General features: G+C 46.3%; 1 long non-coding RNA gene across 1 annotated transcript; it reads right to left on the bottom strand.

The window, feature by feature from the left end:
• Positions 1 to 90907: 90907 nt before the first annotated feature.
• On the bottom strand, positions 90908 to 275111 carry LOC141166066 (uncharacterized). Its single transcript, XR_012251245.1, has 4 exons — positions 274861 to 275111; positions 269337 to 269481; positions 203261 to 203329; positions 90908 to 91183 (listed from the first exon to the last, which is right to left on the bottom strand). It is a non-coding gene; the product is annotated as an uncharacterized lncRNA (long non-coding RNA).
• Between the last annotated feature and the right edge of the window lie 13247 nt (positions 275112 to 288358).

Genomic DNA, 288358 nt, shown 5'->3' with positions numbered 1-288358 from the left:
GGTCAGTATAGATGGACTAATAGAGAAAGTCCGACACACTACTAGAAGGCCAAATATTTTTTCAGAGCTAGATGCAGAAAAAAATTATATTCAGTTTGCAACCTGATGGAGGTCAGTATAGATGTACTAATACAACAAGTCCCACACACAGCTAGAAGCCCAATATTTTTTCAGAGGTAGATGCAGAAAAAAATATATTCAGTTTGCAACCTGATGGAGGTCAGTATAGATGGACTAATACAACAAGTCCCACACACAGCTAGAAGCCCAATATTTTTTCAGAGGTAGATGCAGAAAAAAATATATTCAGTTTGCAACCTGATGGAGGTCAGTATAGATGGACTAATACAACAAGTCCCACACACAGCTAGAAGCCCAAATATTTTTTCAGAGGTACTGTAGATGCAGATAAAAATTATTTTGAATTTGCAACCTGATGGAGGTCAGTATAGATGGACTAATAGAGAAAGTCCGACACACTGCTAGTAGGCCAAATATTTTTTCAGAGCTAGATGCAGAAAAAAATTAGATTCAGTTTGCAACCTGATGGAGGTCAGTATAGATGGACTAATAGAATGATGCTATGCCCAAAAGATTTTACTTCACTAGGTGCAGTAAAAAAATTGGTATTCTATACACAGGTGGTATATCTTGCAACACAGATAGGCTACTCCACTGACTAACACACTCTGCAATAGGCCAAAAAGGATTAGCTTTGCTAGATTCAGCCAAATGCTGTGAAAAAAACTTGCACAGCACTGGCACAGACCTGCCTGGCAAAAACTGATAGGAACTGATGTAACCTAGTCCTGAAAAGGACTCCAATTACAATTAGTCTTTACTCCCACAACCTATCTATTTAAGAGCACAGACCTGCCTGATAAAAGTCGTAGGAAATGCTGTAACCTAGGACTGCAATCACAACTCTTCCCTACTCCCAAGCTATCTGTAGATTTGTGCAAAAATTGGCTTGAAATTAACAAGGTATAGCGCACACAGCAACAGCGGTGCCGTCTAACACGCAGCTGCAACAGTGAGAAAATGGTGGCGACGGGGAAAATGGCTTGGTCTTATAGGGCAAGGACATGTGACATACACTGCCAATGACACATGCCCTTGCTTGTGTGAAAAAAAGCACTTCGCTCCGTGTGTGCGCTGCTGATAGGCTGCCAGATTGCACCTCCCCACTGTAAATGCGGGAAAGGGAAAAAAAAATGGAGATCTTCATTGTTCCTGCAGAGATCCATCCCCTGCCCCTCCCCCCACCCCGCTGTACACTCAAACTGCGTATTAACATTAATTTTCATCATTACTGAGAAAAAATCCAGTTATGATTTTGGTGCACGAACAGTTATCGAACATAACCTCGAACAGCCGAATTTTTCTCAAATTGTTCGTGTTCGCCGAACGGCTCGAACACCGCCCAAAACAGCTCGAATTTGAGATTGGCGAACAGTTCGAGTAGAACAACGCTCATCTCTACTCTGTATACGCCATACGCAGCTCACACACACACTGTATACGCCGTATGCATGACACACACACACACTGTATACGCCGTACACACCACCACACACACACACACACTCTATATATATGTTACTATAAAAGTCAGAAGGCCCGTAAATCCTAGGATTTACCGGTCAATCTGGACATTTACCGAGGCCGTCGGTAAAAGCTCAAAATGAAAAGTAAAATTGGACTTTTACCTGTGAAGTCTTGGTAAATGTTAACATTTACCATCGAGCGTGGTAAAAGTCAGAAATATCAGGTGTGAAGATGGAACATCTGACTTTAACCAAGCGCAGTTGGTAAATGTGCACATTTACCACGGCTTCTTGGTAAATGTAGCTGAGAAGGGTGTAATAAAAAGTGTAAGCCACCGCGGGAAAGGTGTCTGATTAGGCAGATACGGCGAGAAAATGTAGGACACAGTGGGAAAGGTGTCTGGTTAGGCAGATACGGTGAGGAAATGGAGGACACTGCTACCCTGTAAGGTATCTGCTACCCTGTAACGTATGTATGCTCTATATATACAGATGTCAATCCTGACTATTCTTAACGTATGTACGTTCTATATATACAGATGTCAATCCTGATTATCCAATGATTATTGTTCCGATCATACAAAAAGTGCCCACTTCCCGCTAACATACAACCACTAACCCCACACTAAAATATGCAAAAGAGAACATCCTATGAATCTTAGGGTATCAGTGTTCCGCAGCACCCTCTCACAAAAAGTTACAAGTAGTACACACGCTGCCGGTGTAGTAGTGTATAAATTGTCCTGTACTTAGCTTCCTGTAGAGCGCTGAGTCCAAAGTCTTTCCAAGGGCCCCTTGCAAGGTGGACGCTAACACCGCTCACACGATTGACCGTTGCCGAGCCAGTGTGGTAGAACCAGAAGATATGCAGATAAGCTCTGAGCCGGAGTTGCTGGGTGCCATGAACGGTCTGTTCCACCCGAGCACCGTAGTCTCTGATCAGGGGAATCGGAAGACAGCGCATTCCGAGAAAAGGCTGGAAGGAAACAGCGCAACAGCCCTGTCTGGGCTCAGTCTAGTCAGCACTAGTGTTGAGCCACCCCCGTAGTGTTCGAGTTCGGTTCGGTTCGTCGAACACCCTTGGGTTCGCCGAACTGTTCGTCGAACTGTTCGTCAAATACCTTCGAACACCGTTAAAACCAATGGCAGGCAAACAAAAACACATAGAAACACATAGAAAACACCTTCAAAGGTGTCCAAAAGCTGACAAACTGCTCAGAAGACATAACTAACACATGAAAAAGTGACAAGTACATATAGTCATGCGAAAAGAAAAGAGGTGGAGGAGTAAAAGGAGGGGGAGACACAGATATAGGCATGTCATGCCCTTCTAAAATTCAAAAAGTGAGAAGCCGACACGGCCAGTCCGTTCCTGCCCGTGCCACCTCCGTTCCTGCCGTGTCGCCGGGTTTGTGCCAGAGCCGCGGTGGACCCTGATGGCGAGCCCCCCTCTCCCAATACTGGTGCCTGTCCGCTGGTGGGTCGAGCGAGCCCCCTGTGGTGGAGGCAGGTCTAAACTTTTTAATTTAAATTGTCTCTCTAATTTGAATGAATATACTTTAAATCCTTTTACAAGGATCTATTGGAGGGCAAGTCTCATGCCAGCAGCCGCGTAATTCCAGCTCCACCAGCGTCCACTAAAGCTGCTGCAGTTAAAAAGCTTTTATAAGGATCGAGATTGGCGGTCCACCGCAAGGCGTCCTACCGCCAGCCCCAGCCCGTATGCCTTGGGGTGCCTCCCGATGCTCTTCACTGAGTATCCCGGGGTCCCGAAGCATTTCCTTTGAAAAAATTAAGTGTCCAAACTACAGGTGGTGTAGCTTGCTTAACAGCTGGGATAATCCGCTGACTAGCAGACACTGCTACTAGGCACAAAGTATTTCCTGGGCTAGATGCAGTTAAAAATTTGTAATTAGAAACTCTCGTTGGATGCTGAGAAAGCATTCCATAGAGTCTCCTGGCACGCCATATATTATTCTCTTAAAAAGCTTGGGGTAGGGGTCTAGGGGACACTTTTATAGGCAAAATCACGGCCCTGTATCGCAATACGTCACCTACGCGGAAGATAAATGGAACTGTAGCATCCCGAGGGCTTGGTTGCTACAGAGGTATTGCAACTCACCCAGAGGTGTGATATCTCACTCTCAGGTAAGGATGGAGTGTGGTTCAGGACCCCGACACCTGCATGCATTACACCACATTGCCGTGGGGCAGGGCGACCAATATGCCTCTGAGATGGGCACGACAGTCCCTGTCCCTGGCTGGAGAGGGGGGAGGGAACACTGAGGAAGGGGAACCCTGTAGTGCAGGAGCAGGGAGGAAGCAGTTCCTGGGTGCTCTGAGAAGGGAGTATAAAAGGTGGGCACCATCTTAGTTCAGTGCAGAGAAGTCTGAGCAGAAGTGGCAGGGAGCAGGGGCTCTGCATGAGCTCTGCTCCGGAGGCGGGCCTAGTAACAGAGGCCCAGGCCTGGAAGAGGGAGAAGGAAGGAAGAGGAGCGGAGAAGGCTCCAGGAACGAGGAATGAAGGGATCCCAGGGGTGCGGACGGGCGAGTCGCCACCGCACGCCCGAATCCACCTGTGTGGAGGGGTCAGGCCAAAGGGGGTGACCGGTCCCCGAAACTAGTGGAGGCGGGAAACGACCCTCAGCTAGAAACCGGAGGCTGTGACATTTTATGTGGCGCAGCCCCTCGCTACACCCGCAAGGAAGGCACCACATAGGGTCAGGGAAACTGGCGCCAAGTTTACCCAGAGGAGGCCCGAGGCAGCCGGACAGAAGCGTTGGTAAGAAAGGCCAGACAAAGGACAGACATAGGGGGTCCTGTGAAGCGCTCCAAAGTTATCTGGGAGTTGCCTGAGCCCCTCACCTGGTAAGCACAGTACGACGTGGGCAGCCGTTACCTGCAGAAGTGGTCTGGATAATAAGAACTGTGAGTAAAGGCCCTGGACTGCATCACTGACTCTGTGTCGTTACTGCTGCTGCCCTACACCATCACCCCCATCCTCCGCATACACTGCCCTGAGGCTATACTCCTCTCGTTGGGAGTTATGCTATTCTCTGCTGCACCCACAACACCAGCCTCAGCGGTCTGCCCTGCAGCGGCGGTTCACTCTGACTGCAATCCACGGGTGGCGTAGTGGGACATTTAAACATCAAAACCACATAAATAGTTCCGGCACTGGTTTGACCGCCCTGAGCCACGGAACCGGGTCGCCGCCACGGAGAATACAACCACCAGCATCCACCAAAAAGGGTCCGGCTCTGGGTGTCCCAAGGCCCAGGGGGCGCGTCAGAACATTTTTATCACCTTTCATAATCACCAATGGGACAAGGCAGGGATGTCCTCTGTCCCCTCTCTTATACATCCTAGTGACGGAGCACCTGCTCTCATCAAATCGCCATAACCCCAATATTAGGTGGATTGATGTGGGAGGCACCGAGTACAAGTGCTCTCTATTTGCTGATGATGTCCTAGTATATATCACTCAATCACATATATCCATCCCTGCTGTTATGGCTGAAATAGATCACTTTGTTACATGGTCAAATTTTAAAATCAATGCAGCGAAGTCTGAGGCCATCAATGTCTCCCTCCCAAAATCCATACAGGATTCCATCCAGTCCAACTTTCCCTTTGCCTGGCCCTCACAGGGTATCAAATACTTAGGAATTCCTATTCATAGAGACCTCTCCCGTTTATGTTATCTTAATTTTGGGCCCTTTATTGAACAACTCCATACAGACCACGGTTGGCAAGTTAGAACTGTAAGATTCACTACGTGAACCACTGGTGTTTTGTGGAAAAGCACATGTACACTGTGTTCCAAATTATTATGCAAAAAGTGTTTAGGAGTGATAAGGGAAGAATTTGTTTGTTTGTCAGTTAAACTCATTGATGGTGATGTGTGTCAGGGCTCTTTATATCACTGTAAGCAATTGCAGACACCTGTGCTAATTAGTTTGGCAGGTGTGTCCAATGAAAGGCAAGACTACTTAAGAAGGCTGTCCCACATTATTAAGCAGCCTACATTTTCTGCCAAAATGGGAAAGAAAAAGGATGTGTCAGCTGCTGAGAAGCAACAAATTGTGGAGTGTTTAGGTCAAGGCATGACTACAATCAACATTGTGCGATGATCAGGATGAAGTGTCTTGGCAATCAAGAAGTATGTAGCTGATTCACAGTACACACGTGTGTGTGCTGATAAGGGCAAATTGAGGACTCTTTCCTACAGGCAATTACGTCAGGTTAAAAGAGCAGCGGCAAAAAATCCTTGTCATAACAGCAGACAAGTTTTTGAAGCTGCAGGTGCCTCCAACGTCCCCAGAACAACAAGATGCAGGGTCCTTCAGAGGTTTGCAGCTGTGGGTACGCCATCCTGTCGACCTCCTCTATCCACTTCACACAAGCAGAAACGGCTCCAGTGGGCCAAACATTACATGAAGACTGATTTCAAAACTGTTTTGTTCACGGATGAGTGTCGTGCAGCGCTCGATGGTTCAGATAGATGGAGTGGAGGATGGCTGGTTGATGGACACCCCACGCAAACACGGCAACAGCGCCAACAAGGAGGAGGTGGAGTAATGTTTTGGGCTGGAATCATGGGGAGAGAGATTGTCTGCCCCTTTAGGATCCCTGAAGGGGTAAAGATGAACTCCATAATGTATGTGGAGTTTCTCAAACAGCACTTCCTGCCATGGTTCAAGAAGAAGAACCGTGTATTCCACAGCAAGATCATTTTTATGCATGGTAATGCACCGTCTCATGCTGCACATAACACATCTGCATCTCTGGCTGATATGGGCATAAAAGGGGGCAAACTTATGCTGTGACCCCCATGCTCCCCTGACCTCTACCCCTTTCAGAACCTCTGGAGCATCATCAAAAGGAGTGTCTATGATGGCGGGAAGCAGTTCACATCTAAGCAACAGCTCTGGGAGGGTATTCTGTCCTCATGCAAAACAATTGAAGCAGAAACCATCCAAAACCTGACAAATTCAATGGACGAGAGAGTTCAGAAGCTCCTTTCGAACAAGGGGTCCTATGTGCAAATGTAACATCACCTAGAATAAAGTTTTGAGTTGAAAACTGTTTGATTTCAGTTTCTAATAACCTGCTAATGCTTATAATTTCAAAAATGACCATTTTTTTGGTCTTTATTAAAATGAAAAGGTTGATCGAAGAGTGTGGGGGATCTAAGAGTGTGGCAACCCAGTAGTCATGATTACTTCGAATTCTGACAATCTGAGGGTCATGTTGCAGGTAGTGCAGCAAGAAGGCACTTATGTGTCTTGCGCATCTCGGAGCCCCAAAATTATTTTCCGGGCTAGATGCAGCTAAAAATTATTATTAATTTTAAATCTGGTGGAGCTTGGTAGAGATGGCCTAATAGAATCAGTACTGCACACTGCTACAAAGCCCAAATTATTTTCCAGCCAAGATACAGATAAACATGATTAGTAATTTTAAATCTGGTGGAGCTTAGTATAGATGGCCTAATAGAATCAGTGCTGCACACTGCTACAAAGCCCAAATTATTTTCCAGCCAAGATACAGATAAACATGATTAGTAATTTGAAAGCTTAAAACGGTTGGTGAGGTGATTTTAACCAATCATCAAGCTTTTGCTCTCCCCAGGATGACACAGGGGTAGAAAAGTCGTTTCGGATCCATGATTTGTTCATTTTTATGAACGTGAGTCTGTCTACATTATCAGTGGAGAGCCGCGTGCGCTTATCTGTCAGCACACCACCAGCAGCGCTGAACACACGTTCAGACAGAACGCTGGCTGCGGGGCATGACAAGATCTCCAAGGCGTATGTGGCTAGCTCCGGCCATTTATCCAGATTGGAAGCCCAAAAAGAGCAAGGGTCCAGTGACACAGTCGTGGCTTCAATGTTTACTTGGAGATACTCCTGTACCATCGTCTCTAGGCGTTGGCTATGTGTCAGACTTCTTGTCTCCTGTGGCCTTGCAAAAGATGGGCTAAAAAAGTGTTGAAATGATTCCGCAAAATTGATGTTACCAGTAGATACTGTGTTTCTGTTACGGTTTGAGTGCTGAACACTCGACGGTCCCACGGTTGGCAAGTTGGAACTGTGAGATTCATTACGTGCACCACTTGTGTTTTGTGGAAAAGCACATGTAAGATTCTGCAACAGTCTCTGCTGATACTCCTGCATGCGTGCATCCCTTTCTACGGCAGGAATAATTTCTGCAAATTTACTTTTGTACCGGGGATCTAACAGTGTGGCAACCCAGTAGTCAGGATTATTTCTAATTCTCACAATTCGAGGGTCATGTTGCAGGTAGTGCAGCAAGAAGGCACTCATGTATCTTGCGCATCCAGGAGCACCAAGTCCCTGTTGTGTTGGTGGCGAGGTAACAATCATGCTTCCTTCCTCTGTCCTCTCCCCCCAACCTCGCACAACAGAAATGTGATCAAGGTCTCCCTCATCTGATGAGTCTTCCATCAGTTCGTCCTCCACTTCTTCCTGGGCTCCTGCACCTTCCTCACTAGTTTGGCTGCTACCATGCGCCCTGGTAAAACCATCTCCCCCACCCTCACATGCCTGCCGCCTTGGTGCTGCCGACCGTCTGGACCTTGCAGATGTTAGCCCTTCCGCATACAACTCCTCCTCCTCTACTTCCTCCACCTCCTCTTGTGCCAGCACCTGACTCCGAATTCTGTTTAACATGTGCTCCAGCATGTAAATCACCGGAATAATCATGCTGATAATGGCATCGTCAGCACTAAACATCTTCGTCGCCATTTCAAAACTGTGCAGAAGGGTGCATAGGTCCCTGATCTGAGACCACTCCTCCAACGTGATTTGCCCCACCTCTGGATCTCGTTGGCCCAGGCTATACGTCAGAACGTATTGCACCAGGGCTTGTCGGTGCTGCCACAGTCGCTGCAACAGGTGCAGAGTTGAATTCCTCCGGGTAGGCACATCGCATTTTAGCCGGTGAAGTGGCAGGCCCAACGACTTCTGTAGAGATGTAAGTCGCTGAGCAGCGGGATGCGAATGGCGGAAGTGAGCACACAGCGACCGTGCCCTCTGCAGAAGGCCATCTAGTCCGGGATAGTGGCCTAAAAATTGCTGGACAACCAGGTTCAACACGTGAGCCATACAAGGCACGTGTGTGACATTGCCCCGGCGAAGGGCCGCACCCTGGTTTGCAGCATTGTCACACACGGCCTTCCCTGGTTTCAGGTCCAGTGGAGACAACCATTCATGAAATTGGTTCTCCAGAGCTGACCACAACTCCTCAGCTGTGTGACTCACATTTCCCAGACATTTCAAAGTAAAAACCGCCTGATGACGTTGAGCCCTGCTGCCAGCATAGTAAGGAGGTGTGCAGGATCCCTTCTGCGCAGTTAGAAAGCTTGTGGCATGACCAGACAGGCTTTGGGTGCAGGTGGAGGACCGAGAGGAGGTTGAGGAGGCAGAAGCAGTGGAGGAACTTTGAGATAAAGAGGATTGACGCACAATTCGTGGGGACGGCAAGACTTGGACAGCAGCCCCTTGTCCTGCTGTCACCATAGTTACCCAGTGCCCAGTCAGCGACATGTAACGCCCCTGTCCAAGCCTACTCGTTCAAGTGTCTGTGGTGAAATTCACCCTGTCACACACAGAGTTTCTCAAAGAAGCGGTGATGTTGTGTGCGACATGCTGGTGGAGCGCAGGCACACCTTTCTTTGAGAAGTAGTGCCGACTGGGCATCTGGTACTAGGGCACTGCGACGGACATAATGTCTCGAAAATCCTCTTTGTACACCAGGCGGAAAGGCAGCATTTCTGTAGCCAAGAGCTTGCAGATGGTGAAATTCAACCTCTTAGCTTTCTCATGGCTAGGAGGAAATGGTCTTTTACTTGTCCACATCTGAGGGACCGAGGGCTGGCTATTGTGCTTAGACGGGGTTGATAAGGTTGTCCCCGGCTAACTGCCGGTCTGTGAGGAAGGTGCAGGCGGACATGTCAGGTTGCCTTGATCCAAAGGTGGTGCTATCGATGTCGGACAGCGCTCAACACCAGCTGGTGTTACCACCTCCAAAGAAAATGATGACCTGCCAATCACGCTGGCTGTTTCGGGTAAAGAGGTGGCAGGTCTGCGTCCCAAAACAGGTGTGACTGCGGTCCCCCCAGTCACAGAGGATGAAGAGGCCGCAGATGCACAAGATATGGCAGACGGTGGTTGGCCCGGCCGGCTAGGCCGCATTTTAGCACACTGAGCTTCCCACTGCAACTTATGCTTCATGTCCATGTGCCGGTTCATGCATGAAGTACTCAAACTATGTATTTTTTGGCCTCTACTTAGCTTTTGCTGACAAATGTTACAGATAACACGAGTTGGGTCATCTTTATCGATCTGAAAAAATGCCCAGGCTATGCAAGGTTTAGCACCCATGCGACCTGAAGAGCCACCACGACTTGTGGTGAGAGGCAGAGTTGTGTTTGAGGATGCAGTTGTTGACGTGCTTCCAGTACTACGTCTCTGTCCAGGAAGGCGCAATCTGACCTCGTCGTCACTAGCATTCTCCTCCACCTCCACTGCTGACCTCATCTCTTGGCTGACTGTGGGTTGACAGTAAGTGGGATCTCCAACCTCATCATCATCACCCTGTGCGTTATCACACCCATCGTCCTCAGAGCCAACCTGTTCCTGCCCTGACAAAAAACTAAAGTTGTCGCTCCAATCAGGTATTTGAGTCTCATCATCGTCTTCCTCATTGTATCCACCAACAGGAGTTACAGTTTGGGAATGAGGGTCTACATTATGGTCAGAACCTTCAGCGTCTGGTCCTGGATCCGACTCATAAAGATTCTGGGCATCAGTGCAGATCATTTCCTCGTCTGGATTTACAGAAGTGCTGGAGCCGACCTCTGATTACCAGGCTATAGTATGAGTAAACAGCTCTGCAGACTCAACCATCTGTTCTACCTCATACTCAGATGGGCAGCTGGAGATTTGGGAGCTGTGAGGAAGCAAGTGCGATTGGGGTGACACCTTTGAGGACTGGAGTATTTGTGATGTTGAAGTTGATGTGGAGGAGAGCCCACTTAAAGGAGCACTTGATATCCGTTGTAGCACCTGCTGTTTTTTGCCTCATCTGGAATTTGTAGCGATTGGCGTGGCCGTAAGAAAGGGATCTTATCACATTGTCCGCTAAAAGAAGTAGACATTTTAGTTTGGCTGGAAGATGGTCTTTCTTCTGCAGATGTTACTGTTGCTTTAACACCTACCCCACGGACACAAACTTTTTTCCCCCTCCCAACACGCCTATTCCCCTTTCCACCAGCAGCAGGCCTTTTTCCACTCATTTTGGTGGTTAACTAATTCACAACTCTGGAGTTGTTTGCACAAAAAAACAATAGATGGGAACCGAGCAGAGCTGAGTGGCCAAACTGTGGTATTAGGCCAAAACTATTGGCTGGGTTAGATGCAGAAAAAAATTATATTCAATTTGCAACCTGATGGAGGTCAGTATAGATGGACGAATAGACCAAGTCCCACACACTGCTAGAAGCCCAAATATTTTTTCAGAGCTAGATGCAGAAAAAAATTATATTCATTTTGCAACCTGATGGAGGTCAGTATAGATGGACTAATAGAACAAGTCCCACACACTGCTAGAAGCCCAAATATTTTTTCAGAGCTAGATGCAGAAAAAAATTATATTCAATTTGCAACCTGATGGAGGTCAGTATAGATGGACTAATAGACCAAGTCCCACACACTGCTAGAAGCCCAAATATTTTTTCAGAGCTAGATGCAGAAAAAAATTATATTCAATTTGCAACCTGACGGAGGTCAGTATAGATGGACTAATAGAACAAGTCCCACACACTGCTAGAAGCCCAAATATTTTTTCAGAGCTAGATGCAGAAAAAAATATTTTTAATTTGCAACCTGATGGAGGTCAGTATAGATGGACTAATAGACCAAGTCCCACACACTGCTAGAAGCCCAAATATTTTTTCAGAGCTAGATGCAGAAAAAAATTATATTCAATTTGCAACCTGATGCAGGTCAATATAGATGTACTAATAGACCAAGTCCCACACACTGCTAGAAGCCCAAATATTTTTGCAGAGCTAGATGCAGAAAAAAATTATATTCAATTTGCAACCTGATGCAGGTCAGTATAGATGGACTAATAGAACAAGTCCCACACACAGCTAGAAGCCCAAATATTTTTTCAGAGCTAGATGCAGAAAAAAGTTATATTGAATTTGCAACCTGATGGAGGTCAGTATAGATGGACTAATAGAACAAGTCCCACACACTGCTAGAAGCCCAAATATTTTTTCAGAGCTAGATGCAGAAAAAAATTATATTCAATTTGCAACCTGATGGAGGTCAGTATAGATGGACTAAGAGAACAAGTCCCAAACGCTGCTAGAAGCCCAAATATTTTTTCAGAGCTAGATGCAGAAAAAAATTATATTCAATTTGCAACCTTATGGAGGTCAGTATAGATGGACTAATAGAATGATGCTATGCCCAAAAGGTTTTACTTCACTAGGTGCAGTAAAAAAAATGGTATTCTATACACAGGTGGTGTAGCTTGCAACACAGATAGGCTACTCCACTGACTAACACACTCTGCAATAGGCCAAAAAGGATTAGCTTTGCTAGATTTAGCCAAATGCTGTGAAAAAAATTTTCACAGCACTGGCACAGACCTGCCTGGCAAAAACTGATAGGAACTGATGTAACCTAGCCCTGAAAAGGACTGCAATTACAATGAGTCTTTACTCCCAACCTATCTATTTAAGAGCACAGACCTGCCTGATAAAAGTCGTAGGAAATGCTGTAACCTAGGACTGCAATCACAACTCTTCCCTACTCCCAAGCTATCTGTAGATTTGTGCGAAAATTGGCTTTAAATTAACAAGGTATAGCGCACACAGCAACAGCGGTGCCGTCTAACACGCAGCTGCAGCAGTGAGAAAATGGTGGCGACGGGGAAAATGGCTGGGTCTTATAGGGCAATGACACATGCCCTTGCTTGTGTGAGAAAAAGCAGTTCGCTCCGTGTGTGCTCTGCTGATAGGCTGACAGATTGCACCTCCCCACTGTAAATGCGGGAAAGAGAAAAAAAAATGGAGATCTTCATTATTCCTGCAGAGATCCATCCCCTGCCCCTCCCCCCGCCCCGCTGAACACTCAAACTGCGTATTAACATTAATTTTCAGCATTACTGAGAAAAAATCCAGTTATGATTTTGGTGCATGAACAGTTATCAAACATAACCTCGAACAGCCGAATTTTTTTCAAATTGTTCGTGTTTGCCGAACGGCTCGAACACCGCCCAAAACAGCTTGAATTTGAAATTGGCGAACAGTTCGAGTCGAACAACGCTCATCTCTAGTCAGCACAGCACCAGTCCTCTCACTCTCCCTAAAATAGCTCCTGCCTCAAGTCCTAGTTTCCTGGGGTTCTCTTCTTAGATTGCTGCCCAATCACTGCCTGAAGAATATCACTAACTCATCAATGGCAGTGTTAGACCAGTAGATGGTGCTGTTGTACAGTCTTTCACACAATGCTGAGTAACCCTATTATAAAAGAACATGGAATTCTTGCCAAGCAGTGTGGGTAAATGGGCGTATTTCCTGTTTGTGTCCTTATGCTGGACGACTGCCTGAGTGTTTTGTAAGCTGCAAATACTGCTCAAAGCTGCATAGCCGACTGCCTGTCAAAGCTGCACAGGCACTAGCTGATTGTCAGATCATGAGTGAGGAAATGAAAGATCGTTCTTCGGAGCTCTTGAATGAAGTGGTGGAGAAAAAGCGAGATAATAATTTTTATCTCACGAATGATAAATACGAAAATATATTGAAAGAAGTGAAGGAGGCTAAGGTGGCGGTACCTAAACAGAGTATTCACTACAGGCAATTGAAGAGGTACGACATCATGACCGTCGGAAGTGATGAAAAGTTAATTGCACCAATCTCGTGTGAAAAAGACAACGTGTTGCATTACGTTCGGTGTGCAGAACTCTTTAGTGTCATTCATAATGCGCACATCAGTACCGGCCACGGAGGGCGGACCAGGATCCTAAAGGAGGTGAACCGTAAGTTCAAAAATGTCACAACGGAGTCAATAGTTATTTATCTGCGACTCTGCCAGCCATGCCAGAAAAAACAGAAGATTACCAAAAAAGGCCTTGTTGTGAAACCCATCCTACACAGTGAAATGAATTCTCATGCTCAAGTCGATCTCATTGACGTGCAATCCAATTGTGATAATGATTTCAAGTTCATATTCGTCTATCAAGACCACGTCACTAAATTTGTTCTTCTACGTGCTTTATGCACTAAAAGAGCAGAAGAGGTTGCGTACCACCTCCTTGACATTTTTTCCACTTTTGGTGCCCCGTGTATTCTGCATTCTGATAATGGGAGGGAATTTTGTAACAAGGTCATACAGAGATTGTGCGCGATGTGGCCTGATATGAAAATAGTGCATGGTAAACCAAGACACAGCCAGTCCAAAGGCTCCGTGGAAAGAGCAAATCAAGACATTGAAAACATGTTGTCAACGTGGATGGAAACAAATAAGACACCTAAGTGGTCTGAGGGCCTTCGCTTTGTACAAGCAATGAAAAATAGAGCATACCATGAGGGAATAAAATGCTCGCCCTATGAAGCTATGTTGGGAGTGCCAATGCAGATGGGTCTAGCTACCTCCAAAATTCCTAGTGATGGGATCAGAAATCTCTCTTCAGAAGAAGATCTTGAAAAAATGTTTGTTGGTTTGCAAGAGGAAGCTAGTGATCCAACATCACCAACAGAAGCAGAAGGGTCAGATGAATCTAACTTTCATCACACGTTAGCACCGACAGCAGCAGATGCTTCGGATGAATCCAACTGTCATCAGCTGTTCACAACGGAAGGAGAAGCTTTGGACTAATCCAACTGTCCGGACACCTTAACAGCATATGAAACTCCACCAATTTTACCATCCAAGAATAATGAAGACCTAAAAGAAAAAAGTGTCAAGTCAAAGCCTTCTAAGAAAGATGGAGAACTTCATGATGATCAGCAACCTGATGTTTTGATTTCACATACAATCAATAGAAGAATTGGTGCGGTCAGAAGAGTTCGAAAAGCTGCAAGAGAAGGACTTGAAACATAGGCCAAGAAAATGTTGAAATGTTCCAGTCAAAAATTACCCGAACCTAACATTGAACAGAATATCAGAATCAGAATTCCAGATGTCAACCGTTCAAAAATGGACCCTAAGTCGATCATTGCGATTATTATAAAAAAAGAAGATGACTTCTACCAAGTGGGGACTACCGCTGGGATCCTAAATGCATTATATTATCGCAATCAGTTCACCATCTGTCAGGAAAATTTCATAGGATTGCAGGATGTGAAAAAAGATCAGATCAACCTTCGCACGGTGGTTTCCCAACAATCGTTGGTGGGAAGTCAGGGATTGAAGAAATGCAACTGTTTAAAGAAGTGCCTAAACAAGAAATGTGTTTGTAGGCTGGCAAAAATGAAGTGCCATTCAAAGTGTCACAATTCCCAACCGTGTTGCAACAAATAGGTCCTCTTTTGTGTTTGTTGTATGTCTTTTTCATTGAGATGAAAAATTAAGTGCAATTTAACGGGTCACAATTAGAGTTGAGTGGATAGCTGGATATCCGTCTATTCGTACGGATAAGACCGAGATCCGAGTGGATCCGGATCCTATCTGTGTCCCATATAAGTCTATGGGACAACTATCCATGTGCAGGGACATCCCTCCTGCGTCACCAGTGATGCGGGGGAGATTCCCTGCATGCCGTGGGCATCCCTGCTGTCACCAGTGATGGTGGGGACTCGGCCAGGGCATACCTGAGCGAGGAGATCCTTGCTGTGTCACTGCAGTAGGAACTCCCCGCCCACTAGGGTCATCCCGCCCTCTGGCCGGACCCCCCTTCTCCGCCACTTAAAGATCACTACTTACCGGAGGCTACCAGAGGCTTCCCAGGTCTCGTCGGCCGGCCGCATCCTCCTTCTTCCGGGTCACATGACTGCATACATCACCACGAAAGTGACAGGTGCATAAATCATGTGACACGAGTTGTGTCACATGACTTACGCATGCGTCACTTGCGTGGTGACGTATGCAGTCATGTGACCCGGAAGGAGAACGCGGACGAAGAGACCTGGGAAACCTCCGGTAAGTAGCAATTTAGCTTTATACCTGTCTGCCCTGCACACTCGCACCATCCATGCCTTCCGATGATGCATGAAACATGCATTATCGGAAGGCACGGATATATCCGACAGATATCGGGATTATCCGTATCCGTACAGCCCGTTATCCGCTCGGATAACGGGTCTGGATGGATCTATCCGCTTATCCCTAGTCACAATTACAGAGTTACATAGTTTTGAAGTTGCGTTATTCTTGTATTTGCGTTAATTTGACATTTTTGAGAAGTATTTTCCTACATAAATGTTTCCTATTTGAATTCAGATTTACATAGTTTTGAAGTTGCGTTATTCTTGTATTTGCGGTAATTTGTCATTTTTGAGAAGTATTTTCCTACATAAATGTTTTCTATTTGCATTTTCCTATTTGCATTCAGAATTACATAGTTTTGAAGTTGCGTTATTCTTGTATTTGCAGTACTTTCTCATTTTTGAGAAGTATTTTCCTACATAAATGTTTTCTATTTGCATTTTCCTATTTGTATTTGTTCATTTGCATTTGCATTTTGAAGAATAAAAATATTTCTAACGATTAAGGCCTTCATCAGAGTCGGAAATTGCGTTTAGTTAACTTTTACCACCATCATCTGCTGGTAAGAGTCAGAATTCTGTGACTCAAAGTTACTTTCACCAACACATGCTGGTAGTTACTTTTACCAACACATGCTGGTAAATGTAAAGATTTACCAATTCGCCCAGGTAAAAGTCCAAAATCGTTCGTTTATATGGAATACATCTGACTTTTACCAACGCTGTTGAGAAATGTTAAGATTTACCAAGACTTCACCGGTAAAAGTCCAATTTTACTTTTCATTTTGAGCTTTTACCGACGGCCTCGGTAAATGTCCAGATTGACTGGTAAATCCTAGGTTTTACCGGCCTTCTGACTTTTACAGTAACATATATATATATATAAACCTATATTGAGAAAATAGTCAGCCCCAAGACAGTCACGATTAATGAGATAAAATTATACTTTATTTAATTACAAAAAATGATAAAAACAGTGATGATAGTAAACAGGTATAAGGTGAGTAGTCGGTGAAAATCATAGAATCACAATAGATCAGCTAAGCCAATACATTGGTAAAGGTAAATAGATCAGATATAACTCAGCAATATAATATTGAGTCAATTAGTATAAGGAATACAATGTATTGTTTAGCACACTAACCCAGTATCCCATAGGGCCAGTGCATACACAGAGAACATCTGATGTGCTTAGAGTACCTAATCTTATGGCTCTCAAATTATGAGTGGGACTTACCCATAGCAAAGACTTATCGTGTCCTATGATCTGCACCCCGATGCGTGTTTCACGTTGTGGGCTTCCTCGGGGGGCTCTCTATATACGCTGTACGCACCACACACACACTGCATATGCCGCACGAGACACCACACACACACACTCTGCATACGCCATACGCACCACACACACACACTCTATACGCCGTACGCACCGCACATACACACTATACGCCATACGCACCGCACACACATTGTATACGCCGTATGAACCACAAACACATACTCACTGTATGCGCCGTATGCACCACACGCACACTGTATACGCCGTACGCACCACCACACACACTCTGTATACACCGTACGCACCACACACACAATGTATATGCAGTACTCACCACATACACACACACACTCTATGCGCCGTACGCACCACACATACACACTATACGCCGTACGCACCGCACACACACTGTATACGCCGTATGCACCACATACACATACTCCCTGTATACGCCGTACGCACCACACACACACTGTATACGCCATACGCACCACTCACACACTGTATACGCCGTACGCACCACCACACACACTCTGTATACACCGTACGCACCACACACACACACTGTATACGCCGTACTGACAACATACACACACACACACTCTATACGCCGTACGCACTGCACACACACTGTATACGCCATATGCACCACATACACACACACTGTATACGCCGTACGCACCACTCACTCACTGTATACGCCGTACGCACCACACACACACACTGTATACGCCGTACGCACCACTCACACACTGTATACGCCACCACACACACTCTGTATACACAATACGCACCACACACACACACGCTGTATACGCCGTACGCACCACATACACTCACACACACTGTATACACCGTACGCACCACACACACACTGTATACGCCGTACGCACCACCACACATACACTCTGTATACGCTGTATGCAACACACACACGCTGTATGCGCCGTATGCACAACCACACACACACTCTATATACGCTGTACGCACCACACACACACTGTATACGCCGTATGTAACACACACACAGACACACACTGTATACGCTGTGTGCACCACACACACACTGTATACGCTGTACGCATCACACACAAACTCACACACACTCCATATACACTGTACACACCACACACACATTGTATATGCCGTACGAACCATCACACACACACACTCTGTATATGCAGTGCGTAGCTCACACACACACACTGTATGTGCTGTACGCATCTCACACACACACACACTGTATACGCACCACACACACTGTATACGCCATACGCACCACCACACACACACTCTGTATACGCCGTGCGCACCGGACACACACTGTGTATTCCGTACTCACCACCACACGCACACTATATACGCTGTATGCACTACACACACACACAGTGTATACGCCGTACACACCGCACACACACTGCAATCGCCGTATGCACCACATACACGTACACACTGTATACGCCATACGCACCACACACACACACTGTATACGCCGTATGCACCACCACACACACACACACTCTATATACGCCGTACACACCACTCACACACTGTATATGCCATACACACCACCACACACACTCTGTATACGCCGTATGCACCACACGCACACACGCTGTATACGCCGTACGCACCACACACACACTGTATTTACCTTACGCACCACACACACATTGTATATGCCGTACGCACCACCACATGCACACTGTATATGCCGTACGCACCACACACACACACTGTATACGCCGTACGCACCACACACACACACACACGCACTGTATACGCCGTATGCACCACATACACACATACACTTTATACACCGTATGCACCGCACATACACACACACTGTATACGCCACGCGCACCACACGCTCACTGTATACGCCGTACACACCACCACACACACTCTGTATACACCGTACGCACCAAACACACTGTATACGCCGTGCGCACCACAACACACACACACTCTGTATACGCTGTACGCACCACACACACTGTATATGCCGCACGCACCACACACACACAGACACACACTGTATACACCGTACGCACCACACACACTGTATACGTTGTACGCACCACCACACATACACTCTGTATACGCCGTACGCACCACACCCACACACAGTATATGTTGCATGCACTACCACGCACACACTCTATACGCCGTATGCATCACACACACACACTGTATACACCGTACGCACCACCACACACACACACACACACACTCTATATACGCTGTACGCACCACACACACACTGCATATGCCGTACAAACCACCACACACACACACTCTGTATACGTCATACGCAGCACACACTCACACTGCATATGCCTTACGAACCACCACACACACACACTCTGTATACGCCATACATACGCAGCTCACACACACTCTATATACGCTGTACGCAGCACACACACACACTGCATATGCCGTACGAACCACCACACACACACACTCTGTATACGCCGCACGCAGCTCACACACACACTATATACGTCGTACGCATCACACACACACATTGTATATGCCGTACAAATGACACACACACACTTAATACACCGTACGCACCGCACATACACACTATACACCGTACGCACCGCACACACACTGTATACGCCGTACGCACCACCACACACACACACAAACTCTATATACGCTGTACGCAGCACACACACTGCATATGCCGTACGAACCACCATACACACACACTCTGTATATGCCATACGCAGCTCACACACACACTATATACGCTGTACGCATCACACACACTGTATACACCGTACGCCCCTCCACACACACGCTATACACCGTACGTTGTATACGTCGTATGTAACACACACAAACAGACACACACTGTATACGCCGTACGCACCACACATACTCTATACGTCGTATGCACCACCAAAAATACACTCTGTATACGCCGTACGTACCACACACACACAATATATATGCCGTATGCACTACCACACGCACACTGTATACGCCGTACGCACCACACACACATACACACACTATATACGCCGTGCGCACCATACACACACACACACTGTATACGCCATACGCACCACACACACACACACTGTATATGCCATATGCACCACACACACACACTGTATACGCCGTATGCAATACACACACACTGTATACACCGTACACCCCACACACATTGTATACACCGTACACTGTATATGCCGTATGTAACACACACACAGACACACACTGTATACACCGTACGCAGTACCACACGCACACTGTATACACCGTACGCACCACACACACACTGTATGTGCCGTACGTATCACACACACACACTGTATATGCCGTACGCACCACCACAGACACACATACACACTCTGTGTACGCTGTACGCACCACACACACTTTGTATATGCCATACGAACCACCACACACACACTCTGTATACGCAGTATGCAGCTCACACACTGTATGCGCCGTACGCATCTCACACATGCACACACTGTATACACCGTACACACCACACAAACACGCTGCACATGCTATACGCACGACACACACACACTGTATACGCTGTACGCACCACACACACACTCTATACGCCGTACACACCGCTCACACTCTATACACTGTACGCACCACACACACGTTGTATACACCGTACGCACCACCACACACACACTCTGTATACGCCGTATGCACCACACACTGTATACGCCGTATGCACCACACACACACACACTGTATACGCCGTACGCACCACACACACACACTGTATCTACCATATCCACCACACACACTGTATACGCCGTATGCAATACACACACATACATTGTATACACCATACGCACCATACACACACACACACTGCATATGCCGTGCGCACCATACACACACACACTGTATACGCCGTATGCACCACACACACACTGTATTCGCCATATGCACCACACACACACTGTATATGCCGTACGTACCACACACACACTGTATACGCACCATACACACACTGTATACGCCGTATGTACCACACACACACTGTATACGCCGTACGCACCACACACACAGTATACGCCGTATGCACGACACACACAGTATACGCCGTATGCACGACACACACACACAAACTGTATACGCTGTACACACCACACACACACTGTATATGCCGTACGCACCACACACACACTGTATACACCGTACGCACCACCACACACACACTCTGTATACGCCGTATGCACCACATACTGTATTCGCCGTACGCACCACACACACACACACTGTATACGCCGTACGCACCACACACACACACTGTATCTACCATATCCACCACACACACTGTATACGCCGTATGCAATACACACACATACACTGTATACACCATACGCACCATACACACACACACACTGCATATGCCGTGCGCACCATACACACACACACACACTGTATACGCCGTATGCACCACACACACACACACACTGTATTCGCCATATGCACCACACACACACACACTGTATATGCCGTACGTACCACACACACACTGTATACGCACCATACACACACTGTATATGCCGTATGTACCACACACACACTGTATACGCCGTACGCACCACACACACAGTATACGCCGTATGCACGACACACACAGTATACGCCGTATGCACGACACACACACACATACTGTATACGCTGTACACACCACACACACACTGTATATGCCGTACGCACCACACACACACTGTATACACCATACGCACCACCACACACACACTCTGTATACGCCGTACCCACCATACACACTGTATACGCCGTACGCACCACACACACACACACTGTATACACCCTACGCACCACACACACACACTGTATATACCATATGCACCACACACACACTGTATATGTCGTATTCAATACACACACATACACTGTATACACCGTACGCACCATACACACACACACTGCATATGCCATGCACACCACACACACACACACTGTATACGCCGTATGCACCACACACACACACTGTATACGCCGTATGCACCACACACACACACACTGTATACGCCGTACGTACCACACACACACTGTATACGCCGTACGTACCACACACACACGCTGTATATGCCATACGCACCACACACACTGTATGTGCCGTATGCACGACACACACAGTATACGCCGTATGCACGACACACACACACATACTTTATACGCTGTACACGCCACACACACACAGTGTATATGCCGTACACACCACACACACACACTTTGCATATGCCATACACACCACACACACAATGTATACACCGTACGCACCACACACACACTCTGTATACACCGTATGCACCACACACACTGTATACACCGTATGCACCACACACACTCACTGTATACGCTGTACACACCACACACACAGTATACGCCGCAAGCACCACACACACACACACTGTATATGCCGTACGCACCACACACACACACCCACACTGTATACATCGTGCGGATCACACACACACACACTGTATATGCCGTACACACCACACACACACTGTATACGCCGTACGTCGGAAATTGCGTTTAGTTAACTTTTACCACCATCATCTGCTGGTAAGAGTCAGAATTCTGTGACTCAAAGTTACTTTCACCAACACATGCTGGTAGTTACTTTTACCAACACATGCTGGTAAATGTAAAGATTTACCAATTCGCCCAGGTAAAAGTCCAAAATCGTTCGTTTATATGGAATACATCTGACTTTTACCAACGCTGTTGAGAAATGTTAAGATTTACCAAGACTTCACCGGTAAAAGTCCAATTTTACTTTTCATTTTGAGCTTTTACCGACGGCCTCGGTAAATGTCCAGATTGACCGGTAAATCCTAGGTTTTACCGGCCTTCTGACTTTTACAGTAACATATATATATATATAAACCTATATTGAGAAAATAGTCAGCCCCAAGACAGTCACGATTAATGAGATAAAATTATACTTTATTTAATTACAAAAAATGATAAAAACAGTGATGATAGTAAACAGGTATAAGGTGAGTAGTCGGTGAAAATCATAGAATCACAATAGATCAGCTAAGCCAATACATTGGTAAAGGTAAATAGATCAGATATAACTCAGCAATATAATATTGAGTCAATTAGTATAAGGAATACAATGTATTGTTTAGCACACTAACCCAGTATCCCATAGGGCCAGTGCATACACAGAGAACATCTGATGTGCTTAGAGTACCTAATCTTATGGCTCTCAAATTATGAGTGGGACTTACCCATAGCAAAGACTTATCGTGTCCTATGATCTGCACCCCGATGCGCGTTTCACGTTGTGGGCTTCCTCGGGGGGCTCTCTATATACGCTGTACGCACCACACACACACTGCATATGCCGCACGAAACACCACACACACACACTCTGCATACGCCGTGCGCAGCTCACACACACACTGTATATGCCGTACACACTACACACACACACTGTATACGCCATACGCACCACACACACACACTCTATACGCCGTACGCACCGCACATACACACTATACGCCATACGCACCGCACACACATTGTATACGCCGTATGAACCACAAACACATACTCACTGTATGCGCCGTATGCACCACACGCACACTGTATACGCCGTACGCACCACCACACACACTCTGTATACCCCGTACGCACCACACACACAATGTATACGCAGTACTCACCACATACACACACACACTCTATGAGCCGTATGCACCACACATACACACTATATGCCGTACGCACCGCACACACACTGTATACGCCGTATGCACCACATACACATACTCCCTGTATACGCCGTACGCACCACACACACACTGTATACGCCATACGCACCACTCACACACTGTATACGCCGTACGCACCACCACACACACTCTGTATACACCGTACGCACCACACACACACACTGTATATGCCGTAGGCACCACACACACTCTATACGCCGTACGCACCACACATACCCACTATACGCTGTACGCACCGCACACACACTGTATACGCCGTATGCACCACATACACATACTCCCTGTATACGCCGTATGCACCACACACACAATGTATACGCCGTACGCACCACTCACACACTGTATACGCCGTACGCACCACCACACACACTCTGTATACACCGTACGCACCCCACACACACACTGTATATGCCGTAGGCACCACACACACACACTCACTGTATACGCCGTACGCACCACCACACACACTCTGTATACACCGTACGCACCACACACACACTCTGTATATGCCGTAGGCACCACACACACACTCACTGTATACGCCGTACTGACAACATACACACACACACACTCTATACGCCGTACGCACCGCACACACACTGTATACGCCATATGCACCACATACACACACACTGTATACGCCGTACGCACCACTCACTCACTGTATACGCCGTACGCACCACACACACACACACTGTATACGCCGTACGCACCACTCACACACTGTATACGCCACCACACACACTCTGTATACACAATACGCACCACACACACACACGCTGTATACGCCGTACGCACCACATACACTCACACACACTGTATACACCGTACGCACCACACACACACTGTATACGCCGTACGCACCACCACACATACACTCTGTATACGCTGTATGCAACACACACACGCGGTATGCGCCGTATTCACAACCACACACACACTCTATATACGCTGTACGCACCACACACACACTGTATACGCCGTATGTAACACACACACAGACACACACTGTATACGCTGTGTGCACCACACACACACTGTATACGCTGTACGCATCACACACAAACTCACACACACTCCATATACACTGTACACACCACACACACATTGTATATGCCGTACGAACCATCACACACACACACTCTGTATATGCAGTGCGTAGCTCACACACACACTGTATGTGCTGTACGCATCTCACACACACACACACTGTATACGCACCACACACACTGTATACGCCATACGCACCACCACACACACACTCTGTATACGCCGTGCGCACCGGACACACACTGTGTATTCCGTACTCACCACCACACGCACACTATATACGCTGTATGCACTACACACACACACAGTGTATACGCCGTACACACCGCACACACACTGCAATCGCCGTATGCACAACATACACGTACACACTCTATACGCCGTACGCACCACACACACACACTGTATACGCCGTACGCACCACACGCACACTGTATACGCCATATGCACCACCACACACACACACACTCTATATACGCCGTACACACCACTCACACACTGTATATGCTGTACACACCACCACACACACTCTGTATACGCCGTATGCACCACACGCACACACGCTGTATACGCCGTACGCACCACACACACACTGTATTTACCTTACGCACCACACACACATTGTATATGCCGTACGCACCACCACATGCACACTGTATATGCCGTACGCACCACACACACACACTGTATACGCCGTACGCACCACACACACACACACACACACTGTATACGCCGTATGCACCACATACACACATACTCTTTATACACCGTACGCACCGCACATACACACACACTGTATATGCCACGCGCACCACACGCTCACTGTATACGCCGTACACACCACCACACACACTCTGTATACGCCGTATGCACCAAACACACTGTATACGCCGTGCGCACCACAACACACACACACTCTGTATACGCTGTACGCACCACACACACTGTATATGCCGCACGCACCACACACACACAGACACACACTGTATACGCCGTACGCACCACACACACTGTATATGTTGTACGCACCACCACACATACACTCTGTATACGCCGTACGCACCACACACACACACAGTATATGTTGCATGCACTACCACGCACACACTCTATACGCCGTATGCATCAAACACACTGTATACACCGTACGCACCACCACACACACACACACACACACACTCTATATACGCTGTACGCACCACACACACACTGCATATGCCGTACAAACCACCACACACACACACTCTGTATACGTCATACGCAGCACACACTCTATATACGCTGTACGCAGCACACACACACACTGCATATGCCTTACGAACCACCACACACACACACTCTGTATACGCCGCACGCAGCTCACACACACACTATATACGTCGTACGCATCACACACACACATTGTATATGCCGTACAAATGACACACACACACTTAATACACCGTACGCACCGCACACACACTCTATACGCCGTACGCACCATCACACACACACACAAACTCTATATACGCTGTACGCAGCACACACACTGCATATGCCGTACGAACCACCATACACACACACTCTGTATATGCCATACGCAGCTCACACACACACTATATACGCTGTACGCATCACACACACTGTATACACCGTACGCCCCTCCACACACACGCTATACACCGTACGTTGTATATGTCGTATGTAACACACACAAACAGACACACACTGTATATGCCGTACGCACCACACATACTCTATACGTCGTATGCACCACCAAAAATACACTCTGTATACGCCGTACGTACCACACTCACACACTATATATGCCGTATGCACTACCACACGCACACTGTATACGCCGTACGCTCCACACACACACACACACACTATATACGCCGTGCGCACCATACACACACACACACTGTATACGCCATACGCACCACACACACACACACTGTATATGCCATATGCACCACACACACACACTGTATACGCCGTATGCAATACACACACACTGTATACACCGTACACCCCACACACATTGTATACACTGTACACTGTATATGCCGTATGTAACACACACACAGACACACACTGTATACGCCGTACGCAGTACCACACGCACTCTGTATACACCGTACGCACCACACACACACTGTATGTGCCGTACATATCACACACACACACTGTATATGCCGTACGCACCACCACAGACACACATACACACTCTGTGTACGCTGTACGCACCACACACACTTTGTATATGCCATACGAACCACCACACACACACTCTGTATACACAGTATGCAGCTCACACACTGTATGCGCCGTACGCATCTCACACACGCACACACTGTATACACCGTACACACCACACAAACACACTGCACATGCTATACGCACGACACACACACACTGTATACGCTGTACGCACCACACACACACTCTATACGCCGTACGCACCACTCACACTCTATACACTGTACGCACAACACACACGTTGTATACACCGTACGCACCACCACACACACACTCTGAATACGCCGTATGCACCACACACTGTATACGCCGTACGCACCACACACACACACACACACTGTATACGCCGTACGCACCACACACACACACTGTATCTACCATATCCACCACACACACTGTATACGCCGTATGCAATACACACACATACATTGTATACACCATACGCACCATACACACACACACACTGCATATGCCGTGCGCACCATACTGTCACGGGTGTGTCGCCACGAAGATCGTCACGATTACACAGCCTGACTTCTCGCAGCTGACTTTTTGGTGCTTTGTGTTTTTCGGCAGTGAGGGAGTTAATTCTCTCTCTCTCTGTGCTAGACGAGGTCCAGCCTCGCCCAGCTGCAATCAATGCTGCTGTAGTGAGACTCCTTCAAATGCCTGCTGGTCTGTTAGGGAAGTGTCGGTGAAAGCATTTCATGCAGACTAACAGAGCGGATCGTGGTATTTGGAGTTTCAGAGATAAGTGTATTCGGAGAGTTTTTTCCCTTCCTCGCTTTATCATTTATCTCCTTTCCCGTTGGTGTTCCCTCTGTTGTAGTTGTGTAGTTTTTGTATGCAAGGTGGTTTTGGTTTTTCCCTTGTACTGTCTCGTTCGTCTAAGTACTGTGTGTGGGCATATTATTACTTGTCCCCTTTTGTTGTGATCGGGGTCCTTCTCAGGACTAGATTACTTAGGTGCAGGGATCCTCAGGAGGTAGGGGTTACGCTGGTGGCCTGGACCTCTGTACCTTTAACAGTACCTCCAGGTTGAGGGATTAGTCAGGGCCCCAGCTTAGGGTCAGCTTAGGCCCCCTACCTCCAGTATACAGAGACAGCGTGACATTTTCACCGACCACTTAGTTTTTCTCCAGCTACCATGGATCCAGTAGCCGGTCTAGCTCGGCAGTTGCAGAGTTTGTCCATGGAGCTGGCGGTCGTTAGGTCCAAGGTTTTGTATCCTCAGGAGCAAGCCGGACCAGAACCTAAAGTAGCTCTCCCTGACAGGTTCACTGGGGGGCGGGACAAGTTTTTTGTTTTCCGGGAGGCATGCAAGTTGTACTTTCGGCTGCGGCCTCGGTCATCGGGGAGTGAAGAACAAAGGGTGGGAATTGTCATCTCGCTCCTACAAGGGGACCCACAATCTTGGGCGTTCTCTCTTTCCCCGGGCTCCCCGGCTCTCCAGTCAGTGGATAGGTTTTTCGCTGCTCTGGGACTCGTATATGATGACCCAGATCGGATCTCCCTTGCTGAGTCTAAGTTACGTAGGATTCAGCAGGGAGATCGTCAGGCGGAGGAATTCTGTTCGGAGTTCCGTAGGTGGGCCACGGACACCCAGTGGAATGACCCGGCTCTTAGGAGCCAGTTTTGTCAAGGTTTATCCGACAAATTACAGGATGTGTTGGCACAGTATGACTCTCCCGCGTCACTGGAAGCCGCTATGGCCCTTGCAATTCGCGTTGACAGACGGCTTCGGGAGAGGTGCGGGATAACTCTACCCCCTGTGATGACTCCACCTCCTACAAGGTCCCCTCATATGGTGGTTCCCCTGGTCAGTCCAGAGGAGCCTATGCAATTAGGAGGGACATCATTTCGGGGGAGGGGACCGGTGGTGCGCCATAAGACAGGAAGGTGTTTCTTCTGCGGGAGAAAGGGACATTTTATTGGGGGGTGTCCATCCCGTCCCTTGCAGAGTGAAGAGTCGTCGGAAAACTGTTGATCCCAGGTTGTGTGGTGGACGGCAATCTGGGAGTAGGTATTTCGTCCCTAGGTTCGTCTCAGTTTCTCGTACCGGCGGAGGTGGTGGTGGGTACGAGAACTGAGAGGATATCTGTTCTTCTGGATAGTGGGGCCGGGGCTAATCTGGTTGATGCTCGGTTTGCCCGGGTTCAAGGTATGCGATTGAGTGAGTTGGCTAAACCCATCCCCATATTCTCGATCGATGCCAGGCCTCTCGGTCAGGGAAGTTTTTTGCAAGCTGTGCATGACATAAAACTTCAAGTGGGGGCGATACATAAAGAACTGTTGTCTTGCTACGTGTTGGAGGGTCTTCCCACTCCTATAGTGTTGGGCCTTCCTTGGTTAACTAAGCATAACCCGGTTATTAATTGGCAAACCAGAGAGATAAGCCAATGGAGTAAATTCTGTAATAAAAACTGCATGAACACGGTCATCGGTGCGGTTACTCCTTGGGTCTTACCTCCATTTCTGGCGGACTTTGAGGATGTATTCTCGGAGAAAGGGTGTCAGGAACTACCTCTTCATCGCGAGTATGACTGTTCTGTAAAACTGCTCCCTGAGGCCAAGTTACCTAAAGCTAGGTTGTATAACCTTTCTGGTCCTGAGAGGCAGGCCATGAAGGATTATATTTCAGAAAGTCTGGCTAAGGGGCATATTAGACCTTCATCTTCACCGGTGGCTGCGGGGTTCTTCTTTGTTAAGAAGAAAGATGGAGGCCTACGCCCTTGCCTGGATTTCCGTGAACTTAATCGGATTACGGTCCGAGATCCGTATCCGCTCCCACTTATTCCCGATCTCTTTAATCAGATCGTGGGCGCCAAATGGTTCTCTAAGTTGGATCTCAGGGGGGCGTACAATCTGATTAGGATGAAGGAGGGGGATCAGTGGAAGACGGCGTTTAACACTCCGGAGGGGCATTATGAGAACCTTGTCATGCCATTCGGTCTGACTAATGCCCCGGCGGTGTTCCAACACTTTGTTAATGACATTTTTCGCCGCCTGGTGGGACAGTTTGTTGTCATATATCTGGATGATATCTTAATTTACTCGCCGGATCTGGTGTCTCATCAGGAGCACGTTAGGCAGGTGTTACAGATCTTGCGGGATAATAAACTGTATGCCAAATGGGAAAAGTGTGTGTTCGCCGTACAGGAACTCCAGTTTTTAGGCTTCCTGGTTTCAGCGTCCGGTTTTCGTATGGACCCTTGGAAAGTGCGGGCAGTTCTTGAGTGGGATCGGCCAGAGAATCTTAAGGCACTACAACGTTTCCTGGGGTTTGCTAATTATTACCGGAAGTTCATTCGTAATTTCTCGTCCATGGTTAAGCCTCTCACAGACATGACTAAAAAGGGGACGGATTTTTCTAGGTGGTCTGACAAGGCTTGTCAAGCATTCTCCTCCTTGAAAAAATGTTTTGCCTCGGCACCCATACTCATTCAACCTGATGCGTCACAGCCATTCATTGTAGAGGTAGACGCTTCCGAGGTAGGGGTGGGAGCAGTATTGTCACAAGGTTCGTCCCCTGGTAAGTGGCATCCGTGCGCCTTTTTCTCTAAAAAATTGTCGTCCGCTGAGAGGAATTACGATGTCGGCAATAGGGAACTCTTGGCCATTAAGTTAGCTTTTGAGGAGTGGCACCATTTTTTGGAGGGGGCAGTCCATCCGGTCACCGTCATCACCGATCACAAGAACCTGCTATATCTGGAGTCCGCGAAACGTCTGAATCCCAGACAAGCTAGGTGGTCATTGTTTTTTACCAGGTTTAATTTTGTCGTTACATATCGTCCTGGGTCAAAAAATGTAAAGGCGGATGCCTTATCTCGTAGTTTCCCTGGGGCCGGGAATACGGACGACCCAATTCCTATCCTTCAGGAGGGGGTGGTGGTTTCGGCAGTATGCTCTGAGCTGGAGGAGGAGGTATTGGAGGCTCAGGGGGACGCCCCTGTTGGACCTCCGGGGAGACTGTTTGTTCCATATCAGTTGCGACAAAAGGTGATCGAGGCAAACCATAACTCAGTTTTTGCAGGACACCCGGGGAGTAAAGCAACTGTGGATCTCCTCTCGCGTCGGTTTTGGTGGCCTAACTTACATAAGGAGGTGGTAACTTTTGTCGCGTCCTGTGGGGTTTGTGCGCGCTCTAAGACCTCACATACCCGTCCGTCTGGGGCCCTCTTACCTTTGAAGATCCCGGAGCGTCCTTGGACTCATCTGTCTATGGACTTTATTACGGACCTCCCTCCGTCTTCGGGTAAAACGGTCATACTCGTTGTAGTGGACAGGTTCAGCAAGATGGCACATTTTATCGCTATTCCTGCTCTCCCTAATGCTAAAACTCTTGCACAGGTGTTCATTGGGGAGATTGTGAGTCTTCACGGGGTACCCTCTGAGGTGGTGTCTGATCGGGGGTCTCAGTTTGTGTCCAAGTTCTGGAAGGCGTTTTGTGCACGGCGGGGGATGCATTTGTCGTTCTCATCGGCTTTTCATCCTCAGACCAATGGTCAGACGGAACGAATGAACCAGAGCTTGGAGACATATCTCCGGTGTTTTGTGTCAGAGAACCAGGAGGACTGGGCTTCTTTCTTACCTCTGGCAGAGTTTGCTCTTAATAATAGGCGGAGCGAGTCCACTGGTAAGTCCCCGTTTTTTGGGGCATATGGTTTTCACCCCCAGTTTTGTACTTTCAGTAGGGGGGGCTCTTCGGGGGTTCCTGAGGAGGAACGATTTTCCTCATCACTCGCTTCAGTATGGAGAGGGGTGCTGAAGAATCTGAATACTATGGGGAACCGATACAAACGTATGGCTGATAGGAGGAGAGTGTCTGGTCCGGACCTAAGTGTGAACGATCGGGTATGGTTGTCTACCAGGAATATAAAACTTAAGGTTGCCTCCTGGAAACTGGGTCCCAGGTTCATCGGGCCGTACAGAATCAGTTCTATAATTAATCCGGTGGCATTCCGTCTTGACCTCCCCCCTACGTTTAAAATTCAGAACGTGTTCCACAGATCGTTGCTTAAGAGGTATGTGGCGCCGGTGGTACCGTCACCTTTACCTCCCCCTCCAGTGGTGGTCAATGGTAACTTGGAGTTCCAGGTATCGAGGGTCATCGATTCACGCTTTAATCGCCGGTCCCTTCAGTACCTGGTTCATTGGAAAGGGTATGGTCCTGAGGAGAGGATGTGGGTTCCTGCGTCGGATATTAACGCAGACCGATTAGTTCGGGCCTTCCACACGACTCACCCGGATAAACCTGGCCCTGAGGGTCCGGAGGCCCCTCGTAGAAGGGGGGGTACTGTCACGGGTGTGTCGCCACGAAGATCGTCACGATTACACAGCCTGACTTCTCGCAGCTGACTTTTTGGTGCTTTGTGTTTTTCAGCAGTGAGGGAGTTAATTCTCTCTCTCTCTGTGCTAGACGAGGTCCAGCCTCGCTCAGCTGCAATCAATGCTGCTGTAGTGAGACTCCTTCAAATGCCTGCTGGTCTTTTAGGGAAGTGTCGGTGAAAGCATTTCATGCAGACTAACAGAGCGGATCGTGGTATTTGGAGTTTCAGAGATAAGTGTATTCGGAGAGTTTTTTCCCGTCCTCGCTTTATCATTTATCTCCTTTCCCGTTGGTGTTCCCTCTGTTGTAGTTGTGTAGTTTTTGTATGCAAGGTGGTTTTGGTTTTTCCCTTGTACTGTCTCGTTCGTCTAAGTACTGTGTGTGGGCATATTATTACTTGTCCCCTTTTGTTGTGATCGGGGTCCTTCTCAGGACTAGATTACTTAGGTGCAGGGATCCTCAGGAGGTAGGGGTTACGCTGGCGGCCTGGACCTCTGTACCTTTAACAGTACCTCCAGGTTGAGGGATTAGTCAGGGCCCCAGCTTAGGGTCAGCTTAGGCCCCCTACCTCCAGTATACAGAGACAGCGTGACACATACACACACACACACACACACACACACACACTGTATACGCCGTATGCACCACACACACACACACACACACACTGTATTCACCATATGCACCACACACACACTGTATATGCCGTACGTTCCACACACACTGTATACGCACCATACACACACACTGTATACGCCGTATGTACCACACACACACACTGTATACGCACCATACACACACACTGTATACGCCGTATGCACCACACACACAGTATACGCCGTATGCACGACACACACACACACATACTGTATACGCTGTACACACCACACACACACTTTATATGCCGTACGCACCACACACACACTGTATACACCGTACGCACCACCACACACACACTCTGTATACGCCGTATGCACCACACACTGTATTCGCCGTACGCACCACACACACACACACACACTGTATACGCCGTACGCACCACACACACACACTCTATCTACCATATCCACCACACACACTGTATACGCCGTATGCAATACACACACATACACTGTATACACCATACGCACCATACACACACACACACACACTGCATATGCCGTGCGCACCATACACACACACACACACTGTATACGCCGTATGCACCACACACACACACACACTGTATTCGCCATATGCACCACACACACACACACACTGTATATGCCGTACGTACCACACACACACTGTATACGCACCATACACACACTGTATACGCCGTATGTACCACACACACACTGTATACGCCGTACGCACCACACACACAGTATACGCCGTATGCACGACACACACAGTATACGCCGTATGCACGACACACACACACATACTGTATACGCTGTACACACCACACACACACTGTATATGCCGTACGCACCACACACACACTGTATACACCATACGCACCACCACACACACACTCTGTATACGCCGTACGCACCATACACACTGTATACGCCGTACGCACCACACACACACACACACACTGTATACACCCTACGCACCACACACACACTGTATATACCATATGCACCACACACACACACTGTATATGTCGTATTCAATACACACATACACTGTATACACCGTACGCACCATACACACACACTGCATATGCCATGCACACCACACACACACACTGTATACGCCGTACGTACCACACACACACGCTGTATATGCCATACGCACCACACACACTCTATGTGCCGTATGCACGACACACACAGTATACGCCGTATGCACGACACACACACACATACTTTATACGCTGTACACGCCACACTCACACAGTGTATATGCCGTACACACCACACACACACACTGTATATGCCGTACGCACCACACACACACGCTGTATACGAAGTATGCACCACACACACTGTATACGCCGTACGCACCACCACACACTTTGCATATGCCATACGCACCACACACACAATGTATACACCGTACACACCACACACACACACTCTGTATACACCGTATGCACCACACACACTGTATACACCGTATGCACCACACACACTCACTGTATACGCTGTACACACCACACACACAGTATACGCCGCAAGCACCACACACACACACACTGTATATGCCGTACGCACCACACACACACACCCACACTGTATACATCGTGCGCATCACACACACACACACTGTATATGCCGTACACACCACACACACACTATATACGCCATACGTACAACACACACTGTATACGCCGTACGCACCACACACACAGTGTATAGGCCGTATGCACCACATACGCACACACACTGTATACGCCGTATGCACCACACACACACACTGTATACGCCGTACGCACCACACACACTGTATATGCCGTACGCACCACACACACTGTATATGCCGTATGCACGACACACACAGTTTACGCCGTATGCACGACACACACACACATACTGTATACGCTGTACACACCACACACACAGTGTATATGCTGTACACACCACACACACACACACTTTATACGCCGTATGCACCACACACACTGTATGCGCCGTACGCACCATACACACACTATATACGCCGTACACACACACTGTATACGCAGTATGCACCACACATGCACACACTGTATATACCGCACGAACCACACACACATACTAACTGTATACGCCATACGCACCACACACACACTGTGTACGCCGTACGCACCACACATACACACACTGTGTACGCCGTACGCACCGCACACACACTTTATACGTCGTATGCACCACACACACACTGTATATGCCGTACGCACCACACACACACACACACACACTGTATACGCCGTACACACCACACACACACTGTATACGTCGTATGCACCACACACACACACACTGTATACGCCGTACGCACCACACACACACACACTGTATACGTCGTACGCACCACATACACACACAGTGTATACGCTATACGCACCACAAAAACACACTGTATACGCCGTACGCACCACATACACACTCACACTGTATAAGCACCACACACACACTCTGTATACGCCGTACGCACCACCACACACACTCTGTATATGCCATACGCGCCACACACACAATGTATACACCGTACGCACCACACACACACACTCTGTATACACCGTATGCACCACACACACTGTATACACCGTATGCACCACACACACACTGTATACGCCGTACGCACCACACACACACACACTGTATATGCCGTACGCACCACACACACCCACCCACACTGTATACGTCGTACGCATCACACACACACACACACACTGTATACGCCATACACACCACACACACTGTATGCGCCGTACATACAACACACACGGTATACGCCGTACGCACCACACACACAGTGTATAGGCCGTATGCACCACATACGCACACACTCTATACGCCGTGTGCACCACCACCACACACTGTATACGCCGTACGTACCACACACACACGGTATACGCTGTATGCACCACACACACTCTGTATACGCCGCATGCACCACACACACACTGTGTACGCCGTACGCACCACACACACATACAAACTGTATACGCCGTGCGCAGCACACACACACAAACTGTATACGCCGTGCGCACCGCACACACACACTGTATACGCCGTACGTTGTCCTTATGTGGATACAATGTAAATTAAAGCACCTTTGTCATAAATTTTTCCATGTTAATAAAATGTTACCTTTACCTACTTTGCTTTCATTTTAACACAAGGGGAGGGTGAGTGCACATAGGAAAGAGGACACACAGGGGGGAGACAGCTCAAACGAGAGAACACATGAGGGAAGAAGACAGCACAGGGGTGGAGAGAGAGAGCAGACAAAGGGGAGAGCACATGGGGAACACAGGTCAAAGAAGAGAGCACATGAGAGGAGAAGACAGCAGATGGGGAGAGAGAAAGCACACAGGGGGGAGAGAGAGCACAGGGAGGAGAGCTCAAACAGGACTGCACATGAGGGGAGAACACAGCACAGGAAGGAGAGAGACAGCAGACAAGGGGGATAGCACATGGGGTTGACAGGTCAAAGAAGAGCACAGACGGGAGAAATCAGCACATGAGGGAAAGAGAGAGAGTGGATAGGTGGCTGAGCACATGGGGGGGAGAGATTCTCAACGCTGCAAAGCCTGCCCCCATCGTGACATTACTGCCCTCCGGATGTGATAGCATCGGGCCTCCATCTAGTTAGTAATAAACAGCACTATTTTTGGCAGTGCTATATATTACACTATCTTGTCAATGCTCAACTAACAACCTATCAAGCGCCACCTCCGGTTGGACCTGATTGGCTATAGTGCATATGCAACCCAGGGACCTCTAGTTGCCATAGCAACCAATCAGCATCTGCAATCACTCCGTGACAGTGCCCATAGGTTGACAGAGGTAATTCTATTGACAGTGGCACGTGAAAGGTTAAATTGTTGGGCTCAGCAATGTCTATATTAGTAAGGCTCCTGTAGCCTATTGCACCGGTACAAAAGTTATATTTTGCGATCAACATGTTATACATATCTGTCATGAAACACAAACTGACCTGTTCTCAGGACTGATATATACATCAAATAGTACTAAGGGGTTAAAAATATAACCAATTATTTTTTTTATTTCATTATTAACACATATAAAAAAGACTAAAAATACACACTGAAAGAAAGTAACTAGAATAGGAGGTTACCTGGTCCCAGAAGTACAAAATTAGCAAGTAAGGGCCAAGTGTAATGTTAAATTCAGCCAATAATTAAGTGAACAATTTGAGTAATGTTTTGTCTGGATGAATAATTGTTCAAAGTCAGATGAAGCCAACTACATTGGTCCTGAGTAGTAGGTAACCTTAATGCCTGTTGATGTTTTATATTGATTATATGAATCTATTAATCAGTCATAAATACCCCCATTGCATACTTCAATGCTAGTTTTTACGTTTTCCTCACTGTCTATGATTTAGCTGAGTAAATAGTGGACAGCACTGGTGCCCTCTTCCTTAGGAACCAGGAGGCCAGTGGTCACGTGATTTACCCACATACAATTTCCTGGCTACCTGCTCTTCTGTACAGGTGCTGAAGGATGTTTGAATGCAGTCAGTGCATATAAAGATACAGGCAGCATAATTTCTTGCATGCATATTCTTTGTACTCGTTGATTGCTGAGAATGTGATGGTCAAAAGGGTAAATCACATGACTGCAACCATTTAGAGCCATTCTAGCGCCAATGCAATGTACTGTCTACAGTTTACGCCACTAAAGCATGGGCATTAGGGTCCTTACAATGAGCTGAATAAGAAATAAAAGTATTTATAAGAAATTATCACGGAAAACAACATTTTGGGGCATTTTGGAATTTTGACCAGAAAGTGGCTAACCCGTTTAGGATATAACATAAAAGAAAACCAAATATTTATACAGCAAGATTTTCTCTGTGAATTCTTTATTTTCAAGTTTCAACTTGTAAATATGTGAAAGGTTTTAATTTACATATTGTAATGTGATTTGTGTAAAGTATTTCATTATATGAATCATATTGTGTTTATTGTTATGTTACTGTTATTACTCAACACATTTTAATGACATTTGTATAGTAATAGTTAAATACATTTATTGTGGGTTTTATAATATTTGAATGTGTTCAATTCACCTAAAGAAAATGCACCACTAATGCTTTCTAGATTTTTTCAACTTCAAAGAAAATTACAGTATTATCCTAGTCCAAATCTCACAGTAACCACCGGGACATTGACGTCCTGTTTACGTCAATTGGAAAGAGTGAACCTGCAGTGCGGTATTGATTTAAAGAAAAGGTTAAACTTCAACTTCATCCCTTTTCTTCACATTGATGCTCTCTAAATGTAACAATTTAGCCCTATAAATACATATGTTCTAAAATAATAGAGAGTATTGTAATTTAAAGAAATCATTTTATTATTCATATTGACCTACTTGACTGTAACCTTCTCTTGTCGGATTGAAACAGCAGCAAAATTTTTCTCTGCAATTTTCTTAACCTTTACCTCTTATATTGCTTCACATGGAATATTTGTAAGAATTGTTTTACTTTAAATGTCTTTTTATGTATAAAGAATTTAAATTAATTAAATATCTGCCTCTATATGTTAAAATAAAGGGAGTTGCTGTCATTTCTAACTAGCCAAAATTGGGATTACATTATCTAAGATCTGTAATATATTTGCAATTTCTGGGTTCCTAGCTTCCAAGGGGTAACATTTCTCATTGCGCACAGTGACATGTTAAGCATGTCAAGGTGAGGAGACTTAAGCTGCAATGCTCCTCTGGGAAATATGCAAATTGTCTTTTCAGAGAGGAAGAGGACTAGAACTCTAGTGCCACCTATAGGAAATAGCAATCCTAAAAGTCAATATCGACCCTTTAACAAGCCTTGCCACATGACTTAGGATAAAAGCCAGAAAAATAATCTCAATTTGCAGACACTGTGTTTCGGGCTACTGACCCTCATCAGTGCCAAGTGTGAGATCTGGTTTGGGTGGGTGAGAGGTGTGAGACCGGTATCCAAGGGGTAACATTTCTCCTTGCGGAGAGTTACATGTTAAGCATGTCAAGGTGAGGAGACTGGTGGCCTTTACCTAGGACATCCACCGTTCTCTGTGGCAGGTACACGTGTTCCATGCACTTTCGCACCTGTGGTAAGACGACTCACTCGGCTGCTTCCAGAAGTAGACACAGGAACATCTGCAAGTTTATTTAAATTGGCATAAAGCACTGCAGGCTCCTCAAAATAAACGCGGCCTTGCTGGCATAACGGCAAAACAAATATGGTGAGTAGGCTTCCCACCCATCTCACACCTACTAGCAAAGGACCCATCCCAAAATGGCTGATTAACCTCTTCAGCATCTAACATACTGAAGAAACTTGTAGGTTCAGTTCACTGAGGCTAGTAGCCGAAGTGAAACATCTCCCTTCACATATATCACCAGTGACTCTGTCACACTGGTTATTAAAAATAGTGAACCCACGTCATTTTTTACATTTATTTATTGCTAAAAACAACAGGGAAATGTGCTGAGAGTTGGCATTTTTTCCTATTCTTTTTTATTTTGCCTCATATACCAGTAATTATAGAGGAAAGAATCTTTCTTAACATTTTTTCCTCCATTTTATCTTCTGTTTTACATGTTTTATTGTCAGTATGTAAAAGTGGGGTAGTACTTTGACAACGTTGTTTTCAGGGGCAACGTGGGAGTCAGAGATGCATCCAGGGGTCTTCCTCATGCTGGTCCCATTCTATTTCAGAGGTGTTTCCATCCATTTGAGTGATTTCCCCCCCCCCCAAAACTTCCTGGTAAGGTCTGCAGGAAAAATGGTTGAGTTTCCCATTGACTTCCATTATGCTCATTACTCGAAACGAGCACCTGAGCATTACAATTTGCTCTATTCGAGTAAAGAGCACCTGAGCATTTGTGCATCGCTAGTAATCATATCTGGCATTATCAAGTCTCTGTGCACCACAGTCCCGCCTGTCCCAGTGGCAATCAAAATTTCTGCCTCTTTCTCCCCAGCATTGTAATGGTCTTAATCAAATTGGGACAAGGTCCTGAGGGACTATTACTCCACTCTCCACCGCTACACAGACGGCAAAGGGAAGAGCGAGGCTAAGCACCAGATCTGTTTCTGGGTCCACTGAGGGCTGATGTTATAGCCTTTCCCTGGCTATTAATATCAGCTCACAGCTGGCTGCTTAGCCTTTGCTGGTTAGATTTTATAGGGGGACCCTAAGTAAATTTTTTTCTTGGGGTCCCCCTGTAATCTAGCCAGTAAAGGCTAAGCAAACAGCTTTTAGCTGTTATTAATAGCCAGGGAACATTTTTGGATAATGGCCGCTTCCCTTGCTAGTAATATCAGCCCCCAGTGGTCAGCTTTCCCTCTGCAGGTTACGAAAATGACTTGGGAGGCCACGCCATTTTTTTCATTTATTTCTTCATTTTATTTAATTTAAAATAAATCCCCTGCCCACTGTGCTTGTTATTTTTCACGCTTAGTAAACTCACCCTCAGCATGTCAATTTCTTTAGTGTTATTACATGCGGTGGATCCGCATGTACTTACAAAACAAGTGCGCCATTAGAACGCAGAATTTTGGATGCAGCGAAAATGCTCCCCCCTGGTCCGAAGGTAATCCAAGGGTTAGGGTATGTGCACATGATCCGGACAGGCAGCGTTTTCAGCACAGCATAATTTATGCTGCATCCAAAGCCCTGCGTTCTATTGAACCGCATTCAATACATTGTACTGATCAGATTTCTCTGCAAGAGAAATTGACATGGTGCGGTCTTGAAAGATGCGTCGCATGACCAAGTCCGCGGGTGATCCGCAGGCTCAGATGAACACATTTTCTACAAATCCCATCCACTATGCTATACCATCTGGCGATGCAGGTTTGTTAGTGTATAAGCATGCAGCGTCAAACCCGCAGTGGTTCCTGGTCGTGTGCACATACCCTTAAAGCGATGTCCCACATTTCTTTTTTCAAATATCTTTATTTAGCTCCAAAAAACATTCATTTATGTAAAAAAACGCATTCAAAATATGCACGCAAAAACGCACCAAAAACTCTGCAGCAAAGTGAATGAGAAACGTGAAGTGTCATGCACACATTGAGCATTATTTTCTATTTTGGCTTTTGGTGCGTTTTGAAATCATCAGAGTGTCAAGTATATTTTGACTTGCAGATGTGGTACAGAAAATAATCATCAGCATGTCAATTCTCTATGCGTTTTTGCCGCATTTTTTGCATGCATTTTTTCAGTGCATTCAATGGGTGAAAAACGCAACAAAAATGCACCAAATAATATTCAGCATGTCAATTCTCTGGTCATTCTGGTCAATGAATGCACTGAAAAAATGTATCAAAATCGAGACAAAAAGTGCAACAAAATCGTGGCAAAAACGCAGGCAATAACTCGCATCAAAAATGCAGCAAAATCGGGGCAAAAAAAGCAGGCAATAACACGCATTAAAATCATGGCAAAAACGCAATGTGTGAACATAGCCCTATTCTGTAAAAAAACATGCAAAGCACAAAATCTTGATAAAAAAAACCAAGATGTGTGCATGAGATTTCTGGAATCTCAGACTTTGCTGGTACTGTGAAACGCAGCTGCAAATGTGTATAAAAAAAGCATTAAAAAAACAAAGAAAAAAAGCAATGCGTTTTTGCTGCGTTTTTTTCTGCAGCAAATCCTGATGTCTTGGCAGGAAGGTTTGCACCAGATTTTTCTTGCTTTTTGCTGCGTTTTTTTCACTGTACTTTTGTCTCTTTATCAGTGATGAGCGAGCACTAAAATGCTCGGGTGCTCGTTGCTCGAGTCGAGCAAATTGGAATGCTCGGGTGCTTGACTCGAGCAACGAGCCCAATGTATAGTCTATTGGAAACTCAAGCAATTTTCCGGCGGTCCCCCCGGAGGTCTGCAGGGGGCTTAAAAACTGGCCAAATCGATGGAAACAGTGCTGAAATTATATAGGAACAGCATGGGGAAGACCCATGGAAGTATCTCTGACTCCCAGGTCACTGCTGACAATAATGTTGTCAGAGTATTACGCCACATTTACGGGCTCACAATAAAACATGCAAAAACGAAACCAAAATTGATTTTCCTGGGGAAAATGTTAATGAACATCCTTTCCAGGGTAGTGACTTGTATATAAGGCAAAATAAAAATACAAAAACAAAAATGATCCTCCACACCTTGGGCTATGTTCACATGTAGCGTTTTTGATGCGTTTTTGCATTCACCAGTAAATGTCAATTTAACATTTTACTACCTTGCTGTGTGTGAGACATGATCAGACACATCCTGTTTCATTTATGAAGGAGGGACTCTGAAAGTCACAAAGCCTATTTTTATAGGGCCATCAGATGGCCCTCAATATTCTTAAAGGCCAGCAGTCGGCCCTCATTATTGTTAGAGAGCCATCAGCTGGCTATGCTTTGTTGTTCCCATTATTAAAGAGTGGGTTTCCTATACTGTTATTGTGTATGCAGTGACTGCAAGGGCTGCCAAATATTTGGATGCACCCCAATACCCCTTTGAAGAGATGTAGAGGAGGGCCTCAGTAAAAAAAATGTTCCCATTATAATGGAGTGAGTCTCCTATAGTGGTAATGCCCATGCAGTGACTGCAAGGGCTGCATAAATTTTGGAAAAACCCCAATACCAAATTAAAGACACATAGAGGTGGGCCTTAGTAACGACATGTTCCCATTAGAAAGGAGTGGTTCTGCTATACAGTTATAGGGTATGCAGTGAGTCCAACGGCTGCCTAATTTTGGAAAAGACCCCAATACCAATTTAAAGACACATAGAGGTGTGTCTCAGTAATGACATGTTCCCATGAGAAAGGAGCAATTCTGCTATACAGTTATAGGGTATGCAGTGAGATCAACGGCTGCCTAAATTTGGGAAAAACCCCAATACCAATTTAAAGACATATAGAGGTGGGCTTCAGTAACGACATATTTCCATTAGAAAGGAGTGGGTCGCCTATAGTATTAACGACCATGCAGTGACTGCAACGGCTGCCCAAAATTTGGAGGCACTCCAATGCCCCTTGCAAGAGACGTAGAGGAGGACCTCATGAAAAAAAATTTCCCATTATTAGGAAGTGGGTTTCCCCTACTGTTATTGCCTATGCAGTGAATGCAAGGGATACCAAAAATTTGGAGGCACTCCAAAGCCCCATGGAAGAAAAGTAGATATTGTGATATGGTAGATGTGGTGGTGAGATGGTGGTTGAAGATGAAGATGAGGAGAAGGAGGAGGACAAGAGCAAATGCACAAAATCAGGAAGCGTATACCCATGTCTGGGTGTGAAGAGGTGCATGGGAATAGACCTCCCAACAAAAAGTCACTGGATATGAGTTTATGTTACGCTGCTATCATTTGGTGGTGTTGAGAAGTCTGGCCCAATCCAGCCCTTGTTCATTTTTATAAGAGTCAGCCTGTCAGCATTTTCAGTTGACAGGTGGATGCGCCTATCAGTTATAATTCCACCAGCAGCACTAAAAACCCGCTCTGACAAAACTCTAGCGGCAGGGCAGGACAGGACCTCCAAGGCGTAGATAGCCAGTTCATGCCACGTGTGCAGCTTGGATACGCAATATTTCTAAGGCACAAAGGAACCTCGAAGGACGTTGATACGGTTGGCAAGGTACTCCTTCAGCATATTCCGAAACTTTTCCCTCCTTGGTAGCGTGCCCCTCGCATCAAGGCCTGTGCGATGGGAGGGTCTGAGAAAACTGTCCAAGACCTTTGACAATGTTCCCCTGGGTCCACTAGATTGGATTTTTGTCTCTTTCGCTTGTACTCCTTGTGTGTCCAACGAACTGTGACCTCTGCCGCCAGCATTTTCAGATGGGAATTTTTTAATAATTCTGCAATAAGGGCCTTCTGGTACTGCAGAATTTTATTAGGACTGTCCGCCGCGTGAATAAGAGATAGAAAGTTCTCCTTGTAGCTTGGGTCTAGAAGTAGCACCGACCAGTAATGACTGTCACTCAAAATTTGGAGAATGCGAGGGTCACGAGAAAGGCAGCGTTACAAACTCAGCCATGTGTGCCAGACTGCTAACAGGCAAGGCTTCCGTGTCCCTCACCAAGAAGATGACTGACCATGCTCTCCTACTAATCCTCCACCTCTCCTCAGGCCATTCATACTGAACAGACAGTTTCCTGCTCTATAGACAGTACTACCCGCACAACTGTCATACTATCTCCTGTTCTTCCTCCTCCTCCTCTTTCTTTTTGTCACCCAATGCATGTTGGGATGAGATGAGGCTGGGCTGTATGGAATCACCCTGTATGGTTCCTTGCTTCATCACATCATGCTCTGCCTGCAATGCATCCTCTTTAATTGTGAGGAGCGATCATTTCAGAAGATAGAGAAGTGGGATGGTGACGCTATTTATGGCGTCATCACCACTCACCATCTTGGTGGAGTCCTCAAAGTTTTGGAGGATGGTATGGATGTCTGACATCCATGTCCAATCCTGAGGTTTTATGTGTGGAGACTGACCTGAATACCGACGGCCGTATTGATGCTGGTAGTCAACAACTGCCCTCTGCTGCTCCCAAATCCTTCCCAACATCTGCAACGTTGAGTTCCAATGCATGGGGACATCGCACGCCAGTCGGTGAGCCGGAAGCTGCAAATGCTGTTGAAGCACGGCAACAGAGGCGGAGGCTGTAGCTGACTTTCTAAAATGAGCACACACGCGGCGTACTTTGACGAGCAGATCCAGCAGATCTGGGTAGGTTTTGAGAAACCGCTGAACCACGAGGTTAAGCACATGGGCCAGGCATGGTACGTGTGTGAGCTCACCTCGCTTCAGAGCCTCCACCAGGTTCCGGACATTTTCACATATGACCATGCCTGGCTGTAGGTTCAGAGGTGTCAGCCACAGATCTGCCTGCTCTTTCAGAGCTGTCCACAACTCTCCAGCGGTATGCGGTTTGTCACCTAAGCATTTTAGCTTCAGCACAGCCTGTTGCCGCTTGGCCGAGGCACTGCTGTAATGCTTCCAGCTTGTGATTGATGTGGTCATTTCGGAGATGGAGGCTGAAGAGGAGGATGAGGTGCAGGAGCTGTAGAATGTGGGGGCAACCCTGATTGACCCAGGCTCACAATCCTCGGCGTCGGGATGACATGTTCCACCCCAAGGTCAACTGGGTCCCGACTTCCACTATATTAACCCAGTGTGCCATCAGCCAGATGTAGCGTCCCTGCCCACAAGCACATGTCCATGTGTCTGTGGTTAGGTGGATCTTTGCAGTAACTGCACTTTTGAGGGCACAGCTTATGTTCTGGGACACGTGCAGGGCCGGCGTCAGCACCCAGCATACCTGGGCAAGTGCCAGGGCCCTGGACCATCAGGGAGGCCCACTCGCTGTTGGGGCCCAAGCCGCTTCCCCGGCACCTGCGCCTTTAATTGTAATTGTGTGTCACCCCTGCGCGTCATTACTACCAGACACAGCCACACAAAGCACTCCGCGTGGCCATGTCTGGTTAAGTGTCGGCAATCAAGCAGCACCAGAGATCCTGCACAGGTGCCGGAGAAGCAGCCCGGGCCCCGACAGTGAGTGGGCCCGGGCTGCACAGTGTGTGTGTGTGCATGCCCGCGTACCATGTGTGCGTGCATGTCTGCGTACCGTGTGTGAGTGCATGTCTGAGTACCGTGTGTGCGTGCATGTCTGCATACCGTGTGTCGTGCATGTCTGCATACTGTGTGTGCGTGCATGTCTGCATACCGTGTGTGCGTGCATGTCTGCGTACCGTGTGTGTGTGTGTGTGTGCATGTTTGCATATGTGAAGGATAAGGGGGAAGGCTGGGTCCTGTGTTGTCTACCTTGTATATTCCTCTCCGTATCTATGAATCATGAATGGTGGTATGTGTTAAAGGGGCACACTCAGACTCTTTCAACCGGGGCCCACGAAAACATGGAGCTGGCCATGGACACGTGCTTGTGTAATGCAGGAACGGCACACCGGGAGAAATAGTACTGAGGGACGGCCGCCACCATCAGGTTGGGGAAAGCTTACGTCTCCATGAGCCTAAATGGCAACATTTCGAGGACTGGGGTAGGGACAACTGAACACTGCGCTGGGACAAGGACGTGGACGTGGTTGCTGATAGTGCTAGTTGAGAGTGGGCAACGACAGATGAAGGGCAGGAGGCATCTTCGCATGTGCCATGGACAGGGGATTGGCGTGCACACACAACAGCAGAAAAAGCAGTGGTGTCCACGGCAGACACTGTATTTGGACCCTGGGGTTCGGTCCACTTAATCGGGTGCTTTTCTGCCATGTGTCTGATCATGCTGGTGGTGGTCAGGCTGATAGTTTTGCTACCCCTGCTGATGGTGGCCTGGAAGGTGGTGCAAAAGGCCTTTTTGGGGTTATCTGCAGAATCTTTAAAAGACAACCAGACTTGGGAAGACCTAACAGTTGTACTGGCAACTTCCGTTGTGTAGGTGTTCCGGGGAACAGTTGCCCGCCTTGTGTCTGTGGCCACCACACTGCTTGTTCCTGCCTGTTGTGGTGCTACGCCTCCCTCCCCCTGTGTGCTACTGTACTCACTTGGCATGTCACCTTGCCAGGTTGTGTCAGTGACTTCATCGTCCACTACCTCGTCTTCCACTTCCACACCCTGGTCCACCTCCTGACTTTCTGGCAATTGTGTCTCATCATCTTCCACCTCTTGCGACAAATAATTGCACTTTCCCACTATTGCCTTCGTGTGACTGTGGCTGCTCAAATATTTGGGCATCGCTACACGCATTCTCCTCTTGCCCCGCTTGAGGTTGACCAGGTGTGAGGCCTGAATCTATAAATGGAAAAGTGAACAGCTCTTCGGAGTGTCTAAGTGTGGAATCAGTTGTCTATGGGCACTCGGCATGCTGGGAGGAAGGAGGATCGGGGTGAGGACTATGCGGTCCAGACTCTCGGCTACTGAGACTTGACCGTGTGGAAGACAGGGTGGTGGTGGTGGGTAAGTGACTGGAAGCATTATCTGCTATCCAACCAACAACCTTTTCACACTGCTCTGTGATCAATAGTGGTGTTCTGCTGTCCCCTAGTAATTGTGACAGGAAGGTCAGGCGACAAGAATTAGGTGTTTGCTGTGGCACAATTTCAGCTTGTCCACGGGTCTGCCTCGGCCTCTGGATGCACCATCACCATCACGTCCATTTCCCCATCCCTTGCCACGCGCCTTGCTAATTTTAAATGGAGGCTAATATATTCCATGTTCACTACAAATGGCTGGATTTGGACTTCAGTTATATGTGATATGTCTGATGGACAACCACGGTTTAAAATAGGGGGCCTGTAGTTTACTATTCTTCACAGCGACCATGTGTGAATAGCTTCACTGACACACTGCTACAAACTGTAAATGGAGGACAGAAATGGCTGAATTTGGACCGCAGTTATGTATGATACGTCTGACAGACAAGCACGGTTTTAAATAGCGGGCTTGTAGTTTACTATTCTTCACAGTGACCACATGTGAATAGCTTCACTGACACACTGCTACAAACTTTAAATGGAGGACAGAAATGGCTGAATTAAGACCGCAATTATATGAGATACGTCTGACGGACAGCCACAGTTTTAAATAGCGGGCTTGTAGTTTACTATTCTTCACAGCGACCACGTGGGAATTGCTTCACTGACACACTGCTACAAACTGTAAATGGAGGCCAATATTTTCCACATTCACTACAAATTTCTGGATTTTTATTGCTGTAATATGAAAAAGTTCTGACTGTATTCTGCAGTGCTAACAAGCAAATGGAGCAGAAAAATTGTGTACTCTGGATTGCTTTTTAAGCAAATAATCAGGATTAAGATAAAAAAAAATAGCCCTGGCCCCTGATATCTGGGGCTATGTCTACAAATATCTGTAACAGCAGGATCAAACAGAACGTGCTGCATAAACTGCTATAAACCCTGTCTGCGTGCCTAACTCCTGCTATCACCACTGAATATATGCAGCTGGATTAGTCCTCAGAAGGACTGTGAGTTCAGATGCATAAATAGATATGTTGGGGAATACCTACACTAATAAACAAGCAAATCTCTCCCTTACTCGGCAGCATCTCTCCCTACTCTGACTGTTTGCGGGGTAGACTGTGACGAGCCTAGCGTCACCGGGTCTTAAATAGACCCGATGACGCTATGCGGCCAGACAATCAATATAATGCCACAACCAACATGGCTACGCATTACAGTGTGTGGCAAGCAATCCCTGCATGTTCATTGGCTCTCTAAAGAGAGCCAAACATGCAGGGCAGGGACCCTAGCTCCTGCACGAGCAACCCGGAAATACTTGCCGAGCTTGTCAAGCGAGCACGTTAGCTCATCACTACTCTTTATGCACATACTTAAAGTTAATGAAAAAAAAAGAATCTCATCATGTTTTGGCACAAAAAGCGCTGAAAAGAATGCTGAAAAAACTGGCTGCTTTTTCCCAAATTTTTTTCACCACCCATTATTTCCAAAGGGTGAAAAACACTGAAAAAACGCTGGAAGAAGTGACATGTTCCCACATGGCATTTTTTCAGCATTTTTTTTAATGCTTTTTTTATGTTGCATTTTACAGTACCAGCAAAGTCTATTAGATTCCAGAAATCTCATGCACACATATTGTTTCTTTTATCAGGATTTTGTGCTTTGCATGATTTTTTACAGAATAGGGCAATGTTCAAACATTGCGTTTTTACCGCGATTTTACAGCGAATTTCCCGCGACCTAGATGCATGTTATTGCCTGCATTTTTGCCGCAATTTTGCTGCAATTTTACCGCAATTTTGATGTGTTTTTCATCCGTGGTTTTACAGTGATTTTACTGCGATTTTTATGTGTTTTATTGTCTGCATTCTTGCCGCGATTTTGAAGCGTGTTATTGCCTGCGTTTTTGCAGTGATTTTGACGCGATTTTGATGCGTTTTTTCAATGCATTCAATACACAGAGAATTGACATGCTGAAGATTATTTTCTATTTTGGCTTTTGGTGCGTTTTGAAATCATCAGAGTGTCTAGTATATTTTGACTTGCAGATTTGGTGCAGAAAATAATCATCAGAATGTCAATTCTCTGTGAATTTTTGCCGAATTTTTTTCCTGCATTTTTCACCCATTGAATGCACTGAAAAAAAACATTGACATTCTGATGATTATTTTCTGCACTAAATCTGCAAATCAAAAAATACTCAACGTGTGCATGACACTTCACGTTTCTCATTCACGATGCTGCAGAGTTTTTGGTGCGTTTTTGCATGCATTTTTGTATAGCAATGAAAGATATTTTAAAAAAAGAAATGTGGGACATTGCTTTAAGGGTATGTGCACATGATCAGGAGCCACTGCGGGTTTGATGCTGCATGCTTATGCAACGTCAAACCCGCAGCGCCAGATGTTACAGCATAGAGGATGGGATTTGCAGAAATCCCATGTCCACTATGCATGGGTGGATTAAGAGTAGCAAGGGCCCCGGGTAGTTTAGAAGGCACGGGCCCCCCCCCACACACACACCTGATATATCACGTGACATGTCACATGATCCCCTGTGATAGATCATGTGATAATTCACATGAAATTAATTTGGCACAATATTAATATATTAATTATAATATTTTTTTATATTAATAATGTGACTTAATATTGAGCACAATTAAGTATACTGACATCCCTTATATACAGTATGAGACCGTACACACAATATGACATGCCACAATGCTCCTATACACAGCAGGAGGCCGCACATAGCCATCTATACACAGCGGGAGTGTAACGGGTCTGGGAGGCGGAACCTCTGAGCAACTATACAAGGGGGCGGTCCTTGTAAGGAAGCGGGTGGCTCCCAGGGAAGATGGGCAGGTAGTCACGGCAAGTGACAGGGACAGTCTCTGGGTAGAAGGGCAGGTAGTCACAGCAAGTAACAGGGACAGTCTCTGGGTAGAAGGGCAGGTAGTCACGGCAAGTGACAGGGACAGTCTCTGGGTAGATTAGCAGACAGGTAGCAGGTGGATGCTCCCAGGTGAGCGGGCAAGAGTCTCTGGACGGGCAGGTTGTCACGGCAAGTGACGGCAGAGCCTCCAGGTAGGCTAGCAGGCAGGTAGCAGGTGAGCGCTCCCAGGTGAGCGGGCAAGAGTCTCTGGATGGGCAGGTGGTCACAGCAAGTGACGGCAGAGCCTCCAGGTAGGCTAGCAGGCAGGTAGCCGGTGAGCGCTCCCAGGTGAGCGGGCAAGAGTCTCTGGACAGGCAGGTGGTCACGGCAAGTGACGGCAGAGCCTCCAGGTAGGCTAGCAGGCAGGTAGCAGGTGAGCGCTCCCAGGTGAGCGGGCAGGCTGGTCCATAGACAGACTGACAGGTGTCGGAAGGCAGACCATCGGACCGCAGGCTTGCAAGCAGGTAAGCGGATATCAGCCAGGTATCAAGCAGGAATCTGGCAGGTGACTGGCAAGTAACTGGTAACGGGACCTGAGGGCTGAAGCAGAGTGAAGGCTTTGCGACAACATTGCTCTGGCACCTCCATTTTTGAGGAGGTGCCTTATATATGGTGAGGTCCTCCGGCCAGTGGCCGGGGACTCCTTAGGACGGCGCACGCGGCCCCTTTAAGAGAGGGGGAGCACGCGCGTGCCCTAAGCACAGTGGCCGGGAAGCAGCGCGCGCTGCCAGCAGAGCGGGAGGAGGACGCCGGGCACGGAGCGGAGAGGTGAGGGGAACAGCGTCCCTGCCTAGCAGGAGGCAGGGACGCCGACGCTACAGGGAGGCCGCACATAGTCATCTATACACAGCAGGAGGCCATACGTAGCCATCTATACACAGCGGGAGGCCGCATGTAGCCATCTATACACAGCGGGAGGCCACATGTAGCCATCTATACACAGCGGGAGGCCACATGTAGCCATCTATACACAGCGGGAGGCCGCACGGCACCATCTATACACAGCGGGAGGCCGCACGTAGCCATCTATACACAGCGGGAGGCCGCACGGCGCCATCTATACATAATTCATAGTTTTGATGCCTTCAGTGTGAATGTCCAATTTTCATAGTCATGAAAAAACAGAAAAATCTTTATATGAGAAGGTGTGTCCAAACTTTTGGTCTGTACTGTATATATATTCAGTATGCCTTCAATTTTGAATAAATCCCCAACAGTGTCACCAGCAAAGCACCCCAACACAATCACACCTCCTCCTCCATGCTTCACGGTGGGAACCAGGCATGTAGAGTCCATCCGTTCACCTTTTTTGCATCGCACAAAGACACGGTGGTTGGAAACAAAGATCTCAAATTTGGACTCATCAGACCAAAGCACAGATTTCCACTGGTCTAATGTCCATTCCTTGTGTTCTTTAGCCCAAAAAAGTCTCTTCTGCTGGTTGCCTGTCCTTAGCAGTGGTTTACTAGCAGCTATTTTACCATGAAGGTCTGCTGCACAAAGTCTCCTCTTAACAGTTGTTGAAGAGATGTGTCTGCTGCTAGAACTGTATATATACCATACAGACCAAAAGTTTGGACACACCTTCTCATTTAAAGATTTTTCTGTATTTTCATGACTATGAAAATTGTACATTCACACTGAAGGCATGAAAACTAAGAATTAAAACATGTGGAATTATATACTTAGCAAAAAAAGTGTGAAACAACTGAAAATATGTCTTATATTCTAGGTTCTTCAAAGTAGCCACCTTTTGCTTTGATGACTGCTTTGCACACTCTTGGCAATCTCTTGATGAGCTTCAAGAGGTAGTCACCGGAAATTGTTTTCACTTCACAGGTGTGCCCTGTCAGGTTTAATAAGTGGGATTTCTTGCCTTATAAATGGGGTTGGGACCATCAGGTGTGTTGTGCAGAAGTCTGGTGGATGCACAGCTGATAGTCCTACTGAGTAGACTGTTAGAATTTGTATTATGGCAAGAAAAAAGCAGCTAAGTAAAGAAAAACAAGTGGCCATCATTACTTTAAGAAATGAAGGTCAGTCAGTGCGAAAAATTGGGAAAGCTTTGAAAGTGTCCCCAAGTGCAGTTGCAAAAACCATCAAGCGCTACAAAGAAACTGGCTCACATGAGGACCGCCCAAGGAAAGGACGACCAAGAGTCACCTCTGCTTCTGAGGATAAGTTTTTCCGAATCACCAGCCTCAGAAATCGCAGGTTAAGAGCAGCTCAGATTAGAGACCAGGTCAATGCCACACAGAGTTCTAGCAGCAGACACATCTCTTCAACAACTGTTAAGAGGAGACTTTGTGCAGCAGGCCTTCATGGTAAAATAGCTGCTAGGAAACCACTGCTAAGGACAGGCAACAAGCAGAAGCGACTTGTTTGGGCTAAAGAACACAATGAATGGACATTAGACCAGTGGAAATCTGTGCTTTGGTCTGATGAGTCCAAATTTGAGATCTTTGGTTCCAACCACCGTGTCTTTGTGCGACGCAGAAAAGGTGAAAGGATGGACTCTACATGCCTGGTTCCCACCATGAAGCATGGAGGAGGAGGTGTGATGGTGTGGGGGTGCTTTGCTGATGACACTGTTGGGGATTTATTCAAAATTGAAGGCATACTGAACCAGCATGGCTACCACAGCATCTTGCAGCGGCATGCTATTCCATCCGGTTTGCGTTTAGTTGGACCATCATTTATTTTTCAACAGGACAATGACCCCAAACACACCTCCAGGCTGTGTAAGGGCTATTTGACCAAAAAGGAGAGTGATTTGGTGCTAAGCCAGATGACCTGGCCTCCACAGTCACCAGACCTGAACCCAATCAAGATGGTTTGGGGTGAGCTGGACCGCAGAGTGAAGGCAAAAGGGCCAACAAGTGCTAAGCATCTCTGGGAACTCCTTCAAGATTGTTGGAAGACCATTTCGGGTGACTACTACTTCTTGAAGCTCATCAAGAGAATGCCAAGAATGTGCAAAGCAGTCATCAAAGCAAAAGGTGGCTACTTTGAAGAACCTAGAATATAAGACATATTTTCAGTTCTTTCACACTTTTTTGTTAAGCATATAATTCCACATGTGGTAATTCATAGTTTTGATGCCTTCAGTGTGAATGTACAATTTCATAGTCATGAAAATACAGAAAAATCTTTAAATTAGAAGGTGTGTCCAAACTTTTGGTCTATACTGTGTATATATATATATATATATATATATATATATATATATATATATATATGAGCTAGGCAGGCAGTGTATGTGGCAGACTGTCTGCTGCTTCTGTTACAGATATTTCTACAAATAGCCCCAGGTATCAGGGGCCAGGGATAATTATTTTTTTTATCTTAATCCTGAATATTTTGGTTAAAAAGCAATCCAGAGAGCATCGTTTTTCTGCTCCATTTGCATGTTGCCACTGCAGAATACAGCCAGATCCTTTCCATATTACAGCGATAAAAATCCAGAAATTTGTAGTGAACGTGGAAAATCTTGGCCTAATTCTAAATTTTGTTGCAGTGTGTCAGTGAAGTTATTGACACGAGGTCACTGTGAAAAATAGTAGCCTACAGGCCAGCTATTTAAAACTGTGGTTTTCCGTCACACGTATCACATAAAAGTGTGCTCCAAATTCAGGCATTTCAGGCCTCCATTTCAATTTTGTTGCAGTGTGTGAGTGAAGTTATTGACACGAGTTCGCTATGAAATATATAGTAACTTATATGCCAGCTATTTAAAACTGTGGTTTTCCATATCACATATCACTTCGGTTCAAATACAGCCATTTGTAGTGAGCGTGGAAGATACTGTCCTCCTTTTAAAATGGGCAAGGCACGTGGCAAGGGACGGGGAAGTGGACGTGATGATGGTGCATGCAGAGGACAAGGCCGAGGCCATGGGCAAGCTGAAATTGTGCAAAAACCCACATCTTCTCGCTCGACCTTCCTGTCCCAATTAATAAGGGACCGCAGAACACCACTATTGAACACAGAGCAGTGTCAAAAGGTTATTGGTTGGATAGCAGATAATGCTTCCAGTCACTTAGCCACCACCACTGCCACCTTGTCTTCCACACGGCAAGTCTCAGTAGCCGTGAGTCTGGACTGCATATTCCTCACCCTGATCCTCCTTCCTCCCACCATGCCAAGTGCCCAGAGACTACTGATCCCACACTTGGACACTCCAAAAACTGTTCACTTTTCCATTTATAGATTCGGGCCTCTAGCCTGGTCCACTTGAAGCAGGGCAAGAGGAGATCGCATGTAGCGATGCCCAAATATTTGAGCAGCCAGGGTCACACAAAGGCAAAGGTGGGAAACTGTCACAAGAAGTGGATGATGATGAGACACAATTGCCAGAAAGTCAGGAGGAGGACCAGGGTGTGGAAGTGGAAGATGAGGTGGTGGACGATGAAGTCACTAACCCAACCTGGCAAGGTGACATGCAGAGCGAGGACAGTAGCACACAGGGGGAGGGAGGCGGAACAAGCAGTGTGGTGGCCGCAGACAGAAGAACCATTCCCCGTAACATCAACACAACGGAAGTTGCCAGAACAACTGTTAGGTCTTCCCGAGTCTGGTTGTTTTTAAAGACTCTGCAGATAACCTCAAAATGGTGATTTGCACCACCTTCCAGGCCAGCATCAGCAGGGGTAGCAAAATTAGCAGCCTGACCACCACCAGCATGATCAGGCACATGGCAGCAAAGCACCCAACTAAGTGGGCTGAATCCCAGGGTCCAAATACATTGTCTGCGGGTGACACCACTGCTTGTTCCGCTGTTGTGCGTGCAGCATGGATGGCCAGAGGACAGAGAGGAGCAGGAGGAGGAGTGCATGGTCAGTCATCCTCTTGGTGAGGACACGGAAGTCTTGCCTGTTAGTAGTCTGGCACGCATGGCTGAGTTTATGTTACGCTGCCTTTCCCATGACCCTCGCGTTATCAAAATTTTGGGTGACAGTCATTACTGTTTGGTGACACTTCTAGGCTACAAGGAGAACTTTATATCTCTTATTCCTGAGGCGGACAGGTCTACAAAAATGGGGCAGTACCAGAAGGCCCTTGTTGCAGAACTAGTAAAAACTTCCCATCTGAAACCGCTGGCGGCAGAGGGCACACTTTGTTGGACAACCAAGGAGTACAGGCGAGAGAGACACAACTTCAATCCAGCAGAGGCAGGGGAACACTGTTAAAGTTCTGTGAAAGTTTTCTCAGACCCTCCCATCGCACCGGCACGGAGGCGTGGGATACTCTCACAAGTAGTGCAAAGTTTGGGAAGATGCTGAGGGAGTACCTTACCAAGGTCCTCCGTGATTTCTCTGTGCCTTATAATTATTGGGTATCCAAACTGGATACGTGGAATGAACTGGCTCTCTATGCCTTGGAGGTCCTGGCCTGCCCTGCTGCCAGCGTTTTATCAGAGCAGGTTTTTAGTGCCGCTGGTGGAATTATAACAGATAAGCGCATCCGCCTGTCAACTAAAAATGCTGACAGGCTGACTCTTATAAAAATGAACAAGGGCTGGATTGGGCCAGACTTCACAACACCACCGAATGATAGCAGCGTAACATAAACTCAAATCCAGTGTCTTTTCTTGGGAGGTGTATTCCCATGCACCTTTTCACACCCACACATGGGTATTCGCTTCCTGATTTTGTCTATTTGCTCTTGTCCTCCTCCTTCTCCTCATCCTCCAACACCATATCACCAGGGTGACCGTGGTCCGTGATGCAACACCCACATAATTTTTTTAAAGGGTTTTTATGATGCCCGTAAAAAATTTTTTTATACACTATGTTCATGTATACCCCCCAGGGGTAAATGCTTGTCAGCCCATACACTTAGTGCATGGGTATTACAAGTGTAGGAGGCCCGCTCCTTTCTAATGGGAACATTTTTTTATGAGGCCCTCCTCCTCGTCTCTTCCAAGGGGCCTTGAAGTGCCTCCAAATTTTTGGCAGCCCTTGCATTCACTGCATAGGCCAACACTATGGGAGACTCTCTCCTTTCTAATGGGAATTTGTCGTTACTGTGGGCCTGCTCTGTGAGTCGTTAAATTCTTAAAATTGGTCAGCCGTTGGACTCACTGCATACCCTATAACTGTATAGCAGACCCTCTCCTTTCTAATGGGAACATGTCGTACCTTGTTACTGTGGCCCTGCTCAGTGTGTCTTTAAATTCTTAGTGGGGTTTTTGCTAAAATTGGCCAGTCGTTGGACTCACTGCATAACCTATAACTGTATAGCAGACCCTCTCCTTTCTAATGGGAACATGTCGTACCTTGTTACTGTGTCACTGCTCTGTGTGTCTTTAAAATCTTAGTGGGGTTTTTCCTAAAATTGGTAAGTTGTTGGACTCACTGCATACCCTATAACTGTATAGCAGATTCTCTCCTTTCTAATGGGAACATGTCGTACTTGTTACTGTGGCCCTGCTCTGTGTGTCTTTAAATTCTTAGTGGGGTTTTTCCTAAAATTGGTCAGCCGTTGGACCCACTGCATACCCTATAACTGTATAGCAGACCCTCTCCTTTCTAATGGGAACATGTCGTTGTTACTGTGGCCCTGCTCTGTGTGTTTTTAAATTCTTAGTGGGGTTTTTCCTAAAATTGGTCAGCCGTTGGAATCACTGCATACCCTATAACTGTATAGCAGACCCTCTCCTTTCTATTGGGAACATGTCGTTGTTACTGTGGCCCTGCTCTGTGTGTCTTTAAATTCTTAGTGGGGTTTTTCCTAAAATTGGTCAGTTGTTGGACTCACTGCATACCCTATAACTGTATAGCAGACTCTCTCCTTTCTAATGGGAGCATGTCATACTTGTTACTGTGGCCCTGCTCTATGTGTCTTTAATTCTTAGTGGAGTTTTTCCCAAAATTGGTCAGCCGTTGGACTCACTGCATACCCTATAACTGTATAGCAGACTCTCTCCTTTCTAATGGGAACATGTCGTACTTGTTACTGTGGCCCTGCTCTGTGTTTGTCTTTAAATTCTTAGTTGGGTTTTTCCTAAAATTGGTCAGCCGTTGGACTCACTGCATAACCTATAACTGTATAGCAGACCCTCTCCTTTCTAAAGGGAACATGTCGTACCTTGTTACTGTGGCCCTGCTCTATGTGTTTTTAAATTCTTAGTGGGGTTTTTCCCAAATTTTGGCAGCCCTTGCAGTCACAGCATGGGCATTACCACTAGAGGAGACCCGCTCCTTTATAATGGGAACATTTTTTTACTGAGACCCTTCTCTATGTCTCTTCAAAGGGGTATTGGGTTGCATCCAAATTTTTGGCAGCCCTTGCAGTCACTGGATACGCAATAACAGTATAGGAGACCCACTTGTTAATAATGAGAACAACAAAGCATAGCCGGCTGATGGCTCTCTAACAATAGCTACGGCCGACTGCTGGCCTTTTAAGAATAGTGAGGGCCGTCTAATGTCACTGTAAAAATAGGCTTTATGACTTTCAGAGTCCCTCCATCATAAATAAAAAAGGATGTGTCTGATGATGTGTCACACACCACATTGCCAGATAAGGCTGTAAAATGTTAAAATGACATTTCCCGGTGAATGCATTTGTCTTAAAAAACAACGTAAAAAAAACAAAACAATTGGATCTTTCTTTAGTATAAGAAATAGCATCACCAATTTAACCTCAATGTAATCACATTGTTCAGCTCATGCACCTCCGCCTCCATCTCCGAAATGATCACATCAGTCAAAAGCTGACAGCACTGCAGCACTGCCTTGGCCAAGCGGCAACAGGCTGTGCTGAAGATAACATGCTTAATGCTTAATTGACAAACCGCCCAGCGCTGCAGAGTTGTTGAAAGCTGTAACACAGCGGCCTGATCTGTGGCTCTCACCGCTGAACATACAGCCAGGCATGGTCGTGTGTGACAATGGGCGGAAACTGGTGATGGAAAAATGACAGCCGGGGTAGATACGGTTTCCCTCTATGCCAGTCCTTTCACCGAGCTAAAGAATATGGATGTGGTGAAATACAACTCCCACTGAGAAGCTGTTTCAGATTGAAAAACATTGTGCCCACCAGAGGATTTGATTCTGAGGGCTAACCTTTCTCACCCGCTCAAGCGCCCCATAGCAGCTGCAAAGTTAGCGCTATCATGAACTCTCCTGAGGTAGAAGCCAGGGCACACCAGAGGATTCTCTGGTGGGACCGTCCAACCCTGCTGAGAAGCAGTCCTGGCTAAGAAAAGTGTGTGGGAAGGTTCCTGAACACTCTATGGCTGCTTTTTTACTGAGGAGGAAACACATGCAAGCACGGGGAGAACATACAAAGTCGTTGCAGATGTTGTCCTTGCTGGGATTTGAACCCAGGATCCCAGCGCTGCAAGGCTTCAGTACTAACCACTGATCCAATGTGCTGCCGTTCACCCTCTAATATCTAACAGGCTGGAGAAACTTGCACCTACTGTCACTCTATCTTCAGCTCCTTTGTGAGAAAATGTATTTTGTCAGCCACTCAGTCTACCAAATAAAATTCCTGAGAAGGAAATTGGGGATGGCTTCGCTACTCATACTGGGGGCAGTGCTAATACCATGTCGTCGTACCATAGTTTGCTGGAAATATTCCAGGCTGGTAGGAGGCAAGCAAATTCCCACAGAAAAGTACCAGCAGTAATGTTCAGGCCACATTTCAAGTTCAAGCAGCGTTAGAGGACTTCCTGGGAGAAATGACACGCAGTGTGTATATGGTTTCCCTCTATGCCAGTTGTTTCACCAAGCTAAATACAACTCTCAGCCAAACAAGCCGTGGACTTGCTCCGTACCCTCCCTGGCCACATTCACCTGTCCACGTGTTTGTGGTTATGCGGTCCTTCCCATTAAGTGCACTGGGGAGGGCACAGGTAATGTTGTGGGACACGTGCTTGTGGAAGGCGGAGGCGATACCGGGAAATATAGTGGCGGCTGAGGACCGAGTATGGACACCCGGCCGCCGCCAGCATGAGGTTGTGAAAACTTCCTCCTCCACGAGCTTAAAAGGCCATATTTCAAGTGCAAAGAGCTGCCCAGAAATCTGACAGTTTAGTGTTGCGGCCTGTGGGTGGGTGGGTGGCAGGCTGCATACTTGCACTTGCATTCCAAGTAACAGAAAACTAAGCAGATGGTGGCCTCTATCATCATCATAACCTCACCTTGGCACTATGAACTCTCCTGAAGGAGAAGCCAGGGCTCGCCGGAGGAGTCTCTGGTTCTCTGGTGGGCCAGTCCAACCCTGCCGAAAAGCAGCCCTGGCTAAGAAAAGTGTGGGGGAAGGTTCCCGGACACTCTATGGCTGCTTTTTTTAATGTGGATCGGCCATGCTTATGCATGTTATTTCTCAAACTGCATTACAGGTCAGGCCATTGTCCAACTCTGTATTCAAGAAATGAAATGCGCAAAGCAAGATGTGTGTGTGTGTGTGTGTGTCAAAGCACCACCGACAAATGCAAGTTGATGTTGGATGGGCTGCCATTGGTTCTGCAACAATCTCAATTACAGGACTTCCTGGGAGAAATGACACTAAGGGTACATACGGTTTCCCTCTATGCCAGTCCTTTCACCAAGCTAAATACAACTCTTAGCAAAAAAAAGTTGTGGACTGGCTCCATACCGTCACTGGCCACATTCACCTGTCCACGTGTTTGTGGTTAGGCGGTCCTTCCAAGTAAGTGCACTGGGGAGAGCACGGGTAATGTTGAGGGACCCATGCTTGTGGAAGGCGGAGGTGATACCGGGAAATATAGTGGCGGCTGGGGACCGAGTATGGACACTCGGCCGCAGCCGACAAGAGGATGTGAAAAGCTTCCACCTCCACGAGCCTAAAAGGCCATGTTTCAAGTGCAAGCAGCTGTCAAAAATTTGGCGGCAGTATAGTATTGCAGCATGTGGGTGGGTTGCTGCCTGCATACTTGCACTTGCATTCCAAGGAATGGGGTAGGGACAACTGAACACTGCAGTGGGACAAGGACGTGGATGGTGATTGTTTCAAGTCTGAAATGTGCATGGCGGGAGGCATCTTCGCATGCGCCAAGGATCACTTATGATAGGCACACTTTTAGGCAGTGACCTGGGAGTCAGAGATGCTTCCAGAGGTGGTCCCCATGCTGTTCCCATGTCTTTTCAGCACTGTATGCATGAGTCTGATGATGTGTCACACACCACATGGCCAGATAAGGTTGTAAAATGTTAAAATTACATTTCCTGGTGAATGCTTTTGTCTTGGTTGAAAGCAATGCAAAAGTGCAAAAATGCATAAATAACGCTACGTGTGAACATAGCCCAAGTTGTGGAGGAGTATTTTTGTTTGTGATTTTTTATTTTGCCTTATATACAAGTCATTACCCTGGAAAGGATGTTCCTTAACATATTTCCCAGGAAAATCCATTTTGGTTTCGTTTTTGTATGTTTTATTGTGAGTCCGTAAAAGTGGTGTAATACTCTCACCACGTTGCTGACAGCAGTGATCTGGGAGTCAGAGATGCTTCCAGGGGTCTTCCCCATGCTGTTCCCATGTCATCTGAGCACTGTTTCCATCGATTTGGGCAATTTTTAGGCCCTCTGCAGACCGCCGAGGGGAGCCGCCTGAAAAATGCTCGAGTTTCCCATAGACTTACATTGGGCTCGTTGCTCGGGTCAAGCACCCGAGTATTCCAATTTGCTCGACCCGAGCAATGAGTACCTGAGCATTTTAGTGCTCGCTCATCACTAATTATAATCTATAGGCGCATTCGCCTGTCAACTGAAAATGCTGACTGGCTGACTCTTATAAAAATGAACAAGGGCTGGAATGGGCCAGACTTCTCAACACCACCAAATGATAGCAGCGTAACATAAACTCAAATCCAGTGTTTTTTTTAGGGGGAGGTCTAACTCTATTCCCATGAACCTTTGTCTTCACACCCAGACATGGGTATACGCTTCCTGATTTTGTCTATTTGCTATTGTCCTCCTTCTTCTTCGCATCCTCATCCTCCACCACCATATCACCACCATATGTACCATATCAACATATCTACGTCTCTTTCAAGGCGCATTGGCGTTCCTCCAAATTTTTGGCAGCCATTCACTGCATAGGCAAACACTATGGGAGACTCACTTCCTAATAATGGGACCATTGTTTTTAGGAGGCTCTCTTATCTCTACGTCCCTTGCAAGGGGCATTGGAGTGCTCCAAATATTTGGCAGCCGTTGTTTCACTGCATAGGCAAACACTATGGGAGACCCACTTCCTAATAATGGGAACATTGTTTTTAGAAGGCTCTCTGATTTCTATGTCTCTTGCAAGGGGCATTGGAGTTCCTCAAAATTTTTGGCAGCCCTTGCAGTCACTGCATATGCAATAACATTATAGGAGACCCACTTATTAATAATGGGAAAAACAAAGCATAGCCGGCTGATGGCTATCTAACAATAGTGAGGGCCAACTGCTGTCCCTTTAAGAATAGTAAGGGCCACCGGATGGCCCTATAAAAATAGGTTTGTGACTTTCAGAGTCCCTCCATCATAAATGAAACAGGATGCATCTGATGATGTGTCACACACCACATGGCCAGATATGGTTGTAAAATGTTAAAATGACATTTCCCGATGAATGCATTTGTCTTAAAAAATAATGTAAATAAAACAGTGAGATCTTTCTTTAGTATAAAAACCAGACTCGGCAATGTAACCTCAATGTAGTCACATTGTTGAGCTCCTGCACCTCCTCCAGCTCAGCCTCCATCTCCGAAAGACCACATCAGTAACAAGCTGAAAGCACTGCAGCACTGCCTTGGCCAAGCGGCAACTGGCTGTGCTGAAGATAACATGCTTAATGCTTAGGTGAAAAACCGCCCACCTCTGCAGAGTTGTTGAAAGCTGTAACACAGCAGCCTGATTTGTGGCTCTCACCACTGAACATACAGACAGGCATGGTCATGTGTGACACTGGGCAGAACCTGGTGACGGAGAACTGACAGCAGGAGTAGATACGGTTTCCCAAAAGCCAGTCCTTTCACCGAGCTAAAAAATATGGCTGTGGTGAAATACAACTCACCGACAAGCTGTGCACTAATAATAATAATAATAATAATAGTTTTTATTTTTATAGCGCCAACATATTCCGCAGCACTTTACAAATTTTAGGGGGGACATATACAGACAATACAGAATAAGCATATCTCATATCGAAAGGAGTGAGGGTCCTGCTCTCAAGCTTACAGTCTACGAGGAAATGGGGGAGACACAAAAGGTAAAAAGTACATATATTGTATAATGCAGCCTTGATATACTAAATAGGTTAAATACTAATACATGGACTGGTCGCCAGCCAGTATGTGTACAGTCCTGACAGAGGCTATTAAGTGCATGGTTGGTGTGAACCTGAAATTGAAGAAGATTTTAATATGGGGGAAAACTGGGATGGACAGAGTGTGTTTAGGCGATATGCCAGTCTAAAGAAATGTGCTTTTAGGGTTCGCTTGAAACTGTGAGTTTTGGGAATTAATCGAACTGTTCTGGGTAGTGCATTCCAAAGAATTGGCGCAGCACGCGAGAAATCTTGGAGACGGGAGTGGGAAGTTCTTATTATGGAGGATTTTAGTTTTAAGTCATTTGCAGAATGGAGGGCACATGTAGGGTGGTAGACTGAGACAAGAGAGGAGATGTAGGGGAGTACTGAAGCATGGAGAGCTTTGTGGGTAAGCGTGATAAGTTTAAATTGAACTCTATATTGGATGGGCAACCAATGCAATGACTGGCACAGGGAAGAGGCATTGGTGTAGCGGTTGGCGCGGAATATGATCCTGGCTGCTGCGTTAAGGACGGATTGGAGAGGGGAGAGTTTAGTAAGAGGGAGACCGATTAGTAGAGCATTGCAATAGTCAAGACGAGAATGAATAAGAGCTACAGTAAGAGTTTTTGCCGAGTCAAAGGTGAGAAAAGTCCTGATTCTTGAGATGTTTTTGAGGTGTAGATGACATGAACGAGCGAGTGATTTGATGTGAGGAGTGAAAGAAAGATCTGAATCAAAAATTACCCCAAGACAGCGGGCTTGTTGCTGGGGAGTAATGGTGGAGCCACACATGGAGATGGCAATATCGGGCACAGTTAGTTTAGTGGAGGGAGGAAAGACGAGTAGTTCAGTTTTTGACCGATTCAGTTTTAGGTAGAGGGAGGACATAATGTTAGACACAGCAGAAAGACAATCACTGGTCTTTTGTAGTAATGCAGGGGTGATGTCCGGAGCAGAGGTTTATAATTGGGTGTCATCAGCATAGAGATGGTACTGAAAACCCAATCTGCTGATTGTTTGTCCAATAGGAGCGGTGTATAAGGAGAAAAGAAGGGGGCCTAGGACTGATCCTTGAGGAACCCCGACAGTAAGGGGAAGTAGGGAGGAGGAGGAGCCGGCAAAAGACACAGAGAAGGAGCGGTCAGAGAGATAGGAGGAGAACCAGGAGAGAACAGTGTCCTTGAAGCCAATAGTGCAGAGCATAGTGAGGAGGAGCTGGTGATCCACAGTGTCGAATGTTGCGGAGAGATCCAGGAGAATCAGCAGGGAGTAGTGACCATTAGATTTAGCTGTTAATAAATCATTAGAGACTTTAGTGAGGGCAGTTTCAGTAGAATGTAAAGAGCGGAAACCAGATTGTAAAGGGTCAAGAAGAGAGTTTTCTGAGAGATAGCGGATGAGATGGGAGTGGACCAGGCGTTCCAGGAGTTTAGAGATAAAGGGAAGATTGGAAACAGGTCTGTAGTTGGCAGTGCAGTTCTGGTCAAGGGATGTTTTTTAAAGTAATGTTTGTATGCTGACATGTTTAAAAGAAGAGGGAAAGATACCAGATGAGAGGGAAAGGTTGAAAATATTTGTTAGGTGAGTGGTGACAGCTGGAGCAAGGGACTGAAGGAGATGTGAGGGAATAGGGTCACTGGTGCAGGTGGTAGGGTGAGAAGATGCAAGGAGCCTGATCACTCCATCTTCCGTGACTGGTTCAAAGTCAGAAAGTGAGCAGGATACAATGTGGCGGGGGGGGGGGAGCATGCATAACATTTGGGGATTGGGAGAAAATTTCCTGTCGGATATGGTCAATTTTTTCTTTGAAATAATTGGCCAGATCGTCAGCGCTGAGGTCGGTGGTCGAAACCTGTGTTGTTTGATTGAGGAGAGAATGAAACGTGTCAAACAGTCGTTTAGGATTATTGGAAAGTGAGATGATGTTGTTAAAGTAGGTTTGTTTGGAGAGGTGAAGGGCAGAGTTATATGTTTTCAGCATAAATTTATAATGGAGGAAATCTTCGGGCAGATTTGATTTTCTCCACAGCCGTTCAGCGCACCTGGAGTACCTCTGGAGAAGACGTGTTTGAGGCGTGTGCCAGGGTTGTCGCCATCTAGGCTGAATTTTTCTTTGTGTAGGAGGTGCGACTTCATCCAGGGCGCATAGCATTATTTTGTTATAATGCTTCAATGCAGAGTCGGGACATGAGAGGGAGGAGATTGGGGCCAATGATAATTGCAACCTTTTTATAAATTTCTGGGTGTTAATGGCGAGTAAATTTCTATAAGTGTGGACGGTGGGAGTGTCTTGAGTAGAGTCGCAGTTCTTGACAGAGAACTGCGACTTTACAGACACTGGCTCCGTACCGTCCCTGGCCACATTCACTTGACCACGTGTTTGTGGTTAGGCGGTCCTTCCCAGTAAGTGCACTGGGGAGGGCACAGGTAATGTTGTGGGACCCGTGCTTGTGGAAGGCGGAGGCAACCCCGGGAGAAATAGTGGCAACTGGGGACCGAGTATGGAAACCCGGCCGCCGCCATAAGGTTGTGGACAGCTTCCGCCTCCATGAGCCTAAAAGGCCACATTTCAAGTGCAACCAGCTGTCAAAAATTTGGTAGTATAGTATTGAAGCCTGTGGGTGGGTGGCTGGCTGGCTGCATAATTGCTCTTGCATTCCAAGTAACAGAAAACTAAGAAAATGGTGGCCTCTATCATCATCATGGCCTCAACTCGGCACTATGAACTCTCCTGAAGGAGAAGCCAGGGCCCACAGGAGGAGTCTCCGGTTCTCTGGTGGGCCCGTCCAACCCTGCTGAGAAGCAGCCCTGGCTCAGAAAAGTGTGTGGGAAGGTTCCCGGACACTTTATGGCTGTTTTTTTTAATGTGGATTGGACGTACTTAATTGCATGTTATTTCGGAAACCGCATTGCATATCAGGCCATTGCCCAACTCTGTAGTTATGAAATTAAAGGGCAAGGAAAGATGTTTGTGTGTCGAAACACCTCTGACAAGTGCGAGCTGTTGTTGGACGAGCTGCCATTGCTTATGCGACAAGCTGCATTAAAGGACTTCCTGGGAGAAATGACAGCTGGAGTAGGTACGGTTTTCCAAGTCAGTCCTTTCACCGAGCTAAAAAATATGACTGTGGTGAAATAAAACTCACCGACAAGCTGTGGACTGGCTCCATACCGTCCCTGGCCACATTCACTTGTTCACGTGTTTGTAGTTAGGCGGTCCATCCCAGTAAGTGCACTAGGGAGGGCACGGGTAATGTTGTAGGACCCATATAATATAGTATTGCAGCATGTGCGTGGCTGGCTGCATACTTGCGCTTGCATTCCAAGTAACATAAAACTAAGCAAATGGTGGCCTCTATCATCATCATGACCTCACCTCGGCACTATGTACTCTCCTGAAGTAGAAGCCAGGGCCCACCGGAAGAGTCTCCGGTTCTCTGATGGGTTCCGTCCAACTCTGCCGAGAAGCAGCCCTGGCTAAGAAAAGTGTGTGGGAAGGTTCCTAGACACTCTATGGCTGCATTTTTAATGTGTACTGGCTCCGTACCATCCCTGGCCACATTCACTTATCCACGTGTTTGTGGTTAGGCGGTCCTTCCCAGTAAGTGCAGGTAATGTTGTGGGACCTGTGCTTGTGGAAGGTGGAGTCGACACCGGGATAAATAGTGGCAGCTGAAGACCAAGTATGGACACCCGGCCACAGCCGCCATGAGGTTGTGGACAGCTTCCGCCTCCATGAGCCTAAAAGGCCACATTTCAAGTGCAAGCAGCTGTTAAAAATTTGGCAGTATAGTATTGCAGCATGTGGGTGGGTGGGTGGCTGGCTGCATACTTGCTCTTGCATTCCAAGGAATGGGGTAGGGACAACTGAATGCTGCAATGGGACAAGGACGTGGACGGTGATTGTTGCAAGTCTGCAATGACAGGTGCATGGTGGGAGGCTTCTCTGCATGCGCCAAGGATCACTTATGATGGGCACACTTTTAGGCAGTGACCTGTGAGTTAGAGATGCTGCCAGTGGTCTTCCACATGCTGTTCCCATGTCTTTCCAGCACTGTATGCATGTGTCTGATGATGTGTCACACACCACATGGCCAGATAAGGTTGTAAAATGTTAAAATTACATTTCCCGGTGAATTCATTTGTCTTGGTTGAAAGCAATGCAAAAGTGCAAAAACGCATCAAACGGCTACTTGTGAACATAGCCCAAGGTGTGGAGGAGCATTTTTGTTTTTGGTTATTTATTTTGCCTTATATACAAATCATTATCCTTGAAAGGATGTTCTTTAACATATTTCTCAGGAAAATCCATTTTGGCTTCGTTTTTGCATGTTTTATTGTCCGTAAAAGTGGCATAATACCTCTGACAACATTGTTGACAGCAGTGACCTGGGATTCAGAAATGCTTCCAGTGGTCTTCCCCATGCTGTTCCCATGTCATTTGAGCACTGTTCCTATCGATTTGGGCAATTTTTAGACTCTCTGCAGACCGCCGGAAAAATGCTTGAGTTTCCCATAGACTTACATTGGGCTCGTTACTCGTACCGAGCGCTCGAGCATTCCAAGTTGCTCGACCCGAGCAACGAGTACCTGAGCATTTTAGTGCTTGCTCATCACTATTGACGATCACTGCATGAATTTGGGTATTCCATATATAAAGGTGGGTTGGGATGTTTCCTAGGTACCCCTTGAGAAATGCTCGTGCAGAAACGCGCTTCGGGGTGATGTGCGCAGCGGTGTTCCATTGCCAGCGGTCTATATCCAGGTAATCATTGTTTCCCTGATTATTCTATGTGCTATGTGAACTTACAAATACAACTGCATTGGAAACTAGTGGTTCGGATGGATAATATACTGATTGAATATTGTTATGGTATTTTAATATATGACCAGGAGTTTTTGATACATACACTGCTAAAAAAAATAAAGGGAACACTTAAACAACAGACTATAACTCCAAGTGAATCAAACTTCTGTGAAATCAAACTGTTCACTTAGGAAGCAACACTGTTTGACAATCAATTTCACATGCTGTTGTGCAAATGGAATAGACAATAAATGGAATTTATTGGCAATTATCAAGACACCCTCAATAAAGGAGTGGTTCTGCAGGTGAGGACCACAGACCACATCTCAGTACCAATGCTTTCAGGCTGATGTTTTGCTCACTTTTGAATGTTGGTTGTGCTTTCACACTCGTGGTAGCATGAGACAGACTCTACAACCCACAGAAGTTGCTCAGGTAGTGCAGCTCATCCAGGATGGCACATCAATGCGAGCTGTGGCAAAAAAGTTTGCTGAGTCTGTCATCGTAGTGTCCAGAGGCTGGAGGCGCTACAAGGAGACAGGCTAGTACACCAGGAGATGTGTAAGGGGCCGTAGGAGGGCAAAAACCCAGCAGCAGGACCGCTAGCTCTGCCTTTCTGCAAGGAGGAACAGGAGGAGCACTGCCAGAGCCCTGCAAAATGCCCTCCAGCAGGCCACAAATGTGCATATGTCTGTACAAACTGTTAGAAACCGACTCCATGAGGGTGGTATGAGGGCCCGACATCCACAGATGGGGGTTGTGCTCACAGCCCAACACCGTGCAGGATGCTTGGCAATTGCCACAGAACACCAGGATTGGCAAAGTCGCCACTGACGCCCTGTGCACTTCACAGATGAAAGCAGGTTCACACTGAGCACATGTGACAGACATGACAGAGTCTGGAGAAGCTGTGGAGAGCGAACTGCTGCCTGCAACATCCTTCAGCATGACTGGTTTGGCAGTGGGTCAGTAATGGTGTGGGGTGGCATCCATGTGCTCGCCAGAGGTAGCCTGACTGCCATTAGGTACTGAGATGAGATCCCCAAACCCCTTGTGAGACCATATGCTGGTGTGGTTGGCCCTGGGTTCCTCCTAATGCAGGACAATGCCAGACCTCATGTGGCTGGAGTGTGTCAGCAGTTCCTGCAAGATGAAGGCATTGAAGCTATGGACTGGCCCGCCCATTCCCCAGACCTGAATCCAATTGAGCACATCTGGGACATCATGTCTCGCTCCATCCACCAACGTCACATTGCACCACAGACTGTCCAGGAGTTGGCAGATGCTTTAGTCCAGGTCTGGGAGGAGATCCCACTGGAGACCATCCGCAACCTCATCAGGCGCATGCCCAGGAGTTGTAGGGAGGTCATACAGGCACGTGGAGGCCACACACAATACTGAGCCTCATTTTGACTTGTTTTAAGGACATTACATCAAAGTTGGATCAGTCTGTAGTGTGTTTTTCCACTATAATTTTGGGGGTGACTCCAAATCCAGGCCTCCATTGGTTAATAAATTTGATTTCCATTGATGATTTTTGTGTGATTTTGTTGTCAGCACATTCAACTTTGTACAGAAGAAAGTATTCAATGAGAATATTTCATTCATTTAGATCTAGAATTTGTTATTTTAGTGTGTTCCCTTTATTTTTTTGAGCAGTGTATATTAACGTGTTTTTTCAGTAATAAATTTCTATACATAACTCTTATCTGGCTAGGTGCGCCCCTGTGCCGCCCTTGATGATTTTATACAATATTGTCTCCAGCATCTTTTCCCTTGTTCCTGTATTTATATGTATTAATAAAGTTTAGATATTTTTACACAATGGACTTTATTGATTGTCACCTTTTTCTGCTCTGCAGACACCCCCAATTCAGAGATATATGGAGCAGACAGGTTGTGCATGGCTTTGCATGTCATGGTTACGGTTTTGAACTGAAGTCTCTGGCCAAAGGGGAGCTAGTGAAGGGATCATAGATTGCAATCTTATAGATTTCTGGAGCCAGTCCACAGTAAAAAAGCAGCCATAGAGTGTCCAGAAACCTTCCCACACACTTTTCTTAGCCACGGCTGCTTTTTGGCAGAGTTTTATGAGTACAACAGAGAATCCTCGGGTGGGCCCTGGCTTCTCCATCAGGAGAGATGATGATAGCGCAAACTTTGCAGCTGTTATGGGGCTCTTGAGTGGGGGAGAAAGGTGGGCCCAATATTTTTCACTGACATTGCTTCTCGGTGAGAGTTGTATTTCACCACAGCCATATTCTTCAGCTCAGTGAAAGGACTGGCATAGAGGTGAACCGTATCCACTCCGGCTGTCATTTCTCTGCCACAAGGTTCCGTCCATTGTCGCACATGACCATGCCTGGCTGTATGTTCAGTGGTGAGAGCCACAGATCAGGCTGCTGTGTTACAGCTTTCAACAACTCTGCAGCGGTGGGCGGTTTGTCACCTAAGCATTAAGCATATTATCTTCAGCACAGCCTGTTGCCGCTTGGCCAAGGCAGTGTTGCAGTGCTGTCAGCTTGTGACTGATGTGGTCATTTTGGAGATGGAGGCCGAACTAAAGGAGGAGGTGCAGGAGCAGAACAATGTGATTACATTGAGGTTACATTGGCGAGTCTGGTTTTTATACTAAAGAAAGATCCTACTGTGTTTTTATTATTTAATTTTTTTTTTTTTACGTCTCTTCAAATGTGTATTGGTGTGCGTCCTAATTTTTGTCAGCCCTTGAAATTGTTGCATACGCAATAACAGTATAGGAGATACACTCCTTATTAATTGGAAGGACAATTCAAATAGATTTTATGTTCTAGAATATTAACTGTCTTATCTCAAATTCTTTTACGGGTGAGGTATCGCAGTATGGCTAGAGTATTAGACCGATCCATATCGATAACACTGTCAGATGCATTTACAATAGGAACAGGTGCTGCTGCTAGGTGGTATCATTACCATCTACACATGAGTGTTCATTCTGGTCACATAAATGTCTTCCACAGTCCATAACTTTATTTTTTTTATTTCTTTGGCCTTAGATACAAGTTATTACCCTGGAAAGAGTGTTTCTTAGCATTTTTTCCATTTTAGCTTGTTTTTTGTATGATTTTTTTTTTGTCAGTTCACAAAAGTGGTGTAATACTCTGACAACATTGTTCACAGATATGCTATTTGTCAGCGGCCAACTGAGAATAGGTTTGAACCCTCAACTGCAATGCTTTAAAGGGAGTTTAATATTTGACACGCTCACAATAATTGCTGGATTATTAGGCAGTCATATGGGATAACGTCTGATGGCTATGGTTTCAGTCAGTTGCCTAATAGTATGGTATTTGTCAGTGACCAAGTGTCAATTGGTTCAACAAAACACAGGTGGCTGACTTTAAAAGGAGTGGAATATTTGGCACGCTCCACAAAATGTGTGCATTATTACGGCAGTCATATGGATCACGTGCGTCGGATCATTGAAAAAACTTCCTCTGCTTCCACAATACAGTAATATGAATAAAACTAAAAAAATCTGGCTGTATTCTGCGATCAAGCAAATTGAGCTGTAAAATGGTGTACACTGACACACTCCTACAATCTATAAACGGAGGCCTGTAATTTACTAATATTATTCTACACAGAGACCTAGTGTGAATAGCTTGACTAACACACTGCAACGAAATGAAAATGGAAGAAATGTCTGATTTTGGAAAAGTCTTATACTGTAGATGATATGTCTGACAGACAACCACGGTTATAAATAGCAGGCCTGTAATTTTCTAATACTATTCTTCACAGATACCTAGTGTGAAAAGCTTGACCGACACACTGCAATAAAATGGAAAAAGAGGCCAATATTTTCCACGTTCAGTTCAAATTTCAGAATTTTTATCGCTGAAATATGGAACAGATCTGGCTTTATTCTGCAGTGAGAACAAGCAAATGGAGCAGAAAAATGGTGTACTCTGGATTGCTTTTTAAGCAAATAACCAGGATTAAGATAAAAAAAAATTTCCCTGGCCCCTGATATCTGGGGCTATGTCTACAAATATCTGTAATTGTTACTGCAGCAGCAGACAGGACGTTCAATGGATCTTCTTGTGCTGTATCATACACTGCAGTCTGCCACATACACTGCCTGTCTGCCTAGCACGGATTATATGCAGCTGAATTAGTCCTCAGAAGGACTGTTAGTACAGATGGATATATATATATGTTGTGGAATATCTATACTAACAGGACGTTCAATGGACCCTCTTGTGCTGTATCATGCACTGCAGTCTGCCATATACCCAGCCTGCCTGCCTAACTCCTGCTATCACCACTGAATATATGCAGCTCGATTAGTCCTCAGAAGGATTGTTAATTCAGTTGGATATATACTGTATATGTTGTGGAATGCCTATACTAACTATAAACAAGCAAATCTCTACCTGACGCAGCAGCACCTCTCCCTACTCTGCCTGATTCCAGGGTAGACTGTGACGAGCATAGCATCACCAGGTCTTATATAGACCTGATGATGCTGTGGGGCCAGCCAATTACTGTAATGCCACAACCAACATGGCTATGGCATTACAGTGCATGGCAGACAATCCCTGCATGTTCATGCTGGGAGGGGACCCGAGTTCCCACCCGAGCAACCCGGAAATACTCGCTGAGCTTGTCGAGCACAGTGATGCTCGGGCGAGTACCGAGCAATGGCGAGCACGTTCGCTCATCACTAATCAAGAGGTTTCTTTGGACTGTACCCCATATTCAGGCACGGCTCCAGGTTTTCGTGGGCCCCGGGCAAAAGGGTCTCAGTGGGCTCCATATTTACTAACGATTGGTCACTAATCTGCAACAGTCCACGAGTGGATTCTGGAAAACAATCCTGATAGTAGTGTTTCTGCACTGCGTCACTCTTTGAATAGGTGCCACATAGATGTTGTGACCTATGGTCCACAAGTTTCAGGGTTTCAGTACCTGTAGTCTCAGAGGTAAATGGGATATTGATAAATGTACCCTACCAGTAGAAACTGTCCTCAGCAGTGTACCCTTTACAAAAACAGTGACTCAGACCATCTATTCCATTTTGAACCTGTAAATATTCCTTCATTCATCATCGGATTTTTAGATGCATTTCAGCAAGCATCAGCTGTGATTCTGCAAGTTTGTGTGGGTTTTCTCTGAGTTCTCCGGTTTCCTCCCACACTCCAAAGACATATTGATAGGGAAATTAGATTGTGAGCCTCAATGGGGACAGCAACAATAATGTCTGTAAAGTGCTGTGGAATTAATGGCGCTTTATAAGTTAGTAAAATAAATAAATAAATTTTTGCTTGTACAGCATGACATCAAAGGCCAGTAATTTGCTCCAGTGGTCATGGGGTTTGAAAACAATAATAAAGACCCACAGGGACCAACTGCAACCATTTTTTAAATGCATCAATTCGGTGTGGTGACGCCGGCCCAGGTCACCATTTCACAGAATTACTAATGCAGAACACCAGAGACGGCAGCTAGGTAAAATAGCATTATGGTTAGGTGCAGATTATTTATTATGCTTACTTATAGAACTCCATCATATTCCACAGTGTTTACAGATTTTGTCAGAACTCCAGACATCTACAACATAAAGAGATGGGGAACAAAGATGGAGCTACTGACAGCTCCTTAACTATCGCACAAAAGACTGGAACTAATAATATAGGACAATAAGATAAAATATATACGACAGAGTATAGGACACTTCTCTACAGCACAGATACTGTTATCACAGCATGAATGGATATGATAATACACAGGATGGGCACTGTTATTACAGGACAGCCAGGCACTGCTATTTCAAATGTCACACACAGTCCTCACCAGGATGGCACAGAGATACCAGTGTTGCTGGCAGCAGGTAACCCCCACCATATCATATCAGGAGCCATAGTGGAGATGGGCACCACTGGGTGGTCAGTGCAAGAAGAAGGGGCCACATTACAATATAGCCCTCGTCTGGATCAGCAAACTGTCACCATCACCAACATCCCTACCCCTTCCTTCTCTGCCAATTCTCACAGACAGGGCTTCCTGTTTATACTGCAGTGCAGACAGAAGCCATGGCAGTAACTCACCCAGTGATCCCACATAGTGGAGATGGGCACCACTGGGTGGTTAGTGCCAGGAGAAGGGGCCACATTACAGTATAGCCCTTCTATGGATCAGCAGACTGTCACCAAGCGTCTTATGTAATGTCTATACTATATATAGATATATGATGATGTCACAGTCACATCATCATGTATCTATTTATAGATATTACATAAGAAGAGCAGTCTCTGACACATAAAGTAATGTTACTGAGGGTGGTTGCTGGCTGGCACTTTAATTTCGAGGTGCTCGAGCTTGGAGGGGAGACCCAGGCTTAAGGCAGAGCATGCGCTTTTGTCGAGATGGTGCCATCAGACTGGATGTTGGCTGGCGCATGCGCTCTGAGGCACTCAACAGCCGTAGTCAGGAGGCTAAGGATGCATCTGCATGAACGCAGAAGAGAATCTGCTGGCCGGTAACCTAAGACGTCGCAGGTGGCGCTCACATAGCAACCGAGGCAAGTGGGGTCCCCCCGTTGTCCAGGGCCAAGGCACTTGCCCGGGTGCGCCAGGTGGTGACGCCGGCCCTGCCCATATCTGCCCACTTACTGTAACAGCCTAAAGTATGTCTCTATACTCTTGCCTTTTTGCTGTGTTACGTCAGTCAGAAGTACATTCTGTTCTGATTGTTTCAGTGTAGCCCATTCTTTCAGCGCATCACAGTACATCTCTCCAGACTGCACAGACTGATCATTCATGGCCCATATTTGATCCTTTGTCACATCTGTATGAGTCTTAATTATGTATCCCAGTACATCACTACATCACCTACCTTTGCAATAACGAAACTTTTTTGGTCTGCCCAGGTTCACTTATATCGTGTCCATTGTATTATCTGTATTAGTTTGTAAAAAGGGAAAGGTTGATTTTCAGAGTCAGGCAACAATTTCAACATAGCTAGCTGTCAGAGGGGCTCCAGGGATAATAGTCTTGTGTCTGTCTAACTCTAGTCACCCTTCTTGGTCCTGTTGTGGCTAATCTTAGGGTTACTGTCAGCTTCCTCCCCAAAAGTCAATGTTCACACTACTGTGTCAGTATCTTCTGTCACTACATGTGATCTTGTCCGAACAGGATTCAATGTGCCTCACTTAGGTTGGGTGGAACCACATGTCACACAAGTATCTCTCCAGTCTGGGTTTTGCTGACCACAATGTATACAAGTCCATCCATCCAGTTTTGCTTACTGGTTATAGGGAAGTGAGGCAATAGCACCCACGGTCTTAACTTTGGGTGCATCAAAGCATTCATAATGCACCTTACATTCCACTGTAGCGAGTACCCCCTGATTGTTTATGTACGCGACCGTAACCTGATTGTTCAAGAGTATTTTCATTTGGTGGCGTCGTAGGAGAGGCAGTAGACCCTTTAGTGCGTTATCTGCGGCAAGAAGCTCCCATATTCTTGAGGAGCCCTTTCTTTCTTCTTCTGACCATGTACCCTGGACTAGATGGCTGTCCAAATGAGCGCCCCATCCTTTGGGACTAGCATCTGTCATGACTACTCTGGTGATGTGGAGAACCCAAGTTACACCCTCCCGGACTGACCCTATTGTCAACCCCCAATGTAGCGAGTGTATTACCTCTTGAGGAAGTGTCAGCTTGCCTTCTAGATAAACTTGTAAGGACCACTCGCTTTCTAGGATGTGCCACTGTAACTCCCTTGTGTGGAACTGGGCCCAATTTACTGCCGGGATACAGGAGGTGAGGGAACCCAATAGTACAGTGTCCATTTTAGGACATGATCAGATATCAAAATTAAAAATCAGAATGATGTCAGTTTGAGGCTAAATACCCTGTCTGACAAGTGATGTGATTCTGACAAGTGATCCTGATAAGTGACTTTTACAACTGTAATAATAAAAAGTCACTGTTTGCTGATGGGACTTGAACCCAAAATTCTGTGTCCAGAAGGCAGTGCACTAACCACTGATCTATAAACTCAGTTGAGGAAACCTAGAAGTTATATTTGGTTATATGATTTTCAGTGCAAACCTGTCTGAAACTGATTGGGACTTTCAGAAATACCTTCTGCAAGCAAAATTCAAATGATGTTTGATTTTGATGTGTGAGTCTGATTCAGTGTCACTTTCTTCAAACATCAGAATAGGAATCATAATGACTTTTAGTAACCTGAGTATTTTCATGGTTGATCTCATAAGTAGTGTTGAGCATTCCGATACTGAAATATCGGGTATCGACCGATATTCGCTGTATCGGAGTTCCGATACCGAGTTCCGATACTTTTACAATATCGAATACCGGAATCGGAAGTTCACATAATGCCTGCGCTCTGCAGTGTCTCTGAAGGATGACAAGCTGGATGGCAGTGCTCAGCTGCGATCCAGCCTGTCATCAGAATGCCATCCCAGCGTGGGAGAATTCTCCTGCTCAAGCGCTGACATTACATTATCTCCCTTACATTACAAATAAATGAAATAGCAGGAATTAATATTTTTTTAAGACGTTAATGCCACAGCCATGGTGGTTGTGGCATTACAGTGGTTGCCCAAATCGATGGGAACAGTGCTCACAGTGAAACATGAAAAGCCGGCAATTCATCAGCGGCATATACCGTTACCCGACAATTTAGAACAGAAAGAATAGAGCTTCACACATAGATTAGATAGATAGAAACATGTCAGTCACATATATAAGAAGTACAGTGACAGTGTTGGTTACTGTACTTGTCATTTAGTGTAAAGGATTTATTTAAAAAAATAATAGTGTTTTCATGCACCGTCTCTTTAAAAAAGCCGGCCGGCAATTCAGCATCGGTAGCCGACAATTTAGAACAGAAATATAGAGCATCACACATAGATTAGATAGATAGAAACATGTCAGTCACATATATAATAAGTATAGTGACAGTTTTGGTTACTGTACTTGTCATTTAGTGTTAAAATAAAGGATTTATTATTAAAAAAATTGGCGTGGGGTTCCCCTTAATTTTAGGCTCTAGCGGAGGTTAAGCAGACGGCTGGGGCAGATGTTTGAAGCCTGGGAAGGGGGTAATACCCACGGAGCTTCCCAGGCTACTAATATCAGCCCCCAGCTGAATACATAGCCTTTACTAGCTATTAAAATGGGGGACCCCCAAAAAAAATGACGTGGGGTCCCCCCTAATGTAATAGCTAGCAAAGGCTAGGCAGACAGCTGGGGGCTGATATTAATAGCCCAGGAAGGGAGCCATGAATATTGGCCCCCTCCCAGGCTAGAAACACCAGCCGTCAGCCGCCCCAGAAATGGCGCATTCATAGGATGCGCCAATTCTGGCACTTAGCCTCGCTCTTCCACGCTGCCCTGGTGCGGTGGCAGGGGGTAATAGGGTTGGGGTTGATGTCAGCTTATAATGCCAGCTGACATCAAGCCCAGGTTAGTAATGGAGAGGCGTCTATAAGACACCCCCATTACTAACCCCATAGTCAAAGTTAAAAAAAACACAAACACCCAGAATAAAGTCCTTTAATTGAAATAAAGACACAATCCTTTATTGTTCTAAATTAAACCATACTTACCATCACGCCCATTCCAGCTGAAGCCAACGATCTCCTGCAATAAAAGAAAAATAATAAAGCAACCTCATCCTTACCTTTCCATGGTTCCCACGACAGCTTCAGCTCTGCTACATCGAGATGACAGGCTGGACCGCAGCAGAACGCTGCCATCCAGCCTGTCATCCCGCAGACACTGAGAAGCGCAGGCTTGCTTGCGCTGCTCAGCGTCTCTCTGTGACGACATCCAGATGAGCCAAGTTCATGTCCAATGAACTCGGCTCACCTCATGCACGTCACTGACAGCGTGGGAAAATTCTCACGCTGAAGCGCTGATTGCAGGAGAATTTTCCCACGCTGTCAGTGACGTGCAGGAGGTGAGCTGAGTTCATTGGACATAAGCTCACCTCATGCACATCACTGACAGCGTGGGAGAATTCTCCTGCACTCAGCACTTCAGCGTGAGAATTTTCCCACGCTGTCAGTGACGTGCATGAGGTGAGCCGAGTTCATTGGACATGACCTCGGCTCATCTGGATGCCGTCACAGCGAGACAGTGAGGAGCGCAAGCATGCCTGCGCTTCTCAGTGTCTGCGGGATGACAGACTGGATGGCAGCGTTCTGCTGCGGTCCAGCCAGTCATCTCGATGTAGCAGAGCTGAAGCTGTCGTGGGAACCATGGAAAGGTAAGGATGAATTTGGTTTATTATTTTTCTTTTATTGCAGGAGATCGTTGGCTTCAGCTGGAATGGGTGTGATGGTAAGTATGGTTTAATTTAGAACAATAAAGAATTGTGTCTTTATTTCAATTAAAGGACTTTATTCTGGGTGTTGTGTTTTTTTTAAATACTTTACTAGAAATTCATGGCGGTCATGTCTAATACTGGCGTGACCCCATGAATTTTGGGCTTGGGGCCAGCTGATAATACCAAGCTGGCCCTAACCCCTTTATTACCCAGTGAGCCACCGCACCAGGGCCCTGGATGAGTTGGGTACAGCGCCAGAAGATGGCGCTTCTATGAACGCGCCATTTTCCGGGGTGGCTGCGGACTGCAATTTGTAGCGGGGGGGGGCCCAGAAAGCTTGGGCCTCCCTGCGCTGCAGATTCCAGCCCCCAGCTGCCTAGTTGTACCTGGCTGGACACAAAAATAGGGCGAAGCCCCACGTACTTTTTTTTTAATTATTTCATGAAATTCATGAAATAATTAAGAAAAAAAGGCTTTCCCTATATTATTGTGTCCGGCCAGGTACAAATAGGCAGCTGGTGGATGGGGGCAGCCCGTTCCTGCCTGCTGTACCTGGCTGGACACAAATATAGTGCGAAGCCCCACTTCAATTTTTTTAAATTATTTCAGGAAATTCATGAAATAATTAAAAAAAAATTGACGTGGGGCTTCGCACTATATTTGTGTCCAGCCAGGTACAGCAGGCAGGAACGGGCTGCCCCCAACCACCAGCTGCCTATTTGTACCTGGCCGGACACAACAATATAGGGAAGCCCTTTTTTTCTTAATTATTTCATGAAATAATTTAAAGAAAATTGACGTGGGGCTTCGCCCTGTTTTTGTGTCCAGCCAGGTACAACTAGGCAGCTGGGGGCTGGAATCTGCAGCGCAGGGAGTCCCAAGCTTTCTGGGCCACCCCCGCTGCAAATTGCAGTCCGCAGCCACCCCGGAAAATGGCGCGTTCATAGAAGCGCCATCTTCTGGCGCTGTACCCAACTCATCCAGGGCCCTGATGCGGTGGCTCACTGGGTAATAAAGGGGTTAGGGCCAGCTTGGCATTATCAGCTGGCCCTAAGCCCGAAATTCATGGGGTCACGCCAATATTAGACATGACCACCATGAATTTCTAGTAAAGTATTTAAAAAAAACACAACACCCAGAAAAAAGTCCTTTAATTGAAATAAACACACAATTCTTTATTGTTCTAAATTAAACCATACTTACCATCACGCCCATTCCAGCTGAAGCCAACGATCTCCTGAAATAAAAGAAAAATAATAAAGCAACATCATCCTTACCTTTCCATGGTTCCCATGACAGCTTCAGCTCTGCTACATCAAGATGACAGGCTGCACCGCAGCAGAACGCTGCCATCCAGCCTGTCATCCCGCAGACACTGAGAAGCGCAGGCTTGCTTGCGCTCCACAGTGTCTCTCTGTGAGGGCATCCAGATGAGCCGAGTTAATGTCCAATGAACTCGGCTCACCTCATGCACGTCACTGACAGCGTGGGAAAATTCTCCTGCACTCAGCGCTTCAGCGTGGGAGAATTCTCACACTGAAGCGCTGAGTGCAGGAGAATTCTCCCACGCTGTCAGTGACGTGCAGGAGGTGAGCTGAGTTCATTGGACATGAGCTCACCTTATGCACGTCACTGACAGCGTGGGAAAATTCTCCTGCACTCAGCGCTTCAGCGTGGGAGAATTCTCACGCTGAAGCGCTGAGTGCAGAAGAATTCTCCCACGCTGTCAGTGACGTGCAGGAGGTGAGCTGAGTTCATTGGACATGAGCTCACCTTATGCACGTCACTGACAGCGTGGGAGAATTCTCCTGCACTCACCGCTTCAGCGTGAGAATTTTCCCACGCTGTCAGTGACGTGCATGAGGTGAGCCGAGTTCATTGGACATGAACTCGGCTCATCTGGATGTCGTCACAGAGAGACGCTGAGCAGCGCAAGCAAGCCTGCGCTTCTCAGTGTCTGCGGGATGAGAGGCTGGATGGCAGCGTTCTGCTGCGGTCCAGCCTGTCATCTCGATGTAGCAGAGCTGAAGCTGTCGTGGGAACCATGGAAAGGTAAGGATGAGGTTGCTTTATTATTTTTCTTTTATTGCAGGAGATCGTTGGCTTCAGCTGGAATGGGCGTGACGGTAAGTATGGTTTAATTTAGAACAATAAAGGATTGTGTCTTTATTTCAATTAAAGGACTTTATTCTGGGTGTTTGTGTTTTTTTTAACTTTGACTATGGGGTTAGTAATGGGGGTGTCTTATAGACGCCTCTCCATTACTAACCTGGGCTTGATGTCAGCTGGCATTATAAGCTGACATCAACCCCAACCCTATTACCCCCTGCCACCGCACCAGGGCAGCGTGGAAGAGCGAGGCTAAGTGCCAGAATTGGCGCATCCTATGAATGTGCCATTTCTGGGGCGGCTGACGGCTGGTGTTTCTAGCCTGGGAGGGGGCCAATATTCATGGCTCCCTTCCTGGGCTATTAATATCAGCCCCCAGCTGTCTGCCTAGCCTTTGCTAGCTATTAAATTAGGGGGGACCCCACGTCATTTTTTTTGGGGGGTCCCCCATTTTAATAGCTAGTAAAGGCTATGTATTCAGCTGGGGGCTGATATTAGTAGCCTGGGAAGCTCCGTGGGTATTACCCCCTTCCCAGGCTTCAAACATCTGCCCCAGCCGTCTGCTTAACCTCCGCTAGAGCCTAAAATTAAGGGGAACCCCACGCCAATTTTTTTAATAATAAATCCTTTATTTTAATACTAAATGACAAGTACAGTAACCAACACTATCACTGTACTTCATATATATGTGACTGACATGTTTCTATCTATCTAATCTATGTGTGAAGCTCTATTCTGTCTGTTATAAATTGTCGGGTACCGCTGCTGAATTGCCGGCCGGCTTTTTTAAAGAGACGGTGCATGAAAACACTATTATTTTTTTTGATAAATCCTTTACGCTAAATGACAAGTACAGTAAGCAACACTGTCACTGTACTTCGTATATATGTGGCTGACATGTTTCTATCTATCTAATCTATGTGTGAAGCTCTATTCTGTCTGTTATAAATTGTCGGGTACCGCTGCTGAATTGCCGGCCGGCTTTTTTAAAGAGATGGTGCATGAAAACACTATTATTTTTTTTGATAAATCCTTTACGCTAAATGACAAGTACAGTAAGCAGCACTTTCACTGTACTTCGTATATATGTGGCTGACATGTTTATATCTATCTAATCTATGTGTGAAGCTCTATTCTTTCGGTTCTAAATTGTCGGGTACAGGTGTATGCCGCTGCTGAATTGCCGGCTTTTCATGTTTCACTGTTGGCACTGTTCCCATCGATTTGGGCAATCACTGTAATGCCACAACCACCATGGCTGTGGCATTACAGTGAGTGGCAGACAATCCCTGCATGATTGGTGCTCTAAATAGCGCCAGACATGCAGGACACGCTTTTGGTGCACGAACAGTTATCGAACATAACCTCGAACAGCCGAATTTTTTGCAAATCGTTCGGGTTCGTCGAACAACTCGAACACCGCCCAAAACAGCTCGAATTTGAGATTGGCGAACAGTTCTAGTCGAACACCGCTCATCTCTACTGTTCACGCCTGTCTGCAAGGTCTGTGTGTGAGTGCAGCTCACGCTGTAGTGTGTGCTTCAGCCACGTCTGGTTGTAGTGCACTCAGCGTGCGTCACTGCCTCATACATTGTCCATTTTTGCTAATTGATCATTTTTCCTGATTTCTCCTATTAGTGTGGTGCTTCCATCCGTATTCAGCTACATTGGTTCCAAACACACTATATAGGAGTAGATAGAGGAGCCTTTCTGCAGCATTGTGCCCTGCAGCCCCAGCCAGATTAGTATTAGCCGATTTTTTGTAGCCTCATCTATTGCATTGTAGGTTACCTTCCTACATTGTAATAGCTGCAAAAAGTTTGTGATACTATCGGTATTACATCTTTGGGCACATCCAGTGTCTTTTTGTGACAAAAAAACCCTAAATAAAGTTCACCAAACACTCCACTTTACAGTTGTGTAGGCCACATTAGCTCATATTAAAGTCTAGTCCACACTTTATAAAATTAGTGTTTCTTATACCTGTTAGCAGCTGTTCAGGAATAAGCACACTAAGCCCTTAGTACTTTTCTGCCTATCTTTATCAGTCTACCAAGATGAAGAAGGCAGGGAGTAAAGCCCCCGTCTCACATAGCGAGATCGCTAGCGAGATCGCTGCTGTGTCACGGTTTTGGTGACGCAACAGCGACCTCACCAGCGATGTCGCTATGTGTGACACTTTGCAACGATCAGGCCCCTGCTGTGAGGTCGCTGATCGCTGCAAAGTGTCCTGGACCATTTTTTGGTCGTTGCTCTCCCGCTGGTCAGCACACATCGCTGTGTGTGACCAGCGGGAGCAGCGATCAGGCTGGTAACTATGGTAAACATCGGGTTACTAGGGTCACACGCGCACCTAGTAACCCATTGTTTATCATGGTTACGAGCCTGCTAAAGTGAGCGGTAACCTCCCGCTCACTGTAGCAGAGTGGTAACCATGATAAACAACGGGTTACTAGGAGAGCGTGTGTCCCTAGTAACCCGATGTTTACCATAGTTACCAGCCTGCTCCTGCTTCAGCAGGCTGGTAACCAGGAGCAGGACATCGTGGAAAAATTCTTTCCACGATGTCGCTGCTCCCCTGATCGCTGGTGAGCCTGCCTGTTTGACAGCTCACCAGCGACCAAATAGCGACGCAGCAATGATCCCTGACAGATCATATCGTTGTCGGGATCGTTGCAGCGTCGCTAAGTGTGACGGGGCCTTACGGCATGTGGTCGTGGTCGTGGGCGTGGAGTTTCTGCAGGGAGAGGACGTGAGGATTCTGTGTCTGCAGGGAGAGGATGTGGGGATTCTGTGCCTGCTGCGGGCACCAGTGACTCAGCATCCCACAGTTTTACCAGGGAACAGTCCTTTATGCGCAGCTTTGTAGGAGCTAGCCGTACCACACTGCTGCGGGAGGACCAAATTGAAGCGGTTGTCGGATGGATGGCAGCTAACGCATCGACTTCAATTAGTTCCAGATCCTCTCAGGTCCTGAGCACTGAAGAGCACCCATCAGTCTCTTCACCACCTGCCAAATTGCCCAGGCAGTCAGAGAGCCCTGGACAGGAGCCATCTCTACTTCTGTTCTCTGAATCTCTTGGCTTGGAAAGAGGGGGCCAGCCAAGCAGAATTCGAGAATTTGAAGAAGAGGTAGTATGCAGTGATGCGCAACCATTTTGTCTCTCTGAATCTGAAGAGGCGGGTGGGCCAGTGCCTATGGTCAGCAGCACACCTCAGTACGCAACTGATGATGAGACTCAGGTGCCACTTTCTGGTGCGTACTGTGCTGTCGAGACTACCCAGGAGAAGCAGTTGTTTGAAGAGGGTGGTGTAGATGATGAGGTCCTTGACCCATCATGGCATGAGGAACAGGAAGGTGGTGGGAGCAGCTCTGAGGAAGAGATTCCCCGAATGGCCCAAAAAGGAGGGAGAGGGAGGGGGCAGACTTGGTTGCCTGTAGCCTCCACTTCGGCACCCATTAGGAGCATGGCTCTTCCAAAATCCTAAGCGGGCGCTCCCAAGACTTGCAGTGCCAGGTCCTTTTTTGACACAGTTGCAGATGACATTTGCTTTGTCAAATGCAAGCTGTGTAATCAGAAGGTGATAAGAGGGAAAAGTGTCAGCAATCTCAATACCACAAATATGTGGAAACATGTGAGAACCAAGCACGTGGTGGAGCTACAAAAACACACTGAAGACCTAGGCCAACCTACAGCGCCACCTACCACCTCTTCAGCTCGTGTTGTAACCTCTTCCTTCAGCTCACACACAGCTGGTTCGGCTTCCTCACAGGATCGCCATGGAAGAATCTCTGGCACCGTTGTACAGAGACAGAGTGTAATTCCACCCACAGCACCACTTTCCCAGTCATCCTCACACTCCCAGGCCAGTCTACAGCCATTGTTTGCACAAGCATGGGAGAAAAGGCGCCCATACTCGGCAAACCACCCCCAAGCTCAGGCTCTGAATGCTGGCATTGCTAAATTACTGGCCCTTGAAATGCTATCATTCAGGCTGGTGGAGACTGACACCTTCCGTAACTTTATGGCATTGGCAGTCCCACAATACAACGTGCCCAGCCGCATTTATTTCAGCAGGCAAGCCGTCCCTGCCCTGCAACAGCATGTGGAGGGAAAAATTAAACATGCGCTACAAAACGCCGTCAGTAGCAAGGTCCACCTGACCACCGATGCGTGAGCCAGTAAGCATGGACAGGGACGATAACTTTCCCTCACTGCCCATTGGGTAAATGTTGTGGAGCCGGGTACAGAACTTGAGAGTGGCGCTGTATGTGTTCTGCCAACTCCAAGGATTGCAGGAATCCAGTCTGTACACATTGACTCCTCCTCATACTCCAGTTCCTCTGAATCAGCGCTGCAGGAGCCGTCACGGTCTACCTCCACATCGACCCGTGAACGGTTGCCTGTTATGATGACCGATATGAGCACAGCCGTGGCCAAACGTCAACAGGCCGTATTAAAATTAATTTCTTTGGGGAATCGAAGCCACACAGCGCAGGAGCTCTGGAATGCCATCAAGCAGCAGAGCGACGTGTGGTTTGTGCCAGCGAATCTCCAGCCAGGCATGGTAGTGTGTGACAATGGCCGTAATCTGGTGGCAGCTCTGGGCCTAGGCAACCTCACTCACATCCCATGTCTGGCACATGTGCTCAACTTGGTCGTGCAGAGTTTTTTGAGGGACTATCCGGATCTTGATGAACTGCTTCACAAGGTCCGCATAGAGTGCGCTCACTTGCGGCGTTCCAGCAAAGCAAGATCGCGCATTGCAGCTCTGCAGCGCCGATTATGTCTTCCGGAACATCGCATCATATGTAACCTACCCACCAGGTGGAATTCAACGTTACATATGTTGGAGAGATTGCGTGAGCAGCAGGCAGCAGTAATGGAGTACCAGCTACAGCAGACGCAAACAAGTCGCAGTGCGCGCCATTCACACTTCACCACCACTGAGTGGGCCTCTATGAAGGACATTTGCCACGTTTTGCGTGCCTTCGATTATTCCACGCGGATGGCGAGTGCAGATGATGCACTAGTCAGCATGACTATCCCCCTTATCTGCCTGCTTGAAAAAACACTGCAAGCACTAAGGGACGAGGTTTTGGAAGAGGTGGAGGATGAGGAGTCACAAATGCCATCTGCTTCTCTACAGTCTGCGCAACGTGGTTCCTCACAAAGGCCAAGGCAGGGGACACTTTGTGAGGAGGATGAGGAGGAGTCAATGGAGGAGGAAGACATCTGTCCAGAGGAGGGAGGTACACAATCTCTAGTAGTCAGTATCTAGAGCGAGGATGGGGTGATGCAGAGCAGGCAGAGATCACGCCTCAAGCAGGGGACAGCGTTACTTGGCCAGTTGGCAGTCTGCAGCACATGGTTGATTTCATGCTGCAGTGCCTGAGAAACGACCGCAGCATCGCCCACAATCTCAACACGGCTGATTATTGGGTGTCCACCCTCCTAGATCCTCGCTACTGGGACAACTTACAAAGCCTCATAACACCGTTGAACCGGGAGCGTAAAATGAGGGAGTACCAAGACGCACTGGTGCATTCCATCGTGTTCTCCATTCCAACCGAGAGCAGTGCTGCTAGTGCTTTACAAAGCAGCTCAGTGCGTCGAGGCAGTGGAGGAAGCTCTGCACAAAGAGGGAGCAGAAGCAGCGCCTCAGCAGAAGGCAAGACCAGTATGGCCCAAATGTGGCAAAGTTTTGTGTCCCCGCCGCCACAAATGTCTACACCATCACAGACGGCTCCAGTCAGCAGGAGGCAACGTTTCCGGCAGATGGTGACAGACTACATGTCTTGCCCTGTCAGTGTACTCCCAGACGGCTCTTCCCCCCTTCAAGTTTTGGGTCTGTAAGCTGGATACATGGCCAGAGCTTAGCCAGTATGCATTGGAGGTGCTAGCTTGCCCTGCTGCTAGTGTATTATCCGAACGGGTCTTTAGTGCCGCAGGTGGTGTACTAACAGACCGTCGCATGCGACTATCCTCCGATAACGTTGACCGGCTTACTTTTCTCAAAATGAACAAGGCCTTGATCTCGCATGAATTTGCCAGTCCTCTTCCAGAATAAATAATTGATTGGCAACAGTATCCAGGTCTCCTGTTGTGTTCATGTTTCTACCACCTGAACTGTAATCCCTGAGCTCCAACACCGCCAGTTGCTGCTCAGAAGTGCCGTCTGCACAGTCAACGCTTGCTCCATTGTTATTGGGGTTCAGTAACGTCAGCTGATCCCCAGCTGTGTGTCCGGCAAATTCTCCTGCTCTGTCCACATCCACTGTACTACTGATTTAAAACTTGCTCCAATTACACCTCTGGCTCCTCTGTTTTTAGTATTTACCCTGGGCTCCAATACCGCTAGCTGCTGCTCAGAAGTGCCATCTGCACAGTCAACGCTTGCTCCAGTGTTATTGGGGTTCAGTAACGTCAGCTGATCCCCAGCTGTGTGTCCGGCAAATTCTCCTGCTCTGTCCACATCCACTGTACTACTGATTGAAAACTTGTTCCAATTACACCTCTGGCTCCTCTGTTTTTAGTATTTACCCTGGGCTCCAATACAGCTAGTTGCTGCTCAGAAGTGCCGTCTGCACAGTCAACGCTTGCTCCAGTGTTATTGGGGTTCAGTAACATCAGCCGTTCCCCTGCTGTGCGTACGGCAATTTCTCCTGCTCTGTCCACATTCACACTACTACAGATTTTAAAGTTGCTCCAATTATACCTCTGGCTCCTCTGTTTTCAGTATTATCCCTGAGCTCCAACACCGCCAGTTGGCGCTCAGAAGGGCTGTATGCACAGTCAACACTTGCTAACGTGTTATTGGGGTTCAGTAACGTCAGCTGTTCCCCTACTGTACGTACGGCAATTTCTCCTGCTCTGTCCACATTCACACTACTACAGATTTTAAAGTTGCTCCAATTACACCTCTGGCTCCTCTGTTTTTAGTATTTACCCTGGGCTCCAATACCGCTAGTTGCTGCTCAGAAGTGCCATCTGCACAGTCAACGCTTGCTCCAGTGTTATTGGAGTTCAGTAACGTCAGCTGTTCCCCTGCTGTGCATAAGGCAATTTCTCCTGCTCTGTCCACATTCACACTACTACAGATTTAAAACTTGCTCCAATTACACCTCTGGCTCCTCTGTTTTCAGTATTATCCCAGAGCTCCAACACCGCCAGTTGGCGCTCATAAGTGCTGTCTGCACAGTCAACACTTGCTGCCATGTTATTGGGGTTCAATAACGTCACCTGTTCCCCTGCTGTGCGTACGGCAATTTCTCCTGCTCCGTCCACATTCACACTACTACTGATTTTAAACTTGCTCCAATTAGGCCTCTGGCTCCACTCTGTTTTTAGTATTTACCCTGGGTTCCAGCACCGCCAGCTGTTTCCCAGCAGTGTCTTTGGCACGGGTGCTAACTCCTGCCACGCCTGGTTCCAGCACGCCAGCTGTTTCCGGGTAGTGTCAACGTCACTTTGCCTCCAATGCGTTGTGCTGTCGTGTTGCGGTCGGGTTAGCCGACTCTATGGTGCCTGCAGTTTAGGTGACTCCTTAGTGGGCTGTGGGATCTGGCAATGAAGGCTTGTTCCATATTGCCAATAAGACAAGCACCCCCTGTAGGACTGTGGGTTTCGGTAACTCAGGCCGGCTCGCGGCTTTGCAACTTTTTTTTTCATGGGTACCTTCTGCTACCCTTCCGAGTTCCAGTACCGTCAGCTGGTTCTCGGCAGTGCCTTTGGCTTAGGTGCCTCCTTCTTGGTATCCCAGTTCCGCCAACATCTGCTGGTTCTTGGTAGTGCTTTCTCTCACAGGTACCTCCTGCTTAGTAACCGAGTTCCAGTACCTTCAGCTGGTCCTCGGTAGTTCCATTGGCTCTTGTACCTTCTGCTACCCATCCGAGTTCCAGTACCGTCAGCTGGTTCTCGGCAGTGTCTTTGGCACGGGTACTCCCTCCTGCCCAGCCTGGTTACAGCACTCCAGCTGTTTCCGGGTAGTGTCAACGTCACTTTGCCTCCAATGCGTTGTCCTGTCGTGTTGCGGTCGGGTTAGCCGACTCTATGGTGCCTGCAGTTTAGGTGACTCCTATGTGGGCTGCGGGATCTGGCAATGAAGGCTGGTTCCATAGTGCCAATAGGACAAGCACCCCCTGTATGACTGTGGGTTTCGGTAACTCAGGCCGGCTCACGGCCTTGCAACTTTTTTTTTCATGGGTACCTTCTGCTACCCATCCGGGTTCCAGTACCGTCAGCTCGTTCTCGGCAGTGCCTTTGGCTTAGGTGCCTCCTTCTCGGTATCCAAGTTCCACCAACGTCTGCTGATCCTTGTTAGTGCTTTCTGGCACAGTTACCTCCTGCTTAGTAACAGAGTTCCAGTACCGTCAGCTGGTCCTCGGTAGTTCCATTGGCTCTTGTACCTTCTGCTACCCATCCGAGTTCCAGAACCGTCAGCTGGTCCTTGGTAGTTCCATTGGCTCTTGTACCTTCTGCTACCCATCCGGGTTCCAGTACCGTCAGCTGGTCCTCGGTAGTTCCATTTGCTCTAGTACCTTCTACTACCCATCCGGGTTCCAGTACCTTCAGCTGGTTCTCGGCAGTGTCTTTGGCATGGGTACTCCCTCCTGCCCAGCCTGGTTACAGCACGCCAGCTGTTTCCGGGTAGTCTCAACATCACTTTTCCTCCAATGCATTGTCCTGTCGTGTTGCGGTCGGGTTAGCCGACTCTGTGGTGCCTGCAGTTTAGGTGACTCCTATGTGGGCTGCGGGATCTGGCAATGAAGGCTGGCTCCATAGTGCCAATAGGACAAGCACCCCCTGTAGGACAGTGGGTTTCGGTAACTCAGGCTGGCTCGTGGCCTTGCAACTTTTTTTTTCATGGGTACCTTCTGCTACCCATCCGGGTTCCAGTACCGTCAGCTGGTTCTCGGCAGTGCCTTTGGCTTAGGTGCCTCCTTCTCGGCATCCAAGTTCCACCAACGTCTGCTGGTCCTTGGTAGTGTTTTCTGGCACAGGTACCTCCTGCTTAGTAACCGAGTTCCAGTACCGTCAGCTGGTCCTCAGTAGTTCCATTGGCTTTTGTACCTTCTGCTACCCATCCAGATTCCAGTACCATCAGCTGGTTCTCGGCAGTTCCTCAGCCTTCTTGTACCTTCTGCTACATTTCCAAGTTCAAGCTTTTTGAAAAGGTTCTTGGTAATCACTCTGGATCTCCCTGACGAGGACTCTGAAGACGAGGACCCTGAAGACCACCCCGAAGAAGACAAGGACCCCGAAGACGAGGACCCTGAAGACGAGGACCCTGAAGACCAACCCAAAGAAGACGAGGACCCTGAAGACGAGGACCCTGAAGAGGACGACCCTGAAGACCACCCCGAAGAAGGCGAGGACCCCGAAGAGGAGGACCCTGAAGACGAGGACCCTGAAGACGAGGACCCTGAAGACCACCCCGAAGAAAACGAGGACCCCGAAGACGACGACCCTGAAGACGACAACCCTGAAGACCACCTCAAAGAAGACGAGGACCCCGAAGACGAGGACCCCGAAAATGACGACCCTGAAGATGACGACCCTGAAGAAGTCATCCCTACTTTTTGGGTATCGGTCCGATCCAATCCGATCCTATATTTCCCGATATCGGAAGGTATCGCTCAACACTACTCATAAGACAAGAAAAGCTGTTAGCTGATATCAATTGGCTGGATTGCTCAATGGTAAGGCAACAGTCTCTGAAACTACAGTGTCAAGAGTTCAAATCCCAATAGGAGTATTGTTTTTTTTTAATTATGCCTATTTAGCACACAAACTATTATTACTATTATTATTATCCTTTCAAACCAAAACTATGTGACACAGATGCCTTACCATTAATTTATAGGTTCATTATTTGATTATTTAGGTAGTGATATATAATAATAATTACATAGCGAAAGTTAATTGGGAGTTTGCAGCCAGTTCTTGGGTGGATGGAAAGAAAAATTTACAAAAAAGGAATGTTATCATTAGACCCCTTTAAGAAATTATGCAAATGTACAGTCAATTGGAAATAGATATGTAGTAAATTAGTGCCTCCCAAGTTATTTTGGCTATGAAATTTACCATGCAAATAGACAGCGTGTCTGAAACTCTTAGCACTTCAGGGTGACAATACGAATGTCAGATATTAAAACTAAAACACCCCTATAGTTTGTGTGCTAAATTGGCATAATTAAAAAAAAAAAAAAAAAATCCCTATTGGGATTTGAACTCTGACACTGTAGCTTCAGAGGCTGATGCCTTACCATTGAGATATCAACTCAAGTGATAGTAACTAGCAGTTTTTCTTGTCTTATTAGATCAACCATGAAAATACTCAGGGTGACTAAAAGTCATTGTGATTCTGATTCTGATGTTTGAAGAAAGTCACACATCAGACTCACACATCAAAATCAAACATCATTTGAATTTGGCTTGGAGGAGGTATTTCTGAAAGTCCCAATCAGTTTAAGACAGGTTTGCACTGAAAATCATATAACCAAATAGAACTCCTAGGTTTCATCCACTGGCTTCTGGACACAGAATTTTGGATTCATGTCTCATCAGCAAACAGTGACTTTTTTTTAATATTATTACAGTTGTAAAAGTCACTTAACAAAGTCACTTGTCAGGATCACTTGTCAGACAGGGTATTTAGCCTCAAACTGACATTATTCTGATGTTTGATTTTGATATCTGATCATGTCCTAAAATGGACACTGTACTGTCCATTTTAGGACCAATAGGGACATTGCTTTTCTGAGGGTCATTTCTGGATTCTGTATTGCTATAGAGATCAGACTGACTATCTTCTTTCTTTTTTGATCTGGTAGATGACATACTTGACGGTCTGAATCCAGCATGAGACTCAAAAAGATCTGTGTCATTTGTGGGTTTAACCTTGATTTTTCTAGGTTTAAACACCATCCTAAGTTTTTCAAGATGGTGCTTATTTCCTTCACTTGACTGTGACAGTGACTGTATGAGTTTCCTAGTATCAGGAAATTGTCCAGATAGGGAATAATCTGTTTGTTTTTTATCTCTGAGGTGGGCTGTAACCTCTGCTATTAGCTTTGTAAACACACTGTCTGCCACCACTAGGCCAAAGGGGAAGGCATTGTATTGAAAGTGTTTCCTGATTCCTCCTATTGTTACCGATACCTTGAGAAATTTCTGAAAACCTGCATGTACAGTGGGTACAGAAAGTATTCAGACTCCTTTAACTATTTCACTCTTTGTTTCATTGCAGCCATTTCGTAAATTCCAAAAAGTACATTTTTTTCTCATTAAAGTACACTCTGCACCCCATCTTGATTGAAAAAAAAACTGAAATGTATACATTTTTCCAAATTTATTAAAAAAGAAAAAATGAAATATCAGATGGTCATAAGTATTCAGACCCTTTCCTCATTGAGTATAAGCACCCTTTTGAGCTAGTTCAGCCATGAGTCTTCTTGGGAATGGTGCAACAAGTTTTTCACGCCTGGATTTGGGGATCCTCTGCCATTCCTCCTTGCAGATCCTCTCCAGTTCCGTCAGGTTGGATGGTGAATGTTGGTGGACAGCCATTTTCAGGTCTCTCCAGAGATGCTCAATTGGGTTTAGGTCAGGGCTGTAGAAATGTTTGCAAATTTATTAAAAAAGAAAAACTGAAACATCACATGGTCATAAGTATTCAGACTCTTTGTTCAGACACTCATATTTAAGTCACATACTGTCCATTTCCTTGTGATCCTTCTTGAGATGGTTCTACTTTTTCATTGGCGTCCAGCTGTGTTTAATTAAACTGATAGGACTTGATTTGGAAAGTAATTTATGTGACTTTGATCAACAAGCTGATACTCTTAGGGAGCTATTCACTAACCAATGCTACCCTAAAAGCTTAATCAAGCGTGCCTACCAAAGGACCAGGGGGCTCACACAGGAACAATGTTTGGAGCCCAGACCCCAGGACAATAAAAAGGGAACAAATGAGTTTGCAAGTAATTTTATAACTACTTTTAATTCAGCTCATTTCCCTCTAAGGAAAGTGCTACAAAAGCATTGGCACATTTTACAAAAAAGACCCTATACTGGGCCCCCTTATTTCTGACCAACCACGGGTTACTTTCAGAAGGGCACTCACTTTGAGAAACCTAATATCTCCAAGTCGCTTGAAGACCTTTGGAAGTACCTTGACAGAGCAGACCTTGAACATGCAGCCCCCTGGTCGCTTTAAATGCAAAGCAAAAAAATGTCTGTGTTGCAAATGCATTTTGCACAATACACAATTTTTCAGGTCAAGTAAAACAGAAGAAACCTACCCTTTAAAAACTTATATGACCTGTCAGACTCAATTCATAATATACCTTATTGAGTGTAAATGTGGCCTGCAGTATGTTGGTAGGACAAAGCAAACTTTACATAAAAGGCTCAATTCACACAGAGCTTACATAGCCAAAGGCTTCATGTATCATTGTCTCTTCAGACATTGTACCAATGAATATGGCAAAGACACTGCATGTATTTCTATTGTGCCAATTGAGTTTATTCCCCCTGAAACCCTTAACTGGATGGAGATCTTCAAAAAGAAGGAAATTTATTGGATCTATAGGCTAAATACTAGTAATGGGTGAGCACTAAAATGCTCGGGTGCTCGATGCTCGGGTTGAGCACATTGGAATACTCAGGTGCTCGACCCGAGCAACGAGACCAATGTAAGTCTATGGGAAACTCAAGCATTTTTCAGGCGGCTCCCCCCGGCGGTCTGCAGAGGGCCTATAAATTGCCTAAATCGATGGGAACAGTGCTCAAATGACATGGGCACAGCATGGGGAAGACCCCTGGAAGCATTTTTATGACTCCCAGGTCACTTATGTCAACAAAGTTGTCAGACGTATTACGCCACTTTTACGGACTCACAGTAAAACATACCAAACCAAAACCAAAATGGATTTTCCTGGGAAATATGTTAAGGAACATCCTTTCCATGACATGTACAATGTATATAATTCAAAATAAATAACCAAAAACACTCCTCCACACCTTGGACTATGTTCACACGTAGCGTTTTTGATGTGTTTTTGCACTTTTACATTGCATTCAACCGTGACAAATGCATTCACCAGGAAATGTCATTTTAACATTTTACAGCCTTATCTGGCCATGTGGTGTATGAGATATCATCAGACACATTGTGTTTCAATTATGAAGGAGGGACTCTGAAAGTCACAAAGCCTATTTTTATAGGGCCATCAGGCGGCCTTTACTATTCTTAAAGGGCCAGCAGTCTGCCCTCACTATTCTTAGAGAGCCATCAGCCGGCTATGTTTTATTGTTCCCATTACTAAAATGTGGGTCTCCTATAGTGTTATTGCGTATGAAGTGAGTGACAGGGCTGCCCAAAATTTGGACGCACCCCAATACCACTTAGAAAATTTTGACGCACCCCAATACTCCTTTGAAGAGATTTAGAGGAGGGCCTCCTGAAAACAATGTTCCCATTATTAGGAAGTAGGTCTCCCATTTTGTTTGCCTATGCAGTGAATGCAAGGGTTGCCAAAAATTTGGAGACACTCCAATGCCCCTTGGAAGAGACGTGGAAATCAGAGAGCCTGCAGAAAAAAAATGTACCCTTTAGTATAAAGTGGGTCTCCCATTGTGTCTGCCTATGCAGTGAATGCAAGGGTTGCCAAAAATTTGGAGGCACTCCAATGCCCCTTGGTAGAGATGTGGAGGTCAGAGGACCTCCTGAAAACAATGTTCCCATTATTAGGAAGTAGGTCTCCCTTTTTGTTTTCTTATGCAGTGAATGCAAAGGTTGCCAAAAATTTGGAGGCACTCCAATGCCCCTTGGAAGAGATGTGGAGGTCAGAGAGCCTCCAGAAAAAAATTTGCCCTTTAGTAGAAAGTGGGTTTCCCATTGTGTCTGCCTATGCAGTGAATGCAAGGGTTACCAAAACTTTGGAGGCACTCCAATGCCCCTTGGAAGAGATGTGAGGGTCGGAGGGCCTCCTGAAAACAATGTTCCCATTGTTAGAAAGTAGGTCTCCCATTGTGTTTACCTATGCAGTGAATGCAAGGGTTGCCAAAAATTTGGAGGCACTCCAATGTACCTTGGAAGAGACGTAGAGGGCCTCATGAAAAAATGTTCCCATTATTAGGAAGTGGGTCTCCAATTGTGTTCTCCTATGCAGTGAATGCAAGGGCTGCCAAAAATTGGGAAGCACTCCAATGCCCCTTGGAAAAGACGTCAAGCAGGGCCTCATAAAAAATGTTCCCATTAGAAAGGAGGGGGTCTCCTATACTTGTAATGCCCATGCACTAAGTGTATGGGCTGACAAACATTTACCCCTGGGGGGTATACATGAACATACTGTATAAAAAATGTTTTTTACAGGCATCATAAACACCCTTTAAAAATATTATGTGGGAGTTGCATCACGGACCACTGTCACTCTGGTGATATGGTGGTGGAGGATGAGGATGAGGAGAAGGAGGAGGAAAAGAGCAAATGGCTAAAATCAGGAAGCGTAAACCCATGTGTGGGTGTGAAGAGGTGCATGGGAATACACCTCCCAAAAAAAGACACTGGATTTGAGTTTATGTTATGCTTCTATCATTCCGTGGTGTTGAGAAGTCTCGCTCAATCCAGCCCTTGTTCATTTTTATAAGAGTCAGCCTATCAGCATTTTCAGTTGACAGGCGGATGCGCTTATCAGTTATAATTCCGCCAGCGGCACTAAAAGCCCGCTCTGATAAAACGCTAGCGGCAGGACTGGCGAGGACCTCCAAAGCGTAGAAAGCCAGTTCATTCCACATATCCAGCTTGGATACCTAATAATTATAAGGCACAGAGGAATCACGGAGGTTGGCAAGGTACTTACTCAGCATCTTCCCAAACTTTACACTCCTTGTGAAAGTACCCCACGTCTCAGGGCCTGTGCAATGGGAGGGGCTGAGAAAAATCTCCCAGAACTTTGAAAGTGTTCCCCTGCCTCTGCTGGATTGAAGTTGTGCCTCTCTTGCCTGTACTCCTTGGTTGTCCAACAAACTGTGACCTCTGCCGCCAGCGTTTTCAGATGGGAATTTTTTTAATAGTTTCGCAACAAGGGCCTTCTGGTTCTGCCCCATTTTGGTAGACCTGTCTGCCTCAGGAATAAGAGATATAAAGTTCTCCTTGTAGAGTGGGTCTAGAAGTGTCACCAACCAGTAATGACTGTCACCCAAAATTTTGAGAACGCGAGAGTCATGGGAAAGGCAGCATAACATAAACCAAGCCATGCACGCCAGACTGCTAACAGGCAAGACTTCCATTTCCTCACCAAGAGGATGAGTGTCCATGATCTCCTCCTCCTCTCTGTCCTCATGTCCTTCCACGCTGAACAAACGGTATGACAGTTGTGCAGGTAGTACCGTCTATAGTGCATGAAACTAGCTCCTGTTCCTCCTCCTCCTACTCTTCCTCATTGTCACCCAATCCACGTTGGGATGAGATGAGGCTGGGCTGTGTGTAATCACCTTGCATGGTTCCTTTCTTCATCTCATCGTGCCTGCAATGCATCATCTTTGATGAGCAGAGAGTGTTTCAGAAGACAGAGAAGAGGGATGGTGATGCTAATTATGGCATCGTCGCCGCTCACCATCTTGGTGGAGTCCTCAAAGTTTTGGAGGATGGTACATATGTCTGACATCCATGTCCACTACTGAGCGTTAGAACCCTCCTGTTTGCTTTTTCTATTTTGTGTTTTGCGGTCATGTGACCACCTGCCTTTATATTTCAGCTCCGCCCCTTTGGCTGTGCTGGACTTCAGTGGTGTTTGACTGGTTTGCTAGCCAGGTGCTTCTGTGCCTTTCTCTGTCAGTTCGCTTGGTCCTTCTGGGACCTCTAGTACCTTTTTGTCAGTTTATCTTTTTGTGTTCTGCAACAACTTCTCTGTTTAGGAGGTGTCCCATTTTTGTTCCAGTCCTTAGTTCCTTTAGGGACCCCTCCCCTATATGCTTTATGTCTTCGTTCAGACTAGCCGAGGACTAAGGTGGGTCTGTTCACAAGGAACAGGCAGCCCTCTACATCGTAGGGATTCAGCTTAGTCTTACTGTAGGGACAGCTTTCCCCCTTCTTTCCTTAGTACATGTTGCAGATCATAACAGTAAGTCCAGCCCAAAATACTAAAAGGAAAGAAGTTCGGGGATCAGTATGGTTTCCATCCAGGATTTGGCTCAACGCTTGCAGGGATTGTCTCTGGAGGAGGCCGAGCTCCAGCAACTCGTGAGTAGCTGTTCTGGAGCGCATTTTGTGGAACCCAAGGTAGGACTGCCTGATGTTTTCTATGGTAAACAGCAAGATTTTTTTTCCTTTAAAAATGCTTGTTTGTTACATTTTTGGGCAGAACTCAGGCGTTTGAATCAGGGGTCAGGTGATGTTGAAAATTATTGCACACACTTTAGAAGATGGGCTTCAGAAGTCAAATGGAATGATCCTGCTCTGAAATGTCTATTTCTTGCTGGTCTGAGTGAAAGAGTTAAGGATTTACTAATTGCATTCCTAGCACCTGAGACTCTGCAGGATGCCATGCAATTAGCTGTTCGTGTGGATAGGAGGCTGAGGTCCAGGCTGAATGAGGTAAAGACTCCTGTAATGCCAGGTCCTAGTCCCCAGAAAATCTGCTCAGACGGCAGAGAACTGATGGAGGTTGGGGCGATGTCACTCGGCTCTCAGGAAAGAGACCAGAGGTTTGCCGAGGGATTGTGTCTTTATTGTGGTAAAGCTGATTATTTGATTAAGTATTGTGAGCTTCGTTTAAGTAAAGAAAAAAAAAAGAGGTCAGGTACGCCCGTATTGCTTGTTTACGCTCTGCTGGAGTATTTCTTTCTAGGAGTACTACTTTGCAGGAAGATTTGATTGAATTTCAGGTATTTGTGGATTGTGGTTCAACACTTAATGTAATTGATAAAGGGTTTTTGGAAAAACTTAAATTGAAATCCAAACTGCACAATCCTTTACTGGACTGGTCTACTAATGTGATTAAGTCTTGGAGTCCGAAGTGCTATGATAAATGTTGTAATGGTCCCATTGCGGCTGTGGAAAAAGGGGAATTACCGGTACCTATTGAAGATTTTTAGAGAGTTTTTTCAGAGGAGGAGTCGCAAGTTTTACCTCCTCATAGGGATTATGATTGCACCAATGAGTTTGTTCCTGGAGCTACTCTTCCCAAGAGTCGCTTGTTTAATCTGACTATCCCTGAAAGAAAGGCCTTGGAGGAGTACATACAGACTAGTCTGGCTGCTGGTCACATTAGACCTTCTAAGTCGCCTGTGGAAGTTGGATTTTTCTTTGTTAAAAAAAAGGACAGGGGTTTACGTCCATGTCTGGATTTTCGTGAAATTAATAAGATTACCGTACGCAATTCCTACCCATTGCCGTTAATTCCTGACTTGTTTAACCAGTTAGTGGGGGCCAAGTGGTTCTCTAAATTCGATCTCTGGGGGGCATACAATTTGTTACGAGTGAAGGAGGGTGATGAATGGAAAACTGCTTTTAACACTCCGGTAGGTCATTTTGAGAATCTGGTGATGCCTTTTGGTCTTACCAATGCACCTGCATTTTTTCAGAACCTTATTAATGACATCCTGAGACCTTAGATTGGTAAGAATGTGGTTGTGTATTTGGAAGACATTTTGATTTATTCACCAGATCTAGAGTCCCATTGGCAGAGGGTACGTGAAGTTTTGCAGTTATTGAGTGATAATTCACTCTTTGCTAAGCTGGAGAAATGCGAGTTCGCTGTGCAGAAAATTAGTTTTTTGGGCTACATTGTCTCCAGCGAGGGCTTTGAGATGGACCCAGTGAAGGTTCAGGCTGTGCAGGAATGGCCTAGGCCTATTGGTTTGAAATCTATACAGAGATTTTTGGGTTTTGCCAATTATTACAGGAAACTCATTAAGAATTTTTCTGTAATTGTTAAGCCTCTAAACGATCTCACCAGGAAAGGTGCGAATACGGTCCAGTGGACTACTGAGGCCATTGAAGCAGTTCTGCCCCTATCCTTATGCAGCCTGATGCGACCAAGCCATTTTTGGTCGAGGTCGATGCTTCATCGGTGGGGGTCGGAGCAGTTTTGTCTCAGGAGAACAATGGTGGAGTACATCCTTGTGCCTTCTTTTCGAAAAAATTTTCGGAAACCGAACTGAATTATGATGTTGGAAATCTGGAGTTGCTGGCTATTAACCCCTTTCCGACCATGTCAGTAATAGTATGTAGCTGTGCCCTGGCACTTATGGACCAGCTGTGTATTATTACGCGGGCTGCGGTCGCGCCCGCACACAAGCGGTGCAGGGCGATCGCTGCCGTTTGTCAGCTGATTGTCACAGCTGACACATGGTGCTATGTGCTGGGAGTGGTCCCGCACCGCTCCCGGCACATTAACCCCCGCAATGCTGCAATCGAAGTCGATCGCAGCTTTGCGGTGGCAAGGGGGAGGTGATCGGTATACTCACCTCTCCTGCCGGCGTCCAGCGAAGTCTGCGGCGGCTTCCGGATGTTGCCATGATGACCTGATGTCGTCATGACAACATCCGGGTCACCAGGAGGCAGGACGTTCCTTTGGTCATGCGCAGTGCGTGACCAAAGTAATGTCTCCCCTGTGTGCAGCGCTAACAGGCTGCATGACAAAGGGAGCTGCTGCTCTCTATGCCATGCAGCCGATCAGGCTGCAAAAAGTGAAAGTCCCATAGTGGGACAATGTGTAAAAGTAAAAAAAAAAGAAGAAAAGTAAAAACATAGTACAATAAAAACATCAACTTGTCCCGCAAAAAACAAGCCATCACATGACTCTGTCGGCCAAAATACGTAAAAATTATAGCTCTCAAAATGTGGTGATGCAAACACTAGTCTTTGCAAAAAAAGCGTCTTTTAGTGTGTTCAGCTGTCAGTCATAAAAACCCGATATGAATCTGGTATTGCTGTAATCACACCGACCCGAAGAATAAAGTAGTCTAATCACTTATACCACGCGAGGAATGGTGTAAAAAAATAAACTCTAGGGTTACGGTTGTGCTAGGGTTAGGGTTGGGCTAGGATTAGGGTTGGGGTTGTATTAGGGTTGGGGCTAGGGTTGGGTTTTTTTCAAAAGTAAAGAAAAAAAAAATTATGACAATATGGTGACCAGTGTTGAGCGCAAGTGCTCGCTACTTGAGTTTGCATCAGGTACTCGGGTATGCACTGAGTATCGCGGGTGCTCGAGTGACATGCTCGAGTCTCTGCCCTATATGCTTTGCGGCCAAAAAAAACGTTGTTGGGATCGCCTGCCATGCACCAGCGATCCCCGCATGTTTTTTTTTGGGTGTCTAACAACCATGAAACATGCGGGGCGGGGACTCGAGCATGTCATTCGAGCACCCGCGATACTTGGTGCATACCCGAGTACCCGATGCAAACTCAAGTAGGGAGCACTTGCGCTCAAGACTAATGACAACTTATTCAATATGTTGACCTAATGTTATCAAATTCTGTCATACATTTGGGTTCAAAATGTTCACTATACTCCTTGATAAAATTATTGAGGGGTCTAGTTTCCAAAATGGGGTCACTTGTGGGGGGTTTCCACTATTTCAGCACATCAGAGGCTCCCGAAATGCGACATGGCGTCCGCTCTTGATTCCAGGCAATTTTGCTTTCAAAAAGTCACACAGTGTTCCTTCCCTTCTGAACCCTGATGTGCGCCCAAACAGTGTATTTTCCACACATATGGGGTATTGGCATACTCAGGAGAAATTGCACAACAGTTCTTAGGTTCCACTTTCTCCTCTTATCCTTGTGAAACTAAAAAAATTGCGGCAAAAAGATAATTTTTGTGGAAAAAGTTAGATTTTTTTATTTTCACGGCTTCATGTTCTAAACTTCTGTGAAGCACCTGGGGGTTAACACATCTAGATAAGTTCCCTCAGGGGTCTAGATTCCAAAATGGTGTCACTTGTGGGGGTTTTCCACTGTTTAGGCACATCATGGGCACATCCGCTAATTATTCAAGCAAATTTTACATTCAAAAAAGTCAAATGGGGCTCCTTCCCTTCCGAACCCTGTCGTGCGCTCAAACAGTGGTTTTCCCCCACATATGGGATATCGGCTTACTCAGGAGAGATTGCACAACACGTTGCATGGTGCAATTTCTCCTGTTACCCTTATGAAAATGCAAAACTGGGGGCTGAAAAACATTTCTGTGGGAAAAATGTGAAAATTTTATTTTCACGGCTCCATGTTATAAACTTCTGTGAAGCACCTGGGGGTTCAAGATGATCACCACACATCAAGATAAGTTCCCTGAGGGGTCTAGTTTCCAAAATGGTGTCACTTGTAGGGGGTTTCCACTGTTTAGGCACATCAGGGGCTCTCCAAACGCAACATGGCATCCGCTAATTATTCAAGCAAATTTTACATTCAAAAAGTCAAATGGCGCTCCTTCCCTTCTGAGCCCTGCTGTGCGCCCAAACAGTGTTTTTTCCCCACGTATGGGGTATCTGTGTACTCAAGGGAAATTGCACAACAAATTTTTCCTGTTACCCCTGCAAAAATAAAAAAAATTGGGGTCTAAAGTAACATTTTTCTGAAAAAAGTTAAATATTCATTTTTTTCTTCCCCATTCTAAAAATTCCTGTGAAGCACGTGAAGGGTTAATAAACTTCTTGAATGTGGTTTTGAGCACCTTGAGGGGTGCAGTTTTTATAATGGTGTCACTTTTGGGTATTTTCTGTCATAAAGGCACCTCAAAGTCACTTCAAATGTGATGTGGTCCCTAAAAAAATGGTTTTGTAAATTTTGTTGGAAAAATGAGAAATCGCTGATCAAATTTTAACCCTTATAGCGCACTAATAAAAAAAAATTTTGGTTTCAAAATTGTGCTTATGTAAAGTAGACATGTGGGAAATGTTATTTATTAACTATTTTGTGTAACATATCTCTCTAATTTAACGGAATAAAAATTCAAATTTTGAAAATTGTGAAATTTTCAAAATTTTCGCCAAATTTCTGATTTTTTCACAAATAAACGCAAGTGATATCGAAGAAATTTTACCACTATCATGAAGTACAATATGTCATGAAAAGCAATCTCATAATCAGCGGGATCCATTGAAGCGTTTCAGAGTAATTACCTCATAAAGTGACAGTGGTCAGAATTGTAAAAATTGGCCTGGTCATTAACGTGCAAACCACCCTCGGGAGTAAAGGGGTTAAACTCGTGTTTGCACATTGGCGTCATTTTTAGGAAGGTACTAGATTTCCTATTCAGGTTTTCACAGATCATAAGATTTTGATCTATCTGGATGCTGCCAAGCGCTTGAATGCCCGTCAAGCTAGGTGGGCACTTTTTTTTTCTCGTTACCTATATCCCTGGTATTAAGAATGTTAAAGCCGATGCTTTATCTCGCAGCTTCTCTCCTTCAGTCGGTGCCGAGGATGGGGAGAGCATTTTACAGAAAGGAATTGTGGTGGCGGCATTGGACTCCGTTTTGGAGAATGGGATTCTGATAGCTCAAGATGATGCTCCATCTAACACTCCCCATGGGAGGTTGTTCGTGCCCAGAACCTTTAGGAGAGATTTGTTTGTGGAGTATCATGAGTCTCAGTTGGCAGGTCATCCAGGAATTTCGGAGACTAAGAGACTTATCAGTTGCAGTTTTTGGTGGCCTGGATGGCAGAAAGAAGTCATCAAGTGGGTGCGTCAATGTACGGTGTGTGCTAGGTCAAAGGCTTCACATAAACATAGTTTTTAAGGTTGATAGAAGACTAAGTCCACCTAGTTCAACCCATAGCCTAACTTGTTGATCCAGAGGAAGGCAAAAAAAAACCATGTGGCAAACACTAAGCTCCACATTGGGGAAAAAAATTCCTTCCCGACTCCTTACGACAATCAGACTAGTTCCCTGGATCAATGCCCTATCAAGGAATCTAGTATTTATAACCTATAATATTATACTTTTCAAGAAATGCATCCATGCCCTTCTTAAATTTTAACAGTGAATCACTCATTACAACATCATGCGGCAGAGAGTTCCATAGTCTCACTGCTCTTACAGTAAAGAATCCCCGTCTGTGATTATGATTAAACCTTCTTTCCTCCAGACGTAGAAGATGCCCCCTTGTCCCCGTCTCAGGCCTCAGAGTAAAAAGATCAGTAGAAAGGTCTTTGTACTTTCCCCTCATATACTTGTACATAGTAATAAGATCACCCCTAAGCCTTCTTTTTTCCACAGTAAATAACCCCAAGTGTAATAACCTGTCTTGGTATTGCAGACCCCCCAGTCCTCTAATAACCTTGGTCGCTCTTCTCTGCACCCGCTCTAGTTCAGCTATGTCTTTCCTATACACCGGAGACCAGAACTGTACACAGTATTCTAAGTGTGGTCGCACTAATGACTTGTATAGAGGTAAAATTATGTTCTCCTCATGAGCATCTATGCCTCTTTTAATGCATCCCATTATTTTATTTGCCTTTGCAGCAGCAGCCTGACACTGGCCACTAAACGTGAGCTTGTTGTCCACCAATACTCCCAGGTCTTTTTCAGTTACAGTTTTGCCCAGTGTTTTACAATTAAGCATATAATTATACATTTTATTTCCTCTGCCCAAGTGCATTACCTTACATTTATCCCCATTAAAGCTCATTTGCCATTTATCAGCCCAAGCTTCCAGTTTACATAGATCCTCCTGTAATATAAAATTGTCCTCCTCTGTATTGATTACCCTGCAGAGTTTAGTGTCATCTGCAAATATTGAAATATTACTCTGTATGCCCCCTACAAGGTCATTAATAAATATGTTAAAAAGAAGGGGGCCCAATACTGACCCCTGTGGTACCCCACTGTTAACTGAGACCCAGTCTGAGTGTTTTCCATTAATAACCACCCTTTGTTTCCTATCACTGAGCCAATTCTTAACCCACATACATATATTTTCCCCTATCCCCATTGTTCTCATTTTATGTATCAACCTTTTGTGTGGAACCGTATCAAAAGCTTTTGAAAAGTCCATATACACAACATCCACTGCATTTCCTTGGTCCAGTCCAGAACTTGCCTCCTCATAAAAACTGATCAGATTAGTCTGACAGGAACGGTCCCTCGTAAACCCATGTTGATATTGGGTCATGAGGTTATTCTTCTTCAGATACTCTAGTATAGCATCTCTTAGGAAACCCTCCAGGATTTTACCCACAGTAGAGGTTAAGCTTACTGGCCTATAATTTCCAAGTTTAGTTTTTGTCCCATTTTTGAATATTGGCACCACATTTGCTATACGCCAGTCCTGTGGTACAGACCCTGTTATTATGGAATCTTTAAAGATTAAAAATAATGGTCTATCTATGACGTTACTTAATTCCTGCAGTACTCGCGGGTGTATCCCATCTGGGCCCGGGGATTTGTCAACTTTAGTTATTTTTAGACGCTGCCGTACTTCCTGCTGGGTTAAGCAAGTGACATTTACTGGAGAATTTTTGTTATCACTAATCATGTTTTCTGTCATGCGATTTTCTTGTGTAAATACGGTTGAAAAAAAATCATTTAGCACATTGGCTTTTTCCTCATCCTCATCCACCATTTCACCCAGACTATTTTTAAGGGGGCCAACACTATCATTTTTTAGTTTTTTACTATTTATGTAGTTAAAGAATATTTTGGGGTTATTTTTACTTTCTCTGGCAATGATTCTCTCTGCCTCAATCTTTGCTGCCTTGATTTGTTTTTTACATAATTTATTTAATTTTCTATATTTATTTAATGCCTCATCACTACCTACTTGCTTTAGTTCTCTAAATGCTTTCTTTTTGTCACTTATTGCGCCCCTTACAGCTCTATTTAGCCATAGTGGTTTCCTCCTATTTCTAGCATGTTTATTCCCAAGGGGTATATATAGTGCACAGGCCCTATTCAGGATGTTAATAAATGTCTCCCATTTGCTTTGCGTAGCTTTATGTCTCAGGATATCGTCCCAGTTTATTGCACTAAGATCATCTCTTAACCGTTGGAAATTTGCCTTCCTGAAGTTTAGTGTCCATGTAACCCCTCTACTACACATCTTATTAAAGGTTACATGAAAACGTATTATTTTGTAATCACTATTACCCAAGTGACCCCCAGCTCGTATATTTGATATGCGGTCTGGCCTATTGGTTAATATTAGGTCTAGCAGTGCCCCCCTTCTTGTTGGGTCCTGAACCAGTTGTGAAAGGTAATGGTCTCTCATAGTAGTCAAAAACCTATTTCCTTTGCTTGAACTACATGTTTCTGTCCCCCAATGTATTTCAGGGTAGTTGAAGTCTCCCATAATAATGACTTCTCCTTGAGTCGCTGCTTCATCTATTTGCTTTACGAGGATATTCTCCGCTACTTCCATTATTTTTGGAGACTTATAACAAACCCCTATCAGTAATTTATTATTTTTTCCCCCTCCCCTTATCTCCACCCACAGGGACTCTACATTTTCATTAGATTCACATATATCCTCCCGCAAGACAGGTTTTAAGGATGATTTTACATATAAACACCCCCCCCCTCGCTTGTTTGTACGGTCATTTCTGAACAGACTATAGCCCTATAAATTAACTGCCCAGTCATCATGGCTCTTGTCCAGCCATGTCTCAGATATCCCTACCATGTCATAATTATTTTCCAACAAAATTAATTCTAATTCCTCCATTTTGTTGGTGAGGCTTCTGGCATTAGTGTACATGCATTTTATGTATCTCTCTGTACCTCTATTCCTTCTTACTTTATTGACTGTTCTAACCCCACCCCAATTTCTTTATTTGTGCCCAGGTCACTTTCTGCAATATCTTCCCCACCTATAAAATGAATACCCCCCCAATCCCTAGTTATACACTCCTCCAACCTTCTAGCCATTTTCTCCCCCAGCACAGCTGCAACCTCCCCATTAAGGTGCAGCAGGTCCCTAGCGTAGAGTCTGTAGCCAACTGAGAAGTCGGCCCAGTTCTCCAGGAACCCAAATCCCTCCTTCCTACACCAGTTCTTGAGCCACTTATTTATCTCCCTAATCTCCCGTTGCCTCTCTGGCGTGGCACGTGGTACCGGTAGTATTTCAGAGAATACCACCTTGGAGGTCCTTGCTTTCAGCTTGCAGCCTAATTCCCTGAAATCATCTTTAAGGACTTTCCACCTACCTCTAACTTTGTCATTTGTGCCAATGTGCACCATGACCGCTGGGTCCTCACCAGCCCCTCCCAGTAATCTGTCAACCCGATCAGCGATGTGCCGGACTCGAGCGCCAGGTAGGCAGCACACTGTTCGACGATCCCTGTCTTTGTGACAGATTGCCCTATCTGTTCCCCTAATAATTGAGTCCCCCATTACCAGCACCTGCCTGGCCTGCCCTGCTCTCCTATTTCCCTCTTTACTGGAGCTGACACTCCTCCGGCTTTCAGGGGACATGCCTTGCTGCAGTAGTGCTACCCCTGTACCGTCACTCCCCTCATCTGCCAACTTTGCAAACTTATTGGGGTGTGCCAGATCAGGACTAGCCTCCCTGGCACTCTTTCCTCTACCACCCCTTCTAACTGTCACCCAACTAGAGACCTCACTGTCCTGCAGCTCCCGATTACCACCCTCCCCCACATCTACCCCAGTGAGCTGCTGCTCAGTGAGCAGCAGACTCCTTTCCATGTTGTCAATGGATCTCAGTGTTGCCAGCAGCTCATTTAGATCCAGTATCCGGGCTTCCAAACGCACAACGTGCACACATCTCGCGCAGCAACCTCGACCGGCTGTTCAAGGAATACATACATGTGGCAAGATGTACACTGGATAGCATTGTCAATAATGGAGCTCATTTCCTAATGGGGATTGCAATAGACAGAATGTTAAGTAAAAAGTAAAGTAAAGAATTAATGAAATACAGTCAGCAATTCAGTCCAAAGTCCTCCCTTCCAAACTCCCTGAATCCAAAGTCACTGATAAACAAGTCACACACTTACTTTCGTTCGCACTTACGCTCTGTTGGCACTCAGCTGGTTCACTCTCGCAAACTAAGAGATTTAAAGAGGGTTTTTTTGGTTTTTTTTTTCCCTTTTCCAGCAATGCACCCTTCATCTCAATGCACTTCCAAAGGACTGGATGCCCAACCAGCTGCCCCTTATAAACCCTTAATTATGACCCCTTCCCCTTAATTAACCCCTTGTGAGTAAAGCTACACCTCAGGATTTAGTGCAATGTAGTTAACCCTTAAATACACAGGTAGTAAACTAAGAAACTAAAACTGTAGTGAGGAAATAGGTTTTAAAAAGCCCAATAAATCTAAACAGGTAGAAAAGCACTCAGCAGGTCACAATGCAGCACTCACCGCAATTCACACAGGTATTTTCTGCAGGATTCCCAATACCTCTTCACTGAAAAACAAGTCACACACTTACTTTCATTCGCACTAACGCTCCGGACACATGCAGCTCGTTCACACTCGCAAACTAAGAGATTTAAAGAGTTTTGTTTTTTTTTCCCTTTTCCAGCAATGCACCCTTCACCTCAATGCACTCCTGCTGCAGGGTTGCTTTGCCCTCTGGAGGTTCATAGTGCGCCTTGGACGCATCTCACAATGGATTTTATTACTGATCTTCCTGTGTCCGAGGGTGGTCGTTGACCGTTTTAGTAAGATGTGTCATTTGGTTCCATTCATTAAGTTGCCCTGCACCAAGACACTCGCTAAGGCGTTTGTTAAGGAGATTGTCAAGCTTCATGGCATTCCCACGGATATTGTTTCTGATAGAGGATCTCAGTTTGTGGCTCGCTTTTGGCGTGCTTTTTGTGACAGGTTGGGAGTCCATTTGTCATTTTCGTCTGGGTATCATCCTGAGTCTAATGGACAGACTGAAAGAAAGAATCAGGATGTAGAACAGTTTTTGCGTTGTTTTGTGGTGGACAATCAAGAGGTGCGGTCTGAGTTTCTGCCTCTCGCAGAATTTGCTCTTAACAATCATACATCCTCCTCTAGTGGGTGTTCTTTTTTTTGTTGTACTGGGAGACATCCGTCTTTTGGTTCGTTCTCCAAATTGGGGTCAGCGGTGCCGGAGGAGGAGAATTTTTCCGGTGATTTGGAGAGAGTTTGGACTAATGTACGTTCCAACCTTCAAGAGGCTAACAAGAAGTCCAAGAAGTATTTTGACAGGAAACGTAAGGAGGTTTTGTTTACTGTGGGTGACATGGTTTGGTTGTCCTCAAAGAACCTGTGGTTTGATCTTTTTGTGTTCTGCAACAACTTATCTGTTTAGGAGGTGTCCCATTTTTGTTCCAGTCCTTAGTTCTTTTAGGGACCACTCCCCTATATACTTTATGTCTTCGTTCAGGACTAAGGCCGGTCTGTTTGCAAGGAACAGGCAGCCCGCTACATCGTAGGGACAGTCTTACTGTAGGGACAGCATTCCCCCTTCTTTCCTTAGTACATGTTGCAGATCATAACACTGAGGTCTTATGTGTGGAGTCTGAACTGAATACCGACGGCCTTGTTCATGCTGGTACTCACCAACTGCCCTCTTCTGCTCACAAATCCTACCCAACATCTGCAGTGTAGAGTTCCAACGTGTGGGGACATCACACACCAGTCTGTGAGCCGGAAGCAGCAAATGCTACTGAAACATGGCAAGGACAGCGGAAGCTGAAGGTGACTTTCTAAAATGGTCACACATGCGGTGTACTTTAACCACCGGATTCGGCAGCTCCGGGTAGGATTTGAGAAACCGCTGAATCACGAGGTTAACACATGGGCCAGGCATGGTACGTGTGTGAGCTCGCCTCGCCTCCGAGTCGCCGCCAGGTTCCGGCCATTGTCATATACAACCATGCCTGGCTGTAGGTTCAGCAGTGGGTGCCACAGATCTGCCTGCTCTTTCAGAGCTTTCCACAACTCTTCAGCATTGTGCGGTTTGTCACCTAAGCATATTAGCTTCTGCACAGCTTGTTGCCGCCTGGCCGAGGCAGTGCTGCAGTGCTTCCAGCTTGTGAATGATGTGGTCATTTCGGAGATGGAGGCTGAAGAGGAGGAGGAGGCTGAGGAGGATGAGGTGCAGGAGCTGTAGAGTGTGGGGGCAACCCTGATTGACCCTAGGCACGCAATCCTTGGCGTCGGGAGGACGTGTTCCGTCCAAAGGTCTGACTGGGTCCCCGCTTCCACTATGTTAACCCAGTGTGCCGTCAGTGAGATGTACCGTCCCTGCCCAAAAGCACTTGTCCACATGTCTGTGGTTAGGTGGAATTTCCCAGTAACAGCGTTTTTGAGGGCACGGCTAATGTTTTGGGACTCACGCCTGTGTAATGCAGGGACGGCACACCGGGAGAAATAGTGGCGGCTGGGGACTGACTACCGTTTCAGATTGCGGAATGCTTCCGTCTCCACGAGCCTAAAAGGCAACATTTTGAGCGCAAGCAGTCGTGGGAAATGTGGGAATTTAGTAGTGCGGCCTGTGGGGCGATTGCTGCGTATTTGCGCTTGCGTTCTAAGTACTGGGGTATGGACAGCTGAACGCTGCGCTGGGACAAGTACGTGGATGTGCTTCCTGATGCTGCTACTTGAGAGTGTGCAATGACAGGTTCAGGGCAGGAGGCATCTTCGCATGCACCATGGACAGGGATTGGTTTGCATGCACAACAGCGGAAGAAGCAGTGATGCCACCCGCAGACACTGTTCCTGGACCCTGCGGTTGGCCCACAAAGTGAGGTGCTTTGCTGCCATGTGCCTGATCATGCTGGTTGTGGTCAGGCTGGTAGTTTTGCCTCCCCTGCTGATGCTGGCCTGACAGGTTGTGCAAATGGACTTTTTGGGGTTATCGGCAGAGTCTTTAAAAAACAACCAGATTAGGGAAAATCTAACAGTTGTACTGGCAACTTCTTTTGTGTTGGTATTACGGGGAACGGTTGCCTGCCTTCTGTCTGCGGCCACCCCACTGATTCTTCCTGCCTGTTAGGGTGCTCTGCCTCCCTCACCCTGTGTGCTTCTATCCTCGCTCTGCATGTCCTCCTGCCAGGTTGGGTCAGTTACAATATCATCCACCACCTCGTCTTCCACTTCCACACCCTGGTCCTCCTCCTTACTTTCTGGCAATTGTGTCTCATCATCGTCCACCTCTTGTGACAATTTCCCACCGTCGCCTTCGTGTGACCGTGGGTGCTCAAATATTTGAGCATCACTACATGCGATCTCCTCTTGCCCCGCTTCAAGTGGACCGAGCGAGAGGCCCGAATCTATAAATGGATAAGTGAACAGCTCTTCGGAGTTTCTGAGTGTGGGATCAGTTGTCTCCGGGCACTCGGCATGGTGGGAGGAAGGAGGATCAGGGTGAGGAATATGCACTCCAGATTCACAGCTACTGAGACTTGACCGTGTTGAAGACAGGGTGGTGGTGGCAAAGTGACTGGAAGCATTATCCGCTATCCAACCAACAATATTTTGACATTGCTCTGGGTTCAATAGTGGTGTGCTGCGGTCCCCTGGGAATTGGAACAGAAAGGTCGGGCGAGAAGATGTGGGTGTTTGTTGTGGCACAATTTCAGCTTGCCCACGGCCTCGGCCTCTGTATGCACCATCACTATCACCATCATGTCCAGTTCCCCGTCCCTTGCCACACGTATTGCCCATTTTAAATGGAGGACAATATCTTCACTACAAATGGCTGAATTTGGAGCGAAGTTATATGTAATCTATGTGACGGAGAAACCACAGTTTTAAATAACTGGCCTGTAGATAACTACTTTGAACATCAAACCGGTGTCAAAAACTTTGCTGATACAGTGAAAAAAAATTTGAATGGAGGCCAGAAATGGCAGAATTTTCAGAAAACGTATATGTGATCCGTGTGATGGACAAACCACAGTTTTAATTACCTGGCCTGTAGGTAACTATTTTGAACAGCAAACTGGTGTCAAAAACTTTGCTGACACACTGAAAAAAAATTTGAATGGAGGCCAGAAATGGCAGAATTTTCGGAAAACGTATATGTGATCCGTGTGACGGACAAACCACAGTTTTAAATACCTGGCCTGTAGGTAACTATTTTGAACAGCAAACCAGTGTCAAAAACTTTGCTGACACACTGAAAAAAAATTAGAATGGAGCCCAGAAATGGCAGAATTTTCAGAAAACGTATATGTGATCCGTGTGACGAACAAACCACAGTTTTAAATACCTGGCCTGTAGGTAACTATTTTGAACAGCAAGCCGGTGTAAAAACTTTGCTGACACACTGAAAAAAAATTTGAATGGTGGCCAAAAATGGTAGTATTTTAAGCGCAATTATATGTAATCCATGAGGCAGACAAACCACAGTTTTAAATAGCTGGATTTTTAGCGCTGTAATATGGAAAGGACCTGGCTGTATTCTCCAGTACATACAAGCAAATGGTGCAGAAAAATGGTGTTCTCTGGATTGCTTTTTAAGCAAATAATGAGGATTAAGATCCAAAAAAAATTATTCCTGGCCCCTGAGACCTTGGCCTTTGACTAGAAATGTCTAACAGCAGCAGAAGGCAGAATTGGAATGGAATATCTTGTGCTATATGCGCTGCAGTCTGCTATATACACTGCCTGCCTGCCTATATACACTGCCTGCCTGATATCTCTGCAGATGGATTAGTCCTTAGAATGACTGAGATGGATATGTGTAATGTACTTGTTTTCTCCCTACACTACCTAATACAACACCAAATCTCTCCCTAGCTCAGTAGCACCTTTCCCTACACTGCCTGATTGTGGAGTAGACTGACGAGCACAGAGGCGCCAGGTCTGATATAGACCTGATGACCCTGTGCGGCCAGCCAATCACTATAATGCCACAACCAACAAGGCTGCGGTATTACAGTGAGTGGCAGGCAGTCCCTGCATAATGATTGGCACTGTAAAGAATGCCAAACATGCAGGGAGGGGACCCGAGCATCCGCCCGAGCATCTCGCAAGTACTGAGATGCTCGGGAGAGTACCGAGTACTTGCGAGTATGCTCGCTCATCACTATTGAATACCTTAAAGCCACAAGAACTTAATGAGATCACAGAAGTTTTTAAATGAGGTTGGCAAGTCTATGGATTATTTTTACCAGAGCTTTTTATGTATTTTTATTAGTGATTAGTGTTGAGCCACCCCCGTAGTGTTCGAGTTCGGTTCGGTTCGTCGAACACCCGTGTGTTCGCCGAACTGTTCGTCGAACTGTTCGTCGAACACCTTCGAACACCATTAAAACCAATGGCAGGCAAACAAAAACACATAGAAACACATAGAAAACACCTTCAAAGGTGTCCAAAAGCTGACAAACTGCTCAGAAGACATAACTAACACATGGAAAAGTGACAAGTACATATAGTCATGCGAAAATAAAAGAGGTGGAGGAGTAAAAGGAGGGGGAGACACAGATATAGGCATGTCATGCCCTTCTAAAATCCAAAAAGTGAGAAGCCGACACGGCCAGTCCGCTCCTGCCCGTGCCACCTCCGTGTCGCCGGGTTTGTGCCAGAGCCGCGGTGAACCCTGACGGCCAGCCCCCCTCTCCCAATACTGGTGCCTGTCCGCTGGTGGGTCGAGCGAGCCCCCCTGTGGTGGAGGCAGCTCTAAGCTTTTTAATTTAAATTGTCTCTCTAATTTGAATGAATACACTTTAAATCCATTTACAAGGATCTATTGGAGGGCAAGTCTCATGCCAGCAGCCGCGGTAATTCCAGCTCCAGTAGCGTCCACTAAAGCTGCTGCAGTTAAAAAGCTTTTATAAGGATCGAGCTCGGCTGTCCACCGCAAGGCATCCTACTGCCAGTCCCAGCCCCTATGCCTTGGGGTGCCTCCTGATGCTCTTCACTAAGTATCCCATGGTCCCGAAGCATTTCCTTTGAAAAAATTAAGTGTCTAAACTACAGGTGGTGTAGCTTGCTTAACAGCCGGGATAATCCGCTCACTAGCAGACACTGCTACTAGGCACAAAGTATTTCCTGGGCTAGATGCAGTTAAAAATTTGTAATTAGATACTCTCGTTGGATGCTGAGAAAGCATTCCATAGAGTCTCCTGGCACGCCATATATGATTCTCTTAAAAAGCTTGGGGTAGGGGTCTAGGGGACCCTTTTATAGCCAAAATCACGGCCCTGTATCGCAATACGTCACCTAGGCTGAAGATAAATGGAACTGTAGCACCCTGAGGGCTCGGTTGCTACAGACGTATTGCACCTCACCCAGAGGTGTGATATCTCACTCTCAGGTAAGGATGGAGTGTGGATCAGGACCCGACACCTGCATGCATTACACCACATTGCCGTGGGGCAGGGCAACCAATATGCCCCTGAGATGGGCACGACAGTCCCTGTCCCTGGCTGGAGTGGGGGGAGGGAACACTGAGGAAGGGGAACCCTGTAGTGCAGGAGCAGGGAGGAAGCAGTTCCTGGGTGCATTGAGAAGGGAGTATAAAAGGTGGGCACCATCTTAGTTCAGTGCAGAGAAGTCTGAGCAGAAGTGGCAGGGAGCAGGGGCTCTGCATGAGCTCTGCTCCGGAGGCGGGCCTAGTAACAGAGGCCCAGGCCTGGAAGAGGGAGAAGGAAGGAAGAGGAGCGGAGAAGGCTCCAGGAACGAGGAATGAAGGGATCCCAGGGGTGCGGACGGGCGAGTCGCCACCGCACGCCCGAATCCACCTGCGTGGAGGGGTCAGGCCAAAGGGGGAGACCGGTCCCCGAACTAGTGGAGGCAGGAAACGACCCTCAGCTAGAAACCGGAGGCTCTGACATTTTATGTGGCGCAGCCCCTCGCTACACCCGCTAGGAAGGCACCACATAGGGTCAGGGAAACTGGCGCCAAGTTTACCAAGAGGAGGCCCGAGGCAGCCGGACAGAAGTGTTGGTAAGAAAGGCCAGACAAAGGACACACAAAGGGGGTCCTGTGAAGTGCTCCAAAGTTATCTGGGAGTTGTCTGAGCCCCTCACCTGGTGAGCACAGTACGACGTGGGCAGCTGTTACCTGCAGACGTGGTCTGGATAATAAGAACTGTGAGTAAAGTCCCTGGACTGCATCACTGACTCCGTGTCGTTACTGCTGCTGCCCTGCACCATCACCCCCATCCTCCGCATACACTGCCCTGAGGCTATACTCCTCCCGTGGGGAGTTATGCTACTCTCTGCTGCACCCACAACACCAGCCTCAGCGGTCTGCCCTGTAGCAGCGGTTCACTCTGACCGCAATCCACGGGTGGCGTAGTCGGACATTTAAACATCAAAACCACATAAATAGTTCCGCCACTGGTTTGACCGCCCTGAGCCACGGAACCGGGTCGCCGCCACGAAGACTACAACCACCAGCATCCACCAAAAAGGGTCCGGCTCCGGGTGTCCCAAGGCCCAGGGGGTGCGTCAGAACATTTTCATCACCTTTCACAATCACCAATGGGACAAGGAAGGGATGTCCTCTGTCCCCTCTCTTATACATCCTAGTGACGGAGCACCTGCTCTCATCAATTCGCCATAACCCCAATATTAGGTGGATTGAGGTGGGAGGCACCGAGTACAAGTGCTCTCTATTTGCTGATGATGTCCTAGTATATATCACTCAATCACATATATCCATCCCTGCTGTTATGGCTGAAATAGATCACTTTGTTACATGGTAAAATTTTAAAATCAATGCAGCGAAGTCTGAGGCCCTCGATGTCTTCCTCCCCAAATCCATATAGGATTCCATCCAGTCCAACTTTCCCTTTGCCTGGCCCTCACAGGGTATCAAATACTTAGGAATTCCTATTCATAGAGACCTCTCCCATCTATGTTATCTTAATTTTGGGCCCTTTATTGAACAATTCCATACAGACCACGGTTGGCAAGTTAGAACTGTAAGATTCACTACGTGAACCACTGGTGTTTTGTGGAAAAGCACATGTACACTGCGTTCCAAATTATTATGCAAAAAGTGTTTAGGAGTGATAAGGGAAGAATTTGTTTGTTTGTCAGTTAAACTCATTGATGGTGATGTGTGTCAGGGCTCTTTATATCACTGTAAGCAATTGCAGACACCTGTGCTAATTAGTTTGGCAGGTGTGTCCAATGAAAGGCAAGACTACTTAAGAAGGCTCTCTCACATTATTAAGCAGCCTACATTTTCTGCCAAAATGGGAAAGAAAAAGGATGTGTCGGCTGCTGAGAAGCAACAAATTGTGGAGTGTTTAGGTCAAGGCATGACTACAATCAACATTGTGCGATGATCAGGATGAAGTGTCTTGGCAATCAAGAAGTATGTAGCTGATTCACAGTACACACGTGTGCGTGCTGATAAGGGCAAATTGAGGACTCTTTCCTACAGGCAATTACGTCAGGTTAAAAGAGCAGCGGCAAGAAAGCCTTGTCATAGCAGCAGACAAGTTTTTGAAGCTGCTGGTGCCTCCAACGTCCCCCGAACAACAAGATGCAGGGTCCTTCAGAGGTTTGCAGCTGTGCATACGCCATCCTGTCGACCTCCTCTATCCACTTCACACAAGCAGAAACGGCTCCAGTGGGCCAAACATTACATGAAGACTGATTTCAAAACTGTTTTGTTCACGGATGAGTGCCGTGCAGCGCTCGATGGTCCAGATGGATGGAGTGGAGGATGGCTGGTTGATGGACACCCCACGCAAACACGGCTACAGCGCCAACAAGGAGGAGGTGGAGTAATGTTTTGGGCTGGAATCATGGGGAGAGAGATTGTCGGCCCCTTTAGGATCCCTGAAGGCGCTAAAGATGAACTCCATAATGTATGTGGATTTTCTCAAACAGCACTTCCTGCCATGGTTCAAGAAGAAGAACCGTGTATTTCACAGCAAGATCATTTTTCTGCATGATAATGCACCATCTCATGCTGCACATAAAACATCTGCATCTCTGGCTGATATGGGCATAAAAGGGGACAAACTTATGGTGTGACCCCCATGCTCCCCTGACCTCTACCCCATTCAGAACCTTTGGAGCATCATTAAAAGGAGTGTCTATGATGGCGAGAGGCAGTTCACATCTAAGCAACAGCTCTGGGAGGGTATTCTGTCCTCATGCAAAACAATTGAAGCAGAAACCATCCAAAACCTGACAAATTCAATGGACGAGAGAGTTCAGAAGCTCCTTTCGAACAAGGGGTCCTATGTGAAAATGTAACATCACCTACAATAAAGTTTTGAGTTGAAAACTGTTTGATTTCAGTTTCTAACAACCTGCTAATGCTTATAATTTCAAAAATGACAATTTTTTGGTCTTTATTAAAATGAAAAGGTTGATCGAAAAGTTTGGGGGATCTAAGAGTGTGGCAACCCAGTAGTCATGATTACTTCGAATTCTGACAATATGAGGGTCATGCTGCAGGTAGTGCAGCAAGAAGGCACTTATGTGTCTTGCGCATCTCGGAGCCACAAAATTATTTTCCGGGCTAGATGCAGCTAAAAATTATTTTTAATTTTAAATCTGGTGGAGCTTATTATAGATGGCCTAATAGGATCAGTGCTGCACACTGCTACAAAGCCCAAATTATTTTCCAGTCAAGATACAGATAAACATGATTAGTAATTTGAAAGCTTAAAACGGTTGGTAGGGTGATTTTAACCAATCATCAAGCTTTTACTCTCCCCAGGATGACACAGGGGTAGAAAAGTCGTTTCGGATCCATGATTTGTTCATCTTTATGAACGTGAGTCTGTCTACATTATCAGTGGAGAGCCGCGTGCGCTTATCTGTCAGCACACCACCAGCAGCGCTGAACACACGTTCAGACAGAACGCTGGCTGCGGGGCATGACAAGATCTCCAAGGCGTAAGTGGCTAGCTCTGGCCATTTATCCAGATTGGAAGCCCAAAAAGAGCAAGGGTCCAGTGACACAGTCGTGGCTTCAATGTTTACTTGGAGATACTCCTGTACCATCGTCTCTAGGCGTTGACTATGTGTCAGACTTCTTGTCTCCTGTGGCCTTGCAATGGATGGGCTAAAAAAGTGGTGAAATGATTCCGCAAAATTGATGTTACCAGCAGATACTGTGGTTCTGTTACGGTTTGAGTGCTGAACACTTGACGGTCCCACGGTTGGCAAGTTGGAACTGTGAGATTCACTACGTGCACCACTGGTATTTTGTGGAAAAGCACATGTAAGATTCTGCAACAGTCTCTGCTGATACTCCTGCATGCGTGCATCCCTTTCTATGGCAGGAATAATTTCTGCAAATTTACTTTTGTACCGGGGATCTAACAGTGTGGCAACCCAGTAGTCAGGATTATTTCTAATTCTCACAATTCGAGGGTCATGTTGCAGGTAGTGCAGCAAGAAGGCACTCATGTGTGTTGCGCATCCAGGAGCACCAAGTCCCTGTTGTGTTGGTGGCGAGGTAACAATCATGCTTCCTTCCTCTGTCCTCTTCCCCCAACCTCGCACAACAGAAATGTGATCAAGGTCTCCCTCATCTGATGAGTCTTCCATCAGTTCGTCCTCCACTTCTTCCTGGGCTCCTGCACCTTCCTCACTAGTTTGGCTGCTACTATGCGCCCTGGTAAAACTATCTCCCCAACCCTCACATGCCTGCCGCCTTGGTGCTGCCGACCGTCTGGACCTTGCAGATGTTAGCCCTTCCGCATACAACTCCTCCTCCTCTACTTCCTCCACCTCCTCTTGTGCCACCACCTGACTCCGAATTCTGTTTAACATGTGCTCCAGCATGTAAATCATCGGAATAGTCATGCTGATAATGGCATCGTCAGCACTAAACATCTTCGTCGCCATTTCAAAACTGTGCAGAAGGGTGCATAGGTCCCTGATCTGAGACCACTCCTCCAGCGTGATTTGCCCCACCTCTGAATCTCGTTGGCCCAGGCTATACGTCAGAACGTATTGCACCAGGGCTTGTCGGTGCTGCCACAGTCGCTGCAACATGTGCAGAGTTGAATTCCACCGGGTAGGCACATCGCATTTTAGCCAGTGAAGTGGCAGGCCCAACGACTTCTGTAGAGATGTAAGTCGCTGAGCTGCGGGATGCGAACGGCGGAAGTGAGCACACAGCGACCGTGCCCTCTGCAGAAGGCCATCTAGTCTGGGATAGTGGGCTAAAAATTGCTGGACAACCAGGTTCAACACGTGAGCCATACAAGGCACGTGTGTGACATTGCCCCGGCGAAGGGCCGCAACCAGGTTTGCAGCATTGTCGCACACGGCCTTCCCTGGTTTCAGGTCCAGTAGAGACAACCATTCATGAAATTGGTTCTCCAGAGCTGACCACAACTCCTCAGCTGTGTGACTCACATTTCCCAGACATTTCAAAGTAAAAACCGCCTGATGACGTTGAGCCCTACTGCCAGCATAGTAAGGAGGTGTGCAGGATTCCTTCTGCGCAGTTAGAAAGCTTGTGGCATGACCAGACAGGCTTTGGGTGCAGGTAGAAGACCGAGAGGAGGTTGAGGAGGCAGAAGCAGTGGAGGAACTTTGACATAAAGAGGATTGACGCACAACTCGTGGGGACGGCAAGACTTGGACAGCAGCCCCTTGTCCTGCTGTCACCATAGTTACCCAGTGCCCAGTCAGCGACATGTAACGCCCCTGTCCATGCCTACTCGTCCAAGTGTCTGTGGTGAAATGCACCCTGTCACACACAGAGTTTCTCAAAGAAGCGGTGATGTTGTGTGCGACATGCTGGTGGAGCGCAGGCACACCTTTCTTTGAGAAGTAGTGCCGACTGGGCATCTGGTACTGGGGCACTGCGACGGACATAAGGTCTCGAAAATCCTCTGTGTCCACCAGGCGGAAAGGCAGCACTTCTGTAGCCAAGAGCTTGCAGATGGTGAAATTCAACCTCTTAGCTTTCTCATGGCTAGGAGGAAATGGTCTTTTACTTGTCCACATCTGAGGGACCGAGGGCTGGCTATTGTGCTTAGACGGGGTTGATAAGGGTGTCCCCGGCAAACTGCCGGTCTGTGAGGAAGATGCAGGCGGACATGTTAGGTTGCCTTGATCCAAAGGTGGTGCTATCGATGTCGGACAGCGCTCAATACCAGCTGGTGTTACCACCTCCAAAGAAAATGATGACCTGCCAATCACGCTGGCTGTTGCGGGTAAAGAGGTGGCAGGTCTGCGCCCCAAAACAGGTGTGACTGCTGTCCCCCCAGTCACAGAGGATGAAGAGGCCGTGGATGCACAAGATATGGCAGACGGTGGTTGGCCCGGCCGGCTAGGCCGCATTGTAGCACACTGAGCTTCCCACTGCAACTTATGCTTCATGTCCATGTGCCGGTTCATGCATGAAGTACTCAAACTATGTATTTTTTGGCCTCTACTTAGCTTTTGCTGACAAATGTTACAGATAACACGAGTTGGGTCATCTTTATCGATCTGAAAAAATGCCCAGGCTATGCAAGGCTTAGCACCCATGCGACCTGAAGAGCCACCACGACTTGTGGTGAGAGGCAGAGTTGTGTTTGAGGATGCAGTTGTTGACGTGCTTCCAGTACTACGTCTCTGTCCAGGAAGGCGCAACCTGACCTCGTCGTCACTAGCATCTTCCTCCACCTCCTCTGCTGACCTCATCTCTTGGCTGACTGTGGGTTGACAGTAAGTGGGATCTCCAACCTCATCATCATCACCCTGTGTGTTATCACACCCGTCGTCCTCAGAGCCAACCTGTTCCTGCCCTGACAAAAAACTAAAGTTGTCGCTCCAATCAGGTATTTGAGTCTTATCATCGTCTTCCTCATTGTCTCCACCAACAGGAGTTACAGTTTAGAAATGAGGGTCTACATTATGGTCAGAACCTTCTGCGTCTGGTCCTGGATCCGACTCATAAAGATTCTGGGCATCAGTGCAGATCATTTCCTCGTCTGGATTCACAGAAGCGCTGGAGTCGACCTCTGATTCCCAGGCTATAGTATGAGTAAACAGCTCTGCAGACTCAACCATCTGTTCTACCTCATACTCAGACGGGCAGCTGGAGATTTGGGAGCTGTGAGGAAGCAAGTGCGATTTGGGTGACACCTTTGAGGACTGGAGTATTTGTGATGTTGAAGTTGATGTGGAGGAGAGCCCACTTAAAGGAGCACTTGATATCCGTTGAAGCACCTGCTGTTTTTCTGCCTCATCTGGAATTTGTAGCGATTGGCATGGCCGTAAGAAAGGGATCTTATCACATTGTCCGCTAAAAGAAGTAGACATTTTAGTTTGGCTGGAAGATGGTCTTTCTTCTGCAGATGTTACTGTTGCTTTAACACCTACCCCACGGACACAACCTTTTTTCCCCTTCCCAACACGCCTATTCCCCTTTCCACCAGCAGCAGGCCTTTTTCCACTCATTTTGGTGGTTAACTAATTCACAACTCTGGAGTTGTTTGCACAAAAAAACAATGGATGGGAACCGAGCAGAGCTGAGTGGCCAAACTGTGGTATTAGGCCAAAACTATTGGCTGGGTTAGATGCAGAAAAAAATTATATTCAATTTGCAACCTGATGGAGGTCGGTATAGATGGACTAATACAACAAGTCCCACACACAGCTAGAAGCCCAATATTTTTTCAGAGGTAGATGCAGAAAAAAATATATTCAGTTTGCAACCTGATGGAGGTCAGTATAGATGGACTAATACAACAAGTCCCACACACAGCTAGAAGCCCAAATATTTTTTCAGAGGTACTGTAGATGCAGATAAAAATTGTTTTTAATTTGCAACCTGATGGAGGTCAGTATGGATGGACTAATAGAGAAAGTCCGACACACTGCTAGAAGGCCAAATATTTTTTCAGAGCTAGATGCAGAAAAAAATTAGATTCAGTTTGCAACCTGATGGAGGTCTGTATAGATGGATTAATAGAACAAGACCCACACACAGCTAGAAGCCCAATATTTTTTCAGAGGTAGATGCAGAAAAAAATATATTCAGTTTGCAACCTGATGGAGGTCAGTATAGATGGACTAATACAACAAGTCCCACACACAGCTAGAAGCCCAATATTTTTTCAGAGGTAGATGCAGAAAAAAATATATTCAGTTTGCAACCTGATGGAGGTCAGTATAGATGGACTAATACAACAAGTCCCACACACAGCTAGAAGCCCAATATTTTTTCAGAGGTAGATGCAGAAAAAAATATATTCAGTTTGCAACCTGATGGAGGTCAGTATAGATGGACTAATACAACAAGTCCCACACACAGCTAGAAGCCCAAATATTTTTTCAGAGGTACTGTAGATGCAGATAAAAATTATTTTTAATTTGCAACCTGATGGAGGTCAGTATAGATGGACTAATAGAGAAAGTCCGACACACTACTAGAAGGCCAAATATTTTTTCAGAGCTAGATGCAGAAAAAAATTATATTCAGTTTGCAACCTGATGGAGGTCAGTATAGATGGATTAATAGAACAAGACCCACACACAGCTAGAAGCCCAATATTTTTTCAGAGGTAGATGCAGAAAAAAATATATTCAGTTTGCAACCTGATGGAGGTCAGTATAGATGGAGTAACAGAGAAAGTCCCACACACTACTAGAAGGCCAAATATTTTTTCAGAGCTAGATGCAGAAAAAAATTATATTCGGTTTGCAACCTGATGGAGGTCTGTATAGATGGATTAATAGAACAAGACCCACACACAGCTAGAAGCCCAATATTTTTTCAGAGGTAGATGCAGAAAAAAATATATTCAGTTTGCAACCTGATGGAGGTCAGTATAGATGGACTAATACAACAAGTCCCACACACAGCTAGAAGCCCAAATATTTTTTCAGAGGTACTGTAGATGCAGATAAAAATTATTTTGAATTTGCAACCTGATGGAGGTCAGTATAGATGGACTAATAGAGAAAGTCCGACACACTGCTAGAAGGCCAAATATTTTTTCAGAGGTACTGTAGATGCAGATAAAAATTATTTTTAATTTGCAACCTGATGGAGGTCAGTATAGATGGACTAATAGAGAAAGTCCGACACACTGCTAGAAGGCCAAATATTTTTTCAGAGCTAGATGCAGAAAAAAATTAGATTCAGTTTGCAACCTGATGGAGGTCAGTATAGATGGACTAATAGAATGATGCTATGCCCAAAAGATTTTACTTCACTAGGTGCAGTAAAAAAATTGGTATTCTATACACAGGTGGTATATCTTGCAACACAGATAGGCTACTCCACTGACTAACACACTCTGCAATAGGCCAAAAAGGATTAGCTTTGCTAGATTCAGCCAAATGCTGTGAAAAAAACTTGCACAGCACTGGCACAGACCTGCCTGGCAAAAACTGATAGGAACTGATGTAACCTAGTCCTGAAAAGGACTCCAATTACAATTAGTCTTTACTCCCACAACCTATCTATTTAAGAGCACAGACCTGCCTGATAAAAGTCTTAGGAAATGCTGTAACCTAGTCCTTAAAAGGACTGCAATCACAACTATTCCCTACTCCCAAGCTATCTGTATATTTGTGCGAAAATTGGCTTGAAATTAACAAGCTATAGCGCACACAGCAACAGCGGTGCCGTCTAACACGCAGCTGCAGCAGTGAGAAAATGGTGGCGACGGGGAAAATGGCTTGGTCTTATAGGGCAAGGACATGTGACATACACTGCCAATGACACATGCCCTTGCTTGTGTGAAAAAAAGCACTTCGCTCCGTGTGTGCGCTGCTGATAGGCTGACAGATTGCACCTCCCCACTGTAAATGCGGGAAAGAGAAAAAAAAATGGAGATCTTCATTGTTCCTGCAGAGATCCATCCCCTGCCCCTCCCCCCACCCCGCTGTACACTCAAACTGCGTATTAACATTAATTTTCATCATTACTGAGAAAAAATCCAGTTATGATTTTGGTGCACGAACAGTTATCGAACATAACCTCGAACAGCCGAATTTTTCTCAAATTGTTCGTGTTCGCCGAACGGCTCGAACACCGCCCAAAACAGCTCGAATTTGAGATTGGCGAACAGTTCGAGTAGAACAACGCTCATCTCCATTAGTGATGAGCGAGCATGTTCTCTTCTGCTCGGTGCTCGCCTGAGCATCTCACTTCTCGAGATGCTCGGCGCTCGCCAAATATTTCCGGGGTTGCTCGGCGGGAGCTCGGGTCCCCTTCTTGCATGTTTGGCGCTCTTTAGAGCGCCAATGAACATGCAGCGATTGCCTACCACTCACTGTAATGCCGTAGCCATGTTGGTTGTGGAATTACAGTGATTGGCTGGCCGCACAGTATCATCAGGTCTATATCAGACCTGGCGTCGCCATTCTCATCACAGTCACTCCGGTATCAGACAGTGTAGGGAGAGGTGCTGCTGAGCTAGGGAGAGATTTGCTTGTTTCTAGTTAGTGTACGTGTACCAGACTATATTAGAGACACATATCCATCTCAACAAACAGTCCTTCTGAGGACTAATTCATCTGCAGAGATATCAGGCAGGCCATGTATATAGGCAGACAGGCAGGGTATATAGCAGACTGCAGAGCATATAGCACAAGAGGCTCCATTCCAGTTCTGTCTGCTGCTGCTGTTAGATATTTCTAGAAATAAGCCCAGGTCTCAGGGGCCAGGAATAATTTTTTTTGGATCTTATTTCTCTTTATTTGCTTTAAAAGCAATCCAGAGAACATCGTTTTTCTGTGCCCTTTGCTTGTTGGCACTGCAGAATACAGCCAAGTCCTTTCCATATTACAGCACTAAAATCCAGCTATTTAATACTGTGGTTTGTCTGTCACACGGATCACATATAATTGCGTTGAAAATACTGCCATTTCTGGCCTCCATTAAAAAATTTTTCAGTGTGTCAGTGAAGCAATTGACACCAGATTGCTGTTCAAAATAGTTAAATACAGGCCAGGTATTTAAAACTGTGTTTTCTCCATCACACGGATCACATATACGTTTTCTAAAAATGCTGCCATTTCTGACCTCCATTAAAAAAAATTTCAGTGTGTCAGTGAAGCATTTGACACCAGTTTGCTGTTCAAAATAGTTACCTACAGGCCAGGTATTTAAAACTGTGTTTACTCTGTCACATGGAACACATATAAGTTCGCTCCAAATTCAGTTATTTGTAGTGAGCGTGGAAGATATTGTCCTCCATTTAAAATGGGCAAGGCAAGTGGCAAGGGACGGGGAACTGGACATGATGGTGATGATGGTGCTTGCAGAGGCCGAGGCCGTGGGCAAGCTGAAATTGTGCCACAACAAACACCCACATCTTCTCGCTCGACCTTCCTGTCCCAATTAATAGGGGACTGCAGAACACCACTCTTGAACAAAGAGCAGTGTGAAAAGGTTATTGGTTGTATAGCAGATAATGCTTCCAGTCACTTAGCCATCACCACCACCACCTTGTCTTCCACATGGTCAAGTCTCAGAAGCTGTGAGTCTGGACCGCATATTCCTCACCCTGAACCTCGTTCCTCCCACCATGCCCAGAGACAACTGATCCCACACTTGGACACTCAGAAGAGCTGTTCACTTTTCCATTTATAGATTCGGGCCTCTCGCCTGGTCCACTTGAAGCGGGGCAAGAGGAGATTGCATGTAGCGATGCCCAAATATTTGAGCAGCCACGGTCACACGAAGGCGACAGTGGAAAAGTGTCATAAGAGGTGGATGATGATGAGACACAATTGCCAGAAAGTCAGAAGGAGGACCAGAGTGCGGAAGTGGAAGACGAAGTGGTGGATAATATAGTAACTGACCCATCCTGGCAGGAGGAAATGCAGAGTGAGGACAGCAGCACACATGGGGAGGGAGGCAGAGCACCCCAACAGGCAGGAACAAGCAGTGTGGTGGCTGCAGAAAGAAGGCAGGCAACCATTCCCCGTAACACCAACACGAATGAAGTTGGCAGAACAACTGTTAGGTCTTCCCGAGTTTGGTTGTTTTTTAAAGACTGCCGATAACCCCAAAAAGGCCATTTGCATCAGGGGTGGCAGAACGACCAGCCTGACCACCACCAGCATGATCAGGCATATGGCAGCAAAACACCCGACTTTGTGGGCCGAACCCCAGGTTCCAGGAATAGTGTCTGCGGGTGGCACCATTGCTTCTTCCGCTGTTCTGCATGCAAGCCAATCACCTGTCCATGGTGCATGCGAAGATGCCTCCTGCCCTGCATCTGTCATTGCACACTCTAGAGTAGCAGCATCAGGAAGCACGTCCACATCCTTGTCCCAGTGCAGCGTTCAGTTGTCCATACCCCAGTCCTTGGAATGCAAGCGCAAATATGCAGCCAACGCCCCACAGGCCACACCATTAAATTCCCACATTTCACGACTGCTTGCGCTCGAAATGTTACCTTTTAGGCTCGTGGAGACGGAAGCATTCCACAACCTGATGGCGGCGGCCATCCCTCGGTACTCGGTCCCCAGCCGCCACTATTTCTCCCGGTGTGCCATCCCCGCATTACACAAGCACGTGTCCCAAAACATTAGCCGTGTCCTCAACAACGCAGTTACTGGGAAAGTCCACCTAACCATGGACACGTAGACAAGTGCTTGTGGGCAAGGATGGTACATCTCGCTGACGGCACATTGGGTTAACATAGTGGAAGCCGGGACCCAGTCGGATCTTGGGACGGAACACGTCCTCCTGACGCCAAGGATTGCGTGCCCAGGGTCAATCAGGGTTGCCCCCACAGTCTACAGCTCCTGCACCTCATCCTCCTCAGCCTCCTCTTCCTCTTCAGGCTCCATCGCCAAAATTACCACATCAGTCACAAACTGGAAGCACTGCAGCACTGCCTCGGCCAAGAGGCAACAGGCTGTGCTGAAGCTAATATGCTTAGGTGACAAACCGCACAATGCTGAAGAGTTGTTGACATCTCGGAAAGAGCAGGCAGATCTGTGGCTCATGTTAGATTCTATTTTGTTTTACTATCCGCCATCTTGTTGTGGTTTGCTGGCTTCTAGTCTTTTCCTCTGGTGCAGGGTTTCTTGGTCACATGATCTCTGCTTTCTTCATTACTCAGCACCTGGCTCACATCCCCCACTGGACAGCAGTGTTGTTGCGCTTGTGCTCAGGCTAAATAGCATTGTTTAGTTCTTTATGCTTTGGACAATTGTTATCCTGGGACTTCTTGTTCCACCAGTTTTGTTCCCTTTAATCTTTGTTTCTGCAACTAACTTTTCTGTTAGGAGGTCTCCTGCTTTTGCTCCCAGTCCTTAGATCTTTTAGGGACCCCTTTCCCCTTCCTACAGGTCTTCGTTTGAGTTCAGTGCAGGAGTTTCAGTGGGGCTATTCATAAGGAATAGGGTACCCACCCCAGCATAGGGTTAAGCTGAGTCTCAGTGCAGGGACAGCTTTTCCCTCCTATTCCTTAGTTCTAAGTTGCAGAACATAACAGTACGTCCAGCCGCGCTTAAAAAGAAAAAAAAAATGTTTTTGTTTTTTTTGCTTCTCCTCTCCTCTCCCTGGATTTTTTTCAGTAAGAGTACCCTCCGGGAGCTTGCTCAACGCTTGCAAGGACTCAGGAGGTTGCCGGTCTTCAGCAGTACGTGAGTAAATACCCTGCAGAACGCTATGAAGAACCTAAGGAAGGATTACCTGAGTGTTTCTCGGGGAAACAACAGGACTTTTGTTTTATTTAAAAATGCTTGTTTTTTGTATTTTTGGCTCAGACCTAGATCTTCTGGGAGTGAAGTACAGCGTGTAGGTATTATTATGTCTCTATTGCGTAAGGAACCTCAAATCTGGGCGTTTTCCTTGTCTCCTGATGATCAATGTTTGAGGTCTGTGGAGGCATTTTTTGATGCCATGGGTTTGCTATATGATGATCCTGATCGGGTTACATCAGCTGAGGCAGAGCTCAGACGTCTCAAACAGGGTTCTCTTGATGCTGAGAGTTATTGCACCCTGTTCAGATGATGGTCTGCAGAGGTCAGGCGGAACGACCCTGCACTCAAGTTTCAGTTTCTGGCTGACTTGAGTGAAAGGGTTAAAGATTTTCTCATTGCATTCCCTGCACCTGATACTCTGCTAGTTGCCATGCAGTTAGCTATCCATGTGGATAGAAGGTTGAGGGCTAGACAGAATGAGGAGAAGTTTCCTATGTTGCTGGATTCTGTTTCTCACGATATTCCTGCCGACACTGGGGAACCTATGCAGGTCGGGGCAATGTCATCCCGTTCCAAGGAGAGGGACAGGAGGTTCTCTGAGGGACTTTGCTTGTATTGCGGTAAAGCTCATTATTTTTTAAAGCAACGTGAGGTTCGCTTAAGGAAAGAAAAAAAAATGGTCAGTAGAAATAACACTCCAGTTCGCATTGCGTTTTTATGTTGTGCTGGGGTGTTTTTTCCTGGTAATACCACCTGTCAGGGTCGTTTGATTGAGTTTCAGGTTATGGTGGATTGTAGTTCTGCACTTAATTTGATTGATCAACAATTTCTTGCAAAGTATAAGATTGATTCTGAACCTTTGTCGTCTCCTTTTCCTGTGTTGGCGATTGATAATACTCCCCTGGAGCATGGAAGCATTCTTCGAAAGGTCACTGGGTTTCCGCTTACTATGAATATGGAACATCAGGAGCAAATTGACTTATTTGTACTTGCTAAGTTGCCTTCCCCGGTCGTCCTGGGGTTGCCCTGGTTAAAAGTGCATAATCCTTTGCTGGACTGGTCATCTAGTTTGATAAGATCCTGGGGTCAGGGGTGTTATGGTACGTGTTGTAATGTTCACATTGTGGCTGTTGTGAAGGGGGAGATACCTGAACCCATTCAGGATTTTTGGAGGGTTTTTTCAGAGGGGGAGTCGAAAGCTTTACCACCTCATAGAGATTATGATTGCACTATTGACTTCGTCCCTGATGCTAAGCTCCCTATGAGTCGGTTGTTTAATCTGACAATTCCTGAGAGGGAGGCTTTGAAGGAGAACCTTCAGACTAGTTTAGCTGCAGGTCACATAAGACCCTCTAAGTCTCCTGTGGTGGTTGGGTTCTTTTTTGTCAAAAAGAAGGATGGGGGTCTTAGGCCATTTTCGAGAGATTAATTAGATCACTGTGCGCAATCCTTACCCATTACCACTTATTCCGGATTTGTTTAACCAATTGACCGGAGCTAAATGGTTTTCTAAGATTGATCTTTGTGGGGCATATAATTTGCTGCGGGTGAAGGACGGAGATGAATGGAAGACAGCTTTTAAAACCCCAGAAGGACATTTTGAGTGTTTGATGATGCCTTTTGGGCTTACTAACGCTCCTGCATTTTTTCAAAATTTCATCAATGACATTCTGAGGCACTTGATCGGTAGGAGTGTTATTGTTTATCTGGATGACATTTTGATTTATTCACTGGATCTTGAGTCTCATTGGCAGAGAGTCCGCAAAGTTCTTCAGATACTGAGAGATAAAACACTCTTTGCTAAATTGGAGAAGTGTCAGTTTGCTGTCCAGGAAAATTATTTTTTTGGGTTACTTTGTCTCTTGTGATGGTTTTGAGATGGACCCGGTGAAAGTTCAGGCTGTGCTGGAGTGGCCGCGGCCTGATGGTTTGAAGTCTGTACAGAGGTTTTTGGGGTTTGCCAATTATTACAGGAAATTCATAAAGAATTTCTCTCTCATCGCTAAACCCATTACCAGGGCCAGCGTCAGCACCCGGCGTACGCGGGCAAGTGCCGGGGCCCTGGAAAATCAGAGGGGCCCACCGCCCACTCACTGTCGGGGCCCACCGCCCACTCACTGTCGGGGCCCTGGCCGCTTCCTCGGCACCTGTTCAGGGACGCAGGCGCTGCTTGATTGCTGGCACTCCCCCAGACATGGCCGCGCGCTGTGCGGCTGTGTCTGCTAGTAATGACGCGGCAGGGTCGACGGCACTGCACCTTTAATTGTGCTTGTGTGTCGCGCGGCCATGTCTGGGGGGAGTGCCGGCAATCAAACACCGTCGGAGGTCCTGAACAGATGGGGGGGAGCGGCCCGGACCCGACCACAAGTGGGCCCCTCTGATGGTCCAGGGCCATGATGTCTGTGACACGCCGGGGGCCCTGCACTGCCCCATACCTGAGGAGCTGCTGGACAGGACACTGGACCGGGGACAGGTGAGTGAGGCTTCCCCAATCCCCATATTAAAAATATTTGTAATGGGTCTGTGTGAGTGCATGAATGTGAATGTCAGTGTGCATGACTGTGTATATATATTTGTCTGTTTTATATATGTCTTTAAGAATTTGTGTAAAAATGTGTGTATGTCTGTATGTGTACATATCTGTGTACCATGTGTGCGTGCGTGTGACTGTGTACCGTGTGTGCGTGCATATGTCTGTGTACCGTGTGTGCGTGCATATGTCTGTGTACCGTGTGTGCGTGCATATGTCTGCGTACCGTGTGTGCGCATGTCTGCGTACTGTGTGTGCGTGCGCATGTCTGCATACCGTGTGTGCGTGCATGTGTCTGCATACCGTGTGTGCGCATGTCTGCGTACCGTGTGTGCGTGCATGTGTCTGCGTACCGTGTGTGCGTGTGCATGTCTGCGTACCGTGTGTACATATGTCTGCGTACCGTGTGTGTGTGTGCGCATGTCTGCGTACCGTGTGTGTGTGCGCCTGCATGTGTCTGCGTACTGTGTGTGCGTGCGCATGTCTGCGTACCGTGTGTGCGTGCATGTGTCTGCGTACCGTGTGTTCGTGTGCATGTCTGCGTACTGTGTGTGTGCGCATGTCTGCATATGTGAAGGATGAGGTGGCAGGCTGGGCCCTGTGTACTATATATATATATTTCTCCGCCGTATCTGTGCATCATGAATCGTGTATGTGTTAAAAGGGCCCACTGAGACTCTTTCGCCCGGGGCCCAGAAAAACCTGGAGCCGGCCCTGCCCATTACTGATCTCACCAAGAAGGGTGCTAATACAGTCCAATGGTCCATGAGGCTATTGAAGCTTTTGAGTATCTCAAGGAGAGGTTCAGCTCTGCTCCTGTTCTTATCAGACGGATGAGACCAAGCCATTTTTGGTTGAGGCGCATGCCTCATCTATAGGCGTAGGGGCAGTTCTGTCCCAGGGGGGTGAGGATGGGGTGCATCCCTGTGCTTTCTTTTCAAAAAAAATTTCTGAGACATAGCTCAACTATGATGTTGGGAATCGTGAGTTGTTGGCTATTAAACTCGCGCTCCAGCATTGGCGACATTTTTTGGAGGGGGCTCGACATCCTATACAGGTTTTCACTGATCACAAGAATTTAATTTATCTGGACGCAGCTAAAAGTTTGAATGCCCGTCAAGCTAGGTGGGCACTGTTTTTTGCCCGGTTAAATTTTTCTGCAACCTTTGTCCCGGGGACAAAGAATGTTAAGGCTGATGCTTTGTCATGTAGTTTCTCTCCAGCAGTGAATGCTGAGAGAGAGGAGTGTATTTTGCAGAGAGGGGTGGTGGTGGCCGCATTGGATTCTGAGTTGGAGAATAGCACCCTAGGAGCTCAGAGTGCAGCACCAACTAACACTCTGTGTGGTAAATTGTTTGTGCCTAGAGCCTTGAGGAGAGTGTTGTTTGTTGAATGTCTTGAGTCTCGGTTGGTGGGTCACCCAGGGATTTCGTAAACTAGGAAGTCTATCGGTCGGAGTTTCTGGTGGCCAGGGTGGCAAAGGGAAGTCATCAAGTGGGTGTGTCAGTGTTCTGTGTGCGCTAGGTCGAAGGCCTCTCACACTCCGGCTGCGGGGTGGCTATGCCCCTTGGAAGTTCCTAGTTCGCCATGGACGCACCTTGCCATGGATTTTATCAGTGATCTGCCTTTATTGGAGGGTTTTTCTGTCATCTGGTTTGTTGTGGACCGGTTTAGTAAAATGTGCGATCTGCTTCCGTTCAACAAGTTACCTTGCGCCAAGATTCTTGCTAAGGCTTTTATGAAGGAGAATGGGAATTTGTCGATACTGTGGCCCAGCTCTATGTGTCTTTAAATTCTTAGTGGGGTTTTTCCTAAAATTGGTCAGTTGTTGGACTCACTGCATATCCTATAATTGTATATCAGACCCTCTCCTTTCTAATGGGAACATTTCGTACTTGTTACTGTGGCCTTGCTCTATGTGTCTTTAAATTCTTAGTGGGGTTTTTCCTAAATTTGGTCTGCCGTTGGACTCACTGTATACCCTATAACTGTATAGCAGACCCTCTCCTTTCTAATGGGAACATGTCGTACTTGTTACTGTGGCCCTGCACTATGTGTCTTTAAATTCTTAGTGGGGTTTTTCCTAAATTTGGTCAGCTGTTGGACTCACTGCTTACCCTATAACTGTATAGCAGACTCTCTCCTTTCTAATGGGAATTTGTCATTACTGTGAGCCTGCTCTATGTATCTTTAAATTCTTAGTAGGGTTTTTCCTAAAATTGGTCAGTTGTTGGACTCACTGCATACCCTATAACTGTATAGCAGACCCTCTCCTTTCTAATGGGAACATGTCATACTTGTTACTGTGGCCCTGCTCTATGTGTCTTTAAATTCTTAGTGGGGTTTTTCCTAAATTTGGTCAGCTGTTGGACTCACTGCTTACCCTATAACTGTATAGCAGACTCTCTCCTTTCTAATTGGAATTTGTCATTACTGTGAGCCTGCTCTATGTGTCTTTAAATTCTTAGTGGGGTTTTTCCTAAAATTGGTCAGTTGTTGGACTCACTGCATACCCTATAACTGTATAGCAGACCCTCTCCTTTCTAATGGGAACATGTCGTACTTGTTACTGTGGCCCTGCTCTGTGTGTCTTTAAATTCTTAGTGGGGTTTTTCCTAAATTTGGTCAGCTGTTGGACTCACTGCTTACCCTATAACTGTATAGCAGACTCTCTCCTTTCTAATGGGAATTTGTCGTTACTGTGAGCCTGCTCTATGTGTCTTTAAATTCTTAGCAGGGTTTTTCCTAAAATTGGTCAGTTGTTGGACTCACTGCATACCCTATAACTGTATAGCAGACCCTCTCCTTTCTAATGGGAACATGTCATACTTGTTACTGTGGCCCTGCTCTATGTGTCTTTAAATTCTTAGTGGGGTTTTTCCTAAATTTGGTCAGCTGTTGGACTCACTGCTTACCCTATAACTGTATAGCAGACTCTCTCCTTTCTAATGGGAATTTGTCATTACTGTGAGCCTGCTCTATGTGTCTTTAAATTCTTAGTGGGGTTTTTCCTAAATTTGGTCAGTCGTTGGACTCACTGCATACCCTATAACTGTATAACAGACTCTATCCTTTCTAATGGGAATTTGTCGTTACTGTGATCCTGCTCTATGTGTCTTTAACCCTTTCGCAACCTTGGGTTTTGTCGTTTTTGCTTTTTCGTTTTTTGCTCCCCTTGTTCCCAGAGCCATAGCGTTTTTATTTTTTGGTCAATATGGCCATGTGAGGGCTTATTTTTTGCGGAACGTGCTTTACTTTTCAACGCCATTACTAGTTTTACCATATATTGTACAGTAAAATGGGGAAAAAATTCCAAGTGCGGTAAAATTGCAAAAAAAGTGCAATACAACAGTTGTTTATTATTTTTATTTTTTACCACGTTCACTGAATGCTAAAAATGACCTGCCATTCTTATTCTCCAGGTCATTATGAGTTCGCAGACACCAAACATGTATAGGTTCTTTTATATTTAAGTGGTGAAAAAAAATTCCAAAATTTGGTAAAAAAAAAAATAAAAAAAAATAAAACCATTTTCCGAGACCTGTAGCGTCCCCATTTTTCGTGATCTGGGGCTGGGTGAGGGCTTATTTTTTGCAAGCCGGGCTGACGTTTTTATTGGTAACATTTTGGGTTTGATCTGATATTTTGATTGCCCGTTATTGCATTTTATTGCAATTTTGCGGCGACCAAAAAAAGTAATTCTGGCGTTTAGAATTTTTTTCTCGTTACACCGTATACCGATCGGATTAATTCTTTTTTTATATTGATAGATGGGGCAATTCTGAACGCGGCGAAATTGGTCAGCCGTTGGACTCACTGCATACCCTATAACTGTATAGCAGACCCTATCCTTTCTAAAGGGACCATGCCGTACTTGTTACTGTGATCCTGCTTGTAAAAGGCGGAGACAACACCGGGAGAAATAGTGATGGCTGGGGACCGAGTATGGACACGGGGCATAAGGCATGAGGTTGTGAAAAGCTTCCGCCTCCACGAGCCCAAAAGGCCACATTTCAAGTGCAAGCAGCTGCCCAGAAATATGGCAGTTTAGTATTGCGGCCTGTAAGTGGGTGGCTGCATACTTGTGCTTGCATTCCAAGTAACAGAAAACTAAGCAGATGGTGGCTTCTATCATCATCATGGCCTTACCTCGGCAGTATGAACTCTCCTGAAGGAGAAGCCAGGGCCCACCGGAGGAGTCAAAGCACAACCGACAAGTGCGAGTTAATGTTGGATGGGCTGCCATTGCTTCTGCAACAAGCTGCATTAGAGGACTTTCTGGGAGAAATGACACCCAGAGTAGATGCAGTTTCATTCTATGCCAGTCGTTTCACCGAGCTAAAGAATATAGCTGTGGTGAAATACAACTCTCAGCAAAAAAAAGCTGTGGACTGGCTCCGTACCGTCCCTGGCCACATTCACCTGTCCATGTGTTTGTGGTTAGGCAGTCCTTCCCAGTAAGTGCACTGGGGAGGGCATGGGAAATGTTGTGGGACCTGTGCTTGTGGAAGGCGGAGACAATACCGGGAGAAATAGTGGCAGCTGGGGACCGAGTATGGACACCCGGCCGCCGCCGGCTTGAGGTTATGAAAAGTTTCCGCCTCCACGAGCCTAAAAGGCCACATTTCAAGTGAAAGCAGCTTTTGAGGACTTCCTGGGAGAAATGACAGCTGGGTAGATATGGTTTCCCAAGTCCTTTCACCAAGCTAAAGAATATGGCTGTGGTGAAATACAACACGGGTAATGTTGTGGGACCCGTGCTTGTGGCAGTCCTTCCCAGTAAGTGCACTGGGGAGGGCATGGGTAATGTTGTGGGACCTGTGCTTGTGGAAGGCGGAGGCGATACCGGGAGAAATAGTGGCGGCTGGGGACCGAGTATGGATACCCAGTCGCCGCTGCCATAAGATTGTGGACAGATTCCACCTCCACGAGCCTAAAAGGCCACATTTCAAGTGCAAGCAGCTGTCAAAAATTTGGCAGTATAGTATTGCAGCATGTGGGTTGGTGGGTGGCTGGCTGCATACTTGTGCGTGCATTCCAAGGAATGGGGTAGGGACAATTGAACGCTGCATGGGATAAGGACGTGGACGGTGATTGTTGCAAGTCTGCAACGACAGGTACATGGCGGGAGGCATCTTCGCATGCGCCAAGGATCACTTAGGATGGGCACACTTTTAGGCAGTGACCTGTGAGTCAGAGATGCTTACAGGGTTTTCCAATGCTGTTCCCATGTCTTTTCAGCACTGTATGCATGTGTCTGATGATGTGTCACATACTACATGGCCAGATAAGTTTGTAAAATGTTAAAATGACATTTCCTGGTGAATACATTTGTCTTGGTTGAAAGCAATGTAAAATTGCAAAAGCGCATCAAAAACACTACGTGTAAACATAGCCCAAAGTGTGGAGGAGTATTTTTGTTTTTGGTTATTTATTTTGCCTTATTTACAAGTCATTACCCTGGAAAGGATGTCCCTAACATATTTCCCAGGAAAATCCATTTTGGTTTTGTTTTTGTGAGTCCGTAAAAGTGGCATAATACTCTGACAATGTTGTTCACAGCAGTGACCTGGGAGTCAGAAATACTTCCAGGGGTCTTCCCCATGCTGTTCCCATGTCATTTGAGCACTGTTCCCATCGATTTGGGCAATTTTTAGGCCCTCTGCAGACCACCGGGGGGAGCCGTCTGAAAAATGCTCGAGTTTCCCATAGACTTACATTGGGCTCGTTGCTCGGGTCGAGCACCCGAATATTCCAATTTGCTCAACGTGAGCAACGAGTACCCGAGCATTTTAGTGCTCGCTCATCACTAATTTTTATATTTTTACACATGATATTTTTATTTTATTTTCATATTTTATTCTCTAATTGTTGTTTTTATTTTATTTATGCTTACCAGTGCAGATTCTCTTTAGTTTTATGAGAGTTTACAACCTATCACAGAAATATAGAGTGGCCTTATTTTTATTTATTTTATATTGTTACTTTATACGCTAATTCTATATGCCTTTTTGATATTGAGCTGCTTTGTCGCAATTTTCACTATATATATATCTTCCTGCACTTTGATATTTTAATTACTTTCACCACATTTGCACTAACTTTATTTTTACACACAGTCTCCATTATAACCCCATGCTGAAACTCTGGAGCACTTCCTCTGAACACAAGCCGAGTTGTGTGTGTTTTTTTTTCTCTTTTTTTCTCTTTTCCTGTTCTCTTCACAGCGTCACACTGGATTCTTATAAAGCCACTGCTGATGAGTGAGTAGTTACAGCTGCTCGGTGATATGTTTGAATCATTCCCATGTGCATGATTTGCGACTGTTTGACAGCTTTAATACATGTGAGGATTGTCTATTTCTTACACATTCTTCACATGTATTAAAGCTGTCAAACAATTGCAAATCATGCACACAGGAGTGATTCAAACAGAACACCGAGCAGCTGTAACTACTCAGTGCTCGCCCGAGCATACTCGGCGAAAGGGTTAGAAAACATACTCGCTCATCACAAATATCCACACACATAAATCTCCTGACTTTGGTTAAATCTGTCCCACTGTGAGACAAGATCTAATCTTGGTTGTTTCACTTTCTTGTATTTTTAATTACTCTTTATGTTTATCTTTCCTCACAATTCATATCTATTTATCACCTTTTTTTTATATTTTACATATCAATCTGCTCGATCAAGGTTTAAACTCGTTCCCTGCACCCCTTCCCTATTTATTTATTTATTCTCTACTTTATTAATCACTTTACCTTCCTTGTGTCAACAGCCTTTTTTTTTCCTTTCTCTCTCTTTTTTTCTTCTTCCTCGCATCCTCCCCCTCCCCTTTTAGGAGCGTTCCTTATGCTTTATGGAGCCATTTTCTCCTACTTAAAGCCATCAGTTGTTGTATACTGTTCATTTGGTTTTATACCAAAAAGGTATAAATACTAAGGTATTTATACTTGAGAAAGGTGCTGGACCGGCGCAGAAACACGTTGGTATTAATAAAAACTGTCTTGGTATCCAAAGCCTCTTCATTCCCGAAACGCAGCCCTCCTAAACGTGCCAGCTTCCATTTTTAGACATAGCACTAGTGATGAGCGAGCATACTCACAAGTACTCGGTACTCGCCTGAGCACCTCAGTACTCGAGATGCTCAGAGCTCGCCGAGATGCGAGATGCTCGGGTGGATGCACGGGTCCCCTCCCTGCATGTTTGGCTCTCTTTAGTGCGCCAATCAACATGCAGGGATTGCCTGCCACTCACTGCAATGCCGCAGCCATGTTGGTTGTGGCATTACAGTGATTGGCTGGCCGCACAGCATCATCAGGTCTATATCAGACCTGGTTCCACTGTGCTCGTTAGTCTACTCCACAATCAGGCAGTGTAGGGAGAGGTGCTGCTGAGCTAGGGAGAGATATGGTTGTGTATTAGGTAGTGTAGGGAGAAAACAAGTACATTACACATATCCATCTCAACAAACAGTCCTTCTGTGGACTAATCCATCTGCAGAGATATCAGACAGGCATTTTATATAGGCAGGCAGGCAGTGTATATAGCAGACTGCAGTGCATATAGCACAAGAGGCTCCATTCCAGTTCTGCCTTCTGCTGCTGTTAGACATTTCTAGACAAAGGCCCAGGTCTCAGGGGCCAGGAATAATTTTTTTTGGTTCCTAATCCTCATTATTTGCTTAAAAAGCAATCCAGAGAACATCGATTTTCTGCACCATTTGCTTGTTGGCACTGCAGAATACAGCCAGGTCCTTTCCATATTACAGCGCTAAAAATCTAGCTATTTAAAACTGTGGTTTGTCTGTCACACGGATTACATATAATTGCGCTGAAAATACTACCATTTTTGACCTTCATTCACATTTTTTTCAGTGTTGTCAGCAAAGTTTTTGACACCAGTTTGCTGTTCAAAATAGTTACCTACAGGCCAGGTATTTAAAACTGTGGTTTGTCCATCACACGGATCACATACACGTTTTCTGAAAATTCTGCCATTTCTGGCCTCCATTTTAATTTTTTTTCAGCGTGTCAGCAAAGTTTTTGACACCGGTTTGCTGTTCAAAATAGTTACCTACAGGCAAGGTATTTAAAACTGTGGTTTCTCTGTCACACGGATAACATAAAACTTCACTCCAAATTCAGCCATTTGTATTGAGCGTGGAGGATATTGTCGTCCATTTAAAATGGGCAAGGCGCGTTTCAAGGGACGAGGAAGTGGTGATGGTGATGGTGCATGCAGAGGCCGAGGCCGTGGGCAAGCTGAAATTGTGCCACAACAAACACCCACATCTTCTCGCCCGACCTTTCTGTCCCAATTCCTAGGGGACCGCAGCACACCACTATTGAACTCAGAGCAGTGTCAAAAGGTTGTTGGTTGGATAGCGGATAAAGCTTCCAGTCACTTTACCACCACCACCCTGTCTTCCACACGATCAAGTCTCAGTAGCCGTAAGTCTGTACCGCATATTCCTCACCCTGATCCTCCTTCCTCCCGCCGAGTGCCCGGAGACAACTGATCCCACACTCCGAAGAGCTGTTCACTTTTCCATTTATAGGTTCTCGCTTCTCGCCCGGTCCTCTTGAAGCGGGGTAAGAGGAGATCGCATGTAGCGATGCCCAAATATTTGAGCAGCCACGGTCACACGAAGGCGACAGTGGGAAAGTGTCACAAGAGGTGGAAAATTATGAGACACAATTGCCAGAAAGCCAGAAGGAGGACCAGGGTGTGGAAGTGGAAGACGAGGTGGTGGATGATATAGTAACTGACCCAACCTGGCAGGAGGCCATGCAGAGCGAGGACAGCAGCACACAGGGTGAGGGAGGCAGATCACCCCAACAGGCAGGAAGAAGCAGTGTGGTGGCCGCAGACAGAAGGCAGGCAACCGTTCCCCGTAACACCAACACGATGGAAGTTGCTAGTACAACTGTTAGGCCTTCCTGAGTCTGGTTGTTTTTTAAAGACTCTGTCGATAACCCCAAAAAGGCCATTTGCACCAACTGCCAGGCCAGCATCAGCAGGGGTGGCAAAACGACCAGCCTGACCACCACCAGCATGATCAGGCACAAGGCAGCAAAGCACCCGACTTTGTGGGCTGAACCCCAGGGTCCAGGAACAGTGTCTGTGGGTGGCACCACTGCCTCTTCCACTGTTGTGCACGCAAGCCAATCCCCTGTCCATGGTGCATGCGAAGATGCCTCCTGCCTGCACCTGTCATTGCACACTCAAGAAGCAGCATCAGGAAGCACATCCACGTCCTTGTCCCAGTGCAGCGTTCAGTTGTCCATACCCCAGTCCTTGGAACGCAAGTGCGAATATGCAGCCTATGCCCCACAGGCTACACTACTAAATTCCCACATTTAACGCTCGAAATGTTGCCTTTTAGGCTCATGGAGATGGAAGCATTCCACAACCTGATGGCAGCGGCCATTCCTCAGTACTCGGTCCCCAGCTGCCACTATTTCTATCGGTGTGCTGTCCCCGCATTACACAAGCACTAGAGATGAGCGGTGTTGAACTTGAACTGTTCGCCAATCTCAAATTCGAGCTGTTTAGGGCGGTGTTCGAGCCGTTCGGCGAACACGAACGATTTGAAAAAAATTTGGCTGTTCGAGGTTATGTTCGATAACTGTTCGTGCACCAAAATCATAACTGGATTTTTTCTCAGTAATAATGAAAATTAATGTTAATACGCAGTTTGAGTGTACAGTGGGGCGGGGGGAGGGGCAGGGCATGGATCTCTGCAGGAATAATGAAGATCTCCTTTTTTTTTTTTTCTCTTTCCCGCATTTACAGTGGGGAGGTGCAATCTGTCAGCCTATCAGCAGCGCACACACGGAGACAAGTGCTTTTTTTCACACAAGCAAGGGCATGTGTCATTGGCAATGACCCAGCCATTTTCCCCGTCGCCACCATTTTCTCACTGCTGCAGCTGCGTGTTAGACGGCACCGCTGTTGCTGTGAGCGCTATACCTTGTTAATTTCAAGCCAATTTTCGCACAAATCTACAGATACAGGCAGGTCGGTGCTCTTAAATAGATAGGTTGGGAGTAAAGACTAATTGTAATTGCAGTCCTTTTGAGGACTAAGTTAGATCAGTTCCTATCAGTTTTTGCCAGGCAGGTCTGTGCCAGTGCTGTGCAAGTTTTTTTCACAGCATTTGGCTAAATCTAGCAAAGCTAATCCTTTTTGGCCTATTGCAGAGTGTCTTAGTCAGTGGAGTAGCCTATCTGTGTTGCAAGCTAAACCACCTGTGTATAGAATACCATTTTTTTTTACTGCACCTAGTGAAGTAAAACCTTTTGGGCATAGCATCATTCTATTAGTACATCTATACTGACCTCCATAAGGTTGCAAATTGAATATAATTTTTTTCTGCATCTACCTCTGAAAAAATATTTGGGCTTCTATCTGTGTGTGGGACTTGTTCTATTAGTCCATCTATACTGACCTCCATCAGGTTGCAAATTGAATATAATTTTTTTCTGCATCTAGCTCTGAAAAATATTTGGCCTTCTAGCAGTGTGTGGGACTTGTTCTATTAGTCCATCTATACTGACCTCCATCAGGTTGCAAATTGAATATAATATTTTTCTGCATCTAGCTCTGAAAAAATATTTGGCCTTCTAGCAGTGTGTGGGACTTGCTCTATTAGTCCATCTATACTGACCTCCATCACGTTGCAAATTGAATATAATTTTTTTTCTGCATCTAGCTCTGAAAAAATATTTGGGCTTCTAGCTGTGTGTGGGACTTGTTCTATTAGTCGATCTATACTGACCTCCATCAGGTTGCAAACTGAATATAATATTTTTCTGCATCTAGCTCTGAAAAAATATTTGGGCTTCTAGCAGTGTGTGGGATTTGTTCTCTTAGTCCATCTATACTGACCTCCATCAGGTTGCAAATTTAATATAATTTTTTTCTGCATCTAGCTCTGAAAAAATATTTGGCCTTCTAGCAGTGTGTGGGACTTGTTCTATTAGTCCATCTATACTGACCTCCATCAGGTTGCAAATTGAATATAATTTTTTTCTGCATCTAGCTCTGAAAAAATATTTGGCCTTCTAGCAGTGTGTGGGACTTGTTCTATTAGTCCATCTATACTGACCTCCATCAGGTTGCAAATTGAATATAATTTTTTTCTGCATCTACCTCTGAAAAAATATTTGGGCTTCTAGCTGTGTGTGGGACTTGTTATATTAGTCCATCTATAATGACCTCCATCAGGTTGCAAATTGAATATAATAATTTTCTGCATCTAGCTCTGAAAAAATATTTGGCCTTCTAGCAGTGTGTGGGAATTGTTCTATTAGTCCATCTATACTGACCTCCATCAGGTTGCAAATTGAATATAATATTTTTCTGCATCTAGCTCTGAAAAAATATTTCGGCTTCTAGCAGTGTGTGGGACTTGTTCTATTAGTCCATCTATACTGACCTCCATCAGGTTGCAAACTGAATATAATTTTTTTCTGCATCTAACCCAGACAATAGTTTTGGCCTAATACCACAGTTTGGCCACTCAGCTCTGCTCGGTTCCCATCCATTGTTTTTTTGTGCAAACAACTCCAGAGTTGTGAATTAGTTAACCACCAAAATGAGTGGAAAAAGGCCTGCTGCTGGTGGAAAGGGGAATAGGCGTGTTGGGAAGGGGATAAAAGGTTGTGTCCGTGGAGTAGGTGTTAAAGCAACAGTAACATCTGCAGAAGAAAGACCATCTTCCAGCAAAACTAAAATGTCTACTTCTTTTAGCGGACAATGTGATAAGATCCCTTTCTTATGGCCACGCCAATCGCTACAAATTCCAGATGAGGCACAAAAACAACAGGTGCTTCAACGGATATCAAGTGCTCCTTTAAGTGGGCTATCCTCCACATCAACTTCAACATCACAAATACTCCAGTCCTCAGAGGTGTCACCCCAATCGCACTTGCTTCCTCACAGCTCCCAAATCTCCAGCTGCCCGTCTGAGTATGAGGTAGAACAGATGGTTGAGTCTGCAGAGCTGTTTACTCATACTATAGCCTGGGAATCAGAGGTCGGCTCCAGCACTTCTGTGAATCCAGATGAGGAAATGATCTGCACTGATGCCCAGAATCTTTATGAGTCGGATCCAGGACCAGACGCAGAAGGTTCTGACCATAATGTAGACCCTCATTCCCAAACTGTATCTCCTGTTGGTGGAGACATCGATAGCACCACCTTTGGATCAAGGCAACCTAACATGTCCGCCTGCATCTTCCTCACAGACCGGCAGTTTGCCGGGGACACCCTTATCAACCCGGTCTAAGCACAACAGCCAGCCCTCAGTCCCTCAGGTGTGGACAAGTAAAAGACCATTTCCTCCTAGCCATGAGAAAGCTAAGAGGTTGAATTTCACCATCTGCAAGCTCTTGGCTACAGAAATGCTGCCTTTCCGCCTGGTGGACACAGTGGATTTTCGAGACCTTATGTCCGTCGCAGTGCCCCAGTACCAGATGCCCAGTCGGCACTACTTCTAAAAGAAAGGTGTGCCTGCGCTCCACCAGCATGTCGCACACAACATCACTGCTTCATTGAGAAAGTCTGTGTGTGACAGGGTGCATTTCACCACAGACACTTGGACGAGTAGGCATGGACAGGGGCATTACATGTCGCTGACTGGGCACTGGGTAACTATGGTGACAGCAGGACAAGGGGCTGCAGTTCAAGTCTTGCCGTCCCCACGAGTTGTGCGTCAATCCTCTTTATGTCAAAGTTCCTCCACTGCTTCTGCCTCCTCAACCTCCTCTCACTCCTCCACCTGCACCCAAAGCCTGTCTGGTCATGCCACAAGCTTTCTAACTGCGCAGAAGGGATCCTGCACACCTCCTTACTATGCTGGCAGTATGGCTCAACGTCATCAGGCGGTTTTTACTTTGAAATGTCTGGGAAATGTGAGTCACACAGTAGAGGAGTTGTGGTCAGCTCTGGAGAACCAGTTTCATGAATGGTTGTCTCCACTGGACCTGAAACCAGGGAAGGCCGTGTGCGACAATGCTGCAAACCTGGGTGCGGCCCTTCGCCGGGGCAATGTCACACACGTGCCTTGTATGGCTCACGTGTTGAACCTGGTTGTCCAGCAATTTTTAGCCCACTATCCCAGACTAGATGGCCTTCTGCAGAGGGCACGGTCGCTGTGTGCTCACTTCCGCCGTTCGCATCCCGCAGCTCAGCGACTTACATCTCTACAGAAGTCGTTGGGCCTGCCACTTCACCGGCTAAAATGCGATGTGCCTAGCCGGTGGAATTCAACTCTGCACATGTTGCAGCAACTGTGGCAGCACCGACAAGCCCTGGTGCAATACGTTCTGACGTATAGCCTGGGCCAACGGGATCCAGAGGTGGGGCAAATCACGCTGGAGGAGTGGTCTCAGATCAGGGACCTATGCACCCTTCTGCACAGTTTTGAAATGGCGACGAAGATGTTTAGTGATGACGATGCCATTATCAGCATGACTATTCCGGTGATTTACATGTTAGAGCACATGTTAAACAGAATTCGGAGTCAGGTGGTGGCACAAGAGGAGGTGGAGGAAGTAGAGGAGGAGGAGTTGTATGCGGAAGGGCTAACATCTGCAAGGTCCAGACGGTCGGCAGCACCAAGGTGGCATGGCATGTGAGGGTGGGGGCGATGGTTTTACCAGGGCGCATGGTAGCAGCCAAACTAGTGAGGAAGGTGCAGGATCCCAGGAAGAAGTGGAGGACGAACTGATGGAAGACTCATCAGATGAGGGAGACCTTGATCACATTTCTGTTGTGCGAGCTTGGGGGGAGAGGACAGAGGAAGGAAGCATGATTGTTACCTCGCCACCAACACAACAGGGACTTGGTGCTCCTGGATGCGCAAGACACATGAGTGCCTTCTTGCTGCACTACCTGCAACATGACCCTCGAATTGGGAGACTTAGAAATAATCCTGACTACTGGGTTGCCACACTGTTAGATCCACGGTACAAAAGTAAATTTGCAGAAATAATTCCTGCTATAGAAAGGGATGCACGCATGCAGGAGTATCAGCAGAGACTGTTGCAGAATCTTACATGTGCTTTTCCACAAAACACCAGTGGTGCACGTAGTGAATCTCACAGTTCCAACTTGCCAACCGTGGGACCGTCGAGTGTTCAGCACTCAAACCATAACAGAAACACAGTATCTACTGGTAACATCAATTTTGCGGAATCATTTCACCACTTTTTTAGCTCATCCTTTGCAAGGCCACAGGAGACAAGAAGTCTGACACATAGTCAACGCCTAGAGACGATGGTACAGGAGTATTTCCAAGTAAACATTGAAGCCATGACTGTGTCACTGGACCCTTCCTCTTTTTGGGCTTCCAATCTGGATAAATGGCCGGAGCTTGCCACTTACGCCTTGGAGATCTTGTCATGCCCTGCAGCTAGCATTCTCTCTGAACGTGTGTTCAGCGCTGCTGGTGGTGTGCTGACAGATAAGCGCACGTGGCTCTCCACTGATAATGTAGACAGACTCACGTTCATAAAGATGAACAAATCATGGATCCGAAATGACTTTTCTACCCCTGTGTCATCCTGGGGAGAGTAAAAGCTTGATGATTGGTTAAAATCACCTCACCAACCGTTTTAAGCTTTCAAATTACTAATCATGTTTATCTGTATTTTGGCTGGAAAATAATTTGGGCTTTGTAGCAGTGTGCAGTACTGATTCTATTAGGCCATCTATACTAAGCTCCACTAGATTTAAAATTAATAATAATTTTTAGCTGCATCTAGCCCGGAAAATAATTTTCGGGCTCCGAGATGCGCAAGACACATAAGTGCCTTCTTGCTGCACTACCTGCAACATGACCCTCAGATTGTCAGAATTCGAAGTAATCCTGACTACTGGGTTGCCACACTCTTAGATCCCCCACACTCTTCGATCAACCTTTTCATTTTAATAAAGGCCAAAAAAATGGTCATTTTTGAAATTATAAGCATTAGCAGGTTATTAGAAACTGAAATCAAACAGTTTTCAACTCAAAACTTTATTCTAGGTGATGTTACATTTGCACATAGGACCCCTTGTTCGAAAGGAGCTTCTGAACTCTCTCGTCCATTGAATTTGTCAGGTTTTGGATGGTTTCTGCTTCAATTGTTTTGCATGAGGACAGAATACCCTCCCAGAGCTGTTGCTTAGATGTGAACTGCCTCCCGCCATCATAGACACTCCTTTTGATGATGCTCCCGAGGTTCTGAATGGGGTAGAGGTCAGGGGAGCATGGGGGTCACACCATAAGTTTATCCCCTTTTATGTCCATATCAGCCAGAGATGCAGATGTGTTATGTGCAGCATGAGACGGTGCATTATCATGCATGAAAATGATCTTGCTGCGGAATACACGGTTCTTCTTCTTGAACCATGGCAGGAAGTGCTGTTTGAGAAACTCCACATACATTATGGAGTTCATATTTACCCCTTCAGGGATCCTAAAGGGGCTGACAATCTCTCTCCCCATGATTACAGCCCAAAACATTACTCCACCTCCTCCTTGTTGGCGCTATAGCCGTGTTTGCGTGGGGTGTCCATCAACCAGCCATCCTCCACTCCATCCATCTGGACCATCGAGCGTTGCACGGCACTCATCCGTGAACAAAACAGTTTTGAAATCAGTCTTCATGTAATGTTTGGCCCACTGGAGCCGTTTCTGCTTGTGTGCAGTGGATAGAGGAGGTCGAAAGGATGGAGAACGCACAGCTGCAAACCTCTGAAGGACCCTGCCTCTTGTTGTTCGGGGGACGTTGGAGGCACCAGCAGCTTCAAAAACTTGTCTGCTGCTATGACAAGGCCTTTTTGCCTCTGCTCTTTTAACCTGACGTAATTGCCTGTAGGAAAGAGTCCTCAATTTGCCCTTATCAGCACGAACACGTGTGTACTGTGAATCAGCTACATACTTCTTGATTGCCAAGACACTTCATCCTGATCATCGCACAATGTTGATTGTAGTCATGCCTTGACCTAAACACTAGTGTTGAGCCACCCCCGTAGTGTTCGGGTTCGGTTCGGTTCGTCGAACACCGGGATGTTCGAGGAACTGTTCGTCGAACTGTTCGTCGAACACCTTAGAACACCGTCGACCACCGTTAAACCCAATGGCAGGCAAACAAAAACACATAGAAACACATAGAAAACACCTTCAAAGGTGTCCAAAAGCTGACAAACTGCTCAGAAGACGCTTTCTTTAAAAAAGCCGGCCGGCAATTCAGCAGCGGCATACACCGGTACCCGACAATTTAGATAAAAAGGAATAGAGCCTCACACATAGATTAGATAGATAGAAACATGTCAGTCACATATATATGAAGTACAGTGACAGTGTTGCTTACTGTACTTGTCATTTAGTGTAAAGGATTTATTAAAAAATATAATAGTGTTTTCATGCACTGTCTCTTTAAAAAAGCCGGCCGGCAATTCAGCAGCGGTATCCGACAATTTATAACAGACAGAATAGAGCTTCACACATAGATTAGATAGATAGAAACATGTCAGTCACATATATATGAAGTACAGTGACAATGTTGCTTACTGTACTTGTCATTTAGTGTAAAGGATTTATTAAAAAAAGTAATAGTGTTTTCATGCACCGTCTCTTTAAAAAAGCCGGCCGGCAATTCAGCATCTGTACCCGACAATTTATAACAGACAGAATAGAGCTTCACACATAGATTAGATAGATAGAAACATGTCAGTCACATATATATGAAGTACAGTGATAGTGTTGGTTACTGTACTTGTCATTTAGTATTAAAATAAAGGATTTATTATTAAAAAAAATTGGCGTGGGGTTACCCTTAATTTTAGTCTCTAGCGGAGGTTAAGCAGACAGCTGGGGCAGATGTTTGAAGCCTGGGAAGGGGGTAATACCCACGGATCTTCCCAGGCTACTAATATGAGCCCCCAGCTGAATACATAGCCTTTACTAGCTATTAAAATGGGGGACCCCCCAAAAAAAATGACGTGGGGTCCCCCCTAATTTAATAGCTAGCAAAGGCTAGGCAGACAGCTGGGGGCTGATATTAATAGCCCAGGAAGGGTGCCATGAATATTGGCCCCCTCCCAGGCTAGAAACACCAGCCGTCAGCCGCCCCAGAAATGGCGCATTCATAGGATGCGCCAATTCTGGCACTTAGCCTCGCTCTTCCACGCTTATAATGCCAGCTGACATCAAGCCCAGGTTAGTAATGGAGCGGCGTCTATAAGACACCCCCATTACTAACCCCATAGTCAAAGTTAAAAGAAAACACAAACACCCAGAATAAAGTCCTTTAATTGAAATAAAGACACAATCCTTTATTGTTCTAAATTAAACCATACTTACCATCACGCCCATTCCAGCTGAAGCCAACGATCTCCTGCAATAAAAGAAAAATAATAAAGCAACATCATCCTTACCTTTCCATGGTTCCCACGACAGCTTCAGCTCTGCTACATCGAGATGACAGGCTGGACCGCAGCAGAACGCCGCCATCCAGCCTGTCATCCCGCAGACACTGAGAAGCGCAGGCTTGCTTGCGCTCTGCAGTGTCTGGCTGTGACGGCATAAAGATGAGACGAGTTCATGTCCAATGAACTCGGCGCACCTCATGCACGTCACTGACAGCGTGGGAGAATTCTCCTGCACTCAGCGCTTCAGCGTGAGAATTCTCCCACGCTGAAGCGCTGAGTGCAGGAGAATTTTTCCACGCTGTCAGTGACGTGCATAAGGTGAGCTCATGTCCAATGAACTCAGCTCACCTCCTGCACGTCACTGACAGCGTGGGAGAATTCTCCTGCACTCAGCGCTTCAGCGTGAGAATTCTCCCACGCTGAAGCGCTGAGTTCAGGAGAATTTTCCCACGCTGTCAGTGACGTGCATGAGGTGAGCCGAGTTCATTGGACATTAACTCGGCTCATCTGGATGCCCTCACAGAGAGACACTGTGGAGCGCAAGCAAGCCTGCGCTTCTCAGTGTCTGCGGGATGACAGGCTGGATGGCAGCGTTCATGAAATAATTAAAAAAAAAATACGTGGGGCTTCGCCCTATTTTTGTGTCCAGCCAGGTACAACTAGGCAGCTGGGGGCTGGAATCTGCAGCGCAGGGAGGCCCAAGCTTTCTGGGCCCCCCCCGCTGCAAATTGCAGTCCGCAGCCACCCCGGAAAATGGCGCGTTCATAGAAGCGCCATCTTCTGGCGCTGTACCCAACTCATCCAGGGCCCTGGTGCGGTGGCTCACTGGGTAATAAAGGGGTTAGGGCCAGCTTGGTATTATCAGCTGGCCCCAAGCCCAAAATTCATGGGGTCACGCCAGTATTAGACATGACCGCCATGAATTTCTAGTAAAGTATTTAAAAAAAACACAACACCCAGAATAAAGTCCTTTAATTGAAATAAACACACAATTCTTTATTGTTCTAAATTAAACTATACTTACCATCACGCCCATTCCAGCTGAAGCCAACGATCTCCTGCAATAAAAGAAAAATAATAAACCAACCTCATCCTTACCTTTCCATGGTTCCCACGACAGCTTCAGCTCTGCTACATCGAGATGACAGGCTGGACCGCAGCAGAACGCTGCCATCCAGCCTGTCATGCCGCAGACACTGAGAAGAGCAGGCATGCTTGCGCTCCTCAGTGTCTCGCTGTGACGGCATCCAGATGAGCCGAGTTCATGTCCAATGAACTCAGCTCACCTCATGCACGTCACTGACAGCGTGGGAAAATTCTCACGCTGAAGTGCTGAGTGCAGGAGAATTGTCCCACGCTGTCAGTGACGTGCATGAGGTGAGCTCATGTCCAATGAACTCATCTCACCTCATGCACCTCACTGACAGCGTGGGAAAATTCTCCTGCACTCAGCGCTTCAGCGTGAGAATTCTCCCACGCTGTAAGTGACGTGCATGAGGTGCGCCGAGTTCATTGGACATGAACTCGTCTCATCTTTATGCCGTCACAGCCAGACACTGCAGAGCGCAAGCAAGCCTACGCTTCTCAGTGTCTGTGGGATGACAGGCTGGATGGCGGCGTTCTGCTGCGGTCCAGCCTGTCATCTCGATGTAGCAGAGCTGAAGCTGTCGTGGGAACCATGGAAAGGTAAGGATGAGGTTGCTTTATTATTTTATTTTTATTACAGGAGATCGTTGGCTTCAGCTGGAATGGGCGTGATGGTAAGTATGGTTTAATTTAGAACAATAAAGAATTGTGTCTTTATTTCAATTAAAGGACTTTATTCTGGGTGTTTGTGTTTTTTTTAACTTTGACTATGGGGTTAGTAATGGGGGTGTCTTATAGACGCCTCTCCATTACTAACCTGGGCTTGATGTCAGCTGGCATTATAAGCTGACATCAACCCCAGCCCTATTACCCCCTGCCACCGCACCAGGGCAGCGTGGAAGAGCGAGGCTAAGTGCCAGAATTTACGCATCCTATGAATGCGCCATTTCTGGGGCGGCTGACGGCTGGTGTTTCTAGCCTGGGAGGGGGCCAATATTCATGGCTCCCTTCCTGGGCTATTAATATCAGCCCCCAGCTGTCTGCCTAGCCTTTGCTAGCTATTAAATTAGGGGGGACCCCACGTCATTTTTTTGGGGGGTCCCCCATTTTAATAGCTAGTAAAGGCTATGTATTCAGCTGGGGGCTGATATTAGTAGCCTGGGAAGCTCCGTGGGTATTACCCCCTTCCCAGGCTTCAAACATCTGCCCCAGCTGTCTGCTTAACCTCCGCTAGAGCCTAAAATTAAGGGGAACCCCACGCCAATTTTTTTAATAATAAATCCTTTATTTTAATACTAAATGACAAGTACAGTAACCAAAACTGTCACTGTACTTCATATATATGTGACTGACATGTTTCTATCTATCTAATCTATGTGTGAAGCTCTATTCTGTCTGTTATAAATTGTCGGGTACAGATGCTGAATTGCCGGCCGGCTTTCTTAAAGAGACGGTGCATGAAAACACTATTATTTTTTTTAATAAATCCTTTACACTAAATGACAAGTACAGTAAGCAACACTGTCACTGTACTTCATATATATGTGACTGACATGTTTCTATCTATCTAATCTATGTGTGATTCTCTATTCCTTCTATTCTAAATTGTCGGGTACCGCTGCTGAATTGCCGGCCGGCTTTTTTAAAGAGACGGTGCATGAAAACACTATTATTTTTTTTGATAAATCCTTTACGCTAAATGACAAGTACAGTAAGCAGCACTTTCACTGTACTTCGTATATATGTGGCTGACATGTTTATATCTAATCTATGTGTGAAGCTCTATTCTTTCGGTTCTAAATTGTCGGGTACCGGTGTATGCCGCTGCTGAATTGCCGGCTTTTCATGTTTCACTGTTGGCACTGTTCCCATCGATTTGGGCAATCACTGTAATGCCACAACCACCATGGCTGTGGCATTACAGTGAGTGGCAGACAATCCCTGCATGATTGGTGCTCTAAATAGCACCAGACATGCAGGACACGCTTTTGGTGCACGAACAGTTATCGAACATAACCTCGAACAGCCGAATTTTTTGCAAATCGTTCGGGTTCGTCGAACAACTCGAACACCGCCCAAAACAGCTCGAATTTGAGATTGGCGAACAGTTCTAGTCGAACACCGCTCATCTCTACTAAACACTCCACAATTTGTTGCTTCTCAGCAGCCGACACATCCTTTTTCTTTCCCATTTTGGCAGAAAATGTAGGCTGCTTAATAATGTGGGACAGCCTTCTTAAGTAGTCTTGCCGTTCATTGGACACACCTGCCAAACTAATTAGCACAGGTGTCTGCAATTGCTTACAGTGATATAAAGAGCCCTGACACACATCACCATCAATGAGTTTAACTGACAAACAAACAAATTCTTCCCTTATCACTCCTAAACACTTTTTGCATAATAATTTGGAACACAGTGTACATGTGCTTTTCCACAAAACACCAGTGGTTCACGTAGTGAATCTTACAGTTCTAACTTGCCAACCGTGGTCTGTATGGAGTTGTTCAATAAAGGGCCCAAAATTAAGATAACATAGACGGGAGAGGTCTCTATGCATAGGAATTCCTAAGAATTTGATACCCTGTGAGGGCCAGGCAAAGGGAAAGTTGGACTGGATGGAATCCTGTATGGATTTGGGGAGGGAAACATCGAGGGCCTCAGACTTCGCTGTATTGATTTTAAAATTTGACCATGTAACAAAGTGATCTATTTCAGCCATAACAGCAGGGATGGATATATGTGATTGAGTGATATATACTAGGACATCATCAGCAAATAGAGAGCACTTGTACTCGGTGCCTCCCACCTCAATCCACCTAATATTGGGGTTATGGCGAATTGATGAGAGCAGGTGCTCCGTCACTTGGATTTATAAGAGAGGGGACAGAGGACATCCCTGCCTTGTCCCATTGGTGACTATGAAAGGTGATGAAAATGATATGACGCGCCCCCTGGGCCTTGGGACATCCGGAGCCGGACCCTTTTTGGTGGATGCTGGTGGTTGTAGTCTACGTGGCGGCGACCCGGTTCCGTGGCTCAGGGCGGTCAAACCAATGGCGGAACTATTTATGTGGTTTTGATGTTTAAATGTCCGACTATGCCACCCGTGGATTGCGGTCAGAGTGGACTGCCGCTGCAGGGCAGACCGCTGAGGCTGGTGTTGTGGGTGCAGCAGAGCATAGCATAACTCCCCACGGGAGGAGTATAGCCTCAGGGCGGTGTATGCGGAGGATGGGGATGATGGTGCAGGGCAGCAGCAGTAACGACACGGAGTCAGTGATGCAGTCCAGGGCCTTTACTCACAGTTCTTATTATCCAGACCACTTCTGCAGGTAACTGCTGCCCACGTCGTACTGTGCTCACCAGGTGAGGGGCTCAGACAACTCCCAGATAACTTTGGAGCGCTTCACAGGACCCCCTTTGTGTGTCCTTTGTCTGGCCTTTCTTACCAACCCTTCTGTCCGGCTACCTCGGGCCTCCTCTTGGTAAACTTGGCGCCAGTTTCACTGACCCTATGTGCTGCCCTCCTAGCGGGTGCAGCGAGGGGCTGCGCCACATAAAATGTCACAGCCTCCGGTTTCTAGCTGAGGGTCGTTTCCCGCCTCCACTAGTTTCGGGAACCGGTCTCCCCATTTGGCCTGACCCCTCCACGCAGGTGGATTCGGGCATGCGGTGGCGACTCGCCCATCCACACCCCTGGGATCCCTCCGTTCCTCGTTCCTGGTGTCTTCTCCGCTCCTCTTCCTTCCTTCTCCCTCTTCCAGGCCTGGGCATCTGTTACTAGGCCCGCCTCTGGAGCAGAGCTCATGCAGAGCCCCTGCTCCCTGTCACTTCTGCTCAGACTTCTCTGCACTGAACTAAGATGGTGTCCACCTTTTATACTCCCTTCCCAATGCACCCAGGAACTGCTTCCTCCCTGCTCCTGCACTACAGGGTTCCCCTTCCTCAGTGTTCTCTCCCCCCACTCCAGCCAGGGACAGGGACTGTCGTGCCCATCTCAGGGGCATATTGGTCGCCCTGCCCCACGGCAATGTGGTGTAATGCATGCAGGTGTCGGGGTCCTGATCCACACTCCATCCTTACCTGAGAGTGAGATATCACACCTCTGGGTGAGGTGCAATACGTCTGCAGAAACCGAGCCCTCGGGGTGCTACAGTTCCATTTATCTTCCGCCTAGGTGACGCATTGCGATACAGGGCCATGATTTTGGCTATAAAAGGGTCCCCTAGACCCCTACCCCAAGCTTTTTAAGAGATTAATATATGGCGTGCCAGGAGACTCTATGGAATGCTTTCTCAGCATCCAACGAGAGTATCTAATTACAAATTTTTAACTGCATCTAGCCCAGGAAATACTTTGTGCCTAGTAGCAGTGTCTGCTAGTCAGCGGATTATCCCGGCTGTTAAGCAAGCTACACCACCTGTAGTTTGGACACTTAATTTTTTCAAAGGAAATGCTTCGGGACCACGGGATACTCAGTGAAGAGCATCAGGAGGCACCCCAAGGCATAGGGGCTGGGACTGGCGGTAGGACGCCTTGCGGTGGACAGTCGAGCTCGATCCTTATAAAAGCTTTTTAACTGCAGCAGCTTTAGTGGACGCTTCTGAAACTGGAATTACGCGGCTGCTGGCATGAGACTTGACCTTCAATAGATCCTTGTAAAAGGATTTAAAGTGAATTCAAATTAGAGAGACAATTTAAATTAAAAAGCTTAGAGCTGCCTCCACCACAGGGGGGCTCGGTCGACCCACCAGCGGACAGGCACCAGTATTGGGAGAGGGGGGCTGGCCGTCAGGGTCCACCGCGGCTCTGGCAGAAACGGAGGTGGCACGGGCAGGAACGGACTGGCCTTGTCGGCTTCTCACTTTTTGGATTTTAGAAGGGCAGGACATGCCTATATCTGTGTCTCCCCCTCCTTTTACTCCTCCACCTCTTTTCTTTTCGCATGACTATATTTACTTGTCACTTTTCCATGTGTTAGTTATGTCTTCTGAGCAGTTTGTCAGCTTTTGGACACCTTTGAAGGTGTTTTCTATGTGTTTCTATGTGTTTTTGTTTGCCTGCCATTGGTTTTAACTGTGTTCGAAGGTGTTCGACAAACAGTTCGGCGAACACAAGGGTGTTCGACGAACCGAACCGAACTCGAACACTACGGGGGTGGCTCAACAATACTTGTAATGCCCATGCACTAAGTGTATGGGATGATAAACATTTACCCCTGGGGGGTATACATGAACATACTGTATAAAAAAATTTTTTACGGGCATCATAAACACCCTTTAAAAAAATTATGTGGGTGTTACATCACGGACCACGGCCACCCTGGTGATATGGTGGTGGAGGATGAGGATGAGGAGAAGGAGGAGGACAAGAGCAAATAGCCAAAATCAGGAAGCGTATACCCATGTGTGTGTGTCAAGAGGTGCATGTGAATACACCTCCCAAAATATACACTGGATTTGAGTTTATGTTACGCTGCTATCATTCGGTGGTGTTGCAAAGTCTGGCCCAATGCAGCCCTTGTTCATTTTTATAAGAGTCAGCCTGTCAGCATTTTCAGTTCACAGGCGGATGCACTTATCAGTTATAATTCCACCAGCGGCACTAAAAACCCACTCTGATAAAACGCTAGCGGCAGGGCAGGCCAGGACCTCCAAGGCATAGAAAGCCAGGTCATTCCACGTATCCAGCTTGGATACCCAATAATTATAAGGCACAGAGGAATCACGGAGCACGTTGGTATGGTCAGCAAGGTACTCCCTCAGCATCTTCCCAAACTTTGCACTCCTTGTGAGAGTGCAAAGAAAGGCTGGAGTAAAAATCTAAAATCAGCCTACCAACACCCAGACGTCGTGACAAGAAAATTAAAAAGAGATATATCTTTAGGTAGAATGGCGGTTCCATTCAGAACACTTTCCTTACAAGACGTAGTGGTATCCCCGTTGTGAGTTGTTCCAAAAACGGAACCCAATACATTCGGACTAATCCACCATTTGTCATATCCAAGGGGCTGGTCAGTAAATGATAACATCGACGAGGAATCAAGTACAGTAGTATATACTGGGAAGGGTCACCCTAATGGCCAAAACAGATATTGATGCGGCGTTCCGGTTACTTACTACCTGTGCCTCCGAATAGTGTCCACCTATTAGGCTGCTTCTGGGATGGAGCATACTATATAGATCGCTGTTTGCCCATGGGGTGCTCCAGATCCTGCTCACTATTTGAGGCGTTTAGTTGCTTCCTCGAATGGGTTGTAATGGACGTTTCTAAGGGGGCACATATTATCCATTACCTCGACAACTTCTTATGCCTGGGCCCAAAAGATTTGCCACAGTGTGAATACACGCGGTAGTCCACCTGTGAGAAGGAGAGAGCTGGAGGGAGAGCAGACACCACAGAGCCGAGTGGTTAGATGGAGAACGGAAGAAGGAAAGAGGGCGAGGGAGGTAAGGGAGTACAGTGGAAGGCCGACCTGAGCTCCCCCACGTTCTTGCTAGGTGGGGAACAGCCCTGGGAAGAAAAGCCGCTTGCGCATCCCTTTGAGGTTACGGGCGCGAGCGGGCAGAGGGACTACGCTGGAGTGCGAAGCCGACACGGCCAGTCCGTTCCTGCCCATGCGACCTCCGTGTCGCCGGGTTTGTGCCAGAGACGCGGTGGACCCTGACGGCCAGCCCCCTCTCCCAATACTGGTGCCTGTCCGCTGGTAGGTCGAGCCCCCCCGCGGTGGGGGGGGGGAGTATCATCTGCAGAAGAAAGATCATCTTCCAGCCAAACTAAGATGTCTACTTCTTTTCGTGGACAATGTTAAACGATCCCTTTCTTACGGACATGCCCATCGCTACAAATTCCAGCAGGTGCTTCAATGGATATCAAGTGCTCCTTCAAGTTGGCTCTCCTCCACCTCAACTTCAACATCACAAATACTCCAGTCCTCAGAGGTGTCACCCCAATCGCACTTGCTTCCTCACAGCTCCCAAGTCTCCAGCTGCCCGTCTGAGTATGGGGCAACACAGATGGTTGAGTCTGCAGAGCTGTTTACTCATACTATAGCCTGGGAATCAGAGGTCTGCTCCAGAGCTTCTGTGAATCCAGACGAGGAAATGATCTGCACTGATGCCCAGAATGTTTATGAGTCGGATCCAGGCCCAGATGAAAAGGGTTCTAAGCATAATGTAGACCCTCTTTCCCAAACTGTAACTCCTGTTGGTGGAGACAATCAGGAGACGATGATGAGACTCAGATACCTGATTGGAGCGACAACTTGACTTTTCGGTCAGGGCAGGAAGATGTTGGCTCTGAGGACAACGGGTGTGAGAACACACAGGGTGATGATGACGAGGTTGGAGATTCCACTTACTGTGAACCCACAGTCAGCCAGTCGATGAGGTCAGCAGAGGAGGTGGAGGAGGATGCTATTGACGACGAGGTTTGGTTGCGCCTTCCTGGACAGAGACGGAGTACTGGAAGCACGTCAACAGCTGCATCCTCAACCACAACTCTGCCTTTGACCACAAGTCGTGGTGGCTCTTCAGGTCGCATGGGCTCTAAGCCTTGCATAGCCTGGGCATTTTTTGAGATTGATAAGGAAGACCCAACTCATGTTATCTGTAACATTTGTCACCAAAAGCTAAGTAGAGGCCAAAAAATCCATAGTTTGAGTACTTCATGCATGAACCGTCACATGGATATGAAGCATAAGTTACAGTGGGAAGCTCACTGTGCTACAATGCGGCTTAGCGGGCGGGGCCAACCACCGTCTGCCCCATCTTGTGCATCCGCAGCCTCTTCAACCTCTGTGACTGGGGGGACAGCAGTCACACATGTTTACCCGCAACAGCCAGTGTGATTGGCAGGTCGTCAGTTCATTTGGAAGTGGAAACACCTGCTGGTGTTGAGCGCTCTCCGACATCGAGAGCACCACCTTTGGATCAAGGCAACATAACATGTCCGCCTGCATCTTCCTCACAGATCCGCAGTTTGCCGGGGACACCCTACTCAACCCCGTCTAAACACAACAGCCAGCCCTCGGTCCCTCAGATGTGGACAAGTAAAAGACCATTTCCTCCTAGCCATGATGATGTACAATACAAAGTTATATTGTGGTACCGTGTTAGCCAGAAAAATCGATGTAAATACTTTTATGCCAAAAATGCCTTTATTGGCTAACCAGAAAAAAAAAAAAAAATATATGCAAGCTTTCAGAGCACAGAGGCTCCTTCTTCAGGCAAGATTACAAATGAATTCATAAGACAAAAGGCACAGCATTTGAGAGATGTTACAAGACATTTGTTCAAGAGGTGTAAGTTGTGATGCTGATACTGATAAGTTAGGGAGAGCTAATTAGGTTTTTTTTGTTGCAAAATGAGAGGCCTTGGTAATGTTTAATTATCTGGAGGTGTGAATTGTGTCCATGTAGTGACTCATAAAGCCAGGTGTTATATTTAGTCCTGTTGTCAGTGAATTGAACATCCTTATAAATTTGAATTCCCAAATTTTTCTTTCTCTGTTGCCCTTGAAGTGACCTTTTAGTATTAAAACTTTTAGATCTTTCATACAGTGTCCCCGGGCCAGAGAAATGTTTTCCCACAGGTGTATCCAGTTCATTCTTAATTGTGTGTCTGAGTAAATTCATTCTGGTTTGCAGCCTTTGCATAGTTTCTCCAATATAAACTCCTTCTGGGCACTTTGTACATTGTATCATGTACACCACATTGGAGGATGTACATGAAAAGACTTCCATGATTTTGCAGTCCTGATTTGTGTTAGGTATGCAGACTGTATTTGATGGTAATATGTGGGTACACGTTTTGCATTTTTTGTTTTTACATGGGAATGTGCCCGTCACTGATGGTGATGAGAGGACACTTCTGACAAGGAGATTCCTTAAGTTAGGGGGCAATTTGTAGGAGAGAAGTGGTAGTTCTGGGAATATTTCTTTCAGTTTGTGGTCTCTGTGGAATATGGGTTGGAGATCAGCACCAATTTTCCTTAGGATGTTCATGTGGGGGTTGTATGTGACCACAAGAGGTACCCTGTTGTTGTCCTCCCTTTGTCTGTAATTCAGATCCTAGCCATGACAAAGCTAAGAGGTTGAATTTCACCATCTGCAAGCTCTTGGCTACAGAAATGCTGCCTTTCCGCCTGGTGGACACAGAGGATTTTCGAGACCTTATATCCGTCGCAGTGCCCCAGTACCAGATGCCCAGTCGGCACTACTTCTCAAAGAAAGCTGTGCCTGCACTACACCAGCATGTCGCACACAACATCACCGCTTCTTTGAGAAATTCTGTGTGTGACAGGGTGCATTTCACCACAGACACTTGGACGAGTAGGCATGGACAGGGGCGTTACATGTCACTGACTGGGCACTGGGTAACTATGGTGACAGCAGGACAAGGGGCTGCTGTCCAAGTCTTGCCGTCCCCACGAGTTGTGCGTCAATCCTCTTTATCTCGAAGTTCCTCCACTGCTTCTACCTCCTCAACCTCCTCTCGGTCCTCCACCTGCACCCAAAGCCTGTCTGGTAATGCCACCCGCTTTCTAACTGTGCAGAAGGAATCCTGCACACCTCCTTACTATGCTGGCAGCAGGGCTCAACGGCATCAGGCGGTGTTTACTTTGAAATGTCTGGGAAATGTGAATCACACAGCTGAGGAGTTGTGGTCAGCTTTGGAGACCCAGTTTCATGAATGGTTGTCTCCACTGGACCTGCAACCAGGGAAGGCCGTGTGCTACAATGCTGCAAACCTGGGTGCGGCCCTTCGCCGGGGCAATGTCACACACGTGCCTTGTATGGCTCACGTGTTGAACCTGGTTGCTCAGCAATTTTTAGCCCACTATCCCGGAATAGATGGCCTTCTGCAGATGGCACGGTCGCTGTGTGCTAACTTCCGCCGTTCGCATCCCGCAGCTCAATGACTTACATCTCTACAGAAGTCGTTGGGCCTGCCAGTTCACCGGCTGAAATGCGATGTGCCGACACGGTGGAATTCAACTCTGCACATGTTGCAGCGACTGTGGCAGCACCGACAAGCCCTGGTGCAATACGTTCTGACGTATAGTAACAACTAGTGTGGGATATATAAATCCAAACCACCACAAAGAGTAACTAAGGTTTAAAATATATTATATTTATTGGTATTCTTTAAAATTAAAGATATAAAAACAGTGGATAACCCATACCACAGATGTAGGGTGTTAAACCATGAATCAATTACAAGAGATGTATATACATGCTACTACTTGGCAATATATTTGGGAGGTAAATGATACTGAATTGGGCCCTAATATGCATAGAGGGATATATATTTAACAGGTGAACAGATCAATCCACATCAAAAAGCGGTGACCAGGGCCGTCAATCCAAGGGTAATTTGTATATATGGGTTTTATAATGTCCGACTACGCCACTTGTGGAGTGCGGCCAAAGGGGCCCGCTGCTGCGTGACAGTCCTCTGAAGCTGGTGGTTTTTCAGCAATGGTATTATTACTCCCCACAGGAAGAGTGTAGCTTCAGGGCAGTGTGGGTGGATGATGGTGGTTGTAGTGCAGGGAGTCAGTAATGAACACAGAGTCCGTGTGATGCAGTCCCAAGATCTTTACTCACAGTTGATGGAGTCCACCCCCAGATAGCTCCGGAGTACTTAGCAGGACCCCCTTCTGTGTGTCCTTTCTCTGGCCTTCTCCCTGCACCTCACACCCAGTGACACTTCTATCCGGTACCCTCGGGCCTTGGCGGGCGACGTGTGTTCCGTCCCCTGGGTCCTATGTGGCTACCTTCTTAGTGAGACTGGTGTGGACTTTGGCCTGCAGTACATGAAATGCTGCAGCCTCCGGTTTCTAGTTGAGCCTTGCTGTTTCTCTGCTAGTTGAGGGACCGGTTCCCCTTACCTGGCCTGACCCCTCTACCTCCTGGTAGCAGCGGGCGTACGGGTGGCCTTCTGCACGGCGCGTACCCCTAGGGTCCCTTCGGTTCCTGGAGCCTTCCTGCTCCCACTCCTCTCTTCTCTCCTTCAGTCCTGGGCCTCCCAGGCTAGGCTCGCCTCCGGAGAAGAGCTCATGCAGAGCCTCTGCTCCTGTCACTTCTCCTCCTCTGACTGGCTTGCTCTTTCTAAGATGGCTTCCTATTTATACTCTCCCTGTCATGTGCTCCCCTAAGCTGCTTTCTCCACCCACACCCACTACATAGGACCCTCCCACCAGCTAGGGACCTGGGACTGTCCTCTGCCTTAGGAGCAATCTCGCCCTACCCCCACTGCGGGTATGTGTTGGATGCAGGTGTTAGGGTCCCGAGCCATACTCCTTCCTTACCTAAGGGTGAGATACCACACCTCTGGGTGAGATGCAGTACCTCTGTGGCGACTGAACCCTCAGGGGCACCACACACCCTTCTGCACAGTTTTGAAATGGCGACGAAGATGTTTAGTGCTGACGACGATGCCATTATCAGCATGACTATTCTTGTTATTTACATGCTGGAGCACACGTTAAACAGAATTCAGAGTCAGGTCGTGGGACAAGAGGAGGTGGAGGAAGTAGAGGAGGAGTCGTATGCGGAAGGGATAACATCTCCAAGGTCCAGACGGTCGGCAGCACCAAGGCGGCAGGTATGGGAGGGTGGGGGAGAGGGATTACCCAGGGCGCATGGTAGCAGCCAAACTAGTGAGGAAGGTGCAGGAGCCCAGGAAGAAGTGGAGGACGAACTGATGGAAGACTCATCAGATGAGGGAGACCTTGATCACATTTCTGTTGTGTGAGGTTGGGGGGAGAGGGCAGAGGAAGGAAGCATGATTCTTACCTCGCTACCAACACAACAAGGACTTGATGCACACAACATCCTCCTGGATGCGCAAGACATATGAGTGCCTTCTTGCTGCACTACCTGCAACATGACCCTCGGATTGTCAGAATTCGAAGTAATCCCGACTACTGGGTTGTCACATTCTTAGATCCCCGATACAAAAGTAAATTTGCCAAAATAATTCCTGCCATAGAAAGGGATTCACGCATGCAGGAGTATCTGCAGAGGCTGTTGCAGAATCTTACATGTGCTTTTCCACAAAACACCAGTGGTGCACGTAGTGAATCTCACAGTTCTAACTTGCAAACCATGGGACTGTCGAGTCTTCATCACTCAAACCATAACAGTAACACAGTATCTGCTGGTAACAGCAATTTTGTGGAATCGTTTCACCACTTTTTTAGACCATCCTTTGCAAGGCCACAGGAGACAAGAAGTCTGACACATAGTCAACACCTAGAGAGGATGGTACAGGAGTATCTCCAAGTGAACATCGAAGCTATGACTGTGTCACTGGACCCTTGCTCATTTTGGGCTTCCAATCTGGAAAAATGTCCGGAGCTCTCCACTCATGCCTTGGAGATCTTGTCATGCCCTGCAGCCAGTGTTCTCTCTGAACGTGTGTTCAGCGCTGCTGGTGGTGTGCTGACAGATAAGTACACGCGGCTGTCCACTGAGAATGTAGACAGACTCACGTTCATAAAGATGAACAAATCATGGATCCACAAGGACTTTTCTACCCCTGTGTCTTCCTGGGGAGACTGAAAGCTTGAGGATTTGGTAAAATCACCTCACCAACCGTTTTAAGCAACTCTGGAGCAATTGATGCCACTTAAGTGTTGTCTCTGCCACAATTTTTAGAAAAAATGGAGACTCTTTTTGGAGTCCCCTTGCTGTGTTTTACGTGACGTTGGCATCATCAATTCCATGTGGGTTGGGTCGCTCCCCCCCTTTTAACTGTAAGAAACTGCATACACTATGGCTTGGGGTAACACAGATGGTTGAGTCTGAAGAGCTGTTTACTCAGAGGTCTGCTCCAAAGCTTCAGTGTCTACTAGTCAGCGTAGAATTTTTAACTGCATCTAGCCTAGGCAATACTTTGGGCGTAGTAGCCCAGCTGCGAAGCAAGCTGCACCGCCTGTGTATCTAATAAGAATTTTTAAATGCATCTAGCCTAGGCTGACTGTGGGGACCCCCAACCAAACCCAGACGCTCAGCCCCCCTACTGCCCCCCCTTTCCTTTACAATACAATAATGTAACTATTACAACTGGATGGGTGAGGATCAGTCACAGCTTTATTAACTCTTTATACTCATTCCTTTAGAAAGGCATTTTATTTCTAAAATAATTCAGCTTGTTGCAGCATGCCCTGGGTCTCCACACCGGCAAGTTGGCCAACAAGTGTAACACTCCAACATGTCCTTCCTATTTCCAGGCCACGGAGGATCCTGCGTACTCGTATGCAGGACTCTGACCCCCATCCATCACTCTTAACGCTTGTTCCACTCCATCCTGGAGTCCTGACAGGAATATGTCCTGTCCAATATCCATTAAGTGAACACCGTCGGGCCGTATGAGGCCTGCTTTATCTCCCTCCAGTTGTCGGTGTTGTATCACTACACCGCCTCTGTCTCTTCTAAATTTTGCCATCTGAATATTTATTACCCGCCTTCTCCGTTCGATGGCCGTGATGTCTCGCGCACCTTGCCATACCGCTATCGGCACAATCTCTGACCATACTATAGTTAGTTTTCTGAAAAATTCTCTGAAGCGCTCAGTGTCTAGTTTCATTATTGCCATTAGTTATGCGCTCTTGTGAAGACCTAAGTCATTTCCCCGGGCCTGTATAACTAAGATGACCGGACCTCTTGCCTCTCTCCCTACCTTGATTACCTCCATTAGTACCTGTGGCCATAGCAGGCCTCTAATACCTCTCCAGTTGAAATATGTGTTATGAAACTCTAATTTCCTCCCGCCTGGGCGGACTTTCGCCCTTTTTTCTGCCCAATATATGTCACGCTGTCTCAGCGTACAGGGGGGTCAGGGGCCTGAGCTGACCCTAGACGGGGGCCCTGACAAATTCCTCAACCTGGAGGTACTGTTAATGGTACAGAGGTCCAGGCCGCCAGTGTAACCCTAAGCTCCTGAATATCCCTGAACCTAAGTAATCTAGTCCTGAGAAGGACCCCGATCACAACAATGGGGAACAGGATAGAAAATGCCCAAAACACAGTACTAGACAAACGAGACAGTACAAGGGGAAAACCAAAAACCACCTTGCATACAAAAACTAACACCACAATTACAGAGGGAACAACAACAGGTTAGGAGATAAATGATAAAGGGAGGAAGGGAACAAAGCACACCGCATACTCCTCGCTCCGAACTCCACCAATCAACGATCCACTCTGAAGGTCTGCAAGAAATGCTTTCACCGATAACTTCCCTATCAGACCAGCAGGTATTTGAAGGAATCCCAATGCTGCAGCATTAACTGCAGCTGGGCGAGGCTGAGCCTCGTCAAGCATAGAGAGAGAGAATTAACTCCCTCACAACCAAAAAACACAAAGCACCAAAAACTCAGCTGCGAGAAGTCAGGCTGTGTAGTCGCGACGATCTTCGTGGCGACACACCCATGACAGTACCCCTCCTTCTACGAGGGGCCTCCGGACCCTCAGGGCCAGGTTTATCCGGGTGAGTCGTGTGGAAGGCCCCAATTAACCGGTCTGCGTTAATATCTGACGCAGGAACCCATATTCTCTCCTCAGGACCATACCCTTTCCAATGAACCAGGTACTGAAGGGACCGGCGACTAAAACGTGAATCGATGACTTTCGATACCTGAAACTCCAAATTTCCATTGACCACCACTGGAGGAGGAGGTAAAGGTGACGGTATCATTGGCGCCACATACCTCTTAAGCAAAGATCTGTGGAACACGTTATGAATTTTAAACGTAGGGGGGAGGTCAAGACGGAATGCCACCGGATTAATTATAGAACTGATCCTGTACGGCCCGATGAACCTGGGACCCAGTTTCCAGGAGGGAACCTTGAGTTTTATATTCTTGGTAGAGAACCATACCCGATCGTTCACACTTAGGTCCGGACCAGACACTCTCCTCCTATCAGCCATATGTTTGTATCGGTTCCCCATAGTACTCAGATTATTCAGTACCCCTCTCCATACTGAAGCGAGTGATGACGAAAATCGTTCCTCCTCAGGAACCCCCAAAGAGCCCCCTCTACTGAAAGTACAAAACTGGAGGTGAAAACCATATGCCCCAAAAAACGGGGACTTACCAGTGGATTCGCTCCGCCTATTATTAAGAGCAAACTCCGCCAGAGGTAAGAAAGAAGCCCAGTCCTCCTGGTTCTCTGACACAAAACACCGGAGATATGTCTCCAAACTCTGGTTCAGACTTTCCGTCTGACCATTGGTCTGAGGATGAAAAGCCAATGAGAACGATAAATGCATCCCCCGCCGAGTACAAAAAGCCTTCCAGAATTTGGACACAAACTGAGACCCCCGATCCGACACCACATCGGAGGGTACCCCGTGAAGCCTCACAATCTCTCCAATGAACACCTGCGCAAGAGTTTTAGCATTAGGAAGAGCAGGAAGAGCGATAAAATGTGCCATCTTGCTGAACCTGTCTACTACAACGAGTATGACCGTTTTACCCGAGGACGGCGGGAGGTCAGTAATAAAGTCCATAGACAGATGAGTCCAAGGACGCTCCGGGATCTTCAAAGGTAAGAGGGCCCCAGATGGACGAGTATGTGGGGTCTTAGAGCGCGCACAAACCCCACAGGACGCAACAAAAGTTACCACCTCCTTATGTAAGTTAGGCCACCAAAACCGTCGCGAGAGGAGATCCACAGTTGCTTTACTCCCTGGGTGTCCTGCCAAAGCTGAGTTATGGTGTGCCTCGATCACCTTTTGTCGTAGCTGATCTGGAACAAACAGTCTCCCTGGAGGTCCAACAGGGGCGTCCCCCTGAGCCTCCAATACCTCCTCCTCAAGCTCAGAGCATACTGCCGACACCACCACCCCCTCTTGAAGGATAGGAACTGGATCATCCGTATTCCCGGCCCCAAGGAAACTACAAGATAAGGCATCCGCCTTCACATTTTTTGACCCAGGACGATATGTAACGACAAAATTAAACCTGGTAAAAAACAACGACCACCTAGCTTGTCTGGGATTCAGACGTTTTGCGGACTCCAGATAAAGCAGGTTCTTGTGATCAGTGATGACGGTGACCAGATGGACTGCCCCTTCCAAAAATGGCGCCACTCCTCAAAAGCTAACTTAATAGCCAAGAGTTCCCTATTGCCGACATCGTAATTCCTCTCAGCGGACGACAATTTTTTGGAGAAAAAAGCGCACGGACGCCACTTACCAGGGGACGAACCTTGTGACAAAACTGCTCCCACCCCTACCTCAGAAGCGTCTACCTCTACAATGAACGGCTGTGACGCATCAGGTTGAATGAGTATGGGTGCTGAGGCAAAACATTTTTTCAAGGAGGAGAATGCTTGACAAGCCTTGTCAGACCACCTAGAAAAATCCGTCCCCTTTTTTGTCATGTCTGTGAGAGGTTTAACCATGGATGAGAAATTACAAATGAATTTCCGGTAATAATTAGCAAACCCCAGGAAAAGTTGTAGTGCCTTAAGATTCTCTGGCAGATCCCACTCAAGAACTGCCCGCACTTTCCCTGGGTCCATACGAAAACCAGACGCTGACACCAGGAAACCTAAAAACTGGAGTTCCTGTACGGCGAACACACACTTCTCCCATTTGGCGTACAGTTTATTATCCCGCAAGATCTGTAACACCTGCCTAACATGCTCCTGATGAGACACAAGATCAGGTGAGTAAATTAAGATGTCATCCAGATATATGACCACAAACTGACCCACCAGGCGGCGAAAAATGTCATTAACAAAGTGTTGGAACACCGCCGGGGCATTAGTCAGACCGAATGGCATGACAAGGTTCTCATAATGCCCCTCCGGAGTGTTAAACGCCATCTTCCACTCATCCCCCTCCTTTATCCTAATCAGATTGTACGCCCCCCTGAGATCCAACTTAGAGAACCATTTGGCGCCCACGATCTGATTAAAGAGATCGGGGATAAGTGGGAGTGGATACGGATCTCGGACCGTAATCCGATTAAGTTCACGGAAATCCAGGCAAGGGCGTAGGCCTCCATCTTTCTTCTTCACAAAGAAGAACCCCGTGGCCACCGGGGAAGATGAAGGTCTAATATGCCCCTTAGCCAGACTCTCAGAAATATAATCCTTCATGGCCTGCCTCTCCGGACCAGATAGGTTATACAACCTAGATTTAGGTAACTTGGCCCCAGGGAACAGTCATACACGCGATGAGGAGGTAGTTCCTGACACCCTTTCTCCGAGAATACATCCTCAAAGTCTGCCAGAAATGGAGGTAAGACCCTAGGAGTGACAGCACCGATGACCGTATTCATGCAGTTTTTATTACAGAATTCACTCCATTGGCTTATCTCCCTGGATTGCCAATTAATAACCGGATTATGCTTAGTTAACCAAGGAAGGCCCAACACAATAGGAGTGGGAAGACCCTCCAACACGTAACAAGACAACAGTTCTTTATGTATCGCCCCCACTTGAAGATTTACGTTATGCACCACTTGCAAAAAACTTCCCTGACCGAGAGGCCTGGCGTCGATCGAAAATATGGGGATGGGTTTAGCCAACATATTCAATCGCATACCTTGAACCCGGGCAAACCGAGCGTCCACCAGATTAGCCCCGGCCCCACTATCTAGAAGAACAGATATCCTCTCAGTTCTCGTACCCACCACCACCTCCGCCGGTACGAGAAACTGAGACGAACCTAGGGACGAAATACCTACTCCCAGATTGCCGTCCACCACACAACCTGGGATCAATAGTTTTCCGACGACTCTTTATTCTGCAAAGGACGGGATGGACACCCCCCAATAAAATGTCCCTTTCTCCCGCAGAAGAAGCACCTTCCAGTCTTGTGGTGCACCGCCGGTCCCCTCCCCCGGAAAGATGTCCCTCCTAACTGCATAGGCTCCTCTGGACTGACCAGGGGAACCTCCATATGAGGAGACCTTGTAGGAGGTGGAGTCATCCCAGGGGGCGGAGTTATCCCGCACCTCTCCCGAAGCCGTCTGTCAGTGCGAATAGCAAGGGCCATAGCGGCTTCCAGTGAGGCGGGAGGGTCATACTGTGCCAACACATCCTTTAATTTGTCAGATAACCCTTGACAAAACTGGCTCCTAAGAGCCGGGTCATTCCACTGGGTGTCCGTGGCCCACCTACGGAACTCCAAACAGAATTCCTCCGCCGGACGATCTCCCTGGTGGATCCTACGTAACTTAGATTCAGCAAGGGAGATCCGATCTGGGTCATCATATACGAGTCCCAGAGCAGCGAAAAACCTATCCACTGACTGGAGAGCCGGGGAGCCCGGGGGAAGAGAGAACGCCCAAGATTGTGGGTCCCCTTGTAGGAGCGAGATGACAATTCCCACCCTTTGCTCCTCACTCCCCGATGACCGAGGCCGCAGCTGAAAGTACAACTTGCATGCCTCCCGGAAAACAAAAAACTTGTCCCGCCCCCCAGTGAACCTGTCAGGGAGAGCTACTTTAGGTTGTGGTCCGGCTTGCTCCAGAAGACACAAAACCTTGGACTTAATGTCCGCCAACTCCATGGACAAACTCTGCAACTGCCGAGCTAGACTGGCTACTGGATCCATGGTGGTTGGAAAAAAAAAAAATATTTTTTTTTTTGTCGGTCGGTGAAAATGTCACGCTGTCTCAGCGTACAGGGGGGTCAGGGGCCTGAGCTGACCCTAGACGGGGGCCCTGACTAATCCCTCAACCTGGAGGTACTGTTAATGGTACAGAGGTCCAGGCCGCCAGCGTAACCCTAAACTCCTGAATATCCCTGAACCTAAGTAATCTAGTCCTGAGAAGGACCCCGATCACAACAATGGGGAACAGGATAGAAAATGCCCAAAACACAGTACTAGACAAACGAGACAGTACAAGGGGGAAACCAAAAACCACCTTGCATACAAAAACTAACACCACAATTACAGAGGGAACAACAACAGGTTAGGAGATAAATGATAAAGGAAGGAAGGGAACAAACCACACCGCATACTCCTCGCTCCGAACTCCACCAAACAACGATCCACTCTGAAGGTCTGCAAGAAATGCTTTCACCGACAACTTCCCTATCAGACCAGCAGGTATTTGAAGGAATCCCAATACTTAAGCATTAACTGCAGCTGGGCGAGGCTGAGCCTCGTCAAGCACAGAGAGAGAGAATTAACTCCCTCACAACCAAAAAACACAAAGCACCAAAAACTCAGCTGCGAGAAGTCAGGCTGTGTAGTCGCGATGATCTTCGTGGCGACACACCCATGACAATATATATGCGAGTGGCCTATCACCCACACTGTTGGCTTAGCGTCACCTGTAAAAGAAACAAACCACGTTAGGATGACATGTCCGGTCTTATGTATCTCGCCAAACACGTGGATCGCCATCTCCCTATCCTCTGAATTTCCGTTTCTGACAGACCTGCCCTTGCTGCTTCCGTGGCCACGCCTATGCGGAATGAGTGTGTCCCGTAATCTTTGGGGTGATTCCCTGCCGATGTTATGCATTTATTAAATATAGCTTGGAACTGGTATCTTGATAATGGCGTTCCATCAATGTGTGATAGGAAGAAATTACTTTGTGATATGATGGCTATATATGTTTTTACTATTGTTACCTGAATCAGTGTACCGTTTGTGGGTTGTAGAAGTACCCAAGTGCCCCTGCCCGCTGGAACCGTTTTCGATTGGCGTATGCGTAGAAGTATTGCATTATTGGCTATGACTACGTCCTGGTGTAATAAGCCTCCACTAGTGGTAATTTTGGATTGAGGGACTAATTCGCTTATGCATAGCACCCCAAAGAAGGCAATCGCAAATGCAGTAGACAGTAGTGTTGCTTCAAATTGTGAGTGTCATGTTAATGGTGTTATGGATATGATGTGAGAAATCAGTTTAAGTGACACGGGACGGGAAGTCTACACTCCAGACTTGGCTGGTGGAGGTTGGTATAGATGGACTAATAGAACAAGTCCCACACACTGCTACGAGCCGAAGCCCAAATATTTTTTCAGAGCTAGATGCAGATAAAAATTATTTTGAATTTTCAACCTGCTGGAGGCTAGTATAGATGGTCTAATAGGAGAAGTCCCACACACTGCTAGAAGCCGAAATAGTTTTTCAGAGCTAGATGCAGAAAAAAATTATATTGAATTTGCAACCTGATGGAGGTTAGTATAGATAGACTAATAGAACAAGTCCCACACACTGCTAGAAGCCGAAATATTTATTCAGAGCTAGATGCAGAAAAAAATTATATTGAATTTGCAACCTGCTGGAGGTTAGTATAGATGGACTAATAGAACAAGTCCCACACACTGCTAGAAGCCGAAATAAATTTTCAGAGCTAGATGCAGAAAAAAATTATATTGAATTTGCAACCTGCTGGAGGTTATTATAGATGGACTAATAGAACAAGTCCCACACACTGCTAGAAGCCGAAATAGTTTTTCAGAGCTAGATGCAGAAAAAAATTATATTGAATTTGCAACCTGATGGAGGTTAGTATAGATGGAATAATAGAACAAGTCCCACACACTGCTAGAAGCCGAAATATTTTTTCAGAGCTAGATGCAGAAAAAAATTATATTGAATTTGCAAGCTGATGGAGGTTAGTATAGATGGACTAATAGAACAAGTCCCACACACTGCTAGAAGCTGAAATACTTTTTCAGAGCTAGATGCAGAAAAAAATTATATTGAATTTGCAACCTCATGGAGGTTAGTATAGATGGACTAATAGAATGATGCTATGCCCAAAAGGTTTAAGTTCACTAGGTGCAGTAAAAAAATTTGTATTCTATACACAGGTGGTGTAGCTTGCAACACAGATAGGCTTCTCCACTGACTAACACACACTGCAAGAGGACAAAAAGGATTAGCTTTGCTAGATTTAGCCAAATGCTGTGAATAAAACTTGCACAGCACTGGCACAGACCTGCCTTGCAAAAAGTGATAGGAACTGATGTAACCTAGCCCTGAAAAGGACTGCAATTACAATTAGTCTTTACTCCCAACCTATCTATTTAAGAGCACAGACCTGCCTGATAAAAGTGATAGGAACTGATGTAACCTAGCCCTGAAAAAGACTGCAATTACAATTAGTCTTTACTCCCAACCTATCTATTTAAGAGCACAGACCTGCCTGATAAAAGTCGTAGGAAATGATGTAACCTAGTCCTTAAAAGGACTGCAATCACAACTATTACCTACTCCCAAGCTATCTGTAGATTTGTGCGAAAATTGGCTTGAAATTAACAAAGTATAGCACACACAGCAACAGCGGTGACGTCTAACACGCAGCTGCAGCAGTGAGAAAATGGTGGCGACGGGGAAAATGTGACATGTGACATACACTGCCAATGACACATGCCCTTGCTTGTGTGAAAAAAAACAGTTCGCTCCGTTTGTGCGCTGCTGATAGGCTAACAGATTGCACCTCCCCACTGTAAATGTGGGAAAGAGAAAAAAAATGGAGATCTTCATTATTTCTGCAGAGATCCATCCCCTGACCCTCCCCCCGCCCCGCTGTACACTCCAACTGCGTATTAACATTCATTTTCAGCATTACTGAGAAAAAATCCAGTTATGATTTTGGTGCACGAACAGTTATCTAACATAACCTCGAACAGCCGAATTTTTTTCAAATCGTTCGTGTTCGCCGAACGGCTCGAACACCGCCCAAAACAGCTCGAATTTGAGATTGGCGAACAGTTCGAGTCGAACACCGCTCATCTCTAATTACAAGTATAGGAGACCCGCTCCTTTCTAATGAGAACATTTTTTATGAGGCCCTCCTCCATGTCTCTTCCAAGGGGCATTGGAGTGCTTCCCAATTTTTGGCAGCCCTTGCATTCACTGCATAGGCCAACACTTTGGGAGACCAACTTCCTAATAATGGGAACATTTTTTCATGAGGCCCTCTATGTCTCTTTTAAGAGGCATTAGAGTGCCTCCCAATTTTTGGCAGACCTTACATTCACTGCATAGGCCAACTCTATGGGAGACCCACTTCCTAATAAAGGGAAACTTGTTTTCAGGAGGCCCTCTGACCTCCACGTCACTTCCAAGGGGCATTGGAGTGCCTCCAAATTTTTGGCAACCCTTGCATTCACTGCATAGGCAAACACAATGGGAGACCTATTTCCTAATAATGGGAACATTGTTTTCAGGAGGCACTCTGACCACCACGTCTCTTCCAAGGGGCATTGAAGTGCCTCCAAATTTTTGGCAACCCTTGCATTCACTGCATAGCCAACACAATGGGAGACCCACTTCCTAATAATGTCAACATTGTTTTCAGGAGGCCATCCTCTAAGTCTCTTCAAAGGGGTATTGGGGTGCTTCCAAATTTTGGGCAGCCCTGCCACTCACTGCATACACAATAACAGTATAGGAGACCCAATCTTTTGTAATGGGAACAATAAAACATAGCCGGCTGATGGCTCTCTAAGAATAGTGAGGGCAGACTGCTGGCCCTTTAAGAATAGTAAAGGCCGCCAGATGGCCCTATAAAAATAGGCTTTGTGACTTTCATAGTCCCTCCTTCATAAATGAAACACGATGTGTCTGATGATATCTCCCACACCACATGGCCAAATAAGGTTGTAAAATGTTAAAATGACATTTCCCGGTGAATTCATTTGTCACGGTTGAAAGCAATGCAAAAGTGAAAAAACGCATCAAAAACGCTAAGTGTGAACATAGCCCAAGGTGTGAAGGAGTATTTTTGCTTTTGGTTATTTATTTTGATTTGCATACAAGTCATTACCATGGAAAGCATGTTCCTTAACATATTTCTCAGGAAAATCCATTTTGGTTTCATTTTTGTATGTTTTATTGTGAGTCCGTAAAAGTGGCGTAATACTTCCTACAACGTTGTTGACAGAAGTGACCTGGGAGTCAGAAATTCTTCCAGAGGTCTTCCCCATGCTGTTCCCATGTTATTTGAGCACTATTCCCATCGATTGGGTAATTTTTAGGCCCTTTGCAGACCGCCGGGGGGAGCCGCCGGAAAAATGCTCGAATTTCCCATAGACTTACATTGGGCTCGTTGCTCGGGTCGAGCACCTGAGTATTCCAATGTGCTTGACCCGAGCATTGAGCACCCGAGCATTTTAGTGCTCGCCCATCACTACATAGCACCTATAACAGTGTTCCAAAATCAGCCATTTCTTCCATTTTCATTTTGTTGCAGTGTGTGGGTCAAGCAATTCACACTAGGTCTCTGTGTAGAATAATATTAGTAAATTACTGACCTACTATTTAAAACCGTTGTTCTCTGTCAGACATGTCATATATAACTGCATTCCAAAATCAGCCATTTCTTGTGAACGTGGAAAATATTGTCCTCCATTTAAAATGGGCAAGGTGCGTGGCAAGAGATTTGGAAGTGGACGTGATGGTGCATTCAGAGGCCGAGCACATGGCCGTGGGCAAGCTGAGATTGTGCCACAACAAACACCCACATCTTGTTGCTCGACCTTCCTGTCCGAATTACCAGGGGACCGCAGTACACCACTATTGAACCCAAAGCAGTGTCAAAAGGTTGTTGGTTGGATAGCAGATAATGCTTTCAGTCACTTTGCCACCACCACCACCTTGTTTTCCACACAATCAAGTCTGAGTAGCCATGAGTCTGGATCGCATATTCCTTACCCTCAACCTCCTTCCTCCCACCATGCCGAGTGCCCGGAGACAACTGATTCCACACTTGGACACTCAGAAGAGCTGTTCACTTTTCCATTTGTAGATTCAGGCCTCTCGTCCAGCCAGCTTCAAGCGAGTCAAGATGAGAACACGTGTAGCGATGCCCAAATATTGGAGCAGCCACGGTCACACGAAGGCAACTGTGGGAAAGTGCAATTACTATCTCAAGAGGTGGATGATGATGATGAGACACAATTGCCAGAAAGTCAGGAGGAGGACCAGGGTGCAGAAGTGGAAGACGAGGTGGTGGATGATATGCTAATGGACCCAACCTGGTAGGGGGACATACAGAGCGAGGACCACAGCACACAGGGGGAGGGAGGCGTAGCACCCCAACAGACAGGAATAAGCAGTATGGTGGCCGCTGACAGAGGGTGGGAAAGTGTTCCTCATATCGCCAACACGATGGAAGTTGCCAGTACAACTGTTAGGTCTTCACGAATCTGGTTGTTTTTTAAAGACTCTGCCGAAATCCCCAAAAAGGACATTTGCACCATCTGCCAGGACAGCATCAGCAGGGGTAGCCTGACCACCACCAGCATGATCAGGCACATGGCAGCAAAGCACCCGACTAAGTAGGCCGAACCCTAGGGTCCAGAAACAGTGTCTACGGGTGACACCACTGCTTCTTCTGCTATTGTGCGTGCAAGCCAATCCCCTGTCCATGGCGCATGCCAAGATGCCTCCCGCCCTGCACGTGTCATTGCACACTCTCAACTAGAACCATCAGCAAGCACGTCCACATCCTTGTCCCAGCGCAGCGTTCAGTTGCTTCTAACCCAGTTCTTGGAACGCAAGCGGAAGTACGCAGCCAATGCCCCACAGGCCACACTACTAAAGTCACACATTTTGCGAATGCTTGCGCTCAAAATGTTACCTTTTAGCCTCATGGAGAAGGAAGCTTTCCGCAACCTGATGGCAGCAGCCATCCCTCGGTACTCAGTCCCCAGCCGCCACTATTTCTCTTGACGTGCCGTCCACGCATTACACAAGCATGTGTCCCACAACATTAGCTGTGCCCTCAACAACACAGTTACTGGGAAAGTCCACCTAACCATGGACATGTGGACAAGTGCATATGGGCAGGGACGGTACATCTCGCTGATGGCACACTTGGTTAATATAGTGGAAGCCGGGACCCAGTCGGACCTTCGGACGCTGAGGATTGTGGGTCCTGGGTCAATCAGGGTTGCCCCCAGATTCTACAGCTCCTGCATATCCTCCTCTTCCTCTTCAGCCTCTATCTCCAAAATAATGAGAAAGCAAGCAAAGGTGTCTTCAGCAGGACCAGGGTTGTATATATCTTGTTAAAACTTCACTTTTAATTTCAAATTGTAAAAGCCAAGGATGAGTTACAGAATGAGCAATATAGCGGCTCTTAGGTACAGCACATTTGGAATGTGCTGTACCTAAGAGCCGCTATATTGCTCATTCTGTAACTCATCCTTGGCTTTTACAATTTGAAATTAAAAGTGAAGTTTTAACAAGATATATACAACCCTGGTCCTGCTGGAGACATCTTTGCCTGCTTTCTCATTACTTGAACCTTGGTAGCCCGTGACCTGGGCGTCTCCGCTGCAAGACTTCGTTGGGACAGGATGAGTCTGGCTATTACATGGTGAGCTGACATACGTTTTCCCTTTCCCTTTCCCCTTGTTTTTTCACTATCTCCAAAATGACCACATCAGTCGGAAGCTGGAAGCACTGCAGCAATGCCTTGGCCAAGCGGCAACAGGCTTTTCTGAAGCTAATATGCTTAGGTGACAAACCGCACAACGCTGAAGAGTTGTGGACAGCTCTGAAAGAGCAGGTAGATCTGTGGCTGACACCTCTGACCCTACAGCCAAGCATGATCATGTGTGACAATGGCCGGAGCCTGGTGGTGACTCTGAGGCGATGCAAGCTCACACACGTACCATGCCTGGCCCATGTGTTTAACCACGTGGTTCAACGGTTTCTCAAAACCTACCTGTATCTGCCTGTCAAAGTACGCCACCTGTGTGCCCATTTTAGAAAGTCAGCAATAGCTTCCGCTGCCCTTGCCATGCTTTAGCAGCATTTGCAGCTTCCAACTCTCCAACTGATCAGCGGTGTCCCCACACGTTGGAACTCTACACTGCCGATGTTGTGAGCAGAAGAGGGCAGTTGTTGACTACCAGCTTCAATAAGGCCATCGGTATTCAGTTCAGACTCCACACATAAGACCTCAGGAGTGGACATGGATGTCAGACATATGTACCATCCTCCAAAACTTTGAGGACTCTATCAAGATGGTGAGCGGTGATGATGCCATAATTAGTATCACCATCCCACTTCTCTCTCTTCTGAAATGCTCTCTGCAAACGATTGAAGAGGATGCATTGCAGGCCGAGCATGATGAGATGGAGAATGAACCATACAGGGTGATAACACACAGCCCAGCCAACCTGGATTGGGTGACAATAAGGAAGAGGAGGAGGAGGAAGAAAAGGAGCTAGTTTCCTGCTTTATAGACGGTACCCACTGCACAACTGTCATACCATCTATTCAGTGTGGATGGCGTAAGGACAGGGAGGAGGAGGATGAAGAGGAGAGCATGCTCAGTCATCCTCCTCTTGGTGAGGACACAGAAGTCTTGCCTGTTAGCATTCTGGTACACATGGCTGAGTTTATGTTACTCTGCCTTTTCCTTGACCCTCGCGTTCTCCAAATTTTTGGTAACAGTCATTACTGGTTGGTCACATTTCTAGACCCATGCTACAAGGAGAACTTTCTGTCTCTTATTCCCTTGCAGGACAGGCCTAATAAAATGGTGCAGTATGAGAAGGCCCTTGTTGCAATTATTTATAAAATTCCCATCTGAAAACGCTGGCAGCAGAGGTCACAGTCCGTTGGAAAATTAAGGAGTACAGGCGAGAGAGACACAAATGCAATCCAGCAGAGTCAGGGGAACACTGTCAAAGTTCTGGGACAGTTTTCTCAGACCCTTCCATCGCACAGGGCCTGAGGCGTGGGGTACTCTACCAAGGAGGGAAAAGTTTCAGAAGATGGTGAGGGAGTACATTGCCGACCGTACCAACGTCCTCCATGATTCCTCTGTGCCTTATAATTATTGGGTATCCAAGCTGGACACGTGGCATGAGCTGGCTCTCTATGCCTTGGAGGTCCTGGCCTGCCCTGCCGCTATTGTTTTGTTAGAGCGGGTTTTAGTGCCACAGGTGGAATTATAACCGAAAGGCGCATCCACCTGTTAACTGAAAATGCTGAAGGGCTGACTCTTATAAAAATGAACAAGGGCTGGATTGGGTCAGACTTCTCAACACCACCGAATGATAGCAGCGTAACATAAATTCAAATACAGTGTTTTTTCTTTTGGGAGGTCTAACTCTATTTCCATGCACCTCTATCTTCACACCCAGACATGGGTATACGCTTCCTGATTTTGTCTATTTGCTCTTGTCCTCCTCCTTCTCCTCATCCTCATCCTCCACATCCTCCTCCATATCACCACCATATGTACCATATCAGCATATCTACTTTTCTTGCAAGGGGCATTGGAGTGCCTCCAAATTTTTGGCAGCCGTTGCATTCACTGCATAGGCAAACAGTATGGGAGACCCACATCCTAATAATGGGAATCTTGTTTTCAGGAGGCCCTCCGACCTCTACGTCTCTTGCAAGGGGCATTGGAGTGCCTCTGATACCGTGGCTGGAGACGCTGTGACTACTCAGGCTCCAATTGCTGCTGTTGCTGCAGCACTGTATGCTGCTGTATCGTCTGCCTCTGTGGAGAGGGCTGCTGTGCCTCCATACTGAACACATATGCACCCCTACCTGGCCAGCTATCCACCCTAAAATACACTGACTTCAGGGGGATTTGCTGGCCGGCACGCTCCTGCAGCTTCCGGTACCCACACCAGAAGTCATTGTTAGAACCCTCCTGTTTGTTTTTTCCATCTTGTGTTGTACGGTCATGTGACCATCTGCCTTTATATTCCAGCTCCGCCCTTTTGGCTTTGCTGGACTTCAGTGTTGTTTGACTGTTTTGCTAGCCAGGTGCTTCTGTGCCTTCTCTGTCAGTTTGCTTTGTCCTTCTGGGACCTCTAGAACTTTTTGCCAGTTTATCTTTTTGTGTTCTGCAACAACTTCTCTATTTAGGAGGTGTCCCATTTTTGTTCCAGTCCTTTGTTCTTCTAGGGACCCCTCCCCTAAGGCTATAGGTCTTCGTTCAGACTAGACGAGGACTAAGGCGGGTCTGTTTGCTCGGAACAGGCAGCCCGCTACATCGTAGGGATTCAGCTTAGTCTTACTGTAGGGATAGCGTTCCCCTCTCTTTCCTTAGTACTTGTTGTAGATCATAACAGTAATAACCCGGGTGAAAGATCCCAGAGTGTGTCATCAGGGCATAACTTCCGGTCTGCCAACTTACTATCTGTGCCTTGTGACTGAGCCTCCAGGACACGTGGCTGCCGGCTGCCATGCTGTGATGGTGTCGCAGACCTCCGCCCGTCCGACGGATGAGACCCCATCGGGCCCCCCTTGGCGCTTTCAGCTCTCTTGGAGCCGGCCACAGCAAAGACACCGCCACTGCCCTAATCAACCGACCCAGGTCTGGGAACTTTGTTTCTTCTTTTTCCTGGTCACAAATACAAAGAACTTTTCACGGGTTTAATGTGACAGAGAAGTTCCAGAGAACTGCAGCTTTCTGGGCATAGTTCACACACACTGGGCCGTAGCTCCTCTCCAGCTGATTAACTTAATGCTTTTTGCCAGCAGTGCGGGTGGTAATCTGGGTTGCTGGGTTTTCCTGAGATTCTGGTCTCTCAGCTGATTTGGGTTAACTACTCTCCCCTTCTATATAGACTCAGCTCTGACTTCCTGGAGTGCCAGTGATCAGTTCTTCTGCCTGACTTGGAGAGTGATGGAGGAGCATTGTGTATAGGAGCTTGGAGGTTTGCTTAGCTATCATGGTTGCTATTTTGCTGCGTGTTTACCTCCATTCTCTCCTTTTTGGTTTCCCTTCCTTAACTCCCTTGTGTTTCTCCTGAGGCTGAGTGAGCATTTCGTGTGACTACTAATTCTGTTTACCCTGTCTTTATTTCCCTGTCTTGTCACAGTATCATTATTTTGTACTGTCTTCCTCCCTGGGGATACAGGGGGTCACTGTCAGGGCCAGTGCAGGAGATAAGGAGATGCTGGCTGTTCAGGCCTCCTCACCATCAGAGGTACCCCTGAGATAAGGGAAAGTCAGGGCCCCCCTAGTGTGGCAGGGACGGGTGCGGGTCCCAACACTCTGCCAATTCCCGGTTACATCGTTTTTCGGTTTGACAGAACTACTGTACTCCTCACGTAATTATTATATGTTCATTCAAGCAATTGAATTATCCATACACATTTAATAATTGTCTTTCAGGACTCTTTGACAAACTAGCTCTTAATCCCAAAGGGAAAAAATCTTTCTCAAATATGGCACCTATTAGAGGTACCTACCATATAAGCCAATGTCAGACCATGACCAGAAATATAAGCTAAGCTAGACACTCATCTATATGCAGATAATTCTTGAAAGCCAGAGAACATGACTTTCTTCAAAGTTATAAAAAAATAGTTCATACTATGGCTGTTATAACTGCCAAAGCACATGCACACGGGTAACATACAAACTAAGGGGACAAATATCTGAAACTGACAGTACTCTGTTCAGACTAGGAAAGCCCTCCTCTGACCCTCATCTGTCCCTGCCTGACCATGGCACCCTAGGTTAATGCAATGGCACCCCCACTCAATGGCAGCTTACCCTGAATGTCCTTAGCAACTCCTAGGATAGCTAGAGTAGCAGTTCCCTAAGGATTAAGGTAATCATACACAGAACAACTGCAACCAACACAAGCTACAGCAAAGTGAATGAATCCAACACAGTCTATCACCAGCAGGAAACACCAATAGGGGAAGGAATATAAAGCGGAACCCAAAAGGTGATAGGATCGGCAGAGTAAATGAAAAACACCTGTTGCCCAAAACCGACAGAAACAAAGATAACAAAACTAAAACATCCAAAGAAAAAGTGTATCTGCTTTGGCTCAGTGGAAAGAGACGCAGACCACAGAACACAGAATGAAAAGTTTGAATCCAGAAGCATGACAGTACCCCCCTTCAAGGAGGGACCACTGGATCCACTGAGATCCCCAAATGCTAACGTCGCAGATAGAACTCCCTCACTAGGCTATTGGCATGTAGGTCTTTAGCATCCACCCAGGAGTTATTCTCCAGACTGAAACCCTTCCACTTAACGAGAAACTGAAGATGCCATCTGACACATCTGGATTTATAGACTCATTCAACCTCATACTCCTTCTCCTCCTCCAAATCTACCTCAATAGTGTCCTGAGGAGCCAGCGTCTCTTAAAATTTTTAGGAAGAGAGACATAGAAGGAATTATTAATCCTCCATGCAACCGGGAGTTGGAGCTTAACCATCACGGGATTAATGATCTTGGTCATCTTATGTGGTCCAACAAATTTAGGACCAAATTTTCTGGATGGAACTTTAAAGGTGGAAATTTTTAGAGGATAACCAGACAAAATCTCCCATCTTAAAGACAGGAGCCATCCTACGTCTGCGATTGGCAGTACTCTGGGTCCGATCGCAAGTTATCAAAAGAACAACTTCTCTCTAAACCTCAACCAAATGAGAATAATATCTTTACATATCATGAACCGCAGACTGCAAACCAGAAAATTCTGTGAAAACCCCCAACAACAAAAAAAGGCGAGGTACCGGTAGCAGTAGAGGTGCGGTTACTGAGTGCGAACTCAGCAGTGGAAGAAAATCCACCCAATCCTCTTGATTAGATGACATAAAACATTTTAAATATTGTTCCATTTCCTGGTTCAATCTCTTCATCTGACCATTAGGCTAAGTGTGATAACCTGAGGAAAATGAAAGATTAATTCCCAACTTAGAGCAAAAGCTACGCCAAATGCTAACCACAATCTGAACCCCTCTATCAGAAATGTTTTTAGGAACACCATGTAGTTTAATGGCATAGGAGATAAACAAAGTAGCTAAGCCCTTAGTAGGCAATTTTGGTAAAGGAACCAAGTGAACCATCTTGCTTAAACAGTTAACCAACGACCACACAACAGTATTACCACCAGAATTAAGCAAGTCTGTGACAAAAATCCATAGGCTACTGGGTCCAACGGTGAGCTGGAACTTCCTTAGGTAAAAGAAACCCTGCCGGGGCCTGGCAAGAGGCCTTGGACCTGTCAAAAAATTTAGCACTAATGGATATACTCATCCACATCTTTTTGAGCACACTGCCACCAAATAGACCTGGAAACAGCTCTCCAGGTGGCAAGGGAACCCCCATGATAAGCCAACATTGAGTTATGTACTACGTTAAGAAGATCAGTGCAAACAAGGAAGGTAAAAAAACTTGCCAGGTGGCAAGCCCTCAGATGCACCTATGAGCCTCCATAATGCGCTGTCTAAGATTGATACCAAAAGTATCCACCACCACCCTTTCACTAAGAATTTGTCCCTCAGCTTTGGAATGAAACATTCGACTTAACATTCTTAGTACCAAGCAGATGTCACAGAGAAATCAAACTGAGCAAAAAAGAGAGCCCACCAGGCCTGTCTAGTATTCAGGCACTTAGCAGCGTCAACATACAGTAAATTTTTGTGATCAGTAAAGACTGTTACTCTATGCCTATCCACCTCCAACCAATGTCTCCATTCCTGAAAAGCTCTCTTAACCGCCAAGAGTTCCTGATAGTCTATATCATAGTTGGACTCTGCTTGAGAAAATTTTGTTTAAGAAAAAAGCATAATGATGAAAATAACCGTCCTTCTTTTGTGAAACAGCAGCACCGATCGGCTCCTGATGAAGCCAAGCAGGCGAAATGCGCGCCGAGGCTTTTGCATCTTCCCTCGTGTGCTCCTCCATTATTTGACACCATGTCTCTAGGCAACCTCTCTTATTTATTCATCTATTCTAAATGATTCCTAGGACTAGGATCTAAATGCCTTATTATGAGCACTGAATAACGTTGTTTGCAGTATAGCTTTGGGTCTGTGGTCCACGAACTATGTGTTTTTCTAAATTTTATCCTTGACTCATTACATTGGTTTCCTACCAGGTTCCCCACTACTGTTAGATTTTATATATAATTTAATATATAAATCATACTTTTTGTAGAGACATGAAACATGTTGTTCTATAAGGAGCCCACACTATGAAGGATTTGATTGTCTCTTTCTGACATGGGAACTTCTCCATCTTTTCCGATATCAGGTTTCTAATTGTACCCTTTTCCTTTACTCCACATTGCTCTAGTCTTTTTTGTATGTAATTATCATAAATTTTTTGTTAATAAACATTTTCTACTTTTATATTTACCCCATTGTGTTCTTGGTATCTCAATCACCCTTGATTAGCAATACTTTCATTTACATATTTATGTGATATTTGCTACTGCCCTTGCCGGGTTGGATGTAGGTAGAGACCCTTCTTCTGTTGGTTTTATACCTACAGAAGAGGTGTCTACCTCAACCATAAAAGGCAAATCAACATCGGGTTCACTGAGGACCGAAGCTTTTGAAAAGGCTAACTTGAGAGCAACAAAAGCATCAACAGCCTCAGTAGACCAAGAGGTAAAGTCAGCCCCTTTCTTAGTCATATCAGTAAGAGCTTTGACTATGACTGAGAAGTTTTTAATGAATTTATGATAATAATTAGCGAAATCTAAGAAACTCTGTAAAGCTTTAAGATTAGTAGGTTACACCCAATCAAGGATGGCCTGTACCTTAACGGGAGCTAACTGAAAACCTTCAGCAGAAACCAAATAACCCAAAAACTAAATCTTCTGCACCTCAAACTATCATCCAAATATATCACAACAAATCTACCCGCCAAAGAAGAAAAAATATAATTTATGAAGTTCTAAAATACAGCAGGAGCAAACTGAATGGCATCACCAAATTTTCAAAGTGTCCCACGGGAGTATTGAAGGCAGTCTTGTACTCATCACTTTGGCAAACAAGTACAAGGTTGTATGCCTCTCTCAGATCCAGTTTAGAAAACCACTTGGCCCCCGCTAGTTGATTAAACAGATCAGGAATAAGAGGTAACAGGTATGGGTTACATACAGAGATCTTATTAAACTCTCTAAAATCCAAACAAGGACGCAAACCTCCATCTTTTTCCTTAAGAAAGAAAAATCCCACAGCGACTGGTGAGGTGGAAGGCCTTATGTGATCCCTGGAAAGATTCTTTTGAATGTACTCTTTCAAGGCATCTCTCTCCAGAAGAGAGAGGTAAACAGATGAGATTTAGGCAATTTGGCCTCTGGGATAAATTCGATAACACAATCATATGACCTATGCCGGGGAAGAATTTCACATTCACTTAGAAAAAACATCTTAAAAATCCTGAATAAAATATGGAAAAAGAGATCTCATAGATGCCAGGATTTTAGGCAAACAATTACACTAAAAATAATTCCCCCAAAGACTTAACCTCCTGACACTCCCAATTGATGGAAGGATTGTGTTTCACCAACCAGGGCATACCCAACACTACTTTAGCTAGTAATGAAGGAAAGTCGATGAAAGACATAGATTCTTTGTGTAACACTCCCATTCTCATGCAGACATTCTCAGCCTTAGAAGTAACATGATTTTGGGTAAGAGGAAAACTATCAATTGTGAATATGTGGGGCGTTGGCTGCGTATTTGCGCTTGCATTCCAAGGATTGGAGTAAGGACAACTGAACGCTGCGCTGGGACAAGGACGTGGACGTGCTTCCTGATGCTGCTACTTGAGAGTGTGCAACGACAGGTGCAGGGCAGGAGGCATCTTTGCATGCACCATGGACAGGGAATTGGCTTGCATGCACAACAGCAGTAGAAGCAATGGTGCCAATGGCAGACACTGTTCCTGGACCCTGGAGTTCAGCCCACAAAGTCGGGTGCTTTGCTGCCCTGTGCCTGATCATGCTGGTGGTGGTCAGGCTGCTAGTTTTGCCACCCCTGCTGATGCTGGCCTTGCAGGTGGTGCAAATGGCCTTTTTGGGGTTATCGGCAGAGTCTTTAAAAAACAACCAGACTCGGGAAGACCTAACAGTTGTACTGGCAACTTCCTTCGCGTTGGTGTTACGGGGAATGGTTGCCTGCCTTATGCCTGCGGCCACCACACTGCTTCTTCCTGCCTGTTCGGGTGCTCTGCTTCCCTCCCCCTGTGTGCTGCTGTCCTCGCTCTGCATGTCCTCCTGCCAGGTTGGGTCAGTTACTATATCATCCACCACCTTGTCTTCCACTTCCGCACCCTGGTCCTCCTCCTGACTTTCTGGCAATTGTGTCTCATCATCATCCACCTCTTGTGACACTTTCCCACCATCGCCTTCATGTGACTGTGGCTGCTCAAATATTTGGGCATTGCTACATGCGATCTCCTCTTGCCTCCCTTCAAATGGACCTGGCGAGAGGCCCGAATCTATAAATGGAAAAGTGAACAGCTCTTCTGAGTATCCAAGTGTGGGATCATTTGTCTCCCGGCACTCGGCATTGTGGGAGGAAGGAGGATCAGGGTGAGGAATATGCCGTCCAGACTCACGGCTACTGAGACTTGACCGTGTGGAAGACAGGGTGGTGGTGGTGGCTAAGTGACTGGAAGAATTATCCGCTATCCAACCAACAACCTTTTGACACTGCTCTGGGTTCAATAGTGGTGTGCTGTGGTGCCCTAGAAATTGGGACAGGAAGGTCGGGAGAGAAGATGTGGGTGTTTGTTGTGGCCCAATTTCAGCTTGCCCACGGCCTTGGCCTCTGCATGCACCATCACCATCACGTCCAGTTTCCGGTCCCTTGCCACGTGCCTTGCCCATTTTAAATGGAGGACAATATCTTCCACGCTCACTACAAATGACTGAATTTGGAGCGAACTTATATGTGATCCGTGTGACGAACAAACCACAGTTTTTAATACCTGGCCTGTAGGTAACTATTTTGAACAGCAAACTGGGGTCAATTGCTTCACTGACACATTGAAAAATGTTTTAATCGAGGTTAGAAATGGCAGTATTTTCTGAAAACGTATATGTGATCCGTGTGACGGAGAAAACACGGTTTTAAATGCCTGGCCTGTAGGTAGCTATTTTGAACAGCAATCTGGTGTCAATTGCTTCACTGACACATTGAAACAAATTTTTTATGGAGGTCAGAAATGGCAGTATTTTCTGAAAACGTTTATGTGATCCATGTGACTGAGAAAACACGGTTTTTAATACCTGGCCTGTAGGTAACTAATTTGAACAGCAAACCGGTGTCAAAAACTTTGCTGACACAGTGAAGAAAAATTTGAATAGAGGCCAAAAATGGCAGTAAAAACGTATATGTGATCCGTGTGACGGAGAAAACACAGTTTTAAATAGCTGGATTTTTAGTGCTGTAATATGGAATGGACCTGGCTGTCTTCTGCAGTGCCAACAAGCAAATGGTGCAGAAAACGGGTGTTCTCTGGATTGCTTTTTAAGCAAATAATGCAGATTAAGATCCCAAAAAAATTATTCCTGGCCCCTGAGACCTGGGTCTTTGTCTAGAAATATCTAACAGCAGCAGAAGGCAGAACTGGAATGGAGCCTCTTGTGCTCTATGCACTGCAGTCTGTTATATACATTGCCTGCCTGATATCTCTGCAGATGGATTAGTCCTCAGAAGGACTGTTTGCTGAGATGGATATGTGTCTCTAATATAGTTTGGTACACCTACACTAACTAGAACCAAGCAAATCTCTCCCTAGCTCAGCAGCAGCTCTCCCTACACTGTCTGATTCCGGAGTGACTGTGACAAGCATGGCGGCGCCAGGTCAGATATATACCTGATGACGCTGTGCGGCCAGCCAATACTGTAATGCCACAACCACCATGGCTGCAGCATTACAATGAGTGGCAGGCAATCCCTACATGTTGTTTGGCACTCTAAAGAGCACCAAACTTGCAGGGAGAGGCCCCTAGCATCCTCCCGAGCAACTCGCAAGTACTCGGCGAGCTCCGAGCATCTCAAGTACTGAGATGCTCGGGCGAGTACCGAGTACTTGCGAGTATGCTCGCTCATCATTAGTAAGGACACGGATTCTGACAGTTTGAAGCTATCTTTCATGCATACTACTGGTTGTTTTTTACAAGTATCTTTGGTTGCCAAATCTGGAGTTATAGTTACATCTGCATTTGTTGACTCAGGTTCCGCATTAGATTTCAATGACAGTGATTTTGCTATCGAGTGTGGGTACAGAGTGTCAATTCAGAATTTTTTTTATTCAGTATGTTCATGTATACCCCCCAGGAGTAAATGTTTGTCAGCCCATACACTTAGTGCATGAGCATTACAAGTATAGGAGGCCCGCTCCTTTCTAATGGGAACATTGTCTCTTCCAAGGGGCATTGGAGTGCCTCCAAATTTTTGGCAACCCTTGCATTCACTACATAGACAAACACAATGGGAGACCCACTTCCTAATAATGGGAACATTGTTTTCAGGAGGCCCTCTGACCTCCATGTCACTTCCTAGGGGCATTGGAGTGCCTCCAAAATTTTGGCAACCCTTGCATTCACTGCATAGGCAAACACAATGGGAGACCCACTTCCTAATAATGGGAGCATTGCTTCAGGAGGCCCTCTGACCTCCAAGTCTCTTCCAAGGGGCATTGGAGAGCCTCCAAATTTTTGGCAACCCTTGCATTCACTGCATAGGCAAACACAATGGGAGACCCACTTCCTAATAATGGGAACATTGTTTTCAGGAGGCCCTCTGACTTGCACGTCTCTTCCAAGGGGCATTGGAGTGCCTCCAAATTTTTGGCAACCCTTGCATTCACTGCATACGCAAACACAAAGGGAGACCTACTTCCTAATAATGGGAACATTGTTTTCAGGAGGCCCTCCTCTAAGTCTCTTCAAAGGGGTATTGGGGTGCATCCAAACTTTGAAAGTGGTATTGGAGTGCATCCAAATTTTGGGCAGCCCTGCCACTCACTGCATACGCAATAACAGTATAGAATAGTGAGGGCCGACTGCTGGCCCTTTAAGAATAGTAAAGGCCGACTGATGGCCCTATTGTTAGAACCCTCCTGTTTGTTTTTTCCATCTTGTGTTTTGCGGTTACATGACGATCTGCCTTTATATTCCAGCTCCGCCCTTTTGGCTGTGCTGGACTTCAGTGTATGACTGTTTCTCTAGCCAGGTGCTTCGGTGCCTTTCTCTGTCAGTTCACTTGGTCCTTCTGGGACCTCTAGAACCTTTTTGTCAGTTTGTCTTTTTTGTGTTCTGCAACAACTTCTCTGTTTAGGAGGTGTCCCATTTTTGTTCCAGTCCTTAGTTTTTTTAGGGACCCCTCCCCTTATACTATAGGTCTTTGTTCAGACTAGCTGAGGACTAAGGCGGGTCTGTTCGCTAGGAACAGTCAGCACGCTACATCGTAGGGATTCAGCTTAGTCTTACTGTATGGACAGCGTTCGCCTATCTTTCCTTAGTACTTGTTGCATATCATAACAGTAAGTCCAGCCCAAGAAACTAAAGGAAAGAAATTTGGGGATCAGTATGGTTTCCACCCAGGATTTGGCTCAACGCTTGCAGGGATTGTCTCTGGAGGTGGCCGAGCTACCGCAACACGTGAGTAGCTGTTCTGGAGCGCATTTTGTGGAACCCAAGGTAGGACTGCCTGATGTTTTTATGGTAAACAGCAAGATTTTTTTTCCTTTAAAAATGCTTGTTTGTTATATTTTCGTTTGAGACCAAGGTCCTCTGGGTATGAATCACAGCGCATTGGTTTTATTATGTCACTTTTGTGCAATGAACCACAGGGGTGGGCCTTTTCTCTCCAACCTAATGATCCGTGTTTAAGGTCTGTAGAAGAATTTTTTTATGCTATGGGGCTATTATATGATGATCCTGATAGAATTTCATCTGCTGAGGCAGAACTCAGGCGTTTGAATCAGGGGTCAGGTGATGTTGAAAATTATTGCACACACTTTAGAAGATGGGCTTCAGAGGTCAAATGGAATGATCCTGCGCTGAAATGTTTATTTCTTGCTGGTCTGAGTGAAAGGGTTAAGGATCTGCTTATTGCATTCCCCGCACCTGAGACTCTTCATGATGCCATGCAGTTAGCTGTTTCTGTGGACAGGAGACTAATGTCCAAGGGGAATGAGGTAAAGACCCCTGTAATGTCAGTTCCTAGTCCCAAGAAAATCTGCTCTGACTGCGGAGAACCAATGGAGGTTGGGGCGAAGTCACTCTCCTCTCAGGAAAGAGACCGGAGGTTCGCCGAGGGATTGTGTCTTTATTGTGGTAAAGCTGACCATTTGATTAAGTATTGTGAGCTTCGTAAGTAAAGAAAAAAAAAAAGTCAGTAACGCCCGTATAGCTTGACTACGCTCTGCAGGGGTATTTCATTCTGGGAGTACTACTTTGCAGGAACATTTGATTGAATTTCAGGTATTTGTGGATTGTCGTTCAACACTTAATGTGTCACGCTGTCTCTGTATACTGGAGGTAGGGGGCCTAAGCTGACCCTAAGCTGGGGCCCTGACTAATCCCTCAACCTGGAGGTACTGTTAAAGGTACAGAGGTCCAGGCCGCCAGCGTAACCCCTACCTCCTCAGGATCCCTGCACCTTAGTAATCTAGTCCTGAGAAGGACCCCGATCACAACAAAAGGGGACAAGTAATAATATGCCCACACACAGTACTTAGACGAACGAGACAGTACAAGGGAAAAACCAAAACCACCTTGCATACAAAAACTACACAACTACAACAGAGGGAACACCAACGGGAAAGGAGATAAATGATAAAGCGAGGAAGGGAAAAAACTCTCCGAATACACTTATCTCTGAAACTCCAAATACCATGATCCGCTCTGTTAGTCTGCATGAAATGCTTTCACCGACACTTCCCTAACAGACCAGCAGGCATTTGAAGGAGTCTCACTACAGCAGCATTGATTGCAGCTGGGCGAGGCTGGACCTCGTCTAGCACAGAGAGAGAGAATTAACTCCCTCACAGCCGAAAAACACAAAGCACCAAAAAGTCAGCTGCGAGAAGTCAGGCTGTGTAATCGTGACGATCTTCGTGGCGACACACCCGTGACAGTACCCCCCCTTCTACGAGGGGCCTCCAGACCCTCAGGGCCAGGTTTATCCGGGTGAGTCGTGTGGAAGGCCCGAACTAATCGGTCTGCGTTAATATCCGACGCAGGAACCCACATCCTCTCCTCAGGACCATACCCTTTCCAATGAACCAGGTACTGAAGGGACCGGCGATTAAAGCGTGAATCGATGACCCTCGATACCTGGAACTCCAAGTTACCCTTGACCACCACTGGAGGGGGAGGTAAAGGTGACGGTACCACCGGCGCCACATACCTCTTAAGCAACGATCTGTGGAACACGTTGTGAATTTTAAACGTAGGGGGGAGGTCAAGACGGAATGCCACCGGATTAATAATAGAACTGATTCTGTACGGCCCGATGAACCTGGGACCCAGTTTCCAGGAGGGAACCTTAAGTTTTATATTCCTGGTAGACAACCATACCCGATCGTTCACACTTAGGTCCGGACCAGACACTCTCCTCCTATCAGCCATACGTTTGTATCGGTTCCCCATAGTATTCAGATTCTTCAGCACCCCTCTCCATACTGAAGCGAGTGATGAGGAAAATCGTTCCTCCTCAGGAACCCCCGAAGAGCCCCCCCTACTGAAAGTACAAAACTGGGGGTGAAAACCATATGCCCCAAAAAACGGGGACTTACCAGTGGACTCGCTCCGCCTATTATTAAGAGCAAACTCTGCCAGAGGTAAGAAAGAAGCCCAGTCCTCCTGGTTCTCTGACACAAAACACCGGAGATATGTCTCCAAGCTCTGGTTCATACGTTCCGTCTGACCATTGGTCTGAGGATGAAAAGCCGATGAGAACGACAAATGCATACCCCGCCGTGCACAAAACGCCTTCCAGAACTTGGACACAAACTGAGACCCCCGATCAGACACCACCTCGGAGGGTACCCCGTGAAGCCTCACAATCTCCCCAATGAACACCTGCGCAAGAGTTTTAGCATTAGGGAGAGCCGGAAGAGCGATAAAATGTGCCATCTTGCTGAACCTGTCCACTACAACGAGTATGACCGTTTTACCCGAAGACGGAGGGAGGTCCGTAATAAAGTCCATAGACAGATGAGTCCAAGGACGCTCCGGGATCTTCAAAGGTAAGAGGGCCCCAGACGGACGGGTATGTGAGGTCTTAGAGCTGTTAGAACCTTGCTGTTAGGTTTTTTTTCCTTTGCTGGTCACATGACCTTGTTGGCCTATTTAATCCTGCTCCGCCCTTCTGGCTTTGCTGGACTTCATTGTATATCTACTTTCTAGCTAGCCTGTGCTCTGTATCTAACTCTGTTAGTTTGCTTGGTCTACGGACCTCTATGTTCTATCTATTTTGTTTGTTCGTCTGTCTGCTACTATTTCTGTTAGGAGGTGTCCCATATTCCTCCCAGTCCTTAGTACTTGTAGGGATTCCCTCCCCACATCTATAGGTCTCCGTACAGACTAGATTAGGACTTTAGCAGGTCTGATCGCAGGATCAGGTTCCCTGTTACATCGTAGGGATTCAGCTGAGTCCTATAGTAGGGACAGATCTCCTCTCTTTCCTTAGCTTTGGTAGCAGAACATAACAGTAAGTCCAGCCTGCAAATTCTCTAAGGAAAGATTTTTTTTTTTTTTTTTTTGTTCCATCATGGTGTCGGTTCACGATTTGGCTAAACACCTGCAGGGACTCTCTCTGGAAGTGGCCGAGCTCCGTCAGCACGTGAGTAACTGTCCTGGAGCATATTTCTTGGAGCCTAAGGTATGTTTGCCGGATTTATTTTTTGGTGAACATCGAGAATTTTTTTCATTTAAAAATGCTTGCTTATTGTATTTTCGTTTGAGACCCAAGTCCTCTGGGGATGAATCCCAGCGCGTAGGGTTCATAATGTCACTTTTGCGCAAAGAGCCTCAGGAGTGGGCCTTTTCTTTGCAACCTAGTGATACATGCTTCAGATCAGTGGATAGTTTTTTTTCTGCTTTAGGACTATTATATGATGATCCTGACCGTGTGGCATCAGCTGAGACTGAGTTGAGACGTTTAAAACAAGGATCAGGTAATGTCGAAAAATATTGTACTCATTTTCGTCGTTGGTCCACTCAAACAGGGTGGAACGATTCTGCTCTGAAAAGTCTATTTCTTGCTGGGCTCAGTGAAAGGGTTAAAGACCTGCTAATTGCTTATCCTACACCTGAGGATTTGCAACAGGCTATGCAATTAGCTATACGGGTGGATAGAAGACTGCGTGCTAGGGTTAATGAGAGCAAATCCTCTGCTATGTCAGTTTCTGGTTATGATAATGTGTGTACTAACAGTGGTGAACCGATGGAGATTGGATCGGTGGCACCTCGCTCTCAAGAAAAAGACCGTCGTTTTTCGGAAGGCTTGTGTTTCTATTGCGGAAAATCTGGTCATTTGATTAAAGGCTGTGAGCTTCGTATGAAGAAAGAAAAAAAAAGGTCAGTCACGCCCGTATTGCCTGTTTAAATTCCAAGGGTATATTTTTAGCTGCTTCCACGATTGCTCAGGAAAAATTAATGGAATTTCGGGTGTTTGTTGATTGCGGGTCTACACTGAATGTAATTGATGGGGGATTCGTGGAAAAACTCAATTTAAAACCTGAACCTTTATCATCCCCCATTGCTGTGGTTTCTGTGGATGGCTCCCCTTTGAAGAATATTACTCTCAAGGTCAGTGAATTTCCTCTCACTATTAATGGTGTTCACCATGAGAAATTGGATTTGGTAGTGTTGAATAACTTGCCTTCTCCAGTAATATTGGGTTTGCCCTGGTTAAAATTTCACAATCCTGTACTGGATTGGTCTACCAGTGAAATTAAATCCTGGAGCCATAAATGTTATGACAAGTGTTGTAACGGGCGTATTGCAGCTTTGGATAGGGGAGAATTGCCTGTTCCTATTCAGGATTTTTGGAGAGTTTTTTCTGAGAAGGAATCGCAGGTTTTGCCTCCCCATAGAGACTATGATTGTTCTATTGAATTTTTTCCTGGAGCGACTCTTCCTAAAAGTCGTTTATTTAACCTTTGTAGCGCTGGCGTCCCTGCCCTCTGCTAGGCAGGGACGCTGCTCCCCTCACCGCTCTGCTCCGTGCCCGGCGTCCTCTTCCCGCTCTGCTGTCAGCGCGCGCTCCTTCCCGGCGTCCTCCTCCCGCTCTGCTCTCAGCGCGCGCTCCTTCCCGGCCCCTGTGCTTAGGGCACGCGTGCGCGCGCTCCCCTCCTCTTAAAGGGACCGCGCGCGCCGTCCTAAGGAGTCCCCGGCCAATGGCCGGAGGACTTCATCATATATAAGGCACCTCCTCCAAAATGGAGGTGCCCGAGCAATGTTGTTTGCACCTGTGTCTCACCTGTGCTTCAGCCCTCAGGTCCCGTTGCCAGTTACCTGCCAGTTTCCTGCTAGTTACCTGCCAGTTACCTGCCTGTTTCCTGCCTGAATACTTGTTACCTGTCTGCCAGTCTGAGGTCCGACGGTCTGCCTTACTACTCCTGTCAGTCTGTCTAAAGGACCAGCCTGCCCGCTCACCTGGGAGCGCATATCAGCTACCTGCCTGCTTGCCTGAGGTCCGACGGTCTGCCTTACTACTCCGGTCAGTCTGTCTATGGACCAGCTTGCCCGCTCACCTGGGAGCGCTTCTCCGTTATCTGCCTGCTTGCCAGCCCGGAGGCTCCGTTGTCACGTGCTGTGACCACCAGCTATCTCAGAGACTCTTGCCCGCTCACCTGGGAGCGCATCTCCGTTACCTGCCTGCTTGCCAGCCCGGAGGTCCCGTTGTCACGTGCGGTGACCACCAGCTATTCCAGAGACTCTTGCCCGCTCACCTGGGAGCGCTTCTCCGTTACCTACCTGCCTGCCAGCCCGGAGGTTCCGCCGTCACGTGCCGTGACCACCTGCTATTCCAGAGACTCTCGCTTGCTCACCTGGGAGCACACATCTACCATCTGCCTGCTAGCCTACCCGGAGGCTCTGCCATCACAGGTCGTACCTACCCCTTACCCAGAGACTGCCCTGATCACTTGCCGTAACTCCCTGTCCGTTCACCCAGAGACTGCCACCCGCTCCCTTACAAGGGCCGCCCCCTTGTATAGTAGCTCAGAGGTTCCGCCTCCCGGACCCGTTACAGTCCGCCTCCCGGACCCGTTACAGTTTGCTCGGGCCATGGAACCCGGTGGCACCCAAGCTCCCTCGCTCACGGACCTGTGTCATGAACTGTCCCGTCAAAGGTCCCAACAGGAGTCCATCCTGGGTCACCTGCGGAATGTCAATACTCGCCTGGATACTCTGACAACACCACCTGCAACTACGGCCAGTACCATGGTATCCTTTTCCGGACCCCGGCTCTCTGCACCTCCTCGCTTCGGAGGCGACTCCGTCCTGGCTCGGGGCTTCATAAATCAGTGCACCCTGCATTTTGAACTATTGTCCCACCAGTTTAACTCCGACCGAGCCAAAATTGCATTCATCATGTCCCATCTCACCGGGGAGGCTCTGGCCTGGCTAAATCCTCTATGGGAGAGAGGAGACCCCCTGGTGTCCGACTTGCCTGCCTTTCTCACGGCTTTCCGGAAAGCCTTCGACGAACCCGGACGGAGGACCTCATCCGCATCATCTCTGCTACGCCTCCGTCAGGGAAGCCTCACCGTGGGTCAATATGCCATACGGTTCCGTACCCTTGCCTCGGAGCTGGCCTGGGATAACGAAGCTCTGGTATCCGTCTTCTGGGAGGGTCTGTCCGGCCGTATTAAAGATGAACTTGCTGGTCGGGACATTCCTACCACTCTCGATGACCTAATAACTCTTGCCACCCGGATTGACCTACGGTTCCAGGAACGTGCCAAAGAGGTCACCCGTGAAAAGGGGCTTCCACGTCTGGTTCCTACTTTTCTGAAACCCGTCACTCCTTCCGTTTCTCCCCAGGTACACTCTCCTGAGCCTATGCAGGTCGACCAGACCAAGATGGTCAAATCCCGTCAGGACTTTCGCCGTGCCGAGGGGAGCTGCTTCTACTGTGGCAGTAAGGAGCATCGGATCCGTGCCTGCCCGGAGAGGTCGGGAGAACGCCTGTGTCTAGGTTCGCTCAGAGGACTTGATCTAGACAAAAATAAATCCTCTCCATCCCTGCTGCTGTCTGTCTCAATCATCTGCGGGGAGAATCGTTATTCCGAACTAGCCCAACTTGACTCTGGAGCAGCCGGAAATCTTATTTCACTGTCCCTGGTGGAGAAATACCGCATCCCCACCAAACCTCTGGCTGTACCCTTGTCTGTTGTTGCCGTGGATGGGGGCCTCTTATCTCGCCCCATCCAATTCATCACCGAATCCATTACTCTGCAAGTGGGTATGCTGCATTCAGAGAGTATCTCCCTTCACGTTCTGCCTGGACTCTCTCACGCCCTCTTGCTAGGTCTGCCTTGGCTCCAGAGACATGCACCCGTGCTTGACTGGCAAACCGGAGAAGTCCTTCGCTGGGGACAAGACTGTCATAAAACCTGTCTGGTTCCCGTCCATTCCGTCCGTCCCTCTCCTATCCCAGCTAATCTACCTGGACTTCCGATTCCTTATTGGTCTTGTGCTGATGTCTTTGATATGGAGGAGGCAGAGACATTACCACCTCATAGACCATGTGACTGCCCCATCGATCCCGCCAGAGTAATGCAGGTGGCTCCCGTGAGTCTAAATTGTCTCCCTCCTGGTAAGACGTTCGTATCGGTACCTGATCGGGAGAGGATCCTACACTGGGGTCATTCGTCTAAACTAGCTGGCCACGCCGGTCAGAAAAAGACCCTCCAGCTTATTACCCGGCACTACTGGTGGCCTAATCTGCACAAGGATGTTATGGACTTTGTTTCTGCCTGTGTGTCCTGCGCCCGCAACAAGGTTCCGAGACACCTGTCGGCCGGCCGCCTTCTTCCTCTGCCAGCACCTGCTGCCCCCTGGCAGCATATAGCGATGGACTTCGTAACTGATCTGCCCGTCTCTGCCGGTTGTACGGTCATTTGGGTGGTCGCTGACCGCTTTTCCAAGATGGCTCACTTCATTCCCCTGCCAGGTCTTCCGTCTGCACCCGAGCTGGCTAGAGTCTTTATCCGCCACATCTTCCGTCTTCATGGCCTGCCCCGTCACATCGTGTCGGATCGAGGAGTACAGTTCACTTCTCGTTTCTGGAGAGCCACTTGTAAATTGCTAGACGTCACTCTGGACTTCTCCTCCGCTTACCACCCACAGTCTAATGGTCAAGTGGAGCGGATCAATCAGAACCTGACCAGTTACCTCCGGCACTTCGTTAATGCTCACCATTCTGACTGGGTGGATCTCCTGCCATGGGCCGAATTCTCGTACAACAATCACGAGAGCGAGTCTTCCTCCATATGGGAGAGTACCCGGTCCGCACTCCTTCTGTCATCCGAGCGTATGAAAAGGCACGCTGACAAAGGACGTCTGGATCCTCCTCAATTCCGTCCTGGGGATAAAGTCTGGCTCTCGTCCAAATATGTCCGGCTCAAGATCCCTTCCTATAAGTTGGGGCCTCGGTTCATCGGCCCACTGGAGGTTATCAGTCAGATCAACCCGGTGGCCTATAAATTGAAACTCCCGGCCAACTTACGGATCCCTAACTCCTTCCATGTATCTCTCCTCAAACCTGTGGTACTTAACTCTTTTTCCAAGTCTACAGGTACGCCTCCTGCTCCGGTTTCTGCTGAGGACGAGTTTGAGGTAGAGAACATTCTTGCCACCAAAAGGGTAAGAGGAAAGACCTTTTTTCTGGTAGATTGGAAGGGGTTTGGTCCTGAGGAGAGAACGTGGGAGCCCCGGGAGAACATCCATGCCCCTCTCATCCTAGCTAAATTTCTGTCTGGCCTATAAAAGGGGGGGCCTAAAGGGGGGGGTACTGTAGCGCTGGCGTCCCTGCCCTCTGCTAGGCAGGGACGCTGCTCCCCTCACCGCTCTGCTCCGTGCCCGGCGTCCTCTTCCCGCTCTGCTGTCAGCGCGCGCTCCTTCCCGGCGTCCTCCTCCCGCTCTGCTCTCAGCGCGCGCTCCTTCCCGGCCCCTGTGCTTAGGGCGCGCGCGCGCGCGCTCCCCTCCTCTTAAAGGGACCGCGCGCGCCGTCCTAAGGAGTCCCCGGCCAATGGCCGGAGGACTTCATCATATATAAGGCACCTCCTCCAAAATGGAGGTGCCCGAGCAATGTTGTTTGCACCTGTGTCTCACCTGTGCTTCAGCCCTCAGGTCCCGTTGCCAGTTACCTGCCAGTTTCCTGCTAGTTACCTGCCAGTTACCTGCCTGTTTCCTGCCTGAATACTTGTTACCTGTCTGCCAGTCTGAGGTCCGACGGTCTGCCTTACTACTCCTGTCAGTCTGTCTAAAGGACCAGCCTGCCCGCTCACCTGGGAGCGCATATCAGCTACCTGCCTGCTTGCCTGAGGTCCGACGGTCTGCCTTACTACTCCGGTCAGTCTGTCTATGGACCAGCTTGCCCGCTCACCTGGGAGCGCTTCTCCGTTATCTGCCTGCTTGCCAGCCCGGAGGCTCCGTTGTCACGTGCTGTGACCACCAGCTATCTCAGAGACTCTTGCCCGCTCACCTGGGAGCGCATCTCCGTTACCTGCCTGCTTGCCAGCCCGGAGGTCCCGTTGTCACGTGCGGTGACCACCAGCTATTCCAGAGACTCTTGCCCGCTCACCTGGGAGCGCTTCTCCGTTACCTACCTGCCTGCCAGCCCGGAGGTTCCGCCGTCACGTGCCGTGACCACCTGCTATTCCAGAGACTCTCGCTTGCTCACCTGGGAGCACACATCTACCATCTGCCTGCTAGCCTACCCGGAGGCTCTGCCATCACAGGTCGTACCTACCCCTTACCCAGAGACTGCCCTGATCACTTGCCGTAACTCCCTGTCCGTTCACCCAGAGACTGCCACCAGCTCCCTTACAAGGGCCGCCCCCTTGTATAGTAGCTCAGAGGTTCCGCCTCCCGGACCCGTTACAGTCCGCCTCCCGGACCCGTTACAACCTTACTATTCCTGAGAGGAAGGCTTTGGAGGAATACATACAGACAAGTTTGGCCGCCGGTCACATTAGGCCCTCTAAGTCTCCTGTGGCGGTTGGATTTTTTTTTGTAAAAAAAAAGGACGGCGGTTTACGTCCTTGTCTGGATTTTCGTGAGATTAACAAAATTACGGTACGCAATCCTTACCCACTGCCATTGATTCCTGATCTGTTTAACCAGTTATTGGGGGCCAAGTGGTTCTCTAAAATTGACCTTAAGGGGGCATACAATCTGTTGCGCATGAAGGAGGGTGATGAATGGAAGACTGCTTTTAACACTCCTGTGGGTCATTTTGAGAATCTGGTTATGCCTTTTGGTCTTACTAATGCTCCTGCATTTTTTCAGAATCTGATTAATGACATCTTTAGACCTTTGATCGGTAAAAATGTGGTTGTGTATTTGGATGACATTTTGATTTCTTCGCCAGATCTGGAGTCTCATTGGCGGGGCGTGCGTGAGGTATTACAGTTATTAATGGACAATTCGCTTTTTGCTAAGCTGGAGAAATGTGAGTTCGCTGTACAGAGAATTAGTTTTTTGGGCTACATTATCTCCAGCAAAGGTTTTGAGATGGATCCGGTTAAGGTTCAGGCTGTGCAGGAATGGCCTAGGCCTATTGGTTTGAAATCGATACAGAGGTTTTTGGGTTTCGCCAATTACTACAGAAAATTCATAAAAAATTTTTCTAGTATTGTCAAACCTCTGACTGATCTCACCAGGAAAGGTGCTGATGCGGTTCAGTGGTCTTCTGAGGCCATTGAAGCTTTTGTGTATCTCAAGGAGAGGTTCACCTCTGCTCCCATCCTTATGCAGCCTGATGTTACTAGGCCGTTTTTGGTTGAGGTTGATGCTTCCTCTGTGGGGGTTGGCGCAGTATTGTCTCAGGATAACGGGGATGGATTACATCCCTGTGCCTTTTTTTCAAAAAAATTTTCGGAGACTGAACTGAATTACGATATTGGTAATCGGGAATTATTGGCTATTAAACTCGCATTTGAACACTGGCGCCACTTCTTGGAAGGTGCGGAATTTCCCGTTCAGGTTCTTACGGATCATAAAAATCTGATATATCTTGATGCTGCCAAGCGCCTGAATGCCCGTCAGGCTAGGTGGGCACTGTTTTTCTCGCGGTTTAATTTCTCCGTTACTTACATCCCTGGTACTAAGAATGTTAAGGCGGATGCCTTGTCTCGCAGTTTTTCTCCCATAGTCGGTGCTGAGAAAGAGGAAAACATTTTACAAGAAGGTGTTGTGATAGCTGCTTTAGACTCCGTTTTGGAAGATGAGATTCTTAAAGCTCAGGAGAATGCCCCATCTAACACTCCTCATGGGAGGTTGTTTGTGCCTGGGACCTTTAGGAGAGATTTGTTTGTTGAGTGTCACGAATCTCGGTTGGCAGGTCATCCCGGAATCTCTGAGACCAAGAGACTGGTGGGTCGCAGTTTTTGGTGGCCTGGATGGCAGAAGGAAGTCATTAAGTGGGTGCGCCAATGTACTATATGTGCTAGATCTAAGTCCTCACATACTCCTGCTGCGGGGTTGCTTTGTCCTTTGGAGGTCCCCAGTGCTCCTTGGACACATTTGGCTATGGACTTTATAACTGACCTTCCCCCCTCTGAGGGTTTTACTGTCATCTGGGTGGTCGTGGACCGTTTTAGCAAGATGTGTCACTTGGTTCCCTTCGTCAAACTGCCCTGTGCTAAAACTCTCGCTAAGGCCTTTGTCAAGGAAATTGTCAGACTTCATGGCGTTCCTACTGACATTGTTTCTGATAGGGGTCCTCAGTTCGTGGCTCGTTTTTGGCGTGCCTTTTGTGACAGGTTGGGAATTCATTTGTCGTTTTCGTCCGGATATCATCCTGAATCTAATGGCCAGACAGAAAGGAAAAACCAGGATGTTGAGCAGTTCTTGCGTTGTTTTGTGGCAGACAATCAAGAGGGGTGGTCTGAGTTTCTGCCACTTGCCGAATTTGCTCTGAACAATCATACATCTTCTTCTGCTGGTTGTTCGCCTTTTTTGTGTTGTTCTGGGAGACATCCGTCGTTTGGGTCGTTCTCCAAGTTGGGATCTGCCGTGCCTGAGGAGGAGAATTTTTCTGGTGATTTGGAAAGAGTTTGGACGGATGTGCGTGGTAATCTTCAGGAGGCCAACAGAAAATCTAAAGACTACTTTGATAGGAAACGACAGGAGGTTTTGTTCGCTGTTGGTGACATGGTTTGGTTGTCCTCTAGGAATCTGCGGTTGAGGATTCCTTCTAAGAAATTGGGTCCCAAGTTTGTAGGGCCCTTTAAGGTGCTTCAGGTTGTCAACCAATCTGCTGTTAGGTTGGAGGTTCCTACCTCCTGGAGAATTAATCCGGTCTTTCATGTCTCTCTGTTAAAAAAAGCTGTTGTGTCGGATGGTGACGCCTCTGCCTCTGTTCCTCCGGTGGTGGAGGACGGGGAATATGAAATTTCTCGCATCCTTGACTCTAGACGGTATAGAGGTAGTTTGCAGTATCTTGTGGCCTGGAAAGGTTTCGGACCCGAGGATAACTCTTGCGTGAGGTCAGATGATGTTTCCGCGTCCAGACTTATCAGAGCGTTTCACAGGAGATTTCCTGATAAGCCTGGTCCTAGGGGATCCGGAGGATCCTCTTAGAAGGGGGGGTACTGTTAGAACCTTGCTGTTAAGTTTTTTTTCCTTTGCTGGTCACATGACCTTGTTGGCCTATTTAATCCTGCTCCGCCCTTCTGGCTTTGCTGGACTTCATTGTATATCTACTTTCTAGCTAGCCTGTGCTCTGTATCTAACTCTGTTAGTTTGCTTGGTCTACGGACCTCTATGTTCTATCTATTTTGTTTGTTCGTCTGTCTGCTACTATTTCTGTTAGGAGGTGTCCCATATTCCTCCCAGTCCTTAGTACTTGTAGGGATTCCCTCCCCACATCTATAGGTCTCCGTACAGACTAGATTAGGACTTTAGCAGGTCTGATCGCAGGATCAGGTTCCCTGTTACATCGTAGGGATTCAGCTGAGTCCTATAGTAGGGACAGATCTCCTCTCTTTCCTTAGCTTTGGTAGCAGAACATAACAAGAGTGCGCACAAACCCCACAGGACGCGACAAAAGTTACCACCTCCTTATGTAAGTTAGGCCACCAAAACCGACGCGAGAGGAGATCCACAGTTGCTCTACTCCCCGGGTGTCCTGCAAAAAATGAGTTAAGGTGTGACTCGATCACCTTTTGTCGCAACTGATCTGGAACAAACAGTCTCCCCGGAGGTCCAACAGGGGCGTCCCCCTGAGCCTCCAATACCTCCTCCTCCAGCTCAGAGCATACTGCCGAAACCACCACCCCCTCCTGAAGGATAGGAATCGGGTCGTCCGTATTCCCGGCCCCAGGGAAACTACGAGATAAGGTATCCGCCTTTACATTTTTTGACCCAGGACGATATGTAACGACAAAATTAAACCTGGTAAAAAACAATGACCACCTAGCTTGTCTGGGATTCAGACGTTTCGCGGACTCCAGATATAGCAGGTTCTTGTGATCGGTGATGACGGTGACCGGATGGACTGCCCCCTCCAAAAAATGGCGCCACTCCTCAAAAGCTAACTTAATGGCCAAGAGTTCCCTATTGCCGACATCGTAATTCCTCTCAGCGGACGACAATTTTTTAGAGAAAAAGGCGCACGGATGCCACTTACCAGGGGACGAACCTTGTGACAATACTGCTCCCACCCCTACCTCGGAAGCGTCTACCTCTACAATGAATGGCTGTGACGCATCCGGTTGAATGAGTATGGGTGCCGAGGCAAAACATTTTTTCAAGGAGGAGAATGCTTGACAAGCCTTGTCAGACCACCTAGAAAAATCCGTCCCCTTTTTAGTCATGTCTGTGAGAGGCTTAACCATGGACGAGAAATTACGAATGAACTTCCGGTAATAATTAGCAAACCCCAGGAAACGTTGTAGTGCCTTAAGATTCTCTGGCCGATCCCACTCAAGAACTGCCCGCACTTTCCCAGGGTCCATACGAAAACCGGACGCTGAAACCAGGAAGCCTAAAAACTGGAGTTCCTGTACGGCGAACACACACTTTTCCCATTTGGCATACAGTTTATTATCCCGCAAGATCTGTAACACCTGCCTAATGTGCTCCTGATGAGACACCAGATCCGGCGAGTAAATTAAGATATCATCCAGATATATGACAACAAACTGTCCCACCAGGCGGCGAAAAATGTCATTAACAAAGTGTTGGAACACCGCCGGGGCATTAGTCAGACCGAATGGCATGACAACGTTCTCATAATGCCCCTCCGGAGTGTTAAACGCCATCTTCCACTCATCCCCCTCCTTCATCCTAATCAGATTGTACGCCCCCCTGAGATCCAACTTAGAGAACCATTTGGCGCCCACGATCTGATTAAAGAGATCGGGAATAAGTGGGAGCGGATACGGATCTCGGACCGTAATCCGATTAAGTTCACGGAAATCCAGGCAAGGGCGTAGGCCTCCTTCTTTCTTCTTAACAAAGAAGAACCCTGCAGCCACCGGTGAAGATGAAGGTCTAATATGCCCCTTAGCCAGACTTTCTGAAATATAATCCTTCATGGCCTGCCTCTCAGGACCAGAAAGGTTATACAACCTAGCTATAGGTAACTTGGCCTCAGGGAGCAGTTTTACAGAACAGTCATACTCGCGATGAGGAGGTAGTTCCTGACACCCTTTCTCCGAGAATACATCCTCAAAGTCCGCCAGAAATGGAGGTAAGACCCAAGGAGTAACCGCACCGATGACCGTGTTCATGCAGATTTTATTACAGAATTTACTCCATTGGCTTATCTCTCTGGTTTGCCAATTAATAACCGGGTTATGCTTAGTTAACCAAGGAAGGCCCAACACTATAGGAGTGGGAAGACCCTCCAACACGTAGCAAGACAACAGTTCTTTATGTATCGCCCCCACTTGAAGTTTTACGTCATGCACAGCTTGCAAAAAACTTCCCTGACCGAGAGGCCTGGCATCGATCGAGAATATGGGGATGGGTTTAGCCAACTCACTCAATCGCATACCTTGAACCCGGGCAAACCGAGAATCAACCAGATTAGCCCCGGCCCCACTATCCAGAAGAACAGATATCCTCTCAGTTCTCGTACCCACCACCACCTCCGCCGGTACGAGAAACTGAGACGAACCAAGGGACGAAATACCTACTCCCAGATTGCCGTCCACCACACAACCTGGGATCAACAGTTTTCCGACGACTCTTCACTCTGCAAGGGACGGGATGGACACCCCCCAATAAAATGTCCCTTTCTCCCGCAGAAGAAACACCTTCCTGTCTTATGGCGCACCACCGGTCCCCTCCCCCGAAATGATGTCCCTCCTAATTGCATAGGCTCCTCTGGACTGACCAGGGGAACCACCATATGAGGGGACCTTGTAGGAGGTGGAGTCATCACAGGGGGTAGAGTTATCCCGCACCTCTCCCGAAGCCGTCTGTCAACGCGAATAGCAAGGGCCATAGCGGCTTCCAGTGACGCGGGAGAGTCATACTGTGCCAACACATCCTGTAATTTGTCGGATAAACCTTGACAAAACTGGCTCCTAAGAGCCGGGTCATTCCACTGGGTGTCCGTGGCCCACCTACGGAACTCCGAACAGAATTCCTCCGCCGGACGATCTCCCTGCTGGATCCTACGTAACTTAGACTCAGCAAGGGAGATCCGATCTGGGTCATCATATACGAGTCCCAGAGCAGCGAAAAACCTATCCACTGACTGGAGAGCCGGGGAGCCCGGGGGAAGAGAGAACGCCCAAGATTGTGGGTCCCCTTGTAGGAGCGAGATGACAATTCCCACCCTTTGTTCTTCACTCCCCGATGACCGAGGCCGCAGCCGAAAGTACAACTTGCATGCCTCCCGGAAAACAAAAAACTTGTCCCGCCCCCCAGTGAACCTGTCAGGGAGAGCTACTTTAGGTTCTGGTCCGGCTTGCTCCTGAGGATACAAAACCTTGGACCTAACGTCCGCCAGCTCCATGGACAAACTCTGCAACTGCCGAGAGCTAGACCGGCTACTGGATCCATGGTAGCTGGAGAAAAACTAAGTGGTCGGTGAAAATGTCACGCTGTCTCTGTATACTGGAGGTAGGGGGCCTAAGCTGACCCTAAGCTGGGGCCCTGACTAATCCCTCAACCTGGAGGTACTATTAAAGGTACAGAGGTCCAGGCCGCCAGCGTAACCCCTACCTCCTGAGGATCCCTGCACCTTAGTAATCTAGTCCTGAGAAGGACCCCGATCACAACAAAAGGGGACAAGTAATAATATGCCCACACACAGTACTTAGACGAACGAGACAGTACAAGGGAAAAACCAAAACCACCTTGCATACAAAAACTACACAACTACAACAGAGGGAACACCAACGGGAAAGGAGATAAATGATAAAGCGAGGAAGGGAAAAAACTCTCCGAATACACTTATCTCTGAAATTCCAAATACCACGATCCGCTCTGTTAGTCTGCATGAAATGCTTTCACCGACACTTCCCTAACAGACCAGCAGGCATTTGAAGGAGTCTCACTACAGCAGCATTGATTGCAGCTGGGCGAGGCTGGACCTCGTCTAGCACAGAGAGAGTGAATTAACTCCCTCACTGCCGAAAAACACAAAGCACCAAAAAGTCAGCTGCGAGAAGTCAGGCTGTGTAATCGTGACGATCTTCTTGGCGACACACCCGTGACATAATGTGATTGATAAAGGGTTTTTGGAAAACCTTAAATTGAAATCCAAACCTTTGTCATCACCTATTTCTGTGATTGCAATTGATAACACTCCCTTGAAATGTATTACTCACAAGGTTGCTGCATTTCCACTCACTATCAATGGAGTTCACCAAGAAATTTTGGACTTGGTTGTATTAGATAATTTTCTCTCTCCGGTCGTTTTAGGTTTGCCTTAGTTAAAACTGCACAATCCTTTACTGGACTGGTCCACTAATGTGATTAAGTCTTGGAGTCCAAAGTGCTATGATAAATGTTGTAATGGTCGCATTGTCGCAGTGCTTGACTGTTTCTCTAGACAGGTGCTTCGGTGCCTTTCTCTGTCAGTTCGCTTGGTCCTTCTGGAACCTCTAGAACCTTTTTGTCAGTTTGTCTTTTTTGTGTTCTGCAACAACTTCTCTGTTTAGGAGGTGTCCCATTTTTGTCCCAGTCCTTTGTTCTTTTAGAGACCCCTCCCCTTATGCTATAGGTCTTCGTTCAAACTAGCGGAGGACTAAGGCGGGTATGTTTGCTAGGAACAGTCAGCCCGCTACATCGTAGGGATTCAGCTTTGCCTTACTGTAGGGACAGCTTTCCCCTATCTTTCCTTAGTACTTGCTGCAGATCATAACACCTATAAAAATAGGCATTGTGACTTTCAGAGTCGCTCCTTCATATATGAAAAACGATGTGTCTGATGATATCTCACACACCACATGGCCAGATAAGGTTGTAAAATGTTAAAATGACATTTCCTGGTGAATGCATTTGCCACGGATGAAAGCAATGAAAAAGTGAAAAAACTCATCAAAAACGCTACGTGTGAACATAGCCCAAGATGTGAAGGAGCATTTTTGGTTTTGGTTATTTATTTTGCTTTATATACAAGTCATTACCCTGGAAAGGATGTTTCTTAACATATTTCTCAGGAAAATCCATTTTGGTTTTGTTTTGGTATGTTTTATTGTGAGTCCGTAAAAGTGGCATAATACCTCTGACAACGTTGTTGACAGAAGAGACCGGGAGTCAGAAATGCTTCCCCATGCTGTCCCCATGTCATTTGAGCACTGTTCCCATCGATTTGGGCAATTTTTAGGCCCTCTCCACACCGCAGGAGGGAGCCGCCTGAAAAATGCTCGAGTTTCCCATAGTCTTACATTGGGCTCGTTGCTCGGGTCAAGCACCCGATTATTCCAATGTGCTTGACCCGAGCATCAAGCACCAGAGCATTTTATTGCTCGCTCATCACTAGTCCTTATGTCTCAATGTCTTTTTTATATATATACAGTACAGACCAAAAGTTTGGGCACACCTTCTCATTTAAAGATTTTTCTGTATTTTCACGAGTATGAAAATTGTACATTCACACTGAAGTGAAAGTGTGAAACAAGTGAAAATATGTCTTATATTCTAGGTTCTTCAAAGTAGCCACCTTTTGCTTTGATGACTGCTTTGCACACTCTTGGCATTCTCTTGATGAGCTTGAAGAGGTAGTCACCGGAAATGGTTTTCACTTCACAGGTGTGCCCTGTCAGGTTTAATAAGTGGGATTTCTTGCCTTATAAATGGGGTTGGGACCATCAGTTGGGTTGTGCAGAAGTCTGGTGGATACACAGCTGATAGTCCTACTGAATAGACTGTTAGAATTTGTATTATGGCAAGAAAAAAGCAGCTAAGTAAAAAAAAATGAGTGGCCATCATTACTTTAAGAAATGAAGGTCAGTCAGTGCGAAAAATTGGGAAAACTTTGAAAGTGTCCCCAAGTGCAGTTGCAAAAACCATCAAGCGCTACAAAGAAACTGGCTCACATGAGGACCGCCCCAGGAAAGGAAGACCAAGAGTCACCTCTGCTTCTGAGGATAAGTTTATCCGAGTCACCAGCCTCAGAAATCGCAGGTTAACAGCAGCTCAGATTTGAGACCAGGTCAATGCCACACAGAGTTCTAGCAGCAGATTCATCTCATCAACAACTTTTAAGAGGAGACTTTGTGCAGCAGGCCTTCACGGTAAAATAGCTGCTAGGAAACTACTGCTAAGGACAGGCAACAAGCAGAAGAGACTTGTTTGGGCTAAAGAACACAAGGAATGGACATCAGACCAGTGGAAATCTGTGCTTTGGTCTGATGAGTCCAAATTTGGGATCTTTGGTTCCAACCACCGTGTCTTTGTACGACGCAGAAAAGGTGAACAGATGGACTCTACAAGCCTGGTTCCCACCGTGAAGCATGGAGGAGGAGGTGTGATGGTGTGGGGTTGCTTTGTTGGTGACACTGTTGGGGATTTATTCAAAATTGAAGGCATACTGAACCAGCATGGCTACCACAGCATCTTGCAGCGGCATGCTATTAGATCCGGTCTGCGTTTAGTTGGACCATCATTTATTTTTCAACAGGACAATGACCCCAAACACACCTTCAGGCTGTGTAAGGGCTATTTGACCAAGAAGGTGAATGATGGGGTGCTACGCCAGATGACCTGGCCTCCACAGTCACCAGACCTGAACCCAATCGAGATGGTTTGGGGTGAGCTGGACCGCAGAGTGAAGGCAAAAGGGCCAACAAATGCTAAACATCTCTGGGAACTCCTTCAAGATTTTTGGAAGACCATTTTTGGTGACTACCTTTTGAAGCTCATCAAGAGAATGTCAAGAGTGTGCAAAGCAGTCATCAAAGCTAATGGTGGCTACTTTGAAGAACCTAGAATGTAAGACATATTTTCAGTTGTTTCACACTTTTTTGTTAAGTATATAATTCCACATGTGTTAATTCATAGTTTTGATGCCTTCAGTGTGAATGTACAATTTTCATAGTCATGAAAATACAGAAAAAATCTTTAAATGAGAAGGTGTCCAAACTTTTTGTCTATACTGTATATATATTCTTTTCCTTTAAAAATTTCATTGTTGTATTTGAAACACTGAATCATTACATGACTTGTTCAACCGCAGTATAAACAGAAAAGAGCAGGAGCTTCATGTGCAACTCCCTCCCTGGACTCTCCGCAGGCCCAAATTTGCATGGGTTCATCTGCATCAATAGGATGAGAGGTACTAATCACAGAAACAGTCTCAAATGTTTCCTTATCCCTAAGATGTCTGTCCAGGCGCACCATAAGAAACATTGCTTCATTCAAGGACAATGGAGATAGACTATAAACCAACATATCACGTATTTTGCTAGAGAGACCCTGGTAGAATTGACAGCAGAGAGCTGCATCATTCCAAGAGGCCTCCACTGCCCAGCATCTTAACTGAGAGCAGTAGTCCTCCACTTTTCGATTTCCCTGAACCAACCTACAGATCTTTGATTCAGCAACCGCAACTTTATCTGGGTCGTCATTAATGTGCCCCAGAGCAGAGAAAAAAGCATCAATAGAGGAAAACACTTGAAAATCCTCAGGCAAAGAAAATGCCAAAGCCTGAGGATCTCCACAAAGCAATGACAAAACAATACCCAGACGTTAACTCTCTCCCCCATATGAGGTAGGATGAAGACGAAAATACAATTTACATATAGCAAAAAAGATGGAAAACTTACTTTGGTCTTCGGGAAACACTTTGGTAATTTTATCTTAAGCTCAGATGACTGATTAGGGTGGGGGGGGACCTGCAGAGCAGTGGAAAATGCAAGCTGTTATTTCTGCTTGATGTCTGCCACTTCCAAAGACAAAGTCCGCAATTGTGTGGTCAGGGCGTCCATGATAACTTCTCGGCACACAACAAATGGAGTGGGCTGGTGAGAATGTTATGACTGCCAAAGCACATTCACACGGGTAATGTACAAACCAGGGGGACAAATACCTGAACCTGACAGTACTCTGCTCAGACTAGGACAAACCCTTCTCTGACCCTGGTCTGCCCTTCCTGATTGCAGAGGTTGGCATCCTAGGATAACGCAATGGCGCCTCCACTCGACGGCAGCTTACCCTGAATGTCCTTAGCAGCTCCTAGGATAGCTAGAGTAGTAGTTCCCTAAGGAATAAAGGAATTACACGCAAAGAAACTGCAACCAACACAAACTACAGCAAAGTGAATGAATGCAGCCAAGTCTATCACCAACAGGAAACACCAATAAAGGAAGGTATTTAAAGCTTGCAAGTTGATAGGACATACAGAGTAAATGAAAAACCCCTGTTGCCCAAAATTGACAGAAACAAATATAACAGATCTAAAACACCAAAAAATAGGTGTATCTGTTGTGGCTCTGCGTAAAGAGACGCCGACCACAGAACACAGAATTAAAGGTTGGAATCCAGAAGCATGACAATGGCTAACTGGTAGCTTCTAACATCAATAAGATCTCTGATAGATTCTATAAGCCTTTGTGGAATTCATAATTGCTGTCAAAATTAATGGAACGTCAATCAAAAGTTCAAGGACCTATTAAATTCAACATTTTCCAATATTCATTTCAAAACAGATCCAACATAACTCTCATGGCTCCATTATAAGCAGTAGTAATGATGTTAATGTAAACTGAGCCCAAAAGGCTAATTTATTTTAAGCATTTTAATAAATCTAAATGTAAGTATGGGAATGTCGACCATATACAATATGTTCAACCATTATCAATATATATTACACAGTTCAGTCATGAAGTAGCCTATATTTATTCAATTATATGATACATATCACATTATCTTGCCATCAACGCTTCTGCTTTTTTTCTTACCTTGGAAAATTCCTGAAAAACTATAAGAAATAATAAAAAGTTTTAAGGAAAAGTTTGATTGGTGCTTGACATTGTTCTGTTCTTTCTAATATTACTCTTCTTTTTATAATATAGTCAGAATGAAAGTGTCAAGCTACTTTTTAGCAAAACCATGAAATTACAGTTTAAAAAGATCACAATATTTGTAGTAACACATTATCACTTCAACTGACTGCAGGGCTTATTAATATGTATTAATTTTCCTTTTGAGTCAAGCTGTAAGGCACCTTTTAAATGTAAATGCAATTTGCTTTTATGATAAGTTTAAACATTTCCTGATGACATGTGCGGGTCTCTTGGGACAGTTTATGGTCATGTTTAACACAACATCTGAATATGTCAAAATTTTCTGTAAGTTTTAATACATTCTAATGACTTTACTGAAAAAAATATTTGGTTTAAAAATTTACAGAAATAATTTAGCACATTGAAATCTTTAAATGTGCAATGGCTTGTGAAATTATTCACTACATTGGCATTTTTCGTGTTTTGCTACTTCACAACCTGGAATTTTACTGTTTTTTACTAAGGGTTTACATCAGTTCATGTAAAGAACATGCCTACAACTGATCATTTTCAGTCACATTAATATATGTCAAATTGGACTAATAAAAATGTGTGCAGAAAATCAGCAGTTTGTAACACATTTACTTTGTGAGTCAGTAATAGAGTTAAAGGTTTTTATTTTTTTGTTTTGTTTCAGCAATAATAGTGACCTGCTTTTCACGAATGAAAAAAAATTGACTAATTGAAATGCAACAGCAGTAGTGATGAGCGAGCATACTCACAAATGGTCGGTACTCGTCTGAGCATCTCACTCGTTGAGATGCTCGGCGCTTTGCGAGTACTTCTGGGATGCTAGGGCGGGAGCTCTAGTCCCCACCACGCATGTTTGTGCTGTTTTAACAGCGAATAAACATGCAGGGATTGCCTGCGACTCACTGTAATGCCACACCCATGTTGGTTGTGGCATTACAGTGATTGGCTAGCTGCATAGCGTCATCAAGTCTATATCAGACCCGGTAACTCTATGCTCGGCACTGTCTACCCTTCAGACAGGCAGAGTAGGGAGAGCTTCTGATGAGCTAGGGAGAGAATAGGCAGTTTATTAGCGAGGTATTAAGTATTCCACAGCTATATATACACATCTGAACTAACAGTTCTTCTAAGGACTAATCCAGCTGCATTTATTATTAAGAAGAAAGAAAACAGCACTTACCAGTGGATGTCGGCGTAAAATCCTTTAATCCGGATTCAACATACAGAAAGTGGACAGGGGATGGCTAGAGGGTGCGAGGATGAGGAGTGGACAACGGACGTTTTGCGCACTGACTGCACTCCAATTAGACCCATAGAAGCGCAGTCAGTGCACGAAACGTCCGTCGTCCACTCCTTACCCCCGCACACCCTAGCCAGCCGCTGTCCACTCTCTGTATGTTGAATCTTACGCCGGCATCCACTGGTGAGTGATGTTTTCTTTCTTCTTGGATACTGCATGTTTTTTTACTTCACACAGCACCACCTCAAGTGTTTTGCCAGGGGCTAAATATTCCAATGCATGGGACTATTGACTGAAATAGGTGTGTTAAGAGATTGGTGCCGGTTATCTTCTCTTTGATTTGTATAGCATGTATTATTAATCCTGCTGATAGCAGGAGTTAGGCAGGCAGATTTTGTGGAGAGTGTATGAGCAGAATAGGGTGCATTGCACGTTCTGTCTGCTCTGCTGTTGTTACAGATATCCATAGCCCTAGATATCAGGGCTAATTTTTTTTTTTTTGCTCTTAACCCTGATAATTTGCTTAAAAAGCAATACAGTACACCATTTTACTGCTCTATTTGCTTGTTAGCAGAACACAGACAGATATTTTTGATTATATTTGCATTGCTGTATTGTGGAAGCAGAGAAACGTGTACATCACCAGACGTGATCTGATATGATTGCGGTGATAATTGTGACATTTTTTGGAGTGTGCCAAATATTACACTCCAGTTAAAGTCTGCCAGTTGTGTGCAGTTCAACCTATTCACACTTGGTCGCTGACCAATACCATATCTGTAAAGCCACTGCCTAAAACTGTGTTCATCAGACAGGATTAGGGTTGAGCGAGTATGTTCTGGTCCGAGTATGCTCCGGCCGAGCTCCGAGTATTTACAGCTGCTCGGTGATAAGGTTAAATCGCTCCCGTGTGCATGATTTGCAACTGTTTGACAGCTTTATTACATGTGAGGAATGTGTAAGAAATAGACATTCCTCACATGTAGTAAAACTGTCAAACAGTTGCAAATCATGCACACGGGAGCGATTCAACCATATCACCGAACAGCTGTAAATACTCGGAGCTCGGCCCGAGCATACTCGGCGAAAGGGTTAATAGAACATACTCGCTCAACACTAGACGGGATCAGATATTACTGCGCTAATAATCGAGAATTTTAGGGGAGCGTGTCAGATATTACACTGCATTTAAAGTCTGCTAGTTGTGTGCTGTTAAAAACTATTCACACTTCGTCGCTGACCATTGCCAATACCATACTACAAGGCCACTACCTAAAATCGTGGTCATCAGACAGGATCAGATATTGCTGCAGTAATAATCATCACATTTTTTGGAGCGTGCCAAATATTACACTCCAGTTAAAATCTGCCAGTTGTTCAACCTATTCACACTTAATGGCTGACCAATACCATATCTCTAACGCCACTGCCTAAAACCATGGTCATCAGATGTGATCCGATATTACTGCAGTAATAATATTCACATATTTTGGAGCATGCCAAATATTACACTCAATTTAAAATGGGCAAGGCGCGTAGCAAGGGACGGGGAACTTAACATGTTGCTGATGGTGCATGCAGAGGTCGAGGCCATGGGCAAGATGAAACTGTGCCTGCTGAGGGAGCACAACCAATACCCACATCATGTCGAACTTCCTTCTTGTCCCAATTTCTAGGGGGCCGCAGAACACCACTCTTGAAGCCAGAGCAGTGTGAAAAGGTTGTTGGTTGGATAGCAGATAATGCTTCCAACCACCCTGTCTTCCACACAGTCCAGTCTCAGTAGCCGTGAGTCTGGAACACATATTCTTCACCTTGATCCTCCTTCCTCCCACCATGCTAAGTGCCTAGAGACAAGTGATCCCACACTTGGACACTCCGAAGAGCTGTTCAGTTTTCCATTTATAGATTCGGGACTCTCGCCCGGCCCACTTCAAACAGGCTAAGAGGAGATCGCATTTAGCGATGCCCAAATATTTGAGCAGCCAGGGTCACACGAAGGCGATGGTGGGAAACTGCAATTACTGTCGCAAAAGGTGGATGATGATGATGAAACACAATTGCCAGCAAGTCAGGTGGAGGCCCAAGGTGCATACGTGGAAGACTTTGTGGTGGAAGATGAAGTCACTGACCAAACCTGGCAAGGTGACATGCATAGCGAGGACAGCAGCACAGAGGGGGAGGGAGGCGTAGCACCACAACAGGCAGGAAGAAGCAGTGGGGTGGCCACAGACACAAGGCAGGCAACTGTTCCCTGGAACACCAACACGAGGTAAGTCTGGCTCTTTTTTAAAGACTGTCCAGATAACCCCAAAAAGGCAATTTGCAACATCTGCCATGCCAGCATCAGCAGGGGCAGCAAAATTACCAGCCTGACCACCACCAGCATGCTCAGGTACATGAGAGCAAAGCTCCCGACTAGTTGGGCCAAACACCGGGGTCCAGAAACAATGTCTGCGGGTGACACCACTGCCTGTACCGCTGTTGTGCGCGCACGCCAATCCCCTGTCCATGGCACAGGCGAAGATGCCTCCCACCCTGCACCTGTCATTGCACACCATCAGCAAACATGTCCATGTCCTTGTTCTAGCATAGCATTCAGTTGTCCCTACCCCAGTCCTTTGAACGCAAGCGCAAATATGCAGCCAACCACCCACAGACCAGAATACTAAACTGCCACATTTCTCGACTGCTTGCACTGGAAATGTAGCCTTTTAGACCTGTGTAGATGGAATATTTCTGCAACCTCATGTCGGCGGCCGTCCCTTGGTACTTGGTCACCAGCCGCCACTATTTCTCCCCATGTGCCGTCTCACCTTACACAACCACGTGTCCCAGAACATTATCAGTGCCCTCCTCAATTACTGGGAAGGTCCTGCTAACCCCGGACACATGGACAAGTGCTTGTGGGCAGGGACAGTACATCTTGCTGACAGTACACTGTGTAGCAACAGTGTCTCAGAGACAGGGCAGAGATGCCGTTCCCCTCACCGTCGCGGTCCCGGTCCAGCATCTTCCTGCTCCCCTGCTGCTGCTGTGGCATGCACCGCACGCAGCTTCCCAGGCACTGTGCTTAGGGCGCGCGCTCCCTCCCTCTTAAAGGGGCCATACGCGCCGTCCTAATGAGTCCCCGGCCGGAGGACTTTTCCTATATTAGGCACCTCCTCCAAAATGGAGGTGCCTGTGCAAGGTTGTTTTTTTGTGTGCTAACACTTTCCTCGGCCCTCAGGTCCCACTGCCTGTCAGTCCAGCCCTCCAATCTGTGTAACAGTTCAGCCCACCAGTCTGTCTTACAGTCCTGCTCACCAGTCTGTCTAACAGAACTGCCCGCCTGCCTCCCTGGAGCACCTGCCAGAAACCTGCCAGTTACCTGCCGTGCCCGCCTGCCTGCCTACCTGGAGCACCTGCCAGTAACCTGCCGTGTCCGCCAGCCTGCCTACCTGGTGCACCTGCCAGTTACCTTCCGTGCCCACCAGCCTGCCTACCTGGAACACCTGTCCGTTACCTGCCATGCCCGCCAGCTTGCCAGCCCACAGCACCTGTCTGGCTATCTGCTGTACCCACCTGCTTGCCTACCAGGAGCACCTGTCTGTCTATCTGCCTGTCTATCCACCTGGACCACCCATCAGCCTTCCTGCCATGCTCATCCGCTGTACCGGTCAGCTCCTGTCATCTGACCCATGGGAGTCACCTGCTCTCACCAAGGTCGGTCCCAGAGTGGCACCTGGTTCACCTGCCCAGTCCCTCCCTGGTTCACAGAGTCGACTAAGCCGCCGTGTGACCTGGGTCAGTCGGAGTAGGCACTTAGTCACGCCCCTCTGGTCCCTCCTTGCACCGAAGTACAGAGGTTCCACCACCCGGACCCGTAACACACTGGGTTAATATTTTGGAAGCTGGGACCCAATCGGACCCTGTAACGGAACATGTCCTCACAACAAGGTTGCCCCCACATTCTACCACTCCTGTACATCCACATCCTCCTCTTCTTCAGCCTCATCTCCGAAATGACCACATCAGTCAGAAGCTGGAAGCACTGCAGCATTACCTCAGCCAAGCGGTTACAGGCTGTGCTGAAGCTAATATGCTTAGAGGACAAACCACATACCAGTGCAGAGTTGTTGACAGATGTAACAGAGCAGGGAGATCTGTGGCTTTTACCGCTGAACCAACAGCCAGGCATGGTCATGTGTGACAATGGCCAGAACCTGGTGGCGGCTCTGAAGCTAGTCAAGCTCGCACACGTATCATGCCTGGCCCATGTGCTCAACCTAATTGTTCAGCGTTTTAGCAAAACCTACCTGGATCTGCTTGTGAAAGTACGCCTCTTGGGTGCCAATTTCCAAAAGTCACCTACAGCTTCCGCTGACCTGTCCTTGCTGCAGCAGCATTTGCAGCTTCCAGCTCACCGACTAGTGTACGATGTCACCACGCATTGAAACTCAACGTTGCATATGTTGGGAAGGATTTGTGAGCAGCAAAGAGCATTTGTTGAGTACCAGCTTCAACACCCCCGTCGGTATTCAGGACAGCCTCCGCACATAAGAGCTGATGAGTGGGCATGGATGTCTGACGTCTGTGCCATCCTCCAAAACTTTGAGGACTCCACCAAGATGGTGAGCAGTGATGACGTCATAATTAGCATCACCATCCCGCTTCTCTGTCTACTGAAACGCTCACTGCTCACAATTAAAGAGGAGGCATTGCAGGCAGAGCATGATGAGATGGAGTAAGGAACCATACAGGGTGATGCCACACAGCCCAGCCTCATCTCATCTCAATGCGGATTGGGTGATAATGAGGAGGATGAGGAGGAAGACTAGGAGGTGGAACAGGAGCTGTTTTCCTGCGCTACAGACGGTACTACCAACACAACAGTCATACCATCAGTTCAGCTTCGATGCCTGAGGAGAGGGAGAATGAGGAGGAGGACTAGGAAGAGGATGAGGAGGAGGAGAGCATGGACAGTCGTCCGCTTGGTCAGCACTGGGAAGACTTGGCTGTTGGCAGTCTGGCACACATGACTGACTTTATGTTCTGCTGCCTATCTCTGGTTATTTATTTTGCCTTTGTTGCAAGTCATGACCCTGGAAAGAATGTTCCTTAACATTTTGGCTTAGTTTTTGTATGTTTTATTGTGAGTCTGCAAAAGTGGCGTAATACTCTGACAACATTGTTCACAGCAGTGTCCTGGGAGTCAGAGATGCTTCAGGGGTCTTCCGCATGCTGTTCCCATATCATTTTAGCACTGTTCCCATCGATAAGGCCAATTTTTAGGCCCCCTCCAGACCTCCGTGGGGGGCTGCCAGAAAAATGCTTGCGTTTCCTATTGACTTACATTGGGCTCATTGCTCAGGTCCGGCACCCGAGCATTACGATTTGCTTGACCCGAGCATTTTAGTGCTCGCTCATTACTAACAACATTAACTGATACTATCTGTCCAATTTTTACAGTGTTTTCTCTCCCTATCTCTGTGGCTAATCTGTATGCAGTGGAGTCTACTCGCTTTCCAGATTCAACACAAAATGGCTGCTTTTGCTGTTTTACGGGCTATGATAGCCCCTCTTAATTGTACATGCAAAACCATGTTATTTTGATAGCTGGAAGGCATTATGCGGAAGTCCACTGGGTAGTCATGTGAGCTTTCTGTGGCTGATGCAATATTTTGCAATGTACAGTGGGTACGGAAAGTATTCAGACCCCTTTAAATTTTTCACTCTTTGTTTTATTGCAGCCATTTTGTAAATTCTAAAAAGTTCATTTTTTTCTCATTAAAGTCACTCAGTCTACCAAATAAAATTCCTGAGAAGGAAATTGGGGATGGCTTCGCTACTGGTACTGGGGACAGTGCTAATACCATGGCGTTATACCATAGTTTACTGGAAATATTCCAGGCTGGTAGGAGGCAAGCAGATTCCCACAGAAAAGTACAAGCAGTAATGTTCAGGGACCCGTGCTTGTAGAAGGCGGAGATGATACCGGGAGAAATAGTGGCGACTGGGGACCGAGTATGGACACCCGGCCGCTGACGGCATGAGGTTGTGAAAAGCTTCCGCCTCCACAAGCCTAAAAGGCCACATTTCAAGTGCAAGCAGCTGCCCTGAAATCTGGCAGTTTAGTATTGCGGCCTGTCGGTGGGTGGGTAGCTGGCTGCATACTTGCGCTTGCATTCCAAGTAACAGAAAACTAAGCAGATGGTGGCCTCTATCATCATCATGGCCTCACCTCGGCACTATAAACTCTCCTGAAGGAGAAGCCAGGGCCCACCGGAGGAGTCTCCGGTTCTCTGGTGGGTCCATCCAACCCTGCCGAGAAGCAGTCCTAGCTACGAAAAGTGTGTGGGAAGGTTCCCGGACACTCTATAGCTGCTTTTTTAATGTGGATTGGATGTGCTTATGCATGTTATTTCTCAAACCGCATTGCATATCAGGCCATTGCCCAACTCTGTAGTCATGAAAATAAAGGCGCAAAGAAAGATGTTTGTTTGTCGAAGCAACACAGACAAGTGCGAGCTGATGTTGGACAGGCTGCTATTGCTTGTACAACACGCTGCATTAGATGACTTCTTGGGAGAAGTGACACCCAGAGTAGATACGATTTCCCTCTATGCCAGTCCTTTCACCGAGCTAAAGAATATTGCTGTGTTGAAATACAACTCTCAGCAAAAAAAGCTGTGGACTGGCTCCGTACCGTCTCTGGCCACATTTATCTGTCTACGTGTTTGTGGTTAGGCGGTCCTTCCCAGTAAGTGCACTGGGGAGGGCACGGGTAATGTTGTGGGACCCATGATTGTGGAAGGCGGAGACGATACTGGTTAGAAATAGTGGCGGCTGGAGACCAAGTATGGACACCCAGCCGCCGCATGAGGTTTTGAAAACCTTGCGCCTCCCCGAGTCTAAAAGGCCACATTTCAAGTGAAAGCAGCTTTAGAGGACTTCCTGGGAGAAATGACTGCTGGAGTAGATATGGTTTCCAATGTCCTTTCACCGAGCTAAAGAATATGGCTGTGGTGAAATACAACTCTCAGCAAAAAAAGCTGTGGACTGGCTCCCTACCATCCCTGGCCACATTCACCTGACCACGTGTTTGTGGGTAGGCGGTCCTTTCCAGTAAGTTCACTGGAGATGGCACAGGTAATGTTGTAGGACCCATGCTTGTGGAAGACGGAGACGACAGCGGGACAAATAGTGGTGGCTGGGGACCGTGTATGGATACTCGGTCGCCGCCGGCATAAGATTGTGGACAGCTTCAGCCTCCACGAGCCTAAAAGGCCACATTTCAAGTGCAAGTAGTTGTTAAAAATTTGGCAGTATAGATTTACAGCCTTTGGGTGGGTGGGTGGCTGGCTGCATATTTGCCCTTGCATTCCAAGGAATGGGGTAGGGACAACTGAATGCTGCAATGGGACAAGGACATGGACGGTGATTGTTGCAATTCTGCAATGACAGTTGCATGGTGGGAGGCATCTTCGCATGCGCCAAGGATCATTTATGATGGGCACACTTTTAGGCAGTGACCTGGGAGTCAGAGATGCTTCCAGGGGTCTTCCCCATGCTGTTCCCATATCTTTGCAGCACTGTATGCATGTGTCTGCTGAAGTGTCACACACCACATGGCCAGATAAGGTTGTAAAATGTTAAAATTACATTTCCCAGTGAATGCATTTGTCTTGGTTGAAAGCAATGCAAAAGTGCAAAAACGCATCAAAAATGCTACGTGTGAAAATAGCCCAAGGTGTGGAGGAGTATTTTTGGTTTTGGTTATTTATTTTGCCTTATATACAAGTCATTACTATGGAAAGATGTTCCTTAACATATTTCCCAGGAAAATCCATTTTGGATTAGTTTTTGTATACTTTATTGTGAGTCTGTAAAAGTGGCTTAAGACATCTGACAACGTTGTTGACAGCAGTGACTAGAGATGAGCGTTGTTCTACTCGAACTGTTCGCCAATCTCAAATTCGAGCTGTTTTGGGCGGTGTTCGAGCCGTTCGGCGAACACGAACAATTTGAGAAAAATTCGGCTGTTCGAGGTTATGTTCGATAACTGTTCGTGCACCAAAATCATAACTGGATTTTTTCTCAGTAATGATGAAAATTAATGTTAATACGCAGTTTGAGTGTACAGCGGGGTGGGGGGAAGGGCAGGGGATGGATCTCTGCAGGAACAATGAAGATCTCCATTTTTTTTTCTCTTTCCCGCATTTGCAGTGGGGAGGTGCAATCTGTCAGCCTATCAGCAGCGCACACACGGAGCGAAGTGCTTTTTTTCACACAAGCAAGGGCATGTGTCATTGGCAGTGTATGTCACATGTCCTTGCCCTATAAGACCAAGCCATTTTCCCCGTCGCCACCATTTTCTCACTGCTGCAGCTGCGTGTTAGACGGCACCGCTGTTGCTGTGTGCGCTATACCTTGTTAATTTCAAGCCAATTTTCGCACAAATATACAGATAGCTTGGGAGTAGGGAATAGTTGTGATTGCAGTCCTTTTAAGGACTAGGTTACAGCATTTCCTACGACTTTTATCAGGGAGGTCTGTGCTCTTAAATAGATAGGTTGTGGGAGTAAAGACTAATTGTAATTGGAGTCCTTTTCAGTTACATGGTTACATGAGTTCCTATCAGTTTTTGCCAGGCAGGTCTGTGCCAGTGCTGTGCAAGTTTTTTTCACAGCATTTGGCTGAATCTAGCAAAGCTAATCCTTTTTGGCCTATTGCAGAGTGTGTTAGTCAGTGGAGTAGCCTATCTGTGTTGCAAGATATAACACCTGTGTATAGAATACCAATTTTTTTACTGCACCTAGTGAAGTAAAATCTTTTGGGCATAGCATCATTCTATTAGTCCATCTATACTGACCTCCATCAGGTTGCAAACTGAATATAATTTTTTTCTGCATCTAGCTCTGAAAAAATAGTTGGGCTTCTAGCAGTGTGTGGGACTTGGTCTATTAGTCCATCTATACTGACCTCCATCAGGTTGCAAATTAAAAATAATTTTTTTCTTCATTTAGCTCTGAAAAAATATTTGGGCTTCTAGCAGTGTGTGGAACTTGTTCTATTAGTCCTTCTATACTGACCTCCAGCAGGTTGCAAATTGAATATAATTTTTTTCTGCATCTAGCTCTGAAAAAATAGTTGGGCTTCTAGCGGTGTGTGGGACTTGGTCTATTAGTCCATCTATACTGACCTCCATCAGGTTGCAAATTAAAAATAATTTTTTTCTGCATCTAGCTCTGAAAAAATATTTGGGCTTCCAGCAGTGTGTGGGACTTGGTCTATTAGTCCTTCTATACTGACCTCCAGCAGGTTGCAAATTGAATATAATTTTTTTCTGCATCTAGCTCTGAAAAAATAGTTGGGCTTCTAGCGGTGTGTGGGACTTGGTCTATTAGTCCATCTATACTGACCTCCATCAGGTTGCAAATTAAAAATAATTTTTTTCTGCATCTAGCTCTGAAAAAATATTTGGGCTTCTAGCAGTGTGTGGGACTTGGTCTATTAGTCCATCTATACTGACCTCCATCAGGTTGCAAATTAAAAATAATTTTTATCTGCATCTACAGTACCTCTGAAAAAATATTTGGGCTTCTAGCAGTGTGTGGGACTATTTGTATTAGTCCATCTATACTGACCTCCATCAGGTTGCAAATTCAAAATAATTTTTTTCTGCATCTAACCCAGCCAATAGTTTTGGCCTAATACCACAGTTTGGCCACTCAGCTCTGCTCGGTTACCATCCATTGTTTTTTTGTGCAAACAACTAGAGAGTTGTGAATTAGTTAACCACCAAAATGAGTGGAAAAAGGCCTGCTGCTGGTGGAAAGGGGAATAGGCGTGTTGGGAAGGGGAAAAAAGGTTGTGTCCGTGGGGTAGGTGTTAAAGCAACAGTAACATCTGCAGAAGAAAGACCATCTTCCAGCCAAACTAAAATGTCTACTTCTTTTAGCGGACAATGTGATAAGATCCCTTTCTTACGGCCACGCCAATCGCTACAAATTCCAGATGAGGCACAAAACAGCAGGTGCTTCAACGGATATCAAGTGCTCCTTTAAGTGGGCTCTCCTCCACATCAACTTCAACATCACAAATACTCCAGTCCTCAAAGGTGTCACCCAAATCGCACTTGCTTCCTCACAGCTCCCAAATCTCCAGCTGCCCGTCTGAGTATGAGGTAGAACAGATGGTTGAGTCTGCAGAGCTGTTTACTCATACTATAGCCTGGGAATCAGAGGTCGACTCCAGCGCTTCTGTGAATCCAGACGAGGAAATGATCTGCACTGATGCCCAGAATCTTTATGAGTCGGATCCAGGACCAGACGCAGAAGGTTCTGACCATAATGTAGACCCTCATTCCCAAACTGTAACTCCTGTTGGTGGAGACAATGAGGAAGACGATGATAAGACTCAAATACCTGATTGGAGCGACAACTTTAGTTTTTTGTCAGGGCAGGAGCAGGTTGACTCTGAGGACGACGGGTGTGATAACGCACAGGGTGATGATGATGAGGTCGGAGATCCCACTTACTGTCAACCCACAGTCAGCCAAGAGATGAGGTCAGCAGAGGAGGTGGAGGAAGATGCTAGTGACGACGAGGTCAGGTTGCGCCTTCCTGGACAGAGACGTAGTACTGGAAGCACGTCAACAACTGCATCCTCAAACACAACTCTGCCTCTCACCACAAGTCGTGGTGGCTCTTCAGGTCGCATGGGTGCTAAGCCTTGCATAGCCTGGGCATTTTTTCAGATCGATAAAGATGACCCAACTCGTGTTATCTGTAACATTTGTCAGCAAAAGCTAAGTAGAGGCCAAAAAATACATAGTTTGAGTACTTCATGCATGAACCGGCACATGGACATGAAGCATAAGTTGCAGTGGGAAGCTCAGTGTGCTACAATGCGGCCTAGCCGGCCGGGCCAATCACCGTCTGCCATATCTTGTGCATCCGCGGCCTCTTCATCCTCTGTGACTGGGGGGACAGCAGTCACACCTGTTTTGGGGCGCAGACCTGCCACCTCTTTACCCGCAACAGCCAGCGTGATTGGCAGGTCATCATTTTCTTTGGAGGTGGTAACACCAGCTGGTGTTGAGCGCTGTCCGACATCGATAGCACCACCTTTGGATCAAGGCAACCTAACATGTCCGCCTGCATCTTCCTCACAGACCGGCAGTTTGCCGGGGACACCCTTATCAACCCCGTCTAAGCACAATAGCCAGCCCTCGGTCCCTCAGATGTGGACAAGTAAAAGACCATTTCCTCCTAGCCATGAGAAAGCTAAGAGGTTGAATTTCACCATCTGCAAGCTCTTGGCTACAGAAATGCTGCCTTTCCGCCTGGTGGACACAGAGGATTTTCGAGACCTTATGTCCGTCGCAGTGCCCCAGTACCAGATGCCCAGTCGGCACTACTTCTCAAAGAAAGGTGTGCCTGCGCTCCACCAGCATGTCGCACACAACATCACCGATTCTTTGAGAAACTCTGTGTGTGACAGGGTGCATTTCACCACAGACACTTGGACGAGTAGGCATGGACAGGGGCGTTACATGTAGCTGACTGGGCACTGGGTAACTATGGTGACAGCAGGACAAGGGGCTGCTGTCCAAGTCTTGCCGTCCCCACGAGTTGTGCGTCAATCCTCTTTATGTCAAAGTTCCTCCACTGCTTCTGCCTCCTCAACCTCCTCTCGGTCTTCCACCTGCACCCAAAGCCTGTCTGGTCATGCCACAAGCTTTCTAACTGCGCAGAAGGGATCCTGCACACCTCCTTACTATGCTGGCAGTAGGGCTCAACGTCATCAGGCGGTTTTTACATTGAAATGTCTGGGAAATGTGAGTCACACAGCTGAGGAGTTGTGGTCAGCTCTGGAGAACCAATTTCATGAATGGTTGTCTCCACTGGACCTGAAACCAGGGAAGGCCATGTGCGACAATGCTGCAAACCTGGGTGCGGCCCTTCGCCGGGGCAATGTCACACACGTGCCTTGTATGGCTCACGTGTTGAACCTGGTTGTCCAGCAATTTTTAGCCCACTATCCCAGACTAGATGGCCTTCTGCAGAGGGCACGGTCGCTGTGTGCTCACTTCCGCCATTCGCATCCCGCAGCTCAGCGACTTACATCTCTACAGAAGTCGTTGGGCCTGCCACTTCACCGGCTAAAATGCGATGTGCCTACCCGGTGGAATTCAACTCTGCACATGTTGCAGCGACTGTGGCAGCACCGACAAGCCCTGGTGCAATACGTTCTGACGTATAGCCTGGGCCAACGAGATTCAGAGGTGGGGCAAATCACGCTGGAGGAGTGGTCTCAGATCAGGGACCTATGCACCCTTCTGCACAGTTTTGAAATGGCGACGAAGATGTTTAGTGCTGACGATGCCATTATCAGCATGACTATTCCGGTGATTTACATGCTGGAGCACATGTTAAACAGAATTCGGAGTCAGGTGGTGGCACAAGAGGAGGTGGAGGAAGTAGAGGAGGAGGAGTTGTATGCGGAAGGGCTAACATCTGCAAGGTCCAGACGGTCGGCAGCACCAAGGCGGCAGGCATGTGAGGGTGGGGGAGATGGTTTTACCAGGGCGCATGGTAGCAGCCAAACTAGTGAGGAAGGTGCAGGAGCCCAGGAAGAAGTGGAGGACGAACTGATGGAAGACTCATCAGATGAGGGAGACCTTGATCACATTTCTGTTGTGCGAGGTTGGGGGGAGAGGACAGAGGAAGGAAGCATGATTGTTACCTCGCCACCAACACAACAGGGACTTGGTGCTCCTGGATGCGCAACACACATGAGTGCCTTCTTGCTGCACTACCTGCAACATGACCCTCGAATTGTGAGAATTAGAAATAATCCTGACTACTGGGTTGCCACACTGTTATATCCCCGGTACAAAAGTAAATTTGCCGAAATTATTCCTGCCATAGAAAGGGATGCACGCATGCAGGAGTATCAGCAGAGACTGTTGCAGAATCTTACATGTGCTTTTCCACAAAATACCAGTGGTGCACGTAGTGAATCTCACAGTTCCAACTTGCCAACCGTGGGACCGTCAAGTGTTCAGCACTCAAACCATAACAGAACCACAGTATCTGCTGGTAACATCAATTTTGCGGAATCATTTCACCACTTTTTTAGCCCATCCTTTGCAAGGCCACAGGAGACAAGAAGTCTGACACATAGTCAACGCCTAGAGACGATGGAACAGGAGTATCTCCAAGTAAACATTGAAGCCACGACTGTGTCACTGGACCCTTGCTCTTTTTGGGCTTCCAATCTGGATAAATGGCCGGAGCTAGCCTCTTACGCCTTGGAGATCTTGTCATGCCCCGTAGCCAGCGTTCTGTCTGAACGTGTGTTCAGCGCTGCTGGTGGTGTGCTGACAGATAAGCGCACGCGGCTCTCCACTGATAATGTAGACAGACTCACGTTCATAAAGATGAACAAATCATGGATCCGAAACGACTTTTCTACCCCTGTGTCATCCTGGGGAGAGTAAAAGCTTGATGATTGGTTAAAATCACCCTACCAACCGTTTTAAGCTTTCAAATTACTAATCATGTTTATCTGTATCTTGACTGGAAAATAATTTGGGCTTTGTAGCAGTGTGCAGCACTGATCCTATTAGGCCATCTATACTAAAGCTTCACCAGATTTAAAATTAAAAATAATTTTTAGCTGCATCTAGCCCGGAAAATAATTTTGGGGCTCCGAGATGCGCAAGGCACATAAGTGCCTTCTTGCTGCACTACCTGCAGCATGACCCTCATATTGTCAGAATTCGAAGTAATCATGACTACTGGGTTGCCACACTCTTAGATCCCCCAAACTTTTCGATCAACCTTTTCATTTTAATAAAGACCAAAAAAATTGTCATTTTTGAAATTATAAGCATTAGCAGGTTGTTAGAAACTGAAATCAAACAGTTTTCAACTCAAAACTTTATTCTAGGTGATGTTACATTTTCACATAGGACCCCTTGTTCGAAAGGAGCTTCTGAACTCTCTCGTCCATTGAATTTGTCAGGTTTTGGATGGTTTCTGCTTCAATTGTTTTGCATGAGGACAGAATACCCTCCCAGAGCTGTTGCTTAGATGTGAACTGCCTCTCGCCATCATAGACACTCCTTTTAATGATGCTCCAAAGGTTCTGAATGGGGTAGAGGTCAGGGGAGCATGGGGGTCACACCATAAGTTTGTCCCCTTTTATGCCCATATCAGCCAGAGATGCAGATGTTTTATGTGCAGCATGAGATGGTGCATTATCATGCAGAAAAATGATCTTGCTGTGAAATACACGGTTCTTCTTCTTGAACCATGGCAGGAAGTGCTGTTTGAGAAAATCCACATACATTATGGAGTTCATCTTTAGCGCCTTCAGGGATCCTAAAGGGGCCGACAATCTCTCTCCCCATGATTCCAGCCCAAAACATTACTCCACCTCCTCCTTGTTGGCGCTGTAGCCGTGTTTGCGTGGGGTGTCCATCAACCAGCCATCCTCCACTCCATCAATCTGGACCATCGAGCGCTGCACGGCACTCATCCGTGAACAAAACAGTTTTGAAATCAGTCTTCATGTAATGTTTGGCCCACTGGAGCCGTTTCTGCTTGTGTGAAGTGGATAGAGGAGGTCGACAGGATGGCGCATGCACCGCTGCAAACCTCTGAAGGACCCTGCATCTTGTTGTTCGGGGGACGTTGGAGGCACAAGCAGCTTCAAAAACTTGTCTGCTGCTATGACAAGGCTTTTTTGCCACTGCTCTTTCAACCTGACGTAATTGCCTGTAGGAAAGAGTCCTCAATTTGCCCTTATCAGCACGCACACGTGTGTACTGTGAATCAGCTACATACTTCTTGATTGCCAAGACACTTCATCCTGATCATCGCACAATGTTGATTGTAGTCATGCCTTGACCTAAACACTCCACAATTTGTTGCTTCTCAGCAGCCGACACATCCTTTTTCTTTCCCATTTTGGCAGAAAATGTAGGCTGCTTAATAATGTGAGAGAGCCTTCTTAAGTAGTCTTGCCTTTCATTGGACACACCTGCCAAACTAATTAGCACAGGTGTCTGCAATTGCTTACAGTGATATAAAGAGCCCTGACACACATCACCATCAATGAGTTTAACTGACAAACAAACAAATTCTTCCCTTATCACTCCTAAACACTTTTTGTATAATAATTTGGAACGCAGTGTACATGTGCTTTTCCACAAAACACCAGTGGTTCACGTAGTGAATCTTACAGTTCTAACTTGCCAACCGTGGTCTGTATGGAGTTGTTCAATAAAGGGCCCAAAATTAAGATAACATAGATGGGAGAGGTCTCTATGAATAGGAATTCCTAAGTATTTGATACCCTGTGAGGGCCAGGCAAAGGGAAAGTTGGACTGGATGGAATCCTATATGGATTTGGGGAGGGAGACATCGAGGGCCTCAGACTTCGCTGCATTGATTTTAAAATTTTACCATGTAATAAAGTGATCTATTTCAGCCATAACAGCATGGATGGATATATGTGATTGAGTGATATATACTAGGACATCATCAGCAAATAGAGAGCACTTGTACTCGGTGCCTCCCACCTCAATCCACCTAATATTGGGGTTATGGCGAATTGATGAGAGCAGGTGCTCCGTCACTAGGATGTATAAGAGAGGGGACAGAGGACATCACTGCCTTGTCCCATTGGTGATTGTGAAAGGTGATGAAAATGTTCTGACGCACCCCCTGGGCCTTGGGACACCCGGAGCCGGACCCTTTTTGGTGGATGCTGGTGGTTGTAGTCTTCGTGGCGGCGACCCAGTTCCGTGGCTCAGGGCGGTCAAACCAGTGGCGGAACTATTTATGTGGTTTTCATGTTTAAATGTCCGACTACGCCACCCGTGGATTGCGGTCAGAGTGAACCGCCGCTACAGGGCAGACTACTGAGGCTGGTGTTGTGGGTGCAGCAGAGCGTAGCATAACTCCCCACAGGAGGAGTATAGCCTCAGGGCAGTGTATGCGGAGGATGGGGGTGATGGTGCAGGGCAGCAGCAGTAACGACACGGAGTCAGTGATGCAGTTCAGGGCCTTTACTCACAGTTCTTATTATCCAGACCACGTCTGCAGGTAACGGCTGCCCACGTCGTACTGTGCTCACCAGGTGAGGGGCTCAGACAACTCCCAGATAACTTTGGAGCACTTCACAGGACCCCCTTTGTGTGTCCTTTGTCTGGCCTTTCTTACCAACACTTCTGTCCGGCTGCCTCGGGCCTCCTCTTGGTAAACTTGGCGCCAGTTTCCCTGACCCTATGTGGTGCCTTCCTAGCGGGTGTAGCGAGGGGCTGCGCCACATAAAATGTCAGAGCCTCCGGTTTCTAGCTGAGGGTCGTTTCTTGCCTCCACTAGTTCGGGGACCGGTCTCCCCCTTTGGCCTGACCCCTCCACGCAGGTGGATTCGAGCGTGCGGTGGCAACTCGCCCGTCCGCACCCCTGGGATCCCTTCATTCCTCGTTCCTGGAGCCTTCTCCGCTCCTCTTCCTTCCTTCTCCCTCTTCCAGGCCTGGGCCTCTGTTACTAGGCCTGCCTCCGGAGCAGAGTTCATGCAGAGCCCCTGCTCCCTGCCACTTCTGCTCAGACTTCTCTGCACTGAACTAAGATGGTGCCCACCTTTTATACTCCCTTCTCAATGCACCCAGGAACTGCTTCCTCCCTGCTCCTGCACTACAGGGTTCCCCTTCCTCAGTGTTCCCTCCCCCCATTCCAGCCAGGGACAGGGACTGTCGTGCCCATCTCAGGGGCATATTGGTCGCCCTGCCCCACGGCAATGTGGTGTAATGCATGCAGGTGTCGGGTCCTGATCCACACTCCATCCTTACCTGAGAGTGAGATATCACACCTCTGGGTGAGGTGCAATACGTCTGTAGCAACCGAGCCCTCAGGGTGCTACAGTTCCATTTATCTTCAGCCTAGGTGACGTATTGCGATACAGGGCCGTGATTTTGGCTATAAAAGGGTCCCCTAGACCCCTACCCCAAGCTTTTTAAGAGAATCATATATGGCGTGCCAGGAGACTCTATGGAATGCTTTCTCAGCATCCAACGAGAGTATCTAATTACAAATTTTTAACTGCATCTAGCCCAGGAAATACTTTGTGCCTAGTAGCAGTGTCTGCTAGTGAGCGGATTATCCCGGCTGTTAAGCAAGCTGCACCACCTGTAGTTTAGACACTTAATTTTTTCAAAGGAAATGCTTCGGGACCATGGGATACTTAGTGAAGAGCATCAGGAGGCACCCCAAGGCATAGGGGCTGGGACTGGCAGTAGGATGCCTTGCGGTGGACAGCCGAGCTCGATCCTTATAAAAGCTTTTTAACTGCAGCAGCTTTAGTGGACGCTACTGGAGCTGGAATTACCGTGGCTGCTGGCATGAGACTTGCCCTCCAATAGATCCTTGTAAATGGATTTAAAGTGTATTCATTCAAATTAGAGAGACAATTTAAATTAAAAAGCTTAGAGCTGCCTCCACCACAGGGGGGCTCGCTCGACCCACCAGCGGACAGGCACCAGTATTGGGAGAGGGGGGCTGGCCGTCAGGGTTCACCGCGGCTCTGGCACAAACCCGGCGACACGGAGGTGGCACGGGCAGGAGCGGACTGGCCGTGTCGGCTTCTCACTTTTTGGATTTTAGAAGGGCATGACATGCCTATATCTGTGTCTCCCCCTCCTTTTACTCCTCCACCTCTTTTATTTTCGCATGACTATATGTACTTGTCACTTTTCCATGTGTTAGTTATGTCTTCTGAGCAGTTTGTCAGCTTTTGGACACCTTTGAAGGTGTTTTCTATGTGTTTCTATGTGTTTTTGTTTGCCTGCCATTGGTTTTAACGGTGTTCGAAGGTGTTCGACGAACAGTTCGACGAACAGTTCGGCGAACACACGGGTGTTCGACGAACCGAACCGAACTCAAACACTACGGGGGTGGCTCAACACTAGCAGTGACCCCGTGCTGTTTCCATATCATTTGAGAACTGTTCCCATCGATTGGGCAATTTTTAGGCCCTCTGCAGATAGCCGGGGGGAGCCGCCTGAAAAATGCTCAAGTTTTCCATAGACTTACATTGGGCTCATTGCTTTGGTCGAGCACCAGACTATTCCAATTTGCTCGACCCGAGCATCGAGCACCCGAGCATTTTAGTGCTCTCCCATCACTAGTGATGATGACTGGTAGAGGAGGAGAGGAGACACTGCCCGCTAGGGTTCATAGTCTACAAGGGATGGGTGAGGATACAATAGGTGATGGTAGAGCTGGTTGTGCAGCGGTATGGTGGAACAGTAGTTACCATAGGTTGTAGGCTTTTTGGAAGAGGTAGGTCTTCAGGTTCTTTTTGAAGGTTTCCATGATAAGCGAGAGCCTGATATGTTGGGGTTGAGCATTCCAGAGTAGGGGGGATACACGGGAGAAATCGTGTATGTGATTGTCGGAAGAGGAGATAAGAGGGGAGTAGAGAAGGAGATCTTATGAGGATTGGAGGTTGCGTGCAGATAAGTACAGGGAGACTAGGTCACAGATATATGGAGGAGAAAGGTTGTGGATGGCTTTGTATGCTAAGGTTAGGTTTTTTAACTGAAGTCACTGGGCAACGGGGAGCCAGTGAAGGGATTGACAGAGAGGAGAGATCGGGGATAGTGGGGTGACAGGTGGATTAGTTGGGCAGCAGATTTTAGGATAGATTGGAGGGGTGTGAGAGTGTTAGAAGGGAGGCTACAGAGCAGGAGGTGGCAGTAGTCGAGGCGGGAGATGGTGACTAGTGTTTTTGCAGCTTCATGGTTAAGGAATGTGTGGATCCGGGAGATATTTTGGAGTTGGAGTTGGCATATTCCTCACCCTGATCCTCCTTCCTCCCACCATGCCGAGTGCCCGGAGACAAGTTTTCCCACACATGGACATTCCGAAGAGCTGTTCTCTTCATATTTCCACTTATAGATTCAAGCCTCTCGCTCGGTCCGCTTCAACCGGGGCAACAGGAGATCGCATGTAGCGATGCCCAAATATTTGATCAGCCATGGTTACATGAAGGCAATGGTGGGAAAGTGCAATTACTGTTGCAAGAGGTGGATGATGATGAGACACAATTGCCAGAAAGTCAGGAGGAGGATCAGGGAGCGGAAGGGGAAGACGAGGTGGTGGGCGATGAAGTCACTGACCCAATCTGGCAAGGTGACATGCATAGCGAGGACAGCAGCGCAGAGGGGGAGGGAGGTGTAGCACCACAACATGCAGGTCAAGCAGTGGGGTGGCCACAGACACAAGGCGGGCAACTGTTCCCTAAAACACCAATACCAGGGAAGTTGCCAGTCCAACTGTTAGGTCTTCCCAGGTCTGTCTCTTTTTTAAAAACTGTCCAGTTAACCCCAAAAAGGCCATTTGCAACATCTGCCATGCCAGCATCAGAAGGGACAGCAAAATTACCAGCCTGACCACCACCAGCATGCTCAGGCACATGACAGCAAAGCAACGAACTAGTTGGGCCAAATGCCAGGGTCCAGAAACAACCAACCAACATCCAGAAATTCACGCATAACGGCCTGTTCCGCTATTGTGCGTGCATGCCAATCCCCTGTCCATGGCGCAGGCGAAGATGCCTCCCACCCTGCACCTGTCGTTGCACACTTGCAACCACCACTATCAACAACCATGAAAAAACTGCATGTGCAGCAATAAAGCCACCCCTAATTAATGCTTGGTTGCAGACCCTCCAAACGTTTCTTGCCGCCATCTATAAGCTTCTTGCACTTCTCAGCTGGAATTTTCTCCCACTGTTCCTTTGCAGTTTGTTCAAGCACTTGAATGTTTACATGTTTTTTTTTCCCAATGGCAGATTTCAGCTCACCCCAAAGATTTTCAATGGGTTCGTGGTCAGGACTAGAGATGAGCGTTGTTCTTCTCGAACTGTTCGCCAATCTCAAATTCGAGCTGTTTTGGGCGGTGTTCGAGCCGTTCGGCGAACACGAACAATTTGAGAAAAATTCGGCTGTTCGAGGTTATGTTCGATAACTGTTCGTGCACCAAAATCATAACTGGATTTTTTCTCAGTAATGATGAAAATTAATGTTAATACGCAGTTTGAGTGTACAGCGGGGTGGGGGGAGGGGCAGGGGATGGATCTCTGCAGGAACAATGAAGATCTCCATTTTTTTTTTCTCTTTCCCGCATTTACAGTGGGGAGGTGCAATCTGTCAGCCTATCAGCAGCGCACACACGGAGCGAAGTGCTTTTTTTCACACAAGCAAGGGCATGTGTCATTGGCAGTGTATGTCACATGTCCTTGCCCTATAAGACCAAGCCATTTTCCCCGTCGCCACCATTTTCTCACTGCTGCAGCTGCGTGTTAGACGGCACCGCTGTTGCTGTGTGCGCTATACCTTGTTAATTTCAAGCCAATTTTCGCACAAATCTACAGATAGCTTGGGAGTAGGGAATAGTTGTGATTGCAGTCCTTTTAAGGACTAGGTTACAGCATTTCCTACGACTTTTATCAGGCAGGTCTGTGCTCTTAAATAGATAGATTGTGTGAGTAAAGACTAATTGTAATTGGAGTCCTTTTCAGGACTAGGTTACATCAGTTCCTATCAGTTTTTGCCAGGCAGGTCTGTGCCAGTGCTGTGCAAGTTTTTTTCACAGCATTTGGCTGAATCTAGCAAAGCTAATCCTTTTTGGCCTATTGCAGAGTGTGTTAGTCAGTGGAGTAGCCTATCTGTGTTGCAAGATATACCACCTGTGTATAGAATACCAATTTTTTTACTGCACCTAGTGAAGTAAAATCTTTTGGGCATAGCATCATTCTATTAGTCCATCTATACTGACCTCCATCAGGTTGCAAATTGAATATAATTTTTTTCTGCATCTAGCTCTGAAAAAATATTGGGCTTCTAGCTGTGTGTGGGACTTGTTGTATTAGTCCATCTATACTGACCTCCATCAGGTTGCAAACTGAATATATTTTTTTCTGCATCTACCTCTGAAAAAATATTGGGCTTCTAGCTGTGTGTGGGACTTGTTCTATTAATCCATCTATACAGACCTCCATCAGGTTGCAAACTGAATATATTTTTTTCTGCATCTACCTCTGAAAAAATATTGGGCTTCTAGCTGTGTGTGGGACTTGTTGTATTAGTCCATCTATACTGACCTCCATCAGGTTGCAAACTGAATATATTTTTTTCTGCATCTACCTCTGAAAAAATATTGGGCTTCTAGCTGTGTGTGGGACTTGTTCTATTAATCCATCTATACAGACCTCCATCAGGTTGCAAACTGAATATATTTTTTTCTGCATCTACCTCTGAAAAAATATTGGGCTTCTAGCTGTGTGTGGGACTTTTTGTATTAGTCCATCTATACTGACCTCCATCAGGTTGCAAACTGAATATATTTTTTTCTGCATCTACCTCTGAAAAAATATTGGGCTTCTAGCTGTGTGTGGGACTTGTTCTATTAATCCATCTATACAGACCTCCATCAGGTTGCAAACTGAATATATTTTTTTCTGCATCTATCTCTGAAAAAATATGTGGCCTTCTAGCAGTGTGTGGGACTTTCTCTATTAGTCCATCTATACTGACCTCCATCAGGTTGCAAACTGAATATAATTTTTTTCTGCATCTAGCTCTGAAAAAATATTTGGCCTTCTAGAAGTGTGTGGGACTTTCTCTATTAGTCCATCTATACTGACCTCCATCAGGTTGCAAATTAAAAATAATTTTTATCTGCATCTACAGTACCTCTGAAAAAATATTTGGGCTTCTAGCTGTGTGTGGGACTTGTTCTATTAGTCCATCTATACTGACCTCCATCAGGTTACAAATTGAATATAATTTTTATCTGCATGTAGCTCTGAAAAATATTTGGCCTTCTAGCAGTGTGTGGGACTTGTTCTATTAGTCCACCTATACTGACCTCCATCAGGTTGCAAATTCAAAATAATTTTTTGTCTGCATCTAGCTCTGAAAAAATATTTGGCCTTCTAGCAGTGTGTGGGACTTTCTCTATTAGTCCATCTATACTGACCTCCATCAGGTTGCAAACTGAATATATTTTTTTTCTGCATCTACCTCTGAAAAAATATTGGGCTTGTAGCAGTGTGTGGGACTTGTTCTATTAATCCATCTATACAGACCTCCATCAGGTTGCAAACTGAATAAAAAAATTTTCTGCATCTACCTCTGAAAAAATATTTGGGCTTCTAGCTGTGTGTGGGACTTGTTCTATTAGTCCATCTATACTGACCTCCATCAGGTTGCAAATTGAATATAATTTTTTTCTGCATCTAACCCAGCCAATAGTTTTGGCCTAATACCACAGTTTGGCCACTCAGCTCTGCTCGGTTCCCATCCATTGTTTTTTTGTGCAAACAACTCCAGAGTTGTGAATTAGTTAACCACCAAAATGAGTGGAAAAAGGCCTGCTGCTGGTGGAAAGGGGAATAGGCATGTTGGGAAGGGGAAAAAAGGTTGTGTCCGTGGGGTAGGTGTTAAAGCAACAGTAACATCTGCAGAAGAAAGACCATCTTCCAGCCAAACTAAAATGTCTACTTCTTTTAGCGGACAATGTGATAAGATCCCTTTCTTACGGCCACGCCAATCGCTACAAATTCCAGATGAGGCACAAAAACAGCAGGTGCTTCAACGGATATCAAGTGCTCCTTTAAGTGGGCTCTCCTCCACATCAACTTCAACATCACAAATACTCCAGTCCTCAAAGGTGTCACCCCAATCGCACTTTCTTCCTCACAGCTCCCAAATCTCCAGCTGCCCGTCTGAGTATGAGGTAGAACAGATGGTTGAGTCTGCAGAGCTGTTTACTCATACTATAGCCTGGGAATCAGAGGTCGACTCCAGCGCTTCTGTGAATCCAGACGAGGAAATGATCTGCACTGATGCCCAGAATCTTTATGAGTCGGATCCAGGACCAGACGCAGAAGGTTCTGACCATAATGTAGACCCTCATTCCCAAACTGTAACTCCTGTTGGTGGAGACAATGAGGAAGACGATGATAAGACTCAAATACCTGATTGGAGCGACAACTTTAATTTTTTGTCAGGGCAGCAACAGGTTGGCTCTGAGGACGACGGGTGTGATAACGCACAGGGTGATGATGATGAGGTTGGAGATTCCACTTACTGTCAACCCACAGTCAGCCAAGAGATGAGGTCAGCAGAGGAGGTGGAGGAAGATGCTAGTGACGACGAGGTCAGGTTGCGCCTTCCTGGACAGAGACGTAGTACTGGAAGCACGTCAACAACTGCATCCTCAAACACAACTCTGCCTCTCACCACAAGTCGTGGTGGCTCTTCAGGTCGCATGGGTGCTAAGCCTTGCATAGCCTGGGCATTTTTTCAGATCGATAAAGATGACCCAACTCGTGTTATCTGTAACATTTGTCAGCAAAAGCTAAGTAGAGGCCAAAAAATACATAGTTTGAGTACTTCATGCATGAACCGGCACATGGACATGAAGCATAAGTTGCAGTGGGAAGCTCAGTGTGCTACAATGCGGCCTAGCCGGCCGGGCCAACCACCGTCTGCCATATCTTGTGCATCCGCGGCCTCTTCATCCTCTGTGACTGGGGGGACAGCAGTCACACCTGTTTTGGGGCGCAGACCTGCCACCTCTTTACCCGCAACAGCCAGCGTGATTGGCAGGTCATCATTTTCTTTGGAGGTGGTAACACCAGCTGGTGTTGAGCGCTGTCCGACATCGATAGCACCACCTTTGGATCAAGGCAACCTAACATGTCCGCCTGCATCTTCCTCACAGACCGGCAGTTTACCAGGGACACCCTTGTCAACCCCGTCTAAGCACAATAGCCAGCCCTCGGTCCCTCAGATGTGGACAAGTAAAAGACCATTTCCTCCTAGCCATGAGAAAGCTAAGAGGTTGAATTTCACCATCTGCAAGCTCTTGGCTACAGAAGTGCTGCCTTTCCGCCTGGTGGACACAGAGGATTTTCGAGACCTTATGTCCGTCGCAGTGCCCCAGTACCAGATGCCCAGTCGGCACTACTTCTCAAAGAAAGGTGTGCCTGCGCTCCACCAGCATGTCGCACACAACATCACCGCTTCTTTGAGATACTCTGTGTGTGACAGGGTGCATTTCACCACAGACACTTGGACGAGTAGGCATGGACAGGGGCGTTACATGTTGCTGACTGGGCACTGGGTAACTATGGTGTCAGCAGGACAAGGGGCTGCTGTCCAAGTCTTGCCGTCCCCACGAGTTGTGCGTCAATCCTCTTTATGTCAAAGTTCCTCCACTGCTTCTGCCTCCTCAACCTCCTCTCGGTCTTCCACCTGCACCCAAAGCCTGTCTGGTCATGCCACAAGCTTTCTAACTGCGCAGAAGGGATCCTGCACACCTCCTTACTATGCTGGCAGTAGGGCTCAACGTCATCAGGCGGTTTTTAAATTGAAATGTCTGGGAAATGTGAGTCACACAACTGAGGAGTTGTGGTCAGCTCTGGAGAACCAATTTCATGAATGGTTGTCTCCACTGGACCTGAAACCAGGGAAGGCCGTGTGCGACAATGCTGCAAACCTGGGTGCGGCCCTTCGCCGGGGCAATGTCACACACGTGCCTTGTATGGCTCACGTGTTGAACCTGGTTGTCCAGCAATTTTTAGCCCACTATCCCAGACTAGATGGCCTTCTGCAGAGGGCACGGTCGCTGTGTGCTCACTTCCGCCGTTCGCATCCCGCAGCTCAGCGACTTACATCTCTACAGAAGTCGTTGGGCCTGCCACTTCACCGGCTAAAATGCGATGTGCCTACCCGGTGGAATTCAACTCTGCACATGTTGCAACGACTGTGGCAGCACCGACAAGCCCTGGTGCAATACATTCTGACGTATAGCCTGGGCCAACTAGATCCAGAGGTGGGGCAAATCACGCTGGAGGAGTGGTCTCAGATCAGGGACCTATGCACCCTTCTGCACAGTTTTGAAATGGCGACGAAGATGTTTAGTGCTGACGATGCCATTATCAGCATGACTATTCCGGTGATTTACATGCTGGAGCACATGTTAAACAGAATTCGGAGTCAGGTGGTGGCACAAGAGGAGGTGGAGGAAGTAGAGGAGGAGGAGTTGTATGCGGAAGGGCTAACATCTGCAAGGTCCAGACGGTCGGCAGCACCAAGGCGGCAGGCATGTGAGGGTGGGGGAGATGGTTTTACCAGGGCGCATGGTAGCAGCCAAACTAGTGAGGAAGGTGCAGGAGCCCAGGAAGAAGTGGAGGACGAACTGATGGAAGACTCATCAGATGAGGGAGACCTTGATCACATTTCTGTTGTGCGAGGTTGGGGGGAGAGGACAGAGGAAGGAAGCATGATTGTTACCTCGCCACCAACACAACAGGGACTTGGTGCTCCTGGATGCGCAACACACATGAGTGCCTTCTTGCTGCACTACCTGCAACATGACCCTCGAATTGTGAGAATTAGAAATAATCCTGACTACTGGGTTGCCACACTGTTAGATCCCCGGTACAAAAGTAAATTTGCAGAAATTATTCCTGCCATAGAAAGGGATGCACGCATGCAGGAGTATCAGCAGAGACTGTTGCAGAATCTTACATGTGCTTTTCCACAAAATACCAGTGGTGCACATAGTGAATCTCACAGTTCCAACTTGCCAACCGTGGGACCGTAAAGTGTTCAGCACTCAAACCATAACAGAACCACAGTATCTGCTGGTAACATCAATTTTGCGGAATCATTTCACCACTTTTTTAGCCCATCCTTTGCAAGGCCACAGGAGACAAGAAGTCTGACACATAGTCAACGCCTAGAGACGATGGTACAGGAGTATCTCCAAGTAAACATTGAAGCCATGACTGTGTCACTGGACCCTTGCTCTTTTTGGGCTTCCAATCTGGATAAATGGCCGGAGCTAGCCACTTACGCCTTGGAGATCTTGTCATGCCCCACAGCCAGCGTTCTGTCTGAACGTGTGTTCAGCGCTGCTGGTGGTGTGCTGACAGATAAGCGCACGCGGCTCTCCACTGATAATGTAGACAGACTCACGTTCATAAAGATGAACAAATCATGGATCCGAAACGACTTTTCTACCCCTGTGTCATCCTGGGGAGAGTAAAAGCTTGATGATTGGTTAAAATCACCCTACCAACCGTTTTAAGCTTTCAAATTACTAATCATGTTTATCTGTATCTTGGCTGGAAAATAATTTGGGCTTTGTAGCAGTGTGCAGCACTGATTCTATTAGGCCATCTATAATAAGCTCCACCAGATTTAAAATTACTAATCATGTTTATCTGTATCTTGACTGGAAAATAATTTGGGCTTTGTAGCAGTGTGCAGCACTGATTCTATTAGGCCATCTATAATAAGCTCCACCAGATTTAAAATTACTAATCATGTTTATCTGTATCTTGACTGGAAAATAATTTGGGCTTTGTAGCAGTGTGCAGCACTGATCCTATTAGGCCATCTATACTAAAGCTTCACCAGATTTAAAATTAATAATAATTTTTAGCTGCATCTAGCCCGGAAAATAATTTTGGAGCTCCGAGATGCGCAAGACACATAAGTGCCTTCTTGCTGCACTACCTGCAGCATGACCCTCACATTGTCAGAATTCGAAGTAATCATGACTACTGGGTTGCCACACTCTTAGATCCCCCAAACTTTTCGATCAACGTTTTCATTTTAATAAAGACCAAAAAAATTGTCATTTTTGAAATTATAAGCATTAGCAGGTTGTTAGAAACTGAAATCAAACAGTTTTCAACTCAAAACTTTATTCTAGGTGATGTTACATTTTCACATAGGACCCCTTGTTCGAAAGGAGCTTCTGAACTCTCTCGTCCATTGAATTTGTCAGGTTTTGGATGGTTTCTGCTTCAATTGTTTTGCATGAGGACAGAATACCCTCCCAGAGCTGTTGCTTAGATGTGAACTGCCTCCCGCTATCATAGACACTCCTTTTAATGATGCTCCAAAGGTTCTGAATGGGGTAGAGGTCAGGGGAGCATGGGGGTCACACCATAAGTTTGTCCCCTTTTATGCCCATATCAGCCAGAGATGCAGATGTTTAATGTGCAGCATGAGATGGTGCATTATCATGCAAAAAAATGATCTTGCTGTGAAATACACGGTTCTTCTTCTTGAACCATGGCAGGAAGTGCTGTTTGAGAAAATCCACATACATTATGGAGTTCATCTTTAGCGCCTTCAGGGATCCTAAAGGGGCCGACAATCTCTCTCCCCATGATTCCAGCCCAAAACATTACTCCACCTCCTCCTTGTTGGCGCTGTAGCCGTGTTTGCGTGGGGTGTCCATCAACCAGCCATCCTCCACTCCATCCATCTGGACCATCGAGCGCTGCACGGCACTCATCCGTGAACAAAACAGTTTTGAAATCAGTCTTCATGTAATGTTTGGCCCACTGGAGCCGTTTCTGCTTGTGTGAAGTGGATAGAGGAGGTCGACAGGATGGCGTATGCACAGCTGCAAACCTCTGAAGGACCCTGCATCTTGTTGTTCGGGGGACGTTGGAGGCACAAGCAGCTTCAAAAACTTGTCTGCTGCTATGACAAGGCTTTTTTGCCGCTGCTCTTTCAACCTGACGTAATTGCCTGTAGGAAAGAGTCCTCAATTTGCCCTTATCAGCACGCACACGTGTGTACTGTGAATCAGCTACATACTTCTTGATTGCCAAGACACTTCATCCTGATCATCGCACAATGTTGATTGTAGTCATGCCTTGACCTAAACACTCCACAATTTGTTGCTTCTCAGCAGCCGACACATCCTTTTTCTTTCCCATTTTGGCAGAAAATGTAGGCTGCTTAATAATGTGAGACAGCCTTCTTAAGTAGTCTTGCCTTTCATTGGACACACCTGCCAAACTAATTAGCACAGGTGTCTGCAATTGCTTACAGTGATATAAAGAGCCCTGACACACATCACCATCAATGAGTTTAACTGACAAACAAACAAATTCTTCCCTTATCACTCCTAAACATTTTTTGCATAATAATTTGGAACACAGTGTACATGTGTTTTTCCACAAAACACCAGTGGTTCACGTAGTGAATCTTACAGTTCTAACTTGCCAACCGTGGTCTGTATGGAGTTGTTCAATAAAGGGCCCAAAATTAAGATAACATAGATGGGAGAGGTCTCTATGAATAGGAATTCCTAAGTATTTGATACCCTGTGAGGGCCAGGCAAAGGGAAAGTTGGACTGGATGGAATCCTATATGGATTTGGGGAGGGAGACATCGAGGGCCTCAGACTTCGCTGCATTGATTTTAAAATTTGACCATGTAACAAAGTGATCTATTTCAGCCATAACAGCATGGATGGATATATGTGATTGAGTGATATATACTAGGACATCATCAGCAAATAGAGAGCACTTGTACTCGGTGCCTCCCACCTCAATCCACCAAATATTGGGGTTATGGCGAATTGATGAGAGTAGGTGCTCCGTCACTAGGATGTATAAGAGAGGGGACAGAGAACATCCCTGCCTTGTCCCATTGGTGATTGTGAAAGGTGATGAAAATGTTCTGACGCGCCCCCTGGGCCTTGGGACACCCGGAGCTGGACCCTTTTTGGTGGATGCTGGTGGTTGTAGTCTCCGTGGCGGCGACCCGGTTCCGTGGCTCAGGGCCGTCAAACCAGTGGCGGAACTATTTATGTGGTTTTGATGTTTAAATGTCCGACTACGCCACCCGTGGATTGCGGTCAGAGTGAACCGCCGCTCCAGGGCAGACCGCTGAGGCTGGTGTTGTGGGTGCAGCAGAGTGTAGCATAACTCCCCACGGGAGGAGTATAGCCTCAGGGCAGTGTATGCGGAGGATGGGGGTGATGGTGCAGGGCAGCAGCAGTAATGACACGGAGTCAGTGATGCAGTCCAGGGCCTTTACTCACAGTTCTTATTATCCAGACCACGTCTGCAGGTAACGGCTGCCCACGTCGTACTGTGCTCACCAGGTGAGGGGCTCAGACAACTCCCAGATAACTTTGGAGCGCTTCACAGGACCCCCTTTGTGTGTCCTTTGTCTGGCCTTTCTTACCAACCCTTCTGTCCGGCTGCCTCGGGCCTCCTCTTGGTAAACTTGGCGCCAGTTTCCGTGACCTTATGTGGTGCCTTCCTAGCGGGTGTAGCGAGGGGCCGCGCCACATAAAATGTCACAGCCTCCTGTTTCTAGCTGAGGGTCGTTTCCTGCCTCCACTAGTTTCGGGGACCGGTCTCCCCCTTTGGCCTGACCCCTCCACGCAAGTGGATTCGGGCGTGCGGTGGCGACTCGCCAGTCCGCACCCCTGGGATCCCTTCGTTCCTCATTCCTGGAGCCTTCTCCGCTCCTCTTCCTTCCTTCTCCCTCTTCCAGGCCTGGGCCTCTGTTACTAGGCCCGCCTCCGGAGCAGAGCTCATGCAGAGCCCCTGCTCCCTGCCACTTCTGCTCAGACTTCTCTGCACTGAACTAAGATGGTGCCCACCTTTTATACTCCCTTCTCAATGCACCCAGGAACTGCTTCCTCCCTGCTCCTGCACTACAGGGTTCCCCTTCCTCAGTGTTTCCTCCCCCCACTCCAGCCAGGGACAGGGACTGTCGTGCCCATCTCAGGGGCATATTGGTCGCCCTGCCCCACGGCAATGTGGTGTAATGCATGCAGGTGTCGGGTCCTGATCCACACTCCATCCTTACCTGAGAGTGAGATATCACACCTCTGGGTGAGGTGCAATACCTCTGTAGCAACCGAGCCCTCAGGGTGCTACAGTTCCATTTATCTTCAGCCTAGGTGACGTATTGCGATACAGGGCCGTGATTTTGGCTATAAAAGGGTCCCCTAGACCCCTACCCCAAGCTTTTTAAGAGAATCATATATGGCGTGCCAGGAGACTCTATGGAATGCTTTCTCAGCATCCAACGAGACTATCTAATTATAAATTTTTAACTGCATCTAGCCCAGGAAATACTTTGTGCCTAGTAGCAGTGTCTGCTAGTCAGCGGATTATCCCGGCTGTTAAGCAAGCTACACCACCTGTAGTTTGGACACTTAATTTTTTCAAAGGAAATGCTTCGGGACCACGGGATACTCAGTGAAGAGCATCAGGAGGCACCCCAAGGCATAGGGGCTGGGACTGGCAGTAGGATGCCTTGCGGTGGACAGCCGAGCTCGATCCTTATAAAAGCTTTTTAACTGCGGCAGCTTTAGTGGACGCTACTGGAGCTGGAATTACGCGGCGGCTGGCATGAGACTTGCCCTCCAATAGATCCTTGTAAATGGATTTAAAGTGTATTCATTCAAATTAGAGAGACAATTTAAATTAAAAAGCTTAGAGCTGCCTCCACCACAGGGGGGCTCGCTCGACCCACCAGCGGACAGGCACCAGTATTGGGAGAGGGGGGCTGGCCGTCAGGGTTCACCGCGGCTCTGGCACAAACCCGGCGACGCGGAGGTGGCACGGGCAGGAGCGGACTGAACGTGTCGGCTTCTCACTTTTTGGATTTTAGAAGGGCATGACATGCCTATATCTGTGTCTCCCCCTCCTTTTACTCCTCCACCTCTTTTCTTTTCGCATGACTATATGTACTTGTCACTTTTCCATGTGTTAGTTGTGTCTTCTGAGCAGTTTGTCAGCTTTTGGACATCTTTGAAGGTGTTTTCTATGTGTTTCTATGTGTTTTTGTTTGCCTGCCATTGGTTTTAACGGTGTTCGAAGGTGTTCGACGAACAGTTCGACGAACAGTTCGGCGAACACACGGGTGTTCGACGAACCGAACCGAACTCGAACACAACGGGGGTAGCTCAACACTAGTCAGGACTCATTCCTGGCGATTTTAAACAGTCCATTTTTTTCTATTTCATCCATTCCTGTGTACTTTTGGATGTGTGCTTTGGGTCATTGTCTTTGGACATGGCCTTATACCCTCTGGAAGTCTTGTATTTGCTATTAATAGCAGTTCTGATGTCCTCAGACAGCTCATTTGTCTTCACCACTGCAACAAAGGAACAAGGCCTAACATGTGGCTTTTTAACACACTGAAGTCATCATTCATTGGCTAATTCATGTCACATGGGCACCGACAATTAATCACAAGTGAATCTGTTTTGTGATTTACCACAGGTGAGTCAAAATGTGTTTCCATAGTAAATTAATGTAAAGGGTGCCAACACCAGTGACACAGCAAGCTTTAAGTTTTTCTATTTTCCCTTCCATTGTTTTTGTTTTAAATTATTGTTTATCATTTGCTCTTTTGTATTTAACATGAGTGCTTTATACAAAAAAAATGCTTCACTTGATTCACTTTGATCAGGAGATATTCTACATTATGTACTTAAACTTCATGGGTGGAAATAACAATGAACAGGACTGTATGCTTAGGTGACAAACCACACACCGCTGCAGAGTTGTTGAAAGCTGTAACAGAGAAGGCAGATCTGTGGCTCTCACCGCTGAAACTACAGCCAGGCATGGTCGTGTGTGACAATGGCCGGAACGTGGTGGTAGCTCTGAGGCTTGGCAACCTCGCACACGTAACATGCCTGGCCCATTTGCTCAACTTAGTGGTTCAGCAGTTTCTCAAAACCTACCCTGATCTGCCTGAGCTGCTTGTGAAAGTACGCCGCATGTGTGCCCATTTCAGAAAGTCAGCTACAGCTTCCACCTCCCTGGCAGTGCTTCAACAGCATTTGCAGCTTCCAGCTCACTGAGTGGTGTGCAATGTGACCATGCATTGTAAATCAACGTTGCAGATGTTGGGAAGGATTTGTGAACAGCAGAGGGCTGTTGTTGAGTATCAGCTTCAACACGTCCATCGGAATTCAGGTGAGCCTCTGCACATAAGAGCTGATGAGTGGACATGGGATGTCTGACATCTCTGCCGTCCTCCAAAACTTTGAGGACTCCACCAAGGTGGTGAACAGCGATGACGCCATAATTAGTGTCAAAAACGCGTCTCTGTCTGCTGAAACACTCGCTGCTCACAAGTAAAGAGGAGGCATTGATGGCGAAGTGCAATGAGATGGAGCAAGGAACTATACAGGGTAATTCTACACAGCCCAGCCTCATCCCATCTCAACGCGGATTGGGTGATAATGAGGAGGAGGAGGAGGTGTTATGATCTGCTACAAGCACTAAGGAAAGAAAGGAGATCTGTCCCTACAATAGAACTAAGCTAGATCCCTACGATGTAACGGGGAACCTGATCCTGCGATCAGACCTGCTAAAGTCCTCGGCTAGTCTGTACGAAGACCTATAGATGCAAGGGAGGGATCCCTACAAGAACTAGGGACTGGGATAAAGTTGGACACCTCCTAGCAGAGATTGTAGCAGTAAAAGACAAACACACAACATAGAACATAATGGTCCGAAGACCTAGCTAAACTGACTGAGAAAGGTAACTAAGCACCAGGCTAGCTTAAGAGTAGAAATTACAATGAAGTCCAGCAAGGCCAGGAGGGCGGAGCAGGACTAAATAGGCAAAAAAGGTCATGTGACCAGCAAGATAGAAAAAACCTAACAGGAGAGTTCTAACAGGAGGAGGAACAGAAGCTGGTTTCCTGCGCTATAGACAGTACTATCCACACCACATTCATACCGTTTGTTCAGCATGGATGGTCTGAGGAGAGGGAGAACGAGGAGGAAGGCCAGGAGGTGGGTGAGGAGGAGAGCATGGACAGTCATTCTCTTGTTCAGGACATGGAAGTCTTGGCTGTTGGCACACATGGCTGACTTTATGTTCCGCTGCCTTTCCCGTGACCCTCACGCTGTACGCATTTTGGGCAACAGCAATTACTGGTTGGTCACACTTAATGATAATAATAATGATAATTTTTATTTATATAGCGCCAACATATTCCGCAGCACTTTACAATTAATTAGGGACATGTACAGACAATAAAAACAATACAATGTATCAAATTTCAACAGTTACAGGAGGAGTGAGGGCCCTGCTTGCAAGCTTACAATCCATATGGAAATAGGGGGACACAATGGGTAGAACATGGTCATCAGCCAGTATCTGTCTAAGTGCAGTTACTGTGTGCTAATGGATGCATGGGGGATGTGGAGATAAATAGGCAGGAGCAGTTTAAGATTAACATTTAGTAGGGAACAGGGGAGAGTTGGGTTAGAGAGTTGAGGTGATAGGCTTGTCTAAGCAGATGTGTTTTGAAAGCACGTTTAAAAACATGGGGGCTAGATATTAGTCACATCGTTTGAGGTAGTGCATTCCAGAAAACTGGTGTGGCATGAGAGAAGTCTTGGAGATGGAGAAGTGAGGTTTGGATTAAGGAGGATGCTAGTCTTAGAACAGGGGCAGAACGGAGGGCACGGGAGGGGTGAAAGAAAGTGAGGGATGAGAAATAGGGCGGCTCAGAACTGTGGAGAGCTTTGTAGGTGAGAGAGATGAGTTTGTATTGTATTCTGTAGTGAATGAGTAACCTAACCAGTGCAAGGACTGACACAGGGTAGAGGAGTCAGTGAAGTGGCCTGATAGAAATATGACCCTGGCTGCTGCATTCAGAATGGATTGGAAAGGATAGAATTTGTTTAGAAGGAGACCGATTAGAAGAAAGTTGCAGTAGTCCAGACGAGAGTGAATAAGAGGGACAGTAAGAGTTTTTGCAGTATCAAAGGTGAGAAAAGGTCAGATTCTGGAGATGTTTTTAAGGTGCAGGTGACATGAGCGAGTGAGTGATTGTATATAGGGAATAAAGGAAAATTGTGTGTCAAATATGACTCCAAGACAGTGGGCATGCTGCTTGGGAATTATGGTGGCACCACCTAAGGAAATTGCAAAGTCAGGTATAGGTAGCCTTGATGAACCCTGTGAAGACCCGGGGTCTTCCGTGGGCGTAATACTACTCAGACAACACAGGGTGAAGGTAAAACAGCGTGGCAATACTATATTGAACCATAAAATAGCACAATAAACATATAGAACAGTCCCAGAAAATACCCAAGATGGTATAACATTACACAGTCTCACCCTTTCGCTCCCCCTGCCTGGGATAGAACAGCTGTGACTTTGGGACTTCCAGGGCCAACTACCTCAACCAGTGCCCCCCCTTCTGGCGGGCCCCCACAGATAGAAGGTAGCAGCAAGCTTAGGAAGCTAGCAGTCCATTGAGGTACAAGGCCAGGGGACCCAATGGTCCCACCCTGGCATCTCCGAGAGTTTCCATGGAGGCAGATGACCGGCTGGTCCCAATCTGGCTTCTCCGAATGTCTCCATGGGTTCCAGGCAACTGGAGGGTCCCACCTGGCAACCCCAAAAAACATATTCATACGGCCAGGTGACTTCATTGTCCAAACCTGGTCTCCCCAAATGAATCCATGGTCTTTCTGATGGTCAGTGGAGAAGATCCGTATCTTTCCATTCAGGGCTATATACCCTTAGGCTAGAATCATGTAGAATACAAATCTGTGTCTTCTTGGGTAAAACCATTCTACCAAGCTGATGGTGTGAAGAGAGTCTGATCTTTGAGAGTCCTTGTAAAGTCTCTTTTCAATCTCTTTTTCAAGTCCCCCCCTGCTATAGAGGCACATGTCCTTTTAAAGGGCACATCCACAGGTTGGGGGTAAAAGGATAGCCTCATGTCTCATTGTTTGAGCATTTAATGAATTTGCTAAGTTTGTCCTCCTGTATTGTGAGTCAATAAGCCACTGGGTCCACAAAGGTTAATCAACATAATTAGCAAACATTCATTGTTCCACAGACCAATAGAAGTCAACACAAAGATAATAGTGTATATCTCTTGGATTAACAAATCTAAAAGTCTGTCTGATAACGATTTTAAGCTGTATTGTCACATTGCTCCCCCAATCTTAATCAGCCAGACATGATAGGATCCTAATTATCTTTCTCCACTTATTGGAGACAGTCCATCAGCATGTCTTTAAGTACAGACACAAATGTAAGAGGTCACACCTTCATGAGAACAAAATTTTGCATCATCCAACTTCCTCAGAGCACATTCCATGTCTTCCTTGCGAATAGACTCCACACGTAATTGACTAAAACAGATGGGTATCCATTCCATCCACACATGCCGTCCTCTGTATCATGTGGTTTCTGAATTAAATCAGATGAGTGTCAGTGGCCTGGTATTCAATCTGTTGAAGCTGGCACAGCTCCTGTAGTTGCCATATCTTGTTGCTGCTGTATATCCTCTCCTGTCCTCGAACCCAAGGCCAGGCTGGTGGGGTTGGACATGGTAGCATCTGAAACCCACTGTGTATGCCTCACCTATGGTCTGCTGGGTCTGTCTACATGCCTCCCTGGTTGTGAAGCCCTTTGAACAGTGTGTGCGAACACCAGTCTCATCGCTCCCTCAGCTTTGCTGGGCTGAGTAGTATCCCACTGTTGCCACCAAAATGTAAAGACCTGGGGTCTTCCATGGGCGTAATACTACTCAGACAACACAGGGTGAGGGCAATACTTTATTGAACCACAAAATAGGACAATAAACACATAGAACAGTCCCAGAAAATACCCAAGATGGTACAACATTACACAGTCTCACCCTTCCGCTCCGCCCGCCTGGGATATAACAGCTGTGACTTTGGGACTTCCAGGGCCAACTACCTCAACCAGTGGTCCCCCACTTCTGGCAGGCCCCCACAGAGAGAAGGTAGCGGCAAGCTTAGGAAGTTAGCAATCTATTGAGGTACAAAACCAGAAGACTCGAGGGTCCCACCCTGGCATCTCCAAGAGTTTCCATGGAGGCAGATGACCGGCTGGTCCCAATCTGGCTTCTCCGAAAGTCTCCATGTGTTCCAGGCGACTGGAGGGTCCCACCTGGCAACCCCAAACAACATATCCATAAGGCCAGGTGACTTCATCGTCCAAACCTGGTTTCACCAAATGTATCCATGGTCTTTCTGATGGTCAGTGGAGAAGATCTGTATCTTTCCAGTCAGGGATATATACCCTTAGGCTAGAATCATGTAGAATCCAAATCTGTGTCTGTATAGGTAAAGCCATCCTACCAAGCTGATGGTGTGAAGAGAGTCTGATCTTTTATTCCCCTTGTAAAGCCTTTTTTCAATCTCTGTTCCAAGTCTCCCCTGCTACAGAAGCACATGTCCTTTTTAAGTACAGATCCACAGGTTGGGGGGAAAGGGCAAGCTCATGTCTCATTGTTTGAGCATTTAATGAATTTGCTTAGTTTATTTTATTTATTTTACTCACTGAAGTAGCGCCATTAATTCCACAGCGCTTTCCAGACATTATGGACACTGTCCCCATTGGGGCTGACAATCTACTTTCCCTATAAGTATGTCTTTGGAATGTGGGAGGAAACCCACACAAATACAGGGAGAACATACAAACTCCTTGCAGATGTTGTCCTTGGTGGGATTTGAACCCAGGACCCCAGCGCTGCAAGGCTGCAGTGCTAACCACTGAGCCACGATGCTGCCCTAGTGTCTTAGTTTGTTCTCCTGTCTTGTGATTCAATAAGCCACATGGTCCACAATGGTTAATCAACATAATTAGCAAACATTCATTGTTCCACAGACCAATGGAAGTCAACACAAAGATAATAATACATTTCTCTTGCATTAATAAATTTAAACATCTGGCTGATAAAGATTTTAAGCTGTATCATCACAGAGCCTCTCTCTCAGTCTGCCTTAAGTGGGGCAAGAGGAGATTGTATATAGAGATGCCCAAATATTTGAGCAGTCACAGTCACAAGAAGGCGACGGTGGGAAACTGCAATTACTGTCCCAAGAGGTGGATGATGATGATGAGACACAATTGCCAGCAAGTCAGGAGGAGGCCCAGGGTGCGTACATGGAAGACGAGGTGATGAATGATGAAGTCAGAGACTCAACCTGGCAAGGTGACATGCATAGTAAGGACAGCATAACAGTGGGGGAGGGAGGTGCAGCAGCACAAAAGGCAGGAACAAACAGTGGGTTGGCCACAGACACAAGGCGGGCAATTGTTCCCCAACACACCAATATGAAGGAAGTTGCCAATCCAACTGCTAGGTCTTCCCGCGTCTGGCTCTTTTATAAAGACTGTCCAGTTAACCTAAAAAATGCCATTTGCAACATTTGCCATGCCAGCATCAGAAGGGGCAGCAAAACTACCTGCCTGAGCACCACAGGCATGCTCAGGCAGATGACAGTAAAGCAACCGACTAGTTGAGCTGAACGCCTGGGTCGAGAAACAGTGTCTGCGGGTGACACCACTGCCTATTCCCCTGTTGTATGTGCATGCCAAGCTTCCATCCATGATGCAGGCAAAGATGCCTCCCACCCTGCACCTGTCATTGCACACTTTCAACCATCACCGTCAGCAACCAAGATCACGTCCTTGTCCCATCTCAGGGTTCAGTGATCCGTACCCCAGTCCTTTGTATGCAAGCGCAAATATGCAGACAACCACCCACAGGGCACAGCAAAAGTGATGAGCGAGCACTAAAATGCTCGGGTGCTCAATGCTCGGGTCGAGCTCATTGGAATACTCGGGTGCTCAACTTGAGCAACGAGCCCAATGTAAGTCTATGGGAAACTCGAGCTTTTTTCAGGCAGCTCCCAACGGTGATCTGCAGAGGGCCTAAAAATTGCCCAAATTGATGGGAAAAGTGCTCAAATGACATGAGGACAGCATGGGGAAGAACTCTGGAAGCATTTCTGACTCCCAGGTCACTTCTGTCAACAATGTTGTCAGAGTGTTATTCCACTTTTACGGACTCACAATAAAACATACCAAAGCGAAACCAAAATTGGTTTTCATGGGAAATATGTTAAGGAACATCCTTTCCAGGGTAATGACTTGCATATAAAGCAAAATAAATAACCAAAAACAAAAATGCTCCTCCACACCTTAGGCTATGTTAACATGTAGCGTTTTTGATGCGTTTTTTCACTTTTGCATTGCTTTCAACCGTGACAAATGCATTCACCAGGAAATGTAATTTTAACATTTTACAACCTTATCTGGCCATGTGATGTGTGAGATATCATCAGAAACATTGTGTTTTATTTATGAAGGAGGGACTCTGAAAGTCACAAAGCCTATTTTTATAGGGCCATCAGGCGTCCTTAACTATTTTTAAAGGGCCAGCAGTCGGCCCTCACTATTCTTAGAGAGCCATCAGCCGGCTATGTTTTATTGTTCCCATTACTAAAGAGTGGGTTTCCTATACTGTTCTTGCGTATGCAGTGAGTGGCAGGGCTGCCCAAAATTTGGACGCACTCCAATACCACTTTCAAAATTTGGATGCACCCCAATACCCCTTTGAAGAGACTTAGAGGAGGGCCTCCTGAAAACATTGTTTCCATTATTAGGAAGTAGGTCTAATTGTGTTTGCCTATGCAGTGAATGCAAGGGTTGCCAAAAATTTGGAGTCACTCCAATGCCCCTTGGAAGAGACGTGGAGGTCAGAGGGCCTCCTGAAAACAATGTTCCCATTATTAGGCAGTGGGTCTCCCAATGTGTTTGCCTATGCAGTGAATGCAAGGGTTGCCAAAAATTGGGAGGCACTTCAATGCCCCTTGGAAGAGACGTGTAGGTCAGAGGGCCTCCTGAAAACAATGTTCCCATTATTAGGAAGTGGGTCTCCCATTATGTTTGCCTATGCAGTGAATGCAAGGGTTGTCAAAAATTGGGAGGCACTTCAATGCCCCTTGGAAGAGACATGGAGGAGGGCCTCATAAAAAAATGCTCCCATTAGAAAGGAGCGGGCCTCCTATACTTGTAATGCCCATGCACTAAGTATATGGGATGACAAACATTAACCCCTGGGGGGTGTACATGAATATACTGTATGAAAAATTTTTTTTTACGGGCATCATAAACACCCTTTGAAAAAAATTTGTGGGTGTTACATCATGGACCACGTTCACCCTGGTGATATGGTGGTGGAGGATGAGAATGAACAGAAGGAGGAGGACAAGAGCAAATAGCCAAAATCAGGAAGCGTTTACCCATGTGTGGGTGTGAGGAGGTGCATGGGAATGTACCTCCCAAAAAAAGATACTGGATTTGAGTTTATGTTATGCTGCTATCATGATGTTGAGAAGTCTGGCCCAATCCAGCCCTTGTTCATTTTTATAAGTGTCAGCCGGTCAGCATTTTCAGTTGACAGGCGAATACGCTTATCAGTTATAACTCCACCAGCGGCACTAAAAACCCGCTCTGATAAAAAGCTGGTGGCAGGGCAGGCCAGGACCTCCAAGACAAAGAGAGCCAGTTCTTTCCACGTATCCAGCTTCGATGCCCAATAATTATAAGGCACAGAGGAATCACGGAGGATAAGGTCGGCAAGGTACTCCCTCAGCATCTTCCCAAACTTTGCACTCCTTGTGGGAGTACTCCGCACCTCAGGGCCTGTGCGATGGGAGGGGCTGAGAAAATTCTCCCAGAACTTTGACAGCATTCCCCTTCCTCTGCTGGATTGAAGTTGTGTCTCTCACGCCTGTACTCCTTGGTTGTCCAACAAACTTTGACCTCTGCCGCCAGCGTTTTCAGATGGTAATTTTTTTAATAGTTCCGCCAAAAGGGCCTTCTGGAACAGTCCCATTTTTGTAGACCTGTACGCCTCAGGAATAAGAGATATAAAGTTCTCCTTGTTGCATGGGTCTAGAAGTGTCACCAACCAGTAATGACTGTCACCCAAAATTGAACTGACAATGAACTGGCTCTCTATGCCTTGGAGGTCCTGTCCTGCGCTGCCGACAGCATTTTATCAGAGCGGGTTTTTAGTGCCACTGGTGGAATTATAACTGATAAGCGCATCCACCTGTCAACTGAAAATGCTGACAGTCTGACTCTTATTAAAATGAACAAGGGCTTGGCTGGGCCAGACTTCTCAACACCACCGAATGATAGCAGTGTAACATAAACTCAAATCCAGTGTCTTTTCTTGGGAGTTGTATTCCCATGCACCTTTTCACACCCACACATGGGTATACGCTTCCTGATTTTGGCAATTTGCTCTTTTCCTCCTCCTTCTCCTCATCCTCCACCACCATATCACCAGGGTGACCCTGGTGCGTGATGCAACACCCACCTAATTTTTTTAAACGGTGTTTATGATGCCCGTAAAAAAAATTGTTCATACAGTATGTTCATGTATATCCCCCCAGGGGTAAATGTTTGTCAGCCCATGCACTTAGTGCATGGACATTAAAAGTATAGGAGGCCCGCTCCTTTCTAATGGGAACATTTTTTATGAGGCCCTCCTCCACGTCTCTTCCAAGGGGCATTGAATTGCCTCTAAATTTTTGACGTGGAGGTCACTTAGCTTAACAAGATGGTTTTTATGCCCCTCGGAAGAGACGAGGAGGTCACAGTAGCTTAACAAGACGGTTTTAATGCCCCTCGAAGAGACGTGGAGGTCACAGTAGCTTAACAAGATTGTTTTAATGCCCCTCGGAACAGACGTGGAGGTCCCATTAGCTTAACAAGACGGTTTGAATGCCTCTTGGAAGAGATGTGGAGGTCCCAGTAGCTTAACAAGACGGTTTTAATGCACCTTACAAGAGCCATGCCGTACAGCATATTACAAACATTATTCCCATTATTGGGGAGTGGGTCTCCCATAGTCTTTGCTTATGCCTTTCAAGCAAAAGCTGCCAAAAATTAGGACGGAGGAACTTGCAATGCCCCTTACAAGAGCCATGCAGTACAGCATATTACAAACATTATTCCCATTATTGGGGAGTGGGTCTCCCATAGTCTTTGCTTATGCCTTACAAGCAAAAACTGAAAAAAATTAGGACGGAGGAACTTGCAATGCCCCTTACAAGAGCCATGCAGTACAGCATATTACAAATATTATTCCCATTATTGGGGAGTGGGTCTCCCATAGTCTTTGCTTATGCCTTCCAAGCAAAAGCTGCCAAAAATTAGGACGGAGGAACTTTCAATGCCCCTTACAAGAGCCATGCTGTACAGCATATTACAAACATTATTCCCATTATTGGGGAGTGGGTCTCCCATTGTCTTTGCTCATGCCTTCCAAGCAAAAGCTGCCAAAAATTAGGAGGAAATGCAACGCCCGTTCGAAGAGTCGTGGAGGTTAAAGTTAATTAAAAACAACATTTCAATGTCCCTTGGAAGAGCTGTAGAGTTCAGAGTGGTTTAACAAGACGCTTTTAATGCCCCTTGGAAGAGACATGGAGGTCCCAGTAGCTTAACAAGCCGGTTTTAATGCCCATTGGAAAAGTGGTGGAGGTCGCAGTAGCTTAACAAGACAGTTTTAATGCCCCTTGGAAAAGTGGTAGAGGTCGCAGTAGCTAAACAAGACAGTTTTAATGCTCCTTGGAAAAGTGGTGGAGGTCACAGTAGCTTAACAAGACGGTTTTAATGCCCCTTGGAATAGAGGTGGAGGTCGCAGTAGCTTAGCAAGACGGTTTTACTGCCCCTTGGAAAAGTGGTGGAGGTCACAGTAGCTTAACAAAATGGTTTTAATGCCCCTTGGAAGAGTGGTGGAGGTCACAGTAGCTTAACAAGACGGTTTTAATGCCCCTCGGAAGAGACGTGGAGGTCACAGTAGCTTAACAAGACGGTTTTAATGCCCCTCGGAAGAGACGTGGAGGTCCCAGTAGCTTAACAAGATGGTTTTAATGCCCCTTGGAAAAGTGGTGGAGGTCACAGTAGCTTAACAAGACGGTTTTAATACCCCTCGGAAGAGAAGTGGAGGTCACAGTAGCTTAACAAGATGGTTTTAATGCTCCTTGGAAAAGTGGTGGAAGTCACAGTAGCTTAACAAGATGGTTTTAATGCCCCTTGGAAAAGTGGTGGAAGTCACAGTAGCTTAACAAGATGGTTTTAATGCCCCTTGGAAAAGTGGTGGAAGTCACAGTAGCTTAACAAGATGGTTTTAATGCCCCTCGGAAGAGACGTGGAGGTCCCAGTAGCTTAACAAGACGGTTTTAATGCCCCTCGGAAGAGACGTGGAGGTCACAGTAGCTTAACAAGACGGTTTTAATGCCCCTCGGAAGAAACGTGGAGGTCCCAGTAGCTTAACAAGACGGTTTTAATGCCCCTCGGAAGAGACGTGGAGGTCCCAGTAGCTTAACAAGATGGTTTTAATGCCCCTTGGAAAAGTGGTGGAGGTCACAGTAGCTTAACAATACAGGTTATAATACCCCTTGGAAAAGAGGTGGAGGTCACAGTAGCTTAACAAGACAGTTTTAATGCCCCTTGGAAAAGTGGTGGAGGTCACAGTAGCTTAACAAGACGGTTTTAATACCCCTCGGAAGAGAAGTGGAGGTCACAGTAGCTTAACAAGATGGTTTTAATGCCCCTTGGAAAAGTGGTGGAAGTCACAGTAGCTTAACAAGATGATTTTAATGCCCCTTGGAAAAGTGGTGGAAGTCACAGTAGCTTAACAAGATGGTTTTAATGCCCCTCGGAAGAGACGTGGAGGTCCCAGTAGCTTAACAAGATGGTTTTAATGCCCCTTGGAAAAGTGGTGAAGGTCCCAGTAGCTTAACAAGACGGTTTTAATGCCCCTCGGAAGATACGTGGAGTTCCCGGTAGGTTAACAAGACCGCTTTAATGCCCCTCGGAAGAGACGTGGAGGTCCCAGTAGCTTAACAAGACGGTTTTAATGCCCCTCGGAAGAGACATGGAGGTCCCAGTAGCTTAACAAGACGGTATTAATGCCCCTTTGAAATGTGGTGGAGGTCCCAGTAGCTTAACAAGACGGTTTTAATGCCCCTTGGAAAAGTGGTGGAGGTCGCAGTAGCTTAACAAGACGGTTTTAATGCCCCTTGGAAGAGTGGTGGAGGTCGCAGTAGCTTAACAAGACGGTTTTAATGCCCCTTGGAAGAGTGGTGGAGGTCGCAGTAGCTTAACAAGACAGTTTTAATGCCCCTTACAAGAGCCATACAGTACAGCATCTTAAAATTATTATTCCCATTATTGGGAATCAGGTCTCCCACAGTCTTTGCTTATGCCTTCCAAGCAAAAGCTGACAAAAATAAGGACGGAGGAACTTTCAATAATGGTAACACGGACCACGGTCACCCTGGTGGTATAGTGGTGGTGGAAGCTGAGGATAAGGAGAAGAACATAAAACAGCCGAAATGAGGAAGCGTATACCCATGTGTGGGTGCGAAGCGGTGCATGTGAATACACCTCCCGAAATAACACTTTATGTTACTCTGCTGTCATTTGGTGGTGATGAGAAGTCTGGCCCAATCCAGCCCTTGTTCATTTTGATAAGGGTCAGCTTTTCAGCATTGTCAGTTGACAGGCGAGTGCGCTTATCAGTTATAATTCCCCCAACGGCACTAAAAACACGCTCCGATAACACGCTAGCGGCAGGGCAGGCCAGGACCTCCAAGGCGTACAGAGCGAATTCATTCCAAGTGTCCAGCTTGGATACCGAATAATTAAAAGGCACAGAGGAATCACGGAGGACGCTGGTACGGTCGGCAAGGTACTCCCTCACCATCTTTTGAAACTTTCCACTCCTTGTGAGAGTACCCCGCGCCTCAGGGTCTGTCCGAAGGGAGGGTCTAAGAAAACTGTCCCAGAACGTTGACAGTGTTCCCCTGCCTCTGCTGGATTGGAGTTGCGTCTCTCTCGCATGTACACTTTGGTTGGGCAATGAACTGTGACCTCTGCCGCTAGCATGTTCAGATGGGAATTTTTTTAACAGTTCTGCAGCAAGGGCCTTCTGCTACTGCCCCATTTTTGTAGACCTCTCCACCTCAGGAATAAGAGAGTGAAATTTCTCCTTGTAGCGGGGGTCTAAAAGTGTCACCAACCAGTAATGACTGTCATCCAACATTTTGACAACGCGAGGGTCATGGTTAAGACAGCGTAACATAAAGTCAGCCATGCGTGCCAGACTGGTAACGGGCAAGACTTCCGTGTCCTGACCAAGATGACGACTGACCATGCTCTCCTCCTCCTCCTCCTCCCCCCTCTCCTCAGGCCACCCACGCTGAACCGACGGTATGACAGTTGTACAGGTACTACCATCTACAGCGCATGATACCAGCTCCTGTTCTTCCTCCTCCTCCTCCTCCTCCTCCTCTCCCTCATTGTCCCCCAATGCACGTTGGGATGAGATGAGGCTGGGCTGTGTGTAATCGACCGCAACAGCTTCTTGATCCATCTCATCATACTCTGGCTGCAATGCCTCCTCTTTAATTCTCTGCAGAGAGCATTGCAAAAGACAGACAAGTGGAATGCTGATGCTAATGATGGCGTCATCGCCACTCACCATCTTGGTGGACTCCTCAAAGTTTGTCAAGATGGTACATATGTCAGACATCCAGGTCCACTCCTGAGGTCTTATGCGTGGAGTCTGACCTGAATATCGACGGCCTTGTTGCAGCTGGTACTCCACAACTGCTCTCTTCTGCTCACAAATCCTTTTCAACATGTGGAGGGTAGAGTTCCAACGTGTGGGGACATCACACACCAGTCGGTGTGACGGAAGCTGCAAACGCTGCTGCAACACAGCAAGGGCGGCGGAAGCTGTAGCCCACTTGCGAAAATGAGCTGACTGTCGGCGTACTTTGACGAGCAGATCTGGCAACTCGGGGTACGATTTAAGAAACCGCTGAACAACGAGGTTAAGCACATGAGCCAGGCATGGTACGTGTGTGATCTCGCCTCGCCTCAGAGCCGCCACCAGGTTACGGCTATTGTCACCATGCCTGGATGTAGGTTCAGCGGTCTCAGCCACAGATCTGCCTGCTCTTTCACAGCTGTCCACAACTCACAAGCAGTGTGAGGTTTCTCATCTAAGCTTATGAGTTTCAGTACAGCCTGTTGCCGCTTGGCGGAGGCAGTACTGCAGTCCTTCCAACTTGTAACTGATGTGGTGATATCTAAGATGGAGGCTGAACATGAGGAGGAGGATGATGCGCAGGAGCTGTACACTGTGTGGGCAACTCTGACTGACAGAGGGCCCGCAATCCTCGGTGTGGGGAGAATGTGTTCCGTCCCAAGGTCCGACTGGGTCCCGGCTTCCACTATGTTTACCCAGTGTGCCGTCAGGGAGATGTACCGTCCCTGGCCACAAGCACTTGTCCACATGTCCATTGTCACGTGGACTCTCTCAGTAACTGCATTGTTGAGGGTACGGCAGATGTTTTGGACACGTGCTTGTGTAGTGCGGGGATGGCACACCGGGCAAAATAGTGTCGGCTGGGGACCGAGTACCGAGGGACGGCCACCGCCATAAGGTTGCGGAAGGATTCCGTCTCCACCAGCCTAAAAGGCAGCATTTCCAATGCAAGCATTCGTGAAATGTATGAATTTAGGACTGTGGCCTGTGGGGCGTTAGCTGTGAATTTCCGCTTTAGTTCAAAGGTCTGTGTTATGGACAACTGAACGCTGCGGTGGGACGTGGACGTTGATGCTGTTTCTTGAGAAACTGCCATAACAAGTGAAGACTGAGAGGAGGGGGCATCTTTGCATGCAGTATGGACAGGGGATTGCCTTGCACACACAACAGGGGGTTCTATTGCACGCACAACAGCGGAAGAAGCAGTGGTGACACCGGCTGACACTGGTCGTGGACCCTGGGGTTCGCCCCACAAAGTTGGGTGCTTTGCTGCCATGTGCCTGATCATGCTGGTGGTGGTCAGGCTGGTAGTTTTGTCACCCCTGCTGACTCTGGAAGACCTACAGGTTGTGCTGGCAACGTCCCTCATGTTGGTGTTACGAGGAACTGTTGCCTGCCTTCTGTGTGCGGCCAACACACTGCTTCTTCCGGCCTGTTGGGGTACTCTGCCTCCCTCACCCTGTCTGCTGCTGGCCTCGCTCTGCATGTCCTCCAGCCATGTTGGGTCAGTTACTAGATCATTCACCACCTCCTCCTCTTCCACTTGCACACCACGATCCTCTTCCTCACTTCCTGGCAATTGTGTCTCGTCATCGTCCACCTCTTGTGACAAATTGCTAGCATCGACTTCCTGTGGCCATGGCTGTTCAAATATTTGGGCATCGCTACATGGGATCTCCTCTTCCACCACTTCAAGCAGAGCAGGCGAGGGGCACAAATCTGGAAATGGACCAGTGAACAGCTCTTCAGAGTGTCCAAATGTGGGATCAGTTGCTGTCTGACGACACTCGGCATGGTGGGAGGAAGGAGCATCAGGGTGAGGAGGAGTATGTGGTCGAGACTCATGGCTACTAAGATTTGACTGTGTGGAAGACAGACCGGAGGTGGTGGTGCCCAGGTAACTGGAAGTATTATCTGCTATCCAATTAATAACCTGTTCACACTGATCAGTTCGCAATACTGGTGTTGTTCTGTGCTTATCTAGTAATTCGGTCAAGAAGTGGGAGCGACAAGATGTGGCTGTTGGTTGTGGCACATTTTCACCTTGGCCACGGCCCCGTCCTCTACACGCAGCATCACCAGAACATCCAGTTCCACGTCCCTTGCCACGTGCCTTGCCCATTGTAAAGGAAGTAAAATAGCTTACCCTCGCACTATCAATGGAAAAAGGGTAATAAAAAGTAGATTAGAACCGTGGAAGAGGAAAACCACAGTTCTATTTCTCTGGCCTACACCCGACTCTTTTAAACAATCTGAACAATCAGGGAGAAACTATTACTGTTTTTCTTTACGGAAAAAATAACAAAAGCTGGATAATAGAGATTTTTTACCGTGGAACGGCAAAACCACAGTTATAATTTACTGGTGTATACTAGACTTTTTTAAATATATATATTTGCGGCTGAACAGTGAGGGACACACTCAAACTGTTTTTTTTTAGATACAAATGGCACAAAAGTGGATGATACAGAGGTTTGAACCATGGAACAGCAAAACCACACTTCTGTTTCTCTGGCCTACACCAGACTATTTTCAACAGATATATTTGTGTCTGAAAAATCAGGGAGACACTATTAGTTTTTTTTTTACAGCAAAAAATGCCAAAAGCAGGATAATAGAGATTTTTTACCGTGGAACAGCAAAACCACAGTTATAATTTACTGGTGCATACCAGACTTTTTTAAATATATATATTTGCGGCTGAACAGTAAGCAACACACTCAAACTGTTTTTTTTAGATACAAATGGCCCAAAAGTGGATAATACAGAGGTTTGAACCATGGAACTGCAAAACCACACTTCTGTTTCTCTGGCCTACACCAGACTATTTTCAACAGATATATTTGTGTCTGAAAAATCAGGGAGACACTATTAGTTTTTTTTTTACGCCAAAAAATGCCAAAAGCAGGATAATAGAGATTTTTTACCGTGGAACAGCAAAACCACAGTTATAATTTACTGGTGTATACCAGACTTTTTTAAATATATATATTTGCGGCTGAACAGTGAGCGACACACTTAAACAGTTTTTTTTTTTTAGATATACAGTTATATGAAAAAGTTTGGGCACCCCTATTAATCTTAAGCTTAATGTTTTATAAAAATTGTTGTTTTTGCAACAGCTATTTCAGTTTGATATATGTAATAATTGTTGGACACAGTAATGTTTCTGCCTTGAAATGAGGTTTATTGTACTAACAGAAAATGTGCAATCTGCATTCAAACAAAATTTGACAGGTGCATAAGTATGGGCACCCTTATCATTTTCTTGTTTTAAATACTCCTACCTACTTTTTACTGACTTACTAAAGCACTTTTTTGGGTTTTGTAACCTCATTGAGCTTTGAACTTCATAGCCAGGTGTATGCAATCATGAGAAAAGCTACTTAAAGTGGCCACTTGCAAGTTGTTCTCCTGTTTGAATCTCCTCTGAAGAGTGGCATCATGGGCTCCTCAAAACAACTGTCAAATGATCTGAAAACAAAGATTATTCAACATAGTTGTTCAGGGGAAGGATACAAAAAGCTGTCTCAGCGAATTTTTCCTGTCAGTTTCCACTGTGAGGAACATAGTAAGGAAATGGAAGAACACAGGGACAGTTCTTGTTAAGGGCAGAAGTGGCAGGCCAAGAAAAACATCAGAAAGGCAGAGAAGAAGAATGGTGAGATCAGTCAAGGACAATCCTCAGACCTACTCCAGAGAGCTGCAGCATCAACTTGCTGCAGATGGTGTCACTGTGCATCGGTCAACTATACAACGCACTTTGCACAAGGAAAAGCTGTATGGGAGAGTGATGCGAAAGAAGCTGTTTCTGCAAGCACGCCACAAAGAGAGTCGGCTGAGGTATGCAAAAGCACATTTGGAGAAGCCAATTTCTTTTTGGAAGAAGGTCCTGTGGACTGATGAAACCAAGATTGAGTTGTTTGGTCATACAAACAGGCGTTATGCATGGCGGCAAAAAAACACAGCATTCCAAGAAAAACACTTGCTACCCACAGTAAAATTTGGTGGAGGTTCCATCATGCTTTGGGGCTGTGTGGCCAATGCCGGCACCGGGAATCTTGTTAAAGTTGAGGGATGCATGGATTCCACTTAGTATCAGCAGATTCTTGACAATAATGTTCAACAATCAGTGATAAAGTTGAAGTTGCGCAGGGGATGGATCTTTCAGCAAGACAATGATCCAAAACACCGCTCCAAATCTACTCAGGCATTCATGCAGAGGAACAATTACAATGTTCTGGAATGGCCATCCCAGTCCCCAGACCTGAATATCATTGAACATCTGTGGGATCATTTGAAGAGGGCTGTCCATGCTCGGCGACCATCAAACTTAACTGAACTGGAATTGTTTTGTAAAGAGGAATGGTCAAAAATACCTTTATCCAGGATCCAGGAAATCATTAAAAGCTACTGGAAGTGACTAGAGGCTGTTATTTTTGCAAAAGGAGGATCTACTAAATATTAATGTTACTTTTCTGGTGAGGTGCCCATACTTATGCACCTGTCAAATTTTGTTTGAATGCAGATTGCACATTTTCTGTTAGTACAATAAACCTCATTTCAAGGCAGAAACATTACTGTGTCCAACAGTTATTACATATATCAAACTGAAATAGCTGTTGCAAAAACACCAATTTTTATAAAACATTAAGCTTAAGATTAATAGGGGTGCCCAAACTTTTTCATATAACTGTAAATGGCCCAAAAGTGGATAATACAGAGGTTTGAACCGTGGAACTGCAAAAGCACACTTCTGTTTCTCTGGCCTACACCAGACTATATTCAACAGATATATTTGAGTCTGAACTGTCACAGACACACTTTTTTTTTGGGGGGGTGGGGGGACCCCAAAAGGTTAATAAGACGGGTATTAGTACAGTGTGGAGGGGGAAAAAAAAAAAAGAGGATTTAGATGAAAAAAAAAGGATTTTTCCTGGCCCCCGAGACCTGGAGCTAAGTCCAGCAATTTCAGCAACAGGAGCACACAGGACTGTAATGCAGCATTTGCTGGTATAACCACTGCGTCTCCTATACAGCCTGCCTGCTTGATATCTGGGATGGATATTAGTCCTGAGAAGGACTGTTTGTTTGATCTGGCAGCCTTTACATACCCTACACTAACTATTTCGCAGTATATATCTCTCCCTAAATCAGCGGTGCTGTCCCTACACTGTCTGATCCCAGCCATCTGTGTCCAAGATGGCGGCGCCCGGTTTTAAATACTCGAGGTGACGCTGTGCGGCCAGCCAATCAATGTAATGCCCACAACCAACATGGCTGCGGCATTACAGTGACTGGCTGGCAATCCCTGCATGTTCATTGGCTCTGTAAAGAGCACCAAACATGCAGGGCGGAGACCCGAGCTCCCACCCGAGTAACCCGGAAATGCTCGGTGCTCGCCGAACATCCCGAGTAGCGTGATGCTCGGGCGAGTACCCAGCAGTGTCGAGCATGTTCGCTCAACACTAAACAGGATGTGTCTGATGATGTGTCACACACCACATTGCCAGATAAGGTTGTAAAATGTTAAAATGACATTTCCAGGTGAATGCATTCGCCTTAAAAATAACGTAAAAAAAAAAACTGTAGGATCTTTCTTTACTATAAAAACAGAGTCGCCAATGTAACCTCAATGTAATTACATTGTTCAGCTCCTGCACCTCCTCCTCCATCTCCGAAATGACCACATCAGTCACAAGCTGAAAGTACTGCAGCATTGCCTTGGCCAAGCGGCAACAGGCTGTGCTGAAGATAACATGCTTGATGCTTAGGTGAAAAACCGCCCAGCACTGCAGAGTTGTTGAAAGCTGTAACACAGCAGGTTGATCTGTGGCTCTCACCGCTGAACATACAGCCAGGCATTGTCGTGAGTGACAATGGGCGGAACCTGGTGATGGAGAAATGACAGCCGGAGTAGATATGGTTTCCCTCTATGCCAGTCCTTTCACCGAGCTAAAGAATATGGCTGTGGTAAAATACAACTCCCACTGTGAAGTTGTATCAGATTGAAAAACATTGTGCCCACCAGAGGATTTGATGCTGAGGGCTCACCTTTCTCCCCTGCACAAGAGCCCATAGCAGCTGCAAAGTTAGTGCTATCATGAACTCTCCTGATGTAGAAGCCAGGGCACACCAGAGGATTCTCTGGTGGGACAGTCCAACCCTGCCGAGAAGCAGTCCTGGCTAAGAAAAGTGTGTGGGAAGGTTCCCGGACACTCTATGGCTGCTTTTTTACTGAGGTGGAAATCCACGCAAACATGGGAAGAACATACAAAATCCTTGCAGATGTTGTCCTTGCTGGGATTTGAACCCAGGATCCCAGCGCTGCAAGTCTTCAGTGTTATCCACTTATCCAATGTGCTGCAGTTCACCCTCTAATATCTAACAGGCTGAAGAAACTTGCACCTACTGCCGCTCTATCTTCAGCTCCTTTGTGAGAAACTAATGTATTTGGGCAGCCACTCAGTCTACCAAATAAAATTCCTTAGAAGGAAATTGGGGATGGCTTCGCTACTGTTACTGGGGGCAGTGCTAATACCACAGCGTCGTACCATAGTTTACTAGAAATCTTCCAGGCTGGTAGGAGGCAAGAATATTCCCACAGAAAAGTACCAGCAGTAATGTTCAGGGACCCGCGCTTGTAGAAGGCGGAGACAACACCGGGAGAAATAGTGACGGCTGGGGACCGCGTATTGACACGAGGCATGAGGCATGAGGTTATGAAAAGCTTCTACCTCTACGAGCCTAAAAGGCCACATTTCAAGTGCAAGCAGCTGCCCAGAAATCTGTCAGTTTAGTATTGCAGCCTGTGGGTGGGTGGCTGGCTGCATACTTGCGCTTGCATTCCAAGTAACAGAAAACTAAGCAGATGGTGGCCTCTATCATCATCATGGCCTCACCTCGGCACTATGTACTCTCCTGAAGGAGAAGCCAGGGCCCCACCGGAGGAGTCTCCTGTTTTCTGGTGGGTCCGTCCAACCCTACCGAGAAGCAGCCCTGGCTAAGAAAAGTGTGGGGGTAGGTTCCCGGACACTCTATGGCAGTTTTTTTAATGTGTATCGGACGTGCTTATGCATGTTATTTCTCAAACCGGATTGAAGATCAGGCCATTGCCCAACTCTGTAGTCATGAAATTCAATGTGCAAAGAAAGATGTTTGTGTGTCAAAGCACCACCGAGAAGTGCGAGTTGATGTTGGATGGGCTGCCATTGCTTCTGCCAAAGCTGCTTTAGAGGACTTCCTGGGAGAAATGACACCCAGAGTAGATAAGATTTCCCTCTATGCCAGTCCTTTCACCGAGCTAAAGAATATGGCTGTGGTGAAATACAACTCTCAGCTAAAAAAGCTGTGGACTGGCTCCGTACCGTCCCTGGCCACATTCACCTGTCCACGTGTTTGTGGTTAGGCGGTCCTTCCCAGTAAGTGCACTGGTGAGGGCACGGGTAATGTTGTGGGACCCTTGCTTGTGGAAGGCGGAGACGACACCGGGATAAACAGTGGCGGCTGGGGACCGAGTATGGACACCCGGTCGCCGCCAGCATGAGGTTATGAAAAGCTTCTGCCTCCACGAGCCTAAAATGCCACATTTCAAGTGAAAACAGCTTTAGAGGACTTCCTGGGAGAAATGACAGCTCGGTAGATATGGTTTCCCAAGTCCTTTCACCAAGCTAAAGAATATGGCTGTGGTGAAATACAACTCAGCAAAAAAAGCTGTGGACTGGCTCCGTACAGTCCCTGGCCACAATCACCTGTCCACGTGTTTGTGGTTAGGAGGTCCTTCCCAGTAAGTGCCCTGGGGAGGGCACGGGTAATGTTGTGGGACCGGTGCTTGTGGAAGGCGGAGACGACACCGGGAGAAACAGTGGCGGCTGGGGACCAAGTATGGACACCCGGCCGCCGCCAGCATGAGGTTATGAAAAGCTTCCGCCTCAATGAGCCTAAAAGGCCACTTTTCAAGTGCAAGCAGCTGTAAAACATTTGGCTGTATAGTATTGCAGCCTGTGGGTTGGCAGGTGGCTGTCTGCATACTTGTGTTTGCATTCCCAGGAATGGGGTAGGGACAACTTAACGCTGCACTGGGACAAGGACGTGGATGGTGATTTTTGCAAGACTGCAACAACAGGTGCATGGCAGGAGGCATCTTCGCATGCGCCAAAGATCACTTATGATGGGCACACTTTTAGGCAGTGACCTGGGAGTCAGAGATGCTTCCAGAGGTCTTCTCCATGCTGTTCCCATGTCTTTTCAGCACTATATGCATGTGTAAGATGATGTGTCACACACCACATGGCCAGATAAGGTTGTAAAATGTTAAAATGACATTTCTTGGTGAATGTATTTGTCTTGGTTGAAAGCAATGCAAAAGTGCAAAAACGCATCAAAAACGCTACGTGTGAATATAGCCCAAGGTGTGGAGGAGTATTTTTGTTTTTGGTTAATTATTTTGCCTTATATACACGTCATTACCCTGGAGAGGATGTTCCTTAACATATTTCCCAGGAAAATCCATTTTGGTTTTGTTTTTGCATGTTTTATTGTGAGTCAGTAAAAGTGGCGTAATACTCTGACAACATTGTTGACAGCAGTGATCTGAGAGTCAGAGATGCTTCCAGGGGTCTTCCCCATGCTGTTCCCTTGTCATTTTAGCACTGTTCCCATCGATTTGGGCAATTTTTAGGCCCTCTGCAGACCGCCGGGGGGAGCCGCCTGAAAAATGCTTGAGTTTCCCATAGACTTACATTGGGCTCGTTGCTCGGGTCGAGCACCCGAGTATTCCAATTTACTCGACCCGAGCAACGAGTACCCGAGCACTTCAGTGCTCGCTCATCACTAATTGTAAGCTTGCGAGCAGGGCCCTCTCTCCTCCTGGCATCTGTTGATTTATGTGATTATTGTTATTCTGTAATGTCTTTTATTGCCTGTACAAGTCCCCTCTAAAATGTAAAGTACTGCAGAATATGTTTGCGCTACAGAAATAAAAATTATTATTATTATACCATTTAGCCCTGACAATTTGTTTAAAGAGTAGTGATGAGCGAGCACTAAAATGCTTGGGTACCCATTGCTCGAGTCGAGCACATTGGAATACTCGGGTGCTCAAACCAAGCAACGAGTACCCGAGCATTTTAGTGCTTGCTCATCACTACTCTTTAACCAAATTGTCAGGGCTAAATGGTTCTCTAAGATGGACCTCAGATGGGCGTATAATCTGATACGCATTAAAGAGGGAGATGAGTGGAAGACTGCGTTTAATACGCATGAAGGACATTATGAGAATCTGGTGATGCCTTTTGGGTTGATGAACGCGCCCGTCGTCTTTCAACACTTTATAAATTACATCTTTAGCCATCTGATAGGCAGGTTTGTGGTGATCTACCGGGATAACATGCTAATTTATTCTCCTGACTTTGAGTCAAACCAGGTACACGTCAGGCAGGTATTACATATTCTTTGAGACAATAAATTATATGTCAACCCTGAGAAGTGTATGTTCTCAGTTGAGGAGATCCCATTCCTAGGATACGTGTTGTCTTTCACTGGTTTTCGCGTGGATCCAGCGAAAGTCTGGATGGTATTTGATTGGGATAGTCCGGAGAATTTGAAGGCGTTACAAAGGATTTTAGGTTTCGCCAACTACTACCGCAAGTTCATGAAGAATTTTTCACTAGTAGCCAAACCACTTACAGATATGACCAGGAAGGGGACAGACTTCTCCAGGTGGTCCAGTCCTGCCAGGGAGGCATTTGATACATTGAAAAAGTGTTTTTCTTCTGCTCCGATTCTTATACAGCCTGACGTCTCTTATCCTTTTATTATTGAGGTCGATGCTTCTGAGGTGGGAGTGAGGACTGTGTTGTCACAGGGGGCATCTCCTGGTAACCATGTGCTTATTTCTCTATAAAACGGTCACCTGCTGAGAAAAATTATGACATTGGTAACAGGGAACTCTTAGCTATCAAATGGACTTTTGAGGAGTGGCATCATTTTCTGGAGGAGGCGGTCCACCCTTCGTTGGTAGTCATGGATCATAAGAATCTGGTATACATGGAATCGGTGAAATGTCTAACACCTTGTCAGGCTAGATGAGCATTGTTTTTTACCAGGTTTAACTTCTTTGTCACATATTGGCCAGGGAACAAAAACATTAAGGCAGATGCCTTATCCCATTGCTTTCCTTGGGTAGGAGATAAGTGTGAACCGGTACCTATTTATCAAAAGGGGGTGGTTGTGGTGTCTATATTCTCCAATTTGGAAAGAGAGGTTGTTGACGCTCAGGGGGATGCCCCTGCTGCCTGTCCACTTGGTAAACTGTTTGTTCCTGTAAATATACGTCTTAGAGTTCTCAGCGAACATTACGATTCGGTGTTGGCCAGACATCCTGGTAATAAAGCCACCGCGGATCTGCTTACTCTGTGTTTTTGGTGGCCAGGTGCTTTTAAGGATGTCCGAGAGTATGTAGCCGCCTTCAGTGTCTCTGCACATTCTAAAACCCCTCATACTCGTCCGTCGGGGGCTCTCCAACCCTTGGAGATTCCCAGTAAACCTTGGACTCACTTATCGGTCAATTTTATCACGGATCTTCCCATGTCGGCGGGGAATACTGTAATCCTTGTAGTGGTTGATAGATTCAGTAAAATGTCTCATTTTTTCGCATTACCAGCTTTACCGAATGCTAAAACCTTGGCGCAAGTTTTTATCAGGGAAATAATTAGGTTACATGGGATCCTGACCCACATTGTTCCTGATCACGGGGTGCAGTTTGTCTCCAAGTCTTGGAGGGCATTTTGCACCCGTTTGGGGATCCATTTATCATTTTCTTCCTTGTTTCACCGGCAGTCTAATGGTCAGATGGAGCGGGTTAACCAGAATCTGGAGGCGTTTTGTATCTGAACGTCAGGAGGACTGGGTTACTTATTTGCCGTTAGCCGAATTTGCTGTAAATAATCATTATCAGGAATCGACTGGTAAGTCCCGGTTTTCCGGGGCATATTTGTTCCATCCTCAGTTTTGTTCTTTTATTGGTAATCGCCCTTCTGGATTACTGAAGGAAGAATGGTTTTGATCTTCTATTTATACCATTTGGCAGGGGGTTACTAACTATTAGTGGAAGATGGGATCCAAGTATAAGAGTGTGGCTGATCGGAGACATTTGGTGGGTCAGGACCTATGTGTGGGTGACTTGGTGTGGCTGTCCTCTGGGAACATTAAGTTGACAGTTCCATCGTGGAAACTGGGTCCCAGGTGTATCGGTCCTTATAAAATCATAGTCGTCGTCAATCCCATAGCGTTTCGCCTTGCTCTACTACCTAACTTTAGGATCCATAATGTTTTTCATCATTCTTTCCTCAAAAAATATGTTGTATCTTCTGTACCATCACATCTACCTCCATTACCTGTCATTGTCAACAGTAATTTGGAGTTTCAGATTGCTAAGATCTTGGATTCTCATCTGGTTCGTCGGTTGCTTCAGTATCTGGTACATTAGAGGGGGTATGGCCCTGAGGAGAGGATGTGTGTACCAGCATCTGAGGTTCATGTGGTCAGACTGGCCCAGGCTTTTCATGCGGCTCACCCTGATAGGCCTGGTCCTGAGGTTCCGGACGTTCCTCGTAGAAGAGTGAGTACTATCATGGGGTTACCGTGACAATTTGGGGCCAGAAGACCTCAGCGTCAGATGGCTCCTACTCCAGCTCCGAGAAGAAACACTTCTCCGTCATTTTAAATGTGTTTATTTCTTCCGGCAGAACAGGGGTTAAGCGGCCATGTTGAAATTCCCTGTGCTCACAGCTGAGCTTGGTTAGCCACTCCTTTTCCCTTTATAATCTGGGCTCTGATACAAATCCTTGTCAGAGCTAGCTTTTGCTGCATGGCTAACGGAGGCAGAGGAGTTTATATGAGAAGGAGAGTTGAAGAAATTATTTGTGACTTTAGTCTGGTTTGTACACGTGGTAATTCCTTATCCTTCTCCATTTTTGGTTTATTCCCCTACCGTTACACCTCAGTGCTTTCCTCTGTTATATGTGAGTGAATATTTAGTGTACCTGGAGTTTTCTGTTTACCCCTGTCTGTGTTACCCTGTTTGTTGGGTTGGTGTACTACGGTGCACAGTAGCACCACCTTCTCTGGGTGGGGGGAGTGAACAGATTGAGGGCTTACTCAAGAGTTAGGGAGAGGGTGGAGGCCTCGGCATCCTCATCTTCAGAGGTATCCTGAGGAATAGGGCAAGCTAGGACGCCCCCTAGTGTTAGGGACAGGGTAGGATCCCCTTGTCCATGGTCACCCAACAGCTGTGTCGTGACACCTGCTGATGCAGAAACCACGGTCTCTGTGTGCTCACTTCCGTCATTCACAACCCGCGGGTCATTGACTTGCGTCACTACTGAGATCTTTCGGCCTACTGGTTAATCGGTTGATATGCGATGTATTGACATGGTGTAATTAAACTCTGCACATGCTTATACTCAAACGTGGCGGGCACCACCCTAATATTTAGAGGGGATCAACCCAAAGCATATCAATAGCCAAGTACAAAAAAAAAAGAAGAGATATGCATAAATGGGGATCCCACCCAAAAATGATAAACCCTGCACTAATATCAAACCTTTATTAGTACATAAATATAGACAACAATGACCCAATAAAAACAATTAAAACAGCCAAAAATGGCCCCAAGAAAACAGCCTAAACTAAGGGTGAATAGTCAGACAAAAACCCCTGCTGAGGTCGTAGATCCACTTGGATTCGCGCCTCAACAGTTCCTTTGTGACCTAGCCACCCCTAATGCTTGTACTCACTGCTTCAATTCCCATAACCCTGAGGCCCCTGATCCGGCCGCCATGCTGTAACAAAAAATGTGAAGCAACTTAAGAAATAGCCTTACCCTTCTCCTTATCACTTGAGGCAGTAGCTATATTTGACAGATGTTGCTATACCCGTCGTCGCAGCGGATTTTAGTAGCTTGCAGTATTCACATATTTTCTTCCCCTGAGGCAGCTACAGGTTATGGGGGGCCTTTTCTGACCTTTTTTGATGTTTTTTGATCATGTCATGATTATTTATCTGAGGCTTTATCTTTTTCCTTTTCATTATATTGTCTATATAGCACAAGATTGGCTTTATGATTGTTTAATTTTCACATGGATTTCGTTTCCCTGTTATGTGTAAGGGCATTACCTGTGATGTACACTGTTCAGGACTAAAGCTATATATACTCTTTAGAGATGTGCCTTCAGCATTAGATGATGGTTTCCAAATATCTTATTTATTTAAATGTTTCCAGAAGTGTAATATATAAGGTTGTTTTGTCCCTTTTTATTGACCTTTGGTGATTGTTCCAAGCGCCGTTTTGGTGAGGGATGAGCTTTTGCATGACTATTCACCCTTAGTTTAGGCTGTTTTCTTGGGGCCATTTTTGGCTGTTTTAATTGTTTTTATTGGGTTGTTGTTGTCTATATTTATGTACTAATAAAGGTTTGATATTAGTACACTGTTTATAATTTTTGGGTGGGATCCCCATTTATGCATATCTCCTTTTTTTTAAACTCTGCACCTGTTGCAGCGACTGTGGCAGCAGCGACGAGCCCTGACGCAGTGTCTCATGTCATATAACCTGGGCAAACGCAGTATGGATGTGGTGCAAATCAAACTGGCGGAGTGGATACAGATGAAGGACCTCTGCACCCTTCTTCACATTTTCTAAATGGCTATTAAGATAGTTAGAGCTGACGATGCAGTCATCAGCATCACTATTCCTGTCCCGCCACCAACACACTATGTACTTGGACCTCATGAAAGAGACCGACCCATGAGTGACTTCTTGCAGCACTATCTGCAAGATGATTGTTGCTCGTATTGTTCGGATTCAAAATAGTGCTGACTACTTGGTTGCCAGTCTTTTCAATCCACGGTACAACAGTAAATTTTGCCAGTTGCTTCTCCCCTTGGAAGGCTCATGCTGCAGTATCAAAACATGCTTGAAGACAATCTTGAGAGTGGTTTTCCCCAAGACAGCAGTGAGGCACACAGTGTGCATCGCAGTGATAGACTTCCAACCCCGGGAACGTTGAGTAGTCAGCGCAAAAACATAAGGAGCCTTGCAGCGCTGGGGTCCTGGGTTCAAACCCCACCAATGACAACATCTGCAAGGCGTTTGTATGTTCTCCCCATGTTTGCGAGACTTTCCTCCGGGGAACTCATTTTTCTTCCCACACTCCAAAGACATACTGATAGGAAATTTAGATTGTGAGACGAAATGAGGACAGTGCCACTAATGTCGGTAAAGTGCTGCGGAATTATTGGCGCTATATAAGTGAGTAAAATAAATAAATATAAATTGATGCCACCTTTGTGGTATCTGCCCATAATTTTTTAAAATGTTTGCTCTTCAAGTTGGGTATCCTTCATTTGTGTTGCTTGAATTTGGCAGAGCTCTTAGAGCACTAGGCCTATGCCTGTCAGTTATCCACCAGTTACTGATCAAACTTTAAGTAAGAAATATTGCTCCAAGCCCTGTCCAATGCTTAAATGTGGCATGGTTTCAGGACCATGCTATTAGCATAAAGAATTTATATTGTGAAATGTGGACTCCTGGCTGGAGCACAATACTAGCACAAAATAATTTAAAGATAAAATGTGGCCTGCTTTATGTAGCACGGTAGTAACAGAAAAAAATAGATTTTTTACTGTGAGCGATCCTTGGATACAGCAGAATCTCAGAGCAAAAGAATTACAACCTCAGATGTGGCCTACTTTTTGTAGCATGGTAGTAACAGAACAAATTTATATTTTATCATGTCAACCCCTGTATGGAGAAGAATATCAGCACTAAAGAATTAAAATATGAAATGTAGTCTGCTGTATATACCACGGTAGTAAGAAAACCAATTTCGATTTTATCATGTGTACCCCTATGTGGAGAATTATATTAGCACCCAAAAATTTGAAACTGACATCTGGCCTGCTTTATGACGTTAGTAACAGAAGAAAGTATTTTTTTTACTGTGGATGAGGCCTGTATAACATAGAATATATGTAAATCTTCACCATATATAAATTATAAATATAGCTCCAAGATAGAAAATAATACTAATTCACAGACTTATCCAATTGGAGTAATTCTAAAAATCAACTGTTAATGGTTATAGATTAAAACTTCATCAAACACTATTATAACATTAAAAATCAGTGACTAAGGCTTTTATCATTGTGGATTAAAGTCACTATGGGGTGTTGTTAATAACAGTCAGGTTGCCATAAATTTCTTGGCACTTCAGAATTTTTTATCTGGTAAATTCTAACTGTAGAATCAACACGACTGTCAATCAGTTCTGACACTGACCACTTGATTAGTCAGGCAAAAAATCTTGTTATTACTCAGTTTTAATTATCTTTAAATACTACTAATTTTTTGTCCTGATCACAGTTTGAGTGTGGTATAGTGATCACTAGATGGTTATATAGCGCCCATAGTATACATCACAGATCTCCATATGATCAGGACAAATATTAGACACTCCTATATCAAATGGCTGTGCTAAGGCTTATCCCTTCAGTTGCTAATATGCACAGGTGTCTAGTCTAATGGCTATGATAAGGTAATGCACTGTTCACTGATAAACATATTGGCAGGCTGCCAATATGTTTATCAGTGAACAGTGCATTACCTTATCATAAAAATAAGAGAGACTGCTAGCCCCTGATGATCACAGCAGTCAGAAAAAAAGATGATGAAACGCATAGGGCTTTACTAGTGATAAGTTTAAACATCCAGGGTGTTAGAATCCACAAAATAGCGATTAGACTAGACACCTGTGCATATTAGGAACTGAAGGGATATGTGTGTGTATGTACAGTATGTGTATGTGTGTATGTAGGGTATGTGTATCTGTACGGTATATGTGTGTGTATGTACAGTACATGTGTCTGTACAGTATATATGCACAGTATGTATATAGCATGTGTGTGTATGTACAGTGTATGTATGTACGGTATATGTTTATGTATATGTGTGTATGTATCTCAGTGAGGAGGCCCAAATAAAACTTTTGCTATGGGGCACTGTGATTTCTATGTTCGCCCCTGCTTGCAGGGTGGCAAGAGTGAGGGAAACCTGGCCTATTGCACGTAGCCCAAGGCTCTGGGGATCCCATTGCCAGATTGCCCTAATTATAAATGGTGTGCCGGGTACGGGGGGGTGGGGCGACACATTTCTTGCACAGGGGCCCCAAGTTGTCAGTGTCCGCCCTTGCCCTACCTTATCACGTTAGTAACAGAAGAAAGTATTTTTTTACTGTGGATGAGGCCTGTATACAATAGAATATATGCTCCAAGAAATTTCAAAATGAGATCTAACCTGCTGTATCACGTTAGTAACAGTAAAAAATATTTTTTTTACTCTGCATGAGCTCTGCATAGCTGAATTTCACCGCCACAAAATGACAAACTGAGATATGGCATGCTGCATCATGTTAGTCACAGAAAAAAATAGATTTTTAAAGGTGTACTCGTGCATGGAGTACAATAGAAGCAGTACACAACAGACTTCTATGAAATGTGCCCTGCTGTCTTTGTCTGGACCTCACTAATGGCACAAGAAAAAAAATCTGCTGGAAGGTCTTTTTCACAGCCACACAGGACCCTATCTATTTAAACTATCTGACTTAGGGTATGTGCCCACGATGCAGAAATGAAGCAGAAAATTTCTGCAGCGTTTCTGCATGTTCTTGGCAGTAAAAACACTTGTGGATTTTACACGCGTTTTTACATGCGGATTTGACTTGCGTTTTTCAAATGCATTGGGACCTCAAATAAGCATGCAGAAAAACACAAATAATGGACATGCTGTGGATTTTTCTGCAAGGAAAATCCGCTACGGAAAATTCCGCAGCATGGGCACAGAACATGCAGATTTTCATTGGGGATCATGGGGCACGGATTACCAAGCGTTTTGCAAGCATTTACGCTGCCTTAGGCTGTGTGCCCACTATGCGTTTTGAAACGTTTTTGCTGCAGAACTTCCGTATCGTGGGCACATACCCTTAGAAGCAACCGCCTAGCTAACTAGCTAAAATCTCTAATGAATCCTGGAGCAGACCAGGAGCATCTTCTCTGTGCTGTTCCAGTGACAAAACGGCGCTAAAACAACATGGCTGCTTTTTATATAGAGAGGGACATGTGATTTTAGCAGTCAATGGCACAAGCCCTTGTGTTTGGACATTGTGCATGGTTCCTGTGCCCTGATTAACTAGTCGCAATTTGCGGCTAAACTCTATAGAAAACCTTTGGAGGGAGTTGAAAGTCCATGTTGCCCAGCGACAGTTCCAAAAGAAACTGCTCTAGAGGAGATCTGCATGGAGGAATGGGCCAACATACCAGCAACAGTGTGTGCCAACCTTGTGAAGACTTACAGAAAACATTTGACCTCTGTCATTGCCAACAAAGGATATATAACAAAGTATTGAGATGAACTTTTGCAATTGACGAAATACTTATTTTCCACCAAAATTTGAAAAATATTTCTTTCCAAATCAGACAATGTGATTTTCAGGATTTGTTTTCTCATTTTGTCTCTCATAGTTGAGGTCTGCCTATGATGTCAATTACAGGCCTCTCTCATCTTTTTAAGTGGGAGAACTTGCACAATTGGTGGCTGACTAAATATTTTTTTCCCCACTGTATATAATATAATATGGTACTTCTAAAATTCAATACATATATACAAAAGCTTACCAAGTGACCGATTGCCCACCTGACAAAAAATTAGGAGTAACACTGAAGTGAAATATAGAATATATATTTTTATTACACACAAAATAAAAAACATATTAAAACAGGAAAAAGGTGCTAACAGAATGAAAGACTTATCGGAGCCTTCAAATATATATATATATTTTAATATGTTTTTAATTTTGTGTCTAATAAAATTTATATTTTATATTTCACTTCAGTGTTGCTCCTAATTTTTTGTCAGGTGGGCGACCGATCACTTGGTAAGCTTTTGTATATATCTCTTCCACAGTACATTACTTGATATTTTCCATGTACTTGTTGACCAATTCATAATTTTTAATGGTGATCTGTAGTTAGAAATAGTTTCACCATTGAAAGAAATGCAAAAGTGCAAAAACGCATCAAAAACTGTAAGTGTGAACATAGCCCAGGGTGTTGAGTAGCATTTTTGTTTTTGGCTATTTATTTTGCCTTATATATATGTCATTACCTGGAAAGAATGCTTCTTAACATTTTTTCCAGGAAAATCCATTTTTGCTTAGTTTTTGTATGTTTAATTGTCAGTCCGTAAAAGTGGCGTAATACTCTGACAACAAGCAGTGACCTGGGAGTATGAGATTCTTCCAGGGGTCTTCTCCATGCTGTTCCCATGTCATTTGAGCACTGTTTCCATCGATTTGACCAATTTTTAGGCCCCCTCCAGACCTGTGGGGGAAGCTGCCGGAAAAATGCTCAAGTTTCCCATTGACTTACATTGGGCTCGTTACTCGGGTCGAGCACGCGATCATTACGATTTGCTCGACCCGAGCAACAAGCACCTGAACATTTTAGTGCACAGTGCTCACTCAACACTAGTAATAACCCTGACAGGCTAATTAAGGTCTAAAACCCCACTGTATATATTTTGCCTAAAATTCGAAGGAAATGTGTCATCTTTAACTTTAGGCCTTTTAGAGATCATTTCATCTTCAACTTGCCTAACTGTTCTCAATTACAGTAATTTTGACCAGGGGTGCCACTGTACATATTAGAACACCTCTATTTTGCAGACACTCTAGTATACTGTAGATAGCGTGATTTTAGAGATTGACTCTTGTATGAACATTACTGGAAAGAACATAGCCTTCTAAAATATGGTGGTACACTTGCACTATAGAAATTTTCTAGAATTACAGTGTGGAAAATTAATATTTATTTATGTAGCCAGCTATATATATGGTCATCACTGTTTAAAAAAGTTATTTAAACAACGTACATAAAATATCAAATGTAGTTCTGAGGAACAGTCAACTACCGTAATTCAGAGTCATTCCTTTATCATCAGTTGCATGCTGTTTTCATTAGAATAGAAATTATGGGAAACAAATTAAAGCAAGGAACCAGATATAAAACACACAGAGGGAAAGTGCTAATCTGAATCACAGCTGAATTTGAGAGAGAGATACACTGTGACATTTCAGCTAAGGGACCTTTCGAAGCAATGAAAAATAAAATGAGCTGGAGGTTCTTAACTCAACTTGTTGTACTTGAGTCTGAACTGAGTTATATTGCTTAAATGTCACTTGGGGAACCACTACATGTCACTTTTCCACTTCATATTTTAATAACTTACCTCTTTGCACTAGTATAAAAGATTCTTATGTTACGTGTTGAAATATGTTATGCATATGAGTTGTAAGCTGCAAAGTCTTGTCTACCCCACTCAAGGTCACCAGCTGGGAAACTCGCACATGGCTTCAAAACCATACAGAGGGAAACTACAAAAAATAAAGATTGAAATTTAGCTAAGTCGCATGTTGTCCTGTAAAATATTTTTGTTAATATAAAATTTTCTCTGTATAGTTACATTTTTCTCAGCAAACAGGGCATGCCAATGCCACCATTGTGTTACCATGAAATAAGTTAAAAGAATAGCTAGGTAGCCAACTTTCATATTTTAAACACAAACACAATTTTATAGGAAATTCAATCACGAAAACATATGTTCTGGAGTTTAAGATAATATCAAAACTCATACTAGAATAATACAATTTTCAAGGTCCGCTTTAGTAGAATTCAAACGAAAACTACAAAGATACTACAAATTTATTTAATATGTCACCTAAATAGTGTTATTATATGTCAGGGTCGCTCCAAAGGATAATGTCCCAGGTCGGAGAGTCACTTTAACATTTTAACAACCACCGATAAACATTAAAATGGCAGTCATGGAGGGGCCTTATTTCGGTTCGCTGTTTTAAAATGGTGATCAGGAATAAGTGAATAGTGGCCCTTCCTGTGGGTGAAATTCCCATGGGTAACAGCTGTATAGGTCAGCTGACACCCTGTGGCATTGGATTCGACTGGTTTCGGAACAGATTGTTGCCGATTAACCCCTTAAATAATGCTATTAATTATGACAGTGGCATTTAAGTGGTTAAAAGGGAGTTAAACCACTGTGATTGCAATGGTTGCCATGGTACCCCTAGGTCATCTGATGACCCCAGGATTTGGTGGCCTGTTAGATCCTGCTAAAAGCAGAGTGAGACACTGGCAGGTCTTATGTACTGCCGTGCACGAGTATTGTAATGCATGAGCCAAATAGCCGAAGTAAAAATATACATTTTCCACAGTGGGGCAGATTGAAAAAGTAAAACAAAATAAATAAAATAGAGTACAGATCAAAAGTTTGGACACACCTTCTCATTTAAAGATTTTTCTATATTTTCTTGACTATGAAAATTGTACATTCACACTGAAGGCATCAAAACTATGAATTAACACATGTGGAATTATATACTTAACAAAAAAGTGTGAAACAACTGATAATATGTCTTATATTCTAGGTTCTTCAAAGTAGCCACGTTTTGCTTTGATGACTGCTTTGCACACTCTTGGCATTCTCTTGATGAGCTTCAAGAGGTAGTCACCGGAAATGGTCTTCCAACAATCTTAAAGGAGTTCCCAGAGATGCTTAGCACTTTTTGGCCCTTTTGCCTTCACTCTGCGGTCCACCTCACCCCAAACCATCTCGATTGGGTTCAGGTCAGGCGACTGTGGAGGCCAGGTCATCACTCTCCTTCTTGGTCAAATAGCCCTTACAAAGCCTGGAGGTGTGTTTGGGGTCATTGTCCTGTTGAAAAATAAATGATGGTCCAACTAAACGAAAACCGGATGGAATAGCATGCTGCTGCAAGATGCTGTGGTAGCCATGCTGGTTCAGTATGCCTTCAATTTTGAATAAATCCCCTACAGTGTCACAAGCAAAGCACCCCCACACCATCACACCTCCTCCTCCATGCTTCACGGTGGGAACCAGGCATGTAGAGTCCACCCGTTCACCTTTTCTGTGTCGCACAAAGACACGGTGGTTGGAACCAAAGATCTCAAATTTGGACTCATCAGACCAAAGCACAGATTTCCACTGGTATAATGTCCATTCCTTGTGTTCTTTAGCCCAAACAAGTCTCTTCTGCTTGTTGCCTGTCCTTAGCAGTGGTTTCCTAGCAGCTATTTTACCATGAAGGCCTGCTGCACAAAGTCTCCTCTTAACAGTTGTCAAAGAGATATGTCTGCTGCTAGAACTCTGTGTGGCATTGACCTGGTCTCTAATCTTAGCTGCTGTTAACCTGCAATTTCTGAGGCTGGTGACTCGAATAAATATCCTCAGAAGCAGAGGTGACTCTTGGTCTTCCTTTAGTGGGGCAGTCCTCATGTGAGCCAGTTTCTTTGTAGCGCTTGATGGATTTTGCAACTGCACTTGGGAACACTTTCAAAGTTTTCCCAATTTTTCGCACTGACTGACCTTCATTTCTTAAAGTAATGATGGCAACTCATTTTTCTTTACTTAGCTGCTTTTTTCTTGCCATAATACAAATTCTAACAGTCTATTCAGTAGGACTATCAGCTGTGTATCCACCAGACTTCTGCACAACACACCTGATGGTCCCAACCCCATTTGTAAGGCAAGAAATCCCACTTATTGAACCTCATAGGGCACACCTGTGAAGTGAAAACCATTTCCGGTGACTACTTCTTGAAGCTCACCAAGAGAATGCCAAGAGTGTGCAAAGCAGTCATCAAAGCAAAAGGTGGCTACTTTGAAGAACCTAGAATATAAGACATATTTTCAGTTGTTTCACACTTTTTTGTTAACTATATAATTCTACATGTGTTAATTCATAGTTTTGATGCCTTCAGTGTGAATGTACAATTTTCATAGTCATGAAAATACAGAAAAATCTTTAAATGAGAAGGTGTGGCAAAACTTTTGGCCTGTACTGTATGTAAAACAAAAACACGCACAAAAATCAAGAAAAGTCATTTCGCCACTAAAAACACAGCCTTTGTGTGAAAACAAGACTAAAATAAAAAACATATGTGTATCGACGCGACCCGAACGATACAACAATCATGTATTTTATTTTGTATGGTGAACTTTTTTTATATTTTTTTAATTTTTTATAAAAAAGCATTTTTACTGTGATGGTAGCAAAACATAAAAAAATTATATAAACCTAGTATCTCTGTAATCACACTGACCCGAAGAATAAAGTCATCTTATTACTAAAACTGCAAGGTGAACCGCACAAAAATATAAACTATTCTTGTACCACTGTTTATTTGTTCATTCTGCCTCCTAATTGGAATAAGGCTTGGTTCACATTTTTCCTGCACTCATCGCTGAGCACTTACATCGGCGTTTCCGTGTAGATCCCAAAAATCGCGATTCAGACAAAAACCCCAATGGAACCACTCACTATATTGAGGCAGATGGAGACACTTTGGACTCCGTCTGGTCTCTGTTCCGGTTCTGTCCCACCATTTTAGGCATGTTTTTAGCACACATGTTCTGTGCATGCCTAAAAAGATGAATACCGTCGGAACAGACACCAAGCGGAGTCCAAAGTGACTTCATCTGCCTCATTATCATGAGTGGTTCTGTTGGAGGTTTCATATGAATTGCATTTTTGTGGGATTTACATGGAAACCCAGAGGTAAGTGCTCAGTGTAGAACACAAGAATGTGCTCTTATACTGAAAGTGATCAAAAAATTTGATGAACCCCAAAATGTTACCAATAATAACCCTAACTTATCCCTTACAAAACCAGCCCCCACTCAGGTCTGTCATCTGTCGTTGGTAATATAAAGGTTCCCACATTAGTGGAATAGCAAAGACTCTGGAAAAGCGACATGGCTCCCACCTACACATGGCTCCCACCAACACAAGATTTCACCTACAGTGAAATCTGCACTCCCAAATCCAAATGTCGTATAACAATAACTGGAAATCCTTTAAAATCTATAATATTTATTGCATATACATTAAAATATAATCAAGGACACTGTAAAAAACACACCAATATTATGTATTATATGAGTGTCCTAAATAGCCAAAGTGACAATGTGCAATCACGTGTTTTGCGGAGTGTCCTTGATTATATTTTATTGTATATCTAATAAATATTGTAGATTTTAAGGGATTTTTTATGTAAAACAAATCCAAATATCCCCTCCTTCTGAGTCCCACTATGACTAAACTGCAGTAAGCGGCCACATGTTTGGCATTATTGTAGCGGGGAGACCACACTTAACAATTTACGGGGGGTGTGTCTCCAGAATCACAAACTGGACACAATGTATGAGGGAACTACAATATGTGGGGGAACTACACTGCATTGAGACACAATATACTAACCAAAATCCCACAATGTCTGTCCGCTATTTCATCCTTCTTCTCTGCTAGATTTTTAAAACTTAACATGGATAAAACAGAATTCATCATCTTTCCACCATCTCATTCAACCCCCCATCTGACCTATCTATCAACGTCAATGGCTGGTCCCTCTCCCCAGTCCAGCAAGCTCGCTGCCTTGGGGTAACCCTGGACTCTGATCTGTCTTTCAAACCACATATCCAAACCCTTTCCACTTCCTGCCAACTCCAACTCAAAACATCTCCTGGATCTGCATATTCCTCAACCACGAATCTGCAAAAACACTAGTGCACACCCTCATCATCTCCCGCCTCGACTACTGCAATCTCCTGCTCTGTGGCCTCCCTTCTAACACTCTCGCATTCCTCCAATCTATCCTAAACTCTGTTGCCCGACCTGTCCCCATGCATGCAAAGCCATCCACAAGCTGTCTCCTCCATACATCTGTGACCTAGTCTCCAGGTACTTACCTGCACGCAATCTCTGATCCTCAAAAGATGTCCTTCTCTACTCCCCTCTTATCTCCTCTTCCCACAATCACATACAAAATTTCTCCCGTGCATCCCCCCTACTCTGGAACTCTCTACCCCAACATATCAGACTCTCGCCTACCGTGGAAACCTTCAAAAGAAACCTGAAGACCCACCTCTTCAGACAAGCGTACAACCTGTATTAACCATCGCTCCACCATACCGCTGCATGACCAGCTCTACCCTCATCTACTGTATCCTCGCCCATCCCTTGTAGTCTGTGAGCCCTCACGTGCAAGGTCCTCGCTCCTCCTGTACCAGTCACCGTCACGTTTTGTTCAAGATTATTGTAATTATTTTTGTATGTGTACCCCTTTCACATGTAAAGTGCTATGGAATAAATGGCGCTATAATAATAAATAATAATAATAAAAATAATGTATGGGCACTAAACTGGCAGAATTGCAATTTTCGGAAAAAAGCATGGCATGGATGTTACAAAATACTGCAGCCATAGATGAATTCATTGAGAGGTATAATTTTTACAATGGGGTCACTTTTGTGTTTTTTTCTGCTCTTCTGGCACCTTCGGAACTCTACAAATGTGGCCCTTAAACTATTTTAGCAAAGTTTGTGCTCTAAAAGTCAAATAGCGCTCCTTCCTTCTCCGCCCAGGCGTGTGGCCAAACAGTGGTTTGTGACAACATATAGGGCATCGGAGCGTTCTGGAGAAATTGTGCAATAAATTATGGGGTCCAGTTTCACCTATTAACTATTGCGTAACTGACAGATTTGCAGCAAATAAAAAAATTACATTTTTATCACTAAAATTTTATATTTCCACTTCCCAATGTTATAAAATTCTGTGAGCCACCTGTGGGTTCTAAATACTTACTACACCCCTAGATGAATTCCTTAACCCCTTTCTGACATTAGACGTATCCATACATCCCTGTGGCTTGGTACTTACCGACATGCGACATATATGTCCCGGCGATTTTGCGTGCACAGAGGCTGTGCGCAGGTGCTCGCTGCTGGGTGTCAGCTGATTCTGAAAGCTGACACCTGGCACTTAGTGAAGGGAGTGGTGCCTGCACAGCTCCCAGCACTTTAACCCCTAAATGCTGTAATCACTGTGATCGCAGCATTTAGCGAGCGAGCAGAGGGACAGATGCCCCTCTGCTCTTGGATGTCATTGCGGGGTCCTGATTGTCGCCATGGTGACTCGATGTCATCATGACGACATCCGGGACAACAGGCACTAGCAAGGTAGTCAGATCATGCGCAGTGTATGATCTAACCATCTTGTGTCTGCAGAGCTGACAGCTATAAGGCATAGCAGTGATCCTGCACTGCTATGTCTTATAACAGCGATCAGCCTGCAGAAAGTGAAAATCCCATAGTGGGACTAAGTAAAAAAAAAAAAAAAAAGTTGTAAAAATATTTAAAAAATAATAATAAAAAAATGAATAAAAATATATTATAAATAAATATTATTCTGAAAAAAAAACAAACAATAAAAGTAAACATATTTGGTATTGCCTCGTCCGAAATGACCCGACCTATAAAAGTGTCCCAGTAGTTAACCCCTTTAGGGAATACAGTTGAAAAAAAAAAAACGAGGCAAAAAAGATGCTTTATCATCATATCACCAAAAAAAAAAATGGAATAAAATGCAATGAAAAAGACAAATGTAAATAAAAATGGTACCGCTGAAAATGTAATCTTGACCCGCAAAAAGCTCAATCAGCCAAAAAATAAAAACGTTATAGCTCTCAGAATAAAGTGATGCAAAAATAATTATTTTTTCTATAAAATAGTTTTTACTGTTTAAAAGCGCAAAAACATAAAAAAATATATAAATGTGGTACCGCTGTGATTGTACTGACCCGGAGAATAAATCTATCGTATCAATCTTACCACACACGGAATGGGATAAAAAAAAAAAAATACAATTCCTGAATTGTTGGTTTTTGTTTATTCTGCCCCCCAAAAATCAGAATAGAAAGAGATCAAAAAATGTCATGTGCCCGAAAATGGTACCAATAAAAACGTCAACCCGTCCCGCAAAAAACAAGACCTCACATGACTCTGTCGGCTGAAATATGGAAAAATTATAGCTCTCAAAATACAGTATATCAGTGCAAAAACTAGTTTTAGTAAAAAAAAAGTATCTATTAGTGTGTGACAGCTGTCAAACATAAAACCCCAATATAAATCTGGTATCGCTGTAATCACACCGACCCGAAGAATAAAGTTGTCTAATCACTTATACCGCACGAGGAATGGCGTAAAAAATAAACAAAACCAATTCTTCACCTGCTGCTGCTTTGTTCATTCTGCCTCTCAAAGATCGCAGTAAGGCTCGGCTCACATTTATCCTATGCTCTACTCTGAGCGCTTACACAGGGGTTTCCGTGTAAATCTCTGAAATACGTGATTCAGTTAGAACCCCCGGAGGAAGATTCCCTATAATGAGGCAAATGGAGGCAACGTGGACGCCGTCTGGCCTGTGATTTTACAGTGTCAGCTCACAAAGATGATATTAAAGGGGTTGTCCACTACTTGGACAAACCCCTCTTGATCTAAATGTTTGGCCTCTGTAAAATAAAAAAGTGCTGGCTCCAAGGTCTGCTTTTTGGCACCTAGTGACGTCATGCGGCTTCCCAGCACACTCCATTCAACAGAGGTTGGTAACAAGGGACGCTGCCGGCCGGAGCGCCCCTGGCCATGCGATACCTACTTCCTCCTTTCATGTGTGCATATGCAACCCATGCTGCAGGCTGCACAGGACATATGGATTTTACTCCTCAATCCAGAGGGGAATAATTACCCGCTATCTTCTACCAGACGCCAGCGGTCCCTATGGATCAAGTAAGTTGGCACATCACGCTATGTCTATCTACTATCTACCACTGGATGCACGCTTTGTAATCAAGTGAGTACAACTTCAGTTAACTCACTGTCTGCAAGATTTACCCATTACTCAGCGATTTGAGAGCTATTGACATTAAGTTCCCCTACAATTCATGATTAACTCTTGTTTGCTATCAGCTCTCAACAGAGTGGTAGTTATTACTAGGTGTGACCGAACATTTTAATGTTTGGTTCGGAAAAGTTTGCCGAACAAATTGATATTTGAATTTATTCGCCGAATGTTTGTCGAACATTTCCGAATTCCATAGGAGTCAATGGGGGGACCAAAAAAATGCATATACAACACCTAGAAATGGGACCAAAAGCTGCCAAAACCCATCAAATTAAGTGTAGACATCATGGAAGTGCCATCATTTGACCCAGAGTACAAGTAGTATAATTATTACTGCGACAGCGACATTTATTCAGTTGCACTTTACATGTCAAAAGGGGTCACCGACTGGTACAACAGGAGAGAGGACCCTGCCTGCGATGGCGCACTGTCACGGACGTGGTTTGTGGAACCACTGTGCCACGGACCCTGAAGAGCCTGGAGGGGCGTGACTAAGAAAGCACTAGACTGTTCACTAGATGAGGTGAGGTTAAACTTGGCTCCTGATGAATGCCAGGTGCCACTCCAGGACAGACCAACAGACGCACAGCAGCTGGACCCAGTAGGACAGACTAGATGGTGCAGCAGGCAGAGTCTGTATCAGAGTGCAGCAGGCAGAGTCTGTATCAGGAGTGCAGCAAGGACTGGTACGCAACCTTACACAACTTAGACTGCAGAACAGGAAGGTTCCACTACAGCCAACCCAATAGACACAATCAGGATTCCCCGCATTTAAAAAAAATAGTGGTAGACACCAGCAAAGTAGCATCAATTTCACTACTGTAGAAATAGTGTAAATAAAACCCACACCTCTTCCAGTACAGCCAACCAAGGAGATGGAGACCTAACCAGGAGTGTTCACATTGCCCTAAATGAGGGCCTAACAGCATCAATGTCATCAGACTACAAGTAGTTTAACACAGACCCAAACCTGTCCCACTACAGCCAACCCAATGGATGGAGACACAATCAGAATTCTCCAAATTTCCGAAACTTAGGCCCTAAAACCTACAGCAGCAGCAGCAAGAGCAGGCACAGAAGCCATATCACAGACTGCAATTTCAAGAGATCAATGCAGCACCTTCAAAATGACAACATTGCCTACTCTGTACAGTCTGCAATTGGGGTGCAAAAGTTCTTGGAGATCCATGACTTGCTCATCTTGATGAAAGTTAGGCGGTCTACACTTTCAGGGGACAGCCGGGTGCGCTTATCCGTCAAGACACTACCAGCAGCGCTGAAGACATGTTCAGAGAGAACGCTGGCTGCGGGGCATGATAAAACCTACAAGGCGTGAGAGGTGAGCTCAGGCCATTCATCCATTTTTGAAGACCAAAATGTAAATGGGTCCAAACCCTCCCTGATGGTATTGATATTGAACTCTAGATACTCCTGCACCATCCTCTCCAGTCATTCAAAACGTGTCAGACATGTACTCTCTTGTGCTGGTGCACAAGCTGGTGCAAAAAATGTGTGAAAGGACTCCCAGAAATTGCTTCTGCCACTTACTCTGCTGCTGATAATGTTTTGGCTTTGACAAACTGACATGCCGGAAGTTGAAAGACTACAGCTGCGATGCACACTGTGTGCCTCACTGTTACCTTGGGGAAAACCTCTATTAACGTTGCTTAAAACCTTGTTTCGATACTCCAACATAAGCGGGTCCCTATCCAGGGTGGGAAGCATCTGGCAAAATTGACTCTTATAACATGGATCTAACAGAGTGGTAACCCAGTAGTCAGCATTATTTTGAATCCTAACTATACGGGGATCATGTTGCAGATAGTGCATCAAGAAGGCACTCATATGTCGGGCTCTTCCAGGAGGTCCAAAGCCAGGCTGTATTGTGGGCTGCGTAACACTGATGATTGTTTCTTCCATCCCCTCCTGCCAACCACGTTCAAACGAGAGGGGATGATTATCCTCTTCATCTTCTGACAGCTGCTCACCCATCACCTCTTCCTCCTCTATTAGTTCCTCGGCTCTTGCACCTTCACTAACAGTTTGCCTAGTATCACCAAACCCCATCGATCGCTGCAATCCACCATCACTTGGCATCCGCCTCTGTGACACCAGCCTGGAAATTTGAGACATTGGTATCCCTTCCACATCTTCCTCTTCTTCTGGGGCCACCACCTCCTGCCGCAGGTTATTCAAAGTTTGCTCCAGCATGCATATTACCGGAATAGTGATGCTGATGATGGCATCATCAGCACTAACCAGTTTAGTAGCCATTTCAAAACCGTGCAGAAGGGTGCACAGGTCCTAAATTTGTTGCCACTCCACAAACGTGATATGCCCCAAGTCCGTACTGCGTTGCCCCAAGCTATACGTCATGACATACTGCGTTGGAGCTCATTGCTGCTGGCACAGTTGCTGAAACATGTGCAGAGTGGAATTCCACTGCGTCGGCACATCGCTGATCAACCTGTTATCTGGCATGGACAAAGACCTCTGTATCGATGCAAGTCGATGACATGAGGGGTGCCAACCGCGGAAGTGAGCACACAGCTTCCGTACTTTGTGAAACAGCTCATCCAGGCCAGGATAGTGGCGGAGAAATCGCTGTACCACCAGGTTGAGGATGTGAGCCATGCAAGGCACGTGTGCAAGCTTGCCTCGGCCTAGGGCCGCTAACAGGTTTGCACCGTTATTGCACACGGCCTTCCCTGGCTCTAGGTTCAGCGGAGACAGCCATTGCTCAAACTGAGCCTGGAGAGCTGCCCACAACTCTTCACCTGTATGACTGTGATCTCCAAGGCATATTAATTTGAAGACTGCCTGATTACAGTGAGCCCTGACTGCACAGTAAGGAGGAAGTGGTGTGTATTTGTTCTGCACCCTTGGAATGCGTATCTCGTTAAGGCAGAGAGTGAGCAGGTGGAGGCCCTAGAACAGGTGGAGGATGCAGAAGCAGCAGAGGAAGTGGAAAATACAGAGCTTTCTTCTGCAAGCCTTGAGGATTCCAAGATTTGTGGAGCAGCCCCTTCCCCGCCTGCCCCCACAGCCACCAGAGTCACCCAGTGCCCAGTCAGCGAGATATAACACCCTTGGCCATGCTTACTCATCCAGGTGTCTGTGGTGAAATGTACCCTGGCACACGTAGATTTAGACAAGGAACGGGTGATGTTGTCTGCGACATGCTGGTGTAGCGTAGGCACAGCTTTCTTTGAGAAGTAATGTTGACTGAGCAACTGGTACTGGGGAACTGCGATGGCCATCAGTTTTTGGAAACCGTCTGTATCTACCAGGTGGAAAGACAGCATTTCCGTGGCCAACAGATTGGAGATGGTGGAGTTCAACCTCTTAGCTTTGTCATGCGTAGGATGAAACAATCTTTTACGTGACCACAACTGCGGGACCGAGGGCTGGCTAAGGTGCTGAGAGAGGATGGAGTATGGTCAACCGGAAAAACTCTTGGAGCATGAGTGAGGTGCAGATGTTACGGTGGATTGAGAAACATGCGGTGTGCTTGGTGAAACAAACACAGCAGGTGTGTCCACTTTCATTACCGCTGACAGGCTGTCACTCAGCCTGACTGGAGCGGTTAAAGAACTGGAGTTTCTGCGATGGGAGACCTGTGTGACAATACTTGGCATGGTAACAGAGAAGGAGGAAGAAGCAGCGAATGTGTTTAATGGGGCAGCTGATGCATTTGATGGCGCGGCTGATGGTTTTTGAGGTGCACTGGTCTGCATTTCAGCGCGGTAAGATTTTCAGCGTAAAGAATGTTGTTTGAGCATGTGAACATTCATGCATGTAGTAGTCAAATTATTGCAGTTTTTCCCTCTACTGAGTTTTTTATCGCAAATTTTGCAGATAACGCGTGAGTTGGTTCATCCTTTGCAGTGACAACAAAGGCCCATTCTAGGCAACCCTTGCTGCCCCTGCAAGCTGCAGATCCGTGACTGCTGCTGGCCACAGCCATGGTTGTGGCTAAGGATGCAGTGCTCCTCGTGCTTGCATCACTACATGTCTGTGCCATAGGGTGAAATGTAACCTTCTCATCTTCCTCCTCCACCTACTCAGATGAGCTACTCGGCTGCGTGACTCTGGGTTCACACCAAATAGGATCTTCAACCTCGTCATCATCAAATGTGTTATCCCATTCCTCACCCTCAGAGTGACCCCTCTCCTCTTGTTGCCCTGACAGCACAGTATAGTCTGCATGAGCCTCAGGTATCTGAGTCTCATCGGGATCACCTCCCTCCCTTGCGGTTAACGTCTGGTGACGAGGGTCATGAAGCTGCTCGGACCCTACTTCGTCCTGCCCGAATCCAAGCTAAAAAAAAATTTGGGCATTGTTGCAGATGCTTTCCTCCCCTTGACTCTGTCACTGTTTGGAGTACACTTCTGATGCCCATGGTGTAGAATAGGTGAAGGGTTCTACAGACTAGCCCATCTATGGTTCGCTACAGTCAGTTGGGCAATTGGCCAGTTATGACGTGGGGGGAAGCATGGGTAATTGGGGTGCCACCTCTGTGGACTGTAGTGTGTGTGATGTTGAGGTGGAGGAAGAAGAGGAGAGGGCACTGGAAGTAGAGCTTGCCATCCACTGGAGCACCTGCTCCTTCTGGGCTTCATCAACAAGACGTATCGCTGTGCGGCTGGCAAAGGAAGGGAGTGCAGTAGGCAGTCCACTAACATAAGTTGTCAGTTGTTTTGGATATGACCTGTTTGTTTTGGTTCACTAGTGCTTTCACTAACATTACCATGTACCCCACGTACACCTTGAACATCAAACCTATTCCCCCTTCTACCATGCCCTCTCTTTTTCCCACTCATGTTGGTCAGATACAGTGGTAGGATCACGCAATTAACTAAAGTAAAATACGTTTTTTTCCTGTGCAATAGCTCAGCACACATCTGAATCTCAGCGACACTAAATGACAAGGTAAGATATGGCCTGCCGTACAATGTTACTAACAGACAAAAGAAATTTGTTAGTGTGCATGAGGCCAATAAAACCTTCAATATATTCTCCAAACAATTTCAAACTGAAATGTCCCCTGCTGTATTATTTTAGGAACAGAAGATATATTTTAAACTTAGATCTAGCCAGCTGTATCACTTTACTCAGAGCAAAAAATATTTTTGGGTTACTCTGCATAAGCTCTGCGTCCAGCTGACTTTGACCGTCTCTGACATAGTAGCTGGCTTATAGCACTGTATGACTTTTGGCACAGGTAAACATATTTTTTGGACTGGGCCTAGTAAGAGAAGTTTTGTTTTTTTACTGTGAAACCAGGACAATGCCACTAAAATAGGATCTGCCTTTTAGCAGACTGGATCAACTTTGCCACAGTAAAAAACCTTTGGTGGACTCTGCCTGCCAATCAAAAATATATATAGGTTTGACTGTGTGTACGAGCTGAATTTGACCGTCACTGACGTAGTAGCTGGCTTATAGCACTGTATGACTTTTGGCAAAGGAAATCAAAATTTTGGACTGGGTGTAGCAAGAAAAAATGTATTTTTTTACTCTGGAACCACCTGAAGTTCAACTCTACTAAAATAGTATCTGACACAAAAAAAAACTTTAGTGCACACAGCATTCAATATCACAACAGCAACAGAAAAAAAACTGATTTTGTGCTCTGCAATAAGAAGCTCTGCAGACTGTGCAAAGCACAATTTCAACCCCACTAAATGAAAAGGTGCACTGCGCTTGCTTGATCACATTAGCAAGTGCAAAAATAGATTCAAGGTATACTGAGACATGGAGCTCTATACCAGCGGCGTGCACTATTGTATGACATGGGCCCTCTGTTTCTGTCAGAATCTCAGTACTTGCACAAGAACACCAAAAATGTGCTGCACCAGCTGTTGCAGAGGTACACAGGCCAGGAAATATCTACACTATCTGACTACCACACAAGCGCCCATCTATCTAGCTAATATCTCTCATTAGACAGGAGAACACTGAGCTGTGTCTGTCTCCAGCAGTGACATGGATATAATGGCACTGAGGGAGCATGGCCGCTTTTTATATTGAGAGGACATGTGATTTCTGCAGCCAATTGCAGAAGTTCTTATGTCTGGATAGTGTAGATGCTTCCTGCGAAATGATTGGCTGGCCGTGCTTTCCTCTGTTAAAGTTACCGCCCACAGGAAAATAAAAAAGCTGTTCTGACCTGTTCTAAGCTCTCCACAGCCCCCACATTCACCTGGCACATGTCACCGCTCATCATACACTTGCACTATGCTAACAAAACTGTTCAAAACGCCATGGTTGCCCTGTATTCGCGGTCCCACGCAAATTCGTCAAACTTCTCAGATTTTCAGAAATTTGCTCGCCTTTTCGATCACAAATCTGAATGTGCCATATTCGTGCCGAATTTGAATCTTTTGAACATTCGCCGAACAAATTAGCTCAACACTAGTTATTGCAACAATAAATAACAATTATAACCTAGTATCTCTGGAACTTCCAATTAGAAAACCTCAGTAGACTATGGACTATCTATACTTATGAAATTCATCTGTGAACTTCTTGTCTTCTCTTGTGTATTGACATCTATTTCACTCAAATATTGTGAAAATGTGTTGTGAGTAGTGTTGAGCATTCCGATACTGTAATATCGGGTATCGGCCGATATTCGCGGTATCGGAATTCCGATACTTAATTCCGATACTTTTACAATATCGGATACCGGAATCAGAAGTTCCCATAATGCCTGCGCTCTGCAGTGACTGTGAAGGATGACAAGTTGGATGGCAGCGCGATCCAGCCTGTCATCAGAATGCCATCCCAGCGGGGGAGAATTCTCCTGATTGTTTAAAAGCCGGCGGGCGGTATAAAGCCGCCGGCTTTTAAACAATCACACAGCCCCATACTGCTTCCCCGCAGCCTCCCACCCCGATCCTCCGCTCCCCTCGCCACCTCCCATCCCGATCGTAAGTTAGGACCGGGCGGGGAGCGCAGCTCCAAGGAGCGGGGAGTGAAGGACCCGGACGGGGAAGCCGGCAGTGAAAAGACTTCACCGCCAGCTTTCCCGTTCTGTGCTGCGCTTTCCCGCCGGTTATTTCAAATGAACACCTGAGGTATCAGCTGATGCCGATCAGCTGTTCATTTGAATTAGCCGCGGTGCCCTCAGAGGGTTCATGTGAGTTCATGCTTGACTGCATGAACTCACATGAACTTTCCCACGGCCGCACAGGTCAGCCTCACCTCCCAGACGATCAGACCGTCATGATTAGTGTGTGTGCGGGGTGTGTGTGCGGGGTGTGTGCGCGATGTTTGTGCGGGTGTGCGCGGTGTCTGTGCGATGTGTGCGGGTGTGTGCGGTGTGTGTGCGGGTGTGTGCGTGCAGGCAGACATAGGCCGATGTGACACTACTACTCCCATCGGCCTATGTCTGTCCCCCGTCCACTCCTGCCAGCAGGATCAGCTCGATGGGAGCAGTAGTTCCCATCAGACTGATCCTGCTATTTAAATTGCCCTACCGTGTCCCCAATAAATGTTAAATACATGTCATTGGTGGCCAGTGGTTACCTAAAAGAAATTAGTTCATACATTACCTGTCCCCGCCGATCGCCACCTAAAATAAAGTAAAAAATAAAAAACTACACCTATACTCACCAAGACACCTAATTCCCCGAAGCCATCGATCTCCTGTAATAAAATATAAAATAATAAACCACAACCTTATCCTTACCCCTCCGTAGCAGTCCACGAGTGTCCCACGAAGATCTCCAGTTCAGAGCAGCCACATAGAATGTGACCGCTCTGAACCGCTGCCGCCGCTAGAATGACGGGGCCGTAAGGGTTCACCGGAGTTCAGGCAGCGCTGCTCCGGTTAGCTCCTTTACGGCCCTGCTGTATCGTGAGAAATTCCCATGGTACAGCAGTGCCGTAAAGGAGGTCTCCGGAGCTGCGCTGCCTGAATGCACTCCGGTGACCTCAGTCAGTGGCTCCCGCTGCCGGGAGCGGACGTGTTCCCGGCAGCGTGAGCTTACAGCAGCCATGCACAGCTGTCACCATCTCCAGATGTGACAGCTGTGCATGGGAGATCAGCGCAGGAACGTGGACAGGTAACTATTATTTTTAGTAAACTAAGAATTAAATAAAATTGTGTGTTTTATTTCAAATAAATTATTTTTTTCTGAGTGTAGTGTGTTTTTTCTTTTTAACACTTTGTAGGTTAGTAATGGGGGTGTCTTATAGATGCCCATCATTACTAACCTGGGCTTCATGGCAGCTGGCGCTGACATGAACCCCACCACTATTACCCCCTGCCACCGCACCAGGGCAGCGTGGAAGAGCGAGGCTAAGTGCCAGAGTTGGCGCATCCTATGGATGCGCCATTTCTGGGGCGGCTGACGACTGGTGTTTCTAGCCTGGGAGGGGGCCAATATTCATGGCACCCTTCCTGGGCTATTAATATCAGCCCCCAGCTGTCTGCCTAGCCTTTGCTAGCTATTAAAATAGGGGGGACCCCACGTCATTTTTTTGGGGGGGGTCCCCCATTTTAATAGCTAGTAAAGGCTAGGTATTCAGCTGGGGGCTGATATTAGTAGCCTGAGAAGCTCCGTGGGTTTTACCCCCTTCCCAGGCTTCAAACATCTGCCCCAGCCGTCTGCTTAACCTCCGCTAGAGACTAAAATTATGGGGGATCCCACGCCATTTTTTTTTTAAATAAATCCATTATTTTAACACTAAATGACATTTGAGGAGTTAATAAAGATGCAGTCCCTAAATTATTATTTATTTTTTAATTAATTTTTCCCAAAACTTTTGACGTGGGCTTCGCCATATTTTTGTATGCCAGCCAGGTACAGCATCCAGCTTCTATGAACGCGCCATTTTCCGGGGCGGCTGCGGACTGCAATTTTCAGCGGGGGGCAGAAAGCTTGGGCCTCCCTGCGCTGCAGATTCCATCCCCCAGCTGCCTAGTTGTACCTGGCTGGACACAAAAATAGGGAGAAGCTCCACGTTTTTTTTTTTTAAAGAGACGGTGCACGAAAACACTAATATTTTTTTTAATAAATCCTTTACACTAAATGACAAGTACAGTAAGCAACACTGTCACTGTACTTCATATATATGTGACTGACATGTTTCTATCTATCTAATCTATGTGTGATTCTCTATTCTTTCTATTCTAAATTGTCGGGTACAGATGCTGAATTGCCGGCCGGCTTTCTTAAAGAGACGGTGCATGAAAACACTATTATTTTTTTAAATAAATCCTTTACACTAAATGACAAGTACAGTAAGCAACACTGTCACTGTACTTCTTATATATGTGGCTGACATGTTTCTATCTATCTAATCTATGTGTGAAGCTCTATTCTGTCTGTTATAAATTGTCGGGTACCGCTGCTGAATTGCCGGCCGGCTTTTTTAAAGAGACGGTGCACGAAAACACTAATATTTTTTTTAATAAATCCTTTACACTAAATGACAAGTACAGTAAGCAACACTGTCACTGTACTTCATATATATGTGACTGACATGTTTCTATCTATCTAATCTATGTGTGAAGCTCTATTCTTTCTGTTGTAAATTGTCGGGTACCGGTGTATGCCGCTGATGAATTGCCGGCTTTTCATGTCATTCTACATTATTCTTAGTTGTTTTCCTTCATGTAGAATTAACCTACAAGGAAAGAAAGGGTTTATTTTCATTCCGATATTTGTGTCCCATTGACTTGCATTGGTTTCCGGTATCGGAATCGGCGATATCCGATACTTTTTGGGTATCGGCCCGATCCACTCTGATACGATATTTTCTGATATCGGAAGGTATCGCTCAACACTAGTTGTGAGATTATGACCTTATGCTGTTAATAATCATTGTGTACTTTTAATACATTTGTATTGGAGAGTATCACTAGGTTTTTTTTTTGTTTTTTTTTCAAACTTGTATGTTTTCCCTATTTACCCCTAGAAAGTAGAGCGATAGATTCTCTTTTTATTCAAATCTTTTGACCTTCACACGCAGATTTGCACACAAAATCTGAATATCTATTTTCAGCTTCTTTTCTGGTAACCACTTTATCTCTATCTTGGGGGAGCGTGTGAAGGTAACATTTTTATTCTTTTTACTATATACTTTGCTGCATTGCATGTAACTATTGACCACCATGCATGGATTTGGAATATACAGTGGGTACGGAAAGTATTCAGACCCCTTTAAATTTTTCACTTTTTGTTTCATTGCAGCCATTTGGTAAATTCTAAAAATTTAATTTTTTTTCTCATTAATGTACACTCTGCACCCCATCTTGGCTGGAAAAAAACAGAAATGTAGATATTTTTGCAAATTTATTAAAAAAGAAAAACTGAAATATCACATGGTCATAAGTATTCGGACCCTTTGCTCAGACACTCATATTTAAGTCACCTGCTGTCCATTTCTTTGTGATCCTCTTTGAGATGTTTCTACTCATTCATTGGAGTCCAGCTGTGTTTAATTAAACTGATAGGATTTGATTTGGAAAGGCACACACCTGTCTGTATAAGACCTCACAGCTCACAGTGCATGTCAGACCAAATGAGAATCATGAGCTCAAAGGAACTGCCCAAGGAGCTAAGAGACAGAATTGTGGCAAGGCACAGATCTGGTCAAGGTAACTGTGAGGAGCTGCCCACTTACTAAAGACTATGATACTTTTCCAGCAACGGACTACCATTTTTGTCAATATTATTATTGTGTTTTATTAGCGATTTACTTGTTATGGTTTATATAGTTCTGCTTGTCAGTATGTGCACTAGATTCACTTGTAAAATGTCCAGAATTCCACTAATCTGTATCTCAGGATATCTGTATCTCAGGAGTATCTAACCATTGGTCCAACAGCCAATAATCTCATTATGTGTGTGTAAATTGTAGACACAGTGGAGCCGTCACCACAGGGGGTCTTACTTGCAGTCTCAGGCGAAGGCTTCTAGAATATTCTTCATTGTTTTAAGCAAACAGTAAATGCTTAAGGGGGAGGGTGATCACTTCTGACCTGGGAGGGGACTGATCCCAGCGAAAGAAAGGACAGACATGTTTTAGTGAGAGTGGTGTGGGAGGATTGAAGGCAGAGGATGGAGACCGTGGACTTGGAAGGATGGATGGATAAACATGTTACCATTAAGCAGTATGTCGTTTGGATTTAAACTTTCTTAAAAGGACTTCTGCTACTGGATACCTGTGCTTACATCATTTTATCTGCCGTCTAGAGGATCATGGACTGTGGCTACAGACTATACTGGCTGGAGATACAAAATCTGTGGGCGAACTAAAAGTTGGGAGACAGCGAATATGGCCTTACACAAAGCCAGTGGAACTATTGAACCCAGATTGGGAACTTGAGGACTGAGAGAACTGTATTTTGGCCATTTACCTGGAATTGCTTTATTACCATGGCTGTGATCAATAAAATATTGTTGCATCGTTAACCGGCCTAGGTGATTACTTACAACCCACAACCTCAGATCTTCACAGTTA

This window comes from Phyllobates terribilis, unplaced genomic scaffold (assembly GCF_046119375.1).
Source record: "Phyllobates terribilis strain yellow unplaced genomic scaffold, ASM4611937v1 Scaffold_1__5_contigs__length_1240528914, whole genome shotgun sequence".
Lineage (NCBI taxonomy): Eukaryota > Metazoa > Chordata > Amphibia > Anura > Dendrobatidae > Phyllobates > Phyllobates terribilis.
Note: the sequence above shows the minus strand (reverse complement) of the source record. Positions and strands in the feature narration are given on the sequence as shown.